The sequence below is a fragment of the Triturus cristatus genome, chromosome 10, assembly GCF_964204655.1.
Source record: "Triturus cristatus chromosome 10, aTriCri1.1, whole genome shotgun sequence".
In the NCBI taxonomy this organism is placed as follows: domain Eukaryota; kingdom Metazoa; phylum Chordata; class Amphibia; order Caudata; family Salamandridae; genus Triturus; species Triturus cristatus.
Window position 1 is genome coordinate 902,966,020 of NC_140593.1, and position 261,772 is coordinate 903,227,791.

The 261,772-nt window shown below is 44.1% G+C and overlaps 1 protein-coding gene across 3 annotated transcripts; it reads left to right on the top strand.

The window, feature by feature from the left end:
• Positions 1-102,208: 102,208 nt before the first annotated feature.
• Positions 102,209-232,526, top strand: LOC146796213 (cathelicidin-related peptide Pt_CRAMP2-like). Of its 3 annotated transcripts, XM_085628718.1 has the most exons (5): positions 102,209-102,408; positions 139,782-139,895; positions 141,073-141,156; positions 219,990-220,053; positions 232,139-232,526. In XM_085628718.1, the coding sequence occupies exons 1-5, from the start codon at positions 102,229-102,231 to the stop codon at positions 232,204-232,206; spliced, it is 510 nt and encodes a 169-aa protein (XP_085484844.1). In that variant the 5' UTR covers positions 102,209-102,228; the 3' UTR covers positions 232,207-232,526. The 3 variants fall into 3 exon arrangements, with proteins under 3 accessions (XP_085484844.1, XP_085484841.1, XP_085484843.1); XM_085628715.1 differs by lacking the exon at positions 219,990-220,053 and having other exon boundaries at positions 232,139-232,455; XM_085628717.1 differs by lacking the exon at positions 232,139-232,526 and having other exon boundaries at positions 219,990-220,397.
• The last annotated feature ends 29,246 nt before the right edge of the window (positions 232,527-261,772 follow it).

The following is a 261,772-nucleotide window of genomic DNA, read 5'->3' on the forward strand; positions in this document are numbered from 1 at the left end:
CTCCAATTTTGAGTTGACAAGAAATTATTTTTAAGAGTCAAATACTTGAGTGCTTCAGTTGCTCACCTCTGTGACTCAGCCCCACCCTGGCCCAGAAATCTGACTGAGCTCTGCCCAATGGTGGGCCTTGCTATCTGCAGCCTGACAATCATGATGTCAAATGAACACAGACTTCCCTTAACTTTGGAATGAAAATATGACCTTGTGCTCATTTGAAAATGACCTCAAAGCTGTGAGCTACTCTGAAGGTATCTGGGAGATACTGGCATCTCCCAATTGACTGGTTAGAGACACATGATCTAGGCTGAACGATTTGTGGGATAATACACATAGCAAACATCGTTTTAATTTGGCATGTAAAAAAGTATATATGTGTACGGTTGTGAAAAAAATATAATGTGTTTTCTAATTTTACATGAGGTGACATTTCTACATTTCACATGACAATTGTACATATTCACAGATATATCTCAAAATGTATACCAAATAAAAAAATGTAGGGCTTAAAACACACAACACATACAAAGGTCTTCTCTAATCAAAAAGTGCTGAAAAATGCACATCATCGTTGTTCTATCTAATGTAAAAAATAAATGACACTTCACTTTAATTGCTACAATTCAATGAGGAACTCAAGAGGGCATTCTAGCCTGAGTTTTTAAAAAAAAATTGAAAGATTGGCACATACATTTTAATCATGAAACTGTTGCTCTGGTGACCCATAGAATTGGCTCTACAGGGACAGAACCTCTGTTGCCAGCAATCCCATCTACTCTGGCGAGAAGGCTGGGGCCCTGTCACCTTCTCTTCCTGGCATTGTGGCTCCCAGAGGTTGGAAACAGCAGCAAAAGTTGAGGAGGACTTTTGGCTGCAGCATTAGGAGGCAAGTGAGCTTTTTACGAAATACCACGCACATGTACACAACGTACACGATCACACAAACACAGCCATTGGCTTACGTACGTTGCTTTCACACAAATGAATAATTCCCGCTTAGACCTTAGCGTGTAAATCTGTCTTGCTGAGTCTAAAAAAGTGCCACAAAAAATGCCCAGGAAGTGATGTCAATCTGCATCTTGTTTCATGGAGGAGTACTGTACACTTTCACTTTCTCTTTTAACCACACTGTTAGTGTCTGTGAAGAGTTGTGGAGGTGTTTGGAATTGTGTGCTGGTGTTGTTGTGGAAGAGAGTGGTTTGTGTCTAGTATACTGTCCCTAGTGTCCCTGTTAAGTCCTGTGTCTTTGCCTTTATTGTCTTTTACGTCTTTATGATTTTCTTGTCGGTGTCTGTCCAAGGTGTATATCTGTGACTTTTAAGATTTTTGGAGGAATTTACTTGGATTTTATTTTTGAATAGTGGGCTTAGTTGTCTGTTTGGGGATGTTCAGTGAGGGTAGGGAGGGCAGGATGTCAGAGGCGGCATTGGAGGGCTTCTTCTGGCTGGTGAGTTTTTTCACAATGGAATGATGGGGAGTGGGGACGGGTCTTGGAGGGCTATGATGTCAGGGTCAGGAAGATGAGGTGGGAGCACATACGCAACCACATGATGCATATCTTCGTACATGATAAATGCTGTATGAAATCACAGTGTGTTTTTTCTGTTAAAAGCTGTAGTCAGTGATACAATGTAATATACGCTACAGTATGATGCCATCCATTTTTGCAAAAGCAAAGCTGCATAGCTCTAACGCAGTCACACTTGCACCATTGTGCAATTGTGCCTGCATTGATATGAATGATTGACCATGTGCAGGAATGTGTTCCCTCCTGCACATAAACAATCATGAAGTGCTGTATCACGTTTTGATGTGTGCTGTGAACTGCAGCACATATAGATAGTGGATAAGGACATTTGTCTGTGAGGACTTGCAATGTGCATGAAGTGTCTAAGTGAGCTGCACAACATAGCACCCATGGCAAAACACACATCCTGATGGACTTACTTGTCTATCCCCATTAGGCAAGGCTCTAAGCATTTCTTAACAGTTCCCAATGTTGGTGCTGGACCACATGTATGCCACACTTTTAAATCTGCTCCATTGCAATATGACATCGGTGTAGTTGTGTAATGCCCATCGCAACAAGCATTCCCATAGGAACACTTCACACAAAGTTCAGTGTGAAAGGTTGCCTTATACTCAATGCAGGATCAAACCACGTCAAGTATCTGAAAAAACCTTTGTGAAAAATGCTAGGCACATGTTGACTACACAACATCAAGATGGTGCCTTGTGAATGTGTCACTCAAGTTGTAGGCACAATATGATCACGTATACCTGCAGGATTGTCTTGTAGTCCACGAGGCTGGAAAGGTCATGTGTTGTGTGTCAGACAGGCAAAGTAGCTCCCTTCAAGCATGCAACATGAACAGAGACATAACTGTTACAGGTCATCAAATTGAATGAAGATGAATTCAGTAATGAACATGACAGGTGAAAAGTCACATCTAATTCAATTGTTTTTCTTTACATGTCTCACAGCTGGTAGACCATTCATTAGTCAGGGGGACGTTAATGCTTTCATGGACCCACAAGCCACTGGTGAGTGCCTTCCTTTTATATGCTGCTTTTTGTGAGATGAGAACATTTTAGGTGAATGCTCCTGTATATAGTTGAACACAGTCTGGGTGTGTATTACATGGACATGACCTCTAGTATGATGGTGCAGCAGAAAATTGAGATTTATGCACATATTTATGATGTTGTGATGGAGCACTACATTAGCCTTCTTAACTTTACGTTGCACATCCCCATTTTGTTCATCACTGCACCGTATTAACAAATATCCAGCTTATTCCTGTGTTTAGTCCTGTCATTGAGCATTTTTTAAACCATCCCATACATGTAGGCACTCTGCCACAATTGTGCAAGAGGGCTTGCTTTGGTGCTAACCATAGCAAGTGGACACTGTTGTGTATGCAAATTAGTGTTTGCCCCTTATCATGGCACCTTTTTTGCCAACATGCATTTGCAACATGTTAGAGCAGATTTGCAAAGATTTTGGAATGACAGCACACTACAACATCCTTCTCAAAGTGTGCCCATCTTCAATCTTTCCATCAGATGTTTGCTCCTATGGTATCCAGTGTGTCCCTACTTTTCATTTTCTTTGGATGCTGTCGCTGTGGGTGCTCATGCCAAGATGAATGCTGTATGAAACTGTCACACAATGGGCTAGCAGTTTGCGTAACATCGTGATATTAGGTGTGAAATCATGCCCAATTCAAAAAATTAAGATGTCTTTTTAGTATTGTATTGATGGAGCGGGTAGTACAAAATTTTGTATACCTCCCCCATTCTGCATGAAAATACTAATTGAATAATCTACTAATTATAATATTATTAAATGAATTTGCATGAATACTAAACCAACACTACTAATATCCAAATTACACGTGGGATTGCATAATGCATGGCTAAATAACCTTTATGACTAAAAACCGTACGCATACTAACAGTAGTATATGCAATAAATAGAATACTGCATGATATATGTTGCTTTGTGATGTCTTTGTAATGTTGCCCAAGAGGAGGACCAAAAGGGTGAATATAAAATGCTTTAAATGTTGCTATACGCTAGATAAATACAAGCACATAGAGGGTTTAGTAAGGGGTTAATATTAGATTTATTATTTCTATGCATTAATTAGTCTTTTGTGTTTGTTTCGCTTAAGTTGGCGTTTGGGCCTAAATCCCAAAATGGCTGCCGCCGCGACATGACGAAGTGGTCACTGTCCCACGAGGCGCAGAGCGAACAGCGCATGAGCGACAAAGATGCCCACGGCCTCTTCGTGACCCATATCCCACTGTACCAAGACAAGGCCACGGTGGGATGACAGCCAAGTGACAAGACAATGAACATTCACAAAAAACCAGTACGGACTGAACTCGTGACCTCACCCCTCAAACTGTGCTAAACCCCATCGGACGATCTCAACCAACCAATCCCGACCGTACGAAATTATCGAAATGTAACTTTTTACTGTGATTTTATTATAAAAGTACATGGTAGAATAGAGAGGGACCTAACAACTGACCGACGGCTAACGACAACGGTGACGTTACGCGAACTCTACTACTTAGGGTGACAGCTGCGTTCCTGAATCCCAAGTGGTCCGGATGCTGCCCAATTACCTGATGACTGCGAACTTTTCTTAATCCTATGGGCACTGACAGATGCTTGCACGTCTCTGGTCTTTACCGATTCTTTGAGACTGTAGCGTGCTGAGTAAAAGACTCTGAATTATTAGACGAATGACAACAGATCTGAATATGCAGACCTAATGATTTAGAGGACTTCAGATAGCCAGATTAGGTAAATATGATGTTCTGCGATTTACTCGAAATTTGATAAAAACTTTTCAATGCAAGCCTAACTTTTTGAGAAATTTTAGATAAACAGATATTGATTTACAAGAATTGAGTTTGTGGTTTATTAAGAAAGGTGAGATCTAAATCTTGAAATGTGATTTAGCTGGTTCTAGATCACCATCAACCAATCCAACTATTTGGTCCATTGGCCACGTGGGAGGAGTGTCTTGATGTTCAGGATTGAGATCTGTAGGTGGAAGGGGTATTGATGTATATTTTTGCAAAATAACTTTTCTTTCCCTATAGGTTATAAGGTGTTTCCCCACATGTCGAGCGCTTGAACCGCTCAACCCCCTATTTGCGTGCAGACCTGTAAATGGTTAGTGTGAGTGTTGGTGTTATGGGCCCCACCAATGACTGCATGTGTGAATGAGTTAGTGTGACGTTGGGTCTGTGACGTAGAGAGGATATCGGTACGGGTTCTGCTTTCCCCGTTACCGAGGTTTTTGCGCTCCATCAGTTTTTCTGGTAGCAGGATGATGGTTATATTGTTTTGGTTTGGTGATTATTGCTTGTAAATTGCTTATTGATTATTGATTGGTATTGGTTTATATATTAACACTCTATGTTGAGTCGTGTCGAGTTCTACGTTGTTTGACGGCTTCTGGGATGTAGGAAGTCGGAAGTTTGTAACGGTTCCGTAGTAGAGCAGAGGTAAGCGCTGTTCTCGGGAAAGACGGAATTGTTGTTGCCCTGTAGGTACACGGGGAAAACGTGTGACGATTGGCGTTGCACGACGCATTATCTGGGTTCGATTCGGTAACATCGTCGCGTGTTACCACTAGGGACATTTTCTGTATGAGAGGAGTGTATGGTAGCGAAGGTCACCTGTGAAATTTTGGTCTTAGGTACCAGGAGTCCAAAAGGAGCTCTGATAACGCTTATCACTGGAAAGGTAACGGGTGTTCCCTAAGCTTGTTAGAAGGATAAGGTAGAGGGAAGTGCTACTTTATTAACGAGTGTAATAATTCTGTAGTAGGACAGACTGTTCGCTGTTCTCGGGAAAGACAGAATTCTGTGTGAATGTACTACATTTTCCGTGTGAAAGTGCGTGAATGAAAAGGCATTCAGGTTAATTGTGAAACTCTGGTTTTATTTCTCAGGAGCATTACGTCTCCAACTAGCTGTCTTAATTCTGGAGAAACGGTTAGCTAATGCTTGCTAGAAGGGTGAAGTAGAGGGATGTGCTACTTTATCAACGGAAGTAACGATTCCGTAGTAGGGCAGAGGTAAGCGCTGCTCTCGGGAAGACGGAAATCTTGTGAAAAAGGTCATTGACTTTTCTTTGGTTAGCAAAGCGGACAATGGTGGTGTTTTTATGTCGTTGCTAACAGAATTGTAAGTCAGAAAAACGTAAGAAAAGTTACCGATACATTTTGTAAAGGAGGGGTCGGCAGGAGCAGGAGCTGCGACAGCGAGAAAAGCTGACGTCAGAAACAACGCGCTGGGATTGGCTAGTCAGTAAGAAACGTAGACGCCCCTCATTGGTGTGTTAGTGTATGCCGCGCTAGGAGTGGAAAATTACAGGGTGATGTAGACGTTGCTGATTGGTGTGTAAGTGTGAGACGCTCTGGGATTGGAGAATTGCAGAAGTGACATAGACGCTCCGGATAGGTGCGTTAGTGTGAGTCGCGCTACGATTGGTTGAAACAACAGAATGGTCGTAAGGAAAACTAGCGATATACGGAAGACAAAAATGATGTATTACGATCCGCCAGAAAAAGAGAAAAAGTCCTGGTTTGGTAAAATTAAGAGCTTGTTAAAAAAGGACAAACCGATTAAGACTAGAGAGGGACAGTTGCTTCCCCCAACGAAATCGCCCGCATCCTTTATGGTTGCGAAGTATTGATATCATACCTGTATTCGGTTGGACAACTGGGCGAAGTACACAAAAGATGATGGAGTTTTAGCATTTCCAGAGCATGGTTAATTTAATTTAGCGGTTTTGAGAAATTTAAGAGAGAGAATGATGAATCTAGAACCGAGACCTAGACCAACACAGTTTGAAGCACTGACGGAATGGGAAGATGAGATGCATGACAGAAAAAGACAGAGGAGTGGCGGAAGGTATAGATACATGTTTGGTAGATCACATGGACAAGAAAATCATGATGACAAAATGAGGAGATGGCGAAGTGCAAGTATGGCTGATGGTTTGTTTCCTGTGAGTCATGTTGAAGATGTTAATGATAGAAAATGTACGGAAAAAAGACATAATATAGAAACAGGAGGGTATGGAGTGAATGAATCAGAGGATGATGTTCTCGACGACATGTTTTATAAAAATCCACCCCCGTATCAACCAGATTCTGACATGTTAACACCAAGTGCCCCAATGAGAGAGACTTTGAGAAGCATTAAGATTGAACCAGTACCCCAAGAGTTAGGGAAAAGTAATTCTTTCAGAGAAATAGAGAGAAAACAGGGTAGTAAGGTAGGTAATGAAAATTCAGCAGAATTAGCAAAAACAACTTTAGAGTTGACTGAAAAGATTAGGGAATTGACTAAAAACTTAGAAGCCGTAACTGTTCCCGTAACTATAGGTCCAGTAATGCCTATTTTTGATAAACAAAAGGATAATGAACATTGTTTAACGGTCCCTTATAACAGTAATAAACAGACAGAAAGGTCGAGGATAAATTCAGAAGAGAACCCATGGAGACAAACAGTAAGTACCTCAGAACAGAGTATGCCTAAAAATCTGGTAGCAAATCCAGGTTTAGTTGAGAAATTGATAGTGACTACAGATTCCATATCAGCAACTCCAAGAGACTCAGAAAGAAGCAGTGAGGAAAAACCAGTAGGTCCTACTTCAGAAGAATTAAGTGAATGGTTAAGGAGCTTACAGAGAAAAGACAGAGAATCTCAATCTATAGATGTCAAAAAGGCTTTATTTCGATAAAAACATATCATAAAAGCTGAATATAAATCTATAGATGTGGCCAAATTAAGAATGGTTTTGGAAGAATTAATAGTAGGGACTATCCCCACAGAAAAATTAAAATCCTATCAGGATGAAGAATTACTCTTTTTGTGCAAAAGTATAACTTGGAGAGCAAAGAATCTACATGAAAGACTAGAGGAAGTAGCAAATGAAATGGGTATACACATTGAAAAGGTAAAGGCTTTACAAAAACCATATTGAGTAGATTTTACTGAGAAAGATATTGAAAATTTGAACACCACAGGACGGATAATCCAGATTAAAGACATAATAATTCTGTTGAGAAAAAGTAGGTGGTATAGAAAGCGAGATGATGCCTCAGAGAAAACGTTTGCAGCTTTCCCCGTAAGAGAAAAGGAAAAGATAGTGACAGATTGCCCTATGAGAGAAATTCCTGGAGGAGGATATGTACATGTTCCTTGGACTAGGCAAGATATGTTGTCATTTACAAATGATTTCCCTCGATTACGCGAGAAGCCAGTCGAGTGGTATAGACAAGTGGACAGATTTGTAAAAATATCAAAAGTTTTGTAGATTGATTTAAATAACCTATTTGACATAATAGTACCAGCAGATTGATGGATAGAGTGTAAAATAGTGATAGACTGGCCTACAAAAGAATACCCTAGAGATCCAAAGACAGGTGCCCCTGATCCAGAGGTGATGGAAAAATATGAACAAGTAATCGCCTTTTTGAAAAACAAAGTACCTCCCAAAGAGACTGATTGGTTAAAATTGACCGAACTCATCAAGAAGCTACGGAGTCAGTGCACGCCTACTATGAAAGGTTAATTCTTGCCTTTAAGCAATTTAGTGGTGAGAAAAATTTGAGTGAAAAGGATTTAAGTCATTTTGTATACAGATTTGTATATGGACTACGTCCTGAAATTGGTGAAATGATTAAGCAGCATACAGTGGATTGACAAAACAAGAAAAAAGATGAAGTATTGAGACATGCAAAATATTTTAGTGATGAAATTGAGGCTAAGCAGCGTAAATTAAAAGAAAAGGCCATGTGGGCACAAGTAAAGGTGGCAGAAAGACAGGAAGCACAATTGATTGAACAAGCAAATGGCACAGGACCAAAACCTAGATTTAATACTGGAAAAGGAAAAGGACAGTTCAATATTGAGGAAGCCAAAAAGAAATGGCCATGTCATAATTGCGGAAGAATAGGGCACTGGAAATCCGAGTGTAAATTTCCCCCGAATACGGCATCATTGAATCAGCAGGTTCAGAAAGAGGTGAGTGGTCAACAGCAGCGACAGCAGCAGGTTGTTACCCAACAGAATCAGGTGCCAACACCACCTATTCCACAGAGCGTAAATTCACAGAAATACAATAATGAGACAGGATTCTACAACGAAGAACAGGTAACTAAGCTGCCGCGCTAGCGCTGTTTCGCAGCATTGGCTACAACGCTATGAGAGTGAGTCAGAAGAAGGTTATTGATGGTGCCGAAGGGAGGAAGAAGAGTGCGTACTTGGCGCAACTCTAGAAGTAGACCAGTCAGGCCCTTTTGTAGACGGAAAGGTAAATGATGAAAATATTACTTTCCTACTAGATACTGATGCTACTCGATCAACTGTTGGGTCAGCTGATGTTGAGAATCTTCCTCTCTCGGATGAAACAATCCAAGTGGTTGGAGTATCCAACAGACAAATCAAAATGTATCTCACAGAACCAGTAAAAGTCAATATAGGGAAATGTTCCGAAATGCACCACTTTGTGGTGTGCGATTCAAGTCCTGTAAACCTATTAGGACGAGACCTGTTGTGCAAAATGAATTGCACTATATTTTGTACCCCTGATGGTATAGCATTTGAGACCCCTGATGAAGACGTACTGTATACAATGACTATGGCTAATATGGAAACCGAGATTACTGAAGCATATGCTGTATTCAACCCTGTTGAACTACCAAAAGAATTGAAACAGACAGTGAAAGCAGAGGTTTGGGATTTTACAGGAGAGGATGTAAGATTAATGAGAAATGTGGATCCCGTAAAAGTAACAGTGAAGGAAGGAATAAGCTACCCGAATGTTCCTCAATATAAATTGACACCAGAGATAATTGAAGGAGTTACCCCTATAATTGAGAAAATGATTAAACAAGGAATTTTGAGAGAAATAATGAGTAGTCCATGTAATTCACCAATTATGGGATTGAAAAAGCCTAACGGAAAGTTCAGGATAGTGCAGGATTTGAGAAGGATAAACAAAATTGTAGCGTCATGCTGTCCTATTGTACCAAATCCATCTGTGATTTTGTATCAGATTCCTCATGATGCCGAATGGTACACAGTAATAGACTTATGTCACGCTTTCTTTTTCATCCCGTTGCACCATGATAGCCAGCAAATTTTTGCGTTCTGTTTTGGCGAACGTATTTTGGCTTGGTGCCGAATCCCACAGGGGTATACAGAAAGTCCCTCGATATTTAATCAGATATTGAAAAAGTCTTTGGAAAATTTAGAAATGCCTGAGAATTCAGTGTTAGTTCAATATATCGATGACCTGCTTGTGGCATCGAAAACTCGAGAAGCCTGTGTAATGGACACCATAGCATTGTTAAATCATTTGGCAGAGGGAGGACTTAAAGTGTCGCCATCAAAATTGCAATTTTGTCAGAAAGAATTACAATATTTGGGTCACAAAATTGAAAAAGGACTAAGAAAGATAACAACAGACAGAATCAGGATAATAAAAGGAATGAGAGCCCCAATGACGCAAAGAGAAGTGAGAATGTTTCTTGGAATGGTTGGATATTGTCGTCAGTGGATAAGTAACTTTTCCCTGATCGCAAAACCTTTGGTACGTCTGACGAGAAGTGATGTGAGAGATCCCATTGACTTAGATAGGGAAGAACTAGCAGCATTTAAGAAATTGAGAGACAGTTTGTGTGAAGCGCCAGCGTTAGGAATGCCTGACTATGAGAAGGAGTTCGAGTTGTACTGTAGTGAGAGGAATGGATGTGCACTCTCTGTATTGATACAGAAACATGGAAAATTGAGAAGACCAATTGCATATTTCTCAGCTATGCTAGACCCTGTAGCTGTAGCCTTGCCAGGTTGTTTGAAAGCAGTAGCTGCCACTTGTAAGAGTCTGGAACAGAGTGAGGGAATTGTGATAGGATATCCAGTACGAGTGTATGTACCTCATGATGTGGCAATCTTTTTAACAAGGAGTCGCACTCAATTCATGACACATAGTCGGCTGACTAGGTATGAGAAAGTCATATTAGGTGCAACAAATGTGAGCCTTGCGAGATGCTTGAATGTGAATCCTTCAACGCTACTGCCTGATGCTGAAAATGTTGAAGTCAGGGATGAAGTGGATCACGTTTGTTTGGATGTATTGGATTTCTGTACTAAACCACGTCCTGATATAAAGGATGTACCCTTGTCTGAGAGTGACTTTGTGATGTTTGTAGATGGATCATGTTTGAGAACAGATGAAGGAAATCTGAGTGCAGCGAATGCAGTGTGCACAGTTGCAGCAGTAATGGAAGCATCTTACCTGAAGGGAGTAAAATCAGCTCAGGTTGCTGAACTGATAGCTTTAACTAGAGCATGCAAGATTGGAAAGAATGTGAGAGTGACTGTAATAACTGATAGTCAGTATGGGTTTGGTGTTGTGCATGATTTTGGCCAGATATGGCTGCAGAGAGGATTTCTGACTTCAAGTGGAACTCCTATAAAGAATGCTGAAGTGGCTGGAAAGTTGCTAGAGGCGATACAGCTGCCAAAGCAATTGGCTGCTGTGAAATGTGCTGCTCATGTGCAAACCGCTGATTATATCGCGGTAGGAAATAAATATGCCAATGATATGGCCCAATATTGTGCTCGCAATCAGAACTCAGTGAACAGGGCTAAAGAACGGGAAGTGAATTCTTTACCTCTAATGTTTAATAACATTGTGGGTACCTGGGAAGAAGTGAGGCAATTGCAGGAAGAGGCAGGAGATGAGGAAATGAGACAATGAGACAGTGGGTAAAAGCAGGATGTGCACCCAGGGAAACAGACCATGTGTGGGTTTATCGCGATGGAAGACCAGTCATGCCTGATAGCATGATATCTACCATGGCACGGATGTATCATGGACAGGGACACATAGGGAGGGATGCGATGATTCGGTTCTTCAAGCAAACGTGGTACAATGCAAAATTCAGACTTGTAGCTGAGAGTCTTTGTCAAAGATGCCTTATATGTGAGCAGTTCAATCCTGGAAGAAAAACAGTAGTGAGTCTAGGAACGATAGGTCGAGAAGGAGGGCCTTTCACCAGAATGCAGATTGATTTAATTGAAATGCCGCCTTGTAATAGGTTGAGGTATGTTCTAGTAATGATCTGCTTCTTTTCTAGATGGGTAGAAGCATATCCCACAAGAAGGAGTGATGGAATTACTGTAGCAAAACTACTTTTGAGGAAATTCATCCCTAGATTTGGGTTCCCAGTTACAATTGAATCAGATAGAGGAAAGCATTTCCTTAATGAGATCATGAAATTGATTTGTGAAACTACATTGTGCCTATCGCTCAGAGGCTTCTGGTGTGGTGGAACAAATGAATGGCACTATTAAAAACAGATTGGGAAAAATTTGTTTGGCCACAGGATTGAAATGGCCTGATGTCTTGCCTCTGGTACTCATGACTATTAGATCAATTCCAGATAGAACCACGGGTTTGAGTCCACACGAAATAATCATGGGAAGAGCAATGCGCCATGTATTCATACCAGTCAACAAGCTGTTGCCTATATCTGATGACTTGGTGTTGGAAGTTAGGATGAGTGGCGTGACCCATAGTCACACCTTCTTTAAATTAGTCGATATAACTGTAAGGCATAGTTAGGTGCACACATTTGATTCCTGACAGTGATCACCGTCTTGCTTCAAATCAGGTGAATCTTTGACATGTTGGTGCATATTACAAGGCCACTATCTCCCGCAACATTACTTAGTACAACATTGTGGTTGCAAGAGTGGCTTAGCTTTCGTCACAAGGCATATTTAAGCCATTTAACATTGCTTGATGCCCAATTGTGCATTAGACCCCCTTTCACACCATATTTTGGGTGCAAGTGGTATGCAATATCACCTTGCAAAGCAACATTTTTGGTAGGCCGCCCCATATCTACAAGGCCAGTGTGAATATGTTGAAGTACATAATGTGAAAGACCATGGCACAAAATGTACTCAAATAAGGCACATTTATGAGAACAGTTTATCTTCTCATCATTTTTGCTGTTCCTATCTGTGCTGCATTGTGCAGAACACATGGATACAGTAAAAGGCCATTGATTGTTCATGTGTAGGAATGTGAGCCTTCCAGCACATAAACAAACTTCTGGCCAACGCAGACACCCTTGCACTATTGTGCAAGGGTGCCTGCATTGGTGATAGCCTGATGGCTTTTGCACCCGCACAAGGGGAAATCGACAAGGGGAAATGCAGTGCTGCCACAATAGGATCTAAATATTGTGCAGCTCTGCGCTTGTGTAGTGGTAATGTTGAGGAACCGGGAAACTTCAGTCAGGAGGCTGATTGCAGTGTCATTGAGGACCAATGGCCACATTGAAAGTCCATTAAATGTCCAAGTGAACATAGCTGAGTCAATGAGGAAAGTAACAGGTGATGTTCCAAGGCATGACGGGAAGCACAGGGCTAAGCAGAAACTAGCCATTTGATGCAGATGAATGCTACCGCAAGGTTTTCCATTGAAAAGATGTACCCTCCACATCTTTATTCTCTGATGTATCTCGTGCCTCCCGTGAGGGGGATGGTGGATTGTCAGCAGCACAGAGAGCACCAGACACATCAGGGGCAGAAGAGGTAGATAGTGCAGGCACAGCAGCATTCATCTGTACCACACGATGAGGCATCACTGCAGTGATGATGAGCTGCAGGGCTTGCAGGACTCCAGCAACATCTCAGTGGTAGGCAGCCATGGCAGTGAAGTGGCAATCCTGCTTGCGCTCCATGTTCTCCATGATCTTGCGCATTTCACAACTCTTCTAGGTGGTCCCTAAGGGGTCTGAGGCATCCACGGACCCCATCCAGTTTAGCCACCAGGCTGTCCAACCCCACCCACACCTGTTCTGCCATCTCATGCTGGACTACTACCGCACTACATTGAAATTGTATCTATGGGTCCTCAGAGTCCTGTTTGATAGCTGTAGTGGTAGGTGGTCCCTGTTGGATGTTTTGTGCGGCAGGTGGAGCCTCCACGACGCTCTGGATCTCCCCACTTCCAGAGATGGGCTACCTATGGAGTCAAGCAGTTCTTGGAGGGTGTCCTGGTCGATGGATGTGAGCTCTTCATCACTGAACAGTGGGACAAGCTTCTGACCAGAAGATGATGTTACTTCCTCTGAAATGTAAAGGGTAGATACTGTTGTATGTGTATGTCTACTTTGGGCCGGAATTTTGACAGTTAACAATCAGAGGACATGACACTTTCCATTCTCATTTGTTACATAATACACCTGTTACACACAACTTTGTATGCCAATTTACTAAGTCCCTAATGTTACAGTTAGGTTGTTAATTGATTTTGACTGTTGCCCTGTATGCCAACAGTGAGGGGCATATTTATGGGCCCCTGCTGCACCTCTTATATCATCTGTTCAGACCTTCCTGTGGTGTAGGTTTATTCACCTTAATAACAATGCAGGATTAAACTATTTCATGTGGTTTAACACTACATTGTGGATACGTCCCCCTTAGATAGTCAAGTGTGTCCATGGGTTTGGATGAGGAGATCAAACTGCACCCTCAATTGATGTTGGCACTGCTACCTATTTTGTAGTGTGGCATGATGAGGAGGACACTCATGCACTTGAGATCTGGGATACAGTGATGTCCATGTTGACATGACAAGTAGATGTGTTTGAATTTGCCTAATCTGGGAAGTATTTATGTGTTTCAAGGTGGGCTACACACATTGACACAGGTCAATCCCTTGTATAGATGTTAATGTTCAGGGAGTAACACCTTCCTGTTCATTAACATACATTCCCTCTATCCGGACACCCTTGCAATTTTGTGCAAGGGTGCCTGTGTTGATGCAAGGTAGCTTCAATATCCACAGACTCAATGGCAAATGCAGAGGTGCATTTACAATTTGTGTTGGTACTGGAACAGGATTTATAATGTAGGTGAAGCATTCTGTTTTCAATTGTCACAATTTGCCTTTCTGTGGTTCAGCCACATATAAAGTCACTACCCTCTAAATGTTTGGTTATGTGTGTATCACTGACATCCTTTGTGTAGCATTGTTTTTGTTGTATGTGTAGAGCATGATGTTTTGAGTCAGCTTAGGTATGTCTGCTGAACACATGTATGTGTCCAGTGATCCCTCTGTGTGTTTAAGACTGACGTCAGGACAGACAACTGAGTGCCACACAGTTATGGGAGCATGTTGATGATTTTTTTTTCATGGGGCTACTACTCTTACTTATTTGGTAGCTTGCTACAACTGAAAGATGTTGCAATGTGTTAGATGGCTGCCACGTATCATGCAGCACACCAAGGGATCCCTTTGGTGTCATGATTTCAGTACATATACTCCTCAGAGCAGATTTTAAATGGACATGGTGCCGCAACAACTTAAAGTGTTCAAGGTAGCATGTGTCTATAGACACAGGACTAGCCAGAGTTGAGATGTGCGTGCCCTCCCCTTGTGTTTTCCACATCAGTGACAATGGTCACTTAATGCAAGCAGGAGGAGATAGGACTTTGAGGCATGCTTCTAAGATTGGTGCATTGTTGCATAGCAGTGCTTTGTGGGACAGCACTGGGCTGGGCACATGGATTATAAATACTATTGGGCTCATGGAAATTGGATGCATTTGTTACTGGAAAGATGTTTACAGACATCAATAGCTATGCATTTGTTCACTGCCACTGTTAACTTTACCTAAGAGCCAGTTTCCATGCATGCCAATGTGTGTTAGACCTCCAAACCCAGGACCATGATGACAATGGCATACTGCAAACTAAACAACATAAGAAGATACTTTAATGTGGATGAATTCATTTTGAGGAATAATGTCAAGGCAATGTGGAGCCAAATGACATGCATTGCTACAACCTTATGAATGAGGCCCATTCTCACCCTTCACTTATTATGCATGAAATGGGGAATGTGTGGTTCTAGGAGCATAGCAGAACAGGCATGTTATTTTATGGTACACATTCCTACAATGCTGAGCTCTTACGCTGTACTTTGAAATGCAGATCCATTTTACTTGGAGGTAAACAGTACCTTGGCCACCAATAAGTGGTTTTGTGACAATATGGAATGTGCCCATCGTTGACACAGGGTGCTTGCAAGAGAAGTACAGCTTTTCATGTGGGCAAAAAGAGTCAACTTAAAAAGTTCTCTCCAACATTTTCAGATGTGGTTATGTGTGTTGCATTCAGCTGCACACATAATAGCAGCAGTTAAGCCTTTACAAGTGCTTGTGGCATATTTCAAAGGCACTGTCACGACTGGACCATCCACAATTTTTGTTTACTGAGGGAAAGCAGGCATCACAATATTTACATGGCAGTGCTGACCTACTTAATGTAGAATGGCAACACCTTGTAAAGGAAGCACACTTTCATTATGTACTTGGGGTAATATGTACAGGCCTGTAACCTAACGCAGCATTTGCACTCTCTGATTGACATGGTGCTCAGCCACTTCTGAAAATCAGGGTTCAGACAGATTTTCTTCATTATGTTGAAGCCTGACTTATCGGCATGCACATGCAAAAAATGTAGCTGACTAGCCCCAACGCAGACTTTCTTGCACCATTGTGCATGAGTGCCTAAATTTGCTCTAGACAACTACATTTATCACCAGTGCATGTTGTGACACAGGACTGAGCCATACTGTTGTACATACAATTCAGTGTTGTGTTTGAAAAGTGGCAGAGGAATGCATTGAGGTAAGTGGGCTAACCCAACGCTCAGTCACTTTGCTTGTTAATATGGCCCAGAGTTAGGGGACACATGAGAGGCCATTTGTCATTATACATATGCATGTGTGCTGGATTGCAAGTCACTCACACCACCATTATATGTCTTTCTATGTATTTTTTAATGATGCCAACTGCTGAAGGGACATGTGAATGTGACCTCGAGTACCTGTGTATCTGGTATTTGATCTGCACACAGTGTAGGTGGTCACTGAAACATATTTAGATGAACAGAAGCAACATTATTCCCCCAAAAAACACACCACCCCACCCATGTCCCTGGTTGCTACTTACCCTGTTGGGGATGTAGCTGGTAATATTCCGCACTATCCTGTCCCTCGACTCCAACCATCGGCTCCCCACAGAGGACACCTGTTCCTCCAAGGCACCTAGTTTCTCCTGTGGTGTAGGACTCCCACCTTGCAGTACTGCCTGTCAATTGTTGACCAGTTTCTGCTTAGTCTTGTGCTTGGCATCATGCCAGCGCTTCTTACAGTCGGCCACTGTCCTGCTACTGCATTCATCTTGGTCACAATGGACTGCCAAATATAAGTTTTGGTCCCCAATGATACCTTGGAGCTGACGAAGAGCTGGTGTTGATTCTCCATCACCTCCTCATTCAGAATCTCATTTTCCTCCTGGCTAAATCTTATTTTCCGCTTCCTCTTCCCCTGAGACTCCGGATGGTCATCCTGGCTGGGGTAGTTGTCTGCCACTAAATTTGGGCTAGGCTGCTCCATCATGCTTTCAGGTAGTATTTTTCTTTTTGTCTTTTTTTTGGTCAAACTTTTTTTTATTGATATTTTGCAGTAAGTCACAGTATGTTGCTGCATGGTGCTCAACGCAGTGAGCTTCTACAGTAAAGTAGCAATGAAAGAACTGAGCTATGGTAAAGGACAAGATACCTGTCCATGCCAACGTCTCGTATGTTAATGTAAATAAGGAGGTACAGTTTCTACCAGTGGGGAGGCCTGGATCAGATCTCATAACTTAGTAATTCCAAAGACAACTAGCTCAATCTTTCTTTCTTTTGTGACGGTGTGCAGTTGTGTCCTCCCAACGGGAAGGAGTAAATCAAGAAGAAACAAACTCCCCTAACCAAACCCCCAACAAATGATAAATTGACTCCCACTCCTCCCCCGTCCCACAGGGCGATGGTGGTGGCATGGGTTCCTAACGTGTTCAGAGTTGGTGAGTCATGAGTGGGCTAAAATTGGAAGAGATGCATATCTCTAAAAGACGGAGGGCAGACAGCCAGGGGCAGACCTCGTGAGAGAAATGTAACCAGTGGTCCCCATTTGTAATCAAAATTGTTATAGTCGTGTCTAAAGATGTCAGACAGTCTTTTGTGGCTGAGCAATATCCAAAGCCAAGAATGCCAAAGGGAGACCGCTGGAGCCTCCTTCCTCTTCCAGGCCGCCGCTGTGGCCACTTTGGCTCCTCCTATACACATCCACATGATGGCTTTGCCATCCCTAGTTTGGTGCTCTAGATATAAGATATAAGTACCAGTCCATCATGGTCTTAAGATGAGCTTCGCGTAAGTCTATGGAGTGGTTGAATGTCTTAATATCGGACCATAGCTCCGTCCATTCCCTGTCCGAAATGCCCCATTGAAGAATATCTTCCCACATAGTCATATATCGTGGTCCGGGGGAGTGGGCAGTGGTCAGTAGGTTGTTATACAAAAAAGATATCACTCATTTCATAGATTCTGCATTGAAGACGAAAGTCTCACATTTTGTGAGGGGACGCGTGGCAGCCTCATGTATATGTGGGGTGAGGGCCCAATGTCTCAGTTGGAGATAATGGAAATGTTAAGTGTGCTCTAGGCCATAGTCTCGTCTACAGTTGTCGAAAGTGAGGGGGTCAGCATTATGGAAAAGATGCATCAACCCTAGGCATCCTCCTTCCTTCCAAGCGTGGAAGGGACCTTCGTGTAGAGCTGGAGGGAAGGTTGGATTAAAATGGAGGCGAGGTGAGGAAATGAGGTCCATTGATTTTTCCCCAAAACAGAGTCCCATACTTTCAAGGTGGTGGGGGTGGGAGTGCTAATGTAGGTGTTCTGAGGTCATTCTCTCTTGGGACGCCATATGAGGTCCCATATGGACCTTCCCGCAATGGAACGATCCATGTGCAGCCAGTGCTTCTCCGACTCACGTTTGGACCACTCTGTCAACACCCTCAACTGGGCAGCTTTGTGATAGAGACCGATATCCAGTAAGCCCACTCCCCCCGCCGTGCGTGGACACCGTAGTATTGAAAAGGAGAAACGCGCTCTTCCACCCTGCCAAATGTATTTTAGGATCATGGATTTGACTTTAGGGAGGAATCCTCTCTCAAGTTCTATAGGGAGGGCTTGAAATAAGCACAGGAGTTTGGGGAGGAGTGTCATTTTAATAGCGTGTATGCAGCCCAGCCAGGATATGAAGAGAGGCTTCCACCGTGCAAGATCGGTTTGTATGCGGTTGAGAGTGGGTGGAAAGTTAGCTTGAATGAGCCCCTCTATGCGTGGCATCAACCGGATCCCCAAGTATAGGAGCGAGTTCGAAGTCCATTGGAGCGGGGTGTGTCTCTGCAATTCTCGGGCCTCTGATTCTGGAAGTGTAAGGTTGAGTATATACGATTTATGTAGATTAATCTTGAACCCTGCTACTTCTTAGAATCTCGCTAGCTCCAATTGAAGTGGGGGTAGGGACCTGGATGGATCCGTGATGGAGAGTAATACGTCATCTGCAAAAAGCGATATTTTATGTTGAACGCCGCTAAAGGGGATTCCGTGAATCTCTGGGTTTGCCCTAATGGACATCGTTAGGGGTTCTATGCTGAGGGCAAATAGTAAGGGGGAGAGGGGGCGACCCTCGTGTGTGCCTCTAGTGTGGGAGAAGGGTCGTGAGTGGATCCTGTTAACTTGGGTCCAGTTTTAACCAGCGAGTGCCAGGACTTGCCATACATTGATAGGTGCCCAATTCCAGCATTGTTGTACAAGGACGATGCGTTTTTTATGTCACGCACACAACTTGGGCTGCAGAGTTGTTACCAGTTTCTCAACCTTTATGTCAAACTTGAGCCTTCAAGTAAACACCACTAAAACATACCTTATGAAATGTGGTTCCAATAGTGTAAAATGCTGAGACATTTACATTAACCCTTTCGCTGCTAGGCCTTTCCCCCCCTATGCTAAGCCTTTCTTGGGCTATTTGGGATAGTGCGCGCTTAGGCCCCTGTAACCTTTTGACCACATAAGGTATTCACACCAAATTTGTGTCCTTTTCTTCCAACATCATGGGGATTCTAAAAGTACCCAGGGTTTGTGGATTCCCCTGGAGGGGTTCCAGAAATTAGCCAAAATACAGCAAATCTTTTTTTTTGTTTGAAAAATAGGAAAAATGGGCTGCAAATGAAAGCGTCTGGGTTTTTCTCTGCAAATGGTTTCAAAAAAGGGTTCGTGGGGTTAAAATCACCATCTTCCCAGCTTTTAGAGAATGACAGACTTTTGTCAGAAAACCAAAATTTTTTACACAGTTTTGACATTTTTCTGGGACATAGCCTATTTTTGCTATTATTTGTGCTTTCAACCTCCTTCCAGTTAATGGTAGAAATCGGTGTGAAAGCAATAATGGATCCTGAAGAGCTATACATTTTCGAAAAGTAGACAAAATTCTGAATTCAGCAAGGGGTCATTTGTGTAGATCCATCAAGGTTTATTTATAGAAACTAACAGTTAAATTTAGGAAAAATTGAAAATTAGTTGAAAAAAACAGCCTTGTGTGTCAACGTTTTCAACTGTAACTTCTTCTAATTATGACAGCTCTTTGAAAGCAATACACCGTTACATCCGTTGGACCTTCCTGGTTGTGGGGATATATAGGACTTGTAGGTTCACCAAGAACCCGAACAACCCAGAGTCAAAACCTGAGCAGCAATTTGCAATGGTTTTTTATAATGTTCCGGGTACATAGCAATTATTGTGGGAAAATGTATACATGGAAAAATTGGTATGAAAGACACCTATGTATTTCTGAAATGGGAACCAATTATAGAGTTTAGAAACAGTACATATTTGCACATTTTCAAAATTGGGAATACTCATACTAGCATGAGAATTATCGGTCATTTTTCAAAATGACTTCTTTTTTACACAATTTCTTTCATTTGGAAGGCAGAAATGCATCAACAATCAATAGGTAATAACAGTTGCTTTACAGATTTGAATTACCCTAAGTCTCCCGATAAAAATGGTACCTCACTTGTGTGGGTAGGCATAGTGCCCACGACAGAAAATGGCTCAAAATCCAACGTGAACACACCACATTTTCAGAATGAAAATTTACCCTTTTTTTGCGAAGTGTATAGCTGTAGTTTTTTAACACTAGCTCTGCCGGCACCTAGGGAAACCTAGCAAACCTATACATTTTTTAAAACTAGACACCCGGGGGAATCCAGGATGGGGTGACTTGACTGCCTCCCACCAGGTTCTATTACCCAGAATCCCTTGCAAACCTAAAAGATTGACCAAAAAACATATTCTCCCCATATTTCTGTGGTGGAAAGTTCTGGAATCTGCATGGATCCACAAATTTCCACCCACCCTGCGTTCCCCAAAGTCTTACGAGAAAAATGGTACCTCACTTGTGTGGGTCGGCCTAGTGTCCGTGACAGGAAACGGCGCAAAACGCAACGTGGTCACACCTCATCTTCGCAGTGAAAAATGACCCTTTTTTGGCAAAGTGCTTAACTGTAGTTTTTTAATCCTAGCTCTGCCGGCCGCTGGTGAAACCTACCAAACCTATATATTTTTGAAAACTAGACACCCAGGGAAATCCAGGATGTGGTGACTTGACTGCCTCTCACCAGGTTCTGTTACCCAGAATCCCTTGCAAACCTAAAAAATTGACAAACAAACCATATTTTCCCCACATTTCTGTGGTGGAAAGTTCTGGAATCTGCGTGGATCCACAAATTTCCACCCACCCCGCGTTCCCCAAAGTCTTACAAGAAAAATGGTACCTCACTTGTGTGGGTCGGCCTAGTGCTCGCGACAGGAAACGGAGCAAAATGCAACGTGGTCACACCTCAATTTCGCAGTGAAAAATGACCCTTTTTTGGCAAAGTGCCTAGCTGTAGTTTTTGAACGCTAGCTCTGCCGGCACCTAGGGAAACCTAGCAAACCTATACATTTTTGAAAACTAGACACGCAGGGGAATCCAGGATGAGGTGACTTGACTGCCTCCCACCAGGGTCTGTTACCCAGAATCCCTTGCAAACCTAAAAAATTGTCATAGAAACCACATTTTCCCCACATTTCTGTGGTGGAAAGTTCTGGAATCTGCGTGGATCCACAAATTTCCACCCACCCCGCGTTCCCCAAAGTCTTATGACAAAAATGGTACCTCACTTGTGTGGGTCGGCCTAGTGCCCGTGACAGGAAACAGCGCAAATCGCAACGTGGTCACACCTCAATTTCACAGTGAAAAATGACCCTTTTTTGGCAAAGTGCCTATCTGTAGTTTTTGAACCCTAGCTCTGCCGGCACCTAGGAAAACCTAGCAAGCCTATACATTTTTGAAAATATAGACACCCAGGGGAATCCAGGATGGGGTGACTTGACTGCCTCCCACCAGGGTCTGTTACCCAGAATCCTTCGCAAATCTAAAAAATTGTCCAAAAAACACATTTTCCCCACATTTCTGTGGTGGAAAGTTCTGGATTCTGCGTGGATCCACACATTTCTGCCCACCCCATGTTCCCCAAAGTCTTCTAAGAAAAATGGTACCTCATTTGTGTGGGTCGGCCTAGTGCTCACAACAGGAAACGGTGCAAAACGCAACGTGGTCACACCTCAATTTCGCAGTGAAAAATTACCCTTTTTTGGCAAAGTGCCTAGCTGTAGTTTTTGAACCATAGGTCTGCCGGCACCTAGGCAAACCCAGCAAACCTATACATTTTCCAAGAATAGACACCCAGGGGAATCCAGGATGGGGTGACTTAGCTGCCTCCCACCAGGTTCTGTTACCCAGAATCCCTTGTAAACCTAAAGAATTGTCAAGAAAACCACATTTTCCCTACATTTCTGTGGTGGAAATTTCTGGAATCTGTGTGGATCTACCAATTTCCACCCACCCCGCATTCCCCAAAGTCTTACGAGAAAAATGGTACTTCACTTGTGTGAGTCGGCCTAGTGTTCACGACAGGAAACGGCGCAAAACGCAGCGTGGTCACACCTCAATTTTGCAGTGAAAAATGACCCTTTTTTGGCAAAGTGCTTAGCTGTAGTTTTTAAACCCTAGCTCTGCCGGCCGCTGGTGAAACCTACCAAACCTATACATTTTTGAAAACTAGAAACCCAGGGGAATCCAGGATGTGGTGACTTGACTGCCTCCCACCAGGTTCTGTTACCCAGAATCCCTTGCAAACCTAACAAATTGACAAAAAAAACATATTTTCCCCACATTTCTGTGGTGGAAAGTTCTGGAATCTGCGTGGATCCACAAATTTCCACCCACCCCGCATTCCCCAAAGTCTTACAAGAAAAATGGTACCTCACTTGTGTGGGTCGGCCTAGTGCTCGCGACAGGAAACGGCACAAAACGCAACGTGGTCACACCTCAATTTCGCAGTGAAAAATGACCCCTTTTTTGGCAAATTGCCTAGCTGTAGTTTTTGAACCCTAGCTCTGCCGGCACCTATGGAAACCTAGCAAACCTATACATTTTTGAAAACTAGACACCCAGGAGAATCCAGGATGGGGTGACTTGACTGCCTCCCACCAGGTTCTGTTACCCAGAATCCCTTGCAAACCTAAACAATTGTCATAGAAACCACATTTTCCCCACATTTCTGTGGTGGAAAGTTCTGGAATCTGCGTGGATCCACAAATTTCCACCCACCCCGCGTTCCCCAGAGTCTTATGACAAAAATGGTACCTCACTTGTGTGGGTCGGCCTAGTGCCCGTGACAGGAAACAGTGCAAAACGCAACGTGGTCACACCTCAATTTCACAGTGAAAAATGACCCTTTTTTGGCAAAGTGCCTATCTGTAGTTTGTGAACCCTAGCTCTGCCGGCACCTAGGGAAACCTAGCAAGTCTATACATTTTTGAAAATATAGACACCCAGGGGAATCCAGGATGGGGTGACTTGACTGCCTCCCACCAGTGTCTGTTACCCAGAATCCTTCGCAAACCTAAAAAAGTGTCAAAAAAACACATTTTCCCCACATTTCTGTGGTGGAAAGTTCTGGAATCTGCGTGGATCCAAAAATGTCTGTCCACCCCATGTTCCACATAGTCTTCTGAGAAAAATGGTACCTCATTTGTGTGGGTCGGCCTAGTGCTCGCGACAGGAAACGCTGCAAAACGCAACGTGGTCACACCTCAATTTCGCAGTGAAAAATTACTCTTTTTTGGCAAAGTGCCTAGCTGTAGTTTTTTAACCATAGGTCTGCCGGCTCCTTGGCAAACCTAGCAAACCTATACAGTTTAAAAAAATAGACACACAGGGGAATCCAGGATGGGGTGACTTAGGTGCCTCACACCAGGTTCTGTTACCCAGAATCCCTTGCAAACCTAAATAATTGTTTTAAAAAAACACATTTTCCCCACATTTCTGTGGTGGAAAGTTCTGGAATCTGCGTGGATCCACACATTTCCACCCACCCCACTTTCCCCAAAGAATTATGAGAAAAATGGTACCTCACTTGTGTGGGTCGGCCTAGTGCCCGCTACAGGAAACGGTGCAAAACGCAACGTGGTCACACCTCAATTTCGCAGTGAAAAATTACCCTTTTTTGGTAAAGTGCCTAGCTGTAGTTTTTGAACCATAGGTCTGCCGGCACCTAGGCAAACCTAGCAAACCTATACATTTTCAAAAAATAGACACACAGGGGAATCCAGACTGGGGTGACTTAGATGCCTCCCACCAGGTTCTGTTACCCAGAATCCCTTGAAACCTAAAAAATTGTTTAAAAAAACACATTTTCCCCATATTTCTGTGGTGGAAAGTTCTGGAATCTGCGTGGATTCACAAATTTCCACCCACCCCGCATTCCCCAAAGTCTTACGAGAAAAATGGTACCTCACTTGTGTGGGTTGGCCTAGTGCTCGCGACAGGAAACGGCACAAAACGCAACGTGGTCACACCTCAATTTCGTGGTGAAAAGTGACCCTTTTTTGGCAAAGTGCTTAGCTGTAGTTTTTAAACCCTAGCTCTGCCGGCCGCTGGTGAAACCTACCAAACCTATACATTTTTGAAAACTAGAAACCCAGCGGAATCCAGGATGGGGTGACTTGACTGCCTCCCACCAGGTTCTGTTACCCAGAATCCCTTGCAAACCTAACAAATTGACAAAAAAAACATATTTTCCCCACATTTCTGTGGTGGAAAGTTCTGGAATCTGCGTGGATCCAAAAATTTCCACCCACCCCGCGTTCCCCAAAGTCTTACAAGAAAAATGGTACCTCCCTTGTGTGGGTCGGCCAAGTGCTCGCGACAGGAAACGGCACAAAACGCAACGTGGTCACACCTCAATTTCGCAGTGAAAAATGACCCCTTTTTTGGCAAATTGCCTAGCTGTAGTTTTTGAACCCTAGCTCTGCCGGCACCTATGGAAACCTAGCAAAACCTATATATTTTTGAAAACTAGACACCCAGGGGAATCCAGGATGGGGTGACTTGACTGCCTCCCACCAGGTTCTGTTACCCAGAATCCCTTGCAAACCTAAACAATTGTCATAGAAACCACATTTTCCCCACATTTCTGTGGTGGAAAGTTCTGGAATCTGCGTGGATCCACAAATTTCCACCCACCCCGCATTCCCCAAAGTCTTATGACAAAAATGGTACCTCACTTGTGTGGGTCGGCCTAGTGCCCGTGACAGGAAACAGCGCAAAACGCAACGTGGTCACACCTCAATTTTACAGTGAAAAATGACCCTTATTTGGCAAAGTGCCTAGCTGTAGTTTTTGAACCATAGGTCTGCCGGCTCCTTGGCAAACCTAGCAAACCTATACAGTTTTAAAAAATAGACACACAGGGGAATCCAGGATGGGGTGACTTAGGTGCCTCCCACCAGGTTCTGTTACCCAGAATCCCTTGCAAACCTAAAAAATTGTTTTAAAAAATCACATTTTCCCCACATTTCTGTGGTAGAAAGTTCTGGAATCTGCGTGGATCCACACATTTCCACCCACCCCACGTTCCCCAAAGACTTACGAGAAAAATGGTACCTCACTTGTGTGGGTCGGCCTAGTGCCCGCGACAGGAAAGGTGCAAAACGCAACGTGGTCACACCTCAATTTCGCAGTGAAAAATTACCCTTTTTTGGTAAAGTGCCTAGCTGTAGTTTTTGAACCATAGGTCTGCCGGCACCTAGGCAAACCTAGCAAACCTATACATTTTCAAAAAATAGACACACAGGGGAATCCAGACTGGGGTGACTTAGATGCCTCCCACCAGGTTCTGTTACCCAGAATTCCTTGCTAACCTAAAAAATTGTTTAAAAAAACACATTTTCCCCATATTTCTGTGGTGGAAAGATCTGGAATCTGCGTGGATTCACAAATTTCCACCCACCCCGCATTCCCCAAAGTCTTACGAGAAAAATGGTACCTCACTTGTGTGGGTCGGCCTAGTGCTCGTGACAGGAAACGGCACAAAACGCAACGTGGTCACACCTCAATTTCGTGGTGAAAAGTGACCCTTTTTTGGTAAAGTGCTTAGCTGTAGTTTTTAAACCCTAGCTCTGCCGGCCGCTGGTGAAACCTGCCAAACCTATACATTTTTTAAAACTAGACACCCAGGGGAATCCAGGATGTGGTGACTTAGCTTCCTCCCACCAGGTTCTGTTACCCAGAATCCCTTGCAAACCTAACAAATTGACAAAAAAAACATATTTTTCCCACATTTCTGTGGTGGAAAGTTCTGGAATCTGCGTGGATTCACAAATTTCCACCCACCCCGCGTTCCCCTAAGTCTTATGAGAAAAATGGTACCTCACTTGTGTGGGTCGGCCTAGTGCCCGCGACCGGAAATGGCACAAAACGCAACGTGGTCACACCTCAATTTTGCAGTGAAAAATGACCCTTTTTTGGCAAAGTGCCTAGCTGTAGTTTGTGAGCCCTAGCTCTGCCGGCACCTTGGGAAACCTACCAAACCCACACATTTCTGAAAGCTAGACACCGGGGGCTTCCAGTGAGGTATGACTTGCGTGGATCCTCCAACGTTTTCTTACCCAGAATCCCCTGTAAACCTCAATTTTAGCTGAAAAAATCACTTTTTCCACACATATTTGTGTGGGAAAGTTGTGGCATCACTGGGCTCACACAAATTTCCCACCTCCCAGCGTTCCCCCAGGTCTCCCGATTAAAATGGTGCCTCACTTGTGTGGGAGGCCCAAGTACCCGCGTCAGGCAAGGGCCCAAAACTTAGTGAGGCGACATCAAAATTGCCTATCTCAAAACCACCTGGTTTTGCAAGGGGGAAAACCTTGCAGCCCCAGATGCCTCTTGCCGCACTACACCAACGGGAAGCCTTACAGCCGCAGGCTGCAGCCCAGATGCCTCTTGCCACACTACACCAACGGGAAGCCTTGCAGCCCTGAGAGTATCTTCATCATCCGATGATTCCATATGGAGAGAAAACTCACTGCCAGAATCGTCCTCTGCCTCCTCTGCCTCAGATGCAGAGTCAGTCTCTGAACCATGGTCAGAGGAAGACTCAAAAAGCATACCAACAACCTGTTGAGCAGTAATCCTGCGGCTAGCCATTATCCTTACTAAGAAAGGAGACTGCACAAACAAGTCAACAACAACCAACACTGTGCAAAACAAGTAAGTAAAAAAATGTGTGCCTTTATCACAAAGATCTATATACTCAAAAACTATACAATTCACTTACAAGAGACAGCTACACTCACCAGCACCTACTCAGCAGACACAGCAAAAACCAACAATACCCCACTAGAAAGAAAAAAACAAAACAAATTACTCACAAGACAACAAAATACACATCGAGCACAAATGCAAAAAGTTTTTGACACTCAAAAACCAGAAGCCAAACATACTGCTATTATTACACCATTTGCAAAAAACAAATTAATGCAGAGAAATGAAACTCATTTAAATTGTACACTAAAAAGTCTCTTACCAAACACATGCAACTACACAAAGAGCAGAACCACCAGTAACGAAACCGCAACCTGGAACAGTCTAAAGAGCAACAGCCTTCAACTAGAACAAAAACGAAAAAATAAAGCATTACAATTGCAATTCACAAAAAATAAAACAATTAACATTATAACACGCTATGTTACTACCCAAATGGTCAATCAGGTTGTCTGCCAGGCCAATCTGCCCCTCAGGTGGGGCAGAATACAGCAGACAGAAATTTGCCCCCTTGCAAAAGTAATAAATCCCTAGTGCCTAGTAGGGTTTTCTGCCTCCCCCCCTCCTGCCTAGGGCAGAAAGGCCAAAAAAGGGGCAGATCTGTCCACAGGAAGCAACCACGTCGCTTCCATTACTCACAAAAGAAAATCCCTGGTGCCTAGTGGGGTTTTCTGCTCCTTCCGGGGACAGAAATGGCACAAAAATAGGCTGATCTGCCACCTATCTGCCCCCTGGAATACACATATAAAAAATCTGCCCCCTGGAAGTGACCCTTGGCCAAGGGGTTGCTTCCATTTTAATTTAAAAGAAGTCCCTGGTGTCTAGTGGGGTTTTCAGCCCCCCCCCCCGGGCAGAAAGGCAAAAAAACAGGCTAATCTGTCCCCGGGGGAGGGGGGGGGGGGCAGAATATGCATACAAAAACAATATGCCCCCTAGCAGAGACCGTTGCCCAAGGGGTCACGCCCATTTCATTTTTATGAATGAGTCCCTGGTGTCTAGTGGGGTTTTCTAGAACGCCCAATAAAAATGCTGATCTGCCCCCACGGGGAGCAGAATTCCCATTACAAAATAAAATGGCCCCTGGAAGTGACCCTTGCCCAAGGGGTCACTTCCGTCATATTTTAAAAAATGCCCTGGTGTCTAGTGAGGGTTCCAAAAAAACGAGGCGATCTGCCCCCAGGGGAGGCAGAATATCCAAACAAACAAAATTGCCCCCCGGGAAGCGACTCTTGCCCAAGGGGTCGCTTCCCTTACAATTGCACAATTAATCCCTGGGTCCAGTGGTCGTTTCTGCCCCCCCCCGGGTCCAGAAACGGCCGATAAAATGACCGATCTGTCCCCATGGGGGGGCCAGAAAAGTCTTAGCTAAATTTGTCCCCCTAGGAAGCGACCCTTGCCCAAGGGGTCGCTTCCTTCTAGAAAAAACAACATCCCTGGTGTCTAGTGGGGCATTCCTGCTCCACGATCGCGACGCTGTGCGCGATCGTGAAGCAGGAATGCCCTGCATTGAGACATCAGGGGAGAGGAAGTACTCTTTCCTCTCCCCCGATGCCTCAAGGCATCCTAAATTGCCCCCCCTGCCCCACCGGAGGCAAAACACGTACCTCCTTGCTGGACGCGCTGGAAAGAAACGATTTCCAGCGTGTCTCGCGCTTCCTGATGACGTCGGTGCGTGCTATGCGCACTGACGTCATGGGGAAGCATGGGGGGGCTCGTGGGTGGCAGCGGAAACTATTCCGCTGCCATCCCCCCAATTGGTGCCAAAATCGAGCCCCCAGGGGGAGCGCCAGCGCTTCCCCCAGGGGCTGTGCTCATGAAGGAGCGGTTCCGTCATAAGCACAGCCCAACCGATGCTCATGACGGAACCGCTCCGTCATGATCATCGAAGGGGTTAATAATAACAAGATTGAGTTCATTAATAGATTTTCATATCTGGGGATACTCTTCGATCATAAGGGGTCCTGGTCCCATGCAATTTTAGAAAGAAAATTGTTATTCCACAGCACCACCCACTAGCCAATTTTGCTGGAAAATTTGATAGCAGGCCGGTTGTGGAACTAATGGAGATATATAAAGCAAAGTGTGTCCCAACAGCCATGTATGGTGCTGGCATCTGGGGTTATGCAGATCCACAGCCCCTGCAATTAATTGAGAACACTTTTTGAGGTACCTAGTGGGGGCCCCGAATAGCACTGCTATCTATATTTGTCATGCAGCCCTTGGGATACCAAACATATCAGACCAAATTAAGATCGAACCGATCCTGTTATGACATAAGATATGGTCAACAACTTTTACTAGTTTTAATCAGGATGTTCTGAATGATTGTTTTAAGCTTCAAAGGATGCTTTATATTCCCTGGATAAAATATGTAAAGAAATTTATGTCAGATCTTGGACACCCCGAATACTTTGATGATCCAGGTAGCATTAACACAATTTCAAGGAAAACATTAAAGATTGACTGTTTAGAGTTTTTGGAGGCAACTAGATTCTCTTCTGAAATAGTAAAGTCCAGTCAGGGAAAATCAAAGGCTACTACTTCACTTTGGTGTGCAACCATACCTTGTAACTGTAACAGGGGGGTATGACAGGATGTTGTTGACCCATTTTCGCTTAGGGAACTTCCATAGACTTACAACCTTCCCAGCTATGAATGACTGGTCGAGAACCTAATGCCTGTGCCCATGTGATGATCTATCTATGCAATCTGCAATGCATATGTTATTATTCTGTAAATGTTATACCATGTTAAGGAAAAGATCGATTGTACCTATATTAAGGTGGTTAGGCCTGAGACAATGCTGCCCAGCCTTTCTTATATTACAACTTCTAGAACATGATGCATTTATGAGCCCGCTAGCTATGTATCTGAAAGGTGTGATTAGATCAAGGAAAACAATGTGGACTATGAACCAGGCTTTTTAAAGTCTGAAAAGATGTCATTTTAAATATTTTTAACACTAAGCTGTTATGACTGTTTTTTATATAATGTGCTATAATGTACTTTTATGAACTTATGACTGTTTTTAATATTGTGTGTTACAATGTGGTTTTATGATTTAATCTTTTAAATCGAATAAAGCTTATTTTGATTTGATTTGATTTGGGTAGGTGCTATTTGTTCTGTTTTGGTCAATTTTGGAGATTGTGAGAAACATTAGCTACATGGCACTTATTTATGAATAAGCAATCATTTTAGTTTTTACATTTTAATATGTGTGATGGAAGGAAACAACTGAGAAAGTAATTGAGAAAAAACTACAACAGCAGTCTTTGCCTTTGTTAGTTTTGTTTTTACACCAAATAAACTAAATCAGGATGTAAAATTATAAAAGTCAATCATGGTGAATGAAACTATTATTGAAGAGCTAAAAAAAATTGAAATCCAATGTCCAAAATACAGCTAGCATCAGTAAGGTAACCGTGAAAATAGTCCACAGAGTGAATGATATTACAAACTGGAGGAGATTAGGTTCTAGGTCTCTTAGTGGTGGTGGTCTTACCATCTTCTCTTGGTGATCCTGATGAACGTGTGCTCCTGCAGGGGGCTGGTGGATCAAAAGTTGCAGGGACTGCGGTGGGTGCAGGTTTTGTCTCTTGGGGAAGGGCCTCCCTTTCTGTGGCTGAGGCAGATGTAGTTAGCCCAGATGTTGTTGGACCACAGAAAGGGTAAGATGGTGCTGGAAAAGCCCTGCACATATGGTTGTAAATGTCATGTAGCACCCCAGTGAGGAAGCCCGAAATAGAGTTCAGATTCTCCATCTGTACATTGTGCTCTCTCTGCAACTGCTTCACCTCCCGGAATTCTGTAAGGACCGGGCCCATAATGTCGTGGGACTGATGGAGGGATCACAAGACTTGGGCGATGGTTGCATGGGTGAAAGTAGACCCAGTAGCCTCACTTTCCTGGGCTACATATTCCCTCCCATGGCCCTTACCCCCACTACTCTTGGCCTTGACCCAGTGTGCTCCATCCCACTGGTTCCTGGCTGAACTGGATGTGGTGGTGGTGTTTGTTGAACCGCAGCCAGGATTGGGGGGCACACGATTGGGGGGTGATCTTGGTTTGGAAACAGGAAATGGAGGTATTCATAGGCTGAGGGGTAGTAACAGCTGGAGTGGGAGGTGTAGGCGTAGACAAAGTGTGACACACTGGAGCTGTCTGCCCAGGCAGACCAGATGGACAAGGCTGCTCCTCATCATCCAGACTTTCATGATTGGAGTAATCCCTGAAGGCTTGTTCCTGTGTAGAGTAGATGTATCCTCAGTGGCAGATTGTTGTCCATGTACCATGGGTGTTGGACCTATAATGAATGTAAAAAAATAAGAAAGTTGCAAAAGTTTGGAACATACATCAAATGAGTTTGAAGCTAAAAATGAAGAAGAATAAAAAGGAAAAAAGTTCATTAATATACTGAATGTACCGTTCAGTGGTATTATGATAAATTAAGCAAACAATTTAGGTTACACACAAAGCAACTTCAAAATAGCAGGTGAAAAGATGTTCTGAAATTGTTTTTTTTTTTTTTAATGTATACAATACCAAAGATTCAACGCAACACAGTAGAGAGGAGAAATGTGATAGAAACCAGTCCAAGGCATAGCAGGCAACATTTCTGACAATTACACAGCTTAGGAGGAGATATAGCATTCCTCATCATATAAACATTACAGGGTACATTTATTTAAAGAATGTCTTTTAACTCCTTCTGTGCTCATGACGGAATGGTTTCGTCATGAGCGCAAGTGCAAGTGTGCTCATGACCGAACCATTCTGTCATGAGCACACTTGCACACAATCCCTCGGCTGTAAACAGCAGAGGAATTTCCAATTTTTGTTTTTTGCCTTGGCAGGCGGGGAGAGCTTCCTCAACCCCCCAAGGCATATTTATTGTTTCCCTTGTAATGACGATTATGCGCATGGCCCGCTGGCGTCATTACAACGAAAACAAAACTGAAACTTAGTTTCAGATTTTACAGTTTCAGTGCTCGTGGGACTATCTCAGCCCCCGAGCACCGAAACACATGGGAGAGGTATTGTTGGAAAAGGGAAAATCTCCCTTTTCCAATGGTACCCTTCCCCAGTGGATCCTGCTTGGTGATCGCCCCAGGAGGGTGAATCCCAAGCAGGGATCCACCCACTAGCCATCAGGGAAGGGGGAGCGGCCCCTTGGGAAAGGGCTTTGCTCCCCCATTTTATTCTGCCACAGTCATTCTTTCTGCCCCCCAGAGGTGCAGATGGAGGCAGTAGCTTCAAATCTGCCCCCCTGGGGGCAGAGAGCACCTAGATGCCAGTGATTATTTTTTCTATAGGCCAGGGGTATGGGTTGCCCAGAATGGGCATGCCAATGCCCCCACCCTCCCCCCAAATAAGACAAAATGTGTTCTGCCCCCCCAGGAGGCAGATGGGGCAATAGCCCCTGATCTGCCTCCCGGGAGCAGAAAGTCCACTAGGCAAAAGTTTATTTTGTACATTGAGGTGGGGGCTGCCCAGAATGGGCATGCCAATGCCACCACTACAAGAAATTGCTACAGTATTTATGCCCCCCCTAGAGGTAGATGGGGTAATTGCCCCTTTTCTTCCCCCTGGGGCGGGGCAGGAAACCCACTAGGCACCAGGGATTTTTTTTACACGTTCATGATGGGGGCTGCTCAGAACAGGCATGTCAATGCCCGACCCGCCCCCCAAAAAACCAGCCAGGAGGCAGATGGGGGCAGTAGCCATTAATCTGCAGAAAGTTCACTAGGAGTGGGGGCTGCCCAGAATGGGCATGCCTATGCCCCATCCCCCCCAAAAAATTGCTGCAGTATTTCTGCCCCACTGGAGGAAGATAGGGCAATAGACCCTAATCTGCCCCCCCCGGGTGCAGAAAGTCCACTAGGCACCAGGGATTTTCTTTATCAAAATTCGGGGTAAGGGCTGGCAAGAATGGGCATGCGAATGCCCCCACCCTCCTCAAAAAATGCCAAAGACTTTTTGACCCCCAGGAGGCAGTTGAGGCAATAGCCCCTGATTTGCCCCCCAGGGAGGGAAGAGGACCCACTAGGCAAAGGGATTACACTGGCTTTTTTGTTCAAGGGGTGAGGACTGCCCAGAATGGGCATACCAATGCTCCCACCCCCCAAAAAATAGTCACAGTCTTTCTGCCCCCCCTTGGGGGCATATTGGGGTAATAGCGCCCGGTCTGCCCCCCAAGGGCAGCAGAAGGCCACAAGGCACTGACCTTTTTTTAGCAATGTGCCTAGCTGGGGATTTTGGTCCCTAGAGCCGCCAACACCTAAGGAAACCTAGCAAACCTGTACATTTTTTAATACTAGACACCAAGGGGAATCCAGAATGGGGTGACTTGTATACCTCTCACCAGATCCTGTTGCTCAGAATCCCTTGCAAACCTTAAACATTGTAAACAAAAAAAAAATTCCTCACATTTCTGTGATGGAAAGTTCTGGAAGCTGCGTGGATCCACAAACTTCTACCCACCCCGAATTCCCAAAAGTCTCCTGAAAAAACTGGTACCTCCCTTGTGTGGGTAGGCGTAGTGCCCATGACAGAAAATGGCCCAAAACACAACGTGGACATAACACGTTTTTACAGTGAAAACTGACACTTTTTTGGGAATGTGCCTAGCTGTGGATTGTGAACCATAGCTCTGCCTGCACCTTGGGAAACCTAGGAAACCTACAGATTTTTAAAATCTAGACAACCAGGGAAATCCAGGATAGGGTGACTTGTGTGGCTCTCACCAGGTTCAGTTACCCAGAATCCCTTACAAACCTCAGACGTTGTAAAAAAAACAACCACATTTTACCCACATTTCTGTGATGGAATGCTCTGGAATGTGTATGGGTCCACAAACGTCCACCCACCCCACATTATCTGAAGTCTCCCGATAAAAATGGTACCTCACTTGTGTGGGTGAGCCAAGTGCCGACAGCAGGGAAGGGCCCAAAACATATTGTGGTGACATCAAAATTACCTATCACAAAATAACCTGGTTTTGCACAGGGGGGGTCACCTGAGTTTTTGGCCCCACAAGCTGGGCAGCCATCTAGGGAAACCTACCAAACCTGAATATCTTTGAAAACTAGACACCCGGGGAGTTCACGGAGGTACGGCTTGTGTGGACGCACAAATGTTTTCCTATACAGAATCCCCTGCAAACCACAAATTTCGCTGAAAACATTTACTACTACCCAGCATTCCCCCAGGTCTCTTGATAAAAATGGTACCTCACTTGTGTAGGTGGGTCAAGTACCCTCGACAGGCAAGGGCCCAAAACGTATCGTGGAGACATCAGAATCACAAAACAACCTGGTTTCGCAAGGGGAATGACCTGGGTTTTTGGCCCCGGGCTTAGCGGCCATCTTGGGAAACCTACCAATCCCAATCATTTCTGAAACTTATGGACCCAGGGAGTCCAGGGAGGCTTGGCTTGTATGGATCGCCCAAGATTTTTCTACCTAGAATCCCCTGCAAACCTCAAATTTTGCTGAAAAATGATTTTTTTCCTCAAATTTCTGTGTGGAAAAGTTGTGGGATCACAGGGCTGACACAACTTTTCTATAACTCAGCGTTCCCCCAGGCCTCCCGTGAAAGAAAGGTACTTTTCTTGTGTGGGTGGGCCAAGTAGTAATGACAGGCAAGGGCCCAAATGGTATTGTTGAGACATCAAAATTACCTATCACAAAACAACCTAGTTTTGCAAGGGGGGCACCTGGGTTCTATGCCTCGGGCTCGGCAGCCATCTACGAAAATCTACTAAACCCACACAATTCTGAAAACTAGACACTCTGGGGAGTCCAGGGAGGTATGGCTTGCGTTGATCCCCCCAACGTTTTCCCTACCCAGAATCCCCTGCAAACCTGATATTTAGCTGAAAAAAGTCACCTTTTTCACACATTCGTGTGTGGGATAACTGTGCTGGGCACAAATGTCCTACAACCCAGCATTCCCCTTGTGAATTCTAAGCGCTAAAGTTTAAAAAAAATAAGCTTTTAGCCGATTCTGCAATGGACAACCACACAAGTAAGGTGACATTTTACTCGGGAGAACAAGGGGAACGCTGGGTGGTAGGACATTTGTGCTGACACGGTGATCCCGCACAAAAATGTGTGGAAAAAGTTTTTTTTTTTAGCTAACCTACCAAACCCAGACATTTATGATAACTAGACAGCTGGGGCAGTCCATCGAGGTATGGGTTGTGTGGATCCCCCAATGTTTTCCTACCCAGAATCCCCTACAAACCTCAAATTTAGCTGAAAAGGTCACTTTTTCTTCACATTTTTGTGTAGGGACACAGTGCCGGCAGAAATGTCCTAGCACCCAGCGCTCCCCTTGGTCTCCTGAGTACAATGATGCCTCACTTGTGTGGCTGTCCAATGCAGACTCAGCTAAAAATTTATTTTTAAAAATATATAGCGCTTAGAATTTGGTGTGCTATACCCTTAATCACTTTGTTCTTGGCCCTTCTCAGTCACAGGCCCTTCGCCCACCCACACAAGTAAGGTATCATTTTACTCGGGAGAACAAGGGGAACACGGAAACTGTGATTTTCTTCAGTTAAATTCCAGGTTTGCAGGGTATTCTGGGTAGGGATACATTGGTGGAACCATGCAAGCCATACCTCCCTGTCTAGTTTTCAGAAATGTGTGAGGTTGATAGGTTTCTCTAGATGTCCGCCAAGTACAGGGTCAAAACTCAGGTGCTCCCCCTTTGCAAAACAGGTTGCTTTTTGATAGGTAATTTTGAAGTCTCCTCAAAATATCCCAGAAAAGTTTGCTCCTTTGCATCATTGTACATGCAGTCCATGATTTGCGATCCCCTCAGTGTTGACTGTAGTAAACACTACACTCAACACTGAGAGGAGCTCAAATCATAGACTGCATGTACCATGATGCAAAGGAGTAAACTTTTCTATGATATGATGTAGTGTCTGGCCATGATGGAGCGGGTAGTACAAAATGTTGTATACCCCCAATTTCTGCATGATTCATATTAATCTGAATAATCTATTAATTGTAATAATATTAATCTGTTTGAAGTGATATCTAATCAATCGTATTAATGAAAGAATTACACGTGGGATTTGCATTTGCATGACTAAAATAATTTGTTAACTAATATACGTACGCATACTAATGCTAGAAAATTAGAATATTGCATGATATATGTTGCTTTTGTGACGTAATTGTAAGTTGCACCAGATGACATCGTTGGGTGAATATAAACGCTTTGAATGTTGCTATTATGCTAGATAATTACATACACATAGGGAAATTAGTGAGGGTTAAACATTTTAATTGTTATTTCCATGTTTTAAATACTTTTGTGTTAGTTGGGCCTACGTCAAGATGGCCGACTTTTGACTGGATGGGACTAGTCACCATTCCTCGAGGTTTCGGGTGAAATGCGCCTGCGCCACCGCGAGCAACAGTGGCCTCGTCCTGACCCCATGCAAGATGTACCCATCAAGGTCACAATGGGAGAATTGCCAGAACTTTAAACAAAGGACTGTCTTTTAAACCGGAACCAGCAAGTGTGATGACCTAACCAAATAGACTATGTGAGAACTTCACCGAATGACCCCAAACCCACCAATCAGGACTGCCTAAAACTGATTTTTGTTACATCTTGACATTAAATTTATTATAAAAGATGGTAGAATAGTGATTTGAGAGATTTCTTCGACTTCGACTTAGACACGTGCGAACTGATGGTTATTTTCCCGACGTTATGCTGACGGAGAGGACGGTGACACTGCTGGACAGCTGTTTCTCTGAATCTTTGACAGACTGAATTGCTGCCTGATTTTGATGAATTAAAGACTTTCACGACTTTATTGATTTAGAGGACGACTAATAGCCAGATTAGGTAAATTTGATGTTCCGTGGTTTGATTTAATGATTTATTACGTTTTGCAATTAATTAGATAACAAATGTGTTGGGCTGTTTATTGAAGGGATTAGATTGTGATTGAATATAAAATAGAAGAATTGAATTACCAATTATCCAAAAACAACTAATTTGATCCATCGACTAAATGGAGGGAATATCTCGAGGTTCAAAGTTTAATAAAGGTATTCAATGTATGTATATGTACATATGTTGTTTTAGGTCAAAAGGTATTCCTTTCATGTCAGCGATTGGAAAACGAATCCCTCCCGTAAGAGCAGATCAGAATAGTGTGAGTATTGGTGTTATGGGCCCCACCAATTAATGTATTGAGTGAATGTGCCAGTGTGATATTTGGTCTGTAACGAAGGGAGGATTTGACATTCCACGCTGCATCAGTTTTTCTGGTAGCAGGATGATGGTTATTATTGTTTTGGTTTGGTGATTATTGCTTGTAAATTGCTTATTGATTATTGATTGGTATTGTGTTATGTATTAACACTCTATGTTGAGTTGCATTGAGTTCTATGTTGTTTGCACGGCTTCTGGGATGTAGGAAGTTAGAAGTTTGTAACGGTTCCATAGTAGAGCAGAGGTAAGCGCTGCTCTCGGGAAAGACGGAATTGTTGTTACCCTGTAGGTATACGGGGAAAACGTGTGACGATTGGAGTTGCACGACGCATTGTCTGAGTTTGATTCGGTAACATTGTCGTGTGTTGCGATTAGGGACATTTCCTGTATGAGAGAAGTGTATGATAGCGAAGGTTACCTGTGAAATTCTGGTCTTAGGTACCAGGAGGCCAGAAGGTACTCTGATAACGCTTAATACTGGAAAGGTAGCAGGTGTTCTCTAAGCTTGTTAGAAGGACAGAGTAGAGGGAAGTGCTACTTTGTTAACGAGTGTCATAATTCTGTAGTAGGACAGACTGTTTGTTGTTCTCGGGAAAGACAGAATTCTGTGTGAATGTACTACATTTTCCGTGTGAAAGCGCATGAATGAAAAGGCATTTGGGTTAATTGCGAAACTCAGGTTTTATTACTCAGGAGCCTCGGGTCTCCAACCAAGTGTCTTAATACTGGAGAAACAGTTAGTTAATGCTTGCTAGAAGGGTAAGGTAGAGGGATGTCCTATTTTATCAACGGAAGTAACGATTCCGTAGTAGGGCAGAGGTAAACGCTGCTCTCGGGAAAGACGGAATTCTTGTGAGAAAGGTCTTTTGCTATTCCTTGGTTAGCGAAGCGGACAATGGTGGTGTTTTTGTGTTGTTACTAACAGATTTGTAAATTTGAAACAAAACTTACCGAGTTAATTTTGTAAAGGAGGGGCAGGCAGGAGCTGATGCAGCGGCTGCTGACGTCAGAAAGACCGCGCTGGGATTGGCTAGTCAGTTAGAAACGTAAATGCTCCCGATTGGTGCGTTAGTGTGAGTCGCACTAGGAGTGGAGAATCATAGGGTGACGTAGACGCTCCTGATTGGTGCGTTAGTGTGAGTCGAGCTGGGGTTGGAGAATTGAAAAAGTGACATAGACGCTCCGGATTGGTGCGTTAGTGTGAGTCGCGCTACGATTGGTCAGAATAAGCGGTACAGTCGAGAAGAGAGACTAGTGATACACGAAAAGAAAGAAAAGATGTATTACGATCCACCAGAAAAGGAGAAAAAGTCCTGGTTTGGGAGAATTAAGAAGTGGTTTAAAAAGGAAAAACCGATTGTGACTAGGGAAGTTCCAGTGACGATAGGCCCAGTGATGGCTATTTCTGATAAACAGAAGGATAGCCAACATTGTTTAACGGTTCCTTATAAAAGCAATAAACAGGTTGAGCAGCCAAAACTGAGCCAACATGAAAATCCATGGAGACAGACAATAAGTATGATCAAACCAAATGTTTCAAATAACCCGTTTATAGGCCAAAATTGTGCAGAAAAATGTATAGCGACAGTGGAGTCAATATTAGAAACACAAAAGGATTCAGAACGAGGTAATGTAGAGAAGCCAGTAGGACCATCTACAGAAGAATTAAGTGAATGGTTGAGAAGCTTGCAGAGAAAAGACAAAGAATCCCAATCAATAGATGTTGCCAAATTACGAATGGTACTGGAGGAATTAATAGTAGGAACAATCCCCATAGAGAAATTAAAAACTTAACAGGATGAGGAATTACTGTTTTTATGCAAAAGTGTGACATGGAGAGCGAAAAATCTGCATGAACGATTAGAAGAAGTAGCAAATTAAATGGGTATAGATATTGAGAAGGTAAAGGCTTTGCAAAAACCATATCGAATAGATTTCACTGAAAAAGATATTGAAAACTTGAACACCACAGGACGGATAAGTCAGATTAAGGAAATAATTATCTTATTGAGAAAATTGGGAGATCTGGATAAATGGAGAAGCAGATGGTATCGAAAACGAGATGATGCCTCAGATAAAACATTTGCAGCAAAAAAAGAAAAGATAGTAACAGAATGCCCTATGAGAGAAATTCCAGGAGGAGGATATGTGCATGTCCCATAAGACAGGATATATTGTCCTTTACAAATGATTTCCCTCAACTACGCGAAAAGCCTGTCGAGTGGTATAGGCAGGTAGACAGATTTGTGAAATTGTCTAAAGTATTATGGATTGACCTGAATAGTCTATTTGACATAATAGTACCAGCAGATTTATGGACAGAGTGCAAACTCATGATTAATTGGCCAACTCAAGAATACCCTAGGGATCCAAAAACAGGGGCTCCAGACCCCGAGGTAATGAAGAAATACAAACATGTTATTTCCTTTCTGAAAAACAAGGTTCCACCTAAAGAGACAGATTGGGTGAAAATTGACAGAACACGTCAGTACATGCATATTATGAAAGGCTGATCTTGGCTTTTAAACAGTTTAGTGGAGATGAGAATCTGAGTGAAAAGGATTTAAGTCATTTTGTATACAGATTTGTATATGGTCTACGTCCAGAAATTAGTGAAATGATAAAACAACATACCGTAGATTGGCAAAATAAGAAAATAGATGAAGTATTGAGACATGCCAAATATTTCAGTGACGAGATTGAAGCAAAACAGCGAAAATTAAAAGAAAAGGCTATGTGGGCACAGGTAAAGGTAGCGTAAAGGCAGGAAGCTCAATTAGCGGAACAATCAAATAATACAGGACCAAGACAAAAATTCAGTCCTGGGAAAGGTAAAGGAAATTTTAATATAGAGGAAATCTGAGTGTAAATTTCCCCCAAGTACTAACAATGAAAATGCATCATTGAATCCACAGGTGCAGAATGGGGTGAGTGGTCAACCGCAGCGACAGCAGCAGGTTGTAACACAACAGAATCAGGTGCCAAAACCACCTTTACCACAGAGCAAAAACTCTCAGAAGTTTAGTCACGAAACAGGATTCTACAATGAAGAACAGGTAAATAAGCTGCCACGTGCTAGCGCTGTTTGCAGTATTGGCTACAACGTGCTGAGAGTGATTCAGAGGAGGGTTATTGATGGTGCCGAAGGGAGGAAGAAGAGTGCGTACTTGGCGCAACTCTAGAAGTAGACCAGACAGGCCCATTTGTAGATGGAAAGATTAATAATGAAAGTATTACTTTCTTAGTTGATACTGGTGCTACTCGATCAACTGTCAGATCAGCTGATGTTAAGAACCTTACTCTCTCAGATGAAACGATCCAAGTAGTTGGTGTATCCAACAGGCAGATTAAAACTTACCTTACAGAGCCAGTGAAAGTTAGCATAGGGACATTTTCTGAAATGCACCGCTTTGTCGTGAGCGATACCAGTCCTGTGAATTTATTAGGTAGGGATTTGTTGTGTAAAATGAACTGCACTATATTTTGTACCCCGGATGGGATAGCATTTGAAACCCCGGATGAGGATGTGCTGTATAAAATGACAATGGCAAACAGGGAAAATGAGGTTATTGAAACCTATGCTGTATTTAACCCTGATGAATTACCTAAAGAATTGAAACAATCTGTAAAAGCAGAAGTTTGGGATTTCACAGGAGAAGATGTGGGATTAATGAGAAATGTAGATCCAGTAAAAATAACAGTGAAAGAAGGAGTAAACTACCCAAATGTTTCTAAATATAAATTGACACCTGAAATAATTGAAGGAGTAACTCCTGTGATTGAGAAAATGATAAAACAAGGTATTTTGAGAGAAATAATGAGAAGTCCATGTAATTCAACAATAATGGGACTGAAAAAGCCTAATGGAAAGTTCAGGATAGTACAAGATCTGGCCTCGTCCTGACCCCATGCAAGATGTACCCATCAAGGTCACAATGGGAGAATTGCCAGAACTTTAAACAAAGGACTGTCTTTTAAACCGGAACCAGCAAGTGTGATGACCTAACCAGATAGACTATGTGAGAACTTCACCGAATGACCCCAAACCCACCAATCAGGACTGTCTAAAACTGATTTTTGTTACATCTTGACATTAAATTTATTATAAAAGATGGTAGAATAGTGAGTTGAGAGATTTCTTCGACTTAGACATGTGCGAACTGATGGTTATTTTCCTGGCGTTATGCTGACGGAGAGGACGGTGACACTGCTGGACAGCTGTTTCCCTGAATCTTTGACAGATTGAATTGCTGCCTGATTTTGATGAATTAACCCCTTGCATGCTTCTGACGGAACCACTCCGTCATGAGCCACGGGCGCCGTGTGCTCATGACGGAGTGGTTCCGTCATGCTGCGGCCATTGGCGGCCGCTCCGCCCACGCGGCGCTGATTCCCCGCCTGTGCGGGCGATTAGCACAAGTGGGTGGAGTCATGACGGAACCACGCCATCATGAGCACAGCTCGCCCGTGACTCATGACGGCGTGGTTCCGTCATGAGCATGGCGGCGCCGCAAACCCCCCAAACCCCCCCAGCACTGCGGCGGAATTCACACCGCAGCGAAGGGGTTAAAGACTTTCACGACTTGATTGATTTAGAGGACGACTAATAGACAGATTAGGTAAATATGATGTTCCGTGGTTTGATTTAATGATTTTTTTTGCAATTAATTAGATAAAAAAGTATTGATCTACAGACAAATGTGTTGGGCTGTTTATTGAAGGGATTAGATTGAGATTGAATATAAAATAGAAGAATTGAATTACCAATTATCCAAAAACAACTAATTTGATCCATCAACTAAATGGAGGGAATATCTCGAGGTTCAAAGTTTAATAAAGGTATTCAATGTATGTATATGTAAATATGTTCTTTTAGGTCAAAAGGTATTCCTTTCATGTCAGCGATTGGAAAACGTATCCCTCCCGTAAGAGCAGATCAGAATAGTGTGAGTATTGGTGTTATGGGCCCCACCAATTAATGTATTGAGTGAATGTGCCAGTGTGATATTTGGTCTGTAACAAAGGGAGGATTTAACATTCCACGCTGCATCATCCACACCCTTTTCCCTGCCCAAACTGATTTTCTTGACCTTCTCTACCATTTATCACACGTTCCTAATCTTCCTTTTTGTAAAAAATTGTATCCCAGCCCCTTTATTACACTCCATCCTGCCCACGATGGAGAGTACGGCTGGAGCCGGAGAGGACGGCTGGAGCTAGAGAGGCCCGGGTGCGGGGAGTATGGCCCGGGTGCTGAGATTCCAGCCCGACTGCGGATGTAAAGATATGACTCGTAAATGACCTTGTGAATACCAAACGTCGTAAAGTTAGGCTTTTGTCTCAGATTGCCTTTGTGAATTGGGCCCCAGGTCGTTTTGTAATAGGTAATTGTGATGTCTCCACAAAACGTTTTGGTCCCTTGCTTGTCGCTGGTACTTGACCCACCCACACGAGTGAGGTACCATTTTTATTCGGAGATCTGGGGGAACGCTGGGTGGTAGGAAATGTGTTTCAGCCTGATGATCCTACAACTTTCCCACACAGAAATTTGAGAAACATTTGATTTTTTCAGCTAAATTTGAGGTTTGCAGAGGATTCTGGGTAGGGGTCCACACAAGCTAGACCTCCCTGAACTACCCTGGGTGTCTAGTTTACAAAGATGTATGGGTTTTCTAGGTTTCCCTAGATGCCCGCTGAGCGCTGGGCCAAATATCAAGGTGTGCCCCTTTACAAAACCAGGTTGTTTTGTGATAGGTCATTTTGATGTCTCCACAATACGTTTTGGGCCCTTCCCTGCCGTGGGCCCTTGGCCCACCCACACAAGTGAGGTGCCATTTTTATAGTAAGAATTTGGGGAATGCAATGTGGGTGGAAATTTGTTGATCCATGCAGATTCCAGAACTTTCCATCACAGAAATGTGAGGAAATATTGTTTTTGTAACAAAGTTTAAGGTTTGCAAGAGATTCTTGATTACAGAACCCAGAGAGAGCCACACAAGTCATCCCCTCCTGGATTCCCCTGGGTTTGCTAGGTTTCCCGGCAGAAATGGGTTCAAAATCCACAGCTAGGCAGTTTTTAAAAAAGGGTCAGTTTTCACTGTACAAATGTGGGGTTTCCATATTGCTTTTTGGCTTGTTTCCTGTTGCGGGCACTAGGCCTACCCACACAAGTGAGGTACCATTTTTATCGGAAAACTTTGGGTAATGTGGGGTGGGTGGAATGTTGTGGATCCACGCAGATTCCAGAACTTTCCATCACAGAAATGTGAGGAAAATGTGAATTTTGTGATAAAGTTTGAGGTTTGCAAGGGACTCTGGGAAATAGAACCTGGTGAGAGCCACACAAGTCACCCCACTCCTGGATTCCCCTGGGTGTCTAGTTTTCAAAGATGTATAGGTTTGCTAGGTTTCCCTAGGTGCAGGCAGAGAAAGGGTTTAAAATCCACATCTAGGCACTTTGATAAATAGGGTCAGTTTTCACAGTAAAATTTGGTGTGTTCATGTTGCGTTTTTGCCTGTTTCCTGTCACGGGCACTGGGCCTACCCACACAAGTGAGGCACCTTTTTTAATGGAAGACTTTGGGGAATGTGGGGTAAGTGGAATTTGTGGATCCACACAGATTCCAGAACTTTCCATCACAGTAATGTGTGGAAAATTTGTTTTTTTGCAAAGTTTGAGGTTTGCAAGGGATTCTGGGTAACAGAGCCTGGTGAGAGCCACTCAAGTCACCTCTTCCTGGATTACTCTAGGTGTCTAGTTTTTAAAAATGTATAGGAATTTTCACTGTACAAATGTGGTGTGTTCATATTGCGTTTTGGCCTGTTTCCTGTCATGGGCACTAGGCCTACCCACACAAGTGAGGTATCATTTTTATTGGGAGAACACAGAATTGTAGAGCAACAGTTATTACCTATTGACTTTCTATGCATTTTTTTCAATTTTTCTTTTTTTCAACTGTTAGTTTCTATAGAAAAAAACTATTAGGGTCTACACAAATGACCTCTTGCTGAATTAAGAATTTTGTTTACTCTTCTGAAATGTATAGCTTTCCGGGAACCATTATCGCATTCATACCCATTTCTACCATTAACTGGAAGGAGGTTGAAAGCATGAAAAATAGCAAAAATAGACTATGTCCCAGTGTTGCTGGGATTCTGCTTTTGCACAGAACTATGCGCAGGAGACCAGGACCTCAGAGAATTGTGGTGTACCAGAAAACTCCCCTCAGAACCCAGAACCCCTTATCCGACTAGCTTAGTATCCCATTCGTTAGCCTAGATCTAGCTAGGCGGTCCCAATGTATAGACAAACCAGAACAAGCGACTTAGATATTTCTCAGGAGTGGTGGGAATCCGAAATACCTGTTCGTACTTATTTGTTAGTCCACAACATAATAATACAGACACGGTAAAGTTTAAAGAGTTTATTTTATAAACCTCGCGTCCTAAGATGCAGTACTTTGGCTAACACTAGCAGACTAACAGTACAGATCAGAACCATAAGCATTATCACAATACCATATAAAATGAAAGGAGCAATCATACTATTAATGACAGTGGTATACGGCCACACTCCTTTCACTATAATCTAATACATTATTATTATTAGACTATTAGAAGGTCTCTTAGGCTAACAGGGGGGACCCCATACCGTATAGATCAGCTTAGTAGAATCACATCAAAGGATCAGCTCTCACAGCAGCTCTTCTGTTCGAATGAATGTAAAACCAAACTGTTCTGCAATATTAAAGACGCTTGTCCTTCAGATATTGGCAGCTGTATGCATGATATGTCTAACAAGTGGTACGATCAATCTAAACACAACACTCTGTACCTTCTAGTGACCCAGACGCGTTCTTTGCATGATGTACAGACCAAGGGCACATTTCACGGCTAGGAATGTGAAACAACAGTTTGTTATCCTGTAAGGCAAAGTCAAGTCAGCATTTCTAAAATGAATAACACATAACAACAGTGTCGTGTGCAGCGCAGCAGAAACGACAAACTTGCTTGCCAGCACTGATCTTGTTTATGCTAACTTAGTGTTATAAATAGGGCGTGGCTTAATCCATCTCACACCCCCCCCCATGATCGGAGCACTAACCAATAGGGATACACTTATCAAGAACGCAGAGTTCAAGTGATTCAGAACGGAACCGACGGCTGGAACTATAAGTCCATATAAGGTAAGTGTAAAGTCTGAGAATAAAAAGGAAGAAAAAATTAGTTTAAAAAATGAAAAATGTCTTAAAAATATCAGCAAAACTTTCGTAGAAAATTAACCATCCCAGATGCACCCTGGAGTGATAATGTCAATCAGTCAATCCATGAAGGTATATGCACCGTAAGTTGCAACTGCTTCCAAGAGGAAATCATTGGAGCCTTCCGCAAAAGTATCTGCCATCCAATTTAGCAAGGGAAAGGAACACACATGTTCATCAAGTATCGGAGCATCCAGCACCATGATAGGACAACTGTCAGTCTCCTCAATATGACTCCTTTCAAGGAATTCAATAGTTGCCTCTCCGATATCCCAGTTTCCAAGGACTCCGTATGCAGCACCCAAAGCCATAAACCCGACACCAGAACAATCGAATTCATGAGCCACTAAGGGACACATTAGTTCATCAAAATCCGGGTCAGGTGACGCCAAGTTTGACAGGCACAAGTCCAGAGCCCATTGAAAGGAACAATCTAGGCAATGAAAAACAGGTTGCACACACGTAAAAAAGGGAAACCGGAAAGACAATCCATACTTGACGCTTAATACCGCTTAATACCGCCAGTGGTAAGGTGCCGTAGAAATCAAGCATCCGGCTATGAAGATGGAGCAAGCGCAGCATTCTGTCTTGCAACTCCCAGTGTGCAGCCATATCGAAGTGCGCAAATCAACAAGAGGATCCCAGCCACCAAAGCGAGGAGCAAGGGGAACCCTCCGAAGACACTCGAAAAAATAGAATGTAAAAATGCGGGGATCACACCAAAAACAGTCTGGAAAGATGTCACGAGGCCCGAGCCCACAATTTTAAAAAAATGAACAAGGCCAGTCGTAGACGAAGCATTACAGATAGTTTGAATCAAGGTTCCAAAATGGAGGGGGAGGTCGGTATTTAAAAGAGCTTGTACCTCAGTGCGTGTGTTCGCCACATTTAGAAGAAATGTTTCACGGGACGAAGCCAACGCAACCTCTTTTTTAGACAAAAGAGCCTTTATTCTGCTCATACTATTGAACTCTGCGTTCAAGGTTGGAATCGCTGGCCAGATGGATATATCGAGTCTGCCTTGCGGGGGTGGGAAAAGGACGTTATTACAGCAAACTACTTTTTGTGAGACAGTCACTATGTAAGGAATACCCACTAGCATCCCACAGCAAGCTTCACTATTTAAAAGCAAATAACTACCGTTGGCAAGCAGCTTAAAAGAAGACGTTATAACTGGCATTGGAATCCCCTTTAGGACACAAGCTAAATTAGGAGCGTGTATATTGCAAGCGCCATGTAATTGTATATGTCTACAAACCACAGAGTGATCTGGAGCGGAAGTGCATTCTTCACCCTTTAAGTATACCTCCTTGCCATCCCTTACGCATCTGTAAGTGAACGGAAGCGACCATACTTCGTGCAGGAACGCATCACCAAGCTGTTCATATCTGCCGATGGCATAATGTTTCATGCACGAACTAAACTTGAACAAACTGAACGGTAGAGTGACTAATCCGTGAATAAGCCACACGGCTGAATTTAACTCAGCTACAGAAAAAGGTAAAGGTTCTAATTTTTCAATGTGCAGTAATGCATAAGTTGCATCTTTCATGGACATGAACTGCTGTTTTTCAGTCAAATTAAACTGAAGGAACAATGACGAAATATTCATGTAATCCCAAGGGACTTTCCCTGCCTTTAACGTTTGCAATGTCCATGCAAACTGCATAATTGAACGCAACTGATTTTGACCATGATACAACACAGATACATCATCTTGCACAATGTCTACGACAGAAGAAACAATATTATCTAATGTATAAATTCTAGAAGACAACGTATTAATACTATTATCTATCACAGCCAATACTTTTTCCATATTGGCCTGGTCAATAGCACGTAATCTAGAAGCAGCTTCAATTTGCGACAATTTCCAGATTTCATTGTAAATAGCATAAGCCCATCGTTTAGATCTACTATTTACAGGACCCTTAATAAAATCATTCAAATCTATTTTTTCATTTAAGCGTGACAAATGAAGCTTAACTGAAGTTAACGTGGAATGTTGCAGCCATGACTGACATAACTTACCTACAGAGTAGGTAGTCACCGTGTGTGAAGATGTGAAACGAGGGCCAACCCTAAGTTGTGTATATCCTGGAGCCAAATCCAGAAAGAAACCGACGTTGACAGGAATCTGAGCTTGTTTGCCACACGAACCAACCCTCAGGATTCAATGTTGAAATATTAAAGGTGCCATTGGAAACAAGGGACTGCAACATAGTAAGGGACAGATCTGAGTGATTTTCCCAACCAGGGTAAGCACCCAGATCAGGGATCGAGGGGGAAATTAATTTTTTAGATATAGCCAATCCAAAACAGGTGGTCTGAAAAATAGATTAATTTAAAAATAAGATATGGTTTGGGATAAGACAGGCACGATGCAAAGCTTCTGTTCCTTGTACCTGCCATGGTTTAGTTCCCCAAACCGATTTAAGATCGATAGTAGCTTTCCATACGTCATAACCTCCAATAGCCAATTCATCCATAAAGGATTTGGAATATAATAATTTTGTGTGTGTCAGTCTGACCTTAGAAGTGGGTTCTACTGCCAACTTAAAATAAAAAGAATCAGGGTTAGACACACTAAAATCTGAAAAGTATGTGAATTTTTTCAATAAAGTGTCAGAGCTGCCAGGCATAGGGACAGGACAATGCTCCCATTGAGTAAAATTAACAACATTTCGAAAAGTATTTGCTCTTTGTAAAAAATGTGTGCCATAATGTTGAAAACAAAATTGTTCATCATAGTTTGCAGTATTTAAATACAGATCTTCAGCATCAAATGCAGCATAATATTTTAAATCAGAAAACAGTGCTTCTATTGCTTGTACATCCCAATCATCTGAGCGGATGTTTTGTTTAACTACATCACCCATAGAAACACGAAAAACAGTAGGCACATTAATAACTTCGGTGGGACCATGAATTTGAAAGTTCACTGCATCCCAAGCAATCCCATCACGTACAGGCCAGGCGGTGATGTTCACAAACGTCTGGTCTCTTTTCATGATGTGTGATGAGGAATGGGGGGCCAAAGTTCCATCAATTAATTGAATTGTAGAACGCTCATTCAGGTAGTGTCCATTGATAAGTCTAAAAAACACTACCACAAAGCCAATTGTCATGAATAAAAAAATACAAATTAGCACCAACCAGATGTAAGTCCAAGGTGCAACCAAAAAATGTCTCTTGAACCAGGCAAAAAATATAGAAATTTTGGAAGGGACAGTGGAAGTCAATGATTCAGTTTCAAAGGAAGAATGTGACTGGGTAAGTGTCGTTGTATTTAATAGGGGCAAAGGGACTTCTGTAGGATAAGCATACTCTGGATCACCAGGCAAACCACCAGCAGAAGGTGGCACAGGCAGGACTGAAACTGTATGCATCTCAATGGAAACCTCAGGCACGATGATAGAGGGTGGCAACACAACAGAGTTTCTCAGCATTGAAGGGCAGGAAACCGAAGGTGTCATACTATGGAGAATCGGCCACCCTGTGTAGCTTGACATTTTCAATTGAAATGTACCTGTTTTCCTTGCGACCAGGAAGTGGTGGTAAAACAACTGTACGTGTACCCAATACTCCAAGCACCGGGACTGGTGCACGATAAGAGGGGCCAAACTCCTTCTTGTTCTCCACCTTCTCACGGACCAGGTCACCAACTTGAGGCAGCCAGCCGACCACCGGAATCAGGAGCGCTTCTTCAGATGTAGAGGGCACATGTTCCTTCGCTAGAGTGTCTCTTGCTTCTTGTAGATTCTGTAATACAGCACAGTGGTCATCGAGGTCAAAAGGCGCGGCAGCCGCCGCCATGTCTAGACCATCAAGGTCCGGAACAAACATTCTCACTCCAAAGAGCATCATGTACGGGGTCCGCCCACCCAGAGACATTCTAGGGAGGTTATTAAGTGCACGTTGGACGTCATACAAGTGGGCAAGCCAGTTCCGGCCTGTACCTAACACCTTGGCTGTCAACGATTGCTTTAGGTCACGGTTCATCCGTTCCACAACACTATTGCCCTCAGGCCGGTATGGAGACGAAAATTTGACTTGGACCCCCAAACTTCTCATTGCTTCTTTGTACGCCTTAGAGGCGAACGCCGGGCCCTGATCAGAGTGAAGGGTACCACACTCAAAACTCCCTATAAAGACACGCAATGCTTTGATGACAGTCCTGGCATCAGCACTCCTTTGTGGCCACACCCACAGAAAATGTGTGCACGAATCCACTGCAACCAAGATGTACTTGTACGCAGTATCAGAGGTAAAAGGACCGCAGTGATCTAAATAAACACATGCTCGTGGTTGATTAGATATATGCAGCTGCGTTGGAGGTGGACGCGCAACAGAAGAAGGTTTGATCTGCTGGCAAATGTCACAATTAAGTACATAAGCCCGCGCTTGTTTATACAAACCGTACCACCAGTAACGTTGCTGCAAAAGAGACACAGTTGCTGACACTCCAGCATGCGCAGACGCAACACCTTCGTGGGCAGCTGTTATCAAATTTGGTCTGCAGTCCACGTTGGGAATCAATCTATCACCAACGTCAATAATCCTCACTAATGGGACGTTATCAGGACTTAAGTGATAATGGTATCGAGAAGGGTAACCTCTAGGGAAGTTTGTCCCTGTCTCAGATGCAGCAATAGCTGCTAAGATGTCAGCATCAATCTTAGATTTTGATCTTGTAACTGCTGCTACTAAATATGTCGCCACTGCTGTTTTAGCTGCCTCGTCAGCCAAACTGTTACCGACAGCATGGACACCAACTCGTTGGTGACCAAGAGTGTGAATTACATCCACAAGTGGCAGACTCCCTTTGAGTTCCGACACTCGAGCCCAAAGCGTTTTATGCTTCACTGCGCTACCTTTGGAATCACGAAATCCATTCATAATCCAAAAAAGCAAATTGTCGTTGTAAGATTGAACACAATAGTAAGAGTCACTCACTATAAGAGTAGTGACTCTGTGATCAGCAAACTCAAGTGCAAGCACCAGAGCACGAAGCTCCGCCAGTTGCGCGGTACAATCACCCAATGACTGCGTATGCACTGCATCAGATTTGAACTCTCCATTCACGAAAGTACCGACTACAATTGCGCAAGTCGCTGAATAAGCGTGCCTTGATCCAGTTGCGGGTTGCGCCGACCCGTCAGTGTATATGACACAATGGTATTCCTCGATGGGGCGCAATGACTGAGGAGCAGGATGAACGAATTCATACTCCAAACTCTCTTGAGTCTGCAACGCCGCGTCAAAGATGTATTCGACGTCAGGCGAAGCGAAGGAGGTCGCCCATTGTATCCACCTTGGATGCAAAGCCTTAGAATTTGGTACACTAGCTTTAGTGACTGCTTCGAGAGCAGGAAACGGTGTTACCACCAGCATGCGTTTTCCCTGTGATAGCGCTCGCTCTTTCAGGATCGCCATCTGAACTGCTGTTAAGACTTTTTCAACAGTGGAAAATCGCAGCTCAGCCGAAGTGTACAGATGAGATTTGTAAGCAATGGGGACTGTGTCACCCTCATTGAATGTTAAGTACGTGAAACCTTCCGCGCCTGGAACAATTCTAATGACCAGGTTGGTGTGGTTGTCACAAGTTTTTAGATATTTAGCTGTAAGAGGATCAGTTTGCAAAGTATACAATGCCAACGAGTGCTCTGGCAGCCAGCAAGATCTGGTATAAGTTGGTTGTATCAAGGCATAAAGCGTCTTGATACGCTGGGCATAATCAGGAATGTAGGATCGACCGAAATTCAGAAAACCCAGCAAGGATTGTAGTTTTTTCAGTGTCGTAGGGATCCGAAGGTTTGCGCATTTCTCAAGGAATTGCGGTGCCAAGCCTCGACCTTCATTATTGAGTTCGTACCCCAGGAACAACACTGTAAATTCAGCAATGTGGGACTTCTTAAAGTTAAACTTGTAACCGAAGTCTGCAAACATAGTCACTATGTTATCCACATGAGCAAGGTGTGGAAGCAACTCGTCGTCTGTCAGATAGATGTCATCAACATACGAGTATGCTTCCGGGTCTACCATCTCCAAGAGAGAGACCACGCGAGCGGCAAAAACTCCAGGGCTGTTTTTATAGCCCATCAGGAGCCTCTTGAACAATTTTTGTTTGCCACCCGAGGTAAAAGCTGTCCACTCATAACTAAGAGGGGCCAGGTTATGGCAATAAAAGCCATTTGATAATTCAAGCGTAGTTTTGAAACGTTTTCTCACAAGACTATCTACGAGAGCCGAACTATGAGTATTTTGTACCGCACACGTCCGGCAATGCGAGTTTAAATGCCGGTAATCCAAAACTAGGCGGTACGACCCGTCAGGCTTCATTACAGTGAATAAAGGATTATTCATGGGTGACACACATGTCTCAATCACTCCTTGATATTACAATTGTTCAAGGATGGATGCGACGTGAGGTCTTGCCTCGCGACGCATGGGATATTGGGGTTGAGGCTTCGGATCGCAATGGAATCTCGTGATTGGGAGAACATTTGTCCCAACCAACCTGATTACGATATAACGCAGGCGCAAGCACCTGCGCCCACTCCCCGGCTAACCTAGTAGACTCCTCTGTGGGCACTGCGTGCCCAAAGGAAGGAAGTATAACTTCCTCTGCCCTAAGGGCGTCTAAAATGAAAGCCGGAGGCCAATCTTTCTCCGCCAAAAGAATATCATATGTGGTGGTAAGATTATCCCAAAAAACCACTTTAATTTTGCGTTGTATGTCACCCTCAATATTAAGGACTATTCAAATAATCTTTCCGGGGGGGCTACGCGAGTATCAGCAGTTTCAAATGTCACATAAATGTCAGTTGCTGTCGCCTCCAGAAATGGACGCAATGCTTCCCGCACTACTGTAACTTCCGCCGCGCTGTCTAGCAGCGTTAGTGCCCATGTCAGGTTCCGAAGCTGTGTCCTGACCATCTGAGGCATATCTCGCTGAGATAGCAGCAACTTTCTTTTTCTGAAACGGTGGACGTGGTCTGGCAGCGTCTTCCTGCTTGCCTTTACCGTCAGTCTGGCGACTTAATACGTGTACGATCGCGCAAATCATAAGTGCGTTCACTATACGACTGTACGGGTGAGGCAGGACGAGAAACCTGCTTCTGTTGCTGCTTCTCTTGTTTTTTGGCTCGCCAACTTTGTTTAGGAAAGTTGGGCTTTTCGTCCTTTGTAGACGAACTCACCTTAGTTTGTTGCACTACATCGGGAATCTTGATGGTGGGTTTCACACCTAAGGCACTACGTCCAACCATCCTATAGGCTTTCGCAATAATTTTTGCGAACTCCCTAGGCTTATCGGCATCAGCCACAAGCTCCAGCATACTACCAACTTGGAACTGCATGGCATCTCCTTTGAGGTTGCCCATTACCATGGAACAAATCACATCGAAACTGTCGACAAGCCGTAATCCCAATTCAATAGCTGCCTCCGCACCATGACTTCCTTGAACTTTCTCGATGACGGAGGGTAGTACAGCCATAGACGGAGTGCCGTAGCACTTCGAATATGTCGCAGCAAAGACCTTGCCCCAATTGTCATAATCAACAAGTTCAGAGACTAGGTCTTTCGGCAAAGTAATGGTGAGTATCCTGTGTTTATCCACAGGTGTAGTGTTTGGAAACACAGCTTCCAATTGATCAAAATTTTCCGCAAGCCAGTAAGGAAATTCATCCTTACTGAGGGGGCGCTTGCCGACAACCGCGTTAACCATAACAGGGCTAATCACCACCGCGTGATGGTGATCCACCCCGTGTCCAGCAACCGCAGGTGCTCCCACCTGAACTGTGCGTGACACATACTGCACTAAAGCCCTATGGACCGTAATCAGGGCTGTGTGTAGTGTTCGTAAATCACCCACTCCCACCGTCAGGTAGCGTGGGTGTGGAGTATATCCGGCCAGTACCGGCCATGTAGCCCCTGCAATTGACAACGGGCCCATTCTCGCCGATACGACCTCATGGGGGAGGGCGCCATTAAACCAAATTGTATGCTGCCAGGCAGGAATAGGAATTTCCAGAGTCCGATATGGGGTATAAGCCGCAGGCACAGCCGAGGCTGTATATTCGTGGAACAAATTATCGTCTGTATCCACCGCCGCAAAGGTCACCCATGAGTAAAACAACTCATATGGGTAGGTGGTATCAGCACTGACCACAAAGACTACGGACATCCCGTCATCAGGTACCCCATACGCCCTCAAATGAGCGCGCAGAGGAACCCTACTATGAGCGGGAATATGAACCGCCATAAGGACACCTTAAAGAGTAACAACGATATTCACAGTAGCACTTGGGCTTAAAAATTATAACCTATTTAATTTTCAAGCTTGATAGAACCTTTAGTCTAAACCTAGGTAGGTTAAACCGTCACTCAAGTTTTCCGGAAACGAGAGTGAGGGTAGTTGTGGACTAAACACCAGTACTACTAAAGCGTCTCAGATCTTAAGACCAAACGTTAGGTGCGCCATAGCTCAGTCGGTAGCGCATGAGACTCTTAATCTCAGGGTCGTGGGTTCGAGCCCTACGTTGGGCGCCATGTTGCAGGGATTCTGCTTTTGCACAGAACTATGCGCAGGAGACCAGGACCTCAGAGAATTGTGGTGTACCAGAAAACTCCTCTCAGAACCCAGAACCCCTTATCCGACTAGCTTAGTATCCCATTCTTTAGCCTAGATCTAGCTAGGCGGTCCCAATGTATAGACAAACCAGAACAAGCGACTTAGATATTTCTCAGGAGTGGTGGGAATCCGAAATACCTGTTCGTACTTATTTGTTAGTCCACAACATAATAATACAGACACGGTAAAGTTTAAAGAGTTTATTTTATAAACCTCGCGTCCTAAGATGCAGTACTTTGGCTAACACTAGCAGACTAACAGTACAGATCAGAACCATAAGCATTATCACAATACCATATAAAATGAAAGGAGCAATCATACTATTAATGACAGTGGTATACGGCCACACTCCCTTCACTATAATCTAATACATTATTATTATTAGACTATTAGAAGGTCTCTTAGGCTAACAGGGGGGACCCCATACCGTATAGATCAGCTTAGTAGAATCACATCAAAGGATCAGCTCTCACAGCAGCTCTTCTGTTCGAATGAATGTAAAACCAAACTGTTCTGCAATATTAAAGACGCTTGTCCTTCAGATATTGGCAGCTGTATGCATGATATGTCTAACAAGTGGTACGATCAATCTAAACACAACACTCTGTACCTTCTAGTGACCCAGACGCGTTCTTTGCATGATGTACAGACCAAGGGCACATTTCACGGCTAGGAATGTGAAACAACAGTTTGTTATCCTGTAAGGCAAAGTCAAGTCAGCATTTCTAAAATGAATAACACATAACAACAGTGTTGTGTGCAGCGCAGCAGAAACGACAAACTTGCTTGCCAGCACTGATCTCGTTTATGCTAACTTAGTGTTGTAAATAGGGCGTGGCTTAATCCATCTCACACCAGTAAAATGCAAAAACTGTGGAAAACATTTTGGTTTTCTGACAAAAGTCTGTCTGTCCCTAAAAGCTGGGAAGATGGTGATTTCAGCACCACAAATCCTTTGTTGATACCATTTGGAGGGAAAACCCAGACGCTTTCTTCTGCAGCACTTTTTCCCATTTTCCACCCCCAAAGAAAATGTTGCTGTATTTTGGTTAATTTCTGGGTCCCCTCCAGGGGAATCAACAAATCCTGGGTACCTTTAAAATCCACATGATGTTGGAAGAAATGGTCGCACATTTGGTGTGGATACCTTATGTGGACTAAAAGTTACAGGGGCCTAAGCACAAACTACCCCAAAAAGTCAAAAAAGGCTTAGCACGGGGGGAGTGGGGAGAGAAGGTTCAGCAGCAAAGGGGTTAAAAAAGGCAACTTGTATTCAGCATACAAAATTCAATACCTTCCCATTTGTAAGTGAGAAAACTGATTTGTGAAACAAATATCTTCAATTCAATGAGATACCAAGGATAAGACAACATACAGCATTAAACACAAACACATTTAAAACATAACATAAAATATAGATTGATAAACTGCATACCACTCCAACATATAAACATATTTGACATTAAAGAGAGAAAGAGCAAAGTTACATTGCAATATTATTTTCACATAATGAAAATAAGGCATCATGGTAGTTTTAGTCATTTCAATGAAACATGCACAACAGTTGCAATATAGTAAGTTAAACCTACCTAGTGAAAATATGCAGTAAGAACAAAAAACTGACACTTAGAATAACCCATATAGAAACTATCATGTGAACTGTAATGGAGATTGAAACTTCTAATCTTAATTGCAACAAAATATATTCAAAGAAGACAAAAAATTTTATCCTAATATATTTAGGTTTATATGTTTACTGTGCAAAACGCTTAACAACAGCCAAATTAAAATAAAAAGCAAAATTTGGGTTTAGTGACACATTCAAAAGTATAACGTACCAGTCTCCACTCCACCAGGGATTCCTGCCAAGATTATAGGAAGTAGGATCTGCAAGGTCTTCTCCTTTCAGGGAAAAAGTTGTAAGGGGGCTGGGTGGACCACCACCAGTCCTCTGGACCTCCAAGTGATGCTTAGAGGCTAGGGAATGCCCTTTTCCCCACAGGGTCATTCCATCTCTTCCTAATTTCCTCCTACATGCGCAGGTTGTTTGCCACAGCATTCACTCAATCAACTATTCTGGCCCACATTTGCCTTTTCGGAGATATGGTTGTATTTTGGACTTGGGCTCCAAACAATTGTGGTTCTACTCTAATAATTTCATCCTCCATGACTAGCAATTCTCCCTCTGTAAAATGGGGATTTCTCCGCTCTGTCATTATAATGTAGTTAAATGAAATTAATTTATGAACCCACAAGTGAAATTAAATAAAATGTAAAATGCACAAGAAATAGAGGGGGCAAAAATATAATCCCAGAATACTCTAACAACACTTCTCCGTGAAAAATTGTGTTGTGCTGGAATGGCAGAGGATCATGATCTGAAATGCAGTGTGTTTTATAGGGTGGTATGCAGGTGCAAACAATGAGGCAAAACACATCATGTGTGTGATGCTAGCATCCCTCCAACATTCACGGGGACTATCTAATGTTGACCGTGTCCTGCAACAGAAGCACTCTGTCAGCAACTCGCTGCTAGAACACCGCCAGCATAACTGTGAAGAGTAAATAGACTCAGTGAATTCCTGCCACAGTGATGGCGATGGAATAATGTTAGCCAGCAGAGAAGTCCTCTGCGTCAACAGCTTTGAACAGTTTACATGACAAAACCAACTTATTGACGTAGATTATGCTTCAGCCAGCACACATCTAAATAGGGCAGGTGGGATTCAGTCAGCTTGGCAGAGTACTTGTAAACTCTGCCATAGAGGGACGACGTTAGTCCCGCTAATATCTAAATCAGACCCTTAGTGTATATGAGGGAGGGAGAGTGAGATTTAGTGAATCATAATAAGTGAGACTACGTGAATCATAGAGAACAAGCAAATCAGAGAAAGACTAAGAGGGAATGAGTGAGTCTGAGTGATACTGTGTGAAACTGAGTGAGCCTGAGAATGAGTGAGTCACAGTGAGATTGAGTGAGTCAGAATGAGTTAGACTAAGTGTCACTGAGTGAGTCACAGTGAGAATGGATGAATCAGAATGAATTAAACTGAGTGAGAGAACTTTAGAATGAGTGAGACTGAGTGGCGGCTATAAGTTAGTATAAGTGATGCTGCATAAGTCAGTGATGCTGAGGGAGTCAGAGTAACTAAAAGTGAGTGCAAAAGAGAATGAGACTGAGTGAGAATGAGTGAGAGAGTAAGAGTGAATGTGAGGGAATCCCTAGAACCCACCAAGTAGAACTCAATCTCCATCTCTGGAATTCAAGCAAAGGATTATGCCCTACCACTTTTAAAGTTTATCAGCCGCAACCGTGTGTATGAACCCACCAAACTAGCATACTAGTTTTGCAGTTAGCGACTTGCACCTTACAAAACGTATTACTCTAGCAGACACTAAGCCTGCTGGTCAAATTCATTTGAATCATACGCTTATGACCTTCAGATGTCAATTTTCAAGGCTTGTGCAGCAGAAGCAGTAACCCACCAACCTATCTTACTGGTACAGGAAACTATGATGTTTAGGTTACGAAGGTTTTCAAAAAACAAGTGCAGGGCCACCATTTTTCTCAAAAGCATGCCAGAGTTTCTGCTGCATGTCATGATTGCTGAATTCTAGTGCTGTATTTCATGCCTATTTCTTCCACTAACATACACTCTGAGAACGTTCATCCCACTCTGGAAGGTTAATTTTTTTAAATCCCTGCTTCCACCCTTTATCACTGTGTTTCCCTCCTTTTCTTCCCCCTCCTTTCCCTATTTGCTGCCTTTCTCTCTCTTGTATTGTGTCAAATTCTGATGATTAAAACAAAGTCCCCTTACCTCTAAAAAAGATTGCAGGTGGGCCCTATTGCAACCAACAACTCTAATTAAGCACTGTTGCTAGCTACATTTCAGTGCAACTGCTGGTAGAGAGAATGGGTTTCGCCACTGCTTGGGTTACAGCCTTAGCCACAGAGGTGCTGTAAACTCACCTGCCAGCGATGTTTGTGTACATTGTTTGTACACATTAAAAGAGAAGTAATTTCTCTTGAAGGTCTCTGTGGCTGAAGGAATTATAGATATAAAACATGAAGTCATATGAAGGAGCTTTAAAAAAATGGTTTAGAGGATCACTGTCTAAGAAGTGTAATTAATCAGCAGTCTAAAGGTCTGTGATACAGCTTCAATTTGTAAATATTTGGAAAGATCCTAAGAGTTCCTTCTGAATTCCCTTAGTGTTTATTTCCAAAGATTGTATTTACTGTATGATACAGACGGTTGCTAGCACTACATTTTAATGAAGGTGTTTGTCAAAGTGTGCTCTCCTGTCCGCATTATTTTAATTGTAATAAAACATAATTTAAGAGTGTTCCTCCTGCTCATAGGCAAAGAATGTCACCCCTTGTATTTGGTTCTATCACACCATCTTGTTATCTATTGATTTATGTCCTCTGTTATATAAAACAACTAGATGCTAACTAACAGCTAATTCAGGACGTATAAGTATATAAGCATTTCAATTGAATATGAGGTTTTCATTATAGTAAACGTTGTTGTGTTCAGTTTCAACTAAGTTAATCAACAAAACCCATTTAAGTGTAGATTAAGAGCATATGGCTATGAGATCTCATGTTGAGTTATAGGGATTTTGCGGTGCCTATTAAGCTGCTGTTTTACATTATCTGTGGTCCCATTTTTGGTGCTATGACTGATCTCCCAGCAATGACAGCTAAAAAAACGATCAAAAATAAGAGAGGGGGGACTGGGAGTGGGTTAGGAAAAAATAGGTCCAGTACCAATACTCCCAAGAAATATCGTTATATCACGTTGTGGTAACTGTTCCTACGGGAGAGGACAGAGTCAGAGGCCAATTAGGTCGCTGAAATAGAAAAAGAAGACAGAGTCTCTAGAAGCAGTGTACCCTAACAGAGTGAGGTGGGGAATCTCTCCTTTAGATACTAGTGCCCTCACACACCCTTGCGAGTGTCATGCTTCATCATTGGGCGTTGCTCCTCGTGGGGGTGGCGCTGCAGACCCCCACGGGCCCCGCAAGAGGGCTCTTTGTTGGGGATCTTTTGTGTGGACGCCGCAGTTGTGCATGCAGGTGTGTGGGCCTAGGAAACAAAGGGGTGGTGGTTGTGTGTGTGGTGTCTTAAAATTACCCTCCGGAGCCGTAGGGATAGCTTTATTCAGTGGTCCGGGGGTAGGGTTAAAAATAAACAAAGGCCAAGGGCAGTCCTCTATTAATAGATAGCATAGGGGACGGGGTATTACTCCGCTGCTCCTAGTGACCGTGTGTGAGAAAAAGTGCGCTGGTCAACATGTTTCGCGCCGTCGTTGGGTCCCTAATGGATCCCCCCGCGCTTTGTCAGGACCAAAAGATGGGAAAATTTGTGAATAGTAAGAGGAAGAGAGTGAGACACTCTTAGTTCCAAAAGTACATCTTTTTCAGGTTTGGTAATGCGTATTTCGCAATGGGGGACACTAGTTCACGTGTCCCAGCCTAGTACCTGTAGAAATGAAAAGGAGATAAAAGGAAGGGGAACACACAAAAAGAGACTTTAAAAATTCTCAAAGTTCACACAGAGTCTGAAATGAAGGACAAAGTCTGGTACCCTAGAATGCATGCTGGTTGGTAGCGGGACCAGTCTTCAATGTCTCAGACAGTGGCATGCGCTTCTGTTTCAGGTGCTATTAACCATATAACACCAAGCGGCAATAGTGAACATTGGTCAAACAAACAAAAGTGCATAAACATGTATATGTGGTGCAGGTGGAGCTGAGAGCTCTCGTATTCAATCAAGGTGGCCACCCAAGTGACGCGCCTGAACGGCACGGAATAATGTTTGTGATGCAACGTGGAATGTCAAATCCTTCATTCATCACAGACCAAATATTGCAATAGCACATTAACTCAATACATTCATTGGTGGGGCCCATAACACCAACACTCACACTTCATTGATCTGCTTTCCCGGGGGGGATAAGTTTCCATACGCTGACATGAAAGGAATATCTTTTCACCTAAACCCTAATATACATTGAATACCTTTATTAATTTCAAACCTTGTGATATTCCCCTCATTTGGCGATGAATCAGTTAGTTGAATTTGGGTATTTGGTAATTCAATTCTTTTATTTATACTCTTCTCTTAATCTAATTTCTTCAAAAAAACAACTCAACACATTTGTCTATTAATCAAAGCATCGTTTATCTAATTAATTGCAATTTTTAGAAAATCATAGACCAAACCGCAGAACATCATATTTACCTAATCTGGCTTCATCAAAGTCAGGCCGCAATTCAGTCTGTCAAAGATTCATGGAAACAGCTGTCCAGCAGTGTCACCGTCCTCTCTGTCAGCATAACGTCAGGAAATTCGCAGCAAGACAAATCGAACGCTGCAACTCACTATTCTACCAACTTTTATAATGATTTTAAAGTCAAAATGTATCAAGAATGAGTTTTAGACAGTTCTGATTGGTGGTCATTCGGTGAAGTTCTCACATAGTCTATTTGATTAAGTCATCACACTTGCTGGATCCGGTTTTAAAGACAGTCCTTTGTTTCGTGGTCGTCCCAGTGCGACCTTGGTTGGTACATCTTGCCTGGGGTCAGGACGAGGCCATTGTTGCTTGCTGTTGCGCAGGCGCATTTCACCCGAAACCTCGTGGAACAGTGACTAGGGCCGTCGAGTCAAAAGTCAGCCATCTTTACGAAGGCCCAAACGGTCAACTTAAGCAAAACAAACACAAAACATAATTAAAACATAGAAATGGCTAATAAAATGTTAAACCCTCACTAATTCCCCTATGTGTATGTGATTACCTAGCATGATAGCAACATTTAAAGCGTTTATATTCACCCAGTGATGTCATCTGGTGCAACTTACAATTACGTGTCAAAAGCAACATATATCATGCAATATTCTAATTTTCTACCATTAGTATGCGTACATATATTAGTATACAATTAGTATAGCCATGCAAAATGCAAATCCCACGTGTAATTCTTTCTAATATAATTGGTGAGTTATCACTTCAAACAGATTAATAATATTACAATTAATAGATTATTCGGATTAATATAAACATGCAGAATGGGGGGTATACAAAATTTTGTACTACCCGCTCCATCAATCCCCCCTTTGGTGATTATATCACCACACCAACAAAATTTTGTATCCCTTTTACGGAATTTCAAAGTGATTTCTTGTTTTTATTCATATTTCAGTTTCCCCTGTTTCTTCTCTTTTTGCTGATTTATACATGCTTTCCTTAAACTCCTCCAATTCTATCTCTTCAAATTCTCTTTCTTGTTTCTTATCTCTTCTCCTTAAATTTTCTCTTCTTAACTTTTTCTGATTTTTATCCTTTTTACGACAAATACACCCTAATTTAATTATTAATACTATGAAAATCACACATGTTAATGGAAATAAATGTACTACCTAGTTTTACTTTGAAATCTTTAATAGCTGATAATTTCTTTCCAATCTTTTCCCAAACATCTTCAACCTCCAGTGGTGCAATTTCGTCATGCAATTCTGTAATATTTTTAATATACATTTTCAAATCTTTACTTTCGTCAGGAATGTAAGTACAACAGTGTTGAACTTTCCGCATTCCACAGACTCCACCCTCTTTTACAAATAATATATCAAGGGCAAGTCGATTTTGCATTACCATAGCACGCATGGCAACCATCTCAGTATTTACTAATAAAAATCCTCCAGCGGTGCTTGTGGACAAGCGATCCACTATTATTGAAAGTCTTCTAATTTTGTTTGCATTCAGAGATATTCTCACTGCTGGTATCAATGTTCCAAAAATGTCACCCACAATTTCTGTCCAAGATTCTCTTACTACGTGCTAAATAACTACCTAAACTATGTACACCATCTTCTCCTCTATCCGTATGAAAAATCTTTGGAAAAACCAGGCCTACATAACATGTGCCATACCAATGGTCTGGCAAACGATAATATGCCCTATTCCCACAAATGAAATATAACCCAGGAAAAACTGGATCTTTTCCACCTTTAAATCCCCATCCACCCATGATTCGGTATGTATCATGGCACTCACTATTACCTACAAAATAATTATCATATGCAGTTTGATTCCTTCTAATACACAATTTCCCTGTCTGAGGCCAATCTAAAGCCATAGTTGGACTAGCTTCACCTTTCAGATGTTTTTCCATTTCTACATTCCAGACTGTCTTCTCCACATTTCCTTCAGATGCTTTTCTTTGCATTTTCAGTCTCCTTTCTTCAACCATATCTAAAAATGTCTTTTCCTCTTTCTTTAAAGTGCATGTCAAATTATTCTTAAATATATATTCTAATGTTAGTTCTTTAGTCTCCAAGAAAAATTCACCTAATACTTTTGCAGGTTTTACCTTGTTTAGCTTGTTAATTGACGGTACTTGTGAAAATGTAGTATCTACATCTGAAAAATAATACTCTAATTTCCCTGTTTAATAAAATAGACTAGCTATTACACTACATGTTATTCCTTAAGTTACTGGAAGGTGGTGATAAGTCACTCACTCCGATACAGAGGCTGGTAACTGCATACAAAAGTAGCAGCCCCTTACGTCCATTGTCTTTACATATTCATACAACAACTTTGAAAACAAATTTTTAGAAAAATCAGTTATAGACCTGTCTTTATGTAAATAATTTTTATCTATTCTGGTCGGTACTACCTTTTGAATCTTTTCTATATTAGTTTTATTCTCATTGGGGCACATGCATCAACAATGCCATTTGCGATTCCTTATTAGCGAAAAATAAGGAATCGCTAATAAGGAATAGCAAAAGGCTATGCATGTAGGAATCGCTATTCAAATAGCGAATCCTTAACTTTCCTTAATTGCTACTAGCAAATTGCGAGTAGCAATTAAGGAATACCATCCCAATCATTCCTATGGGCCTCCAGGCCCATAGGAATGAATTGGAGATTGCATGAGCAAATAGCGAGTACCAGTAGGTTCTCACAAATTGCTCATGCAATTTCAAGGGTGCAAGGGTGACAAAATGACACCCTATTGCACCCCTGAAATTGATATGTGCACATATTTTGCACACACACATGCTCTAAGGGCATGTGTGTGCGCAACATGAAACTTTGAAAAATGCACAAAAGTGCATTTTTCAAACTTTTAGCAAATTACCATGCAGTTCATCTTCATGGTAATTTGCTCCCCCTATTAGCGAATTCGCTAATTTTTTAACTTTCATGCATTGCATTTAAGGATTCCCAAATTGAGATTCCTTAAATTAAGGAATCTCTATTTGGGATTCCTTAAATGCTATCGCTATTTAAGGAATCGCTATTTAAGGATTCCTTAAATAGCGATTTTTGCTTTTGGGTTGATGCATTGGGATTGGGTATTTTTAACTCAATACCGGGAGCTATTAGCGAATCGGTATTTTACCGACTGGATTTTGGCTTGATGCATGAGGCTGATTATGTCCTTCTAGTGTATCTATAGTAACTTTGAATGAGATCAGGAGAGCAAGTATGCTCCATAGAAGCATTAGTAATCCTGTACAACAACAACACATTTTACACCATCTCCTCAAAAATGTACATCTACCTTTGCTACTATCTATGTTTGCCATTTTTGCTAAAATGGACCGTGTCTTTTAACTTAGCCTCTTCTACTTCACAACTAGTTTTTCTAACCCAAGGCTCTAAGCACCTACTTGGTTCTACCAGTTTTTGTCCTTTTCTGTATTTTATTGTCTTTCCATCAATAATTTTCTTATCTCATTCAGTTTGGCATTTCATCATCTTTCACTTTTCCTTCGTGATCTCTATACCGAATGTCCTGAACATCCGCTTCTTCTCCAATATCGGACAAGATAACTCTCAGGATTTCCGATTCTTTGTCTTCCTCAACCACTTCTGGTACAACCACCTCTGGATTTCCTTGGCTATCCGCCTCTTCTTTTACTTCAGGCAGGGCCACATACGTCCATTCTGGTGATTTATACTTCTGGTTAGGGTTCCTTGTTCTTTTGCTTTCTTTAACTTCAATTGTTTCTTCTTCTTTTGATTTCTCCTGACTCGTCACTTCATTCATCTGTTCAGCCCATGGTGAATTTACTCGTTTCAGTCAATATCTCAATCTTTTTATTTTATTCGGCCAAACGTCGTCTTTTGCAGTTCTTTTCAATTTACTCCCTATATCGTTCTTTTCAGTTCTCCAAGCTCTCTTTCTTAGAACTCGACCTTCAGGTATTTCATCTTCGCTTTCCTCTGACTCTGTTTCAACTTGCTTTTTATTCTCAACAGTTTCTTTTTCCACCACTTGTTTTGTTTTCCCTACTTCTGTCCCTCCTCGAATCTCCGACACGCAATCTTCCTGCTGACTACTTGTCCCTGCTTCTAACTGGATGTTGGAGTTCCCTACACCTCCTCTGGGGTCTTCCGCAATAATCTTCCCCTCTCTCTCTGTATCTGGCACCTGTCCATCTAAATGTGTTGTCTCAGGTGGAATTTCTCTTAATCTTTCATTTGGCACTTCCTTTTCATTAATTTCTTTTATCGTCTCTTCACTGTCTTTTTCTTTGTTCTTTCCTTGTTCTTTCCTGGAACATTGTGCTCCTTGTTCGGTTTCTGAGTCTGAACTGGTATCAGAAATCTGTAACCTTCTCCTCAGGGAACTACTTCTGGGGGGAAATGTTAAACTTGGTTCTGTTTCCCCCCTTTCAGGGGTTTCTTTGGCTTTTGGCTCTCCGTCATCTGACTCAGTACTAGATTCTGATTCATCAAAATACTCTTTTTCTGTGCTGTCCACTGGATTTGGAATTCTCAAAGTATGGCTTGCATGGATCCAGTTTTTCAATCCAGCACACTTCACAGCTGTTGTTGTGGTAAAGATGACTTGTCTTCGTTTTCCCCACCTTGGAACCAAACAGTTTCTTCTTCTGTGGAGTTTTATCCTTACCCAGTCCCCTGGGCTTAGATCATGGGCTGGCTTCTTTTCAAGGGTGGTGGCATCTGCTCCAACCTGATGAAACACAGAATGAACTGCGTCTGCCAGGCTTTTACAGTATTCCAACACCATGTCATCAGTTATAGTCATCAGCTTGTTGACTGGTATAAACACGTGGCGCATGGCTCGTCCCATGATGATTTCATGGGGGCTTAACCCTGTAGTTCTGTCTGGAATTGATCTAATAGTCATGAGTACCAGAGGCAAGACATCAGGCCATTTCATACCTGTGGTTAAACACATTTTCCCTATTCTGTTTTTGATAGTACCATTCATCTGTTCCACCACACCAGAAGCCTCTGGTCGGGAGGCACAATGTAGTTTTTGTCGTAAATTCAATGCTTCATAAATCAGTTTTATGATCTCATTATGGAAATGTCCTCCTCGGTCTGATTCAATGGTCACTGGGAACCCATATCTAGGGATAAATTCCCTGAAAAGTAATTTTGCCACTGTCATCCCATCATTTCTTCTTGTTGGCAATGCCTCTACCCATCTGGAAAATAGACAGACCATAACCAAAACATACCTCAACCTGTTACAGGGAGGCATCTCAATAAAGTCCACCTGCATTCTGGTAAAAGGCCCTCCTTCTCGACCTATTGTTCCTAGACTCACTACTGTCTTTCTTCCAGGATTGTATTGCTGACATATTAAGCATCTCTGACAAAGACTTTCTGCTACAAGTCTGAACTTTGCATTGTACCAGGTTTGTTTAAATGGCCTGATCATGGCATCTCTCCCTATGTGTCCCTGGCCATGATACATTCGTGCCATGGCAGACATCATGCTATCAGGCATAACTGGTCTTCCATCCCGATAGACCCACACATGATCCTTCTCTCTTGGTGCACATCCTGCTTTTACCCACTGCTTCATTTCCTCATCTCCTGCTTCTTCCTGCAATTGTCTTACTTCTTCCCATGTTCCCACAATGTTAGTAAACATCAAGGAGCAAGAAACCACTTCTCTTTCCTTTGCCCGATTAATGGAATTCTGATTTCGTGCACAGTATTGTGCCATGTCATTTGCGAATTTATTTCCAGTGGTGATATAATCAACACTGTGACTGTGGGCAGCACACTTTACAACAGCCAATTGCCTAGGCAGCTGTATCGCCTCAAGCAACTTTCAAACCACTTCAGCATTCTTAATGGGAGTTCCACTTGATGTTAAGAATCCTCTCGTGGACGACTCCATAGCCATACTGGCTGTCAGTTATCACAGTCACTCTCACACTTTTCCCAATCTTGCATGCTCTCGTCAAAGCAACAAGTTTGGCTACCTGGGCCGATTTTACTCCTTTCAAATAGGATGCTTCCATTACTGCTGCAACTGTGCATACCGCATATGCTGCACTTAACACTCTATCATCTGTCCTCAAACAAGACCCATCAACAAACATAACGAAATCACTTTCTGGTAAGGGTTCATCTTTTATGTCAGGTCGTGGTTTTGTACAGAAATCAAGTACATCCAGACAGTCATGATCTGCTTCATCTCTTACTTCCATATTCTCAGCATCAGGCAGCAATTTTGAAGGATTCACATTCAAGCATCTCACAAGACTTACATTTGTTGCATCTAATATGACCTTTTCATACTTAGTCAGCCGACTATGGCCCACATGCATCAAAACAAAAACCGGTCACAAACGGGCAGATTCTCAGAATCTGACCCTTTGCTCCCGGTATTTTTGCATTTGGGATGCATCATGCCAAATGCAAAAATAGCAAAATAAGGAATCTCTAAATTGCGATTCCTTAAATTGCGATTGCATTTAAGGAATCTCAAATTGAGATTCCTTAAATGCAATGCATGAAAGTAAAAATATTAGCGATTTCGCTAATAGGGGGAGCAAATTACCATGAAGTTGAACTTCATGGTAATTTGCAAAAACATTGAAAAATGCACTTAAGTGCTTTTTTCAAAGTTCCATTTTACACACACACATGCCCTTGGGGCATGTGTGTGTGCAAGATGTACTCATATGCAGATTTCAGGGGTGCAACAGGGTGTCCTTTTGACACCCTGGCACCCTTGAAATTGCATGAGCAATTTGCGATTCTCTAATTGAGAATGGCAAATTAAGAAAGTCTTCCCATTCAGTCCTATGGGCCTCTAGGCCCATAGGAATGAATGGGGAGGTATTCCTTAATTGCAACTTGCAATTTGCAAGTAGCAATTAAGGAATGTTTAGGAATCGCTATTTTGTAAGCGATTTCTACATGCATAGCCTTTTGCTATTCCTTATTAGCGAATCCTTATTTTTCGCTAATGAGGAATCGCAAATGGCATTGTTGATGCATGTGCCAGCATGTGTCATATACTGAGTATGACTCCTTGTTAAAAGGATCGCCACATCATGAGGCACAAACACTTTCACAGGATATCCCATCACAATTCCCTCACTCGGATCCAAACTCCGACATGTAGCAGCTACTGCTTTCAAACACCCAGGTATGGCTACAGCTACTGGGTCAAGCATTGATGAAAAATATGCAATTGGTCTCCTCAGTTTTCCATGCTTCTGTATTAGAACAGAGAGTGCACATCAATTTCTCTCACTGCAATACAACTCAAACTCTTTCTCATAATCAGGCATACCTAATGCAGGTGCTTCACACAGTCCATCTCTCAATCGTTTAAATGCTGCCAATTCTTCCTTGTTCAAATCAATGGGATCTTTCACATCGCTTCTCGTCAGTCGTACCAAAGGTTTTGCGATCAACGAAAAATTGATGATCCATTGACGACAATATCCAACCATTCCCAAAAACATTCTCATTTCTCTTTGGGTCATGGGTGCTCTCATTCCTTTTATGATCCTGATTCTGTCTATAGTTATTTTTCTCAGTCTTTTTTCAATGTTATGTCCTAAATATTGTACTTCTTTCTTACAAAATTGTAATTTTAATGGTGACACCTTTAGTCCTCCATCTGCCAAATGATTTAGCAAGGCTATTGTGTCTACCTCACAAGCTTCATGGGTTTTCGATGCCACAAGAAGGTCATCGATGTATTGAACTAACACTGATTTTTGGGCAATTCTAGACTTTCCAAGGACTTCTTCAATAGCTGATTAAATATTGAGGGCTTTCTGTATACCCCTGTGGAATTCGGCACCAAGCCAAAATACGCTCGCCGAAACGAAATGCAAAACTGTCATGGTGCAATGGGATGGAAAAGAAAGCATGGCATAGATCAATCACTGTATACCATTCTGCATCATGGGGAATCTGATATAAAATCACAGATGGATTCGGTACAATGGGACAGCATGACACAACAATTTTGTTTATCTTTCTGAGATCTTGTACTATCCTGAACTTCCCTTTAGACTTTTTCAGTCCCATTATTGGTGAATTACATGGACTACTCATTATTTCTCTCAAAATTCCTTTTTTTATCATTTTCTCAATCACAGGAGTTACTCCTTCAATTATTTCAGGTGTCAATTTATATTGAGGGACATTGGGATAAATTATTCCTTCCTTCTGTTAGTTTTACTGGACCTATATTCCTCATTAATCTCACATCTGCTCCTGTGAAATCCCATACTTCTGCTTTTACAGACTGTTTCAATTCTTTAGGTAATTCATCAGGATTAAAAATACAGCATAGGTTTCAGTAACCTCCTTCTCCCTGTTTGCCATTGTCATTTTATACAACACATCATCATTTGGGGTTTCAAATGCTATTCCATCCGGGGTACAAAATATAGTGCAGTTCATTTTGCACAACAAATCCCTACCCGATAAATTTACAAGACTGGTATCGCACACGACAAAGCGGTGCATTTCTGAAAATTTTCCTATGCTCACTTTCACCGGTTCTGTAAGGTAAGTTTTAATCTGCCTGTTGGATACACCAACTACTTGGATCGTTTCATCCGAGAGAGGAAGATTCTTAACATCAGCTGATCTAACAGTTGATCGAGTAGCACCAGTATCAACTAGGAAAGTAATATTTTCATTATTAACCTTTCCATCTACAAATGGGCATGTCTGGTCTACTTCTAGAGTTGCGCCAAGTACGCACTCTTCTTCCTCCCTTCGGCACTGTCAATAACCCTCTTCTGAATCACTCTCATCGTGTTGCAGCCAATACTGCGAAGCAGCGCTAGCGCGCGGTGGTTTATTTACCTGTTCTCCGTTGTAGAATCCCGTTACAATACTATACTTCTGGGAATTTTTGCTCTGTGGAAAAGGTGGTTTTGGCATCTGATTCTGTTGGGTAACAACCTGCTGCTGTCGCTCACCTCATTCTGCACCTGTGGATTCAATGATGGATTTTCATCGTTAGTACTTGAGGGAAATTTACACTTGGATTTCCAATGCCCTATCCTACCGCAATTATGACACGGAAATTTCTTCTTAGCTTCCTCTATATTTCCTTTACCTTTCCAAGGACTACATTTTTGTCTTGATCCTGTATTATTCGCTTGTTCTGCTAATTGAGCTTCCTGTCTCTCCGCTACCTTTACTTGTGCCCACATAGCCTTTTCTTTCAATTTTCGCTGTTTTGCTTCAATCTCATCACTGAAATATTTAGCATGTCTCAATACTTCATCTATTTTCTTATTTTGCCAATCTACAGTATGTTGTTTTATCATCTCACTAATTTCTGGATGTAGACCATATACAAATCTGTATACAAGATGACTTAAATCCTTTTCACTCAGATTTTCATCTCCACTAAACTGTTTAAAGGCCAATATCAGTCTTTCATAATATGCGTGTACTGACTCTTTGCTTTCCTGATGTGTTCTGTCAATTTTCACCCAATCTGTCTCTTTAGGAGGTACTTTGTTTTTCAGAAACGCAATAACCTGTTCGTATTTCTTCATTACCTCGAGGTCTGGAGCCCCTGTTTTTGGATCCCTTGGGTATTCTTGTGTTGGCCAATCTATCATGATTTTGCACTCTGTCCATAGATCTGCTGGTACTATTATGTCAAACAAGCTGTTTACATCAATCCACAATACTTTGGACAATTTTACAAATCTGTCCACCTGTCTATACCACTCGACGTGTTTTTAACGTAGTCGAGGGAAGTCATTTGTAAATGACAAAATATCTTGCCTAGTCCATGGGACATGTACATATCCTCCTCTTGGAATTTCTCTCATAGGACATTCGGTTACTACCTTCTCTTTTTCTCTAACAGGGAAAGCTGAAAAGGTTTTATCTGAAACATCATCTCGTTTTCGATACCATCTACTTTTCCATTTGTCCACATCTCCCCATTTTCTCAACAAAATAATTATTTCCTTAATCTGTCCTTTTCTGTTAAATCTATTTGATATGGTTTCTGTAGGGCTTTTACCTTTTCAATATCTATACCCATTTCATTTGCCACTTCTTCTAATCTTTCATGGAGACTTTTTGCTCTCCAAGTTATGCTTTTACACAGAAATAACAACTCCTCATCCTGGTAGGTTTTTAACTTCTCCGTAGGGATAGTTCCTACTATTAACTCTTCCAGTACCATTCGTAGTTTGACCCCATCTATTGACTGAGATTCTTTGTCTTTCTTCTGCAAGCTTCTCAACCATTCACTTAATTCCTCTGTAGGTGGTCCTACTGACTTCTCTACATTTCCTTGTCCAGAATCCTTTTGTGTTTCTAATATTGACACCACTGTTGTTATACGTCTTTCTGCACAATTCTGGCCTACAAACGGATTATTTGAAACATTTGGTTCAATCATACTTATTGTCTGTCTCCATGGATTATCATTTTGACTCAGTTTTGGTTGTTCAACCTGTTTATTGCTTTTATAAGGGACCGTTAAACAATGTTCGACATCTTTTTGTTTATCAAAAATAGGCATTACTGGACCTATCGTCACTGGAACTGTTACAGCTTCCAGATTTTTGGTCAATTCTCTTATTTATTTTCTCTGTTAATTCTAAGGTTGTCTTTGCTAGTTCCGCTGAATTTTCACCATTTATTCTACCTCCGGACTTCTTTTCTACCTCTCTAATGGAATAGTTTTTTCCCAAATCTTGGAACTCTGGTTCCGATTTTATGATTCGTAAAGTTTCTTTCATTGGGGTACTTGAGGTTAATATTTCTGGTTCTGGCCGATATGGGGGTGGATTTTTATAGAACATGTCATCAAGAACATCGTCCTCTGATTCATTCACTCCATACCCTCTCGTTTCCACATTATGGTGCCAATTCCGATCCGGTAAAAAAATTCCCCGTCCGACTCGTATCCGGATTTTTTTCCGTCCGAATCGTCAAAGTAGCGTACAAACTGCCAAGTACGATTCGAACGGAAAAAAGTCCATACGAATCGCATTGGGAAGATTTCCCCACACGTCCTCGGGTCGGGAAAAGTCACCGACACGTCCCCGGGCGAGAAACCCACCGTGCGGAAAAATAAAGTCCGACTGCGCAAGTACGATCCCTCCCGTCCTCCCCATTTCACAACCGTACGCAAAAAACACCGTCCGAACCGAACTCCCATAGCAACCATGGAGACATGTGCCCGCATACGCGCCGAACACCCCACCACCCCCCGCCCGCGTATGTACGCCCCGAACCCCCACCCGTGTATGTACGCACCAAACACCCACCCGTGTATGTACGCCCCCGAACCCCCCCCAGCCGTGTATGTACGCACCGAACCACCAGCCGTGTATGTACGCCCCCGAACCCCCCCCAGCCGTGTATGTACGCACCGAACCACCAGCCGTGTATGTACGCACCAAACCCCCCCCCCAGCCCTGTATGTACGCACCGAACCACCAGCCGTGTATGTACGCCCCCGAACCCCCCCCAGCCGTGTATGTACGGACCGAACCACCAGCCGTGTATGTACGCACCAAACACCCACCCGTGTATGTACGCCCCCGAACCCCCCCCAGCCGTGTATGTACGCACCGAACCACCAGCCGTGTATGTACGCACCAAACACCCACCCGTGTATGTACGCCCCCGAACCCCCCCCCAGCCGTGTATGTACGCACCGAACCACCAGCCGTGTATGTACGCCCCCGAACCCCCCCCCAGCCGTGTATGTACGCACCGAACCACCAGCCGTGTATGTACGCACCAAACCCCCACCCCAGCCGTGTATGTACGCACCGAACCACCAGCCGTGTATGTACGCACCAAACACCCACCCGTGTATGTACGCCCCCGAATCCCCCCCCCAGCCGTGTATGTACGCACCGAACCACCAGCCGTGTATGTACGCACCAAACACCCACCCGTGTATGTACGCCCCCGAACCCCCCCCAGCCGTGTATGTACGCACCGAACCACCAGCCGTGTATGTACGCCCCCGAACCCCCCCCAGCCGTGTATGTACGCACCGAACCACCAGCCGTGTATGTACGCACCAAACCCCCACCCCAGCCGTGTATGTACGCACCGAACCACCAGCCGTGTATGTACGCACCAAACACCCACCCATGTATGTACGCCCCCGAACCCCCCCCCCAGCCGTGTATGTACGCACCGAACCACCAGCCGTGTATGTACGCCCCCGAACCCCCCCCCAGCCGTGTATGTACGCACCGAACCACCAGCCGTGTATGTACGCACCAAACACCCACCCGTGTATGTACGCCCCCGAACCCCCCCCCAGCCGTGTATGTACGCACCGAACCACCAGCCGTGTATGTACGCCCCCGAACCCCCCCCAGCCGTGTATGTACGCACCGAACCACCAGCCGTGTATGTACGCACCAAACCCCCACCCCAGCCGTGTATGTACGCACCGAACCACCAGCCGTGTATGTACGCACCAAACACCCACCCGTGTATGTACGCCCCCGAACCCCCCCCCAGCCGTGTATGTACGCACCGAACCACCAGCCGTGTATGTACGCACCAAACACCCACCCGTGTATGTACGCCCCCGAACCCCCCCCCAGCCGTGTATGTACGCACCGAACCACCAGCCGTGTATGTACGCCCCCGAACCCCCCCCAGCCGTGTATGTACGCACCGAACCACCAGCCGTGTATGTACGCACCAAACCCCCACCCCAGCCGTGTATGTACGCACCTAACCACCACCCCACCAGGGAATGTACGGACCGCACCCCCACCAGTGCATGTACGGACCGTACTGACGCCAAAAAAACACGTACTGAACCCGGACAAACCATATTTACACAAGGAGAGTCAAGTAGAGTTTCCCCACACCACCAAACAGGCCCAACAACCCCACAAACATCACATACACTCACCTGCAACTGCCAAACTGCCAAACAGAGGCCCAAAACTCAATCACTCCTCATAACACACCCACACAAATTTCAAACACAGCCACACCCACAAATGGACCAATAAAAATGGACCACACACACAAACCATGAGCCTTTGCAACAGACCCACTGCTGCCAGAGCCCACAGACGACCCACACCACCATACTTGAACCTCACACTTGCATACCTTCACACAACCACCTACACAAACACCCCCTCATCACATTCACACACACACCTCCACTACCACACCCACACACCCACAGCCATCCACACCCACACCCCCACAACCACACCCCACGCCATGTCCACCACCAAGAATCCAAAGTTCACAAAGGAGGAGCTGGAGATCCTTGTCGACGAAATCCTCAGAGTCGAGCCACAGCTCTTTGGGACATTGGTCAGACAGACCAGCATATCCGAAAAAACCGCCATGTGGCAGAGGATCGTCGATTCTGTGAATGCTGTTGGGACAACCAGAAGGACCAGGCACGAGTGCCAATCCAGGTGGTACGATCTGCGGAGGACGGTCAAGAGGAAGATGACTGACAATCACAACCAGGGGAACATCACTGGAGGAGGGCCGCCCCCCAGACCGGTACAATACCATCCCTGGGAGGAGAAGGTGATGTCCACGCTGGCGGTGGAGGGACTACACGGACTGCCAGGACTCCCAGACCCTGGTGAGTACACAAACAACTCACCTCACATGGGGGGGATGCCATACACAATCAATCATGCATGCCACCCCCCCCAAGCCACCACCGGACACAACAACACTCCACAAACACACACATGCCACTGGCACCTCCATGCCCCATGCATCAATCAGGGCCATGCCAAGTCACAGGCCACACAAAACACCAACACAACACAGGATGTGGTCGATGCTGGGAGTGGGGGCAGCAAAACTAACATTGAGCAACTCACAAGCACACAACAATGCCCTCAGCCCATATGGCCCAGGGCACAGCCATACAAACTGTGTGTACCCACACAGTACTGTCTTGCCTGCAAATGATGGCTGCCATGCAGGATGCCATGGGTCTGAAGGCACAATTTGCACATAACAGCAGACAATGAAGATGCATCGCTCTGATAGAGTCTCAGCACACACCGCCACAGCAGCAGCCTACACTCAGACACACTGCCCAATGGGTGCCCGGAGAACAGGGACTAACTCACATGAACAAGCCAATGGCCATTCAAAGACCGGCTAACTGTGTGTGCCCAGGAAGCTGGCCTGAGGTGACAGAGAGTGACAAAGAGAGGGAGGGAGAGGGGGAATGAGAGGGAAGGAGACAGAGGGGGGACACAGGGAGACAGACAGAGGGAGGGAGTAGGGTGACAGAGGGAGACCGACAGAGGGAGGGAGGAGGGTGACAGAGGGAGGGAGGAAGGGAGACACAGGGAGACTAAATCACCCTTGGGTGGTGTGGCCATGTCCACTCGTCAGCCGGTGGACTGTGTGCATGCAGACCAGGTCTGGCAGTGCCTCAACCCCCCCTTCCGTAGATGAAGACCGGTCCATGTGTCAATCTGTGCACGAGTCCATCCGTGCTGCAGGCACAGACCTAACCACACACCCAGTATACCCACCCACCGTGTCGGTAAGAACCCTGTCACAAATGCTTCAGTCCCCTACCTGCAACATCAAATTGCCTTGCCAAAACACCATTTGGCCACGTACAGTGCAACACGTAAGGCGCCTCTGCATGGCTCGCTACGCCCGCACACCACACTGCTGACTGTGTACCCAAATAGATGCATCAACTAAGATTGTGTCTCACACATGCGTAAAGCCCTGACAGCTGTGGCCAAGGGACATAGCCATGCACAAGTGCACTGTGAGAGGAATGCAGGACAGATCCAACTACCCAGAGGAAGAGTGCCAAATCAGAAATGCATGCAACATGGATGCCACATGTGACACTGTTAACATTGTCTCTCTCACACACAGGTCAACGTCGACGAACACCCCCCAACACTGGGGGGGAAGTCACACAGGACCAGGCTCCGCGGGATGATGACCCCACCGCCAGCGATGACTCTCACCACTCCGTGGATGACCCAGACCAACCTGGCCCCTCTGGTGTCCAACCACCTGCAGCACCTGCGTCAGGTACAACTGTGCCAACCACCACCCCCATTCCTGCCACATCCCAGGAGACGTCCAGGAGCCCTGCCCGCACACGACCACCCAGCCAGTCTGCCCAGGAGGGACACGGTCCTCCGGGCACCCAGGAGGAGGCAGGCGGCAACGCAGATGCCATCCCTCAGGGGTCCCGGAGACCCGATGCACCCACAACGGCAGGCCAGGTGCACGTGGGCAGGGGTGGCGGGAGTGGAGGACGGCGGAGGCGCGAACCTGACCAGGCAGCTCAGGACCCGGTAGTGTCCCAGGTCAGCAACATCCTGGATACATACCGGCGTGACACCAGGGGCATGGACCAGATTGCGTCCACCCTCAATGACATCAAGGGGACCCTCCAGGAGATGAAGACCCTGCAGTCCCAGCAACATGCCTGTCAACTGCAACACCAAGGAAGGATGGAGGATAGACAGGCTGAGCTCGTGGCGGTGCAAACCCAAATGACCGGTGTACTCCGTCGGATTGCCGACAACATGGGCAACCCTCCCTGTGGCACCAGGCGAAGGCCATTACCAGACACAGGGAGGGATCAGGAGGAGGAGGATTCATCCGACGGAGCGTCACAGACATCGTCACGGACTGCTTCCGAGGGTCCCCGCAGGAAGGTGGGTCGTCCACGAAAAAGACTGTGAGAGTCAGCAGAACATCACCATCTCCCAGGTCACCTGGCCTGGCACCTGGCCCTCTGGCCCAATAGCAGCACATGACATTCTCTGCCACATGGACTTGCTGGTCACTGTCTGACCTATGTTGACGAAGACTGTGGCATGGACTCTGACATTTTGCTACGACAAGGATACCAACTCCCCCAGTGAACTTTGGATTCTACACTCCCGCTGTGCACCTCTTGTCATCCCCACAAACCCGTACCCCACCACAAATAAATTAATCACACTTACAAGATGATGCCGTGATTCTACATTATTACAATACATGTGTGTGTCGTACAGTCAAAGCATGCCTGATCTCAGAATTAACTCCAACCATCCAAACCGTGGGGTCGCAGTCTTGCCCAGGACACACATGGGTCCCAATGTCTCATCTGATACAGACATGGAGTACCAAACTCACCTGTGCTGGGCCCAACCAGCTGAGTGGTTCCCGCACAACTGTGGCTACAGACACATTCAGGGGAGCAACAGTCATGCGCAGAGGTCAGGGATCATGTGGAGTGACCTGGCTTGCCGCTCCCAGGTATGTCTAGACATGTGTCCCTACAATGTGCAGCATGCTTGCGTCAGGCGGATGTTGAGAATGGTGGCTAGGCCAAGGTTGGATGCATGGAGATGCCAGAATGCAGTTTAGGATCACTGTGCCACATGGTTGTGTTGGGGTTGTGGGCTGCATCATGAGTGTGGGCGTGGATCTAGAAGGTCATCCTGCAGCTGGCTGTGAAACATTCCCCCCATCCCGTTAGGACGTTGATGTGGCCTGGTTGCCCGACGCAGTAGCAGAGCTGTGCAGATGCACTCCGGATATGGACAAGTACCATGGGAGTCGTGAGGCACATGTCCGTAGACTGCAGGGTAGGATTCTACACAGATGTTGTAGTTTCCCTGGGGGATGGTCTCTCTTGCCTTGAGGTGGATGGAACTGTGCATCTTGTGCATAATACAGTTCCCACTCCCTGACAAACCCCTAGCATCTTGTCACTCTACACATAGACACATATGCACCACCTATGAAAACTATGCCAGACCTGCGGCACGCACAGTGGCAACAGGGCACCATTGACAGGGAAGAGGCACCTTGGAGACAGAGGGACAAATTTATTAGTCATGTGTGTTGGAATGACAATGATACTCTGTCAACACATACACAGGTCATGTGGATGTACATGTGGGAGCAACACTGGCACCCCCCATTGCAACACAGATGCTGGCATCCCATTGACCTGGCACACAAGTGACGGATAACAGCTAAACACCCCCTGCTGCCACGGAGAGGCCGCTATACACCATTGAGGCCCTGATGGGGCAATCACACACCATGTCAACCCGGTGCAACCTGTATGTTTCCGAGGCCAGTGTTACACACAATGATGGCCTCATCACAATCCCCAATCCCCTGCCACATGACAGTCACCAAGTCTGAGCATGGCTCCAGGTGAAGCCTGCCCCATGTCATGTTCCCCATGTAGGATCACCATGTATGCAAATGGAACACACATGAACCGGAGAAGTGCACACAGACTACAAACAATTCACACACCCAAAACGACGTGAGGCATCCCTTACCCTGAGGAGATTTCAACACTTGCCCGTGCATGTGACGCTGAATCAGCACATGTCGCTGTGTTCATGAGGAGTAGCAGGAGCACAACAATGCCACCAGCAGACAGCATGCACATGGACCTGTGGAAGAGAGACACACAAGGATTCAGCACAAAGGAGCACATCCGCAAGCATGTACTTAACACGTATCATGTTGTTAACATGACAGGTGACAATGATGACCCTCAGACAACATCCTTCCATTGCGCCATCACTTGAGTGACACTTCAATACACACCACTGACTCACTTGGCAGACATGCAGATGGACACACACATTGCAACACATGCCACACACGGCCCAATGCGTGCACACTCAGACACTGGAACTCACCACTAAGCAAAGAAGTTGCGTATGAGCCGACTCCGCATGTCCTCCACAGCCTCCTCCTCCTCCACATCACTTGCCCCGTCACCAAGCCCTTCATCCTCCACGGGTGGATGGTCCTGGTCATCTTGATCCAGTATGAGTGGAACAGCTTCCTCCACTGCCATGTTGTGCAGCATGCAGCAGACGATGATGATCTTGCACACCTTCACCGGGGCATATGGGAGTGCTCCGCCGGTCTTGTGGAGGCACCGGAATCGGCTCTTCAGAAGTCCAAACGTCCTCTCAATGACTCTCCTGGTCCGCCCATGTGCGTTGTTGTAGAGGTGCTCGGCAGCCGTGCTGGGGTTGCGGACAGGCGTCATCAGCCATGGCATGTTGGGATAGCCAGCGTCCCCTACAAGGAAACATCATGGACAGAAGTGTGTCAGCACAGGCAGTGAGATTGGAAGATGACGCCAAACACTGAACTGCCAGAGTCTACCCACCAACAATACATGCTCGCTCGTTCCGCAGCTGCAGCATCATTTCTGGCACCCTGCTACGCCTCATGATGAAGGCATCGTGTGCTGATCCTGGAAAGCGAACACAGACATGTGAAATCACCATGTTGGACAGACACACCACAAGGGCATTAATGGAGTGATAATGTTTGCGATTCCTATACACCACCTCCTGTGCCTGTGGTGGTACCAACGCAACATGTGTCCCATCTATGGACCCAATGACATGGGGCATCCCTCCCAGGGCATAGAACTCACGCTTGACATCTGTCAACTGCTCACGATTTGGGAATTTAATGTACTCATCCAGGTGAACCAACATGGCCTCTAAGAAATCATGCAGAACACGGCTGAACATCGTCTGGGACATGCCCCCGACATCAGCAATGGTATGTTGGAACGTACCCGTGGCAAGGAAATGTAGGGCTGCCATCACCTTCAACTTGGGTGTCAGTGCACTTGGATACCTGTGGCGCGGGAGGAGTTGTGCTTCCAGCCGGCCAGTCAACTCATCAATCAACCGTTGGCTGAATCTGTAGCGGCGTATACAGTCCCGTTCATGCAGGGCAGCAATGTCTGGCATACGTCGAGGGAGAGGCGGAGCCCTGCAGTGAAATGGAAGGAACACCTAAGAGTGAGCACTGTACAACAACATCGTCAATGCACTGAGCACATGTTACACAGCCAATACACATATGCCACGTTGTGAGTCAGGTCTGTGCCACAGTTCCTGGACACGAACGCCAGTCAGGTTACACTCCTACCAAGGGACAGCCACTAACGGAGGGGGGCAAGATCACGATGACATGGCATGAGACTAGCTGTGGGCCAGTGTAAGTGAACATGCACACGCATCACAGGATTCACAGACATCCACACATGTGCAGAGGTAGTATGCGTATGGTACAGACAGGTAGTTGGATGCGATATGCACTGGTCACATGTCATAGGAATAGGACAGGCCACACACATTGCCTTTGAGGAGTACATGTCGAGACAGAACATACATAGGGAGCATGTGGATATGTACTTGTGTTGATACTCCGTGTAGTTGGATACATACACACCTCATGGCAAATCACATATGTGGGCTGGTGTGCGGAACAGTGTGCCATGCCCATCGACACACAGACACATGTTGGCAGCAGCAACTGCTGACACATTGAATCACACACCTACAGCAAAATCATGGAAAGACATGCCACACACATGACATGGTTGCAGCATGCAACGCAGCCATACACGTGTCATATGTAATATTCCGTGTACCTGGCATCAGGGGACAGGTGCGGGTGTCCGTGACTGGGACATGCAAGTGACTCATGGCTCCACTAGTGTGTACGACATGCACACATGTCAAAGGAGTGCAGGGGATGTGTGGTACAATGCGCACCATCACACACGACATGTGTACACAGCTCATCGTACATGTGCTTTGCCCACACCTCAGGGGTAAAGTGCCACATCACATCCTGACACACCTGTGTCACACACAGGTGGTATTGCACAGACAATGCATTGGTGTCCACCCTTGGCAATACCTGTCCGCTCCATTCCTGTCTGTGTGCCGCCTGTCACCACTGACAGTTGTTATACGCACCGTACATACGCTCGGAGCGCGTGTATAGGGTCCCTGGGCCAATATTGCCGCTGGCGTATGCGTACGCCACAGTAGTACGGACTGTACACGCGCTTGTACGGTCCGGATCACAATATGGGCGCTGGCGTATGCGTACGCCACAGTAGTACGGACTGTACACGCGCTTGTACGGTCCGGATCACAATATGGGCGCTGGCGTATGCGTACGCCACAGTAGTACGGACTGTACACGCGCTTGTACGGTCCGGATCACAATATGGGCGCTGGCGTATGCGTACGCCACAGTAGTACGGACTGTACACGCGCTTGTACGGTCCGGATCACAATATGGGCGCTGGCGTATGCGTACGCCACAGTAGTACGGACTGTACACGCGCTTGTACGGTCCGGATCACAATATGGGCGCTGGCGTATGCGTACGCCACAGTAGTACGGACTGTACACGCGCTTGTACGGTCCGGATCACAATATGTGCGCTGGCGTATGCGTACGCCACAGTAGTACGGACTGTACACGCGCTTGTACGGTCCGGATCACAATATGGGCGCTGGCGTATGCGTACGCCACAGTAGTACGGACTGTACACGCGCTTGTACGGTCCGGATCACAATATGGGCGCTGGCGTATGCGTACGCCACAGTAGTACGGACTGTACACGCGCTTGTACGGTCCGGATCACAATATGGGCGCTGGCGTATGCGTACGCCACAGTAGTACGGACTGTACACGCGCTTGTACGGTCCGTACTACTGTGGCGTACGCATACGCCAGCGCCCATATTGTGATCCGGACCGTACAAGCGCGTGTACAGTCCGTACTACTGTGGCGTACGCATACGCCAGCGCCCATATTGTGATCCGGACCGTACAAGCGCGTGTACAGTCCGTACTACTGTGGCGTACGCATACGCCAGCGCCCATATTGTGATCCGGACCGTACAAGCGCGTGTACAGTCCGTACTACTGTGGCGTACGCATACGCCAGCGCCCATATTGTGATCCGGACCGTACAAGCGCGTGTACAGTCCGTACTACTGTGGCGTACGCATACGCCAGCGCCCATATTGTGATCCGGACCGTACAAGCGCATGTACGGTCGGTATCACTGCTTGTGGGGTGCCCTAGGGCGTGGAACGCACCGTACCTGTGTGTAAATGTATGAAAACACATAGGGGACACATGAGGGACAAGTATAAGGGCCTAAATGCCTGATGGTTGCCATGGAGACTGAGTTAAATTTTTGAATTTGAGCACCAGGTGCACAGCAGAAGTCAGTTTGAAAGAATCTACATTGTTGCAATGTGGATGTTGACTTGACATCATTATCAAAACTGAAACCATGCAAAGCCACACACTGGGGTAGGTTTGAAGGGATTGGATGAAACGTAGGATGCTAATGTGACTGACCAATCAATCTGTACTCCTATACATGAACAGGCCAGCCAGGCATATATAAGGCAGCCAGGTCCCATGAGAGAGCACTTGCCTGCACATCCATTCATCCATGACCACTGCTGCTGATAGTGATTCCTCTGGCACCATGTCCAGGACTGTGGAGAGGTCACAGCCATTCACCCAGGAGGAGAACCTTGCCCTGATAGATGTGATCCTCCCACAGTTCCAGAGCCTGTATGGTCGACCAGGGGTTCAGGTGAGTGCAGACTCCACTAGCTTAGACTGTGCCCCTTTTGTGTGACAGTGACTTCTGGCATTGTGTCCATGTGTGACAGACATGCACTGTTGTTTGGAGTGGGTCCCAGGGTGTGGAAGGCCTCATGTCACCCATGCAGAGCATGCTGTGTTTCCTGTGTGCACTCCTCACTTGCATAGTGCCTACTGTGACAATGAATGCAAGGTGCATGCCACATTCTGCCTGCATACTCCTCCTGGGGATGTTGTTTCCACAGTCCTGATGTGATCCTGTGTTCCCCCCAGTGTGACAGGTGTCAGTACCCATGGATGTGTGTTTGTTCAGTGTACCTGTGCTGTGAGTGTCCAAAGGCCGTGTTCGTCCCCTGCACATTGGTGTGTGTGTTAGTCCCCTGTCATGTGGGTGAGTGCATATGGGGAGTGTTGCACACAAGCAGCATGAGGGATGGATATGGCCTGGCCATCGGATGTGAGCAGGGAGCAGTGCTGTGTGCATGCCGTGCTGAGCCAGCCCCACACCTGTGACACCCCCGTCTACTGGCACATGGGCAGAGTGAGGTGTGTACCCGCAGTTGGCAATGCCATGTGATTGTCCTGTACCTGTGTGTGTCTGTGTACTCTGCTGAGGTAGCATCAGTGTGCTGGGGCAGGTGACTGCTGTGAGGTGCTGTACATAATCCTGGTGTAGCCTGTGAGGCACAGTGTGATCCCTGGTCAGTGAGTGTGTGGTACCCCTCATGCCACCCGTGTGCTTCCACTGGCACGTAGTGCATTTGGCCTTCCACAGTGGATAATGTCCCTATGACAAAGGTGCAATTAGTTGCATGCATACCATGGCCTGTTCATAATGAGGATTGTTCTATATGTGTGTCTCTGTGTCTTTGCTCATGTGGATTAATGTATTCTCTCTTTTGCATCCTCACAGGTAGGCGCCATTGCCAAGGGGGAGATCTGGAGGGAAGCCGTCAGTGCCGTGAGGGGTACAGAGGGTCGGAGGCGGAGCCTGTCTCAGGTGAGGAAACGCTGGCAGGACATCCGGTGCTGGACGAGGAGGATTGCACGGCTCCTGCTGGGGGACTCACCTGAGAGCCGTAAGAACCGTGGCCGCCGTCGTCTGACCCACATCCAGAAGCGTGTGCTGGCGGTGGTCTTCCCCGATATGGACAGGCGCCTACAGGAGAGGCAGCAGCAGGAAGGGGGTAGGTACATGTGTGTCAGTTGTGTGTCCCCAGCCAATGTAAGTGTGCAGTTGCATGGATACACTGCCAGGGTTTGATTGTGCAGTGCGTCAACTTCTCCACAAAGTAGCACAGTGCTGTTCTCACTCCCTCCCTTCCCCTCCTTGCAATGTGTTCCCTGGTCTGTCGCCACTCTTGCACAAGGTTATTTATGCAGGCAGTTCATGCAGGTGCCCTATGCTATCAGCATCATGTGTGGGGGTGATGTGCCACAGGTATGGGGACCTTGCGTGTGCCATGGCCAATTTCAGTCATTGTGGTGTCCATGTCACTTGGCACTGATTGTGAATCACGACATAGGGGTGTGTCTCCAAAATGTACAGCCTTCCAGCATGCATGTCCAATTGTGTGCCCTCTGACATGATGTGCCTGAGTGGGAGGCCTGCTAAGTGCAGGGACGGTTGCTTAATTTGCAGTCATGTCCATCCTGGACCATGGAGGAGTGTGGGCACTACTGTGCCCTGGGGCACCTCTTCCTAGGTATCATGTGCGTCATCCAACAATATGGCCATTCACTGTGTCTTTGCCATGGGTTGCGTAGGGTGGCATTGTACCCTGGGCTCAACTGTTAGGACCTACAGGTTGCTACATGTGTCCACTGTACAGGGGGACCCATTTTGCTTGTGCATACTCACAGTGGGCATTACCTGTGTGTGTTGTTGAGACAATCTGATGATGTTTGCCTGTCAATGATGTGTGGACATGGCCACCAGGGGCTGTGTGTTTACAGTCATGAATTAGTGGAGGCCATGTGTTTCCATCCCAGAGTAAGAGGTGTACATACTTTCTCCGTCTCAATGAGATTGTCTCAGGTGTGGGTGGTTTGTGCGTACAAGGCCTACATGTCAGAAGCTTCATCCTCCTTGCTGGGTTTAGCCTGTGTGTGATGTTTGACTGGACATACGCTCAAGGTGCAGTGACCCTGTCATGTGTGGCCTGGTTTCATGTATTGCCTTTGCAGCATGCGGCAAGAGTAAATGGATATGATTCATGCTCATCCCTTTTTGACGACGCAGTGTGGTGCAGGTGCTGTGCACATTTGTCCCCAGAGGCTGACTCCTCTCTAAAATTTCAGGTGCAGTGATTTGCTGTTGTGTCATGATCTCCATTGTGTCTCAGTGGCATGGTGGGTAGAAAAACTGTGTGTTCCATGGCCTACATGTGTACATTGTTTTGTAGGTGTTACTCCTGTTGCTTTTCAGGCTATGCAATGTGACCTATGTATATTTGACTCATGTGACATAAGTGTACAGGTGTCTGATTTTCTCCTGTCTCTTCACCTTGCCCACAGCATCGCCGGGGGACACGGAAGGAGACACTAGCACGGACCGGGAGGAGAGATTGAGCACCAGTACCAGCAGTGCTGTCCTGTCTGGCACATGGAGTGGCACGGAGGCCGAAGGGAGTGAGGCGGAGGACCTGTTGACTGCCAACACAGACTATGACGCAGACGGGTCCGAGGCTGAGCTCCCAGAGGTGGCGGAGTCTGCCCCCCCAGCTGATGGCAGCCCTCCACATCCCCCCGCCACCTCAGGTTCCATCACCGGCCTCCCACATGCTCGTGGCCCTTCCCTCCGTGCTCGGTCCCCACATGTCTCCTTCCTGCCAGGCACCGCACCCCCTGCCCCTGTCACCACTGCTGCGGTGAGTGCGGAGTCTGTGGACATCCTGAGGCAGTTGCAGGTTGGTCAGACTGCGATGCTAAATGTCCTCCATGCCCACACCCAGGTGCTGACCCAGATGGAGGCATACATGGAGGGCATGTCGGCTGCGCAGTCTGACCAACGGCAGTTGCTGAGGTCCATAGACTCCACACTGACTGCAGCACTGGATCTCCTGCAGCGCTGCGTAACACCCCCTACCCCTGCCCCATCCACAATTCCCACTCCCGTGCCTGTCCCACGCACATCCAGACGTCAGCGTGCACGCACCCCAACAGACACAGGCACCACACCACCAGGGAAGTCGAAGCGCACACCTCCTGTCACGCACACACAGGGTGAGGAAGGCACACCCACTGGGTCGGGGGGGAAACGTAGAACACGCAGCCACAGTGGGAGTCCGCATTCCACACAACCCACTCCCTCCAAATCCACTCCCCTTAGCTCTCCTGGCCAACAGTCAGTGACAGCATCATCCACTGCGAGTGTGCCCCCCAGCCCCAGGATGACACCACCCCGCAAGCGGTGGAGGCGGGACCCGGCCAGGGGAGTTGAGTCCCCCACCCTGTCCACACCCTCCCCCAGTGGCGCTGCGACCCATCCCTTTGCCCCCCCCCCCTCCTTGGGGCCTGTGGTTGGATTGGGTACGGGGGAGTCGCTGGGGGAACTTGCCGACGTGTGCAGCGCCATTCTGTCCTCCACCTTTGGCGCTGGCACCCCCCCTGTGGCAGATTCATCCCTCCCTGCACCCACAACACCTACCCTTTCCCCTCCTGTCCCTGCGGTGCCTGTTTCCACCCTCCCCCCTGATGCCCCCTCTTCTGTGGATGAAATGGACTTGTGAACTGTGCAGGCAAGCTAGGGGACACACGTCCCGATGTGTACCCCCCCCCCGGACATTGCTGCTGGGCTGGCCCATGGCCCTTGTACATAGTGGACATTTTCTCTGATATATTTTCCTGCTGAATAAAGCCTTTTCTTTTTGTTTTGCACACTGATGCTTTCCTGGACTTGCTGTTGGTGCTGGTGCTCCCTGCGTTGGGGTGGTGATAATGTGTTAGGGGTCTGTGAAATGTTGGAGTGTGCTGCTCATGGGGTGTACCCTGCCATCTGCGTGCCATCACAAAGGTCTCTGCAAATGGTATTTGGTCATGTTTGCTCTCACTGTATGGTGACATTGTCCCAAGGTGTGTTCCGTCCTCTGTGGCCCAGGCCATTTTTCCTGCAGGGTGTCTCCCAAATGCTGTGCTGTGCTGTGTCTACATTTCCTGGATGTGTGAGGGTTGCCTTTCAATATAGCCATGCTGGCTCAGCGATGGCTCCGCCTGCATCTGGGGTATCACCCTTGTAGGTCACTGAACTTGTTGATGGGGTATATTGTCCGATGTCTGGGCACTGCTGGGAGTGATAGGTACACACCCCTCCTGTGTCTGGGCACTGCTGGGAGTGATAGGCACACACCCCTCCTGTGTCTGGGCACTGCTGGGAGGACCCTGCACCCACCCCTCCTGTGTCTGGGCACTGCTGGGGGTGTTTTGCACACCCCATTCTTATAGCAGGTTCGGTGCGTACATGCACGGGTGGGGGTTTGGTGCGTACATACACGGGTGGGGGTTCGGTCCGTACATACACGGGTGGGGGTTCGGGGCGTACATACTCTGCTGGGGTGGGGGTTCGGTGCGTACATACACGGGTGGTGGTTCGGTGCGTACATACACGGCTGGGGTGGGGGTTTGGTGCGTACATACACGGCTGGTGTGGTGGTTTGGTGCGTACATACACGGGTGGGGGTTCGGTCCGTACATACACGGGTGGGGGTTCGGGGCGTACATACTCTGCTGGGGTGGGGGTTCGGTGCGTACATACACGGGTGGTGGTTCGGTGCGTACATACACGGCTGGGGTGGGGGTTTGGTGCGTACATACACGGCTGGTGTGGTGGTTTGGTGCGTACATACACGGGTGGGCGTTTGGTGCGTACATACACGGGTGGTGGTTTGGTGCGTACATACACGGCTGGGGTGGTGGTTTGGTGCGTACATACACGGGTGGGGGTTTGGTGCGTACATACACGGCTGGGGTGGGGGTTCGGTCCGTACATACACGGGTGGGGGTTCGGGGCGTACATACTCTGCTGGGGTGGGGGTTCGGTCCGTACATACACGGGTGGTGGTTCGGTGCGTACATACACGGCTGGGGTGGGTGTTAGGTGCGTACATACACGGGTGGGGGTTTGGTGCGTACATACACGGCTGGTGGTTCGGTGCGTACATACACGGCTGGGGGGGGGTTCGGTGCGTACATACACGGGTGGTGGTTCGGTGCGTACATACACGGCTGGGGTGGGGGTTTGGTGCGTACATACACGGCTGGTGTGGTGGTTTGGTGCGTACATACACGGGTGGGCGTTTGGTGCGTACATACACGGGTGGTGGTTTGGTGCGTACATACACGGCTGGGGTGGTGGTTTGGTGCGTACATACACGGGTGGTGGTTTGGTGCGTACATACACGGCTGGGGTGGGGGTTCGGTCCGTACATACACGGGTGGGGGTTCGGGGCGTACATACTCTGCTGGGGTGGGGGTTCGGTCCGTACATACACGGGTGGTGGTTCGGTGCGTACATACACGGCTGGGGTGGGTGTTAGGTGCGTACATACACGGGTGGGGGTTTGGTGCGTACATACACGGCTGGGGGGGGTTCGGGGGCGTACATACACGGGTGGTGGTTCGGTGCGTACATACACGGGTGGTGGTTCGGTGCGTACATACACGGCTGGGGTGGGGGTTTGGTGCGTACATACACGGCTGGTGGTTCGGTGCGTACATACACGGCTGGGGTGGGGGTTTGGTGCGTACATACACGGCTGGTGGTTCGGTGCGTACATACACGGCTGGGGGGGGGTTCGGGGGCGTACATACACGGGTGGTGGTTTGGTGCGTACATACACGGCTGGGGTGGGGGTTCGGTCCGTACATACACGGGTGGGGGTTCGGGGCGTACATACTCTGCTGGGGTGGGGGTTCGGTCCGTACATACACGGGTGGGGGTTCGGGGCGTACATACTCTGCTGGGGTGGGTGTTAGGTGCGTACATACACGGGTGGGGGTTTGGTGCGTACATACACGGCTGGTGGTTCGGTGCGTACATACACGGCTGGGGGGGGTTAGGGGGCGTACATACACGGGTGGTGGTTTGGTGCGTACATACACGGCTGGGGTGGGGGTTCGGTCCGTACATACACGGGTGGGGGTTCGGGGCGTACATACTCTGCTGGGGTGGGGGTTCGGGGGCGTACATACACGGGTGGTGGTTCGGTGCGTACATACACGGGTGGTGGTTCGGTGCGTACATACACGGCTGGGGTGGGGGTTTGGTGCGTACATACACGGCTGGTGTGGTGGTTTGGTGCGTACATACACGGGTGGGGGTTTGGTGCGTACATACACGGCTGGGGGTTCGGGGCGTACATACCAGGGTGGGGTGGGGGTTCGGGGCGTACATGCACGGGTGGCGCTTGGGTGCGTACATACACGGGTGGGGGTTCGGGGCGTACATACCAGGGTGGGGTGGGGGTTCGGGGCGTACATACACGGGTGGCGCTTGGGTGCGTACATACACGGGTGGCGGTTCGGGGCGTACATACACGGGTGGGGGTTCGGGGCGTACATACACGAGTGGGGGTTCGGGGCGTACATGCACGGGTGGGGGTACGGGCCGTACTTCCACGGGTGGGGGTACGGTCCGTACATACCCCTGCCCACGCTCTGCGTGCCTGGGTACGGGCCGTACCCATGCCTTTGGTGTGTGGGTACGGTGCGTCCCACCATTGTTGCGGGCCGTGGGGTCCGCACCGTACACAGGCCTTGGGGGCGTGGCTACGGGTCGTACCACGCGTACCCCTACATGACCCCAGCAATGCTGGTACGAGCTGTACCAAGGCCTTTCTGACGTGGGTACGGGCCGTACCGCTATTGTTGGAGTGACGTAGGGGGACGCGTGGTACGTTCCGTACCCACGCTCTTGCGGCCTGGGTAGGGTACGTACCGGTTCGCGTGACCATCCACTTCCGTTGTGGCGGACGCTTGCGTTGCTGGCCTTGCCCCCACCCCCTGGAAGTGACCAGGCCCTGATGGTCAGGTATGTCCAGGCCATGTGTGATTTGGTACCATGTGTTGGTGTTGTGTGTCCTGCCCCTGCCCCCCCCTTTGCCCCTGGTTGTTGTGCTGACCTTCTGCGGCGTCTGCGTCGGTTCCTGTACGCCAGGTGGACTGCTAGGAGGGCAGGGATGGCACGTAGGTTCGGGTCCATGTCTGTTCGTCGCGTCCAGCTGCTCCTTGCGTGTGTCGTCCTGATTTCCCGGCAGTTTTTGGCAGCCGGTAAATATTTTCCGTGCGGGATGACGTCGGTTCGAATCGTACTTCCTGGTTCGTGAAACGTAGGCTGGATGCGTACCGACGTCACGTCGGCTCCTTTCAGGATCGGAATTGTGTTTAGTTTCTGTTCGGTCGGTGTTTTGTTCGAATCGTACGGAAATGGTGTTTCCGTATGAATCGTACTTGCATTTTCGGATGGATTTCGCACCGGGTACGAGTCGGACGGAGAAAAGGCTCCGTCCGACGGTTCGTACCCGGTTTTTACCGGATCGGAATTGGCACCTAAGTCTCTTTCCTGTGCATTTTCTTCCTTCATTTTCTCCTGCAGTTCTTACGGGAAACAAACCCTCAGTCATACTCGCATTCCGCCATCTTCTCATTCGATCATCATGATTCTCATGTCCGTACGACCTACCAAACATGTATCTATACCTTCCGCCACTTCTCTGTCTTTCTTGGTCATGCATCTCATCTTCCCATTCTGTCAATGCTTCAAATTGTGTCGGTCTAGGTCTTGGTTCTAAATTCATCATTTTCTCTCTTAAATTTCTCAGAACTGCCAATTTAAATGAACCATGTTCTGGGAAACCAAGACTCCGTCATTTCTTGTATACTTTACCCAAATGTCTAACCAAATACAAGTATGATATCCATATTTCACAACCATAAAGTATGCGGGGGTTTTCGGTGGAGGAAGTAACTGTCCTTCCCTTGTCACAATCGGTTTGTCCTTTTTAAACCACTTCTTAATTTTTCCAAACCATGGCTTTTTCACCTTTTCTGGTGGATCGTAATAAATTTTCCTGTCTTCCGTGTATCGCTAGTCTCTCCTTACAACTGTACCGCTATTCTGTCCAATCGTAGCGCGGCTCACACTAACGCACCAATCCGGAGCGTCTACGTCACTTTTGCAATTCTCCAATCCCAGCACGACTCACACTAACGCACCACTCAGAAGCGTCTACGTCACCCTGTGCTTCTCCACTCCTAGCGCGGCGTACACTAATGCACCAATCCGGAGCGTTCTACGTTTCCGACTGACTGGCCAATCCCAGAGCGGTCGTTCTGACGTCAGCAGCCCCTGTCACAGCTCCTGCTCCTGTCTACCCCTTCTTTACAAAATCCACTCGGTAAGTTTTGTTTCAAATTTACAATTCTGTTAGTAACAACATAAAAACACCACCATTGTCTGCTACTCTAACCAAGGAATAGCAATAGACCTTTCTCACAAGAATTCCGTCTTTCCCGAGAGCAGCGCTTACCTCTGCCCTACTACGGAATCGTTACTTCCGTTGATAAAGTATCACATCTCTCTACCTTACCCTTCTAACAAGCATTAGCTAACCGTTTCTCCAGAATTAAGACACTGGGTTGGAGACCCAATGCTCCTGAGAAATAACACTAGAGTTTCACAATTAACCCGAATGCCTTCACATTCACGCACTTTCACACTAGAAAATGTAGTACATTCACACAGAATCCTGTCTTTCCCGAGAACAGCGAACAATCTGTCCTATTACAGAATTATGACATACGTTGATAAAGTAGCACTTCCCTCTACTTTATCCTTCTAACAAGCTTAGGGATCACCTATTACCTTTCTAGTGATAAGCGTTATCGGAGTGCCATTTGGACTCCTGGTACCTAAGACCAAAACTTCACAGGTGACCTTCGCTACCATACACTTCTTTCATACAGGAGTTATTTCTAATGGCAACACACGACGATGTCACCGGATCGAACACAGACAATGCGTTGTGCAACTTCAATCGTTACACGTTTTCCCCTGTGTACCTACAGGGCAACAACAATTCCGTTTTCCCGAGAGCAGCGCTTACCTCTGCTCTACTACGGAACCGTTACAAACTTCCAACTTCCTACATCCCAGAAGCTGTGCAAACAACATAGAACTCGACGCGACTCAACATAAAGTGTTAATACATAAACCAATATCAATCAATAAGCAATTTACAAGCTATAATCACCAAACCAAAACAATAACAACCATCATTCTGCTACCAGAAAAACTGATGCAGCGTGAAATGTCAAATCCTCCCTTCGTCACAGACCAAATATCGCAATAGCACATTAACTCAATACATTAATTGGTGGGGCCCATAACACCAACACTCACACTTCATTGATTTGCTCTCCCGGGAGGGATAAGTTTCCATACGCTGACATGAAAGGAATATCTTTTCACCTAAACCCTAATATACATTGAATACCTTTATTAATTTCAAACCTTGTGATATTCCCCTCATTTGGCGATGAATCAGTTAGTTAAATTTGGGTATTTGGTAATTCAATTCTTTTATTTATACTCTTCTCTTAATCTAATTTCTTCAAAAAAACAACTCAACACATTTGTCTTTTAATCAAAGCATCGTTTATCTAATTAATTGCAAATTTTGGAAAATCATCGACCAAACCGCAGAACATCATATTTACCTAATCTGGCTATTAGTGGTCCTCTAAGTCAATCAAGTCATGGAAAAATCTTTAATTCATCAAAGTCAGGCCGCAATTCAGTCTGTCAAAGATTCATGGAAACAGCTGTCCAGCATTGTCACCATCCTCTCCGTCAGCATAACGTCAGGAAATTCGCAGCAAGACAAATCGAACGCCGCAGCTCACTATTATACCAACTTTTATAATGATTTTAATGTCAAAATGTATCAAGAATGAGTTTTAGACAGTTCTGATTGGTGGGTTTCGGGTCGTTCGGTGAAGTTCTCACATAGTCTATTCGATTAAGTCATCACACTTGCTGGTTCCGGTTTTAAAGACAGTCCTTTGTTTCGTGGTCCTGGCAACTCTCCCAGTGCGACCTTGGTTGGTACATCTTGTCTGGGTCAGGACAAGGCCATTGTTGCTTGCTGTTGCGCAGGGGCATTTCACCCGAAACCTCGTGGAACGGTGACTAGGGCCGTCGAGTCAAAAGTCAGCCATCTTTACGAAGGCCCAAATGGTCAACTTAAGCAAAACAAACACAAAACATAATTAAAACATAGAAATGGCTAATAAAATGTTAAACCCTCACTAAGGGCCATATGTAGGTACCTAAATACCGGTCGGTAACGGCCGAAAATCGGTAAATATCCTGTTACCGACCGGTATTTAGGCAATTGAGATGTAGGTGACTGGAATTCAGGATTTGGTAATTTACCGAATCGGAATTTTACGAAATCGGTAAAATACCGATTCGGTAAATTACCGAATCCTGAAATCCAATGTAGGGGGCACTCAAGTGAGTGCATTTTAGGTTTCTGGATTTGTTATTTACCACCAACTACAAGTTGATGGTAAATAACGAAAACCTTTTAAAAAGCAATTTTGTGCTTTTTGACAAGTGCCATTTGGCAGACATACATGCCCTTAGGGCATGTATGTGCTCCACATGTGCACACATGCACGATTCAGGGCTGCAACAGGGTGTCAATGTGACACCCTGCCACCCATGAATATGCGCCCCCTATTACCGATTCGGTATTTACCGAATCGGTAATTGTGAATGGCTTCCCATTCATTCCTATGGGCCTCCAGGCCCATAGGAATGAATTGGAAGGGATGCATTATTACCGAATCGGTAAATACCGATTCATAAATACCGAATATTACCGATTCGTTAATAATTACCGAATGTTTACCTACATTCTATTTACCGATTCATAAATACCGAATCGGTAAAATTCGGTATTTATGAATCGGTAAATATATATTACCTACATATGGCCCTAATTCCCCTATGTGTATGTAATTACCTAGCATAATAGAAACATTTAAAGCGTTTATATTCACCCAGTGCTGTCATCTGGTGCAACATACAATTACATCATGCAATATTCTAATTTTCTACCATTAGTATGCGTACATATATTAGTATACAATTAGTTTAGCCATGCACAATGCAAATCCCATGTGTAATTCTTTCGTTAATATAATTGGTGAGTTATCACTTCAAACGGATTAATAAGATTACAAGTAATAGATTATTCGGATTAATATAAACATGCAGAATGGCAGAATGGGGGGCTATACAACATTTTGTACTACTCGCTCCATCATTAGAAGCTGCCTGTTGGGTAAACTATAATGCAGCGTATGAAGACCCATCCAGTAGTTTAGTTTGTTTGTGGTGCGTTTGCTTTCAGGGAACAATGCGTTATACTTAGTGCACTGCGGTAAGGGAAGCATTAACAAGACATCAAAACAAAGAACATAATCATGAAGAAAGTGTACGCCTGGCGAGAAGGAAAAGTGCCCCCTCGTGAGTCCAGTCGGCGGTGGGGGTAATCACTGTGGAGTAAAAACAATGGTGGGTCAAATATTAAGTCACTGACATACCTTTGCAGCAGCGATCTCTCAGGGTAGAAGCAGCGAAGTGATACTCACGTGGAAACACCCTCACTCAAGCCTATTCACCTGCCCAGCCGAATACGGGACTCCGGAGTGATGGGGTTGGAGTCGCTTCGGTATAAATGCCGGTGAATAGCGTAAGTGTGTCTGAGCGGGGGGAGCGTGTCTCTATGGAGAGCGGGAGGCTAACCCGGAAGTGAGGTCGGTGGTATGGAGCGATGGCCATTTTTGGGAACAAAATAATAAAGTAATGAGCGCGGAATGCGCTATGATTTGTCACAATCTTTTTGTAAAAAGGACAGAGCAAAATTTCCGAAAGAAATTGGGAAAACAATATGGAAAGTATTAAATACTCTGGGATCGACACAGGTGATATGTACTCTATGAGAGAGTGGTAGGCCACGGCACTGGAGTGTGCTGCAATTGGGAACGTTCGCGCATGATCTCACAAACGGGGAGTGTCACTGTGTATGGCATACTAGATGGACACTCAACTATGGGGGATACTGCAACCATGCAGATGGTATTATTGGCATTACAAGTGACGTGTCATGGTGTGATCTGAGAGGTAGTGGCAAAATATGCCACTATGCTGTATGCCTCAGATGGATGAGAAGGTAGAGTAATGTTAAAACGTAAAACTGGTAGGTGGGAAAAACTAACCAGTGACTCTTGTATGGGAGCTAGGTGACTAATTCAGACTAAGGTGTATCGTCGTTCAACCTGTGGTTGTTACCCTTAAGGCGAAAGACCCAGCGTTGTTCTTGTCTGAAAGGACGGTCGTGGTCCAGTTGGGATTGGACTCTATGATAGTCCATCTCAAAGTCATTGGTGGTATGTTTCATCTCAAGGAAGTGATTTTGAAGTTTCGTGTTTGTCTTTTTACATCTTATTGTGCTTTTGTGTTCTCCAATGCGTATCTTGATTGGTCTTGTGGTCATACCCACGTAGTGTTTGTTACATGGGCAAGTGATTAGATATACACAGTTTTTAGTGTTACAGTTCGTGTGGCGCTTCTGTACCCAAGGTCTCGTTAGTCCCAGATCTAAACTTTTGGATTGGACTGTGAGAGGGCAAATAGAGCACGTCCCACATGGGAAATGGACTATGATCGGTAGTAAGGACCATACTGTAGGTTGGTTGCTAACAATGTGTCTAGGTCGTGTGTGCACAAGTAGGTCTTTAAGATTCTGAGTCCTTTTAAAGGCGAAAAGGGGCACTGGTCCTGGTTTAAAAGACCCTGTGGATAGTATACTCCAGTGTTTTTTTATAATTTTTTGAATGTAGTTGGAGTTGGGCGTGAATGTTGTTACACAAGTGAGGGTCTTGTTCTCTTGTTTGTCTTTTACTTTCAACAGGGCTTCTCTGTGGTTATTCCTTGCTCATTTTTGTGCTCTGTTAATGGTTTGTGATGGATAGTGGCGATCCCTGAGATTTCGTGAGAGAATGGCAGATTGTTTTTCATATTCGTAAATAGTATTACAATTACGACGTAGTCGAAGGAACTGCCCTACTGGGAGATTGTCTCTCAGTGCCTTTGGGTGGTGACTCTGGTATGGTAAGAGGCTGTTTCTGTCTGTGGGCTTCCGATAATTTGTTGTGAGCAGTGTGCCATTGTATAAGGTTATCCAGAGGTCAAGGAACGCAATACTCTCTTCTGAACTGGTACCAGTGAACTTGAGGAAGGGATCAAGTGTGTTTAGCCATGTACAAAAGGTGCCACAGAGGTCCACATTCCCTGTCCAGATGAGGAGGACGTCGTCGATATATCGGCGCAAGGTCATGATATTCTCTTTGTATGGATTGTTGTCACCCAAGATGTACTTCTCTTCAAAGTCAGCCATGTACATGCAGGCCAAGCTCGGCGCGAAGGTTCTCCCCATGCTGGTACCCTGTATCTGGTGGTAAACTTTTGGAACTAAGAGTGTCTCACTCTCTTCCTCTTACTATTCACAATTTTTCACATCTTTTGGTCCTGACGAAGCGCGAGGGGATCCATTAGGGATCCAACGACGGCGCGAAACATGTTGACCAGCACACTTTTTCTCACACACCGGCACTAGGAGTAGCGGAGTAATACCCCGTCCCCTATGCTATCTATTAATAGAGGACTGCCCTTGGCCTTTGTTCATTTTTAACCCTACCCCCGGACCAACGAATAAAGCTATCCCTACAGCTCCAGAGGGTAATTTTAAGACACCACACACACAACCACCACCCCTTTGTTTCCTAGGCCCACACACCCCCATGCACAACTGCGGTGTCACCACAAAAGATCTCCGACAAAGAGCCCTCTTGCGGGGCCTGTGGGGGACTGCAGCGCCACCCCCACGAGGAGCAACGCCCGATGATGAAGCATGACACTCGCAAGGGTGTGTGAGGGCACTAGTAGAGGAGAGATTCCCCACCTCACTCTGTTAGGGTACACTGCTTCTAGAGACTCTGTCTTCTTTTTCTATTTCAGCAACCTAATTGGCCTCTGACTCTGTCCTCTCCCGTAGGAACAGTTACCACAACGTGATATAGCTAAAAAAAACGGGCAGCATAGTCTTGAAATAGGCGATATATATACATAACGCGTATTTGTAAAGCACACGTTCACCCAGAATGGTATCTTGGCGCTGAATAACAGATGTTTATTGTAACCCAACTCAAGGGGGAGAGGATGTGGCCTAACGGCTCGGGCAGTCGACCTCAAATCTGGGGAACTGGGTTCGAGTCTCTGCAAGGATGCGCAACATCCTGTGATTCTGGGCAAATCACTTAATCTCCCCTTCTCAAAAATGAATGTGTCCTCATGTAACACAACTGGTGCTTGTGTAAAGTGCTCTGATACCTGATACTTTTGGGGCAAGTCTGCGCTATATAAAACTCAGTTTTAAAAAATTGTACTCATTTTATCAGTCTCAGAAGGATGAAAGGCTTAGTGGACCTGCCAGGATTTGAACCTGTGACCATGAGGTCAAGCACAGGCCCCTACAATGGGTGCATAAGTCCACTAAGCGACCTGACCTGGCTTCCTTTCTCACTTTAGGCACTTACCCCCTTACACGGTACGGTTATGAAGCTGGTGACCCATGTCCCCACTTAAGGCTTCCTGTGGGCTGGTAGACACAGGTCCCTGGAATACTGATCCCAACATGTTCAAGACCCATTTTTATTCTGGACAGTCATGTTTGGTTCCTGATAGAAACATGTCTGTCTGGTACAAGTGACTTCATCTTGAAAATCATCTAACCTAGGTGGATCTTAAAACCTACATGTATAATGCTAGGTGGACATATAGCCATATAGGGCTTCAAAGTTTTCTGTTGTCAACCAACCTATCCACTCCTCTCCTAGAACAAGAACTTTGTAGACTTTCTTTGCTACCAAATGATCTGAACTTCACAGAGAGGTCAAGCATCTATAAGATTCTTTGCGATTTCAATGTTCCAGCTGATAACCTATGATGCAGGATGGCTTCAAACCTTCTTAGAATACCTACTTTGGGTTTAAGAACTCAATTAATTCACACACAACATGAAAAATCTCTCAAAATGTTAATGTCAAGGATATAGAACATAGGCCACTAGCCTGGCCAGACCATCTGTCACACTTGACATCCTTGGCTTGGTTTTTCCCCAAGCTTTTGCCTTCCATCCTCATGTGTTTACTGATTTAATGTTTGCCGGCTTTAGGACTCTGAGCACTGTACCGCTGCTAACCAGTGCTAAAGTGCTTGTGCTATCACCTTTAAACATGGTGAAACTGGCTTACACCCAATTGGCACATTTAGGTTTCTTTTGAGTCCCTAGTAAAGTTGTACTGTATGAACCCAGGGCCTGTAAATAAAATGTTACTAGTGGGGCTGCACCATTGTGCCACCCAATTAATGAGCCTTTTAAAACATGTCTCAGAACTGCCATTGCAGACTGAGGGATACGTTTTAAACTGCCATTTAGAACCAGTAAGATCAACTTCTTGCCAGGGCTAAACCTCCCTTTTTAATACATATAGGTCACCCCTAAGGTAGGCACTAAACAGCCCAGAGGGCAAGGTGCAGTGTACTAAAAAAGTTGGATATGTACTTTCAAGTTTTACATGTCCTAATGGTGAAAATCCCTATATTCGTTTTTCACTACTGTCAGGCTTACCTCTCCCATGGGATAACCAGTGGCAGCTCCTCCACTAAGGCGGAGGAGCATCGCCCCATTACTCTGTGGTAAGTAGTTAAAGAAAACAAAATGATAATAACTAGCGTTATTATCATTTCAGTTTTCCTTTTGTAGTGCGGGGCAGGGTGGGCTGGGCTGCCAGAGCAGGGAAAGAGTGGTTTCCCACTCCAAAGTGTGCAATGAAGCTTTGACCAGCGCTCTCAGGCCGGCCAAACCGTCATGCACACTTTGCATGTTCTGCACCCAGGCTGCATTCCAGGAGCGAGAGGCGGCGGTGAGTGGACGGAGAGGCGGCAGCCGGCCGGCTGGCTGGCCTGAAGGTAAGTGGTTTTTTTCATTATTTTTCAATTAGAACCCCCCCCATCTGCCGCCCCACCTGCCACCTCCGGTAAAGAGCACCCACCACTGGGGACAACATTGGGTTTCCGTCTTACATTTAATAATTAGTAACTTTCAACTGGGAGCAAATAAGAATGTTGATTTTGGTATTGAAAGAGTTGTAATTTAAAACCCTCTTTAATAGTAAAGTTGTATTTTAAGTCCTGGGGCACATGACTAGGTGTACCTGGCAATTGATCTTTGGGTATTACTCTCAGCCCGTGAGACAAAGGGGGAATAGGTGTTGGCAGGATGGGCCATCTCTGACTTAATGAAGGTAAAGGGCTGTCACTTACCTCACTTGCATATCATAAAGCCTCTGCTTGAGCACCCTCACAATAAGTTTGCCACTAGTTTTTTTGTCACCCCAGACAAGCTGGGGCAAAGGCAAGGAGGTATAACATTCAAAATACCTCTGTGGGTGGAAACCTCCAGAACCTTTTCCTACTTCAAAGTGTGTACCAGGTATAGAGGTCCCTCGCACCCAACTCTTCAATACACCTCTGGACCTGTGGAATACTCAGAAGGACTGCTATGCTGCTCTGCCAGAAGGACTGCTACTTTATTGCCCTGCTGCCTGGTTGAAATGGACTTGACCTGCATCTTGAAACCAGGAGCACCAAGGGCTAGTTGACTGGCCTTGTGACAGAGCCTCAGAAACAAAAAAGGCTCCAACCCCTTGAACCCAGCATCTGGACTCTGTCTGCTGTGTGCCCTACTCCCCAAGTGGTACCACCCCAGTCCTTGACCCTTGGAATTGTGCCTGAAGGATACAGGACTTCAATGCTGGACTTCACATAGCAAGAACATCATCTACTGCATCCTTGATGACGATGCAGGACTCCACATCGTAGCCCTGCAGCTTTCTCAGAACTACCGCTGCCTAAAGCATCCTCAATGCAGGATTTTGCATCCCTCTGCAAACCAGGATTCAAGGGCCTACCTTAGTCCCTGTATTAGGTCCATGCTCCTTGGCGGTCGGCCTGAATTTGTGAATTTGTCCCCGTCTGAAGTGGCCAGACAACCACAGTTAGCGCTTTGTTCTTTTAGGCACTATTTTTATTTTAATCTTTATAATTGTATATCTCTGGCCTTACTGTTTTTTTTTTTGATGCTCTGGTCTCAAATACTTTCTTAAATTTTACTCTATTTTTCTGAAATTGGTGTGCGATTTCCTTTGTGTTATATTTTCACTTTATTACTGTTCGAAATCCTGCATCAATATTTTACACATTGCCTCTAAGTTAGACCGGACTGCCTTGTGCTTAGCTACCAGAAGGTTAAGCACAGACAATTTGGGATTGCTTATGACTTCACCTTGATAGAAATTGTGGTTGCTGCTTGAGTGTGGTTTCAGGCCATTCAACCAGCAACCCAATTTCAGAAAATGACCGACCTCTAAACCCTAAAATTACCCTTACCACTCTTTTCCACTACACAACCTTATTACCCCTAAATCCTATAACGTCCCTTACCACCCTTTACCACTACCCATCCCTAAGCTCCAACGTTTTCTGCTTCAATGCACGATTAAATTGCATTCTGTGGTTGTGTTCCGCAAGTGACCTGCGGCTGGTGCTCGCAAGTGTATCTATGAGAAGCGGCGAGAATGATAGAGGAGGATAGGAGACCGCTAGAGTGAGAAAGTGTCCAAAAAGAATGAGGTGCCCAACAGCTCCAAAACGCCTCTCAGTCAGGTTTACCTAATGTTAATGCGGTAAAACATACCACTGAGCGCAACTGCTTTGCGCATTCTTTTTTGTACAGCATAGCATCACCTTCTCACATTGATAAACACTAAGTGGGCCTTCATGCAGTTACTGGAAATTGATCTATTGAGCTAAGACAAGGACGAAGACTGCATCATAAATAAGGCTGACCAAATTTTCCATTCAAATTTCCAAACATGTAAAATAAGCCAATTTATTTCCACCTGCAGAGAAGAATTCGGACTTCACCATGGGTGAAATAAAGCCCAAACCTCAGCACAATTAATTTAGCGGCACTGTGATGAGCGGGTAATTAAATTGCCCCATGTAGCTTTGTAAATATGAATTACATTATGGCATTGTTCAGACCAATGAAAGTGGTCTTCTAAGCATCTTTCCCAGGAGGGAAGCCTTTGTGCAGAGCTAGCCTGCAGGGCCTTCCTGGCACTCCGGCGGGCAGGCACAAGACACAGGCTCCCGTGCTGGGGATCTTGCTTTCATGCGGTATCAGGGGCTGAACACTGTATTTAACTTAAAGCAATAGCCATTAGGAAGGATGCATTGTCCTGCCCCTGACAGTTCTGGATAACCGAAGCACTCGTATTTGTATTTATTAATTTATATTGTATTTGTATTTATTTATTGAGTTATATAATCAATAAAAATCATTACACCATAGTACATTCCTTCATTTACATCGTAAAAGGTGCTATATACTTAAAACGTTTTTGCAAGTCCTTGACTCACATAATTACCATTTTACCATTATTCTTAATATTTACCTCTTATATTACAGTAACTTTGAGCTATTTGGTCTTTGCCTAATATTACCTTAACACAATAAAATCTTACTCAGAAGCACTCATAGTTTCATACATCAAGGCGTGTGACTAGGAATTCTGGTGCGGCTTGGCAATCCCGCCTTCATTCGTCCTTTTTATTTAATCCATAGCAGGCTGATACAAAACCAGAGGAAAAAGACAGAGGTATCCTAAATTTTGCAAAAAGAACAATTGATGGACAGAATGCAGAACAATGTCATACATTCCCCCAATACAGAGATCTGGGCCTAAATCCATCCTCTTTTTGCTCACCATGCCATTCCAGTTTGGACCCAGCCATATGCAAATCAGTCTTGACCCTGTGCCCAATGGGAACAGTCCAGCCCGAACTGCCAGGCCAGGTCCTCCCTGGACTGGAAACAAGCATCCTAGGACCGGTTTCGGGGTTTCACCCCTCTTCAGCCAGGATAGCTTGATTCCAGTGGCAGGGAGAGCACGGGACTCACGTCTGAGCATACCCGTCCCACTCGGGGTGACAAATGCAAAAAGAACTATTGATGGACAGAATGCAGAACAATGTCATACATTCACCCCAGTACAGAGATCTGGGCCTAAATCCATCATTTTTTTGCTCACCATGCCATTGCAGTTTGAATCCAGCCATAAGCAAATCAGTCTTGACCCTGTGCGCAAGGGGAACAGTCCAGCCTGAACTGCCAGGCCAGGTCCTCCCTGGACTGGAACCAAGCATCCTAGGACCGTTTTCGGGGTTTCACCCCTCTTCAGGCAGGATAGCTTGATTTCAGTGGCATGGATAGCACGGGACTCACGTCTGAGCAATTGATGGATAGAATGCATAACAATGTCATACATTCACCCCAGTACAGGGATCTGGGCCTAAATTTTGCGTCTACTAAACGCAGACCAAACAAACTAACAAAAAATGGGACCACCTCTAATAAAAAGGACTCAAAAGAATAATGTCACATGAGGACATTTTCAAATAACTGAGCTATATGGTTAATGAAAGGGAAAATCTTCCTAGGTCTAAAAAAAACTTTTTAGGAAAGGACTGACTTATTCGAAATACTCTCCTAAGCGGTTTCAGTAAAGAGAATGGTCCCCAGAATAAACAGAATTACCACTTTCATCCTGGTCATTCTTGACACGAAATCCTGTCCTTGACATTTGCGTGATAACCTAATGCTTACTGGGGATTGTACTCAATTTGCATGCATTGATCTCATTAGACCCACACACCTGAAAACAATTAGTAGTCGGCGAAACGTTCAGGCCTGAAGACAGCGTCCATAATGACCTGGAATAAAGCGGGCACCCTTGAGGCAGACGAACGGTCGTTGTTTACACTCTGCTCCTTTCAGTGAAATAAATTTGAAAAGTCAGAAACAATGTTTCCTTTTGGTTGGTGACACAACGTGAAACATTCTTGAGCAAGAATGAAAAAAACGAGAAATGGGTTAGTACATAAAAGGCGCTCTCCAAATCGTTAGGGAACAGAGAGAAAGAGAGCCGGGGAGAGATGGATGGCTGGCTGAAGACGGCGCTGCTGCTCTGCTTGGTAGCAGCTGGCTCCTCAGCGCCCCTAGCGACGCCTCCTGTTACCAGCGAACAGATTCACCTGATCACCAACGCCATTGAACTTCTAAACTTGGCAGCCAAAGGGGCCGTTTTCAGACTCGTGTTTCCTAATGTCAGGCTGGTGAGTAAATTCGAGAGTTTATGAAACTTGATCACCGTGGCAGGGCCGGTCCTAGGATTTTTAGGGACCTGGGAAAAAACGTGTCATCACAGGAACTGACCACATACATCACAGTTTAATTAATCTTATGTTGCATTGAAGTGACTTGCAAAATGCAACTTCTTGGGACTATATAACGGATAAGAACATAAATACCCCAAATAAATCAAGTCCATATATTTTAAACCTCTGCTAGTGGATTACAGTAGTCCAGCTGGATGGAAACACTTGGTGCAGCTCTCACGAGAATGGGTATCTTTACTCCAGTGTTCTCTGTCCAACGTTAACTGATTACATGCACTTTTCTTTAGGCAATCTAAGGGGACAGAGGTGATTTACACACAAAACAAATTCTGTAAGTGCTTCAATGAAGTTGTAGTGGGCACTTGAGCACACACCGGACCTCAGCCAGAACCTCAATGGGCATGGCACACAACAGTTTGGCACAGAGGTGTTTACTGCAGAACACCTTATAATGGTTATGTGTTTGAAAATAGACCCAGCAGGCACAGAAATGTGATGCTGATGGGAGATATGGGAAAATATGAATCTTGGCTGGTACCCGATGGAGCAGTCAAGACGCTTGAGATTGAGTGGTGTAGGGATGGAGCAGGCAGACATTGACTGGGGTAGGGATGCAGAAGGAAGAGATTGGAGGGGTGTAGGGATGGAGCAGGCACCGACTCTGTGGTGTAGGGACAGAGCTAAGGCTGCTTAGGGGAGCAGCTAGAACTGCAAAGGAAAGAACAAGAAGGGTAGTCTTGGGTTTTCTTGGCACTAGAGCAGCAGGGCTGCAAGTGAAAAAACACCTACCAGCGAATACCTGCCTCCCTCCCCCTGGCCTTGTAGCCATCAAACAGCGCTCTGAAGCCCAAGAGAAAGAGCCACTCGTCTTACCCTCCTGCCCCTGATATTGCACTGCAAGGCCCATGAGAGGGGGCCATCCGTCCCAAATATCACTCATCGCAGGTTAGATGAATGCATGTGTTAGTCTTCACTGTATTTCTGCAATGAAACAGTTTCACAAAGTTCATATAGCTCTGCAGCAGTGCATGATTTTGCACCACAAACGAGCAGTAATTTGTCAGTTTGAGCTTGGATAAGACTAACAGCATTTAACTGCTACTTGAGTCTGGAGCCCTGCTGGATGGACTCAAGTTGAGGAAAGGTGGCTACTGTGTCAAGTACTTTGTAAACAAGGAGGCATGTACCAGTTGAGAAACTCCATTTAAAGGAGATATGTTAGTGTAGAGTTGAAGGGTTGTGCTGCAATTAATAGTCCCGGCCAAGGGGAGGACACATCCCAAAGAGAAAGATGAGCTCATTCAATCCTCTCCGTCTCTTTGCATTCTGGTACTTTTAGTTCAGCATTTTAATAGCAGGGAGGCTACAAGCCTCAGAGGCAAAATAATCCTGGAATTGCTTTTCATGCCTGATGGAAGGTATCTTCAGACCTTGAGATCTATTCACATCAACACATAGAATCATTTTCAGAACTTTAAGTAGTTTAATCAGTAAAGGCTTTATTCCTCAAAAATGAAAGTATTATTCTCTGTACCCCTGTGGTTGTTTCCTTGTTCTCTGAGCAACCCAATTAGATACCAGGGTTCTGAGGTGTGGCACAAGAAATGGCTCATTACTGAAGAGGAAAAGCCATATTTTGGGTACAGATGCCCCACAGGCAACCCATCATAACTGTTTAGTAGTACCACCCAAAAATAAGTAGCAGGCTGGTTTATAGCATGGCAAAGTTTTCCTGATTAAATGTTCAAAAAATGAACCTTTTCATGAGTTGATGCTTTCTACACCTTTACTTTAAAAAAGTATGCATCTCTGAAACTAGCAACAACACCAAAAACACATTTGTAGATCCGCTCACAACAGTGTCACTTTTAATGTCACTCGTATGCTATACAGATATCATCCATAAACCCGCTACAATCCTTGAAGTGTAAAACTGCCATTGTGCTCTAAGAAAAGAAACAAAAGAATTTGGTAATCAGCTTACATTTTCATGCTCTTTAAGGACCAAGGGCCTGATTTAGATCCCGGCAGATGGGTTACTACATCACAACAGTAACGGATATCCCATCCACCAAAATAATAATCCCATTATATCCTATGGGATTTATATTTCAGAGGATGGGATATCCGTCACCTTTGTGATGCAGTAACCTATCCACTGAGATCTACATGAGGCCCCAAGTTCTGCTAGGTATCCTTATGTTTCCTATAATAACCATGGAGCGTTAACCTGCGACAACTCTCAAATACTTAAAAAGTGATTCCTTCTTGTTTTTGCCCTTTGAAATCTGTTTTTTCACCCTATTTTGAAATATGAATATTACTGATTTTCCTAAATCTTTGATAGGCAAACTTGATCTAGCACTGAGAAGTCAAAGGTAAGGGGGGCCCTCTCCTGAGCCGCGTATCACTGGATTTTGTTTGCAAGGCCTTGTGGATGGGGTCGCCCACTCGGGGCTTGAAATACATTATTCAGCACTGCAAAACCCAGTGGAATGAAGACCTTCTCCTCACCCTTGTAGCATTTATGGGTCCTCTCCCACGCCTTGCAGGTGGTATGCAACGCTGTGAGGCTCAGAGTAGGGTACTAAGACACGGAGAGCATGGCCAAAGAGACATGGCAGGATCACATGGAGACAGCGCGGCCACAATCAGACACCAAGAAACAGACATGCATTCCTGGAGAAGGGAGGGTTAGTGACACCCATTATTGTGCAGCCCGGAGCTCTGTCAATGGTGATTCGCGGCATTGATGTCCCGAGGAGGTGGTGGGAACTAGTAGGATTTTTATATGAAGCTGGCCTCTCACCGCTCCTGTTTTCTGGGAGTTCAATTCTCAAAGTGATTATCCATTGCTGCTAGGCCCAGGAAAGTTGATGGGGCCTCTACTGGCCATCTAAAAGCTGGATCATGGGGCTGTGGGGCATATTAGAGGGGGGGCCCTCCACATGAATGGGTGGGTAATAGATTTCATTGGATGACTGATGTACAGATGGCTGGACTTTATTGGTTAAATGGCAGATGGGTGGGTGGGTGTTATAAATAGACTGTACTTAACAACATTGACAGATGTAACTATTTTGAGGTGCTTGGTAACACATAGTGCAACTGGCTGTTATCCCTTATTAACAGGCATTTACTGTTAACATAAATAGCCAGTTGTCCACTTTTTCACTGGTATGAGTTCTATTTTTGAAAATTCCCCTTGCTTATAGTTCATTTTAAGCAGTCACCAAACCTGTTGCATCCAGCACAGAGGGGAAGTGGTTTACTCTTTTCACACTTTTAAATATGAATCCGTGGCTGAATCACATTTTTTTTATTCTTAAAGGTGGGCCCATTTCCTAGGCCTCCCAGCCATAGCGTAGCACTGCTAGGACCAAGAGAGAAGCCCCCTCCCCAGGGTCTCACAACACTGGATAATGTCTATGAGGCTCAGAAACCCCCTCCCCTGAACTTTGGGGCCATGTTATCCTCATACTTCTCTTCCTGATATTGACGCTACTTGCTGGGGTGAGGGGGCTCAGTTCACTTCCTGGAAGTCCCGTAGTGCCGTCGAGAGACGCCATCTTCTTAGCTTGCGTTCTAGCTCTCTGGCACCCGGGCGTATTTAAATGCACGCTGAACGCGCGCCTAAGGCAAGATGTCTGCGCCCGTCAGCATCCCGGATGCGGCTAGCGCCAGTCATGCTACCTGGTTGCCTTGGGAAGCGGTGTCAAGTAGAAGTTATTCTGGTGCTACGCTTAGAGCGCTGGATGTGGCGGCTCACTGCCATTCTCACACCTGGGATGTGGCGGTGATTCCTTCAGGCGTCTGCCTAGCGTGTGGCTTCAATCTGGGGGGGGGGGCGCTTGTCTCCTTGGTCAAAGAGGGCTACCGACCCAAACAGCGGCCCAGGTTTCCCATATCTTGGCAGCTATGATAAATGCCCGCTCACTTAAGAAACACCATGCGGACGTATTTGGGTTCTTGGAGGACGAAACATTAGATATGCTGTTCCTAACGGAGACATGGCTTGACTCTACATCTGACCCTATTGTCTCCCTGGCCACCCCTGTGGGCTACAAAATCCTTAGAGTCGACCGCCAGTCATGCTTCCTGGTTGCCTCGGGAAGCGGTGTCAAGTAGAAGTTATTCTGGTGCTACGCCTAGAGCGCTGGATGTGGCGGCTTGCTGCCATTCTCACACCTGGGATGTGGCGGTGATTCCTTCAGGAGTCTGCCTAGCGTGTGGCTTCAATCCGGGGGGGGCGCTTGTCTCCTTAGTTAATGCCCCGGTTACTTACCGGTAATCTTCATTACTCCGAGTCCTAGTCTTCCTCGCCACAGTAATACAAATAAGCCTCCGGCTCCACACAGAACTCCAAGTAAAATAAAAGAGCAGCGCTCTAGTCTCCCCTCCCTCCTCCAACATGGCCCCCAGTGGCTTCAGCCAATCCCATAAAGGGATACAAACCAGCCAGCCCGATCTGATAAACAAAGCCGCAGACATGAAGCCGCCACCAGGGCCGGGAGGGAAGGGAAACTATACTGTGGCGAGGAAGACTAGGACTCGGAGTAATGAAGATTACCGGTAAGTAACCGGGGCATTACCTCCTCGTCCAGTCTTCCTCGCCACAGTAATACAAATGAGCCGATACCAAAGCAATCAGCTTCATGTAAGGAAATAGACCACACCAATAGTGCAGCGAAAACATAATTTAATACACAGAGGTACAGTAATCAAAACGATAACCTCTCAAGTCACCCCCGCAGTCAGAACAGAAGATGCAAATGAAACAGAACCCCCACCCCCAACCTGGAGGCGGTAATGGGACATGAATCTATGAGGGGAAGACCAAGTAGCAGCCCTGCAAACATCCTCCATGGACACCCCTTTGAAGGAGGCCCAAGACACAGCAACAGATCGGGTGGAACGCCCCTGAACAGGAAGGGAGGGAACCTCAGAAACAGAAGCATACGCCAATAAAATGGCCTCCTTAATCCAGCGACTGATCGTCGATAGGGATGGTTTCAGGCCCTGACGTGACAAACCATAATTGACAAATAAGTTGTCAACCTTGCAAAACGAAGACGTGTGTGACAAATAGATCAATAAAGCACGACGAACATCTAAGAGGTGCAACAGGGATTCCTCATCCGAGGAAGGATCAGGACAAAGACTCGGAAGAACCACCTCAGTAGACCGGTGAAAATAAGAATCCACTTTCGGAATGAACGTAGGATGAGGGCGCAACACCACACGGTCCGACAAAACCAACAAAAATGGAGCAGAACGAAGGAAGGCACCCAACTCACCCATACGTCTGGCAGAAGCAATCGCCACAAGAAACACCACCTTGAGTGTTAAAAACTTCAACCCCACCGACTCCAAAGGCTCGAAGGGAGCCAACTGTAAGGAGCGCAAAACCAAAGGCAGGTCCCAAGGTGGAGGACACATGATAGGACGGGGGCGTTGGAAAGAGAGAGACTTAAAAAGTCTAGTAACCAATGGCGAAACAGAAACCAAAGGGAGGACATGGAATGCCCGAATCGCAGCCCACTGAGCCCGAAGAGTCGAAATGGCTAAGCCCAGCACAAATCCATCATTCAAAAAAATCCAAAATGCGAGCCGGGTCTAAAGAAGCCACTGACAGATCGTGACACAGACACCAAGAAACAAAATTATCCCAGTGCTTCGCATAGGATTTAAGAGTAGAAGGTCTCCTGGATTGCTGAATGACCCCAGCCACAGCCAATGAACAGCCATTTCGCATCAACGAATCCCTCTCAAGAGCCAGGCCCGCAGACCCAAGGAACGGAACACAGGCAGAGGAAGAAGAGGACCCATCAGAGGATAAGGAATGAATGGCAAGGCCCACCCCGGAGACACAGCCAATTCCAATAGCAGGGGATACCAAGGTCGACGCATCCAACCCGGAGCAATCAGTAGCACAAACGACCCCTCCCTCTTGATCTTCTGCAAAACCGCCGGAATCAGGGGAACAGGGGGAAAGGCATACAATAGACCCGTCGGCCAAGGGAACGACAGGGCATCCACCCTCCATGCATCCCGGCAAGGCATAATCGTGCAAAAGCAACTGATCTTGTAATTGTCCCGGGAAGCAAAGAGGTCGACAATCGGATATCCAAACATCCTCCGCAACCTCCTGAACATCACATGTGTCAGGGACAAAGACCCCATGGAAGGAAACATCCGGCTCAGACAATCCGCCACAGTGTTCTCCGCGCCAGGTAGGTAAATGGCAGAGAGGGACTCCAGATGTACCTCCGCCCAACAACATATCCGACGGCTGAGGCAACTGAGGGATCGAACCTTGCACCCCCCTTGATGGTTCAAATAAGACATCACAACCTGATTGTCCGTTCGGACCTGTACATGGTGACCCTGAACCAGAGCCGAGAAATCCAACAGACCCAGAAGTACGGCCTTCAGCTCCTTGTAGTTGGAGGAACATGACAACACCGACTGAGGCCAAACCCCCTGAGTTGTCGAATCCCCCAGAGTAGCACCCCACCCCAGCAGGCTGGCATCGGTAGTGACCACGCGGGTGGGAACAATCAGAAAGGGGCGGCCCCTGGACAGATGACTTTCGTCCAACCACCAACTGAGGACCACCCGAACATCTTCCGACAGAGGAATCAAAACACTCATATCTAGGGAACAGGGGTCCCAATGCGACAAAACGTGTGACACCACCGGGTACATGTGGAGGCGAGCCCACGGCACCGTCAACAATGATGCCGACATTAGACCCTGAACCCTCAACCAAAGGCTCACAGGATGAGAATGCCCCAACAACAGGGCACGAACTGCAGACACCAGGGACAGAATCCTGGGAGGGGGCAGGAACACCATTCCCAATGAGTCCTGAACAGAGCCCCAATGAAAGTCAATTCCTGTGCAGGAACCAGGGAGGACTTCGGTATATTCACTAGGAACCCATGATGCTCCAGGACATGGCACACTCTCTGGACATGCAACTCCGCCTTAGGAAGAGAAGAAGCAGAAATTAAAATGTCGTCCAGATAAGGAAAAACACTAATGCCCTCCCCATGCAAATGGCCAATAAGAGGAGCCAGAACCTTAGTAAAGACCCTGGGAGCAGAGCATAGCCCAAAGGGCAGTACCTGGAATTGAAAATGACGACCCATCACGCAAAACCGGAGAACCTCTGAGAGTCTGGATGAACAGGGACATGCAGATAAGCATCTCTCAAGTCTATTGACACAAGGAAGTCACCCTGAGATATCAGAGGAAGGATCAACTGAAGGGAAACCATTTTGAACTTCTGGTGAGGGATGTAAGCATTCAACCACTTCAGGTCCATCACTGGTCGAAGATCCCCAGTGCGTTTCGACACCAGGAATAGGATGGAATACACACCCAACCCCAATTGATCGACGGGAACAGGAATCACCGCACTTTTGACCACCAGGGATTCGATGCCTTCCAAAAGCGCCAATCTCCTTACAGGGTCTCTGGGACAAGGAGTGGCCTTGAAACAGTCTGGGGGAGTCTGGATAAATCCAATACGCAATCCCTCTGAAATCACCTGCAGCACCCATTTGTCCGATACAGTCACCCTCCAAGAATCCAGGAAGGAACTGAGGCGACCCCCAACCGGACCCAAACCAGGAGCGATCCAGTCATGGATTTGGCGCAGGATTGGAGGAGGAAGAAGAACCGGAGAACCGGGTTTTACCAAAGGAAGGAGCACCCCGGCCACGCCCCCTTCCACGAAAGGGCTGACCAGCCCGACCTCTCCTAGAAGGGCCAAAGGCCCGCTGAGAACCAAACGAACGGAAGTGACTCGCCCTCTCAGGAGCCAGGAGTTTACGGTCCTCCGCCGTTTTCTTTACCATGTCATCCAGAGGTGACCCAAAAAGTTTAACCCCAGAAAAAGGAATCTTCATCAGGAGATTTTTCTGCGCAGCATCAGCCTTCCAGGAACGAAGCCACAACTGGCGTCTTGCAGCCACCGAAGACCCAGCCGCAGAAGCTGCCGCTCCCAAAGAGTCAAAGGACACATCTGAAAGCAGCCGAACCTGTTGTTCCATCAAAGCTAGGGTAGAAGAAACATCCTCCTCCTGGTCCAACAATTCTGACAGAGACTGGAAATCCTCAAGCAAGGATTGTATAGTGTAAGAAGCATAGGCAGCAGCCCTGATAGAAAAATTTGCAGCCGCAAAAGTGCGCTTCACCGCACCATCCACTTTACGGTCAACCGGGTCAGCAGGAGAAGAATCTTCCGAAACCACAGTCCCATGAGACGACATGCTGGCCAACAAGGAACCAACCTTTACCGAGGAAGGGAATTTCACCGCAAAATCCTGCAGCGGGTACCTTTTATTCAAAAAGCGTGGAAAGGAACCTTTGTCCACATCCTTCCATTCATTCTCCAAGACCCTCAAGACCGAAGAGTGTAGAGGCAAAGAATCAGGTTCAGGACGCTGATATTGCGCAAATAGATCGCTCTCCAGAGGAACAACAGAAGCAGGAAATGCCAAGTTCTCGCGAATGTGACCCAGCACCTCCTTCAGGTCGGCACCCTGCACAAAATGGCCCCTGATATCAACCTCCTCCTCATTCTCAGAATCAGCAGCAGCGCCATCAATCTTAGCCCGCTTCGCAGGAGGAACAGGCACCTGCCCCTGTAAGGCAGCAGCCACAGCAGAATTAATCATCTGCTGTAATAATTCCATAGATGGCATCTGTATACCAGAACCAGAAGCCACCACCAAGGGATCAGGAGCAGACTCAGCCACAGAACCACTCTCCATCATATTCATACACAAGTGGACGAATGAATTGAAACACAGGCAAGGAATAAGACAACACGCCTGGTATAAAAGGCCCCGGGGTTGCTAGGCAACCATACAAGCCAGTTCATGTAAGCCGACAAATCAACATAAATGCCGGAAGAAACAGCTGCGCGCATGCCCATAGACAGTGGATGCCCTACAGAGACCGTCTCGTGAGGTCGGAGACAGACCGAACACCGTCCCACCATATCAAAGAACGTGCACTGAACCTGCATCCGAAAGAAATGCGGACGGGAGTTTCCCGCCCCCACAGCAAGCACACGCGGCCCCGTCAGTAGGTAAGAATGCTACCGGGAGCCTCCGGCCCCCAGATCAAACGCATCCGGCCGCGCTACGTCCGCTTAGCAGGACGCGCGGCCGGTAAATGAAACAAACCACCGACAACAGTCATGAGGCTGAATCCAGAGTCACAACATGACTCTCTTCCATAACCGAAACGAACGCCACTAAAGTCCGCTGAAGCAGGACCAGAGGCGCGAAAGTAGTAGCAGGAGGCAAAAAAATATTTTAAAAAGAAACAAACTACCGACAACAGTGAAAAACACACTACTACCCCCAAACTAGATACCCTAGGGCATAACGGGTCCGCTCAAGCAGGATCCCAGCCCCACTCACCTGACCATCAGGCAACACAGCACTCGGAGAAGTGCAGAAAAAAAGAACAGATCGGGCTGGCTGGTTTGTGTCCCTTTATGGGATTGGCTGAAGCCACTGGGGGCCATGTTGGAGGAGGGAGGGAAGACTAGAGCGCTGCTCTTTTATTTTACTTGGAGTTCTGTGTGGAGCCGGAGGCTCATTTGTATTACTGTGGCGAGGAAGACTGGACGAGGAGGTAATGAGGGCTACCGACCCAAACAGCGGGCTAAGGTTTCCCATATCTTGGCAGCTATGATAAATGCCCGCTCACTTAAGAAACACCATGCGGACGTATTTGGGCTCTTGAAGGACGAATGTTTAGATATGCTGTTCCTAACGGAGACATGGCTTGACTCTACATCCGACCCTATTGTCTCCCTGGCCACCCCTGTGGGCTACAAGATCCTTAGAGTCGACCGCCGGGGGGAGGGGTGGCGGTGTAGCCATTACATATAAAAATATATGGGATCTTCGCCTGGGGGATACCACTGCATGGGAAGGCTGTGAGGTGCTTAATTTCAGCGCCCGCTTGTCAGCCCACTTTACTCTTGGTGCCTCCCTGATTTACAGGCCCCCTGGACCGGCTGGCCCTTTCCTCCAGGCATGTGGGGATGCTATCATCTCTAGGGCGGTTAGGTTCTCCCACTACATGGTCCTAGGTGATTTTAATATCCATATGGACCGACCCAAGGCCAAGGAGGTGTTTGACCTGCTGGATACCCTTCAACTTGCTCAACTTAACCAGCACGTCCGCCTGCCTACTCACCGGGCTGGCCATATTTTGTACCCAATCTGCTCTAATTTACCCATCTCCTTAAGGGATCCTTGTCCGGTGTCTTGGTCTGATCATTTTATATCCTATTTTTCCTGGACGGTCTCTAATGTAGAGACTCAGGTGCGTTTCCACCAGAAGCCAGTTTCTGGGAAACTTGATCCCCTTGAATTTAAACAAACTTTGGAAGCCTCCAGGCCCGTCCTGTCAGGTGGACTGGAGGAGTGTTTGTCAGGATTCACTGGCTGGGTGTCTAGGGCAGCGGCCTCTGTGGCCTCCCTTCGACCCATCAGACCCGCCAGAGATGCGCCCTCCAAACCGTAGTTTACCCCATCTCTTAAAGTGGCTAAACACGATTGTAAGATCATGGAGCATGCCTGGCGAAGGAGTGGCTATTGCCCCTTGGCTAAGACAAAGCTTAGAGCAATGCAAAAAATCTATTATGCTGCTAATGCCACGGCCAAAGGGCAGTTTTTTTTGCAGCTCACATTGACTCTGCTAGGAATAACGCCAAAGAAATCTTTGCCATTGTGCAGAGCTTTACATCTCCGTTGGCTCAAGCAAGCGTTACTCCTTCCTCTCTTGTCTGGTGTAACACTCTTTCAGGTTGCTTCAGAGATAAAATTAAGGCCATTCAGGCTACATTTCCTCTGGCAACGGCTGCCATGCAGGGCCTCTGGCTGTTCAATCTGCGGTCCCCACCTGCTCGTTGTCAGCTTTTAGAACAGTCAACCCCATGGAAACTCTTAAAATCCTCAGGGGACTAAAATACGGTTCTCCTGCCGACGCCTGCCCGGCCAGGCTTCTGGCTGCGGTGGCTGAGAGTGTACACACAGAGGTGAACTCCATCATCAATCTGTCTCTTCAGACAGCTGCTGTTCCCCAGGGGTGGAAGCAGGCGAAGATTTTGCCACTTCTTAAAAAACCTTCTCTTGATCCCCTTAACCCAGGTAACTATCAGCCCATGTCTCTTCTACCGGCTATTGCCAAGGTCTGTGAGAAAGTGGTCAATAAGCAACTTACAGAATTTGTGGAGACTGAGGCACTTCTGCATACAGCACAATCAGGATTCCGAGCTGCTCACAGCACCGAGGCTGTTCTGGTTGAGGTGGTGGAGGCCATTCGGGAGTGCCTCGATGCCGGGGAAAGGGCGGCTTTAATTTTGCTGGACCTCTCAGCGGCATTTGATACGGTCCCACATGCTCTTCTTTTGGCCCGTCTTGCAGAGGTTGGTGTGTCAGGGGCCGCCTGGGGCTGGCTTAGGTCTTTTCTGGAGGAGCGGGCTGAGCAGATTTGGCTTCCTCCCTTCTCCTCCTCTCCTCAATTGGTTACCACTGGATTCCCGCAGGGATCCTCCCTTAGCCCGCTCCTCTTTAACATTTATGCTACGCCACTGATATATCTGGCAGAGGATCTTGGGGCTAAGGTGATGGCCTATGCGGATGATACCAGTTGCTGTTTACCTGGGATAAAACATCGGATTCTGTCCTAGCGGCGCAACAATGCTTAGTTTCCATCTTTAATTGGTTGGCGGATGCACAGCTTAAGTACAATGAACAAAAATCTGAGATCTTGCTCTTCGCAAATTTCCCGCTGATTTTCGAGAGCAGTTGTGGCTGCAGGACTCCACATTGCCCCTGTCTTCGGGCCAGCCTGCTAAGAACTTGGGAGTATGGTTCGATGAGAGTCTTTCTTTCTCAACGCACATTAATAAAACAGCTGGCTGTTGTTTTGGCTTTCTTAAGACTCTCAGGAACTTTTTCCCACTCCTTCCGCAGGCAGCAAGAGAAACTGTTACCTGTGCGCTGATTCTATCACGATTGGACTATGCCAATGCTCTCTATGCCGGTGTCCCTGGCTACCTGTTTAAAAAAGTACAGGTGGCCCAGAATATGGCGGCCAGATTGGTTTTGGGCATTCCGGCAAGGAAGAGTGTTGCTCTCCAATTGCGCTCTCTCCATTGGCTGCCTGTGGTGGATAGGGTCAAGTTTAAACTTCTGGTCTTGGCCCATCGTGCCCTCCATGGCTATGGTCCCCTTTATCTTCAGAGGCGCTTTTCCTTTTACATCCCCTCGTGGGCCCTTCGTTCTTCGTCCCTTCGCTTTACCTAGGTTCCGCGTTTTAAGTTCCAGAGGTTTGGGGGCAGTTTCCTCGTGGTTAAATCAAGTGTGGCCTAGAATGCCCTCCCCTTCGACCTTCGTGCCACTCAGAACCCAGTGGTGTTTAAAAAGAAGCTTAAAACGCACATTTTTGTCTGATGGTCTCTCCTTGCCCCCCTCTGGTATCGCGCCGGGACACTCACGAGTATCCGAGCGCGCTATAAATGGATATTACGTAACATAACATAACATAGTGTAATGTTATACTGCCCAGGAGAGGCCACCCATCCTAAGAGGGTTCCTGGGCCTCAGAGTCTCAGGGTAGCACTATGTGGTCCAGGAGAGAACCCCCACCCCTGGGCCTCGCAGCACTGGTTAATGGGTACAAGGTGCAGGGAAGAGGGGCCCACCCCTGTATCTCACAGGCATGATTCAACAATGAGAGACTCACAGGAGATGGGCTCCCTACTGGACCTTCCAGCTGCAGACCATTGTAGTGCTGGAAGGACAATCACTGGAGCCTGGCTGTGCCAGCCTGATAGGGTAACCAGGTTTTGAAAAACAAAAACTTGCACATTTACCAAAAAATAGAAGAACTACAAGGGGGCGCAGATTGACTTAAATGACAACAGCTGTTACCATTGAAACATAGACAGGCACTAAGGGACTAAATCAAATGCAATTTTTAAGCCCAGGCCACCTGGCCACCTTATCATCTGAAATAGCTGTTCCGTCCTCCACCCTCTCTCCTTACCTGGTATGTTCTTGTGTCCTGCTGATCGATTTGGGAAACAAATGGATGCTTTGTTGTCTAGTAACTACAAATTGCCAATGCTCCGCACCGACCAACCCAAAAAATGTCACCATGCTCTTGCAGTGCATGGTGATCAAGACACCTTGCCGCGAAAACACATCATGTTATGATTGACTGAGGGAGAGGACGCAGGAGGAGACATGTGAGCCGAGTTCACTGTGCCTCAGAGAAGCAGTGGGCTGTGATGCACTTCACTGGGGCTCCATGTTTTGGAGGTAAACGCTGGACCCTGGCCAGCTGCCCACACCACCCATGCCTAGCACCAGCACTGCCCCTTGGCACGTTCCAGAAAATTACAAATATTAATTATTTATATATAGTTTCATGATTTGTGACTAAGAAGATATTACCTGGTCCTTTTTTATCCATCACAGACAAGGCTACTGGAATTATGCTGCAGGAGAAGGCCTAATTATGCGCCAGGGTTGAGTAAATTATGCTGCAAGAAAAGTGAAATTGTGCAGCCTAATGCGGTAAATTAGGTAACAGTATTACTTCATTATTTCATCATTTTTAAACTTGGTAACACTGTCCTGGCATTGACTCATCTCATTAGAGCCATTTTAATAAACACAAATAGCAATAACAACAGAAAGGTGACCAGTCTAGCTTTGCAAAGGCCTTTTCACTGCGTGGAAACATGTGTTGCTGCCTTTTTTGTAACTTTTTATTTGTATGAGCTAGAAACATTATTTTGTTAAAATCTTAAGTTTATGTGGCAGATGATGGATTATGTGGTAAATGCAGCAAATCTATAATTATGTGAGTCACCGTGGCCACACTATCGCATAATTCCAGTGGCCCTGATTATAGGGATAGCTAAGGATATAGGCCCAGATTAAAGTTCATTCAGTGCAGCTTGCATGAAAATTATTAGTGCGGCACTGCGTAACTGGGAAAAATTCAGCATGGCCAACTTTTGAAAGATTCATGTATTAATGATGTCCTTTGCCACACCAGCACCAAAAAAGCTGATTTAGGGCAAATTTAACAAGATTTGATGCAACACAGCGCAGAAAGTGAAGTTACTGCTTTGTGCTGCGGGGAAGGGTTAGAGCAGAACTGTGCCCTATCTTCAAAGAAACGGTGCAGTTCTGCCCTCTCCTCTGTGCACTTGTGGCTGCCTAATGCCAACGCAGGCAGCCTTGTGCCATAGTGCAGGGGTGAATGTGTTATGGTAAGGATAGTTTTTGTGTAGGAAGGTGCACCTTTCTGCACAAAAACTATCCTTTGAGGATGTTTTCCCTTTGTATGTGTGCTTCCCCTTATTCTGCAAGCTGCAGGTATGCACAAAATGTTGGTGCAAACCCATATCAATCTTTGCACACATGGATTTGCTTCAGAATCCTGCATGGATGCATGGAAACACACAAACCCAACCCATAGAACGCCTCCCTCATGCAAGGTAACCAATATAAATATATATTTTTTAAAGCAACGCAAACCAGCATTTGCGTTGCTTTAAATTAACCAAAAGGATTTACTGTCTGGGCTGAATCAAAAAAGTGACTCAATCCTGACCCAAAATATTTGTAAATTCAAGCCATGGCATTAAGCTAAGGGCCAACCTGCAAAGTCAGTGAAGTGGAGTTGTAGAAAAGATGTGTGCAAAATGTACACCCTTCCCTAAAAATTTCAACATGAAGAAAACTGCCTAAGGGTAACATGCATAGAATTTGTAATTATATATGTATATGGTATTTCAACAGCGGGAACCTATCGAAATGGCAGAGGAGTGCTGTACAGAGTCAAAGACATGCATGAAGTCAACGAGTAATAGGAGAGGAAGTTGGGTTGGAGCATTAATCCTAAAAATGGACCAGCCTTGGGGCAGTGCTGATGGATACAGAGATGTTGTTTCAGATCCTAATTGCATAAGCTTTGCACTAGTTATACATTTTACACCTAGGAATATTACACAATATTTCTCTAACCCCTTCTTTGTGTCTGTTTTCATTTGGCATCAGGATTTCAAGCAAATCCTTGTCACCCTATTCTGGCAGATCTGGTTTTATATGAAAACATATGGGGTTTACTTTCTTATGACTCCCTGCCTGCTACGTCCCTTCTGCTCATTTTGTTGGGGACTGGCATGGGCTCACTTTAACTTTTGGCACAAAACAAATAGTTTTTGCACAGAAAAGTGATTGGTACTGTTATTAGGGCCACTTTGCACCACCATGCTTGTAAATATTTTGTAAACTTTAAGCATGGACAAAATTCAGCGAATTTCTTTTGTAGAAATTATGTTATGTTATGTTATAATAAACTTATACCGTGCACCGATACTCAAGAGTGTCCTGGCGCGGGAAATTAAGAAAATCAGATTATTGTGATATTATGCAAAATGACCAAAAATTACAAACCATTATGTGTGATTACACAAAATGCCGGTTTGACGAATTTTGCACAACTTTTGAGTGCAAAATGCATCCTCACATCCTAACAATAGCCACTCACATTCGGGTTATTTGTGTTCTTCCTGTGCTCCTGCAATAGGATTGTTACTCAAATGAAGTTTCAGTTATGCAACATGGGGTAATGGCCTCACCTCAGGCATTTTGTGTAGCAATCATAAAGGGAAATTACACAAGATTATGCCAGGGCAAATTATATTTTGTCCAGGCCTAGTTTTCAGATTGTGTTGGACAATTATAAATTAGACCAAACAACTACAGGGTCATATTATTCTTCTGTGATTCTCCATCTGCCTTTTCATGACATGCTGCAACACATTGTCAGCAAATATGATATCCCTAGGGGGGGGCAATAATCTCTTCTCTGCTGACAGAGTTGGTAGAGTTTTGGTCACTATAACACAGAGTTCTGGACAAATTCCACCAACCTATTTTTTTGTTCAGAGAAAAATTCATCACATTGTTTACTGTGTTATTTTGAATAATGATAATTGAACTTTGACAAAAGAATTTTGTGTTCAAGATAAAAACATTTTGTAAGCGTGGGAAATTACCCATCAGAATAAACAAGTGTATATAACTGGATACATTTTGTTAAGCATTTTCATATATGTGTAAGATTGTTGATCACGATAGTCACATTTTTTTTAATGCTGTGCGGCCAGGCCACGTGACAGTGTACACTTGCATTATTAACTATTTCGTCAATGAGGTAGGCAACCTCGTTCCTGACCAGCACGCCAATACATACTATAATATAGTTTATCTAATAAATCAGTGTACAATTCCACATTATTTCAGTAAACACCGGGTGTGCGCAACACCATTCCTTCAACAAATTCCGCCAACCGCCACGTGGCCGAGTTTATTCTCACACGCAGCTCCCCAACAGTAAATTGGGACGTGCGAGCGAGATTTGCCATCCCCTAGTGCGATTTTCAGTTGCTAGTAAGGTAGGATATCCCCAACACGGGCGGTATCAGGCTGTTGCGAACATTCAAGATGAGAAAGCTGCAGCTCCAGTAGAAAATCTACTCAGCAAAATCAACTCAAGAAGCAGAACAAGCTCCCAGCTCTAAAAATCAGCACGACCAGCTCGATGTGCCTAATTTCAACCATTCATGGAACTCCGAAGAACCTCGCTAAATTTTCATGTAACTCAGTGGAATCCCGCTTAGTGAAACTCCGCAAGTTCTGTCCACCCTTAGATATCACTTCTTTTAAATACATTTTGTTCAACTATATGGGGAATATTGTTTGCATCTATTGCTTCATGAAGTACAGCACGTTCATATCTCAATGCAGCTCTGCGCTGACTACTGAAATGAGACAGTATGGTGGGTTACTTTCTCCAGTATGTAGACTAACCCATCATAGACACCTGTGATGGGCTAGTGACTCTAAAATATAGGGCAGTGTGAATGGTGAATGCCTTGAGTGGGAAGTTCAGTGGAAACATGTCGATAGAATACATCACGGAACTGTGGAGTATGGCCTCTATGATAAGAAAGAGCATGGCTGGTAGTGCCCCCAGTGATGCAGTGCGGTGTGGCTGGTTAGAGCCCTTAGGATTCAATAAGTGGGGTTAGTTAGCATCCTAAGGCTGTAGTACAGTGAGTTGGGATGTTTTCCCTAGTGTGCAGATGATTGACTATTGTATGTGGTAGTGTTACCTGTGTGCCTTTAAATGTGATTGATTACTATACCCCTTGGCGATCTTGCATTGCAGGGGACTGGGGAGTGATGGGCGCCATGCCCTAAATTGGATGGGGCAAGCCCCACTGTGAATTTTCAGCCCTGTTGGCCTAGTTTCTTTGTAAAACAGTGCACTGTGGTATGTCAGTCTTGCTATGAAACAATGTTGTGAGTTTGTGTGCACCTGATGCAGCGTGATAGTGCTGCTTAGTGTGCCTTGGACAGACTGAAATGGGCTAACTCCCCTAGAATGCAGTGTTTTAAGGTCTGAGGTGCTTGTGGTCCAGTAACAGAAGACAACTGCAGAGCATCCACCAGAACCCATTGCAGGGGCACTATGGTAAAGGTAATTGTCACAGCCCCTAGTGGCACAAGTGCCTCCATCAGATTGGTCCTGTGCTGAGTGATGGGCACACAGCCTAGAACCTCTGGAAAGCATGTGCAGGACTACAAGTCCCACAATAAACATAGACCTGCGCTCAGTATTCCATTGTCCCCAGCATTGGTGATTCATTTTGCTTGGCACATGATGGCAAGATCAGTTGGGGCACCTGAGGCGATTCGATCATTTTCAATTTTGCAGGTTTTGTGTACTCTGGACAATGAGAGCATTTATGCACACTATTGCTTTGAAGTTTCTGAAAAATTAAAGTTGATCTACAACTAGTTGTATATTTTTTTAAGTCTCTTTATTGTTCAGCGCATACTTGGAAGTGCATATCCAATTATTACAGAGAGAATGAATGGATACACCTTTATCTATGGCAATATATGTGTACAATCAAACAATAAAAAAATGAAAAAAGGAGAACATAGAAGCATCACAGCACTACTAAGAGAATAGGAAGCTCTAAACATAGCGTTTGGGCAGTCATTATTCTTTGAGGGTATTCTGGTAGATGTAGGATAAAGTGAAAGGATTATAGGAAGTAATCTTCAAATGTGTAAATTAAAGACATGTGGGATAGTAGGAAGTATCTTGTAAAGGGTATGATGGCACAGAGGAAAGAGAAGAGAATCCAAAAGGGAAAGTTAACCTAACTCCTGCAAGATTCAAAATATATACTGTGTGAGAAGCAAGTGTCAATCTAGGGCTGTTACATACTTGCCATGTGTGACACAGCGCTTTAAGAAAAAGGGTTCCAGGTGCAGCTGTATAAACCGGCCAAATAGTACATAATTTCTGATATTTCCCTGCGACCAGCATAATAGTTTTTGATATTGCCCTGCGACCGGCATAATAGTCCATAATCTCTGCTGTTTAGTTGGCAACAAGATAAATGATAGAGATGATGTACAATTTGAACGGCAGCTGCATAAATACTCATGAGAAGGTCTTTCTTTAGCCAGCCGTGAAGGAAAAAAAGGATCAAGCAAGGGTAGGGTGGTGGCTATCTTTTAATGCCAATGTAGCATGTGTAAAGCATTTGAAAGAAAGTGTATATAAAATATTTAACAGCTTGTACAATGGCAAGTGCGTGAATTAAGCCAAGCTGTTACTAGATGAAATAAACAGTAAAAACAAATTTGAATAAAAAACATTAATATTGTTTTAATATTCATATTAGAAACGTAGGAATCAAACTTCTGTTTGAGGAGCTCCAGGTTATGGCACACCGATATTTTGTGCTGCAGTCTAGGAGTATTTGCTGTCTGCAAAGAATAATAAGTATGTGTTTTTTTAAAATAAGCAAATTGTTTTGATTTTCAAAGGTAACAGTTCACAGTTGATCCATTCCACACCAAAATGCAATAGGCAATTATCATTGGTCATTAATTCCTCACCCAACCCGTTGTATTCCCACCACTTGCGCTAGATATTGTTTTGTTTCCGTGGGCCTCCCCATACCTCATAAATCATCGTTCCTAAAGAGCACACCAATCCACACCACTCCTCCATTCTGCCAATGAAGGGGAAGCCGGTGATTTCCACCTGCAAGCGATGTCTTTTTTTTGGTCACTAACGTAGTCACCCCCACAAAAGGTCTTTCCACCCTCTGGCCTCCAACATGGATTTAGGCCCATATCTCTGTACTGGGGAGAATGTATGACATTGTTCTGCATTCTGTCCATCAATAGTTCTTTTTGCATTTGTCAAACCGAGTGGGACAGGTATGCTCAGACGTGAGTCCCGTGCTCTCCATGCCACTGGAATCAAGCTTTCCTGGCTGAAGAGGAGTGAAACCCCGAAACCGGTCCTAGGATGCTTGTTTCCAGTCCAGGGAGGACCTGGCCTGGCAGTTCGGGCTGGACTGTTCCCATTGGGCACAGGGTCAAGACTGATTTGCATATGGCTGGGTCCAAACTGGAATGGCATGGTGAGCAAAAAAACGATGGATTTAGGCCCAGATCTCTGTACTGGGAAGAATGTATGACATTGTTCTGCATTCTGTCCATCAATAGTTCTTTTTGCATTTGTCACCCCGAGTGGGACGGGTATGCTCAGACGTGAGTCCTGTGCTCTCCATGCCACTGGAATCAAGCTACTCTGGCTGAAGAGGGGTGAAACCCTGAAACCGGTCCTAGGATGCTTGTTTCCAGTCCAGGGAGGACCTGGCCTGGCAGTTCAGGCATATGGCCATGTCTGAACTGGGGTGGTGGAGTGAGCTAAAAAATTATCATGGATTAAACCCAGATCAGTTGACTGGGGGGTGAGTGTTTGATTTGCTCTGACGCTCCGTCCATCATCCGCTTTGGTATCGCTTTGTTCGCCCAAGTTGGCAAGGTATGGCCAGACGTGGGTCCCTTGCTCACTTTGCCACTGGATTCAAGATAGCCTGGCTGATGAGGGTTATGAACCCGCAACCGGTCCCAGGATGCTTGTTTCGGTCCAGGGAAGACAAGGCTTGGCAGTTCGGGCTGGACTGTTCCCATGAGGCACACGGTCAGACTGATTTGCATATGGCCATGTCTGAACTGGGGTGGTGGAGTGAGCTAAAGAATGATGATGGATTAAACCCAGATCAGTTGAGTGGGGGTGAGTGTTTGATTTGCTCAAACGCTCCGTCCATCATCCCCTTTGGTATCGCTTTGTTTGCCCCAAGTTGGCAGGGTATGCCCAGACGTGGGTCCCTTGCTCACTTTGCCACTGGATTCAAGATAGCCTGGCTGATGAGGGTTATAAACCCACAACCGGTCCCAGGATGCTTGTTTCCGGCCCAGGGAAGACAAGGCTTGGCAGTTCGGGCTGGACTGTTACCATGAGGCACAGGGTCAGACTGATTTGCATATGGCCATGTCTGAACTGGGGTGGTGGAGTGAGCTAAAGAATGATGATGGATAAAACCGAGATCAGTTGACTGGGGGTGAGTGTTTGATTTGCTCAAACGCTCCATCCATCATCCCCTTTGGTATCGCTTAGTATTTCAAACCTGGCAACAAATCAGCAGTCGACAGCTTGCCTTCTGTTGGAAGTCTCAGGGAGATAAAAGACTTCAGAGAACTCACTTGGATCAAGGAACCTGCCAAGATGAAGAGCTGGAACAACTCTCAGGAGGAGTTCTGCTCCTTTGCTGTGTTGTTGCTTTGCTGGGTTGGCCTGCAGTTGCTGCTCCTGCCTTGGGCAGTGAAAGGACTGGACTGAAGTTTCTTCACTTGTTTCTGAGTATCTCCAAGGGCTTGAAATAGAGCTTGCCTCCTGTACACGAAGTCTAAGGGACAGCAAAGACTTCACTTACCTCTAGGGTACTGCCTCTGGAACCGTGGGTTTCAGTTGCCACAGAGGGGGAAAGCAGCCAACACTGTCACCGACACCGCTACAGGCTCTGCATCCTGCAGGCACCGCAGAGGGCATGCCGCACTTCGCACCGCAACCCTGATCTCACCGATGATGATGACTGCCACCACCACCGGGCCGCTGCTTTTACCACGACCTGTGGGCACCACACTCCGCACCGCCTCACTTCACTACACCGCCCTGGTCTCACCCAACGATGACACTATCAGCTGACCTCAACACCCATGACCGCACTGTGGTTTGGGGGCACCCCTCGTAAGTTACACGGCACACTGCCTTGTCCCACACAGCAGTCTTGGATGACCGACACCAACTCCCATCAACCGGCACTGTCGCTTGCACCGTTACCTTGCAGCACCTCACTGAGTGCCGACTCACTCGGCACCGCTGCCCTGGCCTCAACAATTCCGCTGGCCGACCGGCACTGAGCTGTTGCCTGCACTGCGACTTGAGGGTACCTCACCGCTACGCTTCACATCGTAACTGCAATGGTTGCCACGACTCACCCGCACCAACGCAGGTGGCCTAATCAAAGGTACTGTTTACGAGTCTGCTAACACTAACGCCGATCCGCAGCGATGCAGTCAGACGGAACTGCTGGATTCTGATGTTTACAGCACCCCCGTAGCCCTGGACAGAGCTACCGGCTTCAAGGAACTGCATTTTAAAATCATTCTTATAAAGTGCATATTTCTGATTACTGTATGTTGGTCTTTTATCGTTATGGTCTTGTTTGCACAGATAAATATTGATTATTTTTCTAAAACTTGTGTGGTGTCTGTTTATAGTGTTTCCACTGCATTACTCTTGGTTATGTGCAAATGCTTTATACACTGCCTCTGAAATAAGCCAGACTGCTCGTGCCAAGTTACCAAGGGGGTGAGGAGGGGTAATTCAGTAGTGTATCCCCCTTATCTTGACCAGAAGGAAGGGTCCCTATTTGGCCAAAGGTGCAAACCATTGCCAACTAGAGAACCCCATTTCTAACAGTTCCAGATCACCACATTCTAAATGTTTCATATATAGCAGTTATAATGAGATTTGGAAGATTTCCCTACAAGAAGCTGCACAAAGGTTGCAAGAAATTGAGAAGAAATATTTGTAGAAAGCATTAGCTGTTGTTGATAATAGCATGGCTGCATCCTCAACTTATATTTATTTGTTAAATACTATTGTGTCATCTGTATTTGATACCATACAAAATTACATGCCTGCCCTTTTACATTGTCCAAGTCAATTAAGATAAATTTTACATTGAGTTGGACATTGCAGGTTGTAAAATCCAACTGTGTGCCATGGAAATATTTGAATGCAACATATTTGGTTGTGCCTTATAACTTGTCATGTATCCAACAGGCTATGGCAAAGAAAGATGCAACTTATAAAATGCTTAATATAGAGCATTTAGATAAGCTGGCCTTTACTGTAGCTGAAACACCTTCAGATATATGGGTAATGCATGGTTTCATATCCTTACCTTTCTCTACATGTCATTTCACGTGTTGTCTGAAACATCTTCCAGTAGGCAAATATGAACACTTGGGTGAAAATCTCTTGCATGCAACATGGATTCTTCCCTTTGTTTACAAATGTTTGAGAGGATACAGAGAGGTTTTTCTTAGTGTGAATGAGTGCGGAATTTCCTTGGTTCATTTATTAGTGTTTAAAGACTGTATGGAGTGTGCAATCCGTCCATGGCCAACTTGCTCGTGTTAATTGAAGGGTGTTCCATATCGTTGGTTTGGCCACTTTTTTCATTACTTACTAATGGAAGTGACTTAATGTTTACTGACCAGGTTTCAGTGGAATGAAACCAGGTGTCCCTTATATTGTAACTGCTTCCAAGGCTGTGACTTGCTGTATGAATGTCTTATATCCTCCCACATACACAGCTGAGGAAATAATCTTCTGACCAACAGTCCCTATTTCCAAAATTATCTTTGATAAGTTAAACCGACTGAAAGCATTAGTGTTTCAAAAAGATGAGGCATTGACATCTGCCCGAGAAACTTTTGATCTACAAGTTACTCTGTCTTCCTCAGAAGTGCAATCGCTCTAATGCACTAACCTGCCACTGCATTTCGGTGAACTGGTTTGTTGCATTATTAATGCTTCAAAAATGACTGCTGTTGTGCATTTTTTTAATGTAATTGGGTCTGCATTTGTTTCTTCGTTTCAGACTGTACTTGGAGTGATTCCATCTTTTATACATTCTCTATTCTCAGGCATTGGGCAGACATTCTGCTTGTGCTAATCCTGGTTATTGCTATTTTGGTTCTATTTCTGTTGCTCCACAATGGATGTTTCACAACAAGGCCAAATGGTGATGGAACTGACACACTTCCTCCCGTGTTGTGAATGCATGGTCCAGTACTTTGGTGTTACCTTTTTACAGAAACTGAACGAGAATTGGTCTTTCTCCTTTCTGCCTGTGTGTTTTTGGAGTGCATAGCCCACATTTCACTGTCTGTGGAGCTCTTTCAAGTGTGCACTAGACTTATCCCTTGTTATGCATGCTGGGTTTATCATGGACTGGATGTGAACTGTTATTGAGATGCAGCCCTGCTGAATCTGAACTCCATTCTACTGAGGAAGATAACCTGTACACATATTTGGCTTCGTGACACCTAAGACCAAGGTATGGGGATTAGGCTATCCCAGTTGATCTGGCAGAGGATACTCCCACTATGCTCTCTTTAGTATAGTATTAGATACAGATAGAAGTAAGCAAACTTTAGTAACAATTAACATGTTTGAATTGTTCATATTGTTTACCATTTTCATAATGCTGATTAAAGTAATAAGTCCCATCTTTCTAATAATCACAGCTCATGCTTTCTTTGCAAGAATATGATCATTTCAATAAATGTTTCAAAATACATTTTCATATCTTTCTTATTTTTACCTAGGACATGCAAGAGTGACCAAACAAAATGGGTAGATTTATTGCCACAGATTCCTTGGAAATCAGAATGTCATGCTCTAGGTTAAAATAACATCTGTTATACTGGTCAGTTTAGGTGTTGGATGTGGTACTGTGAACTAGCCAAAATACCCCAACACTTACTGATGACATAAATGAACTAAGTCCCTATATTGTGAAGTTTGTGTTGGTCTAATAGGCAGTCCTGCTATATTTGTAGGAATAGTATAACACCAACAGCCATGTAAATAGCAGCAGAAATTCCCTATTTACCCAGAGGCTGGGTATATAGCTGACATCATAAAGAAAATCTGGTCCTACAACTTATAAATGACTCGTTCATGTGGAGTGAGGCAAAAATGTTCCGATTTCTACTTTGCCTTGGTGGGTAATGTAATGTACTTGTTTGCAAGTGTTTGATAATTCATATTTTAGAGGTAGATAATGCAGTGGCCATCCACCTATATCCATGTTTTGAGGTGTTGTCTATGCCTAGAGTGTCATGCATAAGAGCTGGCCAGGCTGGTAACGTGTAGGGATATATACTGATATCTTTTAGTGTTTTCCAGATCTCCTTCCAATAGACAGAGATACGTGTCCACGGCCAAAGAACATGAAAAATGTCATATCCACTGGATTTACAATTCCAGAATTGGCCAGAGATGGACCATTTTGAAGTAAAACGTTTCACAAGGGACCAGCAGAATTAGTATAGTACTTTAAAATATAGATATTTTAAACCGGGTTCTCTACAGTTCTCTGTAATGTGACATAAAAAATCAATCCCAGTCATCTTCTGGTTAGTCTTTCCCCTGTAGGGCAAACCAGCATATTCTAATACCTTGCAATGTCTCTACCAGGTGTACCAAAATTAGGAGTACTTTTTACAATCCTGAAATTACACCTTTACCTTACCTTATTCATGGGGTGTATAGTCAGATCTTGTGTATTTGTACAGTTTAAGCCTCGAAGCCCTGTAGATGATTGTAAATGTGCCCTTTCAATGACTACACACAATGGTGGATAAGTACCATCTGGTGACATGTATGCTAGTTAATGTTTTGAACAAAAAAACAACAAAAAAACAGTTATAGTTAGCAGCACTAACTATAAAATTAAGCATGTTCTAATACTTTGCAATGTCTGTACCAGGTGTACCAAAGTTAGGAGTACTTTTTACCTTCCTGAAATTACATCTTCACCTAAACTTATTTGTGGGGTGTATAGTCAGATCTTATGTATTTTTACAGTTTAAGCCTTGAAGCCCTTTAAATGACTACACACAATGGTGGATAGGTATAATCAGGTGTCATGTATGCTAGTTAACGCTTTGAACCAAAAAAAAAGCAGTTATTCACAAGTTATAGTTAGCAGTACTACCTAAATTTTAGCTCCCTCTATGCACTACTTATGACCTCACATATGACACCACTCATAACATGTTCATAATATGTTCTATGACATCATTTATGACATCACTTATCAGAAAAACAAAAAGTCCATGTCCTATGGAGACGTGGTCCTAACTATATAACTATAACTCCCCAGTGCCGAACGCAATTACATTTCTTCAATCAACCTTCTTGGCATTTTGGTTATTTGACCTTCCCCTGGTTTCTGGAAGTTGGGAGCTTTTATCTTCACTGTCAGAGATTTTTGATGAAGGTGAAGAAGCAACAGCAGTCACTGAGTTTTCAGGTTATGCCTTTCTTTCACCATCTTGATCAGATGACCGATGAATCAAATGGGGAAAATGAAAAGAATCTCTGGTAACTGACTTTCCAGGACACTGGGCAGCCACCATAAGTCCCTTAGTGGACTTACCATGGAAAGATACAGCATCATATGGAGTACCAGATGTTCTCCTTCGCAGCTGTCGGTTGATCACTAGATCTTCTGTCTTAAACTCAATGTTTTTTGCATGTCACCTCTTTTTGGCACAGGCTTTCATCTTTCCTTTATCTACCAAGGGCCTGATTGCGATCTTGGCTGACAGGGTTACTGTCACAAACATGACGGCTATCCTGTCCAATGCATTACAATTCCATCATATCCTATGGAACTTGTAATATTGCGGATGGAATATCCATTATGTTTGTGAAGGAGTATCCCATCCTCTAAGATCCTAATCAGGCCCCAAGTCGTTCATCCGAGTTGTATTCTTACTTCCTTCACTTTTGTTGGTCCATTGAGGTAACTTGGTTGTCATTGCCCTCCTGAGCATCAAAGTCGAAGGACTTTTGCCTGCGGTTTAGTGATGTGTTGAACAATAGGCTCGTAGGGTAGGGGGGAATTCAAAACACTATTTAAACTGAGCCTCTCAAGAGATGCATGCTGTACTGCTTTCTTTTGCGTACTCATAAAACGCTCAACAAGTCTGTTGTCCTGTGGACACAAAGGTGTACTCTTCTGATGGTTTGTGTTCAGATGCTCCAGGAAATCCGTGTATTCTCGATTGTTATACGGCGGGCCATAATCAAACTTCAAATGGCTGAAACATCCCATGTTACAAAAGCAGTCGATTCTCTCAATGACTCACTCATGTGTTGTGGATGGGTGATCCTCCATTACCAGAACATGGGGGTACTCATACACAATTACCACCAGATGATGTCCATTATTGAGGGGACCAAAGAAATCGATGGCTATTCTCTCCCATGCATGCTTAGGGAGTTCTGACATGATAAGAGTATGTTGAGTAATGTTTGTAGAAGGGCAGCTACATAGATGACAGGCCTTGAGTTCCTTTTCAACCCTCTCTTCTAAATATAGAAACCAAACTCGATCTCAGAGAGCTCTTTGGTTGCAACAATACCACAATGTCCTTCATGAGCCACTTTAATTATTTTCTGTCTCAAAGTTTACGGAATTAGGATTCTCGACCCTCACGGTATAATTCCTGCCTGAGTTATAGAAAGTTCATCTTTAACATTTTTACACTTTTGGTATTCACCACCACTGGTGAAATGTCAAGCGTGTCAGTTCCACATGATGTGTAATTATATCTTTCAACTTCAGCATGTCATTATCATGGCTCATGGCAGTGATAATCTGGGCTAATTATATGGCAGCTGGTGTATTTGACTTCACAATGAAATTAATGTAGGCTTCAGCCGTCTTGAAAGGAGTACCTTGAACTTCTATAGGCACTCTAGAAAAGTAGTCAGCATGGTATTGATCCTTCCCTGGATGATGCATAATGGTTTAATCATACTCTTGTAATCGTAGTTCCTTCCATTCAAAGTGAAGGAGGCATCTTGGCGTTTGGATTGCCAAAGATAGTCAATAAAGCTTGTTGATCAGTTACCAGCATAAAAGGCTTTCCATACAGGAATGCATGGAAATGTTAACAAGCCCAGAACATGGCCAAACTTTCTTTATCAGGTTGTGAGTAATCACTATCTGTCTTGGACAAACTTCTACTGGTATATGCCACAATATGCCTTTGAGCATGGGTGTGTCCTCTGTGCTGAGCAAGTATAGCGCATAGTCTGACTGGGCTAGCGTCAACGACATCCTCTGTATGAAGTTTGGATTAAAATAGACCAGTTCAGTAGAAGTTTCAATGGCTTGTTTGATTTCTTGAAACTTATTTCACATTCTTGTCACTACTTGAATGAAACATTTTTCTTTGTTAACTCTTATAAGGGAGCACTAATGGTAGCAAAATCTTGTATGTTTCTTGAGCAGTAACTGGTCAAGCAAAGAAATTAACTTATCATAGAAATATCTTGTGGGGATCAGCATTTGACAGGGTTTGTACTTTGCAGGATCTGATGTCATACCCCCATCCAAAAAGATATGGTCAAATAATTTTAACTTTGTCTTGTAGAGCTCACACTTGTCTGCATTCAAAGTCATGACTGTGTCAGTCAGTAAACAACATACTTGAGTGATAACTTTATCATGCTACTTCTGTGTAGCTCCAATAATCAATATGTCATCGCTATAATTGAAAGCATTCACAGTCAGCTATATGACATGGCAAATCCCATCTTGGAAAAGTTCTGAAGCCAATGACACACCAAAACTGAGTCTCTTTTATCGAAACAGACAGGCATGTGTAGAAAAGGTTGTGCTATTCCTGCATTCTTCTTTGAGTTCCAACTGATGATACCCATGTATTTAAATCAAGGTGCGAGAAGACCTTTGCACCATTTAAATGTGTTATCATGTCAGCAAAGTATGGACCTGTATGTCCTTCTCATTCATTTGCTTTGTTTGCTTGGTGCATATCAAAGCATATGGGTTCAGCTCCTTCACTGTCTGTTTTGGGCACTACCACTATGGGAGAAACCCATGGCCTCGGAACAGTTGAACTCTCATTAATGTCATGCTTAAGTAACGATTCAAGTTCTTTTTCAGCAGCTTCTTGTAAATGAAAGGGAACTCATCTATACCTTTGAGAAACAGAATGAAAGTCATCATTAACATGTAACTTTATGTTCATAGTCCTAACTTTCCCAAACCATGAAACAATGAAAGAAGTTGACATACTATTTCATGGTGAGCTTTCATATTGTTATTCACAGAAATCAGTCCCATATCAACAGCGGTACTAAGACTGAGCAGACAGGCACTTCCTGCTGTATCACGAAGCACATGGATGGGTGCTTGCACCTTCATTTTTTTGTGTTTGAGTTTTGCTTCAAATTAACCTTGACTTTTTATGGGCATTGATGCAGCCCAGGTATATACTTTTGGTAATTCTTTGTATTTCTCTTCAGGCATTATGTTTTTCGATGCACCACTCTTGATGTTGAAAGGTATCGAGCAATCATTTGTATTCAATGTAAATTTCAGACAGAGTTTGTATTATTATTGGTTTTCTGGCATGTCAACTTTTCATTGACTGACATTTTTCCTCACATGCAGCTAGTCCGACATGCACACATTTCTCTGAGGTGGTCATTGGCATGGCACAACCGTCTTCCTCAATTTAACTTGATATTGAGGTGGACGATCTATGTGGCGATGATTTAGCTGATGATCGACTTCATTCAGTGTCGATTTGCCTCAATTGATGCTGCCGCTTGGCCTTGTGGGTGTGCATCGAATGGTGCTTTGGAATGTTGTAGTATATAACGTATGGTCATTGTAGCGTACTTATTTACATCAAGGATAGTTAATAGTAGCACTACACACAACTTAATTCATTGTGGTATAAATCCAAATTATTTTAATTTAGAAAAAGGAATGGAATCCCTAATGCGATTGTATTCAAAGCATTAACATATGAAGGCAACGCTGTTGCTCAATATGATTTTAGTACAATATATCACAGTGCTCTTGGTGTAGAAGAGGAAAGATGTAATCTTTTCCAGCCTCAATGAGGTCAAATGTTCCAAATATTACACATAACTCAATTGGACAATGAATTATTCGTAAGTAATGTCGCCGGAGTTTGTGTGGTATATATGTTGTCGACGTTTCGACCCCTGTGGGCAGGACTTAATGTTATCCTTGCAGTGGGGTCTTCTTCAGGACTAGGAAGAGCACCTGTGAAATAATAAAAAAATGTGGGTGAAATGACATGAGGTCTGTAATGGTGTATGCTACTCGACAAATAGTTTAGAAACTACCTACTATGTTCGGAACGACGGGTAACTTCCGCCGTGCGTAAGGAGATGTGGGCCTGTTGAAGCTCCTGTGGGGAGAGGGAAAAAGGTCACATGTCTGCTGGTCAACTACTACCGGCAGAGAGAGCGCTCGTGTCAGTGGTGAACATGAGGATACTTACTCATGTAAAGGATTTGCAGCATGAATGGCTTGCAAACGTAGGAAAAAAATCTCAATGATTCTAAAATGGACAAAAGGGGGAAAAAAAGAGGACGGGTGGTTCTCATTAATGCCAGCGGCGAGAATAGAAACATAGAGATAATCAAGCATACGAACAATTGCATGTGAAAAAACCTCAGGGTGACGGTGTCCACCTCTGGCTATGGTCAGGAAAAAAGTTTACCGCTGCACATCAGCGCAAGAACCTCAGTAGGGAGAGAAATTGGCGTCACGCTGGTGTGCTGGGAGGGGCAGTGTTGTGATGTGTAGCCTGAGGTTGCAGGGAGCATACGTGAGGTCACAGCTTGAATATGTCCTTAATCAGAGTACGGGACTGATGGATGGCGGTCACTAGACACATCCAAAAATGGCCCTCATTGCGGTACCAAGCAAAGACTCATGTGGCAAGTAGCTAAAGCCTAATGTTGTAGTTGATACAGGGGTGGAACCTAGAAGGTACTATTAGGCTTGTCGAGGGACTCTAGATACACGTAAGAGCGGTGTTACCCATACACACAGTAAAGTAAGCTAGCGCTCCAAACTGGGGCGGGGAGGAGGGCAGCGGCTCAGGGATCAGGGAAAGGGGCTACGCTGAGTGAAAAGGGGAATGATCTGATCGTCGTAGAAACCTTACGTTGGAAAAAAGGATCGCGTGGTTGGGCAATTAATGTTAAAACTCAGCGATGTGTGAGACTGAACGTTGGTAGAACCTAACGTTGAAAAGAGTGCCCGTGGACACTGAACTAATATTAAAACCTAGCGTTGCGTCCAAAATGTGTACTAACTAAGATATTTAGATGGGTCGTGGCTAAAAACTAGAAAACAAGGATGTTCTAAAAAGTGGGCTAAAGCTCCAACGTCTTTCGAGGATGAGGACAGGCGGTGTACCTTGATCGTGTGGCTGGGCGCTCACGGGACACAAGAGCCTCCGAAGGATGCCGTGATATATGATAGATAGGGTGGGCGTACACGTTGTTTCAGGGGAAGCGACAGAACATGTTCGAAAGCATCTCCAGGGACTGTGTAAAAATAGGCCATATCCCTGAGAGAAGGGATGGAGTCTAAAGAGTGTGAAGTCATTGGAAATATCGATTGTACCATGTTAAAGTGACAAGATGTAAGGTTTCTCACCTATCTACATTTAATATGTTGGGTAGTGGTACATATGTTGATAATCATTGTGTTACAACTCAAAATAGCAGTAATGGATCGACGAACATTGCAGATCTCTTAATAGGGTATACATGTGAAATTGTATATACAGTTGGCTGACGGTGAGCAGTATATTACAGTTGGTTATAGAAGTAGTAAGGTAGTATGCATTCTGTTGATTATAGATGTGGTCGCTACAATGGATAATCACATGTTGCAATAGTGTAATGAATAATCGCATACTGCATCTAGATACATGGTCTCAAGGTGAATATATAAATGGAAACAGATTGGCAGTTCATGGAAAAAGGCCAATAAACGACAAATCATGACTACCTCCTAGCCAGTTGAGAGGCCTGCCAGCTGTGCGTTAGTGCCATCTAGTTCATTTAGTCCATTGTTAACTGTGTCTAATAGGTACATCATCTTGCACTCTCTGGTGTTCAGGATAGGTCCAATGTCGCCACCCCTTGGTCCCAAGGATACCTTTTCTAGAACCAACCATTTGATAGAGTCTGGTGGGTGTGCGTGTGTCTTGAAATGGTCCACAAGTGGTGCACCTGGAGTGTTGCAACGGATCCTGCTGCAATGTTGCAATATGCGGTTCTTGACTTTTTGTCTTGTTTGTCCCACATATAATAGATTACATGGGCATAGGATGGCATAGATGACGTCACAAGAATTACAATTAGTGTGGGCTTTGAGTTGGATGTCATGATGTTTGTAGGTGAAGGACTTGGTTTCAGTCACCATTTTACAGTCCTTACAGCGTGTACATTTGAAATGGCCCATAATTTGTGGTAGATTCCACATGGTCTGGATGGTTGGACTTGGTGGTGTGTCGAAGAGTGAGCGAACGACATGGTTACGGACATTCTTCGCTTTCTTGAATGCATGCATAGGTGGCTCCTGTATGTCTAAGTCATCTGAAATAAGTTTTCAGTGTCCATTGATTATTTTCCTGAACTCGTTACTTCGTGTGCAGTATGTTGTGACACAGATCATTCTGTTGGTGTTCGATTTTTCTTTTGGCATCAAAAGTGTTTCTCTGTTTTGGTACCACGCTCTTTTTCTAGCTCTTTTGACAAGTCTTCTAGGATATCCTCTCTCCAATAGTCGGTTGATGAGGTCATCAGACTCACAAAAGTAGTCATCCTTTACGGTACAGTTCCTTCGGATCCAAAGGAAAAGGACAAAAGGAATGTTGTCTCTGAGGCTTCTGTTATGGTGACTGGTGTATCTCAGCAGGGAGTCCCTTTTCGCAGGCTTCCTATACAATGGAATGTTGTGGCAGCCATTTTCTCTTCGCGCCGTGTCACAATTACTTATTCCTTTGCTTTGGAAACCATCAAAAAATGGTTTTCTTTCCCACAGCCTTTACATATCTGTCCAATTGTGGGACATTACCCTTCATGTGGAAATGAAAATCCATATCTAAAACAACTTTTTACATGTGGACATCACTTTGTATCCTTCGGTCTTTTGCTTTAGCTTACTTTTTATACTCATGACTGATTCACTATGAGCACCTCTGACCTCGATGTCAGCAGCCTGTCTTTCAGCATGCTCCTCAGCTCTGGCACCCAGCAACACTCGCACCAGACAAAATATTTCTCTCAGCATTCATCGTCTGAATGAATCTGACAAGCATTCATCAATAACTCTAAGTTGCATAGCTTACTCATCATTAAATTCATTGAACTTTCCGTGCTTAACGAGCGCATCAAGTCGCTTAAAAAAGTCATCTATGGTTTTACCTATTTTTTGGCGTTTTTGACTGAAAATTGATCTTTCGTACTCAAAGTTTGGTACTCAATTGAACTTGAGATTCAGAGTTTCTTTAATGTTTTATATGTAATTTCTTTGACAGTTTGCTGCATTTTCTTTATGGCTTCATTCTCACCATTACCAGCAAGACTTTTGAGATACTTGACAATCTTTTTGTTATCAGTATGTTCAAGTGAATCAATGAAATCATGAAATGTCTCTATCCACGCAGTCCATCTATCACCGATATTTTGCTTTTTGGCGGTATTGAAAGGTGGTGGTGGTTTCAGGAATGCAGCGTTTTGTAGACCAATGTGGAACTTAATGACACAACAGGTTGATCAAAGTGACTTGGTGTATGAAGCTCATCTGTGAGACCTTGTGATGTGCTGGCCTCTGAATCATCTTTAATAATAGCTGGGAAACTGACTTTCTATTCAGCCATTTGCAAAAAATTCAGTGTTCCAAAAGCTGTTCTTGCCTCCTTTATTTCTGAAGACTGGTAAAGTTGTTCTGAGCCCCACTCGGCAACTTTGTGAATCAACCACTTCATGTAAGGATGGCCACGAAAGCACAACCGCGAACACTTCTCCTTGAGCCAACTACACCGAGTGCTGTAGTATGATAACTCTCTTTAGTGGATTAAGTAAGTCATTTATTTCTTTTCTTCTAAAGATCTATTTGCATTTTCTAGCACCTGGTTGATATCCACCTTGCTACGCTTCTGTTTGCAGCGTTATCTTGAGATTATGTGGCTGCGCTTCATAAACTAGGTTAATTCTGCTTTCAGGGTTAACACTCTGTATAATGTACGATTTCATCTTGTGTGGCAGCACTGTACCTTTATGTATGGCTTCTCCGGCAGGTTCTCAACCATCAATGTGTAGATTTTTTGCAACGCTTCCGTTGTCCTCACTTGCTTTACAGCAGCTGGAGTTGCACTTTGACTCCACGTGCATGAAGCATTGATTCCTTTCTTTGACAGCGACCCAAATGACAAGCATAAAAAGTTTGCTTGGACCATGGCAAACTCTCTGGGGGTGCACAGTCGTTCATCGGGTTACTTATCTTCTATCTCAACACCATTTATACAATCTTTCCAGCCTAGTTCCCCACCAATGACTACACCAAACAAGAAGTTTAGCATTACACGTTTTTATTCTGCTGAGTGTAACTGCAACCTCAACATTCTAAAACACGCTTTCACGGCACCAACGTCACAGCTCTACTGAGTCAGTTAGGAGCCAAAATGGTTCCGTCATAAAATTTTAAAAGACATTACACAGCCTTAGCTGCCATTCTGGGGAAATTGTACACCCTCTTTTAGTTCCTTCACTCACATTTTTATGAAGCGGCTTAACATTATGCTTGTGACTGTGGTATACTGCAGTCATGGGAAACAGTAGGTGTAATTTTGTTTCATAGAAAGGACATGTCTCTAAACAAGCACATTGTAAATTGACACATATTTTTGATATAGGCTGATGCAAAAATATATACTGTATACTTTCTGTCCCTCTCTTTGAGGTAATCTACACATTGATCACACCTAGCCAGCTTGGGTATACATCTCAGGGATGGGTACGTCTACATTTGCAACCAATAGTGCTTTTCACATACACTGGGCACAGACATTGGATGAAATTCAAGTTTTACTAGGGGGGCATTTAGAAGGCGTTTGAGTGGGAGGTGTAGGCATTCCCCTGGGAGACAATGGGGAAATTTAATATACCTGAACAATTGATAAATTGGGTAAAATAACTATAACTTTGCACCGAGCAAGCATATATGTAAATGGCCAGGTTTCTTGTAATTTCTACATTCCCAAAAGAACAATACATAGATGAACTCACTGCCCCATCCTTTATTCAGAACAATACATAGATTAACTCACTGCCTCATCCTTTATTCATTGTGTATTCTCTACAATAACTCAGCAATCCAGATGATACTATGTAGGATAGCACAGCCTCACTGCTTTTGCAGATGATGTAATAATATATACATAAAACCCCTCATCAGCTACAGGGGAAGTATTCCATTTGGCTCGACAACCTGGTCAATATTCAAGATTTAAATATAATTTTGATAAATCCTAAATCCAAGTCAATTACCAATCTGAATTCCAGGTTTCTGCCAAACCTGAGTTCCAAGATATAAAAAGTAAAAATTCTTAATTAGAGGTCACACAGACTTGAAAATGCAAATTTGATCACTGACTGCCTGAATGTATGTGAGTATCAGTAAATGGAAATATTTTCAATTATCATTATTTTTGCGAGTGATTAAGATGGACTTATTACTGACAACGTAGAAATTTTTTAGGGCATCACCGTACCCTACTTTTTTTCTCAAACCTGACCTCTCTAAAGGACAAACCACAGTAAAATTTGAACTCCTCAGCTTCAAATCCATAATCAACACTCCAAATGCTTCAGCGTGCTTCCCCAAAAAGATGCCATTTCATTATGGAATAAAAAATACTACATTAATTGAAGTATAAATTGCATTGTGTGATGCAAGAAAAACAGTGATCTGTAATCTCTATGTTTGCATGGGGCTAGCAAAAAGCTACTGATAGCCTCAAAGGAGTGGGCTCTCCCTTAGTTACAAATTTATTATTGAACGCAAGCAAAAATCTTTCATTGAAAGCATACGTTGTTCTCAACCATACTTTACTATTGATTGTGATTCGCTGATCCTTGATTACATCCAAAGCAAGTCAGATATAAGGTGTTACAATTACTCTGCCATGTGAGGAACAACATCTGATACTATTTCAAGGTACCCAAACAACATGGAGGGTAGACGATGCGGGATCACCCATACCTCTCAGATCTTTCCTGCGAGGCTTGCATCATGTAGGAGCTGAGAAGTATAGCCACAACTTTCAGTTCTGTGGAAATGATGCTAGGAACTTCAAATGGATGCCAAAGGGCACACATGCCCTGTGCTGTAATGGTGGGCAGGTTGCAAACTACAGATCAATGAAAGCGCACTCATTTCCTCTTCTGAAAAAATGAAAATGTCTTTTCAATATAAAGAAATGTGTGACACTTCAGATGTTCAGATTTAGCATCTGCAGGCTGACCATTAAAAATGATTCAATAATTAACTAGCTATGGTTAATAGTGATGTTAGATTTTACTCTATGTATAGTGTAGTGTTAACCTGTATCTGTAAGCCGTTGAATTAACAAATAAATACCAATTAAGCCATGTTGACATTTTATATAATGATCCCCTTTAAAAATACTTAAAATAAAGAATGAATTCCTTTGAATAAAGGTTCATTGTTAGGAAAGAACGCCTTTCTCCTCCATTTGTGTCCTTATCAACAACACATCTTACTCCATACCTCCTTCATGCTTCTTCCTCTGTAGATTATTTTGATGTTAAAAGCTATTCTAAAATTCAATTTAAATGTTACGTAAACATAATGTAAGTGCTCTATATTGTGTTCCTAAATTCTAGACATCACACCAGATGTACACAGGCTCCTTTTAAAACATGGGTCTTAACAGCTTTAAAGGAGTGGAGTCCGTGATGTGTGAGTCTCTTTCTAAATCAATTTCTGAAATCTACACTAGATACAGGAGGGCTGCTTCTTATAGGGGGTGCTGGGGTCAAAAGATCCTCTGTGCACTCACTCGGGGAGAGTAAGAGGTAACAGGGAAGCTAGGGGCAGATTAAGAAGCCTCTTGCGTCACTTTTGCGCTGCCGCTGCGTCACTTTTGTGATGCACTGGCGGCGTAAACAATGCAGTCAATTTACAATGTGATGCATCTATGGATATGCGTCGCGTTGTAAAGCCCTGCGTCACATTATACCTGCGTCAAGTATAATGTATGCAGGGTGGGCGTTCCCATGCAGGAAAGCCTCGTAAAAGTAACGCAGTGAAATCTACAGGATTTCACTGCGCCACTTCTATCACGCCACTGTGTCACAACCTTATGCCTGCTTGAAGCACGCATAGGATTGACGCAGTACAATAAGTATAGACCTCAACATGCATGCTGGAGTTGCGTCGTGCTTGTGACACGGCTTCAGCAATGCGTGGCTTTTGGGCCAACAGATGCGTCAGAATTTCTGACGCATCTGTCAATCCTTGCGCCATGGTGTGCTGTATTGTAAATACGGCGCATCCATGATGGCACAAGGGTACCGCAGGCTGATGCAGGGAAACTGATGCATCTCTACAGATGTGTCAGTTTCTTTTAAATCTGCCCCCTAGTTTTTTTTAACTCCTTGTTTGTCATTCTGTGCAGATATGTTTACTTCATGTAAGGTCTCTAAGGTCCCAATGCTGTGATCAAATAGCTACTTGAGACAAAATATTCTCTTATGGTGAATACGTAAGATTATACCATTGTTAGAGACGTTTCATCCTTAGGAGTCTTTAGCAGCCAACAAATAATGCTTGTCTATTTTTATATTTTATCTCTCAGCCTGATTTGCCCAGGCATCCAAAATGTACTTATATAGATTAGCCGGCCCAAGTGACAATTCATCAACAACTACTCCCCCTCAGATTCAATTCAGTGTTCTGTATGGTCCAACGTCATCATACTAAAATATATTTTAACTGACCATTTCGACACATAAGAAACTTTTCTGCTTAAGTATGCTCAATGTTATGGATAGACATTTGGAATGATGTTACCAATCTGTTTGTAATTTACTCTCTACTGTCTCAGGACGCAACAAGAAGTCCCCAACAGCTTAACTTCACCATCAAAGAGACAGAGTGCTTCATAAGAGAGGAGTCTGAGAAGGAAAACCTCGAGGAATGTGACTTCAAAGATGGAGGTGTAAGTAAGAATATGCCTGATGTAGACAGTAGCGTTGTCACTAGCAAAAACAGATATAAAATCAACGAGACCTAGTGGTTGTCATGGTTCTACATATCAGGTACCTTGAGCGTAAGTTGGCACTGTATTGCTCTACATTTTCTCAGCTACAAGTGCAATATCCCAGGGTTTCTTACTCTAAAAATGGCCACTGCATCTTTCAAATCTGGATTCAGCTCAGGGACTGAGAAGGAGGGTGGCGGGGGTGGGGGGGAGTGAGGGTGTTAGATAGCACATGGGACAGGTAGAATGGTAGCAAATGGTTTTGCAGAGCCCCTGCTAGTCACCAGTATCCTTGAAGACGAGGAAGAAGAAAATGGAAAAAAGAGATAGATTTTGTTAACTTCTTCTGAGGGGTCAACCGAGGTACTCCATCAAGTGGTATAGCAGAGACCCTTTGATCCCAGAGCGAAACAGTGTTTACAACGCTGTCGGTAAAACGCGGTATCATTACAACACGGTCAGTACAACGACACGTTGTTACCATGCATACCATTACAAGGCAAGTGATTACAACGACTTGCTATAGGGGGCTTTAGGTGTTGGATTTGCAATCCGAAACCTTCCCTACTGTTGCACAGACTGGAGTTGGAATAGTAAATTATACTATTCCAAACTCCAGCGCCCACTACAGCAAGTCGTTGTAACAACTTGCGTTGTAATAGTACGCGTGGTAACAATGTAGTCGTAGGCACTGACCGTGCGGTAAAGGCATGCATTGTAAACGCATACGTTTCAACGTCATATATTCATCCCAGAGAGCTTTATATAGAACTGCAGATAAATTGAAAGGTATTAAGCAAAATTAAATTGAAAGACATGAAGTCTTTTGATAATGTAACATGACATGAATTATGGCCTGATTTAGAGTTTGGCGTCTAAGTTACTTTGTGACAAATGTGGTGTTTATCCAGTCCACTTCATTATAGGTGCATTATATACTAAGACACTTGTAATAAGGTGGACGGGATATCCGTCACGTTTGTGACAGAGTAACTCTTCACCATACTCTAAATGGAGCCCTTAATCCTTATAGCAATACAAGAATTGTTTTATTTTTTGAATAAATGCTTTGCAAAGTTTTTGGTGAGTCAATCAAGTACATTAATCATAGGTACTTATCTTCTTACTCTTACAGATTGTGAAAGAGTGTTCTGTAAGTTTCTTCACCGACCAGCGAATTGAAGCCCCAGCCGTTACTTGCAACTCTTTGCAGCAAAAGGTATGCTTCGCAGTTTACGTTCTCTACATTTATTTGCTCTGGTAATAATAGGAAAGCAATCAAGAAGCTATCCTGGTAAAGGTAAATCCATTGAAATAACCATGAGCATTACTTCGGAATAGGTGCGGGCATAACTGCAAATGTTCATCTTGTAGAAATTCTACAGCAAAAAAGCCAATCCTGAAAAGACAGTTGAATCTGGTGGCATTGACAAAAGCAGAGACATCCTTCCAGTCACACCTCTAGTACACACAATTTCTACTTGTGAAAATAATGCCTGAATAATATGAACTGTTACGAATTTTAAAGTGAAAAGTAGGTTACATCTATATATTATGCACCGCGATGTTTTGATCAACATTGCACATGTAGTATATTCCCTTTTAACCATTAAGTTAAATGCCCTGTAAAGTGATGAACGTTCATATTATATTGTTTCACAAACTGTTTCACATCTCAAACAAAGTTTACAGTTTTTCTGTTAACAAATAAAGCCAACTTTAAACAAATTAAGAAAGCCGTTTGTGAGCATGACCAGCGTTGGGCTCGTTTGAAAGATATACCGAACACATTTTTGAATTTGATCTTCCAGCAAAAATCCTACCTGGCAGAAGTACATTTTCATTAGAAAATACCACTGTGCCATGCTTGATTAGAAAGCTTGAAATTCTGCAATGTTGCTTCTATATATGAAACGTTGCCCCCCCTCCACCCGGAAACATGATGAAGAACTGTTGATTGAACAAAACATGTTTGTGTTAGCTTCACTTCGTGCTCCTGAAGTTAATCTAAACCCCTTTTATGGAGGGGTTGCAAATTATGTGAAATTTGGGGTATTCTCATCTTGCAACCACCCGCACCCTGGAGTTACCGATATTGAAGGCATCACTAACTTCGAGTACGGGGAGCTTGGGAGGGGTGGTGCAAATGTTCTCCATTCTGAGATTTCAGGAAATTACAACAGGGCCAGGGGGTTTGCAATGTGCTGATCCGACCCGCTGGAGCCGCTGTTGGATGCTCCCGGCTCGCGCGGACAGAGCCATGCGGCGCTGAGGAGGGGAGGACCGGGCAGGGACGGAGTGCAGACCCTGCAAGAAATGGGAGGGAGCAGGAGCAGCAGAGAGGGCTTGGTGGCAGAGGGAGCCCAGCGCCGATGGCAGAGGGAGCCCAGCGCCGGTGGCACACGTGCTATTTCTTTTGTTGGATCTTGCATGGGACTCCCAGGACTGCCAGCAGCGCCTCCCGCTGGACATGTTTACGACTGGCCCGAGGAAGCTGTGATCACGGGGTGCCGGGGTCAGCCCGAGATCTTCCCGGGCTAGGAATTTATGCCAAGCGCCTCCAGGTTCACCAGAAGCTGCTGGGTCTGTCCTGATCCCACCCTTCTTACAGGACTGCTTCGGAAGGACCGGAGTGTTTTGTCTGCATTGACTCTGCCCTCTGGATCGGGCTGCAGCCTGGAGCAAGTGATCAGCACCCCTGGAGGCAGGAGCCAGTCACCCTGCCACCTGGCTGCAGGAAAAGTGACACCCACCCAGGACTACAGGAGCAGGGCACTCCAACCCAACCCCTGGATGCAGGCACAAGTAACCTCGAAACCTAGCTGCAGGAACAGAGTGCTCAAGTCCAGCTCCAGGAACAAGTGACCTCAAACCCTGGCTGAAGGAATAGGGCACTACATTCCACCTCCTGGCTGCAGGTCACTCCAGACCAGTCTAGACCATGGCTGCAGCATTCATTCACATGGTTTCCTGGTCATAGGAAAAAGTGACCTCAAGCTCTGGCCAAAGGAACCATTCACTCCCACTCGCAAGAGAGATTGGGTGACCCCTAAATCCAGCTGCAAGACCAGGACACTCCCAAGTGCACTACAGAAGCTCTTCCATTAGCGGTAACAACAAGCTCTCCTGTCCTCTAAGCGCGTGTCTCTAGGGCCCTGGAGAAGGACACTAAGGGACCGGTCAGTATACTTCCATCTGTGCACTCAGAGGTGGCTGCTCTCTGCAGCTTATGGAGTTGTAACGCTGCAGCAGCCACACAACCTGCAAGCTAGCCATCTTTACTCTTGGAACAGCTGCATGCGTCTATGTGAAACCCTGGCCTGTCCCACCAACAGAGGACCATGCACACGACACTTGGACCAGCGGTGGAGCCTCACGCGGTGTACCCTCCTCTCAGCTCGATTTGGGTAATTTCCGAGGCGTGGAAAGGTCACTGCTTCCAGCGGTCAAAGGAGGCCTGGCTGTCAACACCTCTTGGTCCTTTTACCTGTTGGTCCCTAGTGGCTTGGTGAGTTCTGCTATTTACCAGAGCTTAGAGTTTACAGAGGATATAGAGTGTCACAGTTAATTGCACAAACAGAGTCATGGTTAAACGTAAGCTACATGGGAAGCGGGTCGACGCCAATACCAAGCAAGCTGATTTCTATGGCAAGCAAGCTGATGGGGCTGTGAGAACACTTGACTCCTTCCTTACTTGGGCAGCGCGAGTCCTCACAAAAAAATCGATCTGGCCGAGTAACGCTTTTCTCTCAATTTAACTCATGAGCCTACAATATTGCCTCCCCTTGTTTCAGAAGGAAATCTTGCCACTGACTCACCTGCTAATGGCCCATTAGCTAAAAAAAGCAGAATAATAAACTAAGGGGTCCATCTCAAACAGCCAGAGCACAAGCATCATAGTTTTTTTTTTCAAAACACCAGTTTCCACTTTAACAGAGCCTGATCAAATCCTTCCTGCCATGCCAACCAGCCTCAACGTTGCTGATTTGACTGCATATCCTGATTGGACCAGGTTGCTGGACCTTATAGCATCTACGTTAGTTGATTGTATTTCTCACCATATAGCTCGGCTTCAGAATCTGGAGGATGCCATTGATCAGCTATAATCACAACAGGCAAAATATTTCACCCAGTTGAACACTGCTAAGGTGTCAACCTCGACAACTGCTATTGCCTCTGGTTCTACCCATCTACATGGAGCATCACATGCTCCGACTGTGCAGCCCCTTCTTGAGGTGAAAGTGGGGCGTCCGCCTGCTGCTACTTCGAGCGTGGGGGAACTTCACCACCAAGAGGCCCGAGTCGAAGTCCGACAAAGAGGAATCATAACCGAATCCTCCAAGTCCTGCCTTAACCTTCCACTTGAGTGCAGTCCCTGTGTAGCTGTGTTAACTAGCATGCCACCTTTGTGAACCACCAGAGAGGAACATTCCTCAGAACTCAAGAACAAAGTTTGTTATAGGTTGTCTCACAATTCTGATTTTAAATCCAACAAGTATAATGATATCTTGCTTGTTTCAAGGGTTTGCTGGGTTGGCCCCAAAGAAAAACATCTAAATGGGGATTGTGTTGTAATTAATTGTAGATATCCCTGACTAGCCCAACAACTACTAAAATCAGCTGCTAACAAGAATTTGTTAGGAGGTGCCATGAATGTTGTTCCGCTGGGCTACTTTTATCAACATTTACAACCATGAGGAGGTGGGGGTGGAGGCCCCTGGAATCTAGATCTGTTTAGCTACTTAGCCCATATCTCACACCTTTAACCTTTTCCTCCCTCTATCTGACCTGTCATATGTTGATTGATGCCCCAACCCTATTGTGGAATCCTCCGACTTCAGTGAAGCTGAGTCTGTGTTGCGTGGGTCTGATTTACCCCACATCATTGCTAATATTAGTAGCTGTGTGGCAGACAATAAAGCAAATCCTAGTTCCCTCTCTACCGAAGGTATTCCCTCAGGATTTAATGGGGTTTCTTTGGTCGCTAGTGTAGCAGAATCTAATTTCCCAAGTCACGACATTCTTTTACCTGACCCTAGGACTTGTTTCCCCGTGGTAGTAAGCCCAACCCATTTTAGTCCCCCCCTTGTTGCAGGTTCCCTGTTCCATCTACTAGGCTTTTATTGTGGCATGTTGCAGTGCTAGCCTCTAAATTGCCAAACGGAGAATGGTGTAAGTTTGTCAGCAAATTTGACATATGTCTCTTTCAGGAGACTTGGGCCATAACCCCCATGTTTCATTCCGGCTATGCACATTTTTTCAAGCCAGCTGCCTATAAGGGGGTGGGCCGACCAGCCGGTGGGCTGACCATCTGGGTCAAAAACACTCTATCCTGCATCTTAGCTGTTGTTGCGGTGAGTTCACCGGACATTCTATGTGTCAGCATGAAATTTCCAGCTAAATCAGTGTTTTATGTCTAAAATGAATATCAAAGGCCAGGGGGTAGAGGGTTGGAATCTATTATTATAGATGTTTTGAATACATACTTGGAAGCCCTTCCCTCTGTTATGTACAAAATTGTTTCCTGGCGATTTTAACTGTCAATTCGAGCCCTTGAGTGTTAATGCTGATGGGGATCCAGTGTATGAGAAAGATCAAGGCTGGTATGTTCCCCAATTAACTCTTCCTGTCATCTGGAGGTGGTCAGGTATTGTAATTCAGCTCAATGCACTCACATTAAATCACGGCCTTCAAGCCTGTAATCCGAGAACCTCCTCCGATACAGAAGGGACGCATCCATTTAATCACCCAAACCACACCAGCCTTATCAATTACATACCATTAGATCTTAGACTCTGACTCAAATTGGTGGACATGTGTATTGACTCATGACAGGATAGCAATAATCATGCCTTAGACCTGTAGATGAGTTCACTGGGGATTGCCCTGGCCAGCAATTCTACCGAACCCATTGACAGGTTGCTCAGCCTTTCTAGTAACAGACATAACCTCAAATGGAGCTCAGTCGTGGGCTCCCCAGTTGTAATGAAAGAGGTTTATGGCATAGTGGGAGCAGGGTTTAATGCTCTGCAAGTCTTGATTCAGTCCCAGGCCACTGCGATTACGGCAGAGACTATTTCTTCTGTAAAGGATGCCATGTTTTTAAAACTGGGAGATATCTCCTTTGTGAAATCAAAATCTAACAAGAAGCCAAAGTCCGCCAAAACATGGCTTAATAAGTCATGCAGGGAAGCTAGACTGATTCTATCTAAAGCCATACAGAGACAGGATAGGACACTGATATCAGAAGCTAGGCAAACTTATAAGGCCACCATAGCCTGTGCCAAGAAAGTTTGGGCCATCGAGAGCTGGACCTCTATGATGCATGCCATCAAGGAAGGAGACCATTGTTTCTTTTGGCACATATTAGCTAAGGGAAGTCTGGATAATTATTCCTTTATGTAAAAAACATAATGGCTGCAGACTGGGTTGCCCACTTTTCCGAGATCTATTCTCCCATCACCGTTTCACCTGAGAACCCATCATATGATTCTGGTCTAGTGGGTGCTGTGTCTGTTTTTTCCCTGTGTGACTTCCCTGACCATGATTGCAACCCTTTAAGTCTTCTCAAGGTCAGGATTCCTTTGGACTGGAATATTTCTAATAAAGCTCCAGGTCTTGATCAGGTTCCAGGATACTTATTTAGGGCTGAAAAGGACAATTGGTGTCCTTACTTGGTTTTATTCCTAAATGCTGTTCTGAAAGGTGCTCTAATGCCTTCCACCTGGGCAGGGGCTGATATAATTCAGATTTTTTAAAAGGGTTCCCAGTCTCTCCCTGCTAACTACATGCCCATCAGCCTCATTGACAGTATGCATAAATTCTTTAGTAGAATCATCTTGGCTAGGCTGTGTCAGTGGCTTACTGATGCTGCGTTACTGACTCCCTTACAAGCTGGCTTTAGAGAAGGTGTTAGTACAATCGATCACATTGTCTTCAGTTGCTGCATTGGAAATATGTAACACACAGGGGTTGCGGTCTATACATTAAGTTTGCTGACCTCCGGTCAGCTTTTGATCTTGTCTCCAAGGATGTTTTTTAGAATTTCTGAGTGATATCGGTATCCCTAAGTATCTCTTACTGGTCTTGATCAGGTTACACTCTGGCAACTTTGCACAAGTGCGTTGTGGGACCCAGGGTGAACTCAGGGATACTATCCCGTTCAACTGGGGTGTCAGACAGGGATGAGTTCTGGCCCCAACCTCATTCCTGCTCTTTATAAATGGGCTGGTGGCATACTTGGCTGACTGTGGGAATGGTGTACCAAGTCTTGGAGGTGTTAAGATACCGGCCCTACTGTTTGCAGATGACAACCTCCTGATTTCTAGATCTCTGATGGGCCTCCAAAAGCTTCTGGCTCAGTTCCGGTGTTTCTGCAAGTAGAAGGGGGTGAAGGTTAACATCAGCAAGACCAAGTACATGGTCCTTAATCCTTGTCCAACTTCCTGGGCCAACAGAACATTTTGATTGGTCTCCACATATCGTAAAATGGAAGTTGAAGAACGAACAGTACTTAGTTTGAATTTTTAGGTCCCTCAGGGACTCCCAATTTCGTCCTACTTACCCAGCTTTACAAATATACAATATGCAAGCTGTGGGGGCTGCATCATATAGAGCAAGACTTTGGAGCCATAAAGATGGCAGCTCACTGGATAAATTTGAGAACCGCTTTATGCGTTCATTGACTGACCTTCCTGTTAGCACCCTGCTCATTCCTCGGCACCTTGACTTGGGACTGAGAGCACTTCGTTCAAAAATAGTGTTTAGGCCTCCATTGTATTGGTGCAGAATCTGGGTTTCACTGGAGCTATTAGCCCATTGGTAGGGCCTAGAGGAAGCCCTCAGATTACCTGGTGCCCTAAAAATACCATGGGTCAGGTACATCCAATAATCCTTTACTCAATTAGGCTGTGCAAATCATTCGACCACTCCAACATACTTCCAAGGGGGCACTAAGGCTGCCATTAAAAGCTTGTACCAACAGCATAAGACACGTACTTACATTGGGCAAGCGGGAATAGGTCTCTAGCTACTGTATTTCTTGAATTTAAAGTAGATTTTAAACTGAGACCCTTTTTTGATGAGGTTGAGCCCCTATCAAGTAAGACATTATATTTGAAATGTCATTATGGGGCCCTTCCTCTGTGTTCTTTTACTTATGAATGACGACTAGTTTCCAGTGTTCTGGAAGGAACCTGCCCTCTTTGTGCTGGATCTAATGAAACCATCAAACATGTTTTGCTCTTTTGCCCAGCTTACAGGGATATCAGGGAAAATGGATACTTCCACTTTGCCGGCCCCTGGACATACAATATTATAGAACACTTATTAGGATTTTGAATACTGGTTCTAGGCAATCCATAGTGTTTGCAGTCTCACAGTATCTGCTATGCATGTGAAGATTAAGGTCATATCTGCAGTCCAGCGATCCTGGTTCCATAGCAGTTTGACTTGCACACATTCTTTATGTAAATTGTTGTTCTTGCTGGGATGCTTTTTGTAGCCATTTATCCAAGTATCGATTGATTGAACTAATCATGTGTTCTATGTACTTTTATGACCTTGTGCTGATAAAGGGAAGGTTAGATGTATTTCAGATGCAGCAAAGTTGTCTAAAGTAGTGGGGAAGTAATTATAATCTAATATTTATACTAGCTGCATATAAGAATCAAGTTGTCCCTTTCTGCATTTTCCTATAGTCTATTAATGGTAGGACATACTGGGAGTTGCATAATGCACACAATATAAATTATGTTATGAAAAGAGACTGCTCATGTTTATGCTGCTAGTGTTAGCAGCTCTTGTAAATTTTGCACATGTATTATTGAGATATCTTTGCTACAACCGTAGGATGAGGATAGCTGCAGTTGTGTTTCGGATATTTGCACATGGATTATTGGGAAGCTGTTTTTGCACAATATTGTTATTTAAGATGACATCATGGAGATTTCAACATTTGGAATTTTTTTATTGCGATTATAATGGAATTGTTACAATGAATTATATGTATATTTTTTGGATTTTTTAACCGAATAAAGAGCCTTTAAATTAACATGCATTGATTGGTGTTTTCATGCTGCTTACCCTGTGTTTTCCTCAGTGTTTCATACACAAATTTCAGTTGAGTTTAGAAATTGAGATCTCAAGGTGAAACACCACAACTTGTAATCATTATAGGACCAGTAACTCCCATGATCGGCCCCCATTACCAGCCACGTTGGGATTAACAGGACCTTCATAATAAGGGCCTTTGTCACTATGTGAACAAGAAGATTCCTAAGCTATAGTGCAAGTTCTATCAGGCAACCACTCCATCTCACCTTTATTCAATTATATAAAATATATTTAAAAAAGTAGTTAGTAAACGCAAAACTTGTTAAAGAAGACAACAAAAAAAGCATTGATATATGATATTTTATAACAGCTCTTAGAAAAGAAACAACAGCAAAGCAGACTTCTTCCCCATTCAACAACTATAAAAACAGACGGGGGCAGGTCTATATTGGGTAAAGTTAACTTGTTTCAACAGAGGGATAAAAAATTATTTAGAATAAATACAACAAAACTTTCAAAAAAAGACAAAGTGCAAATGATCTGAATGACCATCGGAGTGGCGTGTAAAGATACTGGAAATGTCATTTTGTTGCAAAAGGACGAAAACCTGGAGAGGTTTGACTCATATCCTTTATCAAGTGAGTAGGACCCTTTTTCAGTGCCCATCCACCTTTAACAGATAAGTTTCAGCTCCCAGGTCATTTGAGACGAATATATGACGTTACAATGCATACATTTACAACGCATGCCTTTACAATGCAGTTTTTACATCACAACATCCTTTACAGCGCATTCTTTTACATCGCATTTTCAGCAACTACCTTTACAACGCATACCATTACAATGCATACCATTACATCGCATTTAAGGTAAGTGTTGGATAGTATAGGGGTAATAATTACTATTCTAACTCCAGTGAGTGCAACAGTAGGGTAAGTGTTGGATAGTGTAGGGGTAAAAATTACTATTCTACCTCTAGTGAGTGCAACAGTAGGGTAAGTGTTGGATAGTGTAGGGGTAAAAATTACAATTCTATATTCTAACTCCAGTGAGTGCAACAGCAGGGTAAGTGTTGGATAGTGTAAGGGTACTATGCGTCGTAATGGTATGCATTGTAATGACTTGCGATGTAATGCCTGCGTTGTAGTGACATGCACTGTAATGACATGCGTTGTAGTGACATGCGATGTAATGGCTGTGTTGTAATGACATGTGATGTAAAGGATGTTGCGTTGTAATGACTGCTATGTAGTGCGATGTATTGACTGCATTGCAAAGGTTGTTTCCCGTTTGAGACACAGCATAGTTCCCAACTCTGAGTTGTAACATTTCCTGTCTTTCCCTGTCCTTTCGCTTTTTGTCCAAAAACAATAACTTCACTTTCACTTTTGTCAGTGTTACAGATAATTGATGGATTATTAAAAAGATAAGACATCCCCAAAATTTCTAAGGTCACCTTGACCTTTGAGAGCCATGATATTTTAATGCCCTTATCACAGGTTAGGCAATCACTTATGACAAGTTGATTAAAATGAGCTTGTGGATTTAACCATACAGATAACCAAAGAATTAGGGAGGCAAGTTTAATAAAATCCTCGATCAATGAATGTCCCAGGTCCTCGTGACATGTTAAGCTAGAATTCGAGGAGGGTAGACACAAAAGACCTCAATTCTCCCCCAGCTTCAAAATACATAGGATAGCATGCATGCATAGCCCCAAACTCCAGTGCCATATAGTACCACCAGCACACATTGTCTTTTAAATGTTTCCAATAAGGGAGCAGAGGCTTACTTCCAATTACTGAAGTTATTTTGAATAAGGTGCCCTCCGACTGTCTACATTTTATGTCTCCTGATAAATAGGTTGTGGCCCCATGAATTTGAGGAATCAAAGACAAAGATAGGGAAATTGGGAATCCATTGTCAATGCATTGCCTCGAAAGAGAGGGCTTGCAGAAAAGAGCTATGGAGCCCACATGCCATAACCTGGGAGTTTCTAAAATTGGTCTCCAGATCTAATTCAGTCATAAAGTCAAAGAACGCTGCTACCAATATCTTCAAACTTCTCAGCATTAGTGCAGAGGAACATCAACCCCCTGCTGCCAGCACTGCAAAGGTGAACATTAAATGGTAATAGAATTAATTTATTACCATTTTATTTTTCCCTTTCCCCAGCCAGCCATGTTTGAGGATGGGGCCACTGCTGCCGACTGGCAGCAGCGGAGTGTTTCTCACTCAAGCCAGTTTAATGTGCACATGTCGTTTCGGCCAAATTTCTTGCGATGGCCAGCCTGACATACGCACTTTAAACCACTGCACCCAGCTGACATAGACAGCTGGATGGAAAGCAGTCAAAGGCCCTTGGTGCCTGCAGGAGCATCGAGGCATCCTGCTCCAGTCAATCCTGGGGCTGCTCTCATGCTGCTTCACATTTTCAGCAGCATGAGAGCAGAGTCTGGATCGGTGGGATACTTCAACTGCTGCAGAGGCCACAGAGGGACTGAAGAACTAGGAGGACCAGAATAGGAGGCAAGCCACAGGAATGGGTAAGTACATTTCTTATTTTTATATTTTTAGTTCTTTCCGAATTGCCTTTAGCCTTGCCCTCTACGCCAGAGCTCTCAGTCATGGTTCGTTATACACACTGTTCATTACACGCCATGACAGCTTTGCGTTGACCTCATGCTGTTCTTTGAAAGTAACAAGGACCCCCTGTAAAATATTTAGGTCAATTCCTAGGACAGGGCAACAAACACAGTGAAGAGTATATTCCTAGGCAATCAAAATTGATACAGATATCAGCCACTAGGTCAATTGATATAGAACCAAAAACATTAGAAAAACTTTTAATAAGAGCCAGTGTACCATATAGCAATAAAGTTAAAAAATCTTTTTTTTATTATTGTCAACATATAATAGTTGACCTCATGCTGGCCAGTGGTTGGTTGATTGCCCTACCAAATATTTAGGGTACCAGCCGTCACTGGTAATACTGCGTCATCTGTGTATAGTAAAGCTGGAACCTGTGTTCATTTAATAATAAGCAGTTACAGGCCGCACAGTGTCTGTGGTTTATACAAATTGTTTATATTAAGAATGGCATGGCGCTAAGATGCAGCCCTGCCACACTTCACGCTCAAGTTTAAAGAGGACGAGTGCTCGCCATCAGGATCAAAATACACTGTAGCCTCAGATCAATATGTTTTTCAGCAAGAAAATGCAGCAGAGGGGCATCTACATCCAAATCTGGAAGAATTTGCATAACGTTTGACCTGTTGACTTGGACAAAAGCACATGAGAGATCCATAAAGGCCAGGTGAATAGGCCAGTGCTTGACTACAGCATAATTACCAAGAATCAATTGGAGATTCAAGCACTGCTACAAAGTACCTAGGGCCTCACAGAACCCTTATTGGTGTAGGTTAATAATGTGATTCTTCTCTGCCCATTCTCAAATCCTATTAAAAAAGACTGTACCAAGAAATGTAATGGCAATTATTGACCTGTACCAGCTGGGTTGCTGCTGGTTCTCCTTTTAAAAAAATGGTACAACAGTAGATGAAGACCAGGATCTCGGAATTTGATTTTTAACGTTTTTATTAAAAAGAATGGAAAGCGGGGTTGCCCATAAATCAGTATTACACTTGTATAAATCCATGCGAACCCCGTTGGAGCTTGGCGCCTTACCTGAAGTACTCTCTTGTAAGGCACTTATGACCTCCCATAATTCAATAAAAAGTCCTTGGGGGGAGTCAGACCAGCCATCATTCAAACATGTGTTTTATTGGTAGATATTGGAAAAATAGATAACCCATAGTTGTGATGTATGTGTACATTTAAACTTGTTAAATTGCTATCACGAGCTGTTAAAGTCCTAACAGAGATCCAGAAACCCTTGGTGTTTTTAGTTTCACAGGCGAGCACATGGGGATCCCATTTTTGTTTTATAATGTAATGTTTCATGTTTTTTAAAGTTGCTTTATAGGATACTCAACAGACTGTAATCACTACTGAGTGCCTAGGTTTAGCTTTCAGAGCAGTCCACAAATGCCTCCTGGCAATCGAACAAGGAGTATCAAACCCCTTTGTGGGAGAATGTGCTGTGTTATTCACAGGCTTAAGCAGGAGTGATTTAAATCCTTGACTAATGTCAGTAAATGTGGCTATGATTAAGTCTTCACTTGCCCTTTCAGATAAAGATTAAATAGATCGAGGAGGTGGCTGAGAAGCAACAACTTCAAGAATCTATAAGGGTCCTTTAATCTCCAAACCAGCCTTAGCCCCTCAGGGGTTGAGGCAAGCTCATAACCATTAGTGATTTGTAACGCAAATGTGGTGAAGGGAGGGAAATCACATTTGTAAGGGAGTATTGATTGCCCTAAGGTTTCTCAACAATATCACAGGTAAATAAGGAGTGTTAAATGTCCAGGGAAAAGAAAATATAATCAATCACTGAATGGCAGCCACTGTCAAAGTGTGTAGGTATTGAGCCAGCCGCGGCCCGTCCTAATTTGCTGAGGGGCCACGTCCCCTCACCTTTTGGCCATTATAAAGAATGTTTGTCACGCTGAGCAAAGGTCCACTTGACAGACATCGTTCATTTTCTGGTCAGGCAGCCAAGAGCTAGACATGCCCTAAATTTGTATGCTCCTGGCTGCCTGGGCTGAAGTTTGCCTCGCTGAAGAAGTCACATCTTCTGTGGGTGTGACATCTTCAGCCTGGTAAAGCACCTCAAGACCCTCCTCCTTGTGACAAGGGAGAGCGTCACAGATTGCTCGGAACTGGGAGCTTTAATTCTAAGCCCTTCAGTGCCATTTCTTGCTTTCTGAAAATGGAGCTATTATTTTAATACATGTTCCTACCTATCACAAAGGTTAGTGCTTCTTACTTTTGCCTAATATCTGTGAGGATTCTGTACTCTGTACTAGATATATCCACTGATTGTGCTATTTTAAATACTTAGGCGATCATCTAATATGCAACCATTACCTTTCTTTTATACCAAGTGGAAGAGGGAAGATTCAGAGGTAGCTATTGTATAATACATGTATAAGTATTTACAGTGATTACAGTTCGAGTACAATTGTTTCTTTTCACAATCGACACACATTATTCTTTATTTTATAGACACTCATTAGGACTTTACAAAGTGCTTATCCTCCCGACGGTCATTTTGAACAGGATGTTCTCTTCCCTTGTCTTCCCCTTTTCCTCCATTCTACCTTTCTTGCTTTGACATTGTTGGGCACCAAGGTGGGTGAGGGAAGTTGGGACTCTGTGTCCCTGCTTGCATCTCGCTCCTGCGAGAAAAAAACAGGTGAACTGACAGTTCAAAATAGAAATTACCATGATGCGAAGGAAATAAATAGATGCAATCAGGTGTTCCATAAATAAACTTTCCCTCTCTAATCTATACAAATGCTAATGCGGATTTCTAGCTGTAATTTCTATATGGTAAGCATAGAAGGTGTCAGCATCAGTTAAGCTTCAGTAGAAGCCGAAAGGAAAGAGTATCCAGCATGAAACATTACACTCAGAGAAGTCCAGCAGAGAGAACTCTGTACCCTCTCAAAGTCAGGATGGTGTCTGCTTAACTAACTATGAAACACCAATAAAAAATGCAAGGCCAGAACATCCATATCTCCTACTGATCACCTAAAACCAACTATATCACTGCATTTGAGAGTAGTCAACATCCTCTCTAAGTTTCCATTCGCCCACCTTCAGAAATGCATGTGTTGTCCTTTAGATGGTTCATCCAGTTCTATGACAGAACCACAACAGCATTTACAATTACATCAGTGATGTCAAGGACCAGGTCTTGAGTGATGTAATATGTGAGGTCATAAGCAGTGCATTGCCGGAGGTTAAGTTATAGTTAGCTCAGGTAACTATAACTGCTAAATTTGTGTGGTTTTGTTTGAGCGAAATCTGAGCCAAACTATAATGTCCCTATAACCTTTGGTTTTTTAAGTGAATTTCTAAGGTTTTTTTATACTCTAGCCCAAACTAAAATGTCCCTGTGACCTATGGTTTTTAAAGTGAATTTCAATGGGTTTTTAGATAGTAGTCTCATTTGCAGAGTGGTGTTGAAGGGGGCGGGGCCTCTAACCATCTCTCAGCAATCCTACAGTGTGGGACGGAGGTTTTGTTTGCCCCCAAGGAACCTCAGCATCCAAGAGGACTTCACCACCCAAGAAGTAGAATGCCAGGAGGTGCATTTGAAGAGTGGTGGAAATAGGTGGCGGGCCCCCCGACCAACTCTCAGCGATCCCTCTGTGTGGGACTTACTGGAGGTATGAAAAAGGGTTCTTGGCACCCAAGGACCCTCAGTATCCGGGGGACTTCATCCCCCAACCAGTAGTGCTCCAGGAGGCGTGTTTGCAGAGTGGTGGACAAAGGAATTGGGGCCTCCAACAACCTCTCAGCAATCTCACAGTGTGGGGCTTACTGGAGGTAAAGGGAGGGGTTCTTGGCCCCCAAGGACCTTCAGCCGCCAAGGGAACATCATGCCACAACCAGCAGCGCACCAGAAGGTGGAGAAAGGGGGAATGGCCTCTGATGACCTCTCAGCAATCCCGCTGTGTGGGACTTACTGGAGGTAGCAAGAGGGGTTGTTGGCCCTCAAGGACCCTCACAAGCCAAGGAGACTTCATCCCCCACCATGTTGTTACATTTTTTCTGGGACTCGGCTCTAGATGGCTGCCCACACTTCCTGGTTTGAAGTGTTGGCAGCCAATCAGATCTCAGGAAGAGATCGGGAGGGTTCACAGAGCCCTTATGTCCCTATATATATATACAAATTTGGATTTTCCTTTTTATTTCAAAAACTACTGAACAGATTTACATCAATTTACAAAAAAAGCCACTTTCTGGACCAACAGCTATTATCCTGCCAAATTTGGTATAATTTCGTTCAGCAGTTCGGGCTGTAGTTGTGTCTAAAACCTCTATCGGAATTAACATGGGGAAAACGGGTTTTGGGGGCCCCCTTTTTCTCAATTCCCACTTGACGGATCACCCAAAAACTCTCAGGATAGCAGCTGGAGTGAGCGCTATACTACTCTTACAAGGCTCCAGATTACGAACGGAGTACTCTCCGAACACTTGACTGCTTCACTTACCAGATTCGCTGACCGGGATATACTCCTTCGTGTCGACTTCGAGATTTTGCTCATAATGTACTGTTTTGATGGATATCGACTGTAATATATTTTTCCTACTTGGGATGGATACCATTTGTGAATTTCGTTAACATGTGGAGTACTGATATTTTCTATGCCCTGAGGAAGTCGTTTGGGCCATTTACCCTATGACGAAACACGTGTTGGCTGCAAATATTTCTTTCTTCTTGTCATCATGATCTATCATGTCACATCTACAAGGGGAGATCCTGACAACTAAGACAATAAAGAAGATTTTCTTTTTGATACACATGGATTGGAATTTGTCTTTGAAATACTGATACCTTCGGTCTGAATATTGGTTTGTTACTGCTCGGGAACGATCTTTTGTCTTTGCATTTATCTTCTGTGTATCTTCTATAATGCAGGATTATTGGGACATTGGTGGCTGTTTCCCTTTCTGTTCCCTGGAGCATCCTGTTGTCTGTTCTATACACTAAAAAATTGATTTTGCGCAAGTATCACCTAGCCACACATTGAAGTTTAATAAATGACGCTATACTAGTTTTGAAAATTTTCCAAGGATTTGAAGTGCTGGCAGCTATCTTGAGACTCGGCTTGAGGTGAGTCCCAGAAAAATATTTTTCTTTTTAAAAGGTGGAAAGGGTAGAATACCCTGACCCTCCCAAGGCCTCTTGAGGGGTCTCACATTGACCCTGCAGGGCTAAAAAAGCATTTAAACAAAAAAGAAATTGCCGGGAGTTGGCGATGGATCTGCGGATCCTGTTGAATATTGTTTTTAAATGAAGTACGGGCTCCCGTGCTTTGCTTATATTCGGACCCCGGGTAGGCCAGGTCCTAGGGTATTTATGTAATAAAGAAGGGGGGCGCATGGGCCCCCTTTCCTGGGTCTTATTAATGCCTTTGGGAACACCTCCTCCCGGGGCTTATTTATTTAAAAATGGGGGTTCCCCTTGGACCCACTCAGTCCCCAGGGAACACCACTTCCACGGGCCACATATAAAAATAAAAATGCACCACTTTCGAGACACAGCTGTTTGCTGTGGCTTGGCAAGAGCTTTACTGCTCCCACAAAGCCACAGCAAACGCTTGGCTTTCAGCAAGCAACAGCAATAAAATTGCTCTTGCTTATTGGAAGCATAGCCAATTTTCTTTCACACAAAGGAAGCTGTGTTTCCAGCAGCTCCTTTTGTGTGAAACCAATGGCAGCTCTCACAGGAGGCAGGGACTAGGGGTCTTGAGGCTCCTCCTGCGGTCTCCAGCAGTTATGAGTGGGTGCCCTGGGTGGGACCAGGGTACCCACAATAGAGGTGGAGCCCCTGGGGGATAGTACCCCCAGGTCCGAAATCAGCCCGGAGAGAGAGGTTATGTGGCCCCCAGCCACTAATATAAAAATAAATAAATAAAAAGGCTGAGCCCCGGGTGATGGGGTCCCTTGGGCTGATATTGGCACGGGAGAGGGGGGTCGATCGGCCCCCCTCCCTTTAATAAAAAATAAAATGAAACAAAGAGGCCATAACCTGGGGGATGGGTTTCCATTGGCCAAAAGCAGCCCAGGAAAGGGGGGGCCATGCGGCCCCCTTCAGCTTAGAAATCGAAAATATTTTTAAAAGCTGGCCCAGCAAGTCACCAGAGGCCTTGCCCTCTTTTACCACCACTCTGCCATGCATATCCAGGTGCACAGGAGATGAAGCCCTGTTGGCTGCAGAGGGTCCTTGGGGGCCAACAACCCCTCCTGTTACCTACGGTTAGTCCCAAACAGTAGAATAGCTAAGGGGTGATCGGAGACCCCACCTCTTTTCTCTACAACTCTGCAAAAGCATCTCCTGGCACACTACTGGTTGGAAGAAGAAGCCGCTTGGATGCTGAGGGTCCTTGGGGGCCAGGACCCCCTTCTGTTACCTCCAGTAAGTTCCACACAGTGGGATTGCTGAGAGATCTTTGGAGGCCATGCCCCCTTTCTCCAATACTTTGCAAATGTGCCCCCAGGAGTACTCCTGGCTGAGGTATGAAGTCCCCTTGGCTGCTGGGAGTCCTTGGGGCAAACAGCCCCTCCTGTTACCTCCAGTAAGTCTCACACAGCAGAATTGCTGTGAGGTCTTAGGCGGCCATGCCACGCCACCTATCTCCACCACTGTGCAAACGTGCCTTCTGGTGCACTAATGGTTGGGGATAAAGTCCCCTTGGTTGCTGAGGGTCCTTAGGAGCCAATGACCCCTCCTAGTACCTCCAGTAATCCCATACAGCGGGATTGCTGTAAGATCAATGAAAGCCATGCCTCCTTTCTCCACCACTCTGTAAACGTGACTACTCGTTAAAAAAACATAGAACTTCAATTAAAAACCAAAAGGTTACAGGGGCGGTATAGTTAGGAAATAGAATTTAAGACACCTTTAAAATTCACTGAAAAAACTAAAGGTTACAGGAATGTTATAATTAGGTTCAGATTTCACTCATACTAAACCAGTGAAATTCAGCAGTTATAGTTACCTGAGCTAACTATAACTTATGCCCCCGCAATGCACTGCTTATGAACTCATGTATTACATCACCCATGACATAGTCACTGTTATCACTGATGACACCACTGATGATATTTCAAATTACATCACTGATGACATTATCCATAGAACCACTTACACCCCATACAACCTCTCGTACACTCAATAACGCATCCATACAACCACTCATATACCCATTCACAGACACATACCAGTACTCACACACCCACTAACTCCTTCATAGAGTCACTCATGCACACACCCACTCACTCATAGAGCCAGTCATACAACCATTCACTCACCCATGCAGCCACTCATACAACTAGTCACTCACCCATACAGTCAGTCACATAGCCACACACTCACCCGTACAGTTACTCACACACCTAAATATTTACCTATACAGTCACTCACACATCTACTCACTCACCCATATAGCCTCTGAACACAGCTACTCACTCACCCAAACAGGCACTCACAATAATTCACACACCCACTCAACCACTTACATATCCATTCATACATCCATACAAGCACTCATATGTACAGCACATTCACCCATACAACCATTAACACAGATACTTGTATCCAATGCAGCCACTCACACACCAACTCACTTAACCAGATACCCACTCAGCTACTCACTCACCCAAACAGCCACTTACACACTCAGTCACTCACTGATCTAGTCATTCAGATACCCACTCATGCATAGTCACTACACACCAATGTATCCACCCATAGAGCCACTCACACCGCCACTCCCTCACCCATACAGCCACTTACACACCTATATAGCCACTCACACATCTACAAAACTATTCACACACACACACGTACCCATACAACAATCTTAGATACACACTCACACACCCATGTCACCACTGACGCAACCACCCACACAACTACAGACCAAGTCAGAAAGCCACTCTTCCTCCCATACAGTCACTCATGAATGTACTCCCACATCCATGCAGCTACTGACACACTGATACAGACAGTCACACACCCACTAAGATCACACATGCACAATTTATGATAAAAAGTTATCGAGGAGCACAAGTAAAAAATGTTCCTTTTCGATACTCTACTACCTCCAAACCTACCACAGCAACCGATTGAAAGCTGCAAAGAAACAATGAGAGACTGAAGGACCATCTACCTCTTTAGCAACTGCATCAACAGCAGGACAAAGACCCCCTTCAGATGTACAAAGACAGCCTGAAGCCATGGCTCCAGAATTTAGCAGGAGGGCAATTGTATTGACTGTGGAGTTGTATTTAGTGCTGGTGAGCAAAGCATAACAGCTCTCCGCAACACTGGCAAGACTCACAGATGTTGATTTTGTCTTTGGGTCCTTGACAGTATTCTCATGCTTTTGAGAGCTTCTTCAAGTTTTTCCACTGCCAGTTGCAGTTAATTTTGCATCAAAAAACAAAAAAAAATGAAAAATCACTGAGAAAAGCACAAAAGCTAAAACAAAACTGAATGAAGCAATGAGGGTATAAGTATGTCTATGATAATTCCAAGAGTGAATGAGTGGTGTATTGATGGTTGCATAAGTATAGCTGTGGTGTAGGAATATTACAATTAATGCATAATAAATGCATGGGTTATTCAATGAGTGCATGAGTGTGGATGGATGAGTGCATGAATACTATTTCAATGACTGAATGAGGGTATGGGTGCTGCTTGGATGATTGAATGAGTGCATGGATGTTACAATGAGTGCATGAGTGGTGCATGCATGTTACAATGAGCTCATGAGTGGTGTATGGATGATTGCATATGTACATGAGTAGTATATTGATGATTCAATGAGTGCATGAGTGGTGCATGGATGATTGCATGACTGGTGCTTATATGTTAGAATGAGTGCATGAGAGGTGGATGGATGATTGAATGAGTGCATGAGTGGTGTATGCATGATTGCATAAGTGCATGAGTGGTGTATTGATGATTGAATGAGTGCATGAGTTGTATATGCATGATTGCATAAGTGCATGAGTGGTACAAGGATGTTACAATAAGTGCATAAAAGGGTATGAATAGTTGAATGACTGCTGCATGGATGTTAGAATGAGTGCTATATGGATGACTGAATTAGTACACGAGTGGTGCACGAATATAAGAATGAGTGCTTCCTGGATGATTGAATCAGTATGTGAGTGGTGCATGGGTAATTGAGTGAGAGCCTGAGAGGTGCATAGATGATTGAATGAGTGCCTGAGTGGTGCATGGGTGATTGAATGAGTGCATGCGTGGTAAATGGATGATTGACTGAGTGTATGAGTGGTGCATGGATATTACAATGATTGCATGAGAGATGCATGGATGATTGAATGAGTATATAAGTAGTGTATGGGTGATTGAATGACTGTATGAGTAGTACATGGATTATTGCATGAGTATATGAGTAGTGCATGGATGATTGCATATGTGTATGAGTGGTGTATGGATGATTCAATGAATGATGCATGGTTGATTGAATGAGTGCATGGCTGTTGCATATATGTTAGAATGAGTGCATGAGAGGTATATAGATCGAATGAGTGCATGAGTGGTATATTGATAATTGAATCAGTGCATGAGTGCTGCATGGACGGTTGCATGTGTGCATGGATGTTTTAATGAGTGCATCAAACGTGTATGAATAATTGAACAACTGGTGCATGGATGTTAGAATGAGTACATGAGTGCTGTATGGATGACTAAATGAGTGCATGAGTGGTGCATGCATGTAAGAATCAGTGCATGAGTGCTGCATAATTGATTGAATGAGTGCATGAGTGGTATATGGATAACTGAATGAGTGCATGAGTGCTGTATCAATCCTTGAATGTGTGGATGAGTGATACATGTGTAATTAAATGAGTACATTAGTGATGCATGGATGATTGAATAAGTGCCTATGTAGTGTACAGCTGATTGGATGAGTGCATGAGCGATGTATGAATGATTGAATGAATGTATGAGCAGTGCATGGATGTTAGAATAAGCGCATAAGTAGTGTATAATTGTTACAATGAATGCATGAGTAGTGCATGGATGCTTGAATGAGTCCTTGAGTGGTGGATGGATGATTAAATGAATGCATCAGTGGTATATGGATGATTGAATGAGTGTATGAGTGCTAGTTGTATTATTGAATGAGTGGTACATGGATGATACAAAGAGTACATGAGTGGTGCATACATGCTACAGTGAGTGCATAAGAGGTGAATGGATGATTGAATTAGTGTATAAGTGGTTATGGATTATTGAATAACTGCAGGAGCAGTAAATGGATGATTACATGAATGCTGGATTGATGGTTGCATATGTGCATGAGTGGTGTATTCATGATTGAATGAGTGCTACATGGAGGATTGAATGAGTGTATGAGTGGTGCATGGTTGTTACAATGAGTGCATGAAAGGTGTATGAATGATTAAGTGACCAGTGCATGCATGTTAGAATGAGTACATGATTGCTGCATGGATGAGTGAATGAGTGCACAAGTGGTGCATGCATGTAAGAATGAGGGGCATATGTATAATTGAACGAGTGTATGACTGGTTCATGGGTGATTGAATGAGTGCATGAGTAGTGCCTGGATGACTGAATCAGTGCATGACTGGTGCATCAATTATTGAATGACTGCATGAATGGTGCATAGATTGTTGAAAGACTGCATGAACAGTGCATGGATGATTGAATGAGTGCATGACTATGGCATGGATGATTGAATGAGAGCATGAGTGGTGCATGGATAATTGAAAGAGTGCATGAGATGCGCATGGGTGATTGAATGACTGTGTGAGCGGTACATAGGTGATTGAATGAGTGCATGGATGATTGCATTTGTGTATTAATGTTGCATGAATGATTGAATGAGTACTTGAGTGGTATATGGATGATTGTGTAAGTAGTGCTTGAATGATTGATTGAGTGGACCAGTGGTATATGGGTGTTTCAATGTGTTCATGAGTGGTGTATGGATAATAAAATGAGTGTAGTAGTGGTGCATGGATGATTGAATGAGTGGTGCATGGATGACTGAATAGGTACATAATTGGTCTATATATGAGTGCATGACTGGTGCATGCCTGATTGAATTAGTGTATTAGTGGTACATGGATGAGTGAATGAATGCATTAAAGGTGCATGGACGATTGAAGCATTTTATAAGTGGTGCATGTATGATTGAATGAGTGTCAGTGGTATATGGGTGTTTCATTGAGTGGATGAGTGATGTATGGATGATTGAATGAGTGCATGAGTGATGTGTGGATGATTGAAGGAGTGCATGAGTTGTGTATGGGTAATTGAATGATTGCTTGAGTAGTCTATGGATGATTAAATGAGTGACCAAGTGGTGCTTGGGTGATTGAATGAGTGCATGAGTGGTGCATGAGTGTTTGAATGAGTGCATGAGTGGTGAATAGATAATTGCATGACTGCATGAGTGGTGCATAGGTGATTGAATGAGAGGATGAATAGTGCACGGGTCACTGAATTAGTGCATGAGTGATGTATGGATGATTGAATAAGTGTATGTGTGGTGTTCCCGTGGACCTGTATAAACAGGAGATTAATTTATGGGCACCAATCCTAACTCGCATCTTTAATGCTGCCATAGAAGGCAACCTTCCTTTGACCTGGGGACAATCTATTATTGTCCCCTTATTTAAGAAGGGGTCCAGGTCCGAGGCACGGAACTATCGTCCGATCTCCCTCCTGGACTCATCAATTAAAATTCTGAGCAGAATCCTCCTTAATAGATTAGAAACATGGGCAGAGGAAAATACTATTTTATCGCCAGTTCAGTATGGGTTCAGGAGGGGATTAGGTACAATGGAGCAGTGCCTGAACCTCGACCTCATCATAAACAAATACACTACGGTCAAAAAAGGGAACCTATGTCTATGTTTTGCTGACCTTAGCAGCGCTTTTGATTTAGTCGAACATTCAATTTTATGGCCCATACTTTTGGAGATGGGTGCACCAAAAGATATTGTACACTTCCTGGCTAGATTATATGAAAGGCTTTCCTGTAAAGTGCGTTTCGGGTCTAATGGGGAATCTACACCTTTTTTTAGAGTGACCAGAGGCATCAGGCAAGGATGTGTTTTAGCCCCCTTGCTATTCTCCTTATTTATTAATCAAATTGATACAACCCTTAGACAGGTTCCAGCTGATGCCCCTCGAGTAGATGGCGACCCAATTCCAATACTGTTGTATGCGGATGATGCCGTCCTCCTGTCACGTACCCAAATCGGCCTCCAACGCCTAATTACCAGCTTCCTGAGGTTTATCGACAGCAGGAAACTGCTAATTAATAAAGAAAAAACATATGTAATGTCTTGCGGGAGGAAGAAAGGTGTTAAAAGGACTTTTTACCTGGATGAGGATAAAATTCAATCCGTTAACAACTTTTGTTATCTCGGCGTTACATTCTCTGGTGATGGGAGATGGGATAACGAATGCGAGAATGTGCGCCTCAAAATGGTAAAGAATAATAACGGTGTATTCAGATTTGCCTCCAAGCTTGGGAACAGTAGAATTAAGGATATGATTTCGATTTACAAAGCCAGATGTCTATCATCTGCTTTGTATGGGGCTGGTGTGTGGGGCCACTATACCCTTTGTGGTAACCGCATCCAACTTGACGAAAACTCATTTTTGAGGCACCTTCTGAGTGCCCCCGCATCAGCCTCTACAGAGCTAATCCACAGAGAAGTGGGTCTAGATTACATCAAAGATCTTGTAGCTCTACGACCATTGGCCTTATGGCGATCCATCTGGTCTAAAACTGAAACCATATTCACCCAAAAAGTAATCAGAGACTGTCTAAGGTTGGACCACTGTTTGCATATACCCTGGCTCAGACACATTCATCACTGGTACAAGCTTCTTTTTAATTTGGATCCTTTTTTAATGCCGAAGGAAGCTGCCAGTATATCCAAATCAGAGCTTAAGGTGTTTTTTCTATGCAACTCAAGAAAATCTAGAGAACTTGTCTGTGCCAAACAATGTACCTCTGTTTTTTATTGTGAAAACAACACGAGTGAAGGTTTCCAGCTATACTTAACGGAAGTCTCAAGAAGATCTCACCGTTTTGTTCTCACTCGTCTAAGGCTTGGTATAGTACACCACCTTGTGTCCTTCCCCATTATTAGGCAGCACAGTAATACTCTATGCCCCTGTGACGACTTATCCAAACAGAGTTGTTGTCATTTTATGCTGTTTTGTAAATGTTATACTTTTTTAAGAAGACACTTTTTAAAACCTATCTTTTTAATATATAATGTTCGGTCTACCAGGAATGCGATGCAGTTAATGTTTACTCTGGAAAGCGCAGATATATGTTTTCATGTAGCTACCTATATTATAAAATGTATGACCGCCAGAAAATCTATTGTTATTTAATCATTTAGAATTTTAGCAAGTTGCACTCGTCACTTTGTTGAGTACTGCAGAGGTTTTTCCTGTGATATTTGTACATGTCCCGATATGGGAACTGCACTTTATATTGCGTATTTTGCACACTACTCAGCACTTTAGCAACCAGCACATGTAAATTTATTGAGTCCATCAGAGCCTTCTCCCCCCGTATTTATACTGAATATTCTATTACGTATTGGCATCATTTGTGGAGATTGTATCCCAGGTAGTATGTCTTGTATATACCCAATGTAAATGGCCTATATACTTTTATAGTTTATTGTATGATTGTTGTAAGTTTTATATTTTATGTCTGCTATATGGTTGTGTAAACAAACCGAATAAAGCATTTTGAACTGAACTGAATAAGTGTATGAATTGTGCATGAGTCCATAGGTGTGTAAATGGTTATAGTAGGGCTTGTATGTTTGAGTGAATGGCTGCATTAGTACTCCTCATAACTAATTGATCTATATATGATACAAAGGTGATTTAACAAATACAATCTCACTGAACCCCATCCACTCTGAAGAAAGAAAGGCAAAGAAAAGTATGTTAGTATTTGATATTGAAGATTTCAAAATTATATAAACATACATTAATTATACTGTAACATTTTGATACATCATAGCGAAAATATTATTTTCTGCTTTTTACTGTTCTTATCTTTCATACTTGTTCACTATAAACAGTGGTGTGTATGAATCATTATCAACATTCAGTAGGGAAAAAACAATCAAAGGATTGTAAAAAAATGGATGCAGCATAGTATATTTCTATAAATAAATAATACAATGCATAACACTCACTAAAATCTTGTAATTGTTGGCTTTTTCTAAAGGTACTATAATAATCTCAAAAAATGTTGGTTTTAACTGATCCTTATATTATTATATCTGATACAATGTAACATATAATTTCGAAGCAGTCCTCAGGTTTTCAGATCCCTTTAAAAACATACTTTTTTGCAGGCAAAATATTATGGAAAGTGATCATGGTCCATGTACAAAATATTACACAGTAGTATGTAGCAGTTCTTGTCGGAGAAACAAAAGTTTTATATAATTGTTTAAGACGGATTTAGGTGGTAACTTAAGGCTGGTGTTATTCCACTAAATCCATTCAGAATTTAACTATAATATGAGAATGTAGTGTTTAGAGGTTACATAATCTCCTTTCTTGAACTTAAAAGTACTGTTGCATTTCCAACAATATTCTGAAGACATTGCCCCCAGTAGGCCCCATAATGTCTAATAAACCATGAATGTCGTAATAAAAAACACCATACACCAGTCTTTATCTTCAAATATTCCTCAGAACTCTGGTTGAAGAAATAACAGATATGAGTTTGGTAATCTCCTAGGTAGTCTTGGTTTTAATTTTAGATTAGTGTCACTGCATTCTGTTCATCCAGACTGACATCTTAAATACACAGTGTAGTGTACAGACATTATATTCACTCCTTCATGAAAAATGATAGCCCAATTAGTAAAGGTCCTTCCTGAAATGTATATTTGTCCAGTTACAAAGTTTATTTCAGTATTTAATTTTGAACCATCCGGTCTAAATTGTTGTAACATTATTATAATGTATATTCTTGTTCTTTGTAGAAATTATGTAGATAGAAGCTCTGATCTGCTGTTTGAGCAGGTCACATTTTGGTTGGCATTTTTGGTAAATTGCTGAAAAGTTACAGTTTTACAGTCTGGTAATGTCAAGTACAGGAAGCATTCCAGATTGATTACAATAGTGGGGGTGAATTGACAATCTTCACCCTTGTGGTCCCATTTCAAAATGAATCCAAATAAGTTATTAATATTTACTTTTTCTACCTCCAATACTCCTAGCATCACCATAGCAAACTCTTGTGCATTTTGTTGAATATTGAGAGTAAGTACTACTGATCCAGCAGACATATCTATAAGATGTGATCATCCTGAAACAAAATGTATTCTAGTTTTGTCACTGTGCATAGAGTGCATTACAAATTCTCTTATCTCTTCTTTGTTCAATTTCAGTAACAACGGCTGGCAAATGGAATAGTACTTTGACAACATTTGCATACTAGTTGACCCCTGTAGTGCTGTCGAATTGGTAACCTACAATTTCTTCATCATTTACTAGTTTCCTCTTCTTTGATTGTTGGGGACTTTCCTTCTATACTTCCTTTTCTTCATCATTAGTATTCTATTTTATTATCTTCCACTTTGGACTGATTACTTGTTTCTCATAAACTGGGTACTGGCTTAAATGAGGAGCAAATACACTACTTAACTGGTTGTACTCTCTTATGCAGCTAGCATCTACACTCATTTTTTCCCCATCAAAGTCAATTAAAAACAAACCAGACAATCTTCTCATTCATGAAAGTGCAACATATGATATTTCTTCTATTAATACAGTACTACCAATATTTACCAAATGAGTAGCTACACTTAACCCTTGTGATTTGTGGATTGTTACAGCATATGCTATTGACACTGGAAACTGTTTCCGCTGCACATAAAAGACTTTCACTAACAAAAAACATGCAATGCATCAGTCAATCTGCTTGACACCATCAACCTCATCAACGTTTATGACCAAATATTCTATGTCATTTCTGTTAACATAATTAAAAACAATTATAACTTTACCTATTGTACCATTTAGTAACTCTTCTTCAACATTTAGATTCCGATGTAAAATTACACAACAGTTTTTACAGAGATGTAATTGCTTCTCTAATCCTGCAGTGTATGATACAGAGGTTTCCAAAGAATCCAATTTTGCTTGTAGTTTATCTGCAGTAGTACTGTTACTCCTTGATGTTCCATTGTATCAGTAGCTGTAATTTTCCACAATTTCTTATTTCTCCAGTTGGAGTAATTGTTCAATGAAGTTTGAGAGCTCTTCTAGGGTTGGCATTGAACAAACTATAAACTTGGTTTCTTTTATGAAACTATGAATTACTTGCGCTGGTATAATATTATTTGGAAATTTTTCTCTGATAAGGCCATTTTTCAAAGCATGTTTTCCTTCTTTCGTTAGAACTCCTACTCTAATGTACTTTAGTATTTCTTCAAACTCCCCTTCTGTTGCTTGCCACATATTTTTGACTAATTATTTGTATCAAAAGTATTGCCAAATATTCACATTGCCAATACTTCCAAGAGAAATTCTTGTTTCATCTTGTAGAAGAGTCTTGAAAACAGGCTGTCCTTTTGCAGGTGTTAGTTGTAGTAAGTCATCAAATACAATTAAATGATTTCCACCAAATAGTACGTCATAGTTTGTTTTCAATACCTACTACCTTCTTGATTGGATGAATGCAATCATTAGGTTTGACACCATGCTCGCTTCATCAATAATGAGAAGCTTCAGTTTTTTAATACTCTTACTACCGCATGACAAGCGTCACCGGATAATTTTTTATATTTCAGTTTCTTGTCATGTTCCACAGATAGTAATGGTAGTAGATAAAGAGTAATTCCTTTAATGTTATGTGCAGCTACACCTGTTGGTGCAGTTACTACACATGATAAATGTGAATCTGTATTCGTCTGTAGGTAACTGTGAGTACTTTAATTAAGAAACCTTTTCCAGTACCAGTTTGACCACTTATATAAAACTGATTAAATGAAGAACACTGATACTTTTTCTTGTCATGCAGGTATCCATGCTCTATTTTATCTTTAAATTCATAAAAAATATATTTCTGTTCTTTATTCACTTGTTGCAGTAACCGTTCTAAGTCCTCAGGTTCATTCATAGGTATAAGTGCTTCATTTTGAATAATTGCTTCTCCAAGAGGATCTTGACTTCCTGGTGCTGAACTTTGGCTACTCTGAGAACTGTCCTTGATTATCTCAGCAGCACTTGTTTCCTCCTGCTCACCCACAACTCTCAACATTTTAAGGCAATTTGGAAGCACTGAGCATTCTATGGTATATTTGACAGCATTGAAAGAATCTTCATAACAGTGATACCGGCCAAGTAATTCTGATTCTGCATGCCATTGCTGAGGCAACTGCCAAACTGCCAAGCAGAACAACTCTTTTTTGTCTGCTGTTTGGAAACTCAGCTTTCTGTGGTTGATTAGATTTCCTTTTTTATGTATTACCAAACAACCACCGCATCCAAGTAGTGCACAGCTTCCTTCTTCTATGTTTTCAGTAGCATTACTTCTATATGTATAGTCCTGAAGTATTTTAAATAGACACATTTATTCAAGATGTGTACTTCTTCTTGGGTAGTATGTATCTAGCATGTTAGTTTTCAGGATATCTCTACTCTCAAGTTGAAATTCATCAAGATATTGGATTTCTGGGAAATATTTGAATACTCTGTTATGAGTGTTTGCAAGCCCTAGGCTCACCCATACAATTCCTCTTGCCTGGGAGAATAAACTAGCTGAGCTTAACCTGTCGGACTATTCATATTTCTACGTGGGAAAGCATTTTCAAACTAACACTGTACAGTTTCTTTGTAAGACTTTTTTTCAGCTGAAATATCCTCCCACATCTCTTTCGTCTCTGTCTTCTCTGACTTTGTTATACATGAAGTGACATAGGGAGCAACAGTAATAGAGTTGTCTGCAATAAACTGACGATCCCTATTTGCATTCCACATCTTCAGAATGACAGGGTTGTATAGTCAGTAATATACTTGGAGGCTTCTGTTTCTTTCAGTTTGTATGTGTTTTTCTGTGATTTCTGAGTCAAGGTGTGTCTGACTGCAGACAAAAAGCTGTTCACCCTACCTTCTGAGATGACGTCATGGGAATCCAAAACGACATCTTGTGTAAAATTTTCATTTGCATCTGTATTTTCTACAACAGTATTCTCCACATCTATGATTTTGGAATCGTAGAACTTGTTGTCTTAAGATCTTGTCACCAGTGTCCTTTGGGATTGCGCAAGTGACATACTCCTCTATGATAGACAACACAGACTCATCAGTATCTGTTCCAAGCTTTGAGGCATCTTTTACCCATAGCAGCATGTGAATATATGGAGCACTTCTAGCTTGGTATTCTTTGTGTCAAAAGAAATCGGTCACTTCACCGAAAGGAGGATTCGTTTTGTTGCAGATAAACTCTATCATGGCTTGAAATCTGGGGTTAAAATATCTGCAAACATTTGTAGGGTCCAATGAGCAGAGTTCTCTTTGCGTCTTCAGACTGATGTCTTTTATATTTTAATTTGCCTCTCACAGGAATTCAAGCAGGTTATCCCATGCATATTCAGCACAACTGAGTGTTAGAAACCATGCAGGTGCCCCTAAATGTCTCAACATGCATTTCAGTTCACAATGATGATGCTACCAATATTCATTGGTCCCACGTTGACATGCCATGCCATGAGATTAATCAAGTTGTATTCCAGCTGCTCATCTTTTCGGTGATTTTTCTCAAATGTGATTTACGGCATAAGACAATGCAGACAAGTCACTTTCAAATAGTAGATGAAGGATATAAGGGATACATTGAAGAAATCTAGGATTCTCTGAGTAAAGTCTAGTAGATCTGTATTCGGCCGCTGGCATTCGCACATGTCCGTCATCATACCTTGCACCTACTCCAGTAGGGAAGAGTTGCAGGAAACAGCAAGCTTCTAAACATTTTTCCCATACAATTAAGGGAGCTCCTTTCCCTTCTTTTAATTGATATAGATCTATAGCATCACCAACATATTCTTTAGAATGTAGGGGTTGGATGCTTTAATGTTCATAAATATTTTCTACTCTGGATCGCTTCACTTTGTCTATCTGACCCGTCGATGATGATGTGTTGTCCTCTGTTAGAAATGGGGATCTCTAGTTGGCAGAGGTAGGTACATTTGTCCAAATAGGGAATCTTGCTTCTAGTCAGGGTAAGGGCGATACACACTTTAGATAACCCCTGCTCACCCCCTTGATAGCTTGGCCCAAGCAGACAGGCTTATCCCAAAGGCAATGTGTAAAGTATTTGTACCAACACTGACAGTAACACAGTGAAGACACCACAAATGGACACCACACCAGTTTATAAAAATAAAAATATCTTTATCTAAACTAAACAGGACCAAAACGACAAAAATCCTACATACACAGTTAAAAAAATGACTTTCAAAAGGTTTCAAGAACTTGTACCATAGAAACCTTTGGATGCGTGACTTTTCACCAAAGTACCTGCAGATGCGTGAAAGTTCCAAAAGCCAAACAGCCGCAGAGTCTGAAAGCAAAGAGATGCGACACTCCTGAGACCTTGGGGAGACGATGCGACAGTCCTGCTGCACGCAGAGGAAGGGTTGCATCGAATCCGTTCAGTATGAGGAGTGATGCATCGATTCTTCGTGACGGTTCCAGTCCGTAGGTGATGCATCGGATGAACTTGCCGCACAGGCACGATGCATGGAAATATGGGATGCTTCGGTGATCAATGTGGCGGCGTCAAATGGCGCTGCGTCGGTCCTCTTCAGCCGCGAGCCCTCGATGCGTCGATTTCTGTAGTCTCTTCTTTCGTCCAGCTCCAAAACAGCAGCAACAACCTCCAGAGGCCCGAAACTGGCACAGGCACCTCTTGGCAGGTCAGAACTCACAGCAGCAGAGTTCAGGGGAGCTGGGAGTAAAGTCTTTGTGTTCATGAGATATCGTAACAGGAGGCCAGCTCACTTCAGTACCTTGGAGATCTCCTACAAGCTGGGGACACAGCACACAGCAAAGTTCTTCTCCTTTCCTTGGCAGAAACAGCAACTGTAGGCCAACCCAAGACACACAGCAAGGGCAGTACTTCTCCTCAGTCTCTCCAGCTCTTCTCCTTGGCAAAGGTTCCCCTTGAATTCAAGGAATGATCAACAGTCCAGGGTTTTGTGTCTGATACTTATACCCCAAAATGTCTTTTTTTTCTCTGCGCAAGGGGCTCTAAGCCCAGTTCAAACCAGTTCTGGGGGGCACTCTGCAAGTGCACAGCAACATCTGTTGTCAGTGTGAGCCTTGGCTCCAGACACACCACAGGGGGTGGAGCCCGCATTGTGGAAGGCAGGCACAGTCATATTCATGTACAGGTGCTACTCCTCCCAACACTCCAAATGCAGACCAGGCCTATTCAGCCTACTGCTGACTCATCCAGACTCCTAGAGCTACTGCACCTCGCCAGCCCCTGTCACTCCAAAGCCAGACTGTCAATCTGCAAAAAGGCAGAGGAACACAGGATGGTTGAACAAGAAAATAGGCACTTTCTAAAAGTGGTATTTTCAAACACACAGTTTAAAAACCATCTTTACTAAAATTCTGAGTTCAGGGATACCAAACTCCATTTTCCATCTTATCCCTATGGGAAGATATGATTGTAAAATGTCACAAAGCATTCACCATTCTGTCCTATGGGGCATGATAGCCTTTCAATAGTGAAAAACAAAATTGTCAGTACTTCACTATCAGGACATGTTACACATACCAGTACATGTCCTACCTTTCACATACACTGCACACTTCACAGGGGGCTAACTTGGGCCTACCATAGGGGTGTCCATATGTAAGAAAAGGGAAGTTAGGGCTTGGCAAGTGGGTGCACTTGCCAAGTCGACATGGCAGTTAACAAACTGTGCGCAGGCCTGAGACTTCTTTTCAGGGCTACTCATGTGGGTGGCACAATCAGCGCTGCAAGCCCACTAGTAGCATTTGATTTACCAGCCCTGGCACACTCAGTGCACTTTACTAGGGACCTACTGGTAAAACAAATATGCCAATCAGGGAGAACCAATCACAATAACAATTTACACAGAGAGCATATATACTTTAGCACTGATCAGCAGTGGTAAGGTGCCCAGAGTCGTAGAGCCAAAACACACAGGTCAGGATAAAATAGGAAGAAGAAGCAAAAAGTTTGGGGGTAACCCTACAAAAAGAGCCATTTCCAACATCCTTCATATGTGTGATATCTTGAAGAATACTTACATTTGTATAATATATGTTATTTTGTACCAGATATAAGGGTACCTTTTTAACTTTAGTAAAATCTACTATCTCTTGCCATATTTGTTTTACTCTTGCAAGGGGACTATTTACTGGAATTACAAGTGCCTGTTCCAAATATGTCTGTATGCCTCTAGTTTCAATATTTTGCTTAAAATTTAGTTAGTATGGATTCATAAACATTGAAATCTTTAAGTACTTAAGGAATAGGTACTAATTCTAAATTGTTGTGTACTGTTCTAGCGGGCATTTTGTTTTCCCTTAACTTATTATAGCAGTACTTCTACATAACTTGTCGCGTGGACAAGTCAAACTGTTCCTCTAAAAATAAGTAAACAGCAAATTCACACCACTTCTCATTATTCTCCTTTTGACTTTTATTGTAACTTCTGTTTATTGAAAACAAAGCGATAACAAAAACAGAGGCCAAGCAAATAGAAGGCACATGTCTCAATAAGAAAAGCGGTGAGATAACATCAGTGACCAAGCTGTATATGAAATGAAATGAAAACGAAATGAAAGCTGTACATTGAAACATCAATATAAAATCAACCCACCAGATACAGAGGTCGGACTGTGTAAAAAAAAGCAAACCCGTCCCTACAAAATATACTAGACTGGGGCAATATAAAGCGTGGTACCCTCCCAGGTCACAAACAGTGTAGCAGTGGTCCCAGCTCTAAGGGAAAATACATTAGAGGAACTAGGGTACAAAAGCCAGTCCAGGCCAGAGTCCGATCATCCTGTGAAGTAGTGCCGCAGCACCACAGCTGGACATACAGTAGAAACATGTTAGGCTTAGCCTTATCAACGATGAGACCTTCACATTATGGAGAAGAAATACCTTGCACTGTGAAAATACTAGACAGCTATCTCCATTTTTAATATGAACAATAACACACAACAAAGGAACAAAAGAAAAAGGGATCTTAAGAGACGAAAACACATAAAAAAAGAAAACAATCAGAGGGAACTTCCCTCCCGGGGGGGGAGTAGATGCCGGATGCGCTGTGGGGAGCTAGGGCCCAAATTGGAAGTTGTTAGGGCTTCCAGGGGGCAAAAAGACCTGTCTGCTATTTCAAATGGGTCGTTCATGGGATTCTGGTTTCTGACCCCGAGAGAAAGGCTCCAAGGGATCTTCGAACAGCTGTAGAGCACTCAGTTTGGGGGATACCAGTCAGGAGTGTTCAGTCTTGGTGAGGTGGTGTATAAGTGGCTGACAAATGCGCTTGAATCGTGTGTCAGTGTGGTTAATACGGGCAGTAAGTAATTCTAAGGCCAGGACATCCCGCAACCGAAGAAACCAGGTGGCAATGGGGGGAGAATGGGGCCTCTTCCAACATAAGGCAATGGACTATCTAGCCGCTCCTAGTAGATGGAGGATCAGATGCCATTACGCGTTAGTCATGGCTTTCAACGTGCCTGTTTTAATGCCCAAAATCACCAATGACGGGGTAGAAGGAACCAGGAAACCTATCACTTCTTTAATGTGACTGAGGATCTCCTTTCAAAATAGCGTGAGATGGGGGCAAGACCACCAAATGTGCAGAAAGTCCCCTCGATCGCTCTGGCACCTCCAGCAAAGCCAAGGGGAGTTCTAGAACATCTGATGGAGGCGAGTGGGGGTATAGTACCATTGTGTCATCAGCTTGTATGCTGATTCGCGCTGTGGTGTACTGCGGTACACCTTAGGGATATCCCTCCACAGATGGGCCCACCCCTCAGGGGGGGATGTCCTCATCCAGGTCTGAGGCCCAACGCGTCTGATAGCCATGGGGCGTGGGTTGTTTAGAGTGTTGCAAAACAGAATAGGTTTTAGAAATCAGACCCTTTGACCCCTCAAACCTAGGAACCAAAGATTTAAAGGGGGTGAGTTGTCGAGTAGCCTCCCGGACATATATCGGGGAGCTAAGCCAATGCCGCAACTGGTTATATTGCATACGCATGCCTTTCGAGAGGTGAAAGGTTTGTCTGCATTGATCAAATGTGCGGAGGGGTGTGCCCTCAAAAAAGTCCTGGATAACTCGCAGTCCCTCTACTGTCCATGCATCAAAACCCTGAGGCTGTTAGGCAGGGGGAAACATAGGGTTACATGTTAGTAGTGTGTTGAGGGAGGTAAGCATCGTGAGGCCCCGGGCTACTGCCAGTCTATCCCAGGTCTCCAAGACCGTTCTCGTAGGGGTAGCTATGTAAGTGCTGCGGGGGCGAGCTCCACGCATGAGCCAAGCTAGATCCCACAAGGGTCTTCAGGATACCGCCCGGTCCAAGTGGAACCAATGCTTCTCGCTTTCACAAACTATCCATTCTGATATAAACAGAAGGTGACAGGCCTAATAATATTCCAACAGATTGGGGCAGGCAAGACCACCCCGGTTTCTGGGAAGCATAAGGACTTTATTAGAAAGCGAGCGTGAGATTTCCCCCATATAAATTTGGTAAAGTCCCGCTGCAGGGCCAGGATATCCGCTTGTGGTATGGGGGTGGGAAGGGTTTGAAAAAGATAGAGAATTTTAGGAAGAAGAGACATTTTAATGGTGTTGATTCGTCCTAACCATGCCAGGGGAAGGCCTTTCCATCTACGCATTTCCTCTCGTATGGATTTCCTATACCTGAGCCAATTAGACGAAGTCCAAGACGAAGGTGTTGGAGTTAGTGCCAGGCCCAGGTATCGAATCGACACATCGGTCCACTGCACCGGACTAGAGTCCCGCAGTTCCTGGACTTCCGAGGCCGAAAGTGTAAGATTAAGGGCGTGGGATTTAGCAAGATTGATCCGATAGCCGGAGGCGGCTTCGAAGGACCCCAGGAGTGTCAACCACTGCAGGAAGGGAGGTTGGTGGGGAGGACAGGGATAAGAGGAGATCATCAGCGAAGACAGAGGCTTTATGCTCATAACCAACCATGGGAATACCCCGTATATCCTGATCGCGACTTATAGCAATTGCCAGGGGCTCCAGTACAAGTGCAAATAGTAAGGGGGAGAGCGGGCACCCCTGTCTAGTGCCGCAGTGGATAGGAATAGGGGCTGTAAGATGTCCATTAAAATGAATGCGAGTAGTGGGCTTCGCATATGGAGCCATCAGTTTAGAGATTATCCCAGGTCCCAGACCACCTTTCTGGAGGACTGCCCTAAGAAAGCCCCAGTCCACGTGATCGAACGCCTTTTCTGCGTCGAGGGACACCAGACAGGCTGGGATATATCTGAATCGCGCTTTCTCCACTAGTTGGGCTATCCGGCGGATATTGTCCGCACCCTGACGGCGACAAATAAACCCCACTTGATCAGGGTCAACGAGACCTGGAAGATGAGGTTCCAAGCGATTTGCCAGGATTTTCTCATATATCCTGCCGTCAGTGCTTAACAGGGCAGTAGGGCGAAAGGTAGCGGGCAGGGTCAGATCCTTTCCTGGGTTAGGGTAAGCACTATTTCCGCCTCGTTCATTGTGGCGGTGAAACCCGAGCGATCAGTGAAGCTATTAAAGAGATGAAGCATATGGTCCCGAAGTTGCGGGTAGAAGACCTGATAGAAAGTAACCGGCAGGCCGGCAGGTCCTGGGGTTTTGCTTATCGGAAGCTGTTTCAGCGCTTTGGCTATTTCGTCATGAGTAATAGGATCATCAAGCAATTTCGTGAAATAGGGATCTATAGGGTCTCAAGGGCAGGAGTCGAGAAAAGCAGTGACAGTAGCGGGTGAACAAGGAACTTGCGCGTACAGATCCCTGTAAAAGGTCTCCAATTCAAGGCTTTTGTCCGTCTCAGAGATGGCCCAGGAAACATCCAGCAGCTTAAGCTTAGAAATGTGAACTCGGGTAGTCTGAGCCCAAAGTCATTGTGCTAGACACACCCAAACTTTATCCCCTCCCGTATAGAATTTCTGTTTGAGAGTGACTAAAAGCAGCTCTGCCTTGCTGGTATGCTGTAAGTGCAGTTGGCCACGGAGTTCGGCAAGGAGCGAATTGTTGCGGAGGGACGGATGCCCGTGGTCACTACGTTCTAAGGCTTTAATATCTCTAGAAAGGGTAGACTCAACCAGGCGCGCTTTCCTAGGCTGGGTGATTGATATTGATGTGATGATGCCCTGAATAGTGGCTTTGAAGTCATCCCAGGGGACGTCTTCAGGGGTATCAGAAAGGGAATTGGCGAGAAAGAAAGCCTCAATCTCCTTACGAATGTCTACCACATTCGCAGGGTCTCGAAGGGCCTGGGGGGGGCAGTCTCCACTGAGGCAGGGGTTCTCTACGTGTATCTGGGGGTTGGAGTGCGAACAGGACATGTGCATGGTCTGATAGAGATATATTGGAGATCTCTGTGCTACACAGCATGTGAACCAAGGGGAGCGAAAGAAAGAAATAATCTATACGAGAATACGAGCGGTGCACGTGAGAAAAGGTGTAATCCAGAGAGTCTGGGTGTAAGTGACTCCAGGTGTCGACTAAACCGAAGTCAGTGATGACATTCCACAGTGTCGCTGACATCACTTCGGCAGTATGATGCGCATGCGCAGTGCGGTCCCACTCAGGGTTCCAAACCAAATTAAAGTCACCCCAAGGACAATAGGAGTAGAAAGTGATTGCAGGAGGACCCCAAGGTGCAGGCGAAGACATGCGTCTTGATTCTGGTTAGGTGCATATATGTTAACAAAAGTTAAAGAGCCCGACCCCAAACCATGTGTACCTTGAGAAACCTCCCCCCATCATCTGCCGTACACTTAGGGGTCACTACTTGCCAGCCTGGCTTGAAAAAAAATGTCCACCCTGCCAGTTTTGGTAGGGGACCACGTCCAATATTTAATAGGGTATCTGGGGTGGGACATAAGGCGGGTGTCAGTGGAAAGCAAGTGGGTCTCCTGAAGGAAAACCACGTCAGGGTCATGCTGAAGCAAATATCGCCATACTTGGTGACGCTTATTAGGGGAGTTCAGCCCTTTCACATTGAGAGAGAGGAGTTTAACAGGATTTGTCATAATACAAAAAGGGGAATGTGTCGCACCTCCTCCACCCTGCAGTATCTTGAGCCCCCCAGCTCCTCTCAATCACCACCCATCGCAGCAAAAGAATGAGAAAGACAGCCCGATCTCCAAGGCACATTCTAGCAAGTCCCAGAAAGGTAACCCCAGAGAATTGAGACAGCTCAGCCCCTCAGATCAACGCATCTAAGGGAAGAAAACATACAACACAAAGGGAAAGAGAAAAAAATGAAAAAAAGACAAAAACAGATGACCAACTGGGCCAAACAAGTTCAGAGTCTAACGGGAATAGCCCAGAGTCACTCAGGTGGGCCATTCTGGAAAAGTCTCTTTCCTGAGGGACTCTGAAGTGGGGGGGGGGGCGGCAGACACATAGAAGTGCAAGGGTCTCTGTCGCCTATATCCCGTGGCAGTATAAAATACACAATGTTCTTTCTGGACACCAGTCCATTCCAAGACGATCGATCATAGGGGTGGTAGGGACTCCTTTCGCAGGGCCAACCAAAGTGACAAGAAAGCGCAATCATATCCCTCCGACCCGTGCGGTGGACCACTCCATGTAACATGTGCCATTGGGGGCAAGCCTTATGACAGGGAGCTGAGTAAGCCTACCAGTCAGAATGGAATGTAAGGGGTTCCAGCATTATATCGTAGGCCAGCAGTACCAGTAAGGTGTCACTCAGCATGAGTTTGTGACTGCATTGAAGAAGAAGAGCCACTTAGAACGGATATGGCCTATAATGTCTTGCTTGGTTTGTGAGGATTCGAGCTCCTGCAGACGGCGTTTGGATCTAGGAGGGAGAACAGTGGACCACTCCGGGCGAAGAGGCCCAGACCGGTGGTCCCGCGAAGAGGAAAGTTCACCTCCATCAGGCTTGATAGGAAGAAGCAGGAGCTGTTGCGCCTCTTTGAGTGAACAGAGAATCCATCGCTTGCCCTCCCAAGTAAACATCAGCACGAAAGGGTGGCCCCACTGATACTTAACATTAAGGTCTCTCAGTTTATCTGTAGCAGGTTTGACCACTTTCCGCCGTTTGAGCGTGGCGGGCACCAGGTCCTGAAAGATTTGTATCGTTAGACCATTATAGGACACCGATTGAATCTCCTGCACCTTTTTCAAAATGGCTTCCCTGTCTGTAAAAAAGTGGACTCTTGTGAGAATGTCCGGGATAAAGTCAGAGCGATTGCAAGAGCCCGGGACCTGATGAGCCCTATCAAGCATAGGCGGGGAGGCGTCCTCGTTCTCCCGGATGGCATGAAAGAGGTCCAATGAATACGCTAGGATGTCCTTCCCCTCCGCTCTGAAAGGAACCCCTTTAATGCGTAGGTTGTTCTGCCTACTGTGGTTTTCCAAGTCCTCTTGTTTCAGTTGTAGGGTGAAGTTCTGATCTTCCAGGTTCGTCATCCTTTTCCAAAGGCTTTTGAGGTCCTCTGTCCTAGTGTCCATGGTGCGTTTAAGATCGTCGACTCTGCCCCAATGTCCGTGACCTCCTGGTGTATCTCTTGGAGACCGGCCTTGAAGTCCTGTCGAAGTGAGTAAATCTCTTCTTTGATTTCTCGCAGAAAAGATGTCATGAATGTTTGAGTGATCGGTACTTCTGAGGCAGGCTTCCCAGCTGACGCCAGTGAAGAGTTGGGGTCCTCCTGCATTTGAGAGAATGTCTTGGACCACAACGACGTGACCGGGTTGTCAGGCATAGACGCAGCATCAGAGTCTTTATTAGCCTTGTTTTTGGGTGGCATGTCAGCGGTTGTTATGGGCGCCGGGGGCCCAGCAAAAGAGGGAGGGCAATCCTACTGGACAGGGCTGCGGGTCAACAGGAGACAAGGGCCCAGCATCGTCCGTTATGGGTGGTCCGTCCGCTGCACAGCACAGGCAAAAGAGCTCCATATAGCTCACCGAGTCGCAGGCCGGGGGTGATTGTGATAAATACTTCCTCCAAGCTGAAGGTTGAACCAGGTCCCAGTCCCAGATGCGAGGGATTGTGAACAAGGGCGTCCAGCGGTCCCCATACGGTCAATGTGGGTGCCAGGGAGCTCCAACAGAGGCTGAAGGCATTAGAGTTAAATGGGGGCCAAGCGTCAGAGAGGAGGGGGTCACTCAGCATGCAAAAGTATCCTCCTGGGCCACGAGAGAGACCCCCAGTCGGCAGTAAACAAGTGTTCTCCAGAGGGGGAGGCAGTGCGACCAGCCCAGGGCCTGCACACAATCACCTACTAGTCCCAGGGCCCTCGCAAGGACTGTTTCTCAATGCGCCCCAGGATAGTGCAGCCAAGTACTCCTGAGGTCTCCGCACTACCAGGAGTCAGTCAGATTTCAGGGGTCCCGTGGTCAATAGCCCAACCGTATGACCACATGCAAGCCGCAGGGTTTCAGGCAGGGGGAAAAGATGGCTGTCATATCCCAAAGTAATCCCAAAGTTCCTCCTGAGAGAGTTGCAGCATCTCAAACACCAAGGGGGCCCTCAGCCGGAATTCAACAGCAATAGTTCAGCAGGGGAGGTGGGACATCTGGGCTAAGGGCATTAGAAAGTCTCTCCACTGTCCCCAGGGCCCTTGCAGGCAAAGCGCCGGTCCCCCTCTCACCGCGGTCTTCTCCGCTCGTGTTCCCTCGTAGGACTAGGAGCACCGGAATTGCCGTTGGGTGTTCTCCTCGGCAGCGTGAGGTTGGCACTCACACCAGGAGCTCCCACATGGAGGTTCCCCCGCGGCCGAAGTCAAAGGCTTGGGGCGATGTCACTGGGTTCAGGAGCACTATACGCCGCAGGAAGGCCTCAGGAGTCCAGATGTTGTAAGACTGGGAGATTTAATCCAGTAGGGATTACATTTCTGGGCACCATGGGTCACAGTGTAGGTCTCCTTTAGGCCGCCGACAGGGCCGAGCATCTGGAACGGCAGAAGAGCAGACGGTCTCTCCGAGAAGCACCGGAGGTCGAGAGCCCCCCCCAAAATCCTGGGGCACGGAACAGCCAGCGGCCCTTGCCAGCACTGGGGTCTCCCTCGGGCAAGCAGGTCACTCTCGGCGCACAGAGACAGGGTTGATGTCCGTCCGACAGGCCTCCGTAGCAGTCTCAACCCAAGATGGCGGCCAGGGGGATTCAAGCCACAGTCAATCAGAGAGCGCAGTCAATTAAGGCCCGCGGGGCAGTTCTCCGCTGGAAAAACCCAAGACCACTGCATCACCATGGTAGGCTGTGCGCCCTGCCCTTGTTAACAGGCCCGAAGGCAGAGGATAAAAGCAATCGCAGGACACGGCAGAGCGGAGAACCAGTGAGACGTGTCTCTCTCCATTCGTGCCGAAGCCAAGCCCCCTCCTTTTCACTTTTAATGTACAAATGACATTACGAGTTTCACTTTTGTAGTGAGTGCGTCAAAAACATATGCAAACGCAGTTTGGTTTCTCAGGACACACTGTGTTAAAGTTTCTAATCTCTTTTTGAAAACTACCAACAGTAATACCTATGTCCTGTTCTACAACAACTGTTGTTACCAACTCTTCATTTTCCCTACACTCCAGTTCAGGACCAAAAAAAACCCAAAACTCTACATCATTGCAAACCTTATCCACCTCTGCTACAGTACCGTGCGAAAGAGCTCTATTAATTTCTCCTAAACCCAAAGCAGGAGTTTTTACATAGTAAAGCCTTCTAACAAAAGTTGTTGTCTTGCAAAAAACCTTCTTCGTCATAGAAACGCTCAGTACTCGAAGTGTGTACCCATTCACCTCTAAATATTTTGCAAAAGTTACTTCTATTAACAAGTCTTTTCTTTTGGCTCTGTTTTCTCATAGACAATACTATTTTGTCCACTGTCTTCATTTAGTGTTAAATCAAGATAAATAGCTTCCTCTTCAGAGCAAATGCCTTCTCAACTATACTTTCAACATATTCATTTTTTCTGATTGCCTGTGTTTTTTTATTTTATACTTCTTCATAGGTGCTAATAAGTTGTGAATTACTCCAGAACAGAACATTTTAACTCTAATTTCCTTGAATTTCTTCTGCCTTTTGGTTAAAGTCTTCCCTTTTTTGGACAATTTCTTACTTTTTATATGAGAGACATTTTGTCCTTTTTTAGTTGGTGTTATACTTTCTTTTGTGTTTATTGTTTTTGCACTGTTTCCAGTTGTGCATATATAATTTTAAGAAATGTATTTGTGCACTTACCAGCAGTTCTTTTCTCTTTGACCACCTTTTCTGCATTTTGCCCCTTTTGCTTATTAGTTCTGAGGAGATGGTGTGTTTTCTGCTCTTCTTTTTATCCTTTGAGTTTTTAATGGCATTGTAACTCTCTGTAGTTAACTAGACATCGAGGTCTAAACACAAAAAAATAGAAGTACATTCACTAGTTAATGACGCAGTATCAGGTTATATTTTTTAACTATTTAAACATGTACTTTATGTGAGCAAATATTGTTCAGTGAATTTACAGACTACATGTGTTACCTTTTAAGCATATATCAACCTCCCCTATGTTTCAGCTACAGACTAGCTCAATGGTTACTTATATCTAGTAGAAGATCACTTTATGTTTGGTGTAGGGGTTTAAAATATGAAGGTTTGCCGAGCAGTAAAACTGCATTCATAGGCTAAACTTTACAAGGCCCAAAACATGATGGAAGGGTTCCTTCACTGCATGTTAAACTTGAAAGTGTTAGTTCTTTAACAGATATGTGAATAAATATCTCAGTCCGTATCTGGGGCTGTGATTGCATATGTATGTAAGTTTATGCGTAAATGAATACCTCTCTTCGTAACCTCTGCGGTTATCTAAATGTGTCTGTAAAGGGCTGCAAGGTTTGCCTCCTGGATGTGTTATTGAGTATTAGTTTTTTTTAGGTGTGTGTTCAACACCCTTCATGAGCGCTACATAAATATCAATTGTGCCTCTCGGTATCAGTGACTATTTAGGTGCTTCTGTCACTATGTCAGTGAATGATTTAGTGCCTGTCTGCTTTTCTACTAAGGTGTATCAGATTAAAGTGTGGATGGCAGGAAGAATTTTTAATAGGGCACATGAGTCTGTATGAGTGATATAGATCTCTGAATCTTTAGACTACATGTGGTACCTTTTAAGCATATAGCCTGCCCTATAGTCTAGCTACAGTCTATCTCAGTGGTAACTTAGTTCTAGTTAAAGATGTGTAGGAGCTTAAAATATAAATATTTGCCTCTTACTTGTGTTAGTAAGTATTAGGTGAATTAAGCATGTGTGCAACTGCCACCATTAACTGTAGATACATAACAATTCTACCTATCTGTTTAAGTGAATGTTTAGGTGTTCCTGTCACAGTTTGTATGAGTGTTTTAGTGTCTATGTGCTTGTAGGTAGGTATGTCAGATTACATTCTGCATGGCAGGGTGCCTGTATAATTAAGCACATAGGTCTGTAGGAGTGCATATAGCTCATAGAAAATTCTGAATATATGTTTTACCTTTTAATTACATAGCTCATTGCACAATGGTCTAGCTACAGACTACCTTAGTGGTCAGGAATATGTGAAGAGGAGTTTACAACTTGTGTAGGGGTTTTAAGTTTCAGTGAGAAGACAGTTATAGCAGTAAAACTGCATACACAAGCTCAAGCATACCAGGCCAGACATAATACAAGGGCCACTTCTCTGCATGTTAGACTTGAAAGTGTCAGTTTTATACTAGATATATGGATGAATGTCTCAGTTCATATCTTGGACTATCATTGCATGTGTATATAAATTACTGGATAAGGTGCTCTCATTCAATGTTTATGTAAGTTTCTGGGTAAATGACTGCCTTTCCTCATAACCGTTATGGTTATTTTTATTGTGTCTGTAAGGGGCCGCATGGTTTGCCTCCTGTGTGTGTAACTAAGAATTAGGTTTTTTATGGTATCTGTGCAACTGCCTTGATTAGCTCTACATGCATTTCACTTGTGCCTCTCTATATCAGTGAATGTTTAGGTGCTTCTATCGCTATGTCAGTGGGTATTTTAGCACCTGTGTGCTTTTCGATTAAGGTGTATCTGATTAAACTGCGGGTGTCAGGGTGGATGTTTAATGGGGCACATGGGTTTCTATGACCGCATATAGTTCTGTGCATCTTCAGACTACATATGCTACAGTTTAAGCACAGATCAAGCTCCCCTAAGGCCTAGTACAGCCTATCTCAGTGGTGACTTATATATAGTAGAAGATTAGGTTATGTCTTGTGTAGGCGTTCAAAATATGAAAGTTCACATAGCAGTGAAACTGCATCCATAGGGTACACTGTGCAAGGTCCAAAACAAGGTGGACGGCTTACTTCTCTGCATGTTAGATTTGAAAGAGTCAGTTCTTTAGCAGATATGTGAATGAATATCTCACTGGGTATCTGTGCCTGTCATTGCATATGTATGTAAGTTTCTGGATAAATAATTGCCTCTTTTTATAACCTCTATGGTTCTCTAAATATGCCTCTAAGGAATTGCATGGTTTGCTTACTGCACGTCTTAGTGAGTATTAGGTTTTCTAGGTGTGTATGCAACTGCCATCAGTGAATATTTAGTGCTTCTGTTACTATGTCAGTGGGTGTTCTAGTGTCTGTCTGCTTTCAAACTAAGGTGTATGAGATTAAACTGCGGGTGGCAGAGTAGATGTTTAATGGAGCATATGGGTTTGTATAACCGCATATAACTCAGTGAATCTTCACACTACGTGTTACCTTTCCAGAACATATCAGCCTCCGCTATAGACTAGCTACAGCCTATCTCACTGGCGACTTATAACTAGTAGAAGATCTGTTAATTTCTTGTGTAGGAGTTTAAAATATGACAGTTGACCTAGCAGTAAACCTTCATCCTGAGGCTAAACTGTAGAAGGCCTTAAACATGATGCAAGGGCTACTTCTCTGCATGTTAGACTTGAAAGCGTCAGTTCTATAGTAGATATGTGAATGAATGTCTCAGTGATATCTGGGGCGGTTATTGCATATGTATGTACGTTTGTGGGCAAAATACTGCCTCGGTTCGTGTCAGTAACTACGGAAACGCACTCTACGCCGGAGCCTCGTCCAAGCTCATCAACAGACTACAAAGAATCCAGAACGCCTCTGCACACCTAATCCTCGACGTCCCGCGCCGCGACCACATCACCCCCCACCTGAGGAACCTGCACTGACTCCCCATCGACAGAAGAATCTCCTTCAAGCTCCTGGTCCACGCACACAAGGCACTCCACAAAACCGGCCCAGCCTATCTCAACAGTCGACTCTCCTTCTACGTACCCAACAGGAAACTCCACTCCGCTTACCACGCCCTGGCCACGGTCCCGCGCATCCGTAGAACCACATCCATCAACAGGTCCTTCTCCCACCTGCTCCGCCAAGACCTGGAACACCCTCCCCCTCAACCTATGACAAACCGAAGACCTGCTGACCTTCAGGAGATGACTCAAGACCTGGCTCTTCGACCAGTAGCAACAGCACCACCCCCCTGCCCCCTGCCCCCTCAGCGCCTTGAAACCCTCACGGGTATGTAGTGCACTTTACAAATGATTGATTGATTGATTGTAAGTGCCTGCATGGTCTGCCTCTTGGATGTGTTAGTGTGTGTTAGGTTTTTTGTGAATGTGTGCAAGTGCCTTTCCTTATCGCTAAATAGATATCACTTCTGCCTGTTTATGTCAGTGAATCTTGCTTCTGTCACTATGTCAGTGGGTGTGTTAGTGCCTGGCTGCTTTCCCTGGTTGGAAAGGAGAATGATAAATGGGGCACATGAGTTTATATGAACGCATATAGCTCACTGAATCTTTAGAGTACATGTGTTACCTTTTAGGCATATACCAGCCTACCATATGGCCTAGCTACAGCATACCTCAGTGGTCACTTTTATCTAATAAAACATCAGTCTATGCCTTGTGTAGGAGTTTAAAATAAGAAGGTTGGGCTAGCAGTAAAACTGCATCCAGACGCTAAACTGTACAAGGCTCAAAATATGATGTAAGGGCTACTCCTGTGAATGTTAGCCTTGAAAGTGACAGTTCTTTAGCAGATATGAGAATGTATGTCTCTGTTATATCTGGTGCTGTTGTTGCATGTGTATATACGTTTATGGGAAACTAACTGCCTCTGTTTGTAACCTATATGGTTATCTAAATGTGTCTGTAGGGGGCTGCATGGTTTGCCTCCTGGATGTGATAGTGAGCATTATTTTTTTTGGGGTGTGTGCAACTGCCTTCATTAGCACTACATAGAAATCTCTTGTGCTTGTCTATACCAATGAATGTTAGATACTTCTGTCTCTTTGTCAGTGGGTGTTTTAGTGATACTGTTCTTTGCCAGTAAGGTGTATGAGATAGATTAAACTGTGGGTAGCAGCGTGGATGTTTAATGGGCCACATGAGTTTCTATACCCGCATATAGCTCCATGACTGTTCACACTACATGTATTACATTTGAGGCACATATCAGCCTTCCCTATGGCCTAGCTACAGCCTATCTCAGTGGTGACTTATATCTAGTAGAAGATTAGTTTATGCCTTGTGTAGGAGTTTAAAATATGAAGGTTGACCTACCACTAAGACTGCATCCAGAGGCTAAACGGTACAAGGCCAAAACATGATACTAGGTCTACTTCTGTACATGCTACATTCAAAAGTGCCAGTTCTTTACCAGATATGTGAATGAGTGTCTCTGTCCAAAGCTAAGGCTGTGATTCTATGTGTATATAAATTTGTCTCTAAATTGCTGCATCTCTTGGAAACCTGTGTGGTTGTGTGAATGTGTCTCTGAGGGGCTGCATGCTTGGTGTATTACTGTGTCTCTGCGTTTGTATTTAGCTGTGCCAGATTGAAGACTAGGTGGTATAGTGCATGTGCAATTGGGAACATGGGTCTGTTGGATTACATAAAGCTCAGTGAATCTTCAGAATACATGTGTTACATTTTTACCATATAGCTCCCTACAGTATGGCCTCGCTACACCCTTCATTAATGTGGAGTCATATGTTCGGGAGAGCAGTTTACACCTTGTGTAGGATTTTTAAGTAAGAAGACAGCCCTAGCAGCAAAACTGCAAGCACAGGTCAATTACACCACACCCAAGACATAATGCCTAGGTTTCTACCTAGGTATGTCAGATTAAAATGTGGATGGCACACTGCATGTATACTTGAGTACAAAAATCATTATAAGCACATATAGCTCACTCAAATAAAAGTACATATCTTACATATTAACCACATAGAACGCTATGGCATAGGTAGCAGTCCATAACATGTTTAAGAAAATGTACCAGTAACTGACTGTCAGTTTTCAAAACTGTAAAAATATGAACACACATAGCTAAATGAATACCTCAGTGCCTGTATTAAAAATTAGAAGCATATCTGTAACTGGTTTTGATACTACCAGATATAAAAGTACTCTGTGAGTATCTTAGTGAATGTACAAGTTCTTCGGTTGATCTATTACTGGGTGAGCGAGAGCCAATGTACTTTAGAAACATGTATGTCAGTTAGATCATGGGTGGTATAGTCTGTACAGTGCATGGCATTAGTGGCCACATGATGACTAAGTTACAGAAACACAAATAGAGAATTCTCTGTTTTTTAACCAGAAGGAACCATGGTTTATGGCATACCTACAGCATATGTCAGAGGTTAGCTATCTGTACTAAAACATACTTTTAATACTTAACAAACTGATATTACATGCTGGTAGTGAGAGTCCAAAGGCACACTCTCCACTAGTAAGCTTAATCCATATTTAAACACTGCATGTTCAACTATGCATAGCATTGTTATATTGCATATCTCACTCTGAAAATAAATAAAGAACATATGTCACCATATATGCACATACAAATCCACCCTGAAATTATCCAACACCTACACTAAAGAGTATGTAATACATAGCTGTCAACTTTGACAGACTCATAATTGATATACACCTACAGTGCATAGTTTCCACTTTCAAATGTGAGTGTTCTAGTCCTCTTTTAATATGGAACAAATAAAACTACAACTCCCAGAATTCAAATAAAAACATTTGTTGTAAACAGCCCATTATGTATACACATATAACACTTTCACAACTTATACTACATTATTACAATGTGCAGAAAAGACTGCACATTAGTGTGCAGTCTTTTCTTCTAACACTTACAGAATGGAGTAAAGGCAACATACAGCTCTATAGAAACACATTGTAAACTGACTTCACAGACACCTAGTCTGCACCTAAGACAAACAATGTCTTAGTCACCTATTAATAGATATATTAAAACTCTTACACCATGACTTATATATCATCCTATCTATTTTAAATACTTATATATATATATATATATATTTTTTTTAAATGTATTACAATATGAAATAATGATATACCTCATTAATCAATTATTTTGCTTACAAAGAAATGTAATTGGCATACTAGAAGATTGAGTTTCTTGGTAAAAGGATGTAATACTCTCAGGTTTTGCAAAAACTAAAACTTAGCACAACAATGGTACACCTCTCTCATACAAAGCAATCATAAACGGCAACCTTCGGAACTTTGCATTTCCTGATATTACAAAAGTCAGCAAATAAAATAATTCCCTTCATACTTCATTGTTGTAACTGCATTTCTGAATGGTTACTATCTGTTAACCCTTTCACTCCTTTTACAAGGTAGCCCAAAATGAATGCCTTTGTTTCTATACTCATGACATAATTATGATCATCGCGATGAATTCCTGAAAAAAAGAGAGTAGAAAAACCTACTTACCTTTATAGTTCATATTTGTAACTATACCATACTACACTTTATTGCAAAATCCTCACTAGGTAATATTACCTCCTTATAAAACAAAAAACATAAACATCTCCAATTTTAAAAAACTGCTATCTGTCTCTTTAATACCCTTTTCCCAATACAGCCTCAGCACATCCTCCATAGCGACTCACCAGACCTAGTAGGTCACAAATTAATAGCACATTCTAGAAAGTCCATACTAGTTACAAAATAAAGTACAGCAGGTGTGGTTTACTGCACACACTGTAAAGCATATCCAAGTCTGTATTACATTTTTTTCTATTTACCAGATCCAATGGAACACCTATTTACTTATCCCTTCTAAATGGTACCTACTTTTTATTCACCAGCATACTCCCTCCATCCAATCAATTTTTTTATTTTTTTGAAACCACCACCACACATACATTTTAACTGACTTTCATTGTACCAACTGCCTCATTCAGCTCCAGCCTTTTACTGTCTGCTACTGCTGCTTCACTTCAAAATGCTTAGAGTATGGATTGTGGGTCATAGCTATGTCTATTGGGCTGCTGAGGCTGCAAGAAAGAGAAATATTTAGTGGGACTTGGGTTTGGCTTTTGTGGACATTACTTGGATTGAACAGAGAGGATTAAAGTGCCATCAATTGCTGCCTTTGATTAAAAGCATTGTGGATTCACCAGCCCCTGAAGTCATGATTGTGCACTGTGGTGGCAATGACCTAGGCACACTGACTTGGGTAGGATTGTAAATCCTAATGAAGGACACCTTTGCTAAATTGATTATGCTTTTCCCTCGCACTATCTTGGTGAACGCTAACATATCATCCACAATAAGGAGCATAAGAGGGAATTACAAAACAGTTCGCCCTCCACTCATAACAACAATATATCAATAAAGTCCTGATTTGTACATGAACAAGTAATCCTTCCAAGGAACCCAAGGGCAGGGTAGTAAACTCTCCACCCAAAGACTGGCTTCTAAAAACACATTAGTGTTAAGGTTTCACTTTAAACCAAGCTTCTGTGTATTGTGTCCTCCTTTCCTGTTTACTGCTCCTTTACTGTTTACTGCTCCAGCATATATAAGTTGAAAAAAAACAGATGCTTGGCGCTGCATATTATTAAGACCGTCATTAGGTTGAAATGCATTATGCTGTATTACAAGGCTTGCCTGCTACGATTAAAATCTAATTTGACCTATTTTCCGAATGGAGGTTTATTGTGCTGGAAGTCTGGCACGACTTTGCATGTGGAATACATTACTATCTATATAACTGTATAAAAAATATGTTCAAACTCATGTTTTTCTAGTGAGCTTCTATAAAAACCATCTTCCAAACCTATTTTCTGTTTTTTGCAATGAAGCCGGGAGTCGCGATGACGTCGATAACAGTGACGATTGCGAAAACATCACGAAAATGCAAAGCAAAAGCAAGACTTCAATAGCCACCATCACATTCAAAATGTATAACTGTATAATTCAGTCTAACCATCACACAAGATACATCACTAGCTAAATAACTCTATAAAACCATATATCAGTCTCTGAATGTCTCTATGAATGATTGAATGTAGTATGTGACTGGGTGTATGAACGTGTCACTGACTTTCTGATTGGGTGTATGAGGGTCTGGGTGGCTCTGTGACTGGTTGCATATATGTCTCAGTGGGTCTGTCAGGGGATGCATAAGTATGTGAGTGGGTCTGTGAGTGGGTGTATCAGACTCTTAGTGGGTATTTCAGTGGGTGCATAACAGTCCATGTGTGAACTGTGAGTCAATGTATGATTGTCTGACTAGGTCTCTCAGTGGGTATTGATCTCTGAGTGGGTCTGTGAGTGACTGTATGACTCGCTTATTGCTTCTGTCAGTAGGCATGTATTTATTTGAGTGGGTGTGCAATTGGGTATGAGTTTTTGAGTGGGCCTATCACTCAGTGTGTCAGTGTCTCAGTGTCTCTGAGTGGATATCTCAGTCTCTGACAGGGTCTGTGAGTAGATGCATGAGTCTCTCTGTATGTCTCTTAGTGGGGTATGAGTATCTGAGTGGGTGTGCAAGTCACTGTGTGAGAATTAAAATAGGTGTGTTAGTGAGGGTGTAAGTATCTGTATTGGTGTCTCAGTGATTCCATGAGAATCTGACTGGGTGTCTGAGTGACTGCTTGAGACTTTAAATTAATCTGTAAGTGGATGCATCAGTCTCTCAGTGGGTCTGAGAGTGGGTGTATGAACCTCTGAAGGCTTGTGTGAGTGACTGTCTGAGTGGATCTGTAAATGGGTAAATGACTCTCCTAGTGGGTCTTTGACTGGGTGTGTGACTATACCAATTGGTCTGTCAGTAAACATGTCTGTCTTTGAGTGATAGTGTCACTCGGAGTATGACTCTCTGAGTGGGTCGGTGAGTTGGTGCGTCAGTGTCTGAGTGTGTCTGTAACTGTCTGTCTCAATCTCCGACAGGGTTTGTGACTCGATACATGTGCCTGACTAGGTCAGTGAGTAGTAGCATACATTACCATTTAATTCAGTGACTGAATGGGTACATAACTGTCTCCATGGGTCTGACAGTGGGTACATGAGTCTTTGATATCGCTTCTGAGTAGGTGCAAGTATCTCTGAGTGGGTCTGTGAGTGGGTACATGAGCCTCTGACTCGATAAGAGACTTGGTGCAAAAGTGTTTGAGTATGTCTGCGAGTGGGTGGATCAACACTTGACTGGGTTACTGAGTGGGTACACAGTTGTCTCGGTGGGTCTGTGAATGAGTGTATCAGTCTCTGGGAGGGTTTTTGAGTGGGTGCATAAGTGTACAAGACTGTCTGAGTAGGTCTGTGAGTGGATGCATGAGTGTGTAAGAGGGTCTGTGAATGGGTGTGTCACTGTCTCAGTGGATCTGTAAGTTGGTACGTCAGTGTCTAAGTGGGCCTCTGACTGGGTGGATCAGTGTCTGAGTGGGTCTCTGAGTGGATCCATCAGTTTCTAAGTGGGTCTCTTAGTGGGCATATCAGTATTTGAGTCAGTCTACGAGTGGGTGTCTGAGAATCTCACTTAGTCTCTCAGTGGCTGCATCACTATCTCACTCAATCAATCAATCAGGTGTTAGTTGAGCACGACTACTCACCCGTAAGGGTCTCAAGGCGCTGGGGGGATGGTTGGGGGGTTAGCACTGGGTTTGTGAGTGAATACATACAGCTGTGATTAAGTTCATAAGTCTCTAAATGGGTCTGTAAGTGGGTGCATGACTCTTTGACTATATCTGCAAGAGAGTTTGTCAGTGTCAGAGTACAACTATCACGTGGTGGATACGATTCTGAATTGGCCTGCCACTGGATGCAGGAGTATGTATCTGTGGGTGTTCCAGTGTATAAGTAAAACTGTTGGCAAGTGTGTGTATATATACATATTTATATATATATTTTTAATTTTCACCAATATTCGCGATGTCACCGCGATAGTCATGACCCCCCTGCAACGCTACATGGGGGCCACGCTGATGGTTGTGGCGTTGTTGTAAATATCACACGTAAAAAAATGAATTTTAGACACATAACTTGTGTCACTAACACCCCATTTCTCAAAATGAGGTCAAAGAAGTACCGCCACACTGACCACTTATGTCAGCTTTCACGGAAATGTTCAGCCCTGGGAACAATTTCTGATCGATAAAATGGCAGCCGCAATTTTTTGTTCAGGTTGTGTCTAGCCAATCACAGCATTCTTTTTGGCACAGGCATTCATGATTACTCGCAAAATTGTTGCAAAATATCCATGGACACAGATATCACTAACTTTTTCTTCTTACATTTTTCAGAACTACTGAACATATTTTCACTAGATGGCACAAAGCACAATCGGCGTAACAACATCTACCTTTCTGCCAAATTTGGTGTGATTCCGTCCCTCGGTTCGGGCTGTTGGTTTAACTACACGATCTATGGGAATTAACATGAGTGAGCCTGTGTTTTCTCAGCCCCCGCTTGACAGATCACCCCAAAACTTGCTATACACAACAAAACTTACTATGAAATATTTTCTGGCAAATTTTGTGAAGATACAGTAACTGGCACTAAAGATATAGGCAAGTAAAAAACGCTTTGCTCTTCCTGTAGACGCTAGGTCCTAAACCATGACTATCTATGTAATATGTATATATATAAATTCACTGAAAAAACCATAGGTTTCACACACGTTATAGTTAGGAATTAGCATTTAAAAAACCTTGTAAAATTCAGTGAAAAAACCATAGGTTTCACACATGTTATAGTTAGCTGGACATTTTACTGATAAAAAACCATTGAAATTCCCCCGTTATAGTTAGTGCAGGCAACTATAACTCACGCGACCGCAATCCTCTGCTGATGCTAATACTGTATTTAGACACTTATTTGCCCATGTCTTCTTCCATTAAATTTTAGCTATACATATATTACAAATATTTTTTTTTCATAAAGACACATATGTCATCAGCAGAGGATTGCGGTCGCGTGAGTTTTAGTTGCCTGCACTAACTATAACGGGGGAATTTCAATGGTTTTTTATCAGTAAAATGTCCAGCTAACTATAACATGTGTGAAACCTATGGTTTTTTCACTGAATTTGCAAGGTTTTTTAAATGCTAATTCCTAACTATAACGTGTGTGAAACCTATGGTTTTTTCAGTGAATTTGTACGGTTTTTTAAATGCTAAGTTACTTTACGCCATTCGTGGCGTGCGCGCCCACTTAACGCAGTTCGTTCCGTACGCTTACCGTAAGCGCACCGTAAGCGCACCGTAAGCTGCCACAGATATATATATTGATTTAAATGCTATTTTCTCAGGAACTACTGAACAGATTCACACCAGACCTACAAAAGGCACTTCCTTGACCTGAGGACTACCTCTCTGCCAAATTTCAAGTAACTCTGTTCAGCCGTTCGGGCTGTAGCTGTGTCTAAAGGTCCTATGGAAAAATGCATGGGAAAAACGCGTTTTGGGACCCCCCTTTTTTCTCAGCCCCCGCTTGACGAATCCCCCCGAGACTTTCAGGGTAGGAGCGGAGCGTAGCGCCCCACCTATTTTGAAAATTTCGCGAGGATTCGTCGACCGGCGCCAAAGTTATTCCAAATAGAATGTTGCGGTTTTCCTATGGAAACAGGGTCCTAACTATAACTACCTACTGGCGACCGCCAGTAGGTAATATATATATATATAGCGTATTTTTCACAGACATAACAGGATTACAACAAGTAGGTAAACAGGTGTTATGTCATGATTTAAAAATTGGTATTTATACTGTTTTAACAATCAAATTGTCCATTCTATATAGAATTGTTAACAATATACTGTGTTCAATATGATTCTTTGCATTATGCATATATGTAAACAAACATTGAGGGGTGATAAAGGATAAAATCAAAAGCGTTACTGAGTAATTGATAATACTTACCAGGACAATAATAACATTTCTGTTTTTCAAAACTTGAAGCATCTATGCAAATATATGGAATGTAAACTCACTAATTAACACATGAATAATGTTTTGCGCAAGTTGTAGAAAACACACAGATAGTCTGTTTTCTAGTTTCATTATCAAAGTGAAAGAGAGAAAAAAATTATGCACTTGTCACTTTAAAATGGGGAGAAATGAAGTGGTGGGTCATGTGATCAAGAACCCTCAGAGGTTCGAAACGCGTCATGGCGGCCATGCACTGAAGAAAATAAATATATTATTGCACTGAAAAAGTGGAGTTCGCGCCTTTCTTGGTTTCGGGGGATTGGACCGCTGAGAGAAAGGAATACGAAAAAAAAAAATATATATATATATATCTATATCTATATAAAATACCATTCGGTAGTAATAGGTAGGACCATGTGAGTGTATATATATATATTCACTGAAAAAAACCATAGGTTTCAGGGGCGTTATAGTTAGCTGGACATTTAACTCGTACAAAACCATTGAAATTCCCCCGTTATAGTTAGTTCAGCTAACTATAACTTGCGTGCCCGCAATGCACTACTGATGACATCACATATTACATCACTCATGACATGGTCAGTGACATCACTCATGACATCACTGATGACATCTCAAATGACATCACTGATGACATCATCCAGTGAATGTGTGTTTTTCTGAAAATTAAATATGTTTTATATATGTATATCTCAAGGTCGATGGAAGAATAAATGGGTATATAAGTGTCTAAATGGATAATTTTTTTAATGAAAAATTGATTGTATAACTGACTGATTAAGTGTATCTTAGTGAATACATGGGTTAGTGAGTAATGTTTAAATATATAAATATCTGTATCAGTCTCTCACTTTGTGTATAAGTGGCTGCATGGGTAGGTGAGTAGCTACATGAGTGTCTATATGGGTTATTACTTGGTTTTTCGAGTATCAGTATGAGTGTCTGAGTTTTATGTATGGTTCAGTGGGGGTATTACTTAGTGCATACATGCATGAATGAGTGAGTCACTATTTGTATGTGTTTAAGACAGTATGTGTGCAGAACTGTATGGGTGGATGAGTGTGTGTATGGGTGTGTTAGTGAGTGAATGACTGTCTCAATAGTGTCGTTATAAGTAACTACATATATTTTAAACTAGTATATGTGAGTATTGGTGTATATAAGTGAGTATATGTGAGAGTGAGAGATTGGAAGAGTTCCTGTATGAATAAGTATGTGTTTCTATAAGTGATTGTTCGAAAGAGTAAGTATGTGTAAGTTTCTGTAGAAGTAAGTGTGGTGGTTTGCATATAACTGTATATGCAAGAAAATGGATGTTTGATCTTTATTAGCATGAGTGACTATGTATGTGAGTAACTCTATGGATGAGTGGCGGTGTGTAACAGGATGTATAGGTGTATGAGTACATATGATGAGTGAGTACATGTATGAGTGACTATATAGGACTGTTGGTGAATGAGTGGATGTGTATGTAGATCCTAGAATTACTGAATAGGTTGTTGCAACTGGTATTGGTATGTTCATTGTTTTGAAAATGTTAGTTTCTATTTTTGTATGTGTGTATCAAAGGTTATATTAGGGTGAGAGGAGGTCTGCCACTCTATCACAAGGATGATGTCATCAGTGATGTCATCAGTGATGTCATTTGAGATGTCATCAGTGATGTCATGAGTGATGTTACTGACCATGTCATGAGTGCTGTAATATGTGACGTCATCAGCAGTGCATTGCGGGCGCGCAAATTATAGTTAGCTGAACTAACCATAACAGGGGAATTTCAATGGCTTTGTATGAGTGAAATGTCCAGCTAACTATAAAGCCCCTGAAACCTATGGTTTTTTCAGTGAATTTCTGAGGTTTTTTAAATGCTAATTCCTAACTATAACGTGCCTGAAACCTATGTTTTTTTGTGTGAATATATATATATATATATATATATTCGCTAAGGAGTATTAATGAATGAGTGGGTGGATGAGTGTCTGTATGGATAATTCAGTGGGTGTGTGATTGACAGTATAAGTGAGAAACTATACATATCTCAGTGAATGTATGGGTGAGTGACTAATCTGTGTGAATGTCAGTATCAGTCTGTCAGTGTGTAAGTGGGTGCATGGGTTGGTGAGTAGCTACGTGTCTTTATGGGTTATTGATTGGTTTTCTGAGCACCTGTATGGGTGCCTGAGTGTCTGCTTGGGTGGGTGAGGGTGTGTGTGACTCCCTGCATGGATGTGTGACTGGGTGAATCACTGCGTGTATGGGTTCATGAGTGAGTGAGTGTGAGTATGGCCCTGTTGGTGAGTGAATAGATGCCTCAGTGGTATATGGGTGAGTAACTGCATATGTGAAAGGCAATATGTGTGAGTGTTGGAGTATATAAGTGACTGTATGTGTTAGTGAGTGATTGATTGAAAAACTTTATTCGGTAAGGAAATTACATACCATAAAAGTATTTACACATAAAAATACATTAGCTTTTATGCACGTTTCATTTTTACAAAATTAATTTGTTTGGCCTAAGCAAGTGGAAACAAGTGCAAAATGACAAGAGCAAATTTAAAAAAGATGATGTAACATTAATTTAATAATGATAAAATAAATTAAGAGAGTTCGGGCAATGTGTGACAGTGCAAAAACAAACCCCCCGGTGGCAATTTTAAGATGCATAGGGGGGCTAATCCCAGTTCATCGTTGGGTATGTTTAAGTGGTTCGCAGAGAGCGTCTGTCAGTGTGTTATTTAAACAGAGATCTTCATCTAAAGGTTAGCTCTATGTCGTACGCAAAATTTTAAAAACATTGCCATATTTTTTGCCAGTAATTCTGTTTCTAGCAGTTGGAGGGCCATGAAAGCTGGCCGACACTGATTTAGGCCCAAAAGTTTCAGAAAGGGGATCGCTTTCTTGGCTCAACGTAAAATTTGCAAAACATTATCGCATGAATGGTAGTTTGGGGGGAAAGATCGTCACAGGGTCACGGCATCAATTGGGTACTCCAGTCGTTTTGCCCAGGGAAAGTAATTAAACGGTGGAATATGTTCAATCGCATTCTGGTGAGTAAAAATTTCTCATAGTTGCTCAGGTTGGAGTTCAAATATGGCTCGATTTGATCTGTTATCTGTATTGAAAAGAACAGTTGGGCAGAGTTTTTATTTAGTTCAAGAGCCAGGCGCAGGTCAGTTAAATGGGTTAGACAAATGTCTCGCAGCCTTTTTCTAGGGATTAATGTGTTATTTTGGGGATTTAAAAAGAGGTGTTCAAGTTCTAAGTCCGTTAAAAACTTTTTGACGTATGCAAGCCAAGTGATTGATGATCCGTGGTCCAAGTTCATACAATCATTTATGAGTTCCTGGGTAAATTTTAGTTCTGGTGTCGTCCAGATACGGTGCCATAGGAGGATAGGCTGCATGCGTATCACGTCCGTGATGTATGGAAGGCCCAGTTCATTATGAATGTTAAAAGTTGAGGTGGACGATGGGACTCCCAGCAGGAATTTCATAAAGGAATTTTCTGTCTTTTGGAGTAAAGTGACGTGTGCATTTCCCCAAATCCCGGCCCCGTAGATAGCTGTGCTAAGGCATTTTGAGTTATAAATATCTAACATTTCCTTTGATGCTCTTTTACCCAGCCTCCGACCAAACACTTTCAGGGCCGTTGTTGCTTTTAAAAACTGCGAATTTCTGCTCTCTATTGCGCTTTTCCAGGTAGATTTATTATCTATCACGACTCCTAGGTAGGGATAAGTGGTGGTGTCCTCTATTTTGGTGTCGTGTAGATAGATGTTTTTCTTGTTGCGTAAGTGTTTCCCTGATGCCATCACAAAGGTTTTTTTGGTGTTGATGTTTAGATCCCGTTGTTTCATGAAATCTGTATATCTGATCAGGGCCCGTTGTAACTCAGGGGGGGTGCGGGCGAGTATAACTGCGTCGTCCGCATATAAGAGTGCGGGGATTGGGCGTTGTTTAATATGTGGCTGGTCCTTGCTGCCTTTTAACAGAGCTGTTTCTAGTCCGTTAGTATAAATGTTGAAAAGAAAGGGAGCCAGGACACAGCCTTGCCTTACTCCTCGTTCAATTGCAAATGATGATGTTAGCTGCCCCCCGATGCCATATCTTACTCTAGTAGTGGTATTCGAGTAGATTTCCCTTATATAGTTAACCAGGTTGGGGTCAATGCCCAGTTGTGTCATTACGGCCCAGAGCTTGGTGTGATCTACGCAGTCGAAAGCTGCGGATAGGTCAACGTATGCCATGTAAAGACTGCCACCCTTTGCATGAACATACTTCCCTCTCAAGAGTGTAAGGTTGAGGACCTGCTCTATGGTGCCTCTACCTTCCCTAAACCCGAACTGAAGGTCGGATAGGGTATTGTTTGATTCGGCCCAATTTTGTAAACGTGCTAAGAGCATTCTGCCTACTACTTTGCCGAAAGAATCCAATAATGAAATGGGTCTATAGCACGTGGGGTTATTCCTGTTGCCCTTTTTAAATATGGGCACTAAGATCGAGTCAGACCAGGAGGTTGGCAGTCCTACGTGACCCAGTGCGTCTAGGACATTTAATAACAGGGGGGCCCAGAGGTCGATGTTTGATTTGTATAGGTCCATAAGGACCGCGTCAGGACCCGGTGCCTTTCCTGATCTACTAGCATTCAGGGCATTCTCAACCTCTGCAAGCTCGAAGTTCATATTTGGGGGAATCATTCGGGGTGTAGATGCGTGATGAATGTGTGATTGGAGCCCGTCCGATTTTGAAAAGATTTTTGAAAAATGGGTGACCCACTCTTGTTCTGAGATGGTAGTCTCAAGTGTGCCAGTTGCTTTCGGTCCTGACAGAAAAGAGGAGTTTACAATCTCCCAGAATGTTACCGAATCTTTATTTTGGCAGCTGCTATGTAGAGCAGTCCAGTGTTCTTCTTTAAGTTCTCTTTTCCTGGATGCTACTGCCTTGTTGTAATTTTGTCTAGCTGTTAAAATTTCGGAAACATTTCTTGGGGATTTTTTAAGGGCAATCTTGAGGGTTTTATGGGCTCTTGAGCATACTGAGTTAAACCACCTGAACTTGGGTTTATCCTGAGGTGTTTTCTGTGCCCGGGATTGGACTGTCAGGGCATTCTTGACCTGTAATGTTATTAGGTCGTAGTTAGCCACAATCTCCTCGGGGTTAGTTGTCTCGGTTAAACAGGCTTCAAAAGCAGGACGGGCTGCGTTAATTATAGTTTCAAGGATATCAGTGGGATTGATTTTTGACCATTTCAGTGCGTAACCATTTGGACGAGGCATAGAGATGAGTTCTGCACAGAGTAGTGTTTCTGGTTTTTTTTTTGGGGCAGTGGTTTTGATTGTAACTGTCAGTGGGAAGTGATCACTGAATGCACTGTCATGGTTATGGACGTCAGTAATCAAGTTGGGGATGATGTTCCCTACTAAGATGAAGTCGATGCAAGAGGATAGGCCTCTGCCATTGAAAGTTGGGGCAAAGGGAGTTATAGGAGTGGTGAATTCATTTGCAAAGGCCAGTTGTAAGTGGATCATGTTCTCATTCAAGACAGACCCATTATGAGAATGTGAAAAATGAGGAATGTTGTTTTGTGTGTGGTCCAGGTAGCCACAGTTACCGTTTGAGGCGTTCTTACATAGTGCTGAGTTAAAGTCTCCCCCCCAGATTATTATTGGTTCCCTACCTTTGATAGAGGTTAGTTGTTTTTGTAAGGAGACGCGGATTTCTTTTATGACCCCTGCAAATCTATCTTCCGGGAGATTATTATAGAAATTAACGATTAGAATGGGTGGCATTCTACTTATAGTGATACGTATAATCTGGTATTGTGGTTCGGCTTTAAGGGTATGGGACTCCAAAGTTGGTATTAAGTTTGTTACATATATTGTTAGTCCACCCTTTGCTCTCCCAGATGTAGAAGGGAGTGCTGGGCTAAAAAAAGTCTTATAGCCATTTATGTGTAGAGGAATTATTGACCATGTCTCCTGAAGAGCGATAATTTCAGATTCTTTAATGAATTTTATCCATTCTTCGTTTTGGATCTTTGAGCGAAGGCCTGATATTTTCCAAAAAGTTATTTTTAAGAATGAGTTTGTTTTTTTTTGTTTGGGGTTTGTCCTGCAAATGTTTTGATTATGTACAATAGGATCCATATTGGTACTGGTGTCACCCTCCCTATCAGGTATAACTGTCGTGGGGGGAATAGTTTCGGGAGTGTTGATCTGTTCAGCGTTGGGTGTGATCCCTTGGTGTTTTATAGGTGTTAAGTGAGTTGAAGAAAGGAAAATCTGTTGTTTCCTTTGGTATGACTCAGATTGGGCAGTTGATAAAAATAGAGAGGGGACAGTAATCAAAATTTCTGGGTTGCTCTTTGGTGATAACTGTCAATCTACCTCTTCTAGTGTATTGAGCTGTTCAAATCGGTTTTGGGTAAGAATGCACCCATTCCCGTTGTGAGTATTTATTTGCTCACTTTGATAGAAATAGTCAAGTGACACCATATTAATATGGTTGATTTCATGTATTGTTATCCTATTGATTCTCAGTAAGGAGCGGACTAAACCTGGTGATCTGAAATTTACGACTATGCAGTCTCCAGAGCTTTTTTTGATAGAGTCACCGATCCAGCCCACTCTCCTCACCATCAAGATCTGATTTATGTGTCTTGGGTGGAAGCAGGTATTTTTAGTGAGCCAGTGGGTGACCTTATTCCTTAACGAGGCCCATGATTCAGTGGAATCTTTTTGTAAAAAGGGGACGTTTGTCAGGACCAAAACGTATGGCCGAGCAGCTGGTGGTAAATGCAAATGATCGTTGTTAGGGATGGTGGCATTGTCTGCCCTGTTATTTTGGCTTAAAGCTGCATTAGAACTCGGAGATGGATCAGGTTCGGTGTTTGGTCTTAAAGTTCCCTTTGTTACGTGGGTCTTCGTCAGTCTGGTTGTCGAATGGGAAGTAAGAGTGTTTGCACTGGGATTGTTGGAGTGGTTAATTGGAAGTGATGAGGTCCGATTTAATTGTGGATTAAGGTGACTGGTTACCAGCGATGTATTAGTCGAGTTTTGTCTGGTTATGCCGTCAAGTAGCATTTTAGTCAGTTGGACAAATTTATCTTCAAATACCGAAGAAAGTAAGGAGATCATTTCCCCAAGTTTAGTTTCAATGTCCTGACTAACAGCTAACTGTAATGTCTTTACGTTACTTTCCACTGATATCTTAATTTTCTCGCCAAGGGTAAATAGTCGGTCTTGAGGGGTTGGGTCGATTTCCTCTGTTTGTATGCCTATATCGCGGGTGGTTGGAGTTGGTGTGGACTTTCCCCCTTTGCAAGGCTGGCCTTTTTTCTGTGTCCCCATCTCAGTACTCGTTTGAATTTTACCTTTCCCTCGTGTTAAAGGACCCTTTGATAGTGATGCGTCGGCATTCAGCCGCAGTCTAGTCTGATCAGGTGAAGTTGGGGAGTGAGTAAAAGGAGTATTACTGGGGGCATTTTTTTTTTTGACCTTCTTTGCAGTTTTGATCGGGATCTTTTCCGTTATTGAATTGTCCGTTGTATATAAGGTGTCAGAAGTATGCCCTGTAGTATCGTTCGACGTTAGTAATGTGTCTGTGGCACCAGAGGTCTGGGAGATGGAAATTACATCAGAAGCGGGGACTATAGTGGAGATAGGTATGGAAGTCGTAGGGGGTGAAGGAGCGTTTACAATGTGTCCTAACGACGAGCGTTTTTGAAAGAGGGGCTCCATAGATAAACGGCGCTCAGTAATAGCTATCTCCTGCTCCAGGACGGAGGCAGCCCTGGTGATAAAGTGGTCTAAAGTCCCCCTGACTGACCCCCCCACCGCTGGTTTCTTAGTGTGGCTTACGCGGTTGGTCATAATGACTTAGTGATGTGCGGAACCGAATAGGGCAGCTAGTTGATGGTAACAACAAAAAAAATTATAACAGAAGTCAGTGAATAACAGACAATAATGACTTAGCTGGCCTATGCACAGTCAATTAGGAACAGGATCGCTCCCTAAGTCGAACAATCCGAAGTGAACCCCACCCGTGCAAAAAGTGGGGATGGTAGGCACGGATTGATGATCACAGGTCACGTATTATCAGATAGCAGCAGGACTGTCACTTTCTGTCTCCTGAATAAGCGCTCAACCAGTGTCCGCAGTAATAGTGTGATTTCTTTACACCGAACTTCTTACTGGCATTGGGCAAATAGACATTAATAATACTGGCGTTTTACAGTACCTCCAGGCCAATGACAAGGGACGTGGCTCTGCTCTGCTTCTTCCTGCCTCTGACGGCCACAGACGGTCCCGCCCTTGTCCCGGGCTTCTCCCGGCGCTACCCGCGCGCGATCCCGCGACGCGGGAGCGGCGTCGTTAATTTAAGCGCCTCCTGGCGCGCAACTCTAGGTCACGTGGTTCGTGACCGCTAGAGCTCCTGGGTCTTGTGGTCCGGTCTCCCCACTGCGGCCGCACAAGATGGTGATGCGGCGGCGGGAGACCGGGACAGCTTCAGGCGACAAGGGAGCAGGAGCAGGCAACAGGGTCCACGGGACGTCAGGGCCAAAAGAAACAACTTGCCAGGTAGGTTTCACGGGAGAAAAGGAACCCGCTCTGCCGGAGCGGCGTCGTTAATTTAAGCGCCTCCTGGCGCACAACTCTAGGTCACGTGGTTCGTGACCGCTAGAGCTCCTGGGTCTTGTGGTCCGGTCTCCCCACTGCGGCCGCACAAGATGGTGATGCGGCGGCGGGAGACCGGGACAGCTTCAGGCGACAAGGGAGCAGGAGCAGGCAACAGGGTCCACAGGACGTCAGGGCCAAAAGAAACAACTTGCCAGGTAGGTTTCACGGGAGAAAAGGGTTAGTGAGTGATTGCGAGAGTGGCTGTATGGATGAGTGCGTGCTTGTGTCAGTGATTGTATAAAAGAGCAAATATGTGTTAGTAACTGTATAAATAAGTGAGGTGGCATGTGCATAACTGTATAGGTGAGTAAGTGGTAGTGTGATTGACTCTTTGGGTGAGTGGCTCGGTGTGTGAGTAGCTCTATGGGTGAGTGGTGGTGTGTGAGTATCTTAACAAGTGTATGAGTGGATATATCAGAGGATGTATTGGTGAGTGACTGTGTATATGAGTGGCTGTATAGGTGAGTGAGTAGATATGTGTGTGTTTTTAGACCTATAAATCAGTGCGTAGGTATGTACTTACTGGTATAAGTGTGTCCATGGTTTCTAGAATGGTAATCTGAAATTTGGAGTGGGTGTATGAAAGGTTATATTGAGGTGTGAGCAGGTGAATCAGAGAATATGTGAATAATGTCATCAGTGATGCAACTTGAGATGTAATCAGTGATGTCATCAGTGATGTCACTGACTATGTCATGAGTGATGTAATATGTGACTTCATCAGCAGTTCATTGAGGGGACACGAGTTATAGTTAGCTCAGCTGACTATAACGGCTGAATTTCACAAATTTTGTACAAGTGAAATGTCAGTCTAACTATAAGGTTCCTGTAACCTGTGTTTTTTTCTGTGAATTCCTAATGATAATTCCTAACTATAACGTTCCTGAAACCAGTATGTTTTTTTCAGTGAATTTCCAAGTTTTTTAAATGCTAATTCCTAACTATAATGTCCCTGTAAACTTTGGATTTTTCAGTGAATTTCCAAGGTTTTTTTAAACTAGCTGTCAGGTTTGCAGAGTGTTGGAGAAAAGGGACTGGGCCTCCAACCATCTCTCAGGAATTCTGCTGCGTAGGACTTACAGGAGCTACCAGGAGGGCTTCTTGAGGACTTCATCCCCCAACCAGTAATGCACAGGAGGTGTGTTTGCAGAGTGGCAGAGAAAGGGGGTGTGGCCGAAGAGACCTCTTTGCAATCCCATTTTATGGGACTTACTGGAGGTAACAAGAGGGATAGATGGCCCCAAGGACATCTTTCTGGGCCAACTACCCCTCCTGTTACCTCCAGTAAGTCCCACACAGCAGGACTGTTCTGATAGTAGGCCAAGTCCCCTTTCTCCACTAATCTGCAAACGCACCTCCTGGCACTCTCTTGGTTGGAGGATGAAGTTCCCCTCACTGCTGATGGTCTTTAGGGGCCAACTAGCCTACCTGTTACCTCCAGTGAGCCCAACACAGTGGGATTGCTGAGAAGTGGTCGCAGGCGACACCCCCTTTTGCCACCACTCTGCAAATGCGGGCAGGGAAACAGACAAAAAGATTGCTTGCACACAGAGGGAGCTGCGTGTTTAGCAGCTCCCTGTGTGCAGGGAGCCGGGAAGGACTGTGGTGCATTCAGGCTCCCCCTGTGGCCCACAATGGTGCAGACTGAGTGCCCTAGGTGGGCTCCAGTGCACCCAGCATGACAAGGTTGGCAGTGTAAAGGCAACAGTTTCTGCTGTGATCTAATGTCAGGGTAAGTTAACTCGAGTATTAAAATGGATGCATGTTACAGTATTATAATTCAGTGAAAGCAAACAATCATTATTATTCGTGAATATGCAATAAACGTAATTACATTAGTCTAGTGAACAACCTATTACACTTATTTGTGACTTCTTAGTGGCAGCATTGGTTACATACTACTAACTCATTTCAATGCATTGCACATGTTAATACATTTAAAACACATATTGTATATATTTGCCGTATTTCGGAGCATAAATGTATAAACATGACGTAAACAGGGTGAAGCCAAAATTACGCTACTCCAATTGTCACCGCCTATCCTAATGGCTAAAGTCTAATTTCCTGCTGGAATTTAGTTATATGCATTGTTGTGGATTTAAACTTATGTAAAGGTTTAAAATGCTCTAACCCATGCAACTGTTGTTATGTAAGCTACTTGTATGCAATAGTAACTGTGCCCTGTAAAGCACTAAGGTACCCTTTTCTGCCTTGTTTAGGCTATATAAAATTGCCAAATAAATTAATAAACTATAGATACCAGGATTCTCTTTATTCCTGTACATGGCATTATGCACTGGACCGAGCCTCATTCACTTTTTGAACCAAAAAGAATATTTTCAAGTCTCGGTGCAATCTTACCATCGATTTGGGAGATGGGCTTCATTATCATTTTTGAAGTATTATGCAACCCTGTACCCACTAGCTGAACACACACATATACAGTTTTTCTTCAAAGAATCCAGTGCACTGTGTAAAAACTGATCTGTACCTGAAAGGACGTCACTTGTCCATGCCCATTTTGTCTGTCAGAGTACCCTGAGTGTTTGGAGGACTACAGACCTAGTGCTTATGAACATGGTTGAGAAAGCATTGCCGTAAGGCTTATTATAGTGAGAAATATATGGCTTAGAACCCAAACGCTATAAATCCAGCTGAACACAGATCTCTGGCTAAGGAGGGGAGTGACGGAAAAAGCTGAGAGAGACAGCTGAGGGTGACAAAGAAAACAGCCCTAGCCACCCACATTGAAACCATCGCCAACAACACCAAGGAACTTTTCAAAACCATTAAAAAATTCTCCAACCTGGTTGCCAGTAGAAACAACATCACACCCGCATAAGAGCTGTGCAACAACCTTGCTGACTTCTTCCACAACATGATGCCAACCATATACAGAAACTTCAAACCACAACCCACACCTACCAATTTCCTTTATAGATATGCCACCACTGCAACTGACACGAACCACAAAAGACTACTTGGAACCTCCTCTCCACCCAGGACACCACCTCCACCATGAAATCCATCCACTTGGGAGCTCCCACAGACCTATGCCTCCACCACATCTTCAAACTTGGAAAATAAAGGATTGGCCAGGTACTCACCTCCCTGCTCAACACCTCTATCACCCATGCAACATTTCCCAATACCTGAAAATCAGTCACACCACTACTCAAAAGCGCTCTGCTGACCCCAGCGAATTAAAAAACTACTGGTCAATCTCCCTGGTTCTATTCCCAGTGAAGGTACTGGAAAAGATCATCAACAAGCAACTCAAGACATACCTGGAGCAGAACCAACTACTCAGCGCCTCCTAATCCGGCTTAAGCAGTAACAGTACCGAACCTGCCTTGATCGCAGCCACCAATGACATCTGTATCCTCCTCGACCGAGAAGAAACAGCATCTCTGATCCTCCTTGGCCTCTCTGCAACTTTCAACACCATATCCCACCACAAGCTGATAGAAAGACTCCAGTATATCGGCATCCGTGGGGACACACTCAGATGGATCACCTTCTACTTCACCAGAAGAACCCAGATGATTCACCTCCCACCTTTCAACTCCAAACCTAAGAGATCAACTTCCATGTCCCCCAGGGCTCATCCCTCAGCCCCAGGCTCTTCAACACATATATGACTGTGCTGGCCAACATCGTTAGATCCCACATTCTCAACATAATTTTCCTACGCAGGTGACACCCAACTCATCCTCTCAGTCACTGATGACCACACAACCATCGTAACCAACTTCCACACATGCATGATAAGCGTTGCCATCTGGATGAATAGCAACTGCTTGCAGCTGAACACAGGCAAGACTGAAATACTGATCTTTGGCAATAGCAGCACCACAAGGAACGACCTCTGGTGGCCATCAGACCTAGGAGTCACACCCACTCCCTCCAACAATGTCAGAAACCTCAAAATCATCACTGATAACCAGCTCACCATGAAATAACAAATCAACACTGTCTTTGCTGCCTGCTTACTCACTCTGTCCTTGCTATATAAGATCTTCAAGTGGCTACCCCTACACATGAGACACACAGGCTCTCATCACTAGCTGACTGGACTACGGCAACGTCCTCTATGTAAGAATTCATGTACACCTCCTACCGAGACTTCAGATCATACAAAATGCCGCAGCCAGACTCATCCTTTGCCCTTCCCAACAAACCCACTTCACACCCCACGTCAGGACTCTCCACTGACTCCCCGTATAAAAGAAATGACAGTCCAAGCTGCTGACCCACACACACAAGGCTCGACACAACCAGGGACTCGCCTACAATAACCGCCACCTGAACTTCCACCAAACATTGGGAAGACTATGCTCTGCCTCCCTTTCTCTTGCCTATACTGACTGCATCTACCGAAGGAGAAGTAAAGGACAATCTGTCTTCCACATCACAGTAAAGACCTGGAGCAGCCTACCCACGCAGCTCCAGACAATCACCTTGCATTCCGGAATCCTGATTGGCCCTCAAGACCTGTCTGTTCGAATAAGCAGATTACAGAGGAAAAATCCAATAACAGGACGGCTTCCCATCACTCACCAGTGGTGACATGCTTTATCATCTGGGTCTCCTCACAGTGTCACACTAGTGGCACTAAGGGTTACCACTCTTTTAAAAGAAAAGGGGAGCTCACAGATGTTTTATTTGTAGCTATTTTAATTATAATATCTAGACCTACAGATGTGAGTGTTTGATTTGTGTGGGAATATTGACTGCAGTGCAAAAACTCTTGTGAAAATAGTGAATTAAAATCAACCACTGAGAGAAAAAAAACTTGTATTAATATCTCTCAGTGATCAAACCTAAAAACAGAGCAAAATGACAGATTCAACAAATAACTGTCTGTGTGTTGAGGGTCAACATGTTTCAGCATTAGCGGACGATAATCCTATGCCTTCTTCAGGACCACAATACTGCTACTGCATACAGTGATAAATCAAAAGGTGAACAAATAAATCTAAGGTTGGAGCAAATACAACCTTATCACCTGTAATCAGGGCTATTTCTCAATTCCTCTGTTAATAATGGACTGGCAATAGTTTCTGCAAAAGAGTAGAATACCGTAAACTATAATATGAACAGTAGGTCCACTTAGACTCAAGGATTTCCAAAACAATTGTAAATATATATATATTCCCAGATTGGATCATTGTTTCTAATTCTGCCATTTTCCAATACATGAAGTGCATGCTTACCCGTAATACACGAGGATAAGACCTCACCTCACCTGGCCACGGCTCAGGGAAAAGCATGCACCGCTCTGAAAAAAGACGTAGGGAAAGGACAAATAAATGTTCATGGTACCCTACTCTTTTCTATACCCTTGTTTTCATTAAGTGTAGAAGTGACACAGTGCACACTGACATAGAAGCACATATCTGTATATAGAACTTGAAATTAAAAACCTGAAATTAAAAACCGAAGAACATATCGCCCACTGAAAGCCGATCCAACCAAAAGAATAAGGAATACCATCTCAAATATGGTGGAAGAAGCAGTAAATGAAGGGTGGCTTACGATTCAAGAGGCAGCATTTTTACAAACAGCACACCCAGTTATGCCTTATTTCTATGTACTTCCTAAAGTGCATAAACCACAGAGACCACCCCCTGGGCGTCCAATCATTTCAGGACTGGGCTCAGTCTTGGAACCTTTGTCCACTTTTGTGGATCATTTTTTAAGACCAATGGTAAAGGAAATGCCTACTTTCTTGCAGGACACAAAAGATGTGCTACGGTTGCTACTAGATATTGACTTCAACAAAGAAACTGATGTCCTAGTCTCATTTGATGTAGAGTCCCTCTACACGTCCATTCCGCAGGATGAGACACTTGATGCGATAGCATCATTATTGACTGAGAGAAGTCTGGATTCCATCACTCCTGTGCAATTCATTATGGCCTGTGCCCAAATAGCAATGAAGGAGAGCTTTTTTAAGTTTGAAGATACCATCTATTTACAAGTCTCCAGTACCAGCATGGGAAGTGTTTTCGCTCCCAGTCTGGCTAATATGTATGTACATGGGTTCGAACAGGAACATGTACTTACAAAGACTAATCCTTTTCGGGACTCAATACGTCTATGGAGGCGCTACATAGACGACGTCCTCGTCATATGGCGAGGCAATACAAAGTCTATTGGCCAATTTCTAACATGGCTTAACAATAGAAATGAATTCCTAAAATTTACTGTGTAATATGATAAAAATCAGTTCGCTTTTTTGGACCTATTGATTGTGGCCACTCCAACAGGACTCGAGACAGAATTATGTAGAAAACCGATGGCCAGAAATTTGTTATTATGTTACGATAGCCATCATCCTAAATCACTCCGTGACAACTTACCCTTCGGTCAATTTTTGAGGGTACGGAGGAATTGTTCTACTAAGGACAGGTTTGAAAGTCATGCTGCTACATTGTCATCTCAGCTATGTTCCAGAAAATATCCGAAAAGATTAGTGTGTCGTTCATCCAAACGGGCCAGGAGCAACAACCGGGAAGCCCTGTTAGATCTAGCAGTACCAAAACCAGAAATGACTCTGCTCACGTTTGTTAATACTTTTAGCACTATGTCAAATAGTATTCAAAAAGTGTACGCAAACATTGGCAGATACTCAATATAGGCAACAAATGCATTCCTCCCCCTCTGTTCTCATTGAAGAGGAGCACTAATCTCCGAGATCAACTTGTTCACACCAGGCCTAAGACCAGATCGACTCCTGGGGTGGGCACCCTCTGGGATCTTCCTGCGGTACAGGGCCACTTTCCACGCGGGTCGTGTGCTGCCTGTCCCCAGACAGAACAAACCAAAACTGTGGACATAGCGACTAACAGACCATGGACATTAAATAAGTTTACTAACTGTAATAGTGAGAAACGTATTTATTTGATTACATGTCCATGCAATCTGAAATACGTGGGCATGACCACCCGGCGAGTGAAATTGAGAACTCTTGAGCACAAAAGTACTGTGAGATGTAAAAAACAATCAACTAGACTCACAAGTCACTTTCTTGAGATGAATCATCATCCAGATGAGTTCAAATGGACTGTATTAGAACAACCATTCATCCCAGATCATGTCACTGACATCTCCAGGTTTTTGCTGATTAGAGAACTGAAATGGGTTTTTAAGTTACAGAGCGACAAGAAAGGACTAAATGATGCTATACCGTGGGTCATCTTGTGAGCTAGCCTGTCCTATTTGTCCTAAATTGAGATATCGAACACGACAGTAGGATGTGGCATCAATCGAATGCTGGGACCGTATCTGTGAGCTTGGTTCTGTAGATGTGACCCTCTATATACACCGTAAGGTGATATGACTAAGAGCAATCATATAACAGGCCCTATAATGATATAAGTACAAATGACGTTATTTTAGGAACTATACATCATGCAGAGAGGAGTAAACGCGTAGAAATGAAATGAAACAAAGAGTTGTTAGATTAGATATTGAGCATGTTCACTGAGATGAGAGAGAGACGGTTTTGATAAGAGGTTCCACTTATTTCACAGTGCATGTAGTATGGCAATCCACGTCATCTGAGTGATATGGGCCAAACGACAATATTGCCCATATCTCACAGTGGGATGTTACCTTTAACACGCAATTGTTATGAGTGGCCACACCAAGGTCTAGTTATCTATTTTACTGTTTGGTAAGGAGGGCAAATCTTTTAGGTATGAGGCTTGGCATGTATAACAATCTGCATAGAATAATTAGGCTTTCTTCTATGTTTATGACGTATAATGCGGAACTTTACCATTACAAACCACAGTTCTCATGAACTGTGGTTGCGTAGTTCTGATGGCCCACGTGATCGTCCACGGGGACTGTGACATCTAAGACTTGGTTGGCCTAACAACAACTCTTTAAATAATGGCGGTCCCTGTCGATCGGTACCTCCCCCATATGGCTTGGTAGACCGCCAGAGGTACCGACAGACAGGTAAGCTCGGATGAGAGTCAGCGTGGGTTTCTTGTTGGGTAATCTGCAATGCTTATTTGAGCGCGTGAATGGTTGCACGTAATGTGGATGGGCGATATGGACATACTTCCCCGTAGATTCTGGCCTTTGAACAGCTGATGATGTGCTTATTGATACGGGCACCGTATGCGGGATAAAAATGAAGGAATGTTCACATGTTTACTTGCTTACTTGGTAACAAAAGGGGCATGCAATATGGCTACCAACAGAGAGATCGGTATGTGGGCAAGCATGCACGTTTAATATTCATAGTTGGTGCAGGCCGACATCGGATATGAGATATGAAAGCCGTATTAGTGCACAGTGTTATGAGAGGCTGGGTGCACTGATACAGAGACAGATGGCATAGCGACTAGCAGCTACTGAACTATGCACATGTGTGAGAGTGGTCAGTCATGGTGTACGACTTACTCTGAAAATGTAGTAATACATGTAGAATTACTTATAATAGCACTTCGATCCCTTCTGAACATCGTGGGATTTAAGATGAAGCCTTACCATGGACATGCAGCAGCATGGTTTTTAATTTCAGGTTTTTAATTTCAAGTTCAATATACAGATCTGTGCTTCTATGTCAGTGTGCACTGTCACTTCTACACTTAATGAAAACAAGGGTATAGTAAATAGTAGGGTACGATGAACATTTATTTGTCCTTTCCCTACGTCTTTTTTCAGAGCAGTGCCTCCTTTTCCTCTTAGCCGTGGCCAGGTGAGGTGAGGTCTTATCCTCGTGTAATACGGGTAAGCATGCACTTCATGTATTGGAAAATGGCAGAATTAGAAGCAATGATCTAATCTGGCAATATATCTATGTTTACAATTGTTTTGGAAATCCTTGAGTCTAAGTGGACCTACTGTTCACGAATCAAACACTCACATCTGTGGGTCTAGATATTATAATCGAAATAGCTCCTAATAAAACATCTGTGCGCTCCCCTTTTCTTTTAAAAGGGTTGTAGCCCTTAGTGCCACTAGTGTGACACTGGGAGGAGACCCAGATGATGAAGCATGTCACCACTGGTGAGTGATGGGAATTTGTCCTGTTATAGGATTTTTCCTCTGTAATCTGCTAGAGGGATACAGGTTTGGTCACCACACTTAGGCCTCTTGGGATCTAGTTAGCCAGTTAGACCCGTGGATATCTTTTTGTATATTATGCTATTGATTGGGGATTATATCCATGCCAGGTCTTAAAACATTCCTTTAGACCCCACATACATTGTAGTTTTTCTTGTTCGAATAAGTCTCCGGGTGATTAGTTGCGCCTTATGATTCCAAATTGATTGATTGATTGAATTGTGGTTGAGAGTGCTGGTCTTATATGTTAATCATTAATGCAACATGCAGTGTTTACTTATGGGTGCATGAGTGCAGTTTCCTTTAAAAAAAAAAAAAAGCAAAGTACTGATTGTATATCAATATATTAAGGACTATTTGGCTGTCTTCCAGTGTCTTGTGTTTATAGCCCCGCCAACTCCATGTGTAAGCCTTTAACTGCACTGTATTGATATCCAGAGGGAAGCATGGGCTAGGAGAGACTACTTGGAATAACAGCTGGCTTCCTGAAGTAGGATAGCCACAGGACATTACTGGTAAATGACTCCTATTGTCACAATTGGAGCATAGGAATCCCATGAAATCCATAAAAGCCCCCTTACTAGGAGTCACCCAAGCGCTCAAATTCCTATGCCATTTTGTCAGCACAAAAGCATTCACAGCCCTTACAGGTCAGTTAATTGAATTCATGGAATTATGGGATTGAAATGTTTCAACCATTTCATTTCCTAAAGGACAAATTCTGGTTTATGTACCTTTTTATGTCCTCCAATTAGTTGTTATGTGGTGTAGATTCGTCTTTTGTTAATCCTATGCTTTGTTTGCGTGCTAAACACTGTAGCCGTGCCACCTTCGTCTGTTTCGTGGTATGTTTATTAAAGGATTATTTTTTCAAAATGTGGTTTATATACTTCCTCATGTACTTTCCATCCTCATTCGTGTGTGTAGTGTTTGCAATAGTTCCCACATGAAATGTTGCTTGCGTTTGTAGCAGGTTTAGCATTTGTGTAATGACTTTCTGGTTATTTATCTATCTCTGACCAAGTTATTTCTAGTTGATTCCTGTGGCCCTCTTACATCAGTGCATATTCCCTTATGCACATCATGACGAAAGCTGGTGAAATTTGTGAACAAATACTAGCCCAGAATTTTGGAAAACATGTGTGTAAGGGCCTGGGTAATGTCAGGACCTGTAAGCTATATCCAGTTTTTGGCCTGAAAAGTCTTCATTGAGCAGTGCAGTCGCTTACACACCAGATGGGAATTATATTTCTGGACTTGGTATATCTGTGGTCTTTGTACCCAGCAACTCTGAATCAGCCCCAATGGTTTGCATGTGAACAGAAGAATGATTTGGTTGTTATGGCAATTGACATATGTAGTAAACTTTGTGTTATGAAATCATACTCGTACGAACCTGGGCTATAAGTTGAGAGGGGTGATAGAGCCCAACTAAAGTAATAAACACAATCTTTGTCAGGCCGAACCTCACAAGTCACTAAGTAAAACTGTTCCTAACCCTTTGCTAGCTTGCACAACAGCAGTCCGGTATAACTTAGAGGCAATGTGTAGAGTTTTTATGCAGCACTCGAACAGTAAAAAGACAACACAACAAAATAACAATTCCAAACCAATTTCGAAAAATAGAGTAAAATTTAATAAATGCAACGACTCCAAAACAACAAAGATCCAATCAGTGGAACATGAGTTATGAATTTTAAAATTTCTAGGTGAAAATAGCACCAAAAAGGTCAAAGCACCAGACCTGGATATCTTGCCGTGTTGGACCGGGTCAAAGTCATTCGTTCAGGCCGACTGCGATGGGACGCGGGTCAGACCGGGTTTGTCCCAGGGAGTTTACCTTCTTAAAGTCTAAATCTATGCAAGAAGCCTCAGAAGGAGCTTCGCGTTGATGATGGCTACGAGGAGTCTGTTGTTGGTGCGAAGGAGCAGGTCACCGCTTGAACTTTGTGTTATGCGGTTGATGCTTGCAGTTGTTGGTGATGGTCACAACTCATTCAAAGATCAGGTTGTCACTGGAGCTTTGCGTGAGTGGACAGCGCAGATGAGCTTTTCTTTGAGCAAAACAATCTGCTCGCCATCACAAGGAACCCAAGAAATCTGGATTTTCATATTTAAAATGGTTTTGAGGCATGGAGAGTTCACTCCGATGTCAGACAGTGGTCCAATCTGCGCTGCCGGAGCGTCGCAAAAAGTGACACTCTGGCGGAGCAGGGGGTCGTAAATAATCCCCTTTATTTTTAATAAAATATATATACAAAACATACTTACAGGGGTGTTAGAAATTGGGTTTCTGATTGACAAAGGTATGAACGCTGTCCAAGCAGGAACCACAATACTTCTCAGGGAAAGTGTAGTACACACTAAACGTTTACCTGTGCTCACCCTCTGGTAGCTTGGCACAGAGCAGTCAGGCTAAACTAAAAAGGCAATGTGTAAAGTATTTGTTCGAACACACACAGTAACACCGTGAAAACAAAATCCCACTAAGTACTCCAAACCAGTTTAGAAATATAGCTAATATTAATCTGGGTAAAACAACACCAAAATGATAAGAATACAACATACACAAGTCAAGATACGAATTTTGCAAGATTGAATCAAAATGCAGTGCCTAGACATCAATAGCTTCAACTGGGGTTATCTGGTCACGTTTGACCAGTGCAAATCCAAATGTTCAGTCTGACCTCGATGGAGCACAGGCCAGATACAGGAGTCACGCAGACCCTGCTGATACTGAATGCGTTGAAACTCGGAGACGATGTGTCTAACAAAGGAGGAAATGCATCGCTCTCAAAGGCAATAGATTCATTTCAAAGTCGGGCACCATTATTGATGTGTCCATGTCAAGAGAGCTGTGCAGCGGGCCGAGGTGTCAATGTTGAACCGCTGGGGTGTAAGTGATGTGTTGGCACAAAGCTGCGCAGGGCCAGGAATTGGATGGGGTCAGGGACGGTGCCTCACAGAAGTCGGCAATGTGGTGTCTGAGACTCAAGCAGCAGCGGCGATTCTGAGGCCCTGCATCAGCAAAGTCAGAGCTACGTTTTAAGTTGAGGTCATTGCCTCACGCAGTTTGGGAGCAGTGTACACAGCTTCAGTGCAGGCAGCCCTGATGCATCGATATTGCAGAGAAAAGACTGAGTTCCGATCAACACTACGTGTTAATGCGTTGGTCTCTTGGGTTGCAGCACCAAACACCCACTTCCAAGGGCCCAGGATTGGATTTGGCACCACTTGGCACGGCAGGAGTCACAACAGAGGAGCCCAGGTGCTGGTAGCAAGATGTAGGTGAAGTCTATGATTTCCCTGAGACATCAGAAACAGTAGGCAATCCCAACAAGCCCTTCAAGAACCTTTACTAATGCAGGATGTAGAGAGCCAGGTCTACTCTTCTCACTCCCAGGCAAGAAGCAGCTGGCCAACACAGCAAAGCAAACAGCAAAGTGGCAGTCTCTGCCAGCAGCACAACAGTTCTTCTTCCTGGTAGAAAATCCTCAGTTCCAGGAGTGTTCTGAGTATATGGTGTCATAGGTCCAGTACTTATACCCATTTTAGTCTTCGAAATAGGGCGACTTCAAAGAAAGGTCACTGTAGTTCACAAGGTCCTGCCTTTTCCTCCCCTGGCTCCAGGCACACTACAGGGGATATGCAACTCGTTTTGTGGGACAGGCACAGCCCTATTCAGGCATGTCAGCTCCTACCTCTCACTCTAGCTAAGGAAGACCCATCAGCCTGGTGATGGGTCATCATGATATGCAGTGCACACCTCGGCTCCCTTTGTGTAACTTTCTAGAGGAACGGACTTGGAAAGAGTGTTGACTTGCCAGGTCGACATGGCACTTTAAAACTGCACACACAGGTTTTGCAATGGCAGGCCTGAGACCTGTTTAATGGGATACCTATGTGGGTGGCACAATTAGTGCTGCAGGTTCATTAGTAGCATTTGATTTAAAGGCCCTGGGCACACCTAGTGCACTGTACTAGGGACTTCGCAGTAAATCAAATAGCCAATCATGAAAAGACCAATCCATAACACAATTTACCTTAGGAGCACTTGCACTTTAACACTGATCAGCAGAAGGTGCGCAGAGACACTAAACCAGCAAAAACAGATTCAAAACCAGGAGGACTGAAAGCAAAAAGACAAAGGAAACAGGCCAAAAGATGCCAGGTCTAACACTCACTTCCTCTGCCTCCTCCAACGTTGTGGTGATTGTCACATTGACAAAGACCATGTGAGACCATCAGAGACGTAAGAACAGAGAAACATGAATTGACCATAAAATATCCATATTTTTCAGCTCCCCATTAAACGTTGCATTTTAAGCTTCAATTGGCCTTTTCAATTTTCATCTTGTTTACCTACTAAATGTTTTGAAAAAGGATGAGAAATCACCACATCTACAACCAAAAATGTTTCTCCCTTACTTTGAGAGGAACTTCCAGCACAGCATCTGCTGACAAATAATATGGAGTGGTTATTTTATGACTCATGCAAATCAAATAGTGTTATGATTCGCAATGTACCCCAATATAGGCCTGGTTAGTCACCTAACCTTTCACCTCCATTTGCCATGCCATTGTACTACATAACACGTTTGATGCTAACCTTTTACCTCGTTAGGTGCTGCATAAATGTTGTGTAGTTTTCTACGAAAACTAGCCTCATTTATTATACATGAGGATTCTCAGAATCACAGCAGGATTACCATCTTCTGCATAATACCTATGTATAAGGTTCATCAGTATCGTCATCCTCGGCCGACATGACACAGCATGGTAGAACCCCTGGGGGGGCACCTCTTGAGTATGTAAACACCATATCTTTGCTGGGCAAGACTGAGGAGAAAGACTTTCATGCTGACAGGCTGACACAAGACGCTGAGGTTGCTGCACGCAGGCAGTCCAGCACGCAGTGATCTGACATCCCTTACAGGGTATCCATCTCGAGATCGAGATGGGGTCCTTCATTCTCTCACATCAGGTAATGGTGTTGGCTCTATCCAAGGGGGATTCTTGGCTATACACCTACATACATGCTAAGTACATTTAGGTACATCTAGTTAGGGTTAGCATCGTAGGAGTACGCATTATTACTGTCATGTATCTATATGCCTGCATATATCCATTGTTTTAGCACTATGGTAGAATTCTACCATCTATTTACTCTGTTGGTGCTTATAACCATATACATCTGTTTCTCTCTTATGGTTGTAGCACACGTATTTTACACTAGAATGATGCTGGTTCAATAAATGCTTATTGAAACTCCCCCATCGTTTATTCTGTGCGTCTCTCTGAGACAAAGTGAGCACGAGTGACTGAGCGAAAAGTATTGTACTGTTTCCATGATCCCTGAGGGGACTGGTTGTCATGTTTGATAGTTGCCAGAAACTATCTGCTCCTTGGCAAGAAGGGTTCGTAGTGGCACTGTGAGCTAGCTGGTATACAGGCGAACATATCCGGGGGGGGGGTCTGTAATCAGTCTGGACACCAATTTTTTCAGTTTATGTTGTCTAAACGTGCAGATCCTACATAGATTTAAAGGAACTGCACGACAATAGTTGGACTGAGCGTGTTTACTGCCAGTGTCCGCCTTTAAACAGAAGGCTGCTACGATTCAGCTAGAGTGAGGGGGACCCGACTGGTTAAATATAAATATGTGTTCACATGTGCAAGCGGCTCGTGAGAGAACACTGTCATCCACAGCTTGGTAGCTGCACACAGGTAACATACCTGGAAATTCGACCAAGTGCTATAACCCCTTTCAAAAGGATTAAACCTTCCTTTCAAATATTAATAAGTCACCCCTAAGTAGGACTTATTGCCCACAAAAGCAGCATCCATGGCATTTTAAAGTAGTACATAAAAAATGTAATGTTGAACATGCCCTTACAGTGAAATATTTGCTAAAGCTATTTTCACTCTAGCAAGGCTGACCGCTTTCACAGAGAAACGGTGGGCTACATTGTTGTATTTAATAAATGATTAATTTACATTGATAACAGCCAGAGAAATAATTTACGGACTCATTTTCATAGTTATTCAGAACCCAATTTAATGGTAAAATGTAATTTTTTCTAATATGCAAAAGGCAATTTTAAAAAGTAACATTTTCCAACACAAAGCTTGTAAGCATTCAACTGTCACCTAGCAAATGGATGGCTTCCCTGTAGTGAGATGTGGACTGCTCCCAGACACCCTGAGAAAAGGCTTTGGTGTGGGTTGATATTTTACGTCCTTCAGTGGAATGGCCTGGGGGCAGTGACCAAAGACTGGTTACATTTTAAAGGGGCCTACCCTGTCACAAGCAGATGAACCTGCCATTAGGCCTGTCCCTTTCTTTTGTCAGTCTAGCCAACTTGGCTCCAAAACCAAAGGGACGGCTGTATCAGAACTGAACTGGTTTGGAGTGACCACCAGGGAGGTTTTGTCCATTATCATAACCAACCATCTAAGTTTGCACAGGGAGCTCTGATCAAGGGAAGAAGGGCAAGAGGGTTGGGACAGGGGTGGTGAGATGATCTGGCATCCTAGGATTGGACAGGGGTGCTTGGCATCTAGAACTTTCCATTCATACTTACAAAATCCCTGAACGAGAGAGCAAGAGCCTGGACGGCGGTGACACCAGAATCATGGATAGGTGGAAAGAGAAGCCTCCTGATGGACTAAGGACTCTGCCTTTAGATGAACCCTAGTACTACGTGGGTCTCTCCAGGACTAGTGTTGTTGGCCACCTTATGCCCTTTGAGGACCAGTTACAGGAAGGTTTGGGCTTCATTAACCCCGATCTGCCCTGCATGTTAGCCAGAAACCCATGGGGCATGTGGAGAACAAAGCAAAGGAGAAGGCTTGCAGAGGGAGCCAGTGATCCCAGATCCTTACAAAGTGTGCCCTTTTAGAGGCAAGGAGGCTAGGAATTGAGAACCTTCTGCTTACACTTATAAACCACTACACAAGGGAGGGGCGGAGGGCAAGACCCTGGACCTGGGCGGTGGTGACACTAGAATCATGGAGAGCTGGAAGGACAAGATGCGTCTGATTGACCAAGGACTGTGCCTACAGCTGACCCCCCTAGACTAGATAGCTCTTTCAAGGGCCACTGACAATCACCCCCTTATGCCACCTAAGGGCAAGTTCGGTGAAGTCGTGGGCTCCACTGTCACCCAGGTGCCCTGAAAGTCAGCCAGGAGGCCATGAGGCCTGTGGGGAATAAAGTAGATGAGAAGGCTAGTGCAGGAAGCCTGTGAAGCTGGCTCCTCTCAAAGTGTCCCCTGTTAGAGGATACAAAAGCCTCTTAAAAGGCTCCAGGTAGCTAGGCCTCGTGGTTGGGAACAAAATGAGCCAAAGATCAGGAAGATCGGGCATTCGGGGCCAGAGTTATATAACTTTTGAAGATGTTCCCATTTACACATGCCAAATGGCAAAATCGAGCATGTAGCACACCACTGTATCTTCAGGAAATGCACATGCACTTTAGCACTGGTCTGCAGCGAAAAGGTGCACAGAGTCCTAAACCCAGCAAAAATAAAGTTCAGCACATAGTCAAAAATAGGAGGTCAAAGGGCAAAAAGTCACGCAAAGTCACGCCAAAAGATGCCAAGTCTAACAAGGGGCTTTCAGTCAACCCTCTTCATTGATAGATCTGCTCTTTTGTCATTCACATTTTGAGTCCACCCACTACAACCACATCATGGGACACAGCATCAGCCCACTTCAGCCAATGCCTTACCTGACTGTGAGTGATGGCATTCTTCTCTTGCACAATATGAACATCCACAAAACAGGAAGTCACCTTCAGTGCCAGGGACTATTGGTGCAATGTGTGCTTACATTAAAAAAATTACATTTTGGCTCTTATGCAAAGTTTGTTTTTCATACAGTGCTTGCTTTCAAAGAAAAAAAAACATTCACTAGCAAAATAAGTATTGGCAAAGCCTAAAGACCAGCAGAAATGATAATTCATTGTGTCAGATTTTATTAAATCAAGCTTCTGGTATCTAAAATGATTACAAATATATGTTTAATGTGGAAGAGATATTTGTCAATAGATATTCTTTCACTTTTCTCATTAGCAATCACGTGTGAAGCGGTCCGGAAAAAAAGAAGGAGTCCGAAGAGTGGTCAAGAGTGGCAATGGTAGGGGTGGTGGGGGAGGAAATGGCAATGGAAATGGTGCAAGAGGTCAGCGTGGTCGCAGAAGAGGCCGTCTGCCAGGTGCTGGTTCTTCTATTGGAAGAAAGGAGATTATAGATTGAACCATTGTTAATTACTTAGATGAACATGTCACCAGTAACAGTGACTTATCCTTTCTCAAGCTATACTTACTTTTCGTTTACCAGCTTCAACCTAATTTTTCAGGCATTTCACGGATCTTTGGTCCTATTTCAGTTCAAAAGATTCCCGCTTCTTTTTGTCCTATATTGTAAAACATAAGGCTTTACAAGTCAGTTTTCAAAAGAATAAAAAGTCACAAAATGAGAGAATCAAATGTATTTTTTACTGAATGGTACAGAAACAAAAGCACAATCAGGGCGCAAGTTGGGGGGGATACGCGCATAGACGTCTCCCTGCCGCAATGTTCACAGGGTGGATGCTGCCCACCCTGCCAAGAAGTTGGGCCCAACTGAAATATGCTGAACTCGTCCCGGTTTAACATTGTCTGCTTTAATTCTGAATAGCAACATGCAGGCAGCGATGGAGTCGAGAGGGTCTTTGTTATTGTACATTTCAGTTGGGCCCAACACAATGGCAGAAGTTCAGGGGCCATCAGGACTCCTTTTGTTTGAGTGTCCTGGCTGGGAGCTATCTGGAGCCTCACACCTATATGCAATAGCAATGGAGGGAAAACAAAGGCACACGACTTGTTATTCCTTCACAGGTACTTAATAAATGCATGGTTTTGACTGTGTTCATTTCCTGTATATAAGAGATATGCATGCACTGTGAGAATGTCAGCTGTGTTGGTCTGTCCCAATATATACACAAATAACATTTTAAATTCCACTATTTTGTTTCATTTCTTTTATAGCGTTACTTATCCCAATGCAGGGAGTCAGAGAAATTATACAAATGTGTACAGTATGTTACACAACAATGTTACAAGGTGTAGGAGTCACATTTCCTTCATAGCTCACTGTGGTATGTAATATAATTCATGAACTGTAGGTAACAAAAGGCTCTCTGCATTAAAAGCAGTAACTCACTTACCTATCTATGGTGAATAAAAATGTGTCATCTACATGTCACACGATGTGCTTAGCAGGAGACACATGAACTCTCTATGCTACTTTGATTCAAAACTGGGACTAGGCAAAACACTGTTCTCTCCAGCAAATGCATTAACCTCATGAGTTATCTTGCCATTATTATTCCCTGAGATTTACTGGGGACACTAAGATCTCTGCAGCAGGTGCCTTAACCCCATAAAATATTTTAAACGCACTCATGAAAGACCTGCTAACCATATGCGTGAAGTCTTAAGATCTGATGTCACTTCTTGTGATGTCACTTCTTGTGAGGTCATGGGTTGTGATGCCTCTTCCTGTAATGTCTCTTCGTGTTATGCCATATGACACACCATGATGTCCCATGAGTATTTCCTAACTAGGTTTTTAGGACGTCGGCCCTGAGCACAATATAAAGAGTGCACACCTCAACCTCACAGTAAGGCTCACCCTCAGTTTGCTGGATTTTCTAGTCGGTAACTTTTTTGCAGAAATTACTCATGATGCATTGCGCGATATTTCCTTGTGGTGGAGCCATTACCCCATTCTGTGGTTACCGATTTAGAATGAGAAATTGCCCGTGGCATTGGGTTCTAAACATCCGATTGCTAGTTTCCCCTCTATCAAATCAATTTTCACAGTGCAATTTTATGTTTATTTTTTCCATTCTGAAATCTGCATCCAGAAAATACCCAGCTCTGCATTAAAGTTACATAGGGGCAGATTATCAAGGACGGCGTTAAAATTATCGCCGCTTTAGCGGCAGGAAACTGCCGCAATGGGCTTGATAATATGCTGCAGAGAATTCCAATAGAAGCCCATGTTCTGGTGTGAACATGGGCTTCTATTGGAATTCTCTGCAGCATATTTTTAAGCCCATTATCGCCGCTTTTAGCGGCAGGAAAGCTAAAGCGGCGATAATTTTAATGTCGTCCTTGATAATATGCCCCATAGTTGGTAATCTTGATTTACGCTTAACTTCCCAAAACGACCCAGACAAGGACTACACCCAGTGAAATATTTTAGCTGCAGTTCTGCAAAAGCATGTGGAAGTGTTTTTGAACCGGCCCAAACACAGGTGCAGCACTAGTGACATAACCCTGTTAGGCATCCCGAAAGTGAGCAGTTGCATATTGGCTCCTTGTAAGTGAAATTACATAAACTCAGCAATGAGGGGCTAAATGAACAAAAACAGAAACCACACGTAAGCAACTTTGAGACATAAATGTTAACATGCAGGGCCACAATAGATGTCTAGGGAAGGCCATTACATCACGAAACTAGCACAAATCATAGAAAGTTAATACCCTATTCACTGGGAAACTCGGGGATGTGCAGTACCATGTACTGTTTCAGTTATAGCTCATAGCACAGAATCTTCAGCCCTGTACACTTCTTCATCTCTGGCAGGAATACTGAAGAAAGATAGACGTTCACCAGGTTTGAGCTAAAGAAAGTGACCACAAATTAAATATTGATACAATTTGACACAAACAAAAATGGAAAGTCAGTGCTAGTCAGAGAGTCTGAAGTGAGAAATATAAATTGTGAAGCATTTTCTCCTGCACTGCAATTGCCTGCTCAATTTCTTAAATATGTCTATTTGTATAACTTTGTATCAAACAGAAAAGTAACATTGTACTGAGATTGCCTTTTTGATGACTAGTTACATGACGTGTTCAAGCTAGCAAAACTGTTAGATCTTGTCGTACCAATAAAGTTCTTTTGATTGAAACTAATTGAATGAAGCATTTTTTTGTGCAAAATGTCAGTTTAATTGTCCCGAAAATACTTTCTGTTGTCTCAGTTTCGGAGACTCCTAGTAATATAAAGCACTTAGGGCACGCCAATAGAATCACTAGCGCTAAGGATGGTCAGGTCAGGTCCTGGAAAGGAAAATTTGAAAGAAACTTGCGTCAGAAACACAACAATTGTTCAGATTTTTTATATTTTTCACTGTAATGTAGTTACATTTGTATCATGCAACATAGCCCAGAAGAGGCCTTGAGGCACATGTCAATGGACAGGCAGCACACAACTCTGTAGGTTTGTTTTGGGTTCAAGAACATGATCTTATAAAGTGGAATTGTGCACAAAGTGTTTTGGTGTCCTGAATAATGACCAGAAAGATGCTAAGATCTAGTAGGGCACTTATTGCTGTGCTTAATTATGAAGTTGAGCTAGGAGGAGCGAGATATGCATTGTTATATTTGCTGGTCTATCATCGTTGTGTGAACGAATACGGTCTGGTAGTTCTTTGTTGTAGAGTGTGGTGGTGATCTGCTGGGGAATAGTCAGATCTCTGTTGCCTGACTGAATCTTGAATGACCTTGATGTATCTTAACTCTGCAAGAAAGTTCAAGAATGTTGCTACCAAACGAAAGAAGAAGGTCCCTCCCATGTATATCTTCTTTAAGGGAGGGAGGTAAGACGGTAACACAGCCTGGGGTGTAGGGCATTCTATTCTGCATATATCACCTGTTTCACTGAGATTACATGGCATAAATGATGAAACAGAGCTCCTAAAGACCGTATGGGCAAAGTGAAGTACCTTGAAGGTGACGGATCTGGCAGTGGGTAGCCTGTGGAGCACTTGAATGGCTACTAAGGTGTGACCACTTCTACTGGTCAGCGATGCACTAACTCCCACTCTCAACACCTCCATTGACTCAGCCACATTCCAGGACACCTTGCAGCATACCACCTTCATACCCCTGCTCAAGAAACCATCCACTGACTGAGCCACGCTTTCCAACTACAGACCCATCTCTCTCCCACCGTCCATAACCAGAAAAGGCCTTACAGAAACGAATCAACCAATGCCACACTGACCACCTCAACAACCACTAGCTCCTCAATGCCATGCAGTCCGGATGCAGGTCCAACCATGGTACAGAAACAGCACATGTTGCTATCACAAACAATGTCTGCATAATCCTTGACAGAGGAGACATGGCAGCCTTCAATCTGTTGGACTTCTCTGCAGCATTTGACATGGTCTCACACCCAATCCTCATCTAGCATGTGCAGGAGATTGCCATCCAAGGATAAGCTCTTCACTAGATCTGCTCCTTCCTAACAGATAGAGCACAAACAGTCAGCCTGGCACCTTACTCCTCAGAAGCCTGCAAATTGATCTGTTGAGTGCCTCAAAGTTTATCACTCAGCCCCACTGTCTTCAACGCATACATGATGACTCTGGCCAAGTCCTCCATGCACACGACATCAACATATTCTCCTATGCCGACAACATGCAACTCATATTCTCCCTCTCCTATAAGACACCCAACAGAAAACGAGTTCATAGCCTGCATGACCGAAGTTGCTAACTGGATTAAAGCCAACTTTCTAAAGCTCAAGATCGACAAGACAGAAATAGTGATCTTCAGGAAGAACACCTCACCAAGAGACTCCAACTGGTGGCCAGACGATCCTGGACATCCTCCCTGCACCCACAGCAAGAACCTCAGAATAATTATCAACAGTAAACTAGATATGTCCGCACAAGTCAACGCCCTCACAGCCAGAGACGTTTTAAGGTATGGGCAAAGTGGGCTCTGGCCCAGGGCCCCGGCCATTTAGGGGGCCCCCTGATAGAGCCAGCTATGTTCTGCTGAGAGTCTTCCCTGAAGACCTTGAATACTTTTTAAACAGATTGTTGAAAATCGGTTTTTTCTATCATTTATTTTTAATGTGTGAGTCTGCTACAGACATTTTGCAGACAAAATGCCAAGCGCGACCCTTGGAGAGCGAGCACTTAGGACCCGGCCCCCCGTACCCGCGACTCACCCCCCTTAGCCCGGCCAGCCACCTAATTGACTGCTGGCCGGAGGTAGTACTTCCGGGGCACCACGACGTGGGCCCAATGCAGACAACATGCAGGGGGGGAGGTGGAGCCAGTGTGGGGGCTATTTAGGCCCCATACTCACCTCCACTCCTCCTCTGTTCCTGCATTCCTGCTCCTGCCCTGGACCGTCTGGAAGACTGTAGCGATCTCCCGAGGCCAGCACTGAGGAGAGAGATGGTAAGCTCTCCGCAAGGAGAATGGGGACACCGGCTGGAGAGGCAAGGGCGACAGGTCACACAAGCCTCCTTGGCAGCCTGGTGGTGAGGCGTGGGCCCCTTGGGAAAAGATGGACAAGGACCGAGGGCCGGGTGGCTCACCGCTCAAGGACGCAGGTGGGTTGCGCCTTGCGTGGTTCTCCATTTAGGGGATGCGAGCCAAGAGGCCCCTTAGTGCTGGAGGATTTAGGTATCATAAGCAGGGATTATGAATTCTGAACGCTTGTAAATATTAAAAGTGTGATTAAGTGATTTTGTAATCTTGAAAGATAATAATGTTTTGCTTGTCATGTTTATGAATGCTTTGATTAAACATGGCCATTTTTACCCACACCTTTTGACTTATTAATGGTTGTGGGTTCACTACAGGTTGGAGCGGGGTTCCCTGGGGGGTCCGGGCCCTATTTGTTTTTTTTCATGCAACATACATATAAAAAGTTTGTTTTACATCAATACAGGACCTCACATATGAGAAATGGGAGGGTGTCACAAAGATTATTTGCAAGAGTATTATTGAGCTGTTGCTGTGTTACAGTATAGAAAACACACATCATTATCCCTGAATATCAGATGTACACACACATTTAGAATTTGACCAAACAGGGCATGAAAGAGCTGACAGTGGATCATAAAATTAAAGCTGTTTCCGAACAGGGGTCCCCAAAATTCATTTGGCCCAGGGCCCCCAAAATCCTTAAAACGTCCCTGCTCACAGCATCCTGCTTTTACACACTAAAGATGCTGAAGAATAGCTCCCAAGCAACACTAGAAAAACTGTCACTCATGCCATACTTATCAGTAATTTGGACTATGGGAGCACCCACTACACTGAGATTGCCAAGCAGCTTACTAAACGGCTACAAAACATTCAGAACTCAGTAGCCAGACTCATCCTCAACCTCCCACAGAGAATTCTCATTACACCACATCTAAGGGAGCTACACTGACTCCGGATGTACAAACATGCTCATTTCAAACTCTTCACACACACATTCAAGGCACTGTCCAACTTAGGCCCTGCCTACCTGAACAGTTGTACCTTCTTCCACCAACCATCCAGACACCTCCACTCTGAAGGACTCCTACTCGCACTCATCCCATGCATGCACACAACCAAATCAGGAGGACAGGCGTTCTCTTTCATTGCTCCTAAATTGTGGAATGGCCTCCCACTCTACATCAGACCTCCTCTTCTCTTTTGAATTCCTCAAGAAGCTGAAGACCTTGTTTTTCAATTAACCAACCAAAAATAGGCAGGGCTAGGCACACATATGCTCAGCACCATGATATCCTCGCAGGTGATAGTGCTCTTTACAACTACACATAATATCACAAAGGCAGAGGAATGGGCACACCTAGTGCACTGTACTAGGGACTTCGCAGTAAATCAAATAGCCAATCATGAAAAGACCAATCCATAACACTATTTACCTTAGGAGCACTTGCACTTTAACACTGATCAGCAGAAGGTGCGCAGAGACACTAAACCAGCAAAAACAGATTCAAAACCAGGAGGACTGAAAGCAAAAAGACAAAGGAAACAGGCCAAAAGATGCCAGGTCTAACACTCACTTCCTCTGCCTCATCCAACGTTGTGGTGATTGTCACATTGACAAAGACCATGTGAGACCATCAGAGACGTAAGACCTGAGAAACATTATGAATTTACCATAAAATATCCATATTTTTCAGCTCCCCATTAAACGCTGCAATTTAAGCTTCAATTGGCCTTTTCAATTTTCATCTTGTTTACCTACTAAATGTTTTGAAAAAGGATGAGAAATCACCACATATACAACCAAAATGTTTCTCCCTTACTTTGAGAGGAACTTCCAGCACAGCATCTGCTGACAAATAATATGGAGTGGTTATTTTATGACTCATGCAAATCAAATAGTGTTATTATGATTCACAATGTACCCCAATATAGGCCTGGTTAGTCACCTAACCTTTCACCTCCATTTGCCGTGCCAGTGTACTACATAACACGTTTGGTGCTAACCTTTTACCTCGTTAGGTGCTGCATAAATGTTGTGTAGTTTTCTCCGAAAACTAGCCTCATTTATTATACATGAGGATTCTCAGAATCACAGCAGGATTACCATCTTCTGCATAATAACTATGTATAAGGTTCATCAGTATCGTCATCCTCGGCCAACATGACACAGCATGGTAGAACCCCTGGGGGGGCACCTCTTGGGTATGTAAACACCATATCTTTGCTGGGCAAGACTGAGGAGAAAGACTTTCATGCTGACAGGCTGACACAAGACGCTGAGGTTCCTGCACGCAGGCAGTCCAGCACCCAGTGATCTGACATCCCTTACAGGGTGTCCATCTCAAGATCAAGATGGGGTCCTTCATTCTCTCACATCAGGTAATGGTGTTGGCTCTATCCAAGGGGGATTCTTGGCTATACACCTACATACATGCTAAGTACATTTAGGTACATCTAGTTAGGGTTAGCATCGTAGGAGTACGCATTATTACTGTCATGTATCTATATGCCTGCATATATCCATTGTTTTAGCACTATGGTAGAATTCTACCATCTATTTACTCTGTTGGTGCTTATAACCATATACATCTGTTTCTCTCTTATGGTTGTAGCACACGTATTTTACACTAGAATGATGCTGGTTCAATAAATGCTTATTGAAATTCCCCCATCGTTTATTCTGTGCGTCTCTCTGAGACAAAATGAGCACGAGTGACTGAGCGAAAAGTACTGTACTGTTTCCATGATCCCTGAGGGGACTGGTTGTCATGTTTGATAGTTGCCAGAAACTATCTGCTCCTTGGCAAGAAGGGTTCGTAGTGGCACTGTGAGCTAGCTGGTATACAGGCGAACATATCCGGGGGGGGGCTGTAATCAGTCTGGACACCAATCCCTCAGTTTATGTTGTCTAAACGTGCAGATCCTACATAGATTTAAAGGAACTGCACGACAATAGTTGGACTGAGCGTGTTTACTGCCAGTGTCCGCCTTTAAAGAGAAGGCTGCTACGATTCAGCTAGGGTGAGGGGGACTGGACTGGTTAAATATGAATATGTGTGGACATGCATGTTCACATGTGCAAGCTGCACGTGAGAGAACACTGTCATCCACAGCTTGGTAGCTGCACACAGGTAACAAACCTCTAAATTCGACCAAGTGCTATAACCCCTTTCAAAAGGATTAAACCTTCCTTTCAAATATTAATAAGTCACCCCTAAGTAGGACGTATTGCCCATAAAAGCAGCGTACATGGCATTTTAAAGTAGTACATATAAAAGTTAATGTTGAGCATGTCCTTACAGTGAAATATTTGCTAAAGCTATTTTCACTCTGGCAAGGCTGGCCGCTTTCACAGGGAAATGGTGGGCTACATTGTTGTATTTAATAAATGATTAATTTAGATTGATAACAACCAGAGAAATAATTTAGGGACTCATTTTTATAGTTATTCAGAACCCAATTTAATGGTAAAATGTATTTTTTTCTATTATTCAAAAGGCAATTTTAAAAAGTAACATTTTCCTACACAAAGCTTGTAAGCATTCAACTGTCATCTAGCAAATGGATGGCTTCCCTGTAGTGAGATGTGGACTGCTCCCAGACACCCTGAGAAAAGGCTTTGGTGTGGGTTGATATTTTACGTCCTTCAGTGGAATGGCTTGGGGGCAGTGACCAAAGACTAGTTACATTTTAAAGGGGCCTACCCTGTCACAAGCAGATGAACCTGCTACTAGGCCTGTCCCTTTCTTTTGTTAGTCTAGCCAACTTGGCACCAAAACCAAAGGGACGGCTGTATCAGAACTGAACTGGTTTGGAGTGACCACCAGGATGGGTTTGTCCATTATCATAACCAACCACCTGGGTTTGCACAGGGAGCTCTGATCAAGGGAAGAAGGGCCAGAGGGTTGGGACATGGGTGGTGAGATGATCTGGCATCCTAGGATTAGACAGGGGTGCTTGGCATCTAGAACTTTCCACCCATACTTACAAAATCCCTGAACGAGAGAGCAAGAGCCTGGACGGCGGTGACACCAGAATCATGGATAGGTGGAAAGAGAAGCCTCCTGATGGACTAAGGACTCTGCCTTTAGATGAACCCCCATTAGGAATAATGGGGTAACCCAGTGACCCTCAGAACCTGGGTGTGTACATAGAGCAAAAATATTGGTTCTGTTGGGAATAAACTTAGTTTAAATGACACTAAATGTGTTAGAAAGCTATTGAGAAAAGATGTACTTAATCACAGTTATACACACACATATAGAAATCATTAGTTTGAAAACACAAAAGTATTATTTTTCTTTTTAGCTGTATTTGAATCCACATAAATGTTATTACAATACAGGACTGACCAAAAAACTAATTAAATCACAACATATATATATTGACCAACAGTGCATAGTAACATAACAATCAACATAAAATGACATCAAAAAACTACATATATGCACATATAGACAAATATGTATTTAAAGCGAAGTTGATCCAAAGTGAATCGCATATGTCACCACAACATATATCTTCTATTTTTCAAATGGTGAAATTGCATGGACCAATCTGATAGACAACGTCGACGTTTCGACCCTAGGATAATGTGTAAGTTTGTACGCATCAGTGGCGGGTCTTCATCAGGACAATAATCTATATGTCAGCCTGAAGGCTAGGAAAATTAATTAATCCTAGTGTCACATACGGTGAAATCAATAAAGTTCTCACTCCGTCAATTCAATATATACTCTTAAAGATTGAATAATCCCAGGTCGGGGGACGGTGCTGTCAAGGCGATCACCGAGATTAGGAGCGCAATAAATGAGCCTCCGATTCCCTGCACGCTGGACGAAAATTGATTTTCGTCCAGCATGCAGGGAATCGGAAGCTCATTTATTGCGCTCCTAATCTCTTTGATCGCCTTGACGGCACCGTCCCCCGACCTGGGATTATTTAATCTTTAAGAGTATATATTGAATTGACGGAGTGAGAACTTTATTGATTTCACCGTATGTGACACTAGGATTAATTAATTTTCCTAGCCTTCAGGCTGACATATAGATTATTGTCCTGATGAAGACCCGCCACTGATGCGTACAAACTTACACATTATCCTAGGGTCGAAACGTCGACGTTGTCTATCAGATTGGTCCATGCAATTTCACCATTTGAAAAATAGAAGATATATGTTGTGGTGACATATGCGATTCACTTTGGATCAACTTCGCTTTAAATACATATTTGTCTATATGTGCATATATGTAGTTTTTTGATGTCATTTTATGTTGATTGTTATGTTACTATGCACTGTTGGTCAATATATATATGTTGTGATTTAATTAGTTTTTTGGTCAGTCCTGTATTGTAATAACATTTATGTGGATTCAAATACAGCTAAAAAGAAAAATAATACTTTTGTGTTTTCAAACTAATGATTTCTATATGTGTGTGTATAACTGTGATTAAGTACATCTTTTCTCAATAGCTTTCTAACACATTTAGTGTCATTTAAACTAAGTTTATTCCCAACACAACCAATATTTTTGCTCTATTTAGATGAACCCCAGTACTACGTGGGTCTCTCCAGGACTAGTGTTGTTGGCCACCTTATGCCCTTTGAGGACCAGTTACAGGAAGGTTTGGGCTTCATTAACCCTGATCTGCCCTGCGTGTTTGCCAGAAACCAATGGGGCATGTGGAGAACAAAGCAAAGGAGAAGGCTTGCAGAGGGAGCCAGTGATCCCAGATCCTTGCAAAGTGTGCCCTTTTAGAGGCAAGGAGGCTTGGAATTGAGAACCTTCTGTTTACACTTATAAACCACTACACAAGGGAGGGGCGGAGGGCAAGACCCTGGACCTGGGCGGTGGTGGCACTAGAATCATGGAGAGCTGGAAGGACAAGCAACCTGATGCCCCTGATTGACCAAGGACTATGCCTACAGCTGACCCCCACGACTAGATAGCTCTTTCAAGGGCCACCGACAATCACCCACTTATGCCACCTAAGGGCAAGTTCAGTGAAGACGTGGGCTCCACTGTCACTCAGGTGCCCTGAAAGTCAGCCAGGAGGCCATGAGGCCTGTGGGAAATAAGGTACATGAGAAGGCTAGTACGGGAAGCCTGTGAAGCCGGCTCCTCTCAAAGTGTCCCCTGTTAGAGGACACAAAAGTCTGTTAAAAGGCTCCAGGTAGCTAGGTCTCGTGGCTGGGAACACAATTAGCCAAAGATCAGGAAGATTGGGCATTTGGGGCCAGAGTTATATACCTTTGAAGATTTTCCCATTTACACATGCCAAATGGCAAAATCGAACATGTAGCGCACCACTGTATCTTCAGGAAATGCACATGCTCTTTAGCACTGGTCTGCAGTGAAAAGGTGCCCAGAGTCCTAAACCCAGCAAAAATAAAGTTCAGCACATAGTAAACAATAGGAGGTCAAAGGGCAAAAAGTCACGCAAAGTCACGCCAAAAGATGCCAGGTCTAACAAGGGGCTTTCTGTCAACCCTCTTCATTGATAGATCTGCTCTTTTGTCATTCACATTTTGAGTCCACCCACTACAACCACATCATGGGACACAGCATCAGCCCACTTCAGCCAATGCCTTACCTGACTGTGAGTGATGGCATTCTTCTCTTGCACAATATGAACATCCACAAAACAGGAAGTCACCTTCAGTGCCAGGGACTATTGGTGCAATGTGTTCTTACATTAAAAAAATTACATTTTGGCTCTTATGCAAAGCTTGTTTTTCATACAGTGCTTGCTTTCAAAGAAAAAAAAACATTCACTAGCAAAATAAGTATTGGCAAAGCCTAAAGACCAGCAGAAATGATAATTCATTGTGCCAGTTTTTATTAAATCATGCTTCTGGTATCTAAAATGATTACAAATATATGCTTAATGTGGAAGTGATATTTGTTAATAGGTATTCTTTCACTTTTCTCATCAGCAATCACGTGTGAAGAGGTCCGGAAAAAAAGAAGGAGTCCGAAGAGGGGTCAAGAGTGGCAATGGTAGGGGTGGTGGGGGAGGAAATGGCAAAGGAAATGGTGGAAAAGGTAAGGGTGGTGGCATTGGTGACTTTAAAGCAGGTGCTGGTTCTCCTATTGGAAGAAAGGAGATTATAGATTGAACCATTGTTAATTACTTAGATGAAAATGTCACCAGTAACAGTGATTTATCCTTTCTCAAGCTATACTTACTTTTAGTTTACCAGCTTTAACCTAATTTTTCAGGCATTTCATGAATCTTTGGTCCTATTTCAGTTCAAAAGATTCCCGCTTCTTTTTGTCCTATATTGTAAAACATAGGCTTTACAAGTCAGTTTTCAAAAGATTAAAAAGTCACAAAATGAGAGAATCAAATGTATTTTTTACTGAATGGTACAGAAACAAAAGCACAATCAGGGCGCAAGTTGGGGGGGATACGCGCATAGACGTCTCCCTGCCGCAATGTTCACAGGGTGGATGCCGTCCACCCTGCCAAAAAGTTGGGCCCAACTGAAATATGCTGTACTCGTCCCGGTATAACATTGTCTGCTTTAATTCTGAATAGCAACATGCAGGCAGCGATGGAGTCGAGAGGGTCTTTGTTATTGTACATTTCAGTTGGGCCCAACACAATGGCAGAAGTTCAGGGGCCATCAGGACTCCTTTTGTTTGAGTATCCTGGCTGGGAGCTATCTGGAGCCTCACACCTATATGCAATAGCAATGGAGGGAAAACAAAGGCACACGGCTTGTTATTCCTTCACAGGTACTTAACCCCTTCCCCACTCATGACGGAACCGCTCCGTCATGAGCCATGGTCGCCGTGTGCTCATGACGGAGTGGTTCCGTCATGCTGCGGCCGTTGGCGGCCGCACCGCCCACGCGGCGCTAATTCCCCGCCTGTGCGGGCGATTAGCGCAGTGGGCGGAGTCATGACGGAACCACTCCGTCATGAGCACAGCTCAACCGCGGCTCATGACGGAGTGGTTCCGTCATGAGCACCGCGCCACCGCGCTGCCCCCAAACCCCCCCCAGCGCTGCGGGGGAATTCCCGCCGCAGCGGAAGGGTTAATAAACGCATGGTTTTGACTGTGTTCATGTCCTGTACATAAGAGATATGCATGCACTGTGAGAATGCCAGCTATGTTGGTCTGTCCTAATATATACACAAATAACATTTTAAATTCCACTATTTTGTTTCATTTCTTTTATAGCGTTACTTATCCCAATGCAGGGAGTCAGAGAGTTGTACGTCACAAGTACACATTATGCATTGACAATAAATTATACAAATGCATACAGTATGTGTTACAAAAACAGGGTTACAAGGTGTAGGCGTCACATTTCCTTCATAGCTCACCTCGGTATGTAGTATCATTCATGAACTGTAAGTAACAAAAGGCTCTCTGCATTAAAAGCAGTAATCCACTTACCTATCTATGTGGAATAAACATGTCATCTACATGTCACACGATGTACTTAGCAGGAGACACATGAACTCTCTATGCTTTGATTCAAAACCGGGACTAGGCAAACACTTTTCTCTCCAGCAAATACATTAACCTCATGAGTTATCTTGCCATTATTATTCCCTGAGATTTACTGGGGACACTAAGATCTCTGCAGCAGGTGCCTTAACCCCATAAAATATTTTAAACGCACTCATGAAAGACGTGCTAACCATATGCGTGAAGTCTTAAGATCTGATGTCACTTCTTGTGATGTCACTTCTTGTGAGGTCATGGGTTGTGATGCCTCTTCCTGTAATGTCTCTTCTTGTTATGCCATATGACACACCATGATGTCACATGAGTATTTCCTAACTAGGTTTTTAGGACGTGTGACCTGAGCCCAATATAAAGAGTGCACACCTCAACCTCACAGTAAGGCTCACCCTTACTTTGCTAGATTTTCTAGTCGGTAACTTTTTTGCAGAAATTACTCATGATGCATTGCGCGATATTTCCTTGTGGTGGAGCCATTACCCCATTCTGTGGTTACCGATTTAGAATGAGAAATTGCCCGTGGCATTGGGTTCTAAACATCCGATTGCCAGTTTCCCCTCTATCAAATCAATTTTCACGTGTGCAATTTTATTTTTTCCATTCTGAATTCTGCATTCAGAAAATACCCAGCTCTGCATTAAAGTTACATAGTTGGTAATCTTGATTTACGCTTAACTTCCCAAAACGACCCAGACAAGGACTACACCCAGTGAAATATTTTAGCTGCAGTTCTGCAAAAGCATTGGGAAGTGTTTTTGAACCGTCCCAAACAATGGTGCAGCACTGGTGACGTACCCCCTGTTGTAAGCATCCCGAAAGTGAGCAGTTGCATATTGGCTCCTTGTAAGTGAAATTACATAAACTCAACAACGAGGGGCTAAATGAACAAAAACAGAAACCACATATAAGCAACTTTGAGACAATAATGCTAACATGCAGGGCCACAATAGATGTCTAGTGAAGGCCATTACATCAGGAAACTGGCACAAATCATAGAAAGTTAATACCCTATTCACTGGGAAACTCGGGGATGTGATTTCCATGTACTGTTTCAGTTATAGCTCATAGCACAGGATCTTCAGCCCTGTACACTTCTTCATCTCTGGCAGGAATACTGAAGAAAGATGGACGTTCACCAGGTTTGAGCTAAAGGAAGTGACCACTAATGTTGAAACAATTTGACACAAACAAAAGTGGAAAGTCAGTGCTAGTCAGAGAGTCTGAAGTGAGAAATATAAATTGTGAAGCATTTTCTCCTGCACTGCAATTGCCTGCTCAATTTATTATATGTCTATTTGTATAACTTTGTATCAAACAGAAAAGTAACATTGTACTGATGACTAGTTACATGACGTGTTCAAGCTAGCAAAGCTGTTAGATCTTGTCGTACCAATAAAGTTCTTTTGATTGAAACTAATTGAGTGAAGCATTTTTTTGTGCAAAATCTCAGTTTAATTGTCCCGAAAATACTTTCTGTTGTCTCAGTTTCGGAGACTCCTAGTAATATAAAGCACTTAGGGCACGCCAATAGAATCACTAGCGCTAAGGATGGTCAGGTCAGGTCCTGGAAAGGAAAACTTGAAAGAAACTTGCGTCAGAAACACAACAATTGTTCAGATTTTTATATTTTTCACTGTAATGTAGTTACATTTGTATCATGCATGCATCATAGCCCAGAAGAGGCCTTGAGGCACATTTCAATGGACAGGCTGCACGCAGCTCTGTAGGTTTGTTTTGGGTTCAAGAACATGATCTTATAAAGTGGAATTGTGCACAAAGTGTTTTGGTGTCCTGAATAATGACCAGAAAGATGCTAATATCTAGTAGGGCATTTATTGCTGTGCTTAATTATGAAGTGGAGCTAGGAGGAGCGAGATATGCATTGTTATATTTGCTGGTCTATCATCGTTGTGTGAACGAATACGGTCTGGTAGTTCTTTGTTGTAGGGTGTGGTGGTGATCTGCTGGGTAATAGTCAGATCTTTGCTGCCTGACTGAATCTTGAATGACCTTGATGTATCTTAACTCTGCAAGAAAGTTCAAGAATGTTGCTGCCAAACGAAAGAAGAAGGTCCCTCCCATGTATATCTTCTTGAAGGGAGGGAGGTAAGACGGTAACACAGCCTGGGGTGTAGGGCATTCTATTCTGCATATATCACCTGTTTCACTGAGGTTACATGGCATAAATGATGAAACAGAGCTCCTAAAGATCATATGGGCAAAGTAATGTACCTTGAAGGTGACGGATCTGGCAGTGGGTAGCCTGTGGAGCACTTGAATGGCTACTAAGGTGTGACCACTTCTACAGGTCAGCGATGCACTAACTCCCATTCTCAACACCTCCATTGACTCAGCCACATTCCAGGACACCTTGCAGCATGCCACCTTCATACCCCTGCTCAAGAAACCATCCACTGACTGAGCCACGCTTTCCAACTACAGACCCATCTCTCTCCCACCGTCCATAACCAGAAAAGGCCTTACAGAAATGAATCAACCAATGCCACACTGACCACCTCAACAACCACTAGCTCCTCAATGCCATGCAGTCTGGATGCAGGTCCAACCATGGTACAGAAACAGCACATGTTGCTATCACAAACAATGTCTGCATTATCCTTGACAGAGGAGACATGGCAGCCTTCAATCTGTTGGACTTCTCTGCAGCATTTGACATGGTCTCACACCCAATCCTCATCTAGCATGTGCAGGAGATTGCCATCCAAGGATAAGCTCTTCACTAGATCTGCTCCTTCCTAACAGACAGAGCACAAACAGTCAGCCTGGCACCTTACTCCTCAGAAGCCTGCAAATTGATCTGTTGAGTGCCTCAAAGTTTATCACTCAGCCCCACTGTCTTCAACGCATACATGATGACTCTGGCCAAGTCCTCCATGCACACGACATCAACATATTCTCCTATGCCGACAACATGCAACTCATATTCTCCCTCTCACATAAGACACCCAACAGAAGAAACTAGTTCATAGCCTGCATGACCGAAGTTGCTAACTGGATAAAAGCCAACTTTCTAAAGCTCAACACCGACAAGACAAAAATAGTGGTCTTCAGGAAGAACAACTCACCAAGAGACTCCAACTGGTGGCCAGCCGAACCTGGACATACACCTTGCATCCAAGTGTCCGCACAAGTCAACGCCCTCACAGCATCCTGCTTTTACACACTAAAGATGCTGAAGAATAGCTCCCAAGCAACACTAGAAAAACTGCCACTCATGCCATAGTCATCAGTAATTTGGACTATGGGAGCACCCACTACACTGAGATTGCCAAGCAGCTTACTAGACGGCTACAAAACATTCAAAACTCAGTAGCCAGACTCATCCTCAACCTCCCACAGAGAATTCCCATCACACCACATTTAAGGGAGCTACACTGACTCCGGATGTACAAACATGCACATTTCAAACTCTTCACACACACATTCAAGGCACTGTCCAACTTAGGCCCTGCCTACCTGAACAATTGCACCAACCATCCAGACACCTCCACTCTGCAGGACTCCTACTCTTACTCATCTCACGCATGCACACAACCAAATCAGGAGGACAGGCGTTCTCTTTCATTGCTCCTAAATTGTGGAATGGCCTCCCACTCTACATCAGACCTCCTCTTCTCTTTTGAATTCCTCAAGAAGCTGAAGACCTTGTTTTTTAATTAACCAACCAAAAATAGGCAGGGCTAGGCACACATATCCGCTCAGCACCATGATATCCTCGCAGGTGATAGTGCTCTTTACAACAACACATAATATCACAAAGGCAGAGGAATAGTAGTTACATTTGTTGTAGTCTTCACATTGGGAAAAGCAGGGCTCTCATTTAAAGTCCGCAGAAGAAAAAAGCTGATGGTGGTCTGAACAGTCTGTATTACATCTAAGTGGGGGATGGTAAATTGTACAGTTCCCATGGATAAGAAAGAAGTGCTTCTGGAACTTGGTTTGCTTGCACAATGAGTTATATCTTGAATGTGCTGATCACGCCCAAGTACTTCAGCTAAAGTCATCAGAAAAAGACTATGTTCTGGGCACACAGAGGGCTGGTAGTTCTCCTATTTGGTTTGGATGAGTTGTGTTTAAGATAGTTGATTAGTTTCCATTGGCCTACACCTTGTAGGCAAAGGCCTAGGTTAAACACATCTAGGTTATTCGGGTTTTAAAGCTTAAAGATGATCAATGGGTCAGTAAAGTTGAAGCAGGTTAACTTGAAAGACTTAATCAGGACCGCTATAGCAGACTAAGTTAGTGATAAAAGAGGAGTGGGGGTATGATGGACCATTGCGGTATGCCAGCAAGTCTACAGAAAGGAGCTGATGAGGGGAGGCTTTAACAATTTGGAGCGGCAGTAGATGTCCTCTGAATGCAAAATCTTCTATCTACAGTGGAAGGTGTGGTTGGCTGTTTTAAAGACTGAAGAAAGGTCCAGTAGCAATACAGCAGCAAACCAATTTTTTATAATTCATGTTATATCAGATGAAGATTAGAGTTGATTTTGTTCCTGTACTCGGGTGGGGGTATTTGCCAGTTTTCTTGTTGGTGGGCAGATTGTCTTCTTCCAGGACTTTGGAGTTCTGAATGAACTTCTTGCTTTCAATTACTTTTTTCTGAGAACAGCCTATTGGAGATCAGTTAATAGCTGCCTGGGTCTGCTGGGTACAGGTACTTGTTAAACTGTGTTTCTAGTCTTTCCTCTATGTGTCTTGTGGATCGTAGAATGGCCAATTTTTGTGACCTATGTGGGATCCAGGGGGAGTGTGTGGGGCTGTTGGTGTCTGTCTGTACAGACACAGGTTTCCTCTGTTAAAATAAACTTGAAGATACACACAACACAAAGCTCACGTCTTTATTTCGGATCCCAGTGCAACATTTATTGGTGACTGGACAGGATTAGTCGGACGCCTGGGCCTGTGCAGCAGAACGGGGAATCCTGTGTTGTGGATCGAAGGCCTTCAATCTGCGGTGATGAGTGTGGTAGGACTTTAAAGTTTTTAGTGCCTCGCTAACATGTAAATAGCACGAACTGCAAATAGCTCGGCGCCTCGTGCTGCTGAATTTTTTTGATTTTCATTTTTTTGTGTGTGCCAATGTATGCTGATTAACATTGAGCCACGTGCAACTAGTTGCGCTGCCATCCCTCAGGCCGGTGCTGGTACCTCATCATCGCAGTGTTCGGAGGAATCACGGCAGTCTGCATATCGCTGCAGTCACTGCTGAGCCACGCGGAGTTCCCCACATGGTTACCGCAGTGTTAGAAGTAATCTCAGTAAACTGAATTTCCCTGCCATTAGTGTACGCCCGTTTGAGGCACCCAGCAGCCACTCCTCTGCAATGGTGGTGGAGCGTCGCCCCACTACCTGGCTCAGAGCCAGCAAATGTAAAATAAAACGATGTTTTTGCATCATTTTATTTTACATTTGCTGGCTCTTAGCCAGCAGTGTTGGGAGGGACAGGGCCGAGGCATGGGAGGGAGGAGGAGGAGTGCTCGTGCACTCCACTTCCTAAGAGATCATTTGTGTTTGGCCAGTTCCCTGGCTGACCAAAATACACATGCCCACTTTTCCCCAGCCCTGCTGCATTAAGAAGCCAGGCTGGAGAAACCCCACAGACTCCCTGGGTGAGGAGGGCGTCTTTTTAGCCTACTCAAACCAATCCCCATGAGTCTGTCCCAGGGGCTGCCGGGACCCAGGAAAAGGAGGAGAGGTGGTGTGACGAGACATTATGCTGGAGGTGGCCAGCAGCAAAAAGTAAGTTTAAAAAAAATATATGTATTGTATCCCCACCACGACACCTCCCGTGCAACTCCAGCCTCCACCACCCTTTGTTTATGGCAGTCCCCGCTGCCAGCATCATAAAATACAGTTTGCTCTGGCAATAGTCAGTCATTCACCAGAAGACGCAACCTCATCCTTCCACCTCTTCACTACTAGATACTGCTGTGTCAATAATGATAGAGTTTAACGGATGGAGAGAGAAATACAGTGTAAAGATGCAGGAGTGTAATTTCAGAGTGGAATTCCTTCCAGGTTGGAAGAATTACGTTGGCAACTGTTTGTCTAGGCTACCTGACAAAATTTGGGAGGAGCGTGACCTGGTCACTGAGGAAGTAGTAGCAAGTGTGGAAGATGTGTTAGAAGACCTCCATAGTGCGGTGTCGAAGGAAGAATGGATGGAATCCATGGACGAGGATGAAGAACTTAACGCAGTAACAAAGATGATTAAAGGGGGTGTTATAAGAGAAAGCACATATTCTAATGCCATCAGGCCTTATTCTAAAATAGTGGAGGAACTTTCTGTGAATAAATACCAACTCATTGTGTGGGGTGATGGGTTTGTACCTCCAGTGGTAGTAAGGATGAAGTTGGTACGTTCGGCACACGAAGGCCACATGGGACAAACCTTCACGGTAAAAAGGTTGAAAGAGAATTTTTGTTGGCCCAAGATGGAGATGGATGTCAAGTTGTGGGTTGAGAAGTATGTGGACTGCAAACATTTTAAGAAGAGGTTGAGGGTTGGAGTGGGCATACAAGACACTCACGTGCCCATGTCCAATGCAGATTTGGTGTGGGAGAAAGTCAGTTTGAACTTTATTGGTCCCTTTCATGTTTTTACCTGAGCAGCAGCGATTTGCTGACATGGTGATGGACACAAAGTCAAGGTGGCTCGAGGTAGTATTTTTAAGGAATGTGAGCACTAAGTCTACCATTTCATTTGTTAGAAGACATTTTTAGGAAAAAATGTGTACTGGCAAAACTGGTCACTGACAACGGCATGCAACTCACCTTGGATGAAATTAAAACATTTCCATCACATGTGGGTGTAAAGCATGTCTGAACATCATTGTATAGCCCACAGGGCAATGGTCAAGTGAAAAGAATGAACAGATTGGTGAAGGGAACAATGGAATTGGCTGGTAAAGGGGGTCTAAGAGTGCAGTGTGCGATAAAAAACACGTTTGGGCGTACCGCAACACTCCCAATGCAGCCACAGGAAAATCCCCCCTTGAGATGATGAGGGGCAGGAAACACGGCACAACATTGTTTCCTTCTTGGTTGTGGAAGGGGAGTGAGAAACCAATAGCAAGAGCAGTGTCAATTCCCACCACAGTTGGTGTGATTGATCTGGGGATTGGGTTAAAGTTAAGCCAGGTGGAGTGAGATCTGGCTTGTCCAAATTGCAAGTTCACTTCATGGTGAAGGTGGTGGGTCATAACTGGGTAAGATTGGATAATGGGCACACTTGGAATATGAGAAGGGTTGCTTTGTTTCAAAGAGGTGAGGATGTGCACTCATCATTGGATGTTGGTGTGGAGTCCGGTTCGAGTTGATTAGGCATGAATGACAAGGTGTTCCAAGCAACTTCAGCGGAATAAAATACAGAGGTTGTAGAAAAAAGAGGGGTTGTGCGGAGTGGGGTGAGAAGATCTAGTAGACCCCCCCAGGTGACTTGATGACTTTGCGTGTGGGTAAATGTGTTGTGTGTGTAAGTGTGTTGTGTGGGTGTTGGGGTGTTTTTGGGTCCCAATATCTTGTGTGGTGGGTCCTAATGTTTTGTGTTGTTTCATCCAGTTGTGACGTGGTGTAGAGTATTCTCTCTGTTATGTTGATGGAGAAGGGATGTGTTGTACTGTGTTCCTATTCTTTCCTCTATGTGTCTTGTGGATCATGGAATAGTCAGCATTTGTGACCTATGTGGGTTCCAGGGTGGTTTGAACAGTGTAGAGCTGTTGGTGTCTGGCTGTACAGACGCAGGTTTCCTCTGCTTAATAAAACTTGAAGATACCGACAACACAAAGCTCATATTTTTATTTGGAGACCCAGTACAACAGTACTATGAAGTCTGGAGATCATTGGAGAAGATGACAGAAGGTGGGCATTTGTTGAGGATATTTGTGGCGGGTTAGAAGTGTTCATGGTGAATGGAATGTTCAGGAAAGTTTGAAAGGGAAATGCGCCTGATGGGTAGTCAGTCTACCATATTTTATTAAGTAGCTCCTGGACTTTTTTGGGGACAAATTGCTTGAGGATTGCCAGAATCATTTTTCTGCCAGTGAGGTCATCTTTTGCTTCATGGTCTGAGGTAGGGATACTGACTGACTTGCTTTAAATGTAGTTTTTGGGGATTTTGGCTTTATTAACATGGGGGGCTGGACGGGCATCACAGGTGGCTTGGCAGTGAGAGATCTTTGCAGCAGGGGATTCAGTGCAGTCGCTTGGATAGGCATTTTACTTTGGCGATTCAATGACAGTAGTAGAAACTTAATTTTCTTCAAGGATGTCTTGTAGATCCTGTGTTGATGTAAGTCAAAAAATGTGTCCCTCCATGTAGATATCGCTAGGCTCCTGACAGGGGGCTAACCTGTGATCTACTGTGATTCTGCAGAGCAAAGAGAATAGAGAGGGGTTTTCACTGAGCAACTTGTGGGCCATCACCCAGGATCGGTCAATATGGAGAGTGCTGAAATCTTCCAGAGACCCCAGCAAGCATTATTTTAGGTAGGCGCCGATATTGACTCTTAGATGTCAAGGTACACAACAATATTGTATCTACAAATCAAAGATAAGAGCATTGTACATGCAATAACATGAGAATGAAAATAAAATACCTAAGATGTTATAAAAACTAGTCTACCATAATTGTGTCTTTATTCACATATTCCTACCAGGCTTCCTCTGTGACCAAAGCCTTCCCATTTTTCCAAGATCAAACCAATGGGCAGAGGAATCATATCTTACGCTCATACTTCATAATGCTCCCCAGCACAGTAGTCTCCACTTTAGTCAAAAGTTAAAATGTGTACTTTTTATGCTGATGTGGCGCGGTGGAGAAGCAGACAGGAGTCAGGGTAGGTGGAACTGAAAGCATTTTATTGAGGGTAACACAAAAGCAGGGAATTATGGGATTTATAGTCCGGATTCCACCCGTGCAATCTTGCTGTGCTCCTTCCGCGTTTTCTTGTTAGACGACTCTTGAAGGGCGCTCTTCCCCGGTATGGCAGGTACACCAAAACAACAAAGAAAACAAAGAAAAGGGTTCGTGAGGATGGTGACCAGCCTCTTAATAATGGACGCGGGGAGCGAGGGAGTGCAGGGAAATGTCACCCGGTTCCTCCACCAGTGAATCAGCGCATATAACGTAGCCCAAAACACATGATACTCGGTATCGGTCAAATTACTTCCAGCACCCCCTCCCTTAGGACGTTCTGCTGTTTGACACCACACAAAACCCAGATGTCCCCTTAACTTGTGTAACCACGACCCTCCAGGGCTGTGGCTGGCTTTTGCGCCTTGCAAGCTAGGGTCTGGCTGCACATCTGTGGTCCTTCCGCTTTCCCCCGTACTCCATGCGTCTTCTTCGACAGGCGACGGCTCCTCGCCTTTCCAGGTCCTGGACACGTCCAGAGGGCTGACGAAGAAAGTCTCCACCGACCACCTCTCCCTTCCGAAGTCCAGTTCCTTTGGGGGTCCCGACAAGAGAGACTCTCCCCCGGCGGCGTCTTCCGCTTTTGCTCCCAGTGGGTCAGCTGACATCCCCATGTGACCCGGGAACGTCACGGCCTTAAAGGCACAGCAGTCCTCGGACGCGTTCTGTGAACACAGAAGGGGACATGGAGAGAGGTGAGGGTGAAAGTTTTCCGTTGTGGGTGGTTTGGTCCCCCTGCATGGATCGTCCTCGTCACAGCTGGGTTATGTTACGTGAAAACATATGAACAGGACAGCACTTATTTGCCAGTATGTGGGCAGCTCCTCAGCACGTGCTAAAAACTGCTTTAGGGAAATTGCATCTGGACAAAGCTGTTGGGCATCAGAGAATATTTGATTTATCTTAGCAGGGGTAAGGTAAGCTCTATGCAAGATAAAATATTTCGTATTTTTGAAGGGTACATTGCAAGAAACATTACCAGGGTAGACAGTGGCTGGGTTCCATTCAGAATTGTGTAGTACTCTGTAAAAATCAGCTTGTAAAGCCTCTCAAAGCCCGCTGAGCGGTATTTATGTATGTTCTTCAGCATTCAATAGAGCTAGGTAATGAGATGGTGACTCGCCCCATCATGAAAAGCGCTTGTGTTGGGGAATGGGTGTAGGTTAGGAACTGTCTCTTACGCAAATCGTATTGAGTTGCTAGTTTGTCAAAAGTGAGGAGCTGACTATCCTGAAAAATATCTCCCATCGTATGCAAGCCAACTAAGTTCCATTGGCGTAAGTCCTGTTAGTGAGAAACTCCCTACCCTTTGGAAAGCCTAGTAGCAAAATTACTTGGGCGTAAATAGCAATTTGTTCAGGTAGCTGGAAACCAAGACAGAGGCACCTATGGGCTACCTCACTAGCCACTGTAGGTTACCTATAAGCTTAGTCGCAGTTGTTCAGCCTGTGTCAACGGGCCCTGAACAGTAAAAACATCCTGGAATGACTTTATTGACAGAAAGTAGGACACCCACTGCAGTTGGGCCACTAGATAGTATTGGTCAAAAAGTGGGTATGCCCACCCTGCCCTTATATGTCTGCAGTTGCAAATTAGCTAATGCAATATGACGTTAACTGGCTCACCATATTATATCATAAGAGAGCTTTCTGAGGGAATACATGGTGTTGGATCTGGCCCCATTAGCAGGGTCATCCCAAAACCTTTTGCCTTCTCTTGTATTTTTCTGGCCCTCTTTTTGTTGGCTTTTGGACTCTGGGCACTTTACTACTGTTATTCAGTGCTAAAGTACAAGTCGTCTCTCCTTTAAAACATGGTATGATTGATTTACACCTGGTTGGCATATTTAATTTACCTGTAAGTCCCTTGTACAGTGATTCCCCATATACCCACGACCTGTAAATTAAATGCTACTAGTGGGTCTGCAGTGCTGCTTACGCCACCCACTTACCCATTATAGTAGTCTTCTCTAGCATATCACCCACATTTTAACCAATTAGCTAGGAGCAACAATAAAATTTATTTTGGCCCACTAGTTGATTATTTTAACTCACTTTAAACCACTCCACACCACAACACTTGCACAACACATAGTCTTGTTCAGTGCTCCTACGTAAATCCGCAAGTCGCAGCACGCCTCAGCCCGTAGAGGACTGAGAGGACCCCAATGATGAAGCATGTCACCGTGGGGAAACCCTGGTGAGTGAGGGGACTAAAGAAAGGAATTGCCCTTTCTTTCTTTTGCTTGGGTGTTCTTTCGGGAAACAAGTGCTTTCCTCACACCCTTTGGTTAGGTTCTCATAATCTGAAGACTCGGATTATTTATTTAGTCATGTACACAATGGGAGGGTGAACCTAACCGTTAAAAAACCTCTCTTTCCCCCTTCTTTTTGATATACGGTGCTGGCGGACACCCACCTGGTCGGTGACCGCGCAAAGGAGGAAATTAGAGCACAGCTAATCTACGGCGTCCGCAGTAAGAAGTTGCGGACCCTCATCCTCCGCCAACCGAACATTCCCATGGCCGACATCCTAGTGCTAGTCTGTTCCCACGACCTGTCCGACGCACGGGCAGAAGAGATGGAACAAGCACTTACGCGAGGCCCAGGGCCGAGCGTGACCGTCAAAACAGAGCGCGCAGACGCAGTGCGGACACACGAGAAGAAACGCAGACCAGCAGCCAGGCAGTCAACCCCGACGCAGTGCGACTACTGCGGGTATGAAGAACACCAAGGGAAAACCTGCCCAGCAAAAGGGAAGACGTGCACGAACTGTGGTACGCTGAACCACTTCTCCTCCATCTGCAGAAAGCGCGCCACAAGGAAGGATGCTCGAGGGAAGAGGCCCACAAGAGGCATGGTGAGGCAACTGTCCCACCTGTCCCTCTCCTCCAAGGCCGACACAGGGCAGCGGCACGCACAAGCCCTACAAGAAGACGACTCGGAGTCCGATGACGACGAAGAAACATACGTGGTCTCGTTCACCAGGGCACTAAAAAGCACGAGACGTCCCCAGCCTCGGTGCGACATCATGGTCGCTGGATCGAAGGTGAACGCCGTGATCGACACAGGGGCGTCTGTCACCGTCATGGGAGTGCAGCAGTACAACCGCCTTCGACCCAAGCCAGAGCTCAGAATCTCGAAGGCCCGGATCTATGCCTACGGCAGCGATGTCCCTTTGCCCCTCCTGGGGAAGATGACAGTGCCGGTGGGGACGGAGGATGCGGAGATCACCATTGAAGTGCACATCATCAACCAAGAGGTAGACACCCTCCTGAGTGGGCATGCCGCTGAGGACCTGGGGCTCCGGTGTTCCTCCGGAAAGTTCAGGACACGCAAACGGCCGACCTTCTGGATCAGTTCCCCGAACTGTTCGCTGGCCTGGGGCAAATCAAACGTCCACCGGTCAAACTCCACATCGACCGCTCTGTCGCACCCACGGCCCTGAAGCACAGGCGAATCCCGTTCTGTCTACGACCTCTGGTAGAGGAAGAACTCCGGAAACTCGAAGAACAAGGGGTCATAGAGACAGTCACCGGACCCACTCCGTGGGTGTCCCCGATGGTAATAGCGGAAAAACCTCGCCAACCAGGCAAGATCCGAGTGTGCATCGACATGAGGCTCCCCAACAAAGCCATCAAAAGGGAGAGGCACATCACGCCCACCATGGATGACATCATCGCAGACCTGAATGGCGCGCGGTGGTTCTCCAAACTGGACCTCAACGCAGGTTATCACCAGTTAACACTAGCCAAGGAGAGCAGGTACATTACCACCTTCAGCACGCACCTAGGGCTGAGACGATACCGGCGACTCAACTTCGGAATATCTTCGGCAGCGGAAATATTCCAGAACACTATCAGAGACATTCTACAAGGCCTGCCTGGGGTCATGAATGTGAGCGACGATATCCTGATTCACTCTACGACCGTAGACGAACACTATCGGCGGGTCAGAGCCACACTGACACGCCTCAGAGAATACGGAGTCACTCTCCACAAAGACAAATGCCAGCTATTCCAGCAGCGGATAGAGTTTTTCGGATATACGTTCACAAACGACGGCATTCAAGTGGACCCGCGCAAGTCATAAGCCATCAAGGACGCTCCTGCGCCCACATCTGCCGCAGAGGTGCGCAGTTTCCTGGGGATGGCCACATACTGTGGAAGGTTCATTCCGAACCTAGCAACGATTGCAGAGCCACTCCGACAGCTCACGAAAAAGGACGCCCCATGGCAATGGGGACCCCAAGAAGACTCGGCGTTCCAGTCTGTCAAAACGGCGCTCCTTGACCAGGCCACGTTGGTATACTTCGACCCGGAAAAGAAGACAGAGCTGATAGTTGACGCCAGCCCAGTGGGACTTGGTGCAGTCCTCACCCAAGAGCAAGAACCAGGCCGGTGGGCCACGCTGGCTTACGCAAGCAAGGCCCTCACAGCGACCGAACGGAGATATTCCCAGATTGAGCGAGAGGCACTGGCTATACGATGGGGCTGTCGACACTTCCACCTGTATGTCTGTGGACACCCGTTCACGGTCGTGACGGACCATCAACCGCTGGTACCCCTGTTCAGAGTAACAGCTCCGCATCCCCCGCCACGGATAGAACGGTGGGCCATCGGGCTGCAACAGTACCACATGGACATAACGTACCAGCCTGGAGCCAAGAACCCAGCCGATTTCCTGTCCAGGCACCCAGGCCCTCGCGAGCACATCCCGGAAGGGACAACCGAGGAAGACGACGCCGAAGCGCACCTCGATTTCGTCGCGGCCCTAACATGCCCACAAGTGCTGACAATACAGGAGATAATGCAGGCGGCGGAACAAGACCCCGTGATGGCCAGAACCAAAGAAGCCCTCCTGCAAGTGATAGAGATCAGGGTGTGTATAATATTCCCACTACCACGGATAGAGTAATCTCACAGTTACACGCACATGCATACATCATACGCTAGGGCCCATTTCACTACACTAACATACGCTCAGATACTCTACCAGCAATAAACCTGTGGAAAGAAAAAAAACTCCTAATCACCCTGCATCTATATCGAGGTCGATAAGACCTGGTTTTTGTGACTGTCCTTAAACATAATCTATACAACATATACAGCAATAATCAAAAATGTAAACCCAATAATTGACAAGAAAGAATATCCAACACCATGTTTAAAATTATATTGCTTTATCTAAAATTAGTCAAAGGAAATCAATCAGAGTAAATCATTTTCTCATAGTTACCTATTCTAGCTAAATGTCAGAACGGGTCAGGACAAGTCTCTCGGTAAATGTCTCTCAAGACGAAGTCCCTTCAGCATCAATCCTCAGCAACGCAGATTCGGTACGCGGCAAAGGCAAAATGGCAAGTGGCAAAAACCCTCTCTAGGCTAACATTTCTTATAGTTTCTAAAACAATGGAAAGATACATTGGAAACATAGAAAAAACTGTAATGTCCGCCAGACCTGCTGAGCAGAGCGAGAAGGAAAGGATGTAACATCGCTACATTTGAAAATCTCCGCTCAGGAAAAGTTCACATAATAAAGACTACGGAACAGGAACCAAGAAATAAAACATGTATCTTATTAGTTCTACTTCTCCTCGGCAATCGAGCCACAGTTCAGAGTTTTTCTCTAAGGCTCCTTTGTTTCCCAAGGCTGCCAAGGACATTTTCATTTCACTTGGAGATCTCCCAAAACTGCTGCTGTCCTCATGGAAAGTTTTCAAACAAGCAAGCAAGGACCATGGTCAGTTAGCTTCAGGACCATTTCCAGCAGGGGTCTCCCTCGTCACAGTTTTCATATTATAAATCACAGCCAGGTTCACAAATCGGCCATCTTTTCTAGGCCATCATAGGCCTCAATAGACCATCTTAATTAAAAGAAACAAAAACAACGTTACCACAGCATAGTGATTAAACAGTGTTAACCCCACTAATACCCTTATGTGTATGCATCTATCTAGCACTTGCAACATAGAAAAGCATTAATTCGGAAAGCATTTTGTGCTCAAAAATAAACAGCACATAGCAACATTTAAACATGAAAACACGCACGTTATTTTTAAACAGCACATTTATGCGCACCCACGTGTAACTCTCTCTTGTTAGGACAAACGGATTGATTAATATAAACGCACTTACACAAGACAAATAATTAATTATTAATTATTAATAAATTAGTACAACGAATAGACATGCCAGAGCTTCAAAAGCCACTGAATTTTCAAACTGAAAACTCTGCTCCAGCAATCCCCCCTTTGGTGATTTTATCACCAAATAAACCCAAAAAAAAAATTAGTGAAAATTTAGTCCCATTTTAGGAGAAATCGGAAATGTCTTTTCCCCCTTACACAACATTACACACCAGTCACTCTTTCATCATCCCTTTTTGTCTCTAAGTAAACACTCTCCCTCAATTCTTCTAATTCAATTTCTTGCGGTTCTCTTTTCAACCTCTTGTTTCTCTTTTCTTTATTCAATTTCTTCCTCCCTCCCCTATTTTTACAACACACACACACCAATCTTATTATCAATAAAGCAACAATTATACAAGTTAAAGGAAACAATATTCTACCTATAATAGTACTACCTATTTTTGCAATAAAATCCTTAACAGCTATCATTTTATTAGCTATTTTAGTCCATAAATTCTCAGCTTCAAGTGGTACTAATTCTTCATGCAAATCAGTAATATTTTTGATATAGACCTTCAGGTCTTTGCTTTCGTCTGGAATGTAAGTGCAACAATGTTGAACTTTCAGCATTCCACAGACTCCACCCTCCTTGGCCAATAGAATATCAAGGGCAAGTCGATTTTGCATAGACATGGCACGTACGGCGCTTAATTCCGTATTCACCAAAAGAAACCCTCCAGCGGTATTTGTCGATAAGCGATCAACCACTGTGGACAGTTTCCGAATTCCATAAGCATTCAAAGAAATTCCCACTGCTGGAATCAAAACCCCAAAAATGTCACCCACTATTTCAGACCAAGTTTCTCTCTTAAAACGCATTAGTAAATTAATATGTTCTACATCTGTTATTTTATCTATATGAAAAATATTTGGAAAAACCAGGCCCACATAACACGTGCCATACCAATGGTCAGGCAACTTGTAATAAGCCTTATTCCCACAAACATAATATACTCCTGGAAAAATTGTATCTTCTCCACCTCTGAAACCCCAACCTGTTGCAATGAAGTATGTATCATGGCACTCACTAGTCCCAACAAAATATGTATCATATTGGGATTTTCTTCTTGTAATACAAAGTTTACCCTTCTGTGGTGCATCTAAAGCTAAAGTTGGACTAGCCCCATTCTTCAACTCTTTTCCCATCTCAATGTCCCAAATTGTCTCACTCACTTTGTATTTTCCCGCTTTCTCATGCATGTTCAATCTCCTTTCTTCTACCATATCCAGGAAAGCTTTCTCCTCTCCTTTCAAACTGCAAGTTAAATTATTCTTAAAAATGTAATCTAATGTTAATCCTTTTTCTTCAATAAAAATCTCACCAAAAGTGTTCATTGGCAAATGTCCAAAAATACTATCTCTGTTAGACATCTTATAATCTACTTTCCCTAACAAATAAAAAACACTACTTAAAATACTACAGGAAATACCATATGTAGCTGGTAAATGATGATAAGTAACACCCTCTGAAACGGATGCAGGTAATTGCATACAGACGTAGCAATCCCTTACTTCCATTGTTTTCACATATTCATATAACAATTTTGAAAAAACATTACTAGAAAAGTTATTAATTGACCTATCTTTGTGTATGTAAGTATTACTAATTCTAATTGGAACTACTTTTTGCGAATTCTTCTCTACATTTGTCACATTCTCTGTATGCATCTCAAACTCTACTTTAAAAGTAACTAATAAAACTAAAACACCCCATAGAAGCATTAATAATCCAGTACAGCAGCAGCACATTCTACACCACCTCTTAAAGAAGGCACATCTATTTCTATTATCCTCTATGTTAGCCATTTTACTACTTTAGTTTAACCTCTACTACTCCACTACTGTTGGAACTTCTTCAATTCTTCAACAATTCTTCAGCTTTCAGTTTTTCCAAATGATCTTTTCGTTCACTTAATCCAAGTGAATCCTTCCTTTATTCAGTTTGGATACTTGTCATTCTTCACTTCAATTTCTTCAACATCAAATTGTATTAGATCTCCGACATCAAAATCCTCAGTACTCGACTCTTCTCCAATGTCAGTCAAGAGTACTTTCAGAATTTCACCAGTATCTTCCTCAACCACTTCTCTCAAGATCTCTTCCAGATGATCTCGAGTCACTGTTTCTTCTTTTCCTCCTTCAGACAGTGCCACATAAGACCATTCCGGTGATCTGTACTTTTGGTTGGGTCTTCTTACTGTTTTTATTTCCACTGGTTCGTTTGACTCCTTTGATTCTTCTCCTTCAGCTTTTGAACTTTGACTCGAAACTTCATTCACTTGTTCAGCTTTCGATGTACTTGCTCTTATTATTCGGTATCTCAGCCTCTTAACTCTGTTGTTAGGCCAACGATCTCCTCTTAACACCTTTTTCGGCTTTATTTCTTTATTACTTCTTTCTCCAATCCAAGTTCTCTTTCTCAGAACTCGACCCTCTGTTTGTTCATTCTCATCATCTGTCTCAAGTGCCTCTTGTTTCCGTTTTCCAGCAGCTTTCTTCTTTTCCACAGATTTTTTCACCACAGTTTGAGATTTCCCTACTTCTGTCCCTCCTCGGGTCTCCGACACGCAATCTTCTTGCTGTCTACTTGTCCCTTCACCTGGCTCATCAAGAATGTTCCCTACACCTCCTCGGGGGTCTTCCGCAATCTGTCCCTCTCTATCTTCTTCTGACCCTACTTCTTCAAGTATAATCTCAAGTGGTTCTTCAATCTCCTCCTCTTCTGATTCAGGAGTAGTCTCTGTGTGATTTCTCTTTTCTTTTCTTTTTCCTTCACTGCTGTTTGAAACTTCAGGCTCTCTTACAGAATCTGATCTCTTCTCTGATACTCGCAGTGGTTCATTCGAAGCTTTTCCTACTTCTTTCTCCACTGATTCTGTATCTTCATCATCACTGGAATCTGACTCTTCAAAATACTCTTTACCAGTCCCTTCTTTTGGGTTTGGAACTCTCAGAGTATGACTTGCATGTACCCAGTGTCTCACTCCAGCACACTTTACTGCAGTCGTCGTAGTCAGAATAACTTGTCTCGGCCTTCCCCACCTTGGAATCAAGCAATTTCTTCTTCTGTGAACTTTTATCCTCACCCAGTCTCCTGGACTCAGATCATGGGCTTGCTTCTTCTCAAGTGTGGTAGCTTCTTCTCCAACCTGGTGAAACACAGAATGAACTGCGTCAGCCAGGCCTTTACAGTAATCCAAAATCATGTCATCAGTTATTGTCACCAACTTATTGACAGGCACGAATGCATGGCGCATTGCACGTCCCATGATTATTTCGTGCGGACTCAAACCAGTAGTTCTATCTGGAGTCGATCTTATAGTCATCAGAACTAGAGGTAAAACGTCTGGCCATTTCATACCAGTGGCTAAGCACATTTTTCCAATCCTATTTTTGATTGTGCCATTAATTTGCTCAACCACACCAGAAGCCTCTGGTCGGTATGCACAATGTAACTTCTGCTGTATTTTCAATGCTTCACAAATCAAACCCATAAGCTCATTTTGAAAGTGTCCACCTCTATCAGACTCAACTGTTACTGGAAACCCGTACCTAGGAATCAACTCCCTTAACAGTAACTTTGCCACTGTTAATCCATCATTTCTTCTAGTCGGGTAAGCTTCCACCCACCTTGAAAACAAACAGACTACCACTAGAACATAACTCAGTCTGTTTACTTGGGGCATTTCAATGAAATCAATCTGCATTCTTGTAAAATGACCTCCTTCTCTGCCTATTGTTCCCAGACTCACCACTGTCTTTTTTCCAGTGTTAAATTGCTGACAAACTAAACACCTTTGACAAATGCTTTCTACAATTGTCCTGAACTTTGCATTGTACCAGGTCTGCTTGAACGACCTAACCATCGCATCCCTCCCCAAATGTCCCTGGCCATGATACATCCTTGCCATTGACGACAAGATGGAGTTGGGCATTACTGGTCTGCCATCTCTGTAGACCCAAACATGGTCTGTTTCTCTTGGAGCACATCCTGCCTTAATCCAATCTTTTTTCTCTTCCTCTCCTGCCTCATCTTGCAACTGTTTCACTTCATCCCAGGTTTCTAAGACATTAGTAAACATCACAGAGAGTAAAGACATTTCCCCCTCTCTGTCCCTATTGATGGACTAATTTGTTTTGGCACAGTATTGCGCAACATCGTTGGCATAACGGTTTCCGACCGTTATAAAATCCTCCCCTTGTCCATGGGCAGCACATTTTACAACTGCTAACTCCTTAGGCAGCTGTATCGCCTCAAGCAATTTACCAATCATTTCAGCATTCTTTATCGGAGTTCCACCCGATGTCAAGAAACCTCTTTGTAGCCAAAGCTGGCCAAAATCATGCACCACTCCAAATCCATACTGACTATCAGTCATTACAGTTGTCCTCAAATCTTTCCCAATTTCGCAAGCTTTTGTCAATGCCACCAATTCAGCAACTTGCGCAGATTTCACTCCTTTCAATGGTGATGCTTCCATGACCTCTGAAACTTTGCATACCGCATATGCTGCGCATAGCACACCATCATCATTTCTCAGGCATGATCCATCCACAAACAACACATGATCACTCTCATGCAAGGGTAGATCCCTTATGTCTGGTCTCGGTTTTGTACAGTAATCAAGCACATCCAAACAATCATGATCATCTTCCATCTTCACACCCACATTTTCAATATCTGGCAAAAGTGTCGCTGGATTCACATTTACACATCTCTCAAGAGTCACATTTGATGCTCCCAGAATCACTTTTTCATATTTAGTCAACCGACTATGTGACATGTACTGAGTTCTGCTTCTTGTCAAAAGAATTGCCACATTGTGAGGTACGAATACCCTTACAGGATATCCCATTATGATTCCCTCACTCTGTTCCAGGCTTCTGCATGTTGCTGCCACAGATTTCAGACAACCTGGTAAACCCACAGCTACAGGGTCAAGTGTCGATGAGAAGTACGCAATAGGCCTTCTCAGTAATCCATGTTTCTGAATTAACACTGAAAGTGCACATCCATTTCTCTCACTGCAGTACAGCTCAAATTCCTTTTCGTAGTCAGGCATACCCAAAGCTGGAGCCTCACACATTTTACTCTTGAGCTCTTCAAATGCTGCCATTTGTTCTGCATCTAGATCCAATGGATCTGTCATTTCACTTTTTGTCAGTTTAATCAGTGGCTTTGCTGTCAAGGAAAAATTAATTATCCACTGACGACAATAACCCACCATACCCAGGAACATTCTCACTTCTCTCTGGGTTTTTGGAGCTTTCATTTCTCTGATTATTCTGATCCTGTCATCAGTCACTTTTCTCAGACCCTTTTCAATATTGTGTCCAAGATAATGCACCTCTTTCTTGCAAAATTGTAATTTGGCTGGAGATACCTTTAACCCTCCATCTGCCAGATGATTCAGTAAAGCTATGGTATCTACTTCACAAGCCTCACGTGTCTTTGATGCCACCAGTAGGTCATCAATATACTGCACTAGCACTGAACTCTCGGGCATGATCAAACTTTCCAACGATTTCTTCAATAACTGATTGAATATTGAAGGACTCTCCGTATACCCCTGTGGGATTCGACACCATGCTAAGATACGCTGGCCAAACCTAAATGCAAAAATCGGCTGGCTATCATGATGCAATGGAATTGAAAAGAACGCATGACACAAATCAATCACTGTATACCACTCAGCGTCATGTGGAATTTGATACAGGATCACTGATGGATTTGGCACAATAGGACAACATGCCACCACAATTTGATTAACTTTTCTCAAATCCTGTAGAATCCTAAATTTCCCATTGGGCTTTTTTAGTCCCATTATCGGTGAATTACACGGACTACTCAGTAGTTCTCTCAGGACTCCTTGCTGAATCATTTTCTGAATTATAGGAGTTATCCCTTCAATTATTTCTGGTGTCATTTTGTATTGAGGAATGTTAGGATATGTAATTCCCTCTTTTACTGCAATTTTCACTGGATCTACATTATTCATCAATCCCACATCCTCTCCAGTAAAATCCCAAACTTTCCTTTTCACTGTGTCTCTCAGCTCTCGAGGCAAATCCTCCGGATTAAACACAGCAAATGCACCAATTAACTCACTTTCCCTATTCTCTAGAGTCACTCGGTACAAAACATCTTCATCTGGTGTCTCAAAGGCTATCCCATCCGGTGTACAAAAAATTGTGCAGTTCATCTTGCACAACAAGTCCCTACCCAACAGGTTCACTGGACTAGTGTCACAGACAATGAATCTGTGCATGTCTGAAAATTTCCCTATCTGTACTCTTACAGGTTCAGTAAGACGTGTTCTGATTTGCGTATTGGCTACACCAACTACTTGGATTGCTTCATCCGAGAGAGGAAGATTTCTAACATCTGTTGACCTGACAGTTGATCTTGTCGCACCTGTGTCTACCAAAAAAGTAACACTCTCCTCATTTATTTTCCCATCCACAAATGGTCCTGCCTGGTCTATTTCTAGAGTTGCACCAAGTATGCACTCTTCTTCCTCTCCTCGGCACCGTCAATAATCACCCTCAGATTCACTCCCTTCACTCTTTAACAAGTACTGTTGTACTTTGTTAGAACGTCTCGGTTTGTTTACCTGCTCATCATTGTAGAATCCTGAATCCTGATTATACTTTTGTAACCCTCTATTCTGCGGCAAGGGCGGTTTTGGCTCTTGACTCTGCTGTCTCACAACTTTCTGTTGTTGCTGCTGTTGATTATTTCCTTCGTTCTGCACCTGTTGATTTAAGGATTTATTCTCATTACTCACTAATGGTGGATTAGGACACTCCGATCTCCAATGCCCCAATTGGCCACAGTTGTGACAAGGAAACTTTTTTTTCGCTTCCTCAAGACTTCCTTTTCCTTTCCCTACATATCTAGGTCTATTCCCTGCATTATTTCCTGGATTATTTGCCTGTTCCACTAACTGTGCTTCCTGTCTTTCCGCAACTTTCACTTGTGCCCACATTGCTTTCTCTTTCAGCTTTCTTTGTTTTGCTTCAATTTCATCACTAAAGTATTTTGCATGCCTCAGGATCTCATCTACTTTCTTACTCTGCCAATCCACTGTGTGCTCACGAATTCTCTCACCAATTTCAGGTCTAAGGCCATATACAAATCTGTATACAAAATGACTCAAATCTTTGTCACCCAGGTGTTCATCTCCACTGAATTGTTTAAATGCCAGTATCAGCCTCTCGTAAAAAGCATGAACTGATTCTTTTGCTTCCTGTTGTGTTCGATCTATCTTTACCCAGTCTGTCTCTTTTGCAGGAACTTTACTCTTCAGGTATACCATCACCTGATCATACTTTCTCATTACCTCTGGATCTGGTGCCCCTGTTCTTGGGTCTCTTGGATATTCCTCAGTAGGCCAACTCACAACTATTTTACACTCAGTCCACAAGTCTGCTGGAACAATTATATCAAACAGACTATTCAGGTCAACCCACAGCACTTTTGACAATTTCACAAACCTATCTACCTGCCTATACCACTCGACGGGCTTTTCTCTCAATCGAGGGAAATCATTCGTGAATGATAAAATATCCTGTCTGGTCCATGGAACATGTACATATCCTCCTCCAGGTATTTCTCTCATAGGATAATTATCCACTGGTTTCTCCTTTTCTCTCACTGGAAATGCTGAATAAGTTGTTCTATCTTCAGCCTCATCTCTTTTCTTGTACCACCTATCCTTCCACTTTTCTACATCACCCCATCTTCGCAATAATGCTACCATTTCCTTAATCTGTCCTGTTCTACCAGTAGCATTCAAATTCTCAATATCCTTCTCTGTAAAATCCATCCTGTAAGTTCTTTGTAAAGCTTTCACTTTATCAATGTCAACTCCCTGTTCATTTGCTATTGCTCTTAGCCTGTCATGTGTATTTCTTGCTCTCCAGGTAATATTCTTGCACATGAACATTAGTTCACCATCATGATGACTCTTCAAAATCTCTGTTGGAACTGTTCCTGTAACAAGCTCTTCTAGTTCTACACGTAACCTAGCTACATCAATTACTTGTGAATCTTTATCCTTTTTCTGTAGAACCTTCATCCAATCATTCAAATCTTCCACTGTTATTTCAGCAGTTTTTCTCACTGGAACCACTCTCTTTTGCGGTTCTAAAATTGGCATCCCTGAACAACTAGCTTCACTAGCATCCAATATTTCACTACATGTGTCATGTCTTGATTGTCTCAGGTCACTTCTTTCTGCTCTTTTGCCTGAATCTCCTGAAGGACCAACTGAATTTGTCAGATTATTCCCAACATATGGAATCACCAGTCCATTCTCACCTGTCCTCTGTTTGTCAAACACAGGCATAACCGGACCTATTGTTACAGGCACCGTAACAGCTTCTAGATTCTTCGTTAACTCCCTAATCTTCTCTGTCAACTCTGTTGTAGTTCTGGCTAATTGTCTGGCATTCTCATCAAGGTAATGATCACTTCTTACCTCAGATGTCTCATTTTCCGTCTCACTAACACACACTGTATCTCTTATCGGAGAAACAACTGGTGTACTTTTATCCGGTTCTGGTCTATATGGAGGTGGTCTCTTGTAAATCATGCCATTCAAGACCTCATCCTCATACTCATTAACTCCATATTTTCTCATTTCTGACTCAGGAACCCTTTCTGCTCCTCCTTCAACTGTTCTCATCGGATATAATCCCTCTGACATACTAACATCTCGCCACCTTTTCATTCGATCATGATGAGTCTCACGATCATGTCTCCTCCCAAACATGTACCTATAGTACCCTCCAGATCTCTGTTTTTCCCTCTCATGTACTTCCTCTTCCCATTCCACTAAAGCCTCGAACTGTGTAGGTCTCGGTTTCGGGTCTAGACATAGCATCTTTTCCCGTAAATTTCTCAACACGGCTAGATTAAATGAACCATGTTCTGGAAATGCTAGAACACCATCTTCTTTAGTATACCTAACCCAATTCTCCAACCATATACAGGTATGAAACCCATGTCTTGCAGCCATGAAGGATGCAGGTGTTTTCGGTGGAGGTAACAACTCACCCTCTCTTGTTTTAACATCTTTATCCTTGCTAAACCACTTTTTAATTTTACCAAAAAATGTCTTCTTCTTTTTCTCTTCTTGGTAATACATTTTAGCGTTTACCAAAAAAAAAACTCTCTACTCTTTCCGTATTATAAATATACAATACGAATTTTTCAACCAATTGCAGCGCGATTCACACTAACGCACCAATCCTGGAACGTCTACGTCACTATATAGCCCTTCCAATCCTTGCGCGGCTCACACTAACGCACCAATCCTAGCGCAAGCACTATTCTGATCTACCATCCAATCAGAGCGTGGTCTTTCTGACGTCAACAGTCGCTGCAGTCGCTTGTCTCCTGTCTTCTGTCACTCGTCTACCCCTCCTTTACAAAATCTTTTCAGTAGTCTTCGTGTCAAAATTTCTACAAATCTATTAGTTACAACATAAAAACATCTCCATTGTCTGCTTCGCTAACCACAGAATAGTAAAAGAGAGTCTATTTCATAAGAGACCTTTCATTGACACAGTAGCACTTCCTCTACTCTGCCCTACTAACATACATTCATTAACTGTTTCCTCTAGGACTTGTCCAAAGAGTCTTACAATCAACTAAATGTACAAACATTCACGCACATTCATACAAGGAAATATAGTACATACGCACAGAATCCTGCTTCCCGAGAACAGACAATCTGCTCCACTACAGAATTATAACATACATCAACTAAGCAAGCTTTCTTTGCCCAGTTCTTCAAACAAGCTCAGAGAATACCTATTACTCCTCCCGCGATAAGCTTTAACGGAAATCCTTACGGATCCCTGGGACTTAAGACCAGAGTTTCACAGATAACCTTCACTATCATACACACTCCTTATATATCAGAAATATCTAATAGTAACATACGACGATGTCACTGATTCCGAACCCAGACAATGTGACGCGCAACTTCAATTGTCACACGTTATTCCTCACAATTCCGTCTTTCCCGAGAGCAGCATATACTTCCCTCTGCCCTACTACGGAACTGCTACAGCTTCCAAGTTCCAGAAGCACTACATATAACTCAACATTACGACTCCAACATATAGTATTAGTACATATACCAACATGAACCAATAATCAATAATCAATAAACTAATGTACAAGCAATCTTATCAGATCAAGACAATCATCAAAAACCATCCTCTGCTACCAGGAAATTGATAGAGATCAGGGTGTGTATAATATTCCCACTACCACGGATAGAGTAATCTCACAGTTACACGCACATGCATACATCATACGCTAGGGCCCATTTCACTACACTAACATACGCTCAGATACTCTACCAGCAATAAACCTGTGGAAAGAAAAAAAACTCCTAATCACCCTGCATCTATATCGAGGTCGATAAGACCTGGTTTTTGTGACTGTCCTTAAACATAATCTATACAACATATACAGCAATAATCAAAAATGTAAACCCAATAATTGACAAGAAAGAATATCCAACACCATGTTTAAAATTATATTGCTTTATCTAAAATTAGTCAAAGGAAATCAATCAGAGTAAATCATTTTCTCATAGTTACCTATTCTAGCTAAATGTCAGAACGGGTCAGGACAAGTCTCTCGGTAAATGTCTCTCAAGACGAAGTCCCTTCAGCATCAATCCTCAGCAACGCAGATTCGGTACGCGGCAAAGGCAAAATGGCAAGTGGCAAAAACCCTCTCTAGGCTAACATTTCTTATAGTTTCTAAAACAATGGAAAGATACATTGGAAACATAGAAAAAACTGTAATGTCCGCCAGACCTGCTGAGCAGAGCGAGAAGGAAAGGATGTAACATCGCTACATTTGAAAATCTCCGCTCAGGAAAAGTTCACATAATAAAGACTACGGAACAGGAACCAAGAAATAAAACATGTATCTTATTAGTTCTACTTCTCCTCGGCAATCGAGCCACAGTTCAGAGTTTTTCTCTAAGGCTCCTTTGTTTCCCAAGGCTGCCAAGGACATTTTCATTTCACTTGGAGATCTCCCAAAACTGCTGCTGTCCTCATGGAAAGTTTTCAAACAAGCAAGCAAGGACCATGGTCAGTTAGCTTCAGGACCATTTCCAGCAGGGGTCTCCCTCGTCACAGTTTTCATATTATAAATCACAGCCAGGCTCACAAATCGGCCATCTTTTCTAGGCCATCATAGGCCTCAATAGACCATCTTAATTAAAAGAAACAAAAACAACGTTACCACAGCATAGTGATTAAACAGTGTTAACCCCACTAATACCCTTATGTGTATGCATCTATCTAGCACTTGCAACATAGAAAAGCATTAATTCGGAAAGCATTTTGTGCTCAAAAATAAACAGCACATAGCAACGTTTAAACATGAAAACACACACGTTATTTTTAAACAGCACATTTATGCGCACCCACGTGTAACTCTCTCTTGTTAGGACAAACGGATTGATTAATATAAACGCACTTGCACAAGACAAATAATTAATTATTAATTATTAATAAATTAGTACAACGAATAGACATGCCAGAGCTTCAAAAGCCACTGAATTTTCAAACTGAAAACTCTGCTCCAGCACAAGGTTCATGGGCTAATTTCCTACAGTCCGCCAACACGTGGACACCGGAAGAAAGAGCGGATTTGCAGCAGATCTGGAGAGTACGTAACGAGCTTAGCATCACCAGAGGCGGAATAGTCCTACGAGGGGCCAGGATTGTCGTGCCAACAACCTTGCGACGCCAAGCCACCCTTCTGGCCCACAATGGACACCAAGGGACCGAGAAGATGAAAGCCAGGATGAGGGAGAAGGTGTGGTTCCCAGGACTAGATGCCCTGGTGGGCGAGGTCGTAAAGAGCTGTCCAGCGTGCCAGATGACCAGCGGACCGGAACGTCCGGCCCCCATCACAACTGAAGAACCCGGAAGACACCCCTGGGAAAAAGTCAGCGTTGACTTTGGGACCCTCCCTGACGGCAGAGTCACGCTGGTAGTGATGGACAATTTCTCCAAGTATCCACTGGTAGAGGCGCTGCCATCCACCGCGTTCACATTTGTAGGGCCAGCGCTGGAGAAGATATTTCACATGTTCGGACGCCCGTCGGAAATAAAAAGTGACAACGGGCCGCCGTTCCAAGGCCACGAGTTTAAGGAGTTCCTCGCCACCCAAGGGATACGACACCGGCAGATCACCCCACAGTGGCCTCAAGCAAATGGCGAGGTCGAACGCTTTATGAGGACACTGAACAAAACCCTCCGCATTGCCAGCACCGAACAGCGGGACCCCGAGCGAGAAATTCAGCGTTTCCTTGGAGAGTACCGAAGTACACCCCACTGCTCCACCAAACAAACTCCCTGGGCCCTCATGCAGAAGGGGACCCGCCGGGATGGTCTACCCACAGTCCCCGGATGGGCTCCTCCACCGTTTGATGCAGAACAAGCGCTACGACGACGAGCGCACCGAAACCAGCAGGTGAGCCGGGCGAGAGGGTGTCGGGAGCGCGCCCTCGAGCCGGGAGACAATGTCCTCATCAAGGACCGACGACCGGGGAGCAAATTCAAGCCACGATATGAGCCGGGAAGTTGGACGGTAGAACGACGCCAGGGGACAATGGTCACAGTTCGCCGGGGAAATGAGTCAGCCACCCGAAACATCTTGTGGTTCAAACGCATTCCCACAGCCACAAGACACCGGCCAGAGTCGGAAGACGAGGGGGATGTCTGGGGCCCCATGAGAGAGCAGTCACCGCCGCCCGACCAGCTTGAAGAGACGGCAGCCCGGGGCGGGCCCAGCTCCGAAGCTGAGGAAGCGGCACGTGATGATGACCCGGCGGTCACCAACACCCGAGCGACGGCCAGGTATGAACTGCGACGAAACCCCCCGCCAAGCAGCCGCCTCAAAGACTTTGCCTGTCAAGTA

Excerpts from the sequence above, each read along its gene's own strand:
- LOC146796213 (XM_085628715.1), top strand. The coding sequence starts at position 102,229 with ATGGATGGCTGGCTGAAGACGGCGCTGCTGCTCTGCTTGGTAGCAGCT. Across the intron at positions 102,409-139,781 it reads TGTTTCCTAATGTCAGGCTG|GACGCAACAAGAAGTCCCCA; the intron begins GTGAGTAAATTC and ends CTACTGTCTCAG. Across the intron at positions 141,157-232,138 it reads GCAACTCTTTGCAGCAAAAG|CAATCACGTGTGAAGAGGTC; the intron begins GTATGCTTCGCA and ends TTTTCTCATCAG.